The sequence below is a fragment of the Spodoptera frugiperda genome, chromosome 12, assembly GCF_023101765.2.
Source record: "Spodoptera frugiperda isolate SF20-4 chromosome 12, AGI-APGP_CSIRO_Sfru_2.0, whole genome shotgun sequence".
Taxonomy (NCBI): Eukaryota; Metazoa; Arthropoda; class Insecta; order Lepidoptera; family Noctuidae; genus Spodoptera; species Spodoptera frugiperda.
Genome location: NC_064223.1, coordinates 3,027,487 through 3,230,772, shown reverse-complemented (window position 1 = coordinate 3,230,772; position 203,286 = coordinate 3,027,487). Strand labels below are relative to the sequence as shown.

The following is a 203,286-nucleotide window of genomic DNA, read 5'->3' as shown; positions in this document are numbered from 1 at the left end:
AAATGTTACAGTAATTTGCACTCTATTAACCGTAAAATTAGTTATATTGAAAAAATATCGCAATGTCATTGTGTATAATAATGTGTATTCACATACAATGTGCAATGCTATCGTTATATGCATTTTATTAACACATCCTACTTAACAATCGGTTCACAGAGTATTGCAGTTTGGTTCTGAAACTATGTACATAATATTATATTATGTATCTATATATGTAACTCTCTATTGAAGAACATCGATGTATGAAATCGGCTTTTGTATGTCAAGAGGACAGAGTTTGTATGACATACTAAAAGGAATAAAACATCTTTGTTTTATTTCTTTTTTAACATTGTCTAGTGTTTCATGTATTACGTTAGGGTAGATTAACCGCAATAAATCAACAGAGGCTTAATCTTCCTCTGCCCAATTTCTCTAATCCCAAAATCTCTGACCCCTAAAAGGCTAGCACGCATGCACTTGTAACTCATCTGGTAATGCGGGTGTCCATGGGCAGCGCTGAATGCTTACCATCAGGTTATCCGTATGCTTACTTGCCAACCTATTCCATTAAAAAACATAACCCTCCTTCTGGCGCTGTCGGGTAAAAACCGAAAGTTCTACAAACTTAGTCTTCTTCTTTGTATCGTTTGTTTCACTACTGAGGGTTATGAATTATGCTATCTTTTTTAATGTTCTACTATCTGTGTTAGCACAAATAACTTTTTATATAGATAGTGTTAATACATACGAGTATGTGCCTTAAACGATCAATCGTGTTTATCCTGCACCTGACTTCTTTATGTTCGCAAAAAAATATCGTCCAATGGATTATGAAATTTTGAAAATTACCAAAGAGTGTAGTAGTGTTCACGTGTAAACTTTTACACTACAATTTATTCTTAGAAACTTTAAATCTTTAATACCAAGTGATACCGACGACAGCAAGCCTCAATTCCACAAATGACAGTTGATATTTCCAAAAAAGGTTTAAGTGGACAGGCAAAGAAATATCTGCACACCTATAACAGACTAAACAAATCGTCATCTGCCAAATTCTACGACAGCTCAACATGTTAAATACTATCTATACTATAAATAATAATATCTTGAAAAATTCATGATTAACAAACCAAAAAGCTCGACTGCGCAACTCATTAAATGCCATACGAATATTTTCGATTAGCTAACGGTATATGGCAACACGCGTGGAATCAATACACGGTTGGACCTCTGTGAAATTCGGAGCGTCACTGAATATGTATGCACAGTCCAAGGTCCCATAAATTGCTTTACATATGAAAAATATGGCGGACAATAATGTCACCCGATTTTACGTAGACGCAGACCGTTAGAAATGTAATAATGAATGGTACGTACGTGTGTCGGTACGTTTTGTTCTGTTTGTAGTTACAAAAGGATTTGTTTCTGTGTATAGTTTTTTAAATAGACCATGTTTGAAGACAATGTTCACCTAGTTTTGTCAGTTTTTGAGTGGTCAACAAGAGGTATAATGGTACTGTTACTGAGATGACGTATCCTGATGTCGTCAGAAGCCTGGCAGGTTGATTGATAGGTTCATTATTTGTGATAAACCCGGTTTATGGAACTGAATTGCGTGGCAACTGCATTGTCAGGTTTCAGTTACCGTAAGTATTAGTAGACTATACAAATTTTCAATGAGTAAACATTTTAAACGACGTTTTTTAACACTAAAATATTCAGATGATATACCAATAGATTGTTTGCAGGCCACAACTGTGCGTTTTTCATAAAACTTTCTGCCTCGCACAGTATAACTTTAAAATGAGCTATCGTCGGCGGTATTTCCGAACCGATACGGCCTTCAAGAAAAGAGGATATTCCTTTTTAAAAGGCTGACAAAACACGTGTCCTCCCGTGTTGCGGGCGCCGCTGATCGCTTATCATCAGGCGATACGACTGCTCGTTTGACCTCTATTCCATAAGAAATCAAAGCGTTTATTAAACTCAACAGTTAATTTTGGTAATTTATATTAAGAGTCCTCTTTCAATGATGATATACATATATTTCAATAACCATATACTGAACACCATGCTATAGACTCTGTGCGTAATACGTTCGAAAACCGTAAAACTCCCAATAATCCCTTGCCCATGAATTAACACCCCTTACTTCTTGACCACCTTTGACAAGTAGACCAACAACTACACCAGTAGCAGCATTGTAACTGGATCAAAATCAAAATGCTACCGAACACCGTTAGTGTCAGGTCAAGTGCACCTCAATTGTAAGGCACCACACACACCACTTCCGTTATACTATTCTGATATAACTATGACATTTTGCCCAATGGGAGGGCGATGTGGCACACACATTGTCTAACTAACTCGGCCACGCTATGTAAGGGTACCGCGGAGCAATTGACACTATTACCGCTATTGACTATGTGATACTTTTTTTATTGGTTCACCTACTGGGGTGATCTAAATTCAAATTGGGACGAGCAGAGTCTCGAATATTAGAGTTATTGAGGATCTTTTTTCAATTTTGAAACTTATTCGTTTGTCTTTGCCCCTGTAAGGTTACAGGCGCATTGCAACTAGCTTACCATGGTTGAATTACGCCTCGTAATTTATATAGGTACCTAATACCTATCGAACGCATTTTTACCGACTTCAAAAAAGGGGGATTCTGATATGATATCAGAGGGTGGTTAATATATGAGTACTTATAATAGTCATTATTTGCTTTTTAGTTTTCACTTTTTGTTTGTATATAAGATAAACCCAATCAAAGTGCTAAATGACCACTATTTTATTATGTTTATAATAAATAAAATTAATAAATATCTTCACACTCTTTATCCCCGAAGGGGTATATACGAGCATTACTTATTAGGTAAGCCACAACTTCAAACTGCACATAAAATATAACAAAAAACGTAAACTCTTGTAGTAACGATACAAAAGTATCGTGATTATCTTAATTAACAAGCTGTGAGACTTTCTAATGAAATTTTAGAACCATCCACAGCTGTTTACCTACTAGCAAAATGTTGTACGCTTCGCATAGCGTGAAATAATACTATAAAACACTAAAACTAATTATGTAATAAGTGCTTCAACAGCAACTGCCCGTGACAGTTTACTTATGGATCTCATCTGCGTTATACGGGTTGTCATAACCTTTTCACTCTAGGCGACCGTCTCGCGACCGCACGGCGACCATCTCGCGACCACAGCTGAAAAGATTCAAGTGTTTTGTTTATGGAATAGGAGGCAAACGAGCAGACGTGTCACCTGATGGTAAGCGCTTAACACCGCTTATGCACACCCTAGTGGATTCATAGGTGCGTTACCGGCCTTTAAAGTTCATCAATCAATTACAGTCATGGTGGATGACGACTATTTTAATCTGTATATCGCAACGTCTCCCAGTAGGGTAGACGGGAGTAAACGAGAAACATGAATTGACAAGATTCTGGCAGGAGGTAGAATTATCCAATGACTTCTCCCGTCTTGGGGAAGACGAGAGGGAGTGTCAGGCTCTTACTGACTGAAAACCACCCCATTCCTACTTCTGTTTTCGAGCCAGAGGATCAGGTATCACCCTATTGGGCCCCATCTGTGGTAGTCTGATGGCTTTTTGAGGCGCGCGCGGAACGCTACGCGCGTTACGCTCGGGTCTGTTTCTGGTCAGGCGGCGAGCCACCCTTGCTCGCCGTCCGCAGACCCGCACTTATCGTGGCCGTAAATCATCGCGCGATTCCCGAAGCCTGAAGTATCTCTCGCGACGGCTGAGTCGGAAGGAGGTTCGTTCCCTCACGCGTTTTGCATCCTTTTTTAGCCTGCCCCGAAAACATCAGTCATTATTTATAATTTCTATTGTAGAAAGCAGAAATTCAGACTCAATGCAATGCTATAAAATTTAACTCAATATTATTTTTAAACAAGTTTACGTAAGATTCTAGATTTCTTACCGGACACTTTCAACATCTAACATCAGTGTAAATATTTGAATTTGTATAATAACAGCTTTACCTTGTAAGTGACTCATACAAGTACAGCTATCGCCAGAATAAATGCATAAGTCACTCTCACACTTGAAGCAGAGAATTACCAAATCAAAAAACCCAAAAACAAACTGTACAGTCATGATTCTTATATGTGATAACTTAAATTTGTTTTACACGCAATTTACCTTCACGGGATTGTGTCACCTTAATTACGGCTGTTTTAATCATAATATATTTTGACTCATTTCGTATAGAAAATGCATCAAATTATCTATCAGATAAAATAATAGAAACTTAATGAATGAGGCACTAATCTTATTTTGTTAATTACTCTAGAACCGAGATAATAGAAAATTCAAAAGATTCATCATAATCATCATATCAGTCATAAGACGTCCACTGTTGAACACAGGCCTCCTCCAATGACTACCAAATATGCCGCCAGGGAGCCCCTGGATGCAGGTCGCAACAAAACATTATTAAGTTGATTTATAACCAACACATAATAAATCTCTGTCACAATGTATATAAGTATTCAATAGAATAATCTATTTAAATGCAAAGTTTCCACTTACATAACCTTGTCTTGTGAACTTTTTCTCTCCATCCTTTCCAGCATCATTAAAATTCCACGTCCATCCTTTGAATTTGAATCAAATAGCCACAATAAGTCGGATAATCGTGCGCTCGTGGCATCGAATCAGTTTGTGTTAGAACGGCTATCAATCTCATGTCAGCTTGGAATCTATCCAGAAGGCAGTTGGCAAATATCATGGCAAGACATTCCAAAGGACGATGAAGTACGCGTGTAGGCGTTTTTCGTAAATTGGTGATTATGACTCATGGATGACTCAACCTCTATTAAGTTAATAAATTGAATGCAAGCATAAAAGACGTAATAGTTAGCTACACCCCGTGACAATGACCGAACATAAATACTAAGTAACATTCACGAGTCTGTAGTCATATCTTGTCGTGTCTAATAATTATTCTCGTAAAGCACACATAGGCAATTTATACGACCAGTTTAACAGCAAAACCGGAAACCCACAGCCTGCATGCCTTAATAAAAAGAAATTTGCAAGCACATAACATTCGCGTAAGTGCGAACGTTATGTCACCGGTGATGAAACAAAAGCCTATTCAAAATTAAATAAAAAACAGGATATGCGACATTATTTCACGTAAAATGCATCGATGTTTTGTTGATAAATCACTTTCTCGAATGGCGAATTTGAATTAACTACTCGTGAATATTCTAGTGGTGTTTCGGATCGGTTCGACGATTCTCGAGTTGATTCGCGAAGTCTCTTGAGTCGGGAGAAAGGTGCTAGTTCCGCGGCGTCTCCGCGATAGTGCAAAGTTGCGCATCAAATGATTTATTATAATTATATGTTGTAGTGTGCAATATTAGACGGGTTGTTTGGTTCGACAGGCTCTAATCTCACGTTCATTTTGAAGGGGATCATTAAAATAAACATTTATGTTAGTTATATTGAATTACTGCTTGAAGTTTGCGTGAATATTACGTGTTACTGGGTTGTGTAGGTATGTTTGTTCGTTGAAATAGTTTTTTTGATAATCGGTTTTAGAATCACGCTCTGAATAAGAATACGTTTTTTCTGCTTTTAACGAACTGTTATTTTCTGTTGACTACGATAACTGTCAATTTTTATCCTCTTTTAATTTTTTCAGACATCGGCGGGAAGTTAGATGTTTTGTATTTTTATTAACAGTTAAATTATTTTACAATCTTTATGGATATATAAAAAATCAGCCAAAACAATAATTTTAAAAATACATTAACCCCCGTACTCGGAGTCATATAATAGTTACACTTAACCTAGTCCTTAGCAATTGTTTTTGGGACAAATTCGTTACTAAGGAATAGTATAAGTAATCATTAAATGTCTAAAAACAAAACTCTAAATTAAATAAACAAGATGTATCTTCAGAGTTTGTTTCATAATTAATATTTAAATGTAAAACATTAGTAAACATACTATCAAATGTGCCATTTATCAATATGTAACCTAAAATATACGTTTCGGTTCATATGTATGACGAAAGTGATTCTGTAATATTTTGCAATTCGTGGTACATTGCATAAATATCACGATTTTAGTGTTGCACATGTACAAATGTGATGTGATGGTAACACTCTCTCATCTTCACTTGGCAGCTTGAACTATAAACTATTTTTAAATTTTTTTTCAAATATTATTTTGTAATAAAATATCTACATAGTTTTAAAAAAATCAGATGAATGTCTTTTCAATCAAAGAACTTAATATGAAACTGTTAAAACCATACTTCGTTGGTCACTGGGTTTAAGCCACTCGGGTCAAGAAAAGTATGATTAGAGATGTTAGATGACGCAGAGGTGCACTAAAATGTACATAATTTTTCACTATTTGTGTTATTGGTTCCATTTAGTAGCTATATGAGCCTATTGCCATATATTGGGCACAATGCCAGACGCCGTAATGTCACCTCTGCCTACCCCTTCGGGGATAAAAGGCGTGACGTTGTGTGTGTGTGTGCCAGACACCGTGCTACTACTGAAAAATTTTAGAAAAACTAAAAGAGGCCCAGCTGTACTGTGCCAAACCTGACAATCGAATCCAAGACCCCATTATCAGCAGTCGCACTTGCGACCACCGGGTCAACGAAGCAATAGCAAAATACAACGGAGTCTACAATTGTGGCCAGTGCGCAATAGACTGCAATGGGTATTGTATATGATATATGTATTTATACCTCTGCTTAACTGTTCGGGGATTAGAAGACGTGACATTATGAGACATGCTGTAACAAAAGTCAACAACAAAAATAAGAGATCAATAAACCCATCAGATGCCACACATTCAGTGTTTTTCCTTTAAATTGAATAATCAGTGGCTCGTTTCAAATTCCAACAAGTTCGTTACAAGATAGGCTTGTTATGCAACATGTTGGCCCATTGTATTGAATCCATACGTACAGATGAACATTAGTATTCAGTATAGCGACATCGATAGTATCTCACCCACGGAAACTCGACGAAAGTTTTCAAAAGTGTGTTTTTATATACTATACGCTACGCGGACGACACGATTGGTAGGTGTGATTTGGGGCCTTAGTAAGAGTCTGCTTTACGTTTAAAGACGAGTGCGTTCGGCGCTTTGATTGGTTGGTTCATTGGAGCCTGCCAATCACCGAACGTAGTCTCGTTTCGATCTCATTAAATGTAAAGCAAACTCCCTGAGCAGTCCTTTAGCAAATGTCGGATCGTCCAGAATAAAAACTTAAAAATAGTCTAACTTTTTGTTATTATGTTATTTATTGGTTTTAATAGCTTTCAGAGCATCTACTATTCATGGAATTAGACAAGCAATTTCAGACATATCTTCAAACAAAGAAATCATTTCTTGATTTAATCAATACCTAATATTTAATTACCTAGATCAAACAGCAAAACATATATAATATAGTCAATTTAAATATAATCGATAATATACTGAAATACCAATCAATTAAAATAAAATCGTTGTTGCTAAACAGTTCCTTGATAGTCACGAAATTGACAAAGGTCGGTGACCATTTGACTACAGTCGATACTGATTTGTGTCCACAGCATACGTATGACTTTTACATAATACATGCAATGTTAGAACATATACAGACGTGTTCACACTATCGTATACCTTTTGAAAAAGTACCGTATTTTAATTGCCATTCATGTGTTGTCGTATGTTGTCCTTTTTTATTCTTTAAAATTGAGGTTTACCCCATTAGGATTCTCTCCTGTGTCGTGGTTGCGGTTCCCAGGTCGAACAAATGTATTCTTCGGTACTTAAAATGAAAACGTATGGCATAGCGACCGGTGTAAGTATGTCATAGACTTGATTTGTTTTGTCAGCAATTGGTGAAAAATATACGAGGATTAAAAATATACTGCTATGTTTTAAAGGTAAAGGGAGCCACTGGACCCAGTCGCTTACAACCGTCATTGGAGAAACCTATGCTATGTTCACCAGAGGACGTTTTGTGGTTGTGTGATTGTGATGACATCAATAAAATCAAAATCGAAAACCAAAATAAACACTTTATCTAACCTAAAAATCGAACACAAGACACCCAATCATAGCACTTATGACGTTGACAAAGAGTTATTTAGAAGTAAAGTATTTGATCACTATTAATATTGTATTTCAAAAACAATTGACAGTTGTCGACGCGATGTCAGTCTTTGTTTGTTAAAAGTTTTGACAGACAGACGAACATACATAATTACATATTAATGGACGATTTTAAGTTATAATGTTTTGAAGACATTACATTGACAAGACAAGACATTACATTATACATTACGAATAAAAAACACGATACACGCGTAAATTGAAATATTTTTTAAGTGTGCGAAAGCCACGCTTCGACACCAATGTTCCGGCTTAACCGGAGTCACCCCACCTAAGATGAATGAAGTCATGTGATGATTTTCCCCCTCAAAAAAGAGGCTTATCAGAGAGCAATGGTGCCCAATATCTATAAAAAATGTAGACTCATACTCGACTCATCCGACACTCGTAGGAAGAGTAGGGAAGGTAACAAATATACTCTGCCGTTACCCCGCTGCATATAATGCAATATACACCTGGCAAATAGTAGAATGAAAAATATTCAAAATTACTATATGCTTAAGTAATTATAACTAGCCAGAGGCAGTCATAAAACAGAGCCAAAATCAATTTTCCATCGAGGCTCTAGTTTCGAGAACAGGTCTTGTAATTCCAATTCACACCTACCGAGGTGACCTGATTACATAAATGAACCTTGACTTATATTAAATAGAGTTTATAATCAAACTAATTAGGCTTAACATTCCTAACTCATGACTAATCATGAATTCTGTGCTATTTTCGATTATTGGAGTGTTTATGCCTGCCTCGTGGAGTAGTGACAAACGCGACTACAGTAAAACTGGGTTAGAAGTATGAAAAATTGCTTTCTGATTTTCTTAAATTTCTAGTACCTAATAGCACAAAATCTGGAACTGTGCCCTGTGTATTAAACTAATGTTTACTATATGCAACTCTATATAAACACTCCTTTTTTAAATACAGGAGCATGATTTGTTCCTAAAACAAAAAAAAAATCCAGTAAAAATAATTGGCATAATAGAAAAAAAAAACGAGTTCGATTTTCAAAAAGTCAGACGCAACGGTACCTCCGACTGGGTTACGTCGTTCACTCGCATTCGTTACCCTATAACAGAGGAAACAAAGAATTTTGTGTCGATTTCACGCCCTCTATGAGGACATTTTGTTTTCTGCCTACGTGGAATATAACAAAGCGTTCGGGTGCTTCTTCGTATCTGATGTTTAGCGAGAAAGCTTCGCAGACGGCATGCTAAAAAGGTTTTACGCAACGTGTGCCCATGCCGACATTTGTGACGCAATCGCCACTTCGGGGGGGCGCATCGCAGATTAATGTCACCAAACAGACTCGACACGGTGATCCGAACACTCCTTACATGCTGTGTTGCATTCGTCATGTGTTTTTTGATGTTTGATTAGATGTTTATCTTGTATATAATATTTAGTTGTGGTTTTATAAAATTGTGGAGAATTATTTCATAGTAAAGTTTACGCTAGAATAAAGTTGACATTATTAATCAGTGATTTGGTATCGTACCTAGTAAACCTACCCAGTATCGAGTAGTAAGAAACGTGTTGATATGACAAGAGTACAAGACATAAAGAAAAACAAATAAATTAATAAGATTAAAAATGTTTGTTTTCGAATATTGTCAATTTGTCTTGTTTCTTTAATTTCTTACGTTAATTTCGTTCCTGTAGGATAAAAAATAGCTTGTGTGCTATTTTAGACCACAATCTATCCGTGTTAAAAATTTCATCACGACCCTCTCAGCCGTTTTGACGTGATTGAGTAACAAACATACACACAAAAACACAAACTTTCGCATTTATAATATTAGTTAGAGAGTAAGATTCTTCTTTAATAAAAAAACAATTAAAAATATTTTATTCTCCCCCAAAAGGTTAAGTGTATTAATCTTTGACATTAATTTTAAAGCTGGCAACAGTAAGATGGTTCTGTTTCGTGGTATTTAGGTTCGGCATGACATTTGTAATGAAGTTTCTGATGCTGTAATTACAATTAACTATCTTCCGCTGACTATTGACAAACAGTTCCCTCATCAGTCATCTGCTATAAAATCTGCAATTACCTGTTCTTAGTTTCAAAGGATCGTATTCTACATTATTTTTTTATTTATTTTCAATACTTGATTAAATCATATTTAATATTTAATTTAAAAATAACATTTAAATATATAAAAGCAGTGGTCCACCAGTATCGGGAGAAATCCAAGCTACGCGGCGGTACCCGGAGCTGCGGAGTGCCTAGCGAGTTACCGTGGCTCCAGATCGAAAAGCAAAAGTAGGGGTGGTTTTTTGTCAGAAAGAGTCTGACAAAAAAAGCGCGGCGGTCAGGGCTCTAGAGAGAGAAATGTTAACATTACATTGTTATGGCTATAATTAATATAGAAACAGCCTTAATGTTCGAGTTCTATTTTTGTGTCAACTACCTAAAGTATTATTAAAATAACCGATTTATGAAATTTTCGTATCAAATCTCCTTAGAATTAATCGTATCCCATAGTCTAACCCAAGAGATACAGGAGCAAAGCTTGCCAAAGCAAAAGCAAGTCCAAGATTCCTGAACCAGTTCGTGATAGGCGCTGGCTAGGCTTCCTGATGACGTCACGCCTCCAAGGCCGCCAACATAGCGCAGATTAATTTTACAGTGCTGCCATTCTGCGCATACCGATGGATGCTAGACGAAACATGCAACCAGCGAGCGACTGCACTATGTTATGAAGTAACTGACATTCTTGACTTTATATTTGTTACATTATACGTGTTAAAGTTCACGAGAATATTTTGTTTTTAATGTCATGTTGTTTGACTTTTTCTCCGAAGTTGTAAATAGGTATTATGTGTATGTGTTCATATCGATGCCTTCTTTTTTTGAGGTGGGATATCATCCAATGACTTCTCCCGCCTTGGGTGAGGCGAGAGGGAGTGTCAGACTCTTACTGACTAAAAACCACCCCGTTCCTTCACCTTCTTTGAGTCGGAGTCCCTGTAACCTTTTGCGTTGTCCGCAACTTCTTATCGATGCCTTCCCGGTAAAAGAGGGGAAGCGTGTAAGCCGAAAAACATAATAATTAATTTGGTATGTCTCATGAAAGTTATAATATAAACAGGGGATGAAATATCACAATAAGCACTTTAAAACAACATAATAAATAGAACTACTTACGCGTTAACTTTTTATTTCCTCTTAGGACTAATAGGTTTCTAAACATCTGAATCAGTGCAATGATAAAAATCGAGTTCACAGAAACTTTTGTATGACTCACAATATACCACTTAGTCAAGTTCTTGTTATTTTCAAAACAAATTAATTTGAAGGTTAAGTACTGAAAAATCCTTTATAACTACTGTATCTTGTTTAACGCAGGATTGCGGATATCCTTCTTGCATCATCTTTTTGGTCATAATATTTGTAAGTGACTAACGTGACGTCATGCCTATTTTACACTATTTTTTTAAACGTTGCCCCATAGGTGTTTTTTTTATTTTTTCCTGTGTCTTTGGTGCGTCTACAAACATACAAGTTCACATACACATGACACCCGGACTCGAAACAACAAGTTGTGGATCGCACCCGTTACACGTTGCGCGACAGCCGGTTGCCCAGCCACCGCACCAACCGTGTGCAAATTAAAAAGTTTCAGGAATCTATAAAGCAAGAAGTACCTTTTTTTATTCATTACAAGTGATAATTAATCCTCATTTGCTTAGGTCACACTAGAACGAGAGACGGCTAGAATAGAATATGATGAATGTAATGAAAAAAACTTGTAGGTAACACCTCTGCTGCTGCTGTCCGTGGACGGCGCCGATTGCTTACCATCAAGTGATCCATCTGCTCGATTGTTGGTCTATCCTACAATAAAAGACTGCTACCGACCGACTCACAACATAAATACGCGAAAAGTAGGCTTTACACAGACTCCTATTTACAATCTACTAAATAAAAGGAGTGATGCCACGTTAAGTCACAAATGCCCTTGTGCACGTGTGCAGAAAGTGTCAGTGGGTGTTCAGGGCATTGTTCAACAACAATGGCGACGTCGGCGCCTGCGCAACACCGCGGATAATGCGAGTGTAACGTGTAATGTATGCAGCAGTTGCATCCGATACCCAAGGATTCTGTTAGTCATCGAACCTGGAGCCTTAGTAGGTGTTCAATAGGTGTGAAGTAATTGTTACGTAAGCTATCAGCTGTAATCTATGGGTATTACTAATCATCTGTGTAAAGGTGCTCGCAGTCAAACAATGAAGTGAAATATCATTGACATATTCGGTTATTTCAGCATGCTTCCGTACTGTACTAACTAGATTTATAAACAAGATTTAGAGTCATCACAGATGGAGAGACAACTAAAAAAAAGACACTTACTTTTGATCATACTACTCTGTTGGTGACTCTAGGGTTTACCCTAGTAAAGACTAGAATAAAGTTTCCTAAGAAAAACGGGATCCTCCGACCATTCGAGTTGACTGTTGTTTGTTGGGATTTTCTATCCATGTTTATTCGCATGTAAACTTCACATGTGTGATGTAGGATTTTTGATTTGCTCGGCGATAGTCTATGTGCGACTTCTGTCATCTGTTACTTGTCATGATGTCGCAACACACTTGAGTAAAGATTTAATATCTATGTACTTCTGAAGAGAAAATAAAATATCTTGCTTTTCGCAGCAAAACGCTCAAGCACTTCTTTAAATACAAAACTCCTGTCAATAAATCAATACAAATAAATTAAGAAACAGTTATTTTAATAGAGAACGGTCACTAAATACTTCAAAGTAATGTCTAGACATCGCAAAGAAATCTGTGTCACGCCGATGTCAACGCTCCTGTGCATGTGGTGAATATTGAGCAGGGGAAGGCGCATGCGTGCATTCACTGTGACCACCACACTTTTGGACAAGAATAAGGATATTAGGAAAGCATCTCTTTTTGCACATTACATGTAACTAAGTCAGGAACCACAATTACTGGATCTGGTAATGAATTGTTCAAAACGACCCGCCGCCATGTTGTTCAGTAGTTAGTTGCCGTTGCAACTGCACCAACTGTGCGATCGTAAGTCCTTCATTGTTATGGTATTTGCTCAATCTGTGATCAAATTTGTGTGTGAAGACCCGAAATAGTATTAAATAACTACTTGCTTTCTCTGCCCAAAATTACGTTTAGGCAGTTAGGCTAACGACCCGTTGACTAATAAGGAGTAAATAGTAGAAAAGTATCATTGTGCAATAACAAACCATGGTCAGCCTAGCTACCAGCATTATTATTCCAGTAAATAGTGAAGGTATAAGATTTACGATAATAGGCGATATGTACCGATAAACTATTTATTTATTTTTCATAATGATTACCACGTTTTCGATACGTGATGGGCAATCTAACAGACCTTGAATGTGCAAGTATTTTTTTAATGAATTGAACTAGATTTTAATTTGTTGGCGGGGCTCCGGCTCGCAGGCTTAGGAACGGGGTGGCTTTTAGTTAGTAAGAGTATGACACTCCCTCTCGCCTCACCTAAGGCAGGAAAAGTCATTGAATGATTTTCCCCCTCAAAGGATAGGGTTAACAATCAAGCAAACGAAATGACATTCAGTCATCAGCGCCACATAGATTTAAAAAAGCTGGTGATTGTGTGAATTTTCTACCTTTAAATAGAGTCTGTTTTGGTGTCTCTTCTCAGAGGAGACAAACAGAAAATGCCAGCCTCATGAAATAAATGTATTAAAAATGTGCTATTATTAACCAACTTCCAAAAAGGCGTTGGGCTGAACCATTTTTTTATTAACCATCAATGATTAGATTCACACGATAATAAGCTTTAAACTAATTAATATCATCTTTACCTATTCCTAACACTAATTATAATTTATTATAATCGTCTGCAGTCACTATATCATCAACTATGAACAAACACAGACCTTGATTGATATTTTTGACAAAGTTTCATAATATGTAATTAAAAACGTTAGATTTACGACCCAAATGTAGATCAATGAAAACCTGCCATTTAAAATTCATCATTATGCAAATTATGAGTGAGCACATTTTCAATTATAAGAATATAGCGACATTCTTTATCAATTTTGAGCACTCCATCTGATGATATGACATTGTGAAATTAATCCTCCTTAAAATAACTGGAAAAGATAATTGGATAGGATAAAATAAGTGAGAAAGCCGCCTTAATAAGTGAGAAAACAACAGTTGCCTAAATGTTTAATTTCCTTACCTACGTGATATCTATATAAACGGTGTACACTAAAGAATTTCTTATATCATAAAAAACCTATCTAAACCGAAGGATTTATATAATTCATCAAATTAATATGCACACAACTGATGGCACAGATTGATCACAGATATTAAAATTCAGTGACATTTACAAAAGCCAGCCAGCTTACATTATCATGCAAATTATTTTCGAAAATTACGAAATATTTGTCGTCTAACGATAATATAACTTGTGAATGATGAAATAGTGAAAATACATCATAATAGATGTAACAATTTGACTTTGACTTCACGAAAAACTTTGCAATTTTTTAACCGTGTATAAAAAATTTGCAGAAGATACCTGCTTCAAAATTTAGTAGCAAGCTTCCACTTCACACAAATACATAAAAATATTTTTTAAAAGATAAATTATAGCAAGCACGACCGCATAGCAAGCACTCGGGTTCCAAATAAAAATAAGTATAATGCAATAGAAGATACGGAATATAAATATATAAATGTAAATCCTTTCCAATCGATTAGACGTATTGTTTAATTATTGTAATTAACTAATTAATTACCACACTATTAATCAAAGACATTTTACCACCTCATTACATAGAAATAGTCACGATACTGACTCATGTTAATCTCAATGATCGGAAATCATCAATTTTAATGGACATCCTATGATAATTTCCTATCAATTACATGTAAATCCAAGTAATTAGTAAAACCAATTAATTCCAGATTAGTGCATAGAACAATCGATTAGCTATATTTGTAATGTCATTAATTATTTAAATTATTTTAATCCCACCAAAAAAATTCTGTAAAAACGGACCAAGTCGCATGGAGCTGCTTGTTTATCTCTAAAAAGTAATAAAATCTAGACAAAGTTGTGCCAAGTCAAACGTTTCTTACTGCGATTTCTTTATTATTATAGTTTATATGGGAAGTACTAGTTCTATTTTGATGATCATGAGTGATTGAGTGAGTGAATGGCAACTTTGCTTTCGCTTAAATAAATAACCTACTAAATTACTTGAAATTTTGAATTTTAAGTATGTGTTTATAGCTCACTCGATGAAAATTACTTTATTCTGATCATATCCAGAGATTCTCAAATACGAGCCTGAAAATGCCAGTAAAGTGGTTCCAGTAAAGGATGGTACGGCATTCTTTGCTTCGCGTTAGACTTGGCGGAGGTACTGCCGTGCCCCCAGATTTTGCATACTTAACAGATTACACGTCTGTTACTTACTAATGATTAGTAAGCAGACGTGTAATCTTACTTTATTTCCATAATAATAAAAAAAACAAAAATAGAAAGTATCTGATCCTATACTTAATCCTACTCATGTTGTATTTTTTATCATGGTCTCACTTTATATGATCTTTTCGAACTTTTAACTGTCAATTTATACTGTGGTTATGCATAGCTCAATATGTAACCGTGTCTACGTGTGGATAACACCTCAATGTCATTTATATTACTCAAAACTTCAACCATATTAACTTACACAGTAATTACTACATAAATAATTTAAATAACTTATTAATTTGAATAATAATTACCAATGTTAGATAGGTACCAATTCTTTTTCTAAGGGCTTGCGATTACCAATGTAATTCTGACCCAATGTTTTGAGTGCATAATTAGTTATTAAAACCATTTTACAAAGACTGGTAGACTTACTAGCGTTCATTAACAATACCGAACTTTCAAAACTGCAATTTCCAAACCACCTACCACGTTTGTTGATAATGATAAACCCTCCATTTTAGAGGAGGATCATAGTTCAGGGCGCTTACTCTTCAAAATCAATATCAATGTCAATGCAATTTCAAATTTGGTTTCCACTAATCATATTCATTAGGACACATAGCTTAGCACGGGTGGAAACGGACTCAGTTAATCTATGAATGGCTTCCCTACCTCCGATACATCGCATACTACGTAATAGTGATATCCTCAGTTTAAAGTGTTATTATTGGTTTAATATCAATCAATGTCAAACAAAAAGAAATAGCAATATTTTTGGCAGTCGGGTAAAACGGGTAAAAGTATTCGAATAATATGTTTTTATTCCGGTCTAATTTTTACTGGTGTAAAAATAAAACATTCTGTACATTCATTCATTCTTTTCAACGTAATGATTATTTATAGTGGTATCACTGAGAACTTGAGGAGGTGGTCACCCGCGGCGAATCTCACTCAAGGCTTATCCCAACAATAATTTACCGAGTCCGTAATATATTTTAATATAGGTATCTATCTACTGAGAACTTTCATTATTTTTCCAACAATGGATCTTTTTTAAATCTCTGGGAAAATTACTCAGAATAAGTTATTTTCAAATTAATCTTGTTGTTTACTAAATCATAAATACAAAAGTGTGTACGTATTGTCTTTTATTTACGGTGCAACTGGTCATTTTATGATACGAATTTTGCACATACACATAGTACATAGGTAGCATGGAAAAATCTATATACTTTTTATAGTTTACTTTAATTATGAAGCTGAAGAGTATTTGTGTCTGTTTGAACGTGCTTGTCTCCGAAACTACTGGTCTGAATTAAATAATTATTTTGTACTAGATTGTCCATTTTATTAAGTTTAAGTCTAGTTAAGTATATCTACGAACTTTTAAGAAAGAATGTATACTAGGTTGGCCCCTAGGCCATGAGACTCCAGACTACCTAGCGGGTTACCGGGGCTCAGAATCGAAGAGCAGGACTAGGAATAGGGTGGTTTTTAATCAGTAAAAGCATTGGATGATTTTCCTTTCTCAAAAAAGGGCATGAGACTCATAATGTTATTATATATCGCTGGCAAAGATACTCACTCCGTTATTAGGTACGGTGTCATTTATAACAAAACTGATAATAATGTTAGGTAATATCAGTTTTGCCTGTCATAAAAATCTTTGCAATCATTCGCACAAAAGCTTCTGTCTAGTTTCAATTCCTAACAGGTGCCTACCAGATTTTATTAAAATCCGTATAACACAGCACGACAGCAACTAACTTGGGCGTTTGTCCGTCCATCACGCTGAAACTACTGAACGGATTTTTATGAAATTTGGTATACAGACAGGGTATGAGTTGACTTGGATATTTATAATCTACGGGAATGCGGGTGGCAGAAGCTAGTAGTTGATATTTACCTATTGTACCTATAGATACACTACCATTGGTCTGTTACGAAATGCGTGAAAAAAATTCGGGAAATCCTACCTTAGTTCCTCCTTTTTTATTACGAAGGTTTTTGGGGAGAACCTTAGTTCCCCTGCATGTTCAGTTGTAGTACGCTATGTACGCTATACATGTAAGTTTCTTAGGATCCGAATTAATTAAGACATTGAACACTTCGTTTATTTTCATTTTAACCTGTAGGTATTGCTTATTATAATGTAAACCTACCTAGGATCAGGAACCTAGGAAACTTAGGCTCCCCAAAAAGCTAGGTTCTTTTTGAAGGATTTCCTCCGTAACAACAAAAAAGCAGGAACTTACATAGGTACGTAGTTTAGTAAGGTACCTGAACTTCCTATGTAAAATTATAGAAAAGTCTATATTTAACGACTTTTGTCGGTTGCCCAATCTCATCATCATTTTGACATAAAAACAATGATTGGTCGTAAACCTTTAAACAACAAAAATAATTCCTTTAATTTTACTAATTTTCGACTAAGAATATAAGATACATCAGGACGTGTTATACTTTAAAGTAGTAAAAATTACCTAACTACAAACAAAGCTTAAAATAAATTGCAAATCGACGCGAGAAATTTGTTTCAATTGGATTTCAATTCGAGGAAAATGAATATCATCCGTCTCTATTTCTCTCTCTTATCGCTAGATAAAAACCAAGAGTACAGGGGAAAACACAAATAGTATCCATTCGTATACCGACGTTGCCACTTAATGTAGTTCGCGGGAACTCTTTGGCAAATTTCACGAACGAGTTACGTATATATGTTTAGTTGCAACAATGAATTATAAAAAGTATTGTACCAAGTTTCGTCCGTGTACACTGATCTCCTTGTCTATCATATTAATACTGAATATAATTTCTATAAATGGTGATAGCGTGGCAAGTCACCAAGGAGTTTTGGATGATTTGCCAAGAGCATCGGATTTAAACCGTTATCTTATTATATTGGAGAGAGCAGTAGACTTTTGTTTAGAAAATAAACATGGTGTGGACATGAGTTTAGATTTCGGCTTATTTTTAGTTGGAGGTAAGATATAATAATACATACCGTACTTGTTGTTCTGTGTTGTGCTACAATCCGTCCCAACTGGTTCATTCATTTTCTCACTGCACATAGGTAAATATCTAGAAGATATTGTACATATGTTATTACGAAAAGATAAATTATTTATTTAATCTCAAACTATTTAGTGTTACAGTAGATATTACCCCAGCAACTTAAGTGTAAAAAAAACAAAAAGTCTAGAAATATTTTTTTTAAATTACACATGATGCAGTTTCATAACTAACTCTTAAATTTATGCCGTGTACCCGAGGGATAAAAAGTAGTCTGTGTGTTATTCCAGACCATAATCTAGCCCTGTTCCAAATTTCATCTCGATCCCTTTGGCCGTTTTGACGTGAAGGAGTAACAAACAAACATACAAACTTTCCCATTTATAATATTAGTAGGATTCTCTGAAGAATCTATACGAATTGGAAAAAAGCCTAATGTATGGTCTACTTTTGCTACCTAACATACTCGTAATATAGTTTAATTATTTCTCTTTAAAATAATTTATCGCTAAACCAACTGTGCTATATAGGTGTTTTGTTATTTATACATAAACATAAGTAGGTACCTAACACCATAAGTAAGTATAGGTATACCGTACCACACCATAACTTGGGAAATAGAAACACTATTCTTATCTATCATTTATTATTGTTTTTCTAACACATAGTTGACAAATAATTGCTTTTTGCGAACTCTATTCTGCATCTAAAAAGATAAAGCTAATCGCGACCAAATCAATTCGTTTCCAATAAAAAAATATAGTCACATCATAGATATCTAACAACCTATTTCCAACGAATTGACTTGATTGGTAGAATAGAGTTCTTTAAAACAGTTTAACATTAAAAAAAATATGCTACTTGTATGAAAACAATATCACTACATAGCATAAAACAAAGTCGCTTTCTCTGTCCCTATGTCAAATTGTATGCTTAAATCTTTAAAACTATGCAACGGATTTTGATGCGGTTTTTTTAATAGATAGAGTGATTCAAGAGGAAGGTTTATATGTATAATACATGCACAATATATCACCATTGCACCCACGCGAAGCTGGGGCGGGTCGCTAGTTTCCTATAAAAATACTTTATTTTATTTTGCAGTGACACTAAACCAAGTTTTGACGGAAAAAAGACAGAAACTACCACCTGATGTGGTATTTCGTTTAGAACAATTGCTCCTTAAATATGGCGAAATTAAGGACTACTTCAACGTACATGTTAAAAAAGGGCTGCTAAGTGAATACGGTCACTCATCACGAAGTAAGTAGTACATTGAAATAGGGATGATGACGGGGTATGAAAATTAAAAAACTGTTTAATCCGTCAGTTAGATAATGAAAACATATTAGACACGTATTTTTTTATTTTGTCATATATGTAAGAAAACAATACTTAGATAAAACGAATCAACGTTTAGGAGTGGGAGCAAATACGTCATTTCTACGTATAAAATGTATCTAGAAGTGACGTCACGCGATATTTCAATTCGATATATCTTCGAAAGTATTTGTTTCCGTAAGAAAATAAAAAATACGTGTCTAATATTTTAAAATGGCGATGATGGCGAAGAAATGGCCATGGCGCTAACTATACTGTCAAAATATTATTAAATGGTTACTCGCGACTCTGATATCTGAGGGTCCACCTATAGGCTGTTGATGTGAATCAACAATAACAATTTGTTTACAGTAACAGACCTGGTTTACAATATAAGTTCATGGCAGTTACCTTTGGAATACTTTGATTTGGAACTTCTGAAACGTACGAAGATATTAGATGACGATGAATTGAATGATTTATATGGACCATGGGATGCTTATATAAGAACTGTGACAAACTATATGGATTTCAAGCCCTCACTCGAGGATTCTGGTAATGTATTTTGTTGGTCCATTCACCCTTAGTATCATATCTATACTAATCTATCTGATCCGGAGCTGCGGACTACCTAGCGGGTTTACCGGGGCTCCGGCTCGAAAAGCAGAAGAAGGAACGGGGTGGTTTTTAGTCAGTAAGAGTCTGACACTCCCTCTCGCCTCGCCCAAGGCAGGAGAAGTTATTGGATGATTTTCGCCCCTCAAAAAAAAAAATACTAATCTATACATATTAAATATATGTATAAAGCTGAAAAGTTTATTAGTTTATTTGAACACAGATATAAATAATTATTTTTGTAATTTTATTATAACTTTCGTGAGACATTCTAAATTTATTATTTTGTTATCAGCGTACTCACGTAACTGTTTGACGAGGAACTTATTCATTAGCAGCGTGACAATCGCCACGTCGTGTTTCGCGGAATGCTGCTCATAATAATTTTTGTGTTGATAGTGCATTTTTATCGAGGAAGGCTATAACACATCTTGCTGTGTTTAATAGGAACCGAGCATCGTATGAGAGTAGCTAGCTTCTATGCGTATCACAGTTATTTAGACATTATGAAATGATTGCAGACACATGCATTGCACATTTGGCGCATCTCCCCCTATACCCACCGGCTTGGAAACCTCAAGCTAAATGTAGAATCCCGATATTGTGCCGACATTACCTGCTCGATGGAAATAACTACGGATATGGATTAGCACACAGGTTGGTTCATTAAAAAAGCGTAATTTTCAGCATTATATCACATTTATGGGTCACTAGCAAACCCGGCGAACTCCGTTTCGCCACCAATGATTTTCTCTGTTTTCCTCTTAAGTGTTTCCTGAATTTTCTTGCCAACAAATGCAAAACCGTGGAAATTGGTTCTTGCGTTGTGGAGGTATAGCACCAGGAAGGAAAACCCGACTTATTTTTGTATAAGACTACTCTATCTAATATTACTCTATCAGACTTTTAGTGAATCACCTACTAAATATCTTTTTCAGGCTGTTACTTTTGCTTATGGCAAAGCATTCTCGAAACTGTGCCGTTTTTGGCGAAGAAGTAGACGAAGACAAAATGGACAGATTCTGCTCCACAATATATCATGAATGCCAGTTTAATGCACTCAACGACTTTGGTATGCCCGACTTAGCTTTCGAATTTGGTAAGTTATCAAAATATATTGTAAATTATTTAATTTTTTCGTAATGAAAATCCATTTTCATCATCATCATCCATTAGAATAAGTATATGTGTATAAAACTAGATCCTGTGTTTATTAATAATAATAATAATAATGCCTGTTTATCCGTATTTTTCAATATTGGTCAGGGGCAGGGGCCATAGTCCCCATAGTTAACCGGTTAACTATTCCACAGCCACCCACACCCATATCCCTATCATTTCCTTTTACCATATCTCGCAATAGTCTTGCATCAACCGGGGATTGTCCTTTGGTGTACTTCCATAGTGCATACAGGGATAATCGCCGGCTGATGTCCCCTTACATTTAGATTAAAATTGTTCAACGGGCCTCTGCGAGTTGGCTTCGGCCCCTCGTACGCCTTCCAAAGGTCCGGGACCCTGTGGTCCCGTGATTATGTAAGGAACAAACATAATAATAATAATAATAATAAATTTTAAAATAACAGAACACACAGAAAAATTTTAAAATAACAGAACACACAGAAAATAGAACACCTAGAACCAACATGAAGCCACCATGGCAACAAAGGTTAGAAAAAAGTATAGAAAAATTAAGAGCGGATTGTGGTAGACTTACACAATATATTAACAATAATAGATCGAATAAGGTAGTCAAAAGAGTAGAGGCCATATTTAAAAACACACGCATACACACCAGACACGAGAATAACAACCGTCAACCTAAAGAATTCCTAGACACACTAAAACAAAAACTTGCACTTAAAGTACATAGACTTAGAAGATATAAAAAAGCACAACAACGCAGAAATGATAACACCATATTTACAACAAATGAAAAAATATTCTATAGAAAATTAAACACACCACACACCAACATAACAGACGACCAGAACACGACACCATCAAAAGAACAACTAGAAGCATTTTGGGCGGGTATTTGGGAAGAATCGGTCAGACATAATGATAGAGCAGCTTGGGTAACAGAGGAAGAAACAAGGTGGACAGGTATAAATGAAATGGAATTTATAGAAATCACAGAATCTGATATTGCAAACGTAACAGCTAGACTACATAATTGGAAATCTCCTGGAATAGATAAATTGCATAACTTTTGGTACAAAAAATTAACTATCCTCCATAAATACATAGCAAAAAACCTTACTGAAATAGTATTAGGAAAACAAAGTATACCTGAGTTTATTGCGACAGGAATAACCTACATGCTACCTAAAGCCAAGCACTCACCCTCACCTTCTCAGTACCGACCTATCACTTGCCTTCCGACCATTTATAAAATACTTACATCAGCAGTCACAATCAAAATCAACTCACACATCGAACAACACAAAATAATGGCTGAGGAACAAAAGGGGTGCAGGCGGGGCCATATGGGTTGCAAAGAACAGCTGATAATCGACTCCACTATTCATAAACATGCTACATCTAAAAATAGAAACCTTCATTGCACTTATATTGATTATAAAAAAGCCTTCGATAGTATTCCACATTCATGGTTAATAAAAATATTAGAGATCTACAGAATAAATCACCAAATCATTGATTTCCTTCGCAACATAATGCTTCAGTGGAAAACCACATTACAAATCAGAACTAATGACAATATTGTTACTACACGACCTATCACTATAAAAAAAGGTATCTACCAAGGAGACGCATTGAGCCCCCTGTGGTTCTGCCTCGCACTGAACCCCTTATCCCACCTACTGCAGTGCAGCCAGGCTGGATATTGCCTCAAACATAGTACAGAAGAAACTACAATCTCACATCTTGTTTATATGGATGACATAAAGCTTTATGCTAAAACTGAAAAAGAAATGAAAATATTGGTAGACATTACAGCAAAGTTCAGTAGAGACATTAATATGCAATTCGGTTTAGATAAATGTAAGACACTACATATAGTAAGAGGCAAAATCCAACCTGGGGACTACATAGTAAACAACACAGACACTATATCAGCTTTAGAGCCAACTGACTTATACAAATATTTAGGTTACACGCAACTAAAAGGACTCGATCATGTAAAAATTAAAAATGCACTTACCGTAGAATATAAAAGAAGAATAAACGCCATCTGCAAAACACAACTTTCTGGAAAACACTTAGTAAAAGCTATAAACACTTTCGCTATACCCATACTAACTTACTCATTTGGAATAATTAAATGGACAAAAACAGATACAGAACAACTCGAACGCACAATACGCACTACACTCACAAAACACAATAATTTACACCCTAAATCAGCAGTAGAGAGATTAACCATTAAAAGGCAGAATGGTGGCAGAGGGCTAATAGATATACATTACCTCTGGCAAAAACAAGTAAGTAAATTAAAAACATTTTTCCATACTAAATCCCAAAGTAGTAACATCCATAAGGCCATAGTTATGAACGATCTGAATTACACACCACTTAATCTAAGTGAACAAATAGGCACACAGACTCCGAACCAAAATGACCCACAGAAAGAAAAACTTGAAACCTGGAAAAGGAAAGTCTTACATGGCCGACACCCACATGACCTAGAACAAGCTCACATTAACACAATTGCTTCAAACAAATGGTTGAAAATAGGTAGTCTATTCCCAGAGACAGAGGGATTTATTATAGCAATCCAGGATCAAATCATTAACACGAAAAATTACAGAAAATATATTATTAAAGACCCCACAGTAACAAATGATAAATGTCGTAAATGCCACACACAACCAGAAACCATACAACATATTACAGGAGCATGCACAACACTCACACAAACCGATTACACACACAGACACAACCAGATAGTAAACGTCATTCACCAAAAACTTGCACTCAAATACACACTCATACAAAACACAAACACACCATACTACAAATACACGCCAGAAACCGTTCTAGAAAACAACACACACAAACTTTATTACGATCGCGCTATACTTACCGACAGGACAATCCACTACAACAGACCGGACATAACACTACAGGACAAAATCAATAAAATAACCTACCTAATAGATATCGCAGTACCAAACACCCACAACATACAAAAAACAATTACTGAAAAAATTACAAAATATACAGAACTTAAAGATGAAATAAGTAGAATCTGGAAACAAAACAAAGTCTATGTGGTCCCTATAGTTCTTTCCACCACAGGTGTAATACCAAACCATCTTCTCCATAGTCTCAAATTGTTAGATCTTAAAGAAACACTATATATAACCCTTCAAAAAGCAGCAATCCTCAACACATGCCGAATCGTCAGAAAGTTCATGCAAATAGAAGAATCTGAAACGAACTACTAGACAACACTCACCAACACTTAACCTTACTCACCACACCCTGTATTTACTTGGTCATCATGGCCCGTAAATACGGAGGACACTAGCTTAAAAGCTAAGAGAAAGTTTTACTTTCCAAAAAAATAATAATAAAATCATTTATTTCTCATTATCATATTACAGTGCAAACAATTTGGATATAATAACTAGAGACTGGTGTCTGTTGTAGGTAGAACCTGTCTTACAGATCACCAGGCCAACCCATCGACGCAACACATTGTTTATAAAGTAAAATTATATGACAAATTCTAAGATAGTTAATTGATATAAACATAACACTATGGCTTAAATGGACTATTACATAATTACTATATCAGGTACAAATGAGATCAGTGATGTGGGTTAATATTTTTAACATATCAAAATTATCAGAAAATAAGTTTAAGTTCAGAAGAAGAAACAATAGACTCAGTAGCTAACTACAACTTAAAACTAATAAACATTAAACCAAAGTTAAATTTATTAACTCAAGTTATGCTATTAAGTACTAAAGTGTCTAAAATTAGGAATTAGAAATTCAAAGAAATTACAATACTGTAGGTTAACATTTATAATTAAATAAAATTTAGGTTGTAAAAGTAAAGATAAAAAAATAAAAAATAGAAAATAATAAATTTAAACATTTGAAATTATAACAATTAAACTTAAAAACTATGAACTTAGGAACTATATACTTAGGAACTATAAAAATTAGGGCAATACAAAATTAGGGCAATGCAACATTAGTAGATGTATGTATATTGTGTTGAGTGTAGAGGGTGGATGTGTGTGTTGAGTGTAGAGGGTGTATGTGTGTGTAGAGTGTTTGATGACTATGGGTGAGTTACGATTAAGATAGGTGTAAATAATATTATGATTATGATAGGTGTAAATAATATTATATATATGTGTAGCTCACTAATATTTAAACTAAGTATTAATTTACTTTGTAGGTTTAAGTAGACATTCGGTAGATTCGTAGTTGAGATTTTGAAGCCATGTTTTCAGTTTTTTCTTGCATTGGACTTTATTAAGAGGATAAATGAATAATTCTTTGTTTATCTTATTGTATAGGTGGGAACCCAGAAATCCGTAAAACTGCTGTGTCAGACTTGTTCTACATCTGGTTACCGTGCAAACCACTGCATTTCTTTTCTTATTTACCGCTGCATTCGGATCAAACGACAACTCTGCGTGTTTTTTTAATATTATATTTAAAAAGAACAATTGCCGAACTGTTAGCACACCACAGTGTTGATATAAATCAGAGGTAGGATATCGTATGGGTAGGAAGTTGCTTACCTTTAAAATGGCTCTCTGTGCTCTCTCTAACTTTATTATTGTTGTTTTTGCGGCTCCACCCCATGCAGTGATGCAATAGGTTATAAGGGATTGACACAGGGCTAGATATACCATCTTTATTAAAGAAGTTTCGGCAATGTGGCGAAGGGATTTGAAGATGTATATGAGTTTCCGAATCCTAGTCGTTAGTGCATCAATGTGGCTATGAAATTTTAATTCTTCATCAATTATAACTCCTAAATATTTCATAGTGGTTGTTCTTAGTAATTGGGGGCAGGTACACGATATGTTGTCAGAATTATGGTTACAATTATGTGAGATAATGCGCTGTGCCGGGGTGTCCTGTTTGTTGAGTGTGAATGTCATGTATTTTGTTTTTTCGATATTTAGTGTCAGAATATTATTATTGAGCCAATTGTAAACCAGATCAAAGCCGTTTTGGGCATGCCTAAACACTTCATCCCATGAGTCCCCGTAGAAAAGCAATGCCGTGTCGTCTGCGAAAGTGATTATTTTGCCGTTGATAAGACGCATATTACATAAACTATTAATATAAACTAGAAACAGTGTGGGCCCAAGTTTGCTGCCTTGTGGCACGCCATATTCTATAGTTAACTCATCACTTATCCAACTTTCACAACCTGTGTTCGTCCTTTTAGGTAGTCCGCAAATAGTTCCAAAGGTAACCCTCTAATTCCCATTGCCTCTAGTTTTATTATCAAGATGGGGATTGAAACCGTGTCGAAGGCCTTGGCTAAGTCGAGAAAAATGGTCAGTACCCTCTTTTTATCGTCTAGTTTAGAGATGATAAAGTCTGTAAGTTGATGGACTGCGTCAGAAGTCGACCTATTTGCGCGGAAACCAAACTGTGAAGAAGATAGAAGCTGGTTTTTTTCCAAGAATTTTATTAGTCTACTGTTCATTAGTCTTTCTAGTATTTTGGATAAAGTCGGTAGGATAGAAATTGGTCTGTAGTTGTTCACACAGCTCCGATCCCCATTCTTGAATATTGGAACTATTTGTGATTTTTTAAAAGCTGATGGAAATTTGCCTGTTGTAAAAGCCAGGTTGCATATATAGGTAAGTGGCGGGATGATAATTTCACTAAATTGTTTAACAAAATTTCCCGAGATTTTGTCTATTCCTACTGCGCAGTCATATTTTAGATTAATTATCTGTGTTTTGATTTCATCTTCATCAGTCGGTAATAAAACTAGTGATTTATCACACGGATCATCAATACTTGACGGTTGTTGCAAGTTCATATTATTATTATTAGCTGACTTCTTTTCTGCTAATGACTTCCCAATATTAGCAAAAAAGGAGTTTACACTGTTTACAGAGTCAGTTGGGTTGGTTTGGCAAATTAATTGAATCGGTTTATTTTTATTTTTTGAAGTGTGTGTTATTTCTTTAATAACTTCCCATAATCTTTTATTATTTTTCCCGGCTTTTGTAATTAAATCTTTTTCATATGTAATTTTGCATTTCTTTAAAATGTCATTACAATAGTTTCTGTACCTTCGGTATGTACATTGAATTATTTCATTTTCAGGATTCTTCTTTGCTTTGATATATAAATTGTCTCGATTTCTCATACATCTTAGGAGACCCTCTGTTATCCACGGTTTTATTATTCGTTTTCGTCTAGAACAAGTGTAGTATTTTGTGTTTGACTCTATTTGTTGTGTGATAGATTGCGTGAGGTAATCAGTGGCTACATTGATATCGGTTATATTATAAATCGGTGACAAATCAATATTTTTCATAGATTCCCTAAGGCCCTCAAAGTTAACACGACCGTATGAAGTTTTTGCTACGTTCCTAGTTTTATTGTCCATGAAAATGATGACTGAGTCATGATCTGTAACCGATGTGTGTGCTACGTAACACTGAGAAGCTCGCTTTGTTTTTAACAATACATGGTCCAAGCAAGTGCGGCCATGAGTAGGAATGGTGTGAGCTGGTAACAGGCCGTGAAACGCTATCATGTCAAGATATGCGGATGATCTTTGATCTTGTGTGCCTACTGCAATATCAATGTTTATATCACCCACAAGGACTAAATTTTTATATGATGAGTATTTATTAAGACAATCATTTAGAGTGCTTAAGAAATTATCAATATTTCTACTGCTGGGGGGTCTGTAAATAGCGAATAGTATAGTGTCATGATTAATTTTTAGGATAAGTATATTTGAATCTGAAGATTGTGTTTCTTCTATACCCGTAGGGTCAATATTTCTGCAATAAACTACAACACCTTCATTTTGTGTAGAGTTGTTATTGGTAGAAAAGGACTTATATCCATCTAAAATAGGAATAATGGAATTACGTGTTAGCCAACACTCTGTCAGTACAATAATATCCCATTCAATACCCGATCTATGTAACAGCGTCTCGAAACTTGGAAGATTACGATGAATACTACGTATATTTTGAGTAATGACTTTGAGTGTCGTATCTGGACTTCGTAACAAGCCTTTACAGTCCTCAATTTTGCATGTATCCGATTGTGCAACTGAGACAGAATCCAAATCATTATTAAAATTTATATTGAATTCGGACATAATTGAATAGTTTTTGATGCGATGTACAAATGAAAGTAACAAAACAGAAAATTACTGTGCTGCTGGAACTGACCCTCTTTGGGATCGTCTGTAGAATGCCTAGGATCAAAATTAATATTATTATTAAATTAATATTATCAAGTGTTTGAGTTGTATGTAAAGTCTGTTTTCGTATAGTATTATGAGTTTTGGGTAAATAATATAATATAAGCTATTGCACCTAAAATGCTCAGTAGAATAGCAGATAAACCAAACCAACACGAGCGTTTGTACAGTTAGATAAAATGTTATAGAATAAAACAATTGACAAAAAATAATAATTAAATATTTGAAATTAGAAACTTTAAAATTTAGAACAAACATAAAACTATTATTCAATTCTTAAGCTGATCCTGTAGGTTACATAAATCAGACTCCGAGTTAATACGTATAAGACGTTCTCCTTCTTTTTTGCGGATGAAGACCTTACCTCCAGCCGTCCAACAGAACTTGAATTCGTTTGTGTTCGCGAAGTCACGTGCGAGGAAGAACAACCTTCTGGCTCTTGATGTGAGATGTTCAGATATGTAGACACTCTTTTGGGGTCCAGTGACTATGGACCTAACAAGCTATCTAAATAGAACCTAGGTAATAGAAAATCCTACAACCTAGGTATTATTAGCAACCTACCCACCTAAAAAACACAACTAAAGACGTAACACGATTAACGAATACCGCTCCAACCCAACAAATAACTTGTCATGTAAATCTGGACTTTAAATCGTATGGCGTATGATATATTTATACAAAAAGCCGACGGCGAGTGGCCAGCGCGCCGACCATGTACTTACTGCTCGCCGACTGCATATGAAACATCATCGCATCGCGCGCTTGCAGCTCGCAGTCAGCGCACCGTAAGCACGCTGGCAGCTAGCTGTAGCCACAATTCGAAACCACGCCGTGCTGGAGCCGATTTTAAGCCATATTTGTTATGGTATTTTGACCTTTATAGTAACTGATTTTGATACTTATTTATATATTTTCAGTTGCACTCTGTGGGTTGCTAGGCAACGCCCAGTTTTTAACCAATTCTTGGATGGAATCCCTTATGAAGTATCAAACCAGAGACGGGTACTTCAATGGAGATATAGTTGGAACGGTATATGACAACATAAGTAAGAACATTACTAATCAAAATGCTCTGAATAAGCACACAACGGGAACCGCCGTGGCGTCATTTGCAAACGTTATCAGATATATACTAGAAACCCATTACTAATTAATCCTAAATTCAGTACCTACCTATTAAATAATTTATTTAAAAAAACCGGTCCTAATTTTCCTAAGTTCCATTTCCTAAAGAAAAAGTTAACAGTATTTACATGCATTTAATTTTATATGGGTATATAAAATGTAAATGAAATTTCTATAAAAATAAATATATTTATGCCTTAAAATAATATTGTTGTTTTTTTTATCTGTCACCGTGATACTTCTTATTATGACCAGTTCCAGATTCCTATATAGCATGTGGCTAGAGAATGTTCGAAAAAATATTTACTCGTTAACCGCCACGTCGGACACTGGTAAACTGACGCTTAGCGGAAGATTTGCCTTCAACAGTTTTTTTCGGTAGTTATGCTTTAATGATGAATTCTTTACCCAATGCATTAATGGAATCCATGCTCAGCACTCGTTGCTATTGCTCTACTAGCAAGCCTTAAAATTAAAAATATAATTATCCCGCTAATCCTGCCTTATTTCCTTATTAGTAAAGTTGAAAGTTCTATGCGTAGATGACCTCGCAGTCACAGTCACATCGAATGAGCAATGAGCGCACCAATGTCGACCGGACGTCGGCTGATGAGGACATGCGATCTGGTAGCAGGAAGTAAGAGTGAGCCAATACCACGAGATCTATTCAAGTCAAGAGCAATGACGAATGAAAATTAATTAACGATCTACGCCCTGAGTGTACACTGTACACACACAACTACAAATTTTACAGATCTAAAAAAGTAATAATAATTGACCCGACGAGACATCCTATAACAAATAGGTATTCTATTTTATAATTACCAATTAATATGTTTCTTGTGTGTAGGTTTAAGCCAAGGATACACTAGGGAACAAATGTCCTGCGCCACGTGTAGCCAGCGACGTTGGGTGAAGTAGCGAGACCTCACCAGACTTTGGTCAACATATCTGAATATATGCGAAAGATCGCGCGACACGGTATCGCTACTAGTATATACTTATAGGTATACTACGACTGCGAGATGAGTCGCGCGTTGTCACCATATTATACGTTGGGTGAAAATTCATCGTAGGACCTTTATCCCCTAGTGTATCCTTGGCTTTATTTTATCGAGCTTAACGATAACATATGCCATGTAGTCATTTAATAACATGATCACGAACTAATTTGTATGTGTGAACTGGCCACACCGAATAATTCACCCACTTTTAGTGAAGATCAATTATTTGATTGTGTACTTGAATTTTAAAGTTTAAAAAGAACTACAAACTGTATAGAGGGTCTAGTGCGAGTTATTTTTACATTAACGTTACCGCGTTTAGCCTTTCTGATTGTTTGGCTAACTTGGAGCAGCCAATCACCGAACGTCATAAGCATGTTGACTACGTTAACATAAAACAACTTATCAGGTACTCTGGCAGTACATTCATTAATCAATGTCATGTATGTTTCTCTTACTTATTTTATATTCCGAAATTTCAATAAAATACAAACGGCAAATGTTTCATCAACAGGCACTTGTTGTAACAAAATGCTCCCCTCCTCCTCCCCTCAAAAGCCAAGCAACTCCTCAATTTCATTGAACTGAAATCTTAATTGTGAGTAATAATTTTCAGAAAAAGAAATTCTAACACAAATGAATGTACCTCACCCCAACCAACATAATACCTCACTAGTCCTAATCTTTATATATATAATTCTTCTGTAAGTGTGTATGTCACTGAACTTCTTTTAAACGACTGGACTGATTATGATGAATTTTTTTGTGTGTGTTCAAGGGGATCTGAGAATGGTTTAGATTCACAATTTTGTCCGCTGGACAATGTTTTTTTAAATAATTTTTAATTTATTAGTAGTTGTTGATTTTGGAATGTTTTACATTGGATCGGACAGACGGCGCTACCATCGCAGTGTCAAATATTAATGACGTTAGATTATAACATTTGAATAATAATTTTCATCAAAATGGTCCAGAATGTTTTAGCTTACGAGTATTAAAAAAAGTTTAAAATTTTCAAATTAAAGACGTGTAGACAGGACAACGTCTGTCGGGTCCGCTAGTTAAGTTATAAATTAAAATTCGTTTCGAATTCCCTTGTGACAATACGAAGTAACCCGTAACGGTCATAGAAACTCACCCACTTGCATTCTAATCATTCACCTTACGTTAAAGACCTTTTTAAGCGTGGGAGAGCCGTAGTTCACCCGAATGAGCCGGCTCGTACCGCTCCGGTACCACAGCCCTACAGAAAACCGGCGTAAAACAACATTTACTGTGTTTATAGAATCAGTCTTCCCCCTATCTCCCTTTGCCAATCCCTAATCCTCAAATCTCTAACCCCCAAAAGCATACAAACACTATGTAAAACCTAGTTATTTTATAACTTTTATATTATGGCATCTACTTGCTGCTACGGAACCCTTCATGCGCGAGTCTGACTCGCACTTGGTCGGTTTTTTACCTGTTATCTGCCGAAGGAACCATAGCCCGAATTTCATAATTCCTCATCGTTCGATCCTCAACATTGTGTTGGGGATAAGCGTAAAAATAAAATTATAAAATTACGATAGTCTGTTCATCGCCGTCTCTCGATCTATTTAACAAATAAATAAAGGAAATTATAAAACTCAAAAATTACATGAATGTAATAGTTAAACAAATAAGACAACTATCGGTTAATAATGGGTCTCTACGATGTATCTAAAAACATTACTGACTACATATATGGCTAAAGCCGTCATGTGCTTTATACATGATCCGTTTAACATTTCAGCATCATCCGTTATCGTGTATTTATCGGTCACAAATTCTCTGTCAAAGTTGTCATCGCCTCTACCTTGATCAACCATCATGCAACCGTCTGCTGTTTGATGCATCATTAATGATTTTACCCAAAAATTGGTTAAAAAATGAGCGTGTCCTATCGCCCCGCAAAATGCAACTGAAAATAAATAAACCAGTGTCAAAATTAGTCGAACGGTATGTCATGTAGATGTCAATCGGTACGTTATTTTGCTTTTTTTGTCTATATATTATATTGTCTTCTCTCACCTTGGGCGAGGCGAGAGGGAATGTCAAACTCTTGCTGACTAAAAACTACCCCGTTCCTACTCCTGCTTTTCGAGCCGGAGCTCCAGTAAATCCGCTAGGTAGTCCGCAGAAGTTTACTTTTTCTATCAATTTCTTACAATTTAGGTACCGTTTCTTAGGTACCTATTTGTATTGTGCTGGACGTAAACGTAGATATACATAGGCTTGTAATAATATGCCTACATACACTTTGACTGTCAATAGAAAACTGTTGAAGGCAATTGTTCCCCTAACGTAGGTCTCCGGTCCCATGGAGTTTAACATGTTATTACAATAACTCTTAATTACTTACTGCCTTCCGTGAGCAAATCAGGTACTACAAAATCACTGAGAGCAATATACCGGCATTCATTATATACCATGGAGCAAAGTTTATCCCTAAGGTAATTGTCCTCTTTTTCGGAAAAAAGTACACAGTTTCGAGAATGCTTTGCATGAATTAAAAGTAAAAGTCTGAAAAAGACAGATAATTAGTACCTACTTTTCTGAATCTCCTATAGAATCCCTATGAAGAAAAACGAGAAAGCAACTCCATGATTATTCATTATTATGTTATGCTAGAGGCTCATACTCATGAGCAGCGTTTCGACTGTGGTAGCAAATACTCTCAGTACTCCCTTACACTCCCTAAGAGGGTCCTTCCGTGGTCCAGTTTATACCACACCATATCGCAAATTATTTATTAGTAGTCTAAAAACAATTGTAGAACGAATCTGGGAATTTGTAAATAGCTTTTATATGTATGTGCATATAGAGGTGACTTTATGTTGTATATTAAACCCACCTGTGCATTATTCCATATCCAAAATCAGAGCCGTGCTGCACGTACAATCTGCAATATGGTGGCAGATTACATTTGGCTAGAGATGTGTGAATGGATAGGAATGTGGGTTGACGCGCCAGAAGACCTACGCATGAATCTGAAATATGTTTTAAAGTCACTACCAATGTTTTGGGATTGGATCTAAGGCAGAATAGTAATGATCCGGAGCTGCGGACAACAACGTAACAGGTTACCGGGGCTCCGGCTCAAAGCAGGAGAAGGAACGGAATGGTTTTTAGTTGGTAAGAGTCGGACACTCCTTCTTGCCTCACCCAAGGTGGAAGTAGGAATTCGGATGATTTTAAAAACAAAATTAGTTTCACATAATAACGAATGACATGATTATGCTATATGTAGATAGGTACCAAGTAGAATATTTTTGTAAACGTAGATATTGTATGTAGACAAATTTTATAAAAAATCATTTATCCAACCTACGCGCGATATTTACTTGGATACTAGCTTCTTGCCGCGACTTCATCCGCGCATAATACTGACTTTATATAGTATTTTTTTGGTTTGCCGACTCAACCACGGCGTAACACTACGACCTCACAGAGAACCAGCGCGAAGTAATACCTGTTATCGGACACAAAAAGCTGTTTATGATGATAGAAATACGACCCTTTTTTTGAGAGGGGAAAATTATCCAATCTCTTCGCCCGCCTTAGGTGAGGCAAGTGGGAGTTTCAGACTCTTACTGAGCTCCGGTAACCCGCTAGGCAGTTGGCAGCTCCGGGAGTAATGCGACCCTACGAGGTAGTTACTATATTTAAAATAACAACAACGCTATGATTTGCGTCCTTCTTAATTTTCTGTTCTCATTATCATCAGCAAGCCGAAGACGTCCACGGCTGAACAAAGTAACAAATGTTCTACTTACGACACTGAATTTTAAGACGCTCTCAAGTGCTCTCAAGCATAGTTTTGTCACTACAAATCCTTTATAAAAGACAGAGATGGCACACACTCCGTTTACCTAGGACCTACGACACGATCTCCACTCAAGTATAATGTAAAGATAAACACAAAATACAATACCGGATTGTTCCTCACTGGGAATACACATCTTGACGCTTGATATACTTTTGGCATATCTTTCCCACGGCCCATACATCGTCTCTAGCTCATCTCTGTCGTATATCTTCGTACGTTTCAACAGTTCCAGGTTGAACTTCTCAAAAGGTATCCATGCGGATACATTGTGAAATAAATATGATACTGTAAACAAATAAGTGCGCTATACTACATTTTTTAAATATCTTTCGAAGTTAAAAGATATAAAGTTACATTAAAGTTTAAAGATTTTACCCCCTCCCGAATTTTCCCAATTCCCGAATCAAATAACATACCATTTGACATAAACATCACATTCAGAATCGCATTTGCGTTTCCAATTTATGTGGTAAGAATTGATCCGTACGTCAACCGTATGTGTTCCTATAATCACACAATAGTAGTAGATGTCTACACTAATCAAATTTTAAATACCCTGTATGTATAGGGTTAAACTGCTTTATGTCCTTTCGAAGACTAGATACTTACAGTTTCAATAAATAACTTACTCTTTGCAGTATTTATATCACTTTTCTCGAGTTCATGCTCCTTTATCCCTCTTTCGATATATGCCCGGTAGTAGTCGCATAGAGTTTTAGACTTATTAAACATTTTCTCTAAACGAAAAACCAAATCAGACGGCAATGTCTCTCTTTGGTTCTTCAATACTTGGTGTACACTCGCTGTAAAAAAAATGTAGACAATTTATTAAAATGAGAAACACTGTCTCAGTAAAACAATTTTCGAAATTTATATTTATCTGAAATTATAATGTTAGTACGATTTTAGTAGGTACTATGTAATTAGGTATTAACTTACCTCCAAATATAAACAGCGTGGAGTAACTATTTATATCTATATAAAATTTATATTTCATATAAAAGTCTAGTATTCTGTCCAGAAACAATAGATAATCCTCTAAATCTGACGCTTTTGGTAAATCATTCAAAATTTCTTGAACTTTCTGTATATTATCTTCGCCATTTAAAGAAATTATGTTCAATATGATAAAATAAAAGATTTGTAAACACGTTCGGTACTTAAAAAAAATCATTGTTAGAACTTAGAAGTGTAGATACGCAAAACGTTTGCACTGTAATAACTATTTGGCAAAATACTGAGAACACGTATTTTCCAATGGTAGAATGAATGCTGTTTGTATTCTCTCCGGTTTTATCTAGCGATAAGAAAGTGAAATAAAGACGATGATTCAATTAAAATTCAACTGAAAATAATTTAACGATTGCGAGTCAATTTAAATTAAATAGGTACCTATGGGAAGTAATTAAGGGAAGTAGGAATTGTTCCCAGTATATCTCTAACACTATTACTCGTACATGGCACTTATAACACAAATGGCGAAAAGTGGATTGTACATTATACAATGGCATTACGTAACTGTCGGGCAAGGGGTCTCGGGTTCGCGAAAATTTTTTTAATTTTTTTTATTTTTTTATTCGACAAAAACTAATGCTTGACTACATCCTACCTGATGGTAAGTAGTGATGTAATCGTTGATGGTGAGGCGCACTAGTTTCTTAAGAGCCTATTCACTCTAGACTTGAAGACACCCACATTGTAGTCCGATGGAAAAACCGCAGCAGGCAGATTGTTCCAGTCCCTCGATGTACGCGGAATAAACGGCGAAGCAAAACGCTTCTCAGTAGTAGCACGAATTTGATTGAGTCTGGAATAATTGTGTCCGGTATATGGCAATAGACTCAATCCCTCTTACATGGGACTTTAACACAAACGGTGAAATGTGGGTATATATTGTACATACCTATATTGGACATTACGTGCCGTAATGTGCACCTCTATACAATGTACTCTGCCTACCCTCTGAGGATAAAAGGCGTGATGTTGCACTACGTGGCGTAATGAGCACCACTGCCTACCGAAATAAAAAGCATGACAGTACACACAACACACATCTACGTACCTACTTATTCTAGTTTAGGTATATCTAATACCTATGTAGGTATTATTTTTACGATATTTCCCTTTACCTACTTGAATACGATCTTCAAACCTTCAAGAAAAGCGTCCTCCTTTTAAAAGCCGCGCAACGCACCTGTGACTCCTCTGGTGTTGCGGGTGTCCATGGGCGGCGCTAATCGCTAACCACCAGGTGACCTGTCTGCTCGGTTGCCCCCCTATTCTATAAAAAAAGAATAAAGACCATTATGACTGACTGTATAAATCATAAATGCTACATTGGATCGAAAAGGGATCTACTTTAGACAAGAGAGTAGCTGGTGGTAGCTTTTATTATCGTTTGATACAGGTGCTCGTTTAGGTGAGTTCCCGAAAAGTACAAGTAGAGAGTCGACGCCTAAATGCCACAACTGCCGAGGCTGCTCTGAAAACACTACGTTTCACACGGCTGATGAAGCGTCCAGTGTGGCGGATGAACCATTGACATGATCCGCAAAAAGGCAGCAGAGAAGGAACGCGAAAGGCTTCCCACCATTCCGTCAAAAAGTCAAATTCATTTATTTCAATTAGTACTAGTAACATGCGATTCATACACCAAAATAATATTGAGACAATTTTTGTCTGCCCGTCTGTCTTTTTTTCTGGCTCATCTTCGATATGGTTAGACTAATTTTGACGGGCTTTTATTGGCAGGTAGCTGTTCTACTAAGGAGTAACTTCGGCGACTTTTAGTAGTAACAAAGTCCGTGATCCACGCGAGCGAAGTCGCGGATATCAGCTAGTAATAAGTATTACAGGAGTTGGTGTTAACAAAAAGGAGGAGAAACAGAGGAACACAACAAAAAAACGGTGGCCCCCTTGAAGTCCCGTTTGATTGACCTCAAACTTCGAAACTTTGAAATAAATTCGATTGGACCTTTGTTTTATTGATAATGTAATTATTTGAACGCAACTTTTGCTTTATATTATTTTATATTTATGGCAACACTGGAAGCTAAATAGAACTGTCAAACAACCATTTTGAAGTATCATTCCCGACTGTTGTCATTGTGTACTCTTGTTTTAAATTAAAATAATTTAAATAAACCATGGGTTTAGCCACTGTTATTGAGAATGAAGCTCATTTCCAGACGGAAATGGCCAATGCTGGCACCAAACTGGTTGTGGTCGACTTCACAGCGACTTGGTAAGTATAACCTGATTCCGTTCAAATATTCAAGTCATCGCCGTAGTAAATAATTGATTATGTTGTATATAGGTGTCCGCCTTGCCAACGGATTGCACCATTCTTCGAGCAATTGCCGGCGAAGTTCCCTAGAGCTGTGTTCCTGAAGGTGGACGTGAGCAGATGCGCCGACACTGCTACCGCTCAGGGCATCAGCGCGATGCCAACTTTTATTTTCTACAGAAACCGAGTACGTGTCCCTATTACTAAGACATTGATATCATTAATTTAATTATTTTAGTTTGTGCAAATATTTTGATACTAACTTCTAGTATAACTCAGTCTTTTTCATTGTCGAAAGCACTAAAATGTCATTTTAAATGGTATTTACAGACAAAGATTGACCAGCTCCAGGGCGCTGACCCCACCAGCCTAGAAAATAAAGTTAGACAATACTATGGCACTGATGAATCTGGAGATGATGACAACACTGTTGCTGGACATGTAAGTTTACAACTCTTAAAACTTCCATAACTTAAAATATATTGTTACATTCTGCTTTTTATAAATAAAATTCTTCCCTGCACTGGGATTTTCTCCTATATAGTAGGTGTGTTTGCTAACCAACCCAAACAAGTTTGTGAATTACACAAGAACCTTTCCAGCTCTTTGTACATCCATCAAGTTCACTTCCAACTTTTCCATTTCAGATGGATCTGGCAACATTTATCACTAAGAGTGAGTGTGAGTGCCTAAATGAAGCTGATAACCATCCAATGGCCCACTGCCTGACCAGTGCAGGAGGGTATCTTGCCAGCGATTGTGATGAGCAGCTCATCATCAATATCAGCTTTAACCAGGTTAGTGAATATTTATAATGTATGTACTTCCAAACACAAGATACTTACTTGCTTACTGGAGCTTTAGGCTGCTTGTCCAGCAGAGCAAAGTAGAAGTAATCAATAGGTTTGCACAAAATCTGCCCACTAAAGAGAAGCAAAAATTTTGTGTAATCAGCCTTAGCAAGCCAGCAGACAAGCAGCCTTAGCAAGTTGTAATCGAATTCATAGTTATTCAAGACAATAAATGAAATAAATTAAAATTTAATATAATATGTAAATAATAATTTATCATTTCAGTTGGTGAAGCTACATTCCTTAAAAATCAAAGGTCCCAGTGACAAAGGACCCAAGAACGTTAAGATCTTCATCAACCAACCTCGCACACTTGATTTTGATCAAGCCTCAGGAAATATGTCGGTTCAGGATCTTGAGTAAGTTCCATATGATTAATTATTATTATTTTAATGACGCTGTAATGGGCTTCATGACAGTATAAAAAATATTTTTTATAAGAAATTTATGTAAACCATTACTACAAAAAGTGTTATGGTGTATGTATGGTAATAAGGTCACCTCTAAAATCTTTTTATTTATTTTCGTACTCCAGATTCACTCCTAGTGACCTAGAGGGCAACCCAGTGCCTCTGAAGTTTGTGAAGTTCCAAAGTGTTCAAAACATTCAGCTGTTTATAAAGGACAACCAGTCTGGTGGAGATGTTACACAAATCGACCACTTGGCATTCTACGGATCGCCCATTTCCACGACCAACATGGGAGAGTTCAAACGGGTGGCAGGCAAAAAGGGAGAAAGCCACTAGCATAATTTAATTCTGTAGAAGATAGTTCAGTCTTGTTGTGTTCAATATATTCTAACTGACATGGTGCGGGCATCTTTATACTTTATACCCTGATTGGGCAACTATATGTGTAACCAGTAAGTCATCACTTCATTCATCAACATCATTAGCTATGTACACCAACCTGAACTATTTTCTATGAAATCAAATGGTTTCATTTCTCAAACTGTGTCAAATAGTAGATTTGAATTTTCTAATATATAATATTGTATTATCATAATATTTCGCAACGTATTTATGAAATATGGTGTAACACTCATAATTAATATTATTGTTTTTAAGTGTAAAGGTCATTCCAGGCCACAGTTTGTTAAATGGAGATTCCGAATTATCAGGAATTTGTATATGCAATAAATAAATATACACAAACAGGTTTAGTTTAATTTATTGCCTAAAATATTAAATTCAGTCCTGCTTTAGTTCATAAATCTGAATGTATGCCTCGGTGAGTGTAATCATTTGTGGTAGTATACTGGTCACATGAAGATCTTGCATTTCATACCTGTAATAAAATATACATTAGTGAGAAAGAAAGAAAAAACATCTATTTCACACACATGTCTGTGGTGAAATGTCACCAGTTCAGCATGTGCTAGACTTCCTTGCACTGGTATTACTGTAAGACTTAGTAAGTCCAGTGAACGAGGTAATATACCAGTCACGATGAACAATCACATTATAGCATCTCCTCTTTATACTTGCTTCATGGTGGAAACTGATAACGGGCGGTAACTGCGTGCTGCACATACCAGGGGCCTTAGTCTGCTATTACAATAATGGAGCTATACAACCTATATAGCTGCGTCCCTCTTGCACTGTACAATAATCGACCATTCTGACACAATTGTAATAGCAGACTAAGGCCCCTGATATCTACAACTCTTGTTTGTAAGGCGTAAAGTTATCTCAATGGGTTTATAATTACCATTGCTGTGTAGGTTTGTGAAGAACATGAGCTCTGTAAGTTCCCTTTTCTGGTGTGCCGTCGTGTACAATGTTGCCCACCAACTCGTAGATGGTTTTTCCATTATGTTTCGCTTTTATTTCTGGTGTTAATATATCACCGAAGTCAACGTTTCTGTAAATTAATTATTATGACATTAAATCAATGTGAAACAACGCTTATGCTGTTTTTCGTCATGTAAGTGAGATTACTAAAGGCCCAATTTCCCTACTCCCCAATCCTAAAATTACTAACGCCCAAAAGGCCGGCAAAGCACTTGTAACACCTCTAGAGTTTCTAGAGTTTCGGATGTCTATAGGCGGCGCCGATTGCTTACCATTAGGTGTTCCATCTGATCGTTTTCCGGCTTACCCCATAATCAAAAATCCAATGAAATAATTTAAGATTGGAATAAGTTACATAATAATTAAATACTTACTTAACAGGGAAATTGACAACAGTTGGATTCTTCTCCACAAAGAATGTATTTTTCGTAAACCTCTTGATGTATAAAATCAAATAAGGTGGCAACTGCGTGATCTCAAATCTTTTTAGGAAATTTTCTTTATAAGTTTTGTACTCTTTTGATGTTTGCCCATTGAACTTGGAAAGTAGTTGGTAAAGGTTCACCTGCAAATAAATAAAAGTAAATATGTAACTTTATTCATGCTTCGGAACGAATGGAGCAGTTCGACCGATACCACGGCCTCACTGAAAACCGACGTGAAACATCGCTTGTGTTTCGTTGTACGCAGTTACCGAAAAGGGCCCAATTACCCCCCGCCCCCCTCCTCAAAATTCTCAATATATTCCTTCCACTGCTTTAATACATCCTTATTTTCTCCAATGACACTCCCATTTATATCTCTTACATACTATCCAGTCCCCAGTGTTTCGTAGACTCTATCAAAATTTGTCTAAATTTCATAATATACCTGTGGGATAATATTTTCTCTAAATTCATCAGTGAAGAGTGGTGTGGGCGGCAGGTCACACGTCAGATACAGGAAAGGCGACTCGGTAATCATTTCACTGTACTCCTCACTGTTCAAGTCCACTTTTGCAGCGTCATCTGCATCCGTTGGTGGTAGCTTTCTGAGAATAGACAATAGTTATAAAATTCATTACAAGGTAAAAAGGAGTGGCCCATTGAAAGGACCTCAGGCAATTTCCATACAATGTTGATCTAAAAAAAATGGTTGGCCAGGGAAATTAAGATTATTTCCAATAGTTAGGTCATATTAACAACTTAACTGTCCAATGAGTCACATATGAGTCACGGAGAACTTTTGGAATAAGTTCAAGAGTCACAGGTGACTCATTTCTTTATACAACTTAGGCACATACTTTTGTTATGAGCGTGAAGTAATATTATAATTATAATTACGTGAACGTATTACAAAAAACCTAACCTACATGATAACAAAATAAAATTTCGCAAATTTTTGTATCTTTGGTATCAGGTCAAAAAAGAATACCCGATGGTCGTGGGGTAGGGGTAATTTGTATTGTATAGGGACAGTGAAGTTGTTAAGAAGTAACAATATACATACATATACAAATAGTTATTTAGTTTCCCAGGTGAAATGAGGAACCCAAAACCTTTATTGGTTAATAGTTGAATAAGCCTATTTACCTGGTATATATCCTCATGTGTCCCAGGAACGACTTATATATAATAGAACTATTTGGTTTCTTAGTTCCATTAAGAGCCATGTGTAATGAATTTAAAAACCATGATAAAAAGTCGATTGGATCACCTATAAATTTAAAAAAAAATGGATTAACAAAGTTATCATACAAAAATAATCCTTGTATCAACATAGGTAAAACCCATTTTGAATAACTCACTCTGTTTGATAAATTGGAATCTCTTTTTTGACCACAGTACCACTGCTTGGAGCATTTCATGAGGCGATACATGGGCTTTGAATGCTCGTGGATTCCATAACTTTCGTAGAAGTTCGCCAAACCTTTGCACCAGGAGGAAGGAGGAGTCGCCTGGCGGACGCTTCACATTCGCGTAGTTCTCTTCACGCAAGAAGTAGTTACGTAGTGGACGTACTTGTGATAGACACTGGAACCAATAGATACAGTTAGTTACTATATTATAAATCAATGAAAAGCGTGAATAACATTACAATACGCATTTTTGTATTTACTTGTTCTTAAGCAATAAATATGAGACAATGGTGAAATGACAATGTAGAAACAGTTTCTTTACCTTATGTGCCTAAGGGTCTATTTTAATATTGTGTGGATTTCATTACACACATGATTTGGATGACATGTATTACAATAAAGACCGACTTCTATGTACTTATAGGATAAGGGCAGGGCAATCCCACATATGTGATGAAAACAGCACCATATGAAAACACCCTTAGTAACTGTAAATGAGTGTATGTTGTGACCATAATAATATGAATGTTCTCACCTGCAGAATAACATTGCAGTAGTCATTGGCCTTGATATTATTAAGACCTACTATTCCTGGCATATACATGGTACTGTCTATAGCTCTGGACATCTTGGTATTATAATCCAATTGCTTTATCTGCTCCGGTGTGAAGATTGGGTTCAAAACATACTTTATGTCATTGAGAGATGAATCTGGAATAATAAAAATGTTCAAACATTGATATCATCAATTACCTATAAAATTAAAAATATGTCATTTATCCTATGAGGATGTATCCTCGAAAAATATAGATTTTAGTTTACAGTTGACTCCTAAAAGTATTTGAGTTACCGAGTAATTGAATTATCGATTGGTCTGAAATTTGAACTTCTAATTATCGAGAGTATGATGCTGATCAATTCGAATTTCTAAGGACCTTGTGATAACTTCGAATTACCAAGAGGTTCGAATTCAAGAAGGTTTGCATTATCGAGAGTTAACTAACTGTATATAAAACACTTTCACTAGAAATAGTTTTTTTTTTTTTCAGGGTTAATCATCCAATGTCTTCTCCCGCCTTGGGCGAGGCGAGAGGGAGTGTCAGACTCTTACTGACTAAAAACCACCCCGTTTCTACTCCTGCTTTTCGAGCCGGAGCTCCGGTAACCCGTTAGGTAATCCGCAGCTCAGAAATAGATATTAGGATATACTTATTCAGTATCTTACCTATAACTTCATAGTTATCAGGGAGACAGTAGAACTTCAGTGTGTGAAGATTGAGGAAGACATGATGACCATCCGCCACTGAATGAGTGTAAGCATGGGTGTTTGTACCTCTGCCCTGTCAAATAGAACATAATAAAATTATAGGCTAGTTTCTTCAAAACATAAAAAAAAATATTTACGTAATAGTATGTGGATAGTAGACATTGTTTTTGAAAAAGTCGAAAATAAAGAAGATCATTAAATCTATGAATGACATAGTGTGATTATTTTTTAATATCTAGTTGTATTGAAGAGTCGAAATAATTTATTTTTGACTGAGGAAGCAACCCAATCATCCAAATCAATAATTTGGTATGTACCTACTACCTACTATATCATTAATTCGGTCATCTTATTTTTACAAAAAATGAACACCTATAAAGTTATAACCTTAACTGTTAATTGGTGACTTCAAAATTAATGAGGAAGTCTGGAAATTTCATGCCATCCTATTAGAATATATTTAAAACAAAATATTAGTAAAATGTTTACCTGGAAGTACTTGCCACACACAAGACAAGCATAAACATTGATCCTTGTCAGGGAAACTGAACAGAGCTTCTCAAAATCAAAATCCAGGACATGTCTATTGATCGTATCTAAGTATGGACATTGGATGTGCATAGTTTTCGAAGCGGGTTCTGTAATTAAAGAAATATAGCAATAAATCTAATAAGGTATGTATCAGACATGAAATATGTGGCACGGTGTAAGCCGTCAACTCAGTATTTCTATGTTTATTTCATACTGAAAGTAAATTATAAGGTTATGATTATGAATGATGCTTACCGGGTAAATCTGTGCCATTATCTTCAGATACTTTTCGTTTTTTACTATTAGTTTCTTCAGACATATCTGTTAAAGTCGTTTTAAATTTATGATCTTTAGAAAAACAACGGTAATAGTTTCCAATTCCTATAATATTTTGATAGTTTGACAAATCAACGCAACCGCAAAATTGGATCAAATCAACGCGTCACAAAAGTCAAAACTTCAAAAGTGACAGCACAGATAATAACTATCTCTTGTATTCTGCATGTGAAAATTGTGAAAAGAGGCATTTTCTCAACAAGCACTCAAATAAGCCAAGCCTTGGATGATGAGATAAGAGTTAAGAAATGAGATTATAAGACAGTACATTACTGGCTGATGATGATTGTTGGAACAGCATTAAAATTACCGAAATCTATACATATTAATCTCAAACTAAAATTAGTCCTTAAGTTTAAGTTGGACCAAGAACATTAAAAAAGGTTCAACGTTCAAAGTTTCAACGTTGAATGTTTCTTTGCTAGAATAATATTCTAATTTTCTAATCGATCTAGTATTCCAGTCTAAATAATTTATTGATTTGATTAAAATAAAAACATAGTTAACCGTAGACTATAGAGTTGAACTATACCATAGAGTTCATCTGACAATCAACTGACATTGACAAAAACTTTTTAGTTGTCATCCTGAAAATCGAATCGTCTATCGTCATTTTCTTCCCGAAAATGGCCGCATCAGGAGGAAATATTGAATGGTCTACAACTGTTAAACCAATATTAACAGCACTTTACGGCCCTTTTTTCGATAAAAACGATGCCGTCGAAATCATCCAAGCCATCATCAAAAGGTTTGTTTCAATTTCGCATTGTAACTGTTGTAGCAAAGTTATTTTGATTGCTCACCTGATTAATCATCGATTTGTTACCTATTTATTTATAAACTTTAGTTTTGGTTTTATATTCTAATTAGGTCAGAATATCAATATTTTTAGGAAGTATAACTTGGGTTATTGTTTTGTTAGAATAATAAACGCATTTCCTGCGCCCTACGTTTAATAGGTCAGCTAATAATTTTATTAAATACCTTCGCATATTTTTTTGTTTTATTTTTTTTATTGACACCGCCTATGACGCGTTCTTGGCGACTTAATAAGTTTAAAGCATAAATACTAATTTAATAATGTAAATCCTTTTGACTATCTAGCCATTGTTTGACTGAGAGTCTTTGTATGATTGTCCACAGCGAAAGTGAATTCCAGAACCATGAAGACATTTATGACTTGTTCTACACATGCTTTGCATGCCTCTCTGCACATTTTATTAGCATGAATGCTAATAATCGTAAGTATCTTGAATCAGTTTGTTGAACAGTATTGAAGTAATGTACTGTATAATGATATCTGCTTCGTGATAATATCTAAAGGCAGCCCTTTGGCTATTAGCAAGCTAATCACAGTAACTTATCTGTATATGAAATATATTGTATCACCAATCAGCAAAATGAATTGATAACATGCAGCCTGTATTTCTGACCCTTTGTCACAATATTTTTTCTACCATGAACAAAATCATCTAAACCCAAATTTTTAAATACTACTTAAAAAAAACATAAATAATATTAAAAAAAAAAAACATAATTAGGAGACCAGCAGTAGCGGGAGCATGATATAAGCTACTGGTGGTTAGGGCTCCAGAGACACAACCTCCTCAATATTAGTAATTACCTAATGCATAATCAAATGCCTGACAAGTTGAGATAGAGAGTTCTTGCACCAAATGGTTATTGTTATTGTGTTGTCATGCATTATCCAGAAAAGTATGTTGTTACTAACAGAAGAATTTCACAATATTTTGCAACAGAGAATGTTCTTATTACACATCACTGATTGGTTATAGTGAGCACTACACTACAGCACTTATAGTTTACATGATAATTTGGGATATTTTATGAATATATAGACAAACTATCAAGTCTTGTTTTTTAACCTGAGTTACCTAAAATAATATTGTATTGATTAAATAAAATGTCTGCTATCTGGTTTGTTCTTAAGTAATGTATTAGGATCACTAATTGGTACAGTGCCAAGATGTCTGGCTGCTGTGCAAGGTGTTTATGGTTTGATTTCGTAGTGGGGTATAAAGTGCTGAAGGTTTTTCTAATTAAAATATAATAGTAGCATGGAGTTTGGAAATTCAGCAGGTCTTTGGTCCTAATGAGAAATTCTCATAATCCAATAAGATAATATAAGGTACTACAACTAGTCTATCTCAACTACTATATCCAATAACAAATTATTACAACTAATTTGAGCTGGCTAAGGGCCCTGAATGCACTCTCGTTATGATTATTTTTAGAGGAAAGGACAACAGCTTGAGCGATCCTGTTCTAATGGCAGCATGCATGTGTCAGTTTACAATCAGCTCCACTAATGGCTGTTGCTCAATGATCCAACGAACAATATATAGGCATATTATTATTTTTAATTTCTGAATGAAAGTAATAAAGTCGAAATGTTTTAGTACCAAATGACCAACTGACCACTGCAAGAGATGCATTCAGAGTGATACTCCGACAAATATTGAAGAAGCTCTCCGAGGCTGGATTGAGCTATGATGAAACGAACACGACAGCTGCACCCAATGTTTCTGTCAAACAGGTGTGTATGATAATATTACTATCTAAGGATAATTTTATATTATTGGGCTTTTATCCCCGACGGGGTTGGCAGATGTCCACATTACGGCATGTAAACAGCCAATATACACCCATTTTTCCCGACTAATAGGAGGTGAGCCTATTGCTATATAACGGCACTATTCTAGATTGACGCAGTAGTTTTTCGAACTCGTACTAAGCCCTCTCTTTTAAACAAACAAGTTCACATAATGGCTTTCGATAAATATTTATGTTTCGGTTTTTCCCTTAGCTTCTGCTGCCTATTGTGGGGCTATGCGGCATCGACGGAGGGGGATACCCCCAATCTGACTTAGTGATTTTGACGTCACTGCTGAAAAATGCCAAACTGCCCGCACATGTCTCCGTGCCTGGTATGTATCACTATCATTACTTTAAGAAATAAGTAAGGTTTTTCAGTTGTTACTAATAAATGAGAAAAGATCGAATCTTCCATATGTTGGCAATAATGAACTTGGCACTGAATTTTATTCAATTCATTAGTAAAACAAAAAAGTTTATGATATACAAAATATTATAGATAGGTACGTATTAAAAACTGTCGATATCTATTTTTTACATTCATTCATTTAAAAACTGGACATTTCACAAATCTATATTCTTTATACTTTGTCTCAGACTCACAAACAACAAAGTCGTCGGTTATACCAAGCTCGATTACGTCTCTGGCCTCTCAAACGACCCCTACTGAGAAGCAGCCGCCGTCGAACGCCCAAAGACGTTCTGATGCTTTACTGGAACAATTGACTGCGCCATTGCGCAACCCTGTGGCTTCAATGACGTCATCCCAAGCGGCACCCGCCACAGCCGTCCTGTCACCCGGCAGTAAGGACAGCTTGGAAAGCGCAAAGGATGGAAATGCTGCTCAACAGTCTTCCATTGATATGAAGGTTTGAATTTGTTATTAAGCAAATATTTTTATTGTAACTTGTAGTTTTATTTTACCGGGGTTGGTTTAGCATAGAATCTGTTGATGATGGAACAAAACACGATAGGTTTTTTTTTGGACAATCGTTCAATGACTTCTTCCGCCTTGGGCGAAGCAAGAAGAAGTGTCAGACTCTTACTGACTAAAAACCATTCCGTTCCTACTCCTGCTAGGCAGTCCACAGCTCCGGGATACAGTATGGGTGTTTCACAATGCCTAGGTAACCGCTATACCAAGATAAAGAATTAAGAACATAATTTGTATGAACTACCTGACACAGTTTGCCTGTAAAGTTTATCGGCTAAAGGTTGTGAAACAGGTGCTAAGTTAAATTCTTTGTTTGTAGAAGTGGGTGGCGTCGACATGCTCGTCACTCCTGATGGAGCTGCGAGCTGGGTCGGTGGTGCTGAAGGTGTGCGCGTCGCTGCCGTGTCTCCAGCGCTACCTCAACCGGTGGCAGACTGCCAAGGAATCCGCTATAGCACCTCAATTCAACTCTGATGCCTCACTGTATGTATTTGTTTATCTGTTCTTTTAAATGTTTATTGTTAAATTAATATGTTAAACCATCTCATATCTTTAGCATCTTAAACAAAATCAATTCAGTAGTTTCAGTGTGACGGTGTGTGAATTCATAGACAACCAAACAAACTTTCACATCACTACATAGTATAAAACAAAGTCACTGTTCTTGTCTGTATGCTTAAATCTTTAAAATTACGCAACAGATTTTGATGCGGTTTTTTGTAATAGGAAAAGTGATTCAAGAGGAAGGTTTATATGTATAATACATGCATAATTATATCACCATTACACCCATGCGAAGCTGGGGCGGGTCGCTAGTTTATAATATTACATAGTTACTTGCGTGTTATTATAACAATAATAAAATACATTATATTTCATCACAGCCTTCACTTCCTCGTGAACGAGGTACATGTGTGCCGCCTGGCGTTGTCCCTGCCCTGCCTGGAGCCCTTCACTCCGGAACGTATCATGACCCTCAGTGACGTCAGCATCGCCGGCTTACTCTGCGCTACTGCTCAGGTTTGTATTATTATTTATTTTACAATCTTTTATAAAAATCTACAAAGTGACCTAACAAATATATATAAAACAAAACCGAGCTAGAGTTACACATCACAATAAGGTAAGAGTAATTTTCCACCTACTGTTTCCTTTGCAAGCATGGTAAAAAAGTAGTCTTTATCACTTTCCATAAACAAAAACTATGCCATAAAACGCCAGTACCCTTTATGAATTTGCTTTACGTTTTCAGCGCTCTGATTGGTTTGATCATCCGCGTCGCGTTTCGTTTTCGTTCAAAAAAGTAAACTCGTACTAAGGGTACAGAAGGCTTAATACGAGGTTGTTTTACGTCTAATGAAATCGAAACGTTACTGCCTTCGACGTTCTAATTGGCTGGTTCATTGGAGTTGGCCAACCAGAACGCGATACGTACAAGCTAAAATGAATTCTAAATCTAAAGTATTAGAATATTTTTGTTTTTATGACAACTTATAAAATATTTTGTCACCAGGCGTCCCTTCACCCGAAGGACGAGGAGTACGAACAGCAGACGGCTACATTGGTGGAGAGTGCGCTCAGCCTGTACAACACTGTGGGAGAGACCTTCAAACAGTCTACCCGCGCTGGGGGATACGTAAGTATTGCCATTATTCGAATTGATGTACTGAGGACTGTGTATAGTATTGTGGATTCAATTTCTCACTTAAGGTGAATGTTCCGAGCTCTTCATGGCTCGTTTCCCGATAGATGGCGCTGAATTGAACATTTTCAGTTTTATGTTGTTTTGAGTGTCATTTGAACAATATTAAGTAACAGAAATAGTAATGCGAAAATCAGGCATCCCACTTTATCGGAATTAGTCAAATTATCGCCTCAAAACCCATCCGATTTGCCATAAAAGCGAAATATTAATATCCAACTCTGTTTACAGTCATTTATACACACATAGACATAGCGCCTACTTTAAAATCAACCTTTCTTCAAAATTAACCACTAGATGGCGTGCATTTAAAAGTTAATAGGCTGTTAACTGTAGAAATTATGTCTTGGGGATTAGGAACTAAAGAACACCATCTGATGCTATTATGTTCTAAAAATAAAAGGTATAAGTAGTGTTATATTTAGGTACTAAATAGCATAAAACAAAGTCGTTTTCTCTGTCCCTATATCCATATGTATGCTTTCTACACTAAGGATTTTGATGGTGTTTCTTTTAATCGATAGAGTGATTCAAGAGGAAGGTTTATATGTATAATACATGTATATTATAGTAGGGAAACTGATAATTTTGCACCCGTGCGAAAACGGGGCGGGTCACTAGTTTGGGAATAAAATGAATGTCAAGAATGCAATGTAAGACAGTTTTATTTTATTATCTTATACATTATTTAATATAATGTATATACTAACCTGCAATTATTACAAGTATTTATGTGACATGAATGCTTGATACGTGACTGATTATTAAAAAATAATCTCATTCAAAATAATAATTCAAAACTATAATTCATAAACAAGGCAACCAGAATAATAGATTGCAATCAAAGCGGAAAAATGTTTGAGAATATCTAAGCATCCATAATCACTATACTACATCTATATCTATACATATAATAAAATCGTAGAAAAGTGCTGTCTGTACATTGAAAATAAAAATAAAAAAAATAGCAGGGGTTATTGTTATGTCGATGTCGAACCCAAAAATGTAATTAACTTTTTTTTGTCTGTTTGTCTGTTTGTCTGTTTGTCTGTTTGTCTGTTTGTCTGTTTGTCTGTTTGTCTGTTCGTCTGTGCGCGCTAATCTCAGAAACGGCTGATCCGAGTTGGATGCGGTTTTCACGAATATATTGTGGGATGCTTAAATTTACATTTAGTGTTTGTTTCATGTCAATCGGTTTATAAATAAAAAAGTTATGTCAAATTAAAGAATCACGTCGAACATTCTATGCTTATACCATTAATAATCTCCGCAACTATTTGACGGATTTGGTTGAAATTTGGATAGAATATTTTTATTTCAAAAATCAAAAAATAAAATAAAAATAAAATAAAATAAAATAAAATAAAATAAAATAAAATAAAATAAAATAAAATAAAATAAAATAAAATAAAATAAAATAAAATAAAATAAAATAAAATAAAATAAAATAAAATAAAATAAAATTAAATTAAATTAAATTAAATTAAATTAAATTAAATTAAATTAAATTAAATTAAATTAAATTAAATTAAATTAAATTAAATAAAATAAAATAAAATAAAATAAAATAAAATAAAATAAAATAAAATAAAATAAAATAAAATAAAATAAAATAAAAATAAAAATAAAATAAAATAAAATAAAATAAAATAAAATAAAATAAAAATAAAAAGAAAATAAAAATAAAAATAAAAATAAAAATAAAAATAAAAATAAAAATAAAAATAAAAATAAAAATAAAAATAAAAATAAAAATAAAATAAAAAATAAATTTATTCCGGACATACAGCGCCATCTATTGTTCAATTTCGTACTTATAGTACGGAATTGAACAATGTCGGGCTGTTCCTATACTCCGTAGATAGATGGCGTTGATCGCGCAATGGTGTAATTACAATTGTTCAGTTTATGTTATTGTTTTAATTCATTAGAAATTTGTTTTTACAAAATAGTAAAAAGCAATGAAAAATATAACATAATACAACTTTTAGTACAAAGAAAACGCTCTAACGGAGTATAGATAATTCTATGTCGATCGTTACACGACTTCGGTTCATGTTATTGTTTTAATTCATCGAAAAAAAGTTAACAAATAGTAAAAAGGTATGAAAAAAATTATATCAATATAATTAAACTTTTAGTACAAAGAAAATGCCCGAACGGAGTATAAATAAATAATCCAAGTTGTCTTTATCCTCGAGAGATGGCGTTGGGATCGAAATAGATCGCGCTATGGTTTCGTTACATTCATTTGGTTGGGTATCGGCCGAGCGCTTCGGTACAATCGTAGAAAAAGTGTATTATCAGTCGTATGATTATTTGTCTGTAGTGGTCCTGCTGTTTCGTATATTCTAAATTGGTTTCGTTGTATTTGTCAATTAATAAGTTTATTTGTTGGGTTTTCCTGGTTTTCTGGTTAAACTTTTTAACGTAGGTTTAGTTTGATATCGATTATTAGTAGTTACTGTAGTTAGTTTTTTTAATAAAATTGTAAGTCTAATTTATAAATTAATTAGATTAGATTTAAGTCGTTTCTTTTAAATTATTTAGTTTAAGCTTGGTTATTATAGCATAAAGGATAGGTTCTAATATAATTTCTTTTTTAATTGTTATAAATTCGTAATTCGTAGCTTTCTTTAGTTTTAAGTTAGTTTTCATCTTAAGTTCGGAAAGATTATAATATTTCTTTAGTTAAAGTCCGTTTTTAAACTATTTTTTCAATGCCCTAAGTGAGTATACATCTATTAAAATCAAACGCAGAGCTCATTATGTTGATTTTTGAAGATTTCCCTGGAATATCTTCCACATCTCATTTTTGAAAAGATCCCGCGAGATCGGGAACTCATCATCATCATCATCATCATCATCAGCCTATAGCTATGGGAACTATGTGGTTAAAACCAAAAATTTGCCGGAAGTCACTATTCCACGCGAACGAAGTCGCGGGCAAAAGCTAGTAAGGAAATAAAAAAGCAACAACTTTCCTTTTTGTTTTTCAGAAACCTTAAAATAGGTCAATGTAGGTATTCATATCACATTATGAACATTATGTTCATTACGACGAGTATTCACCATTTCAGTTTTCTGACATCAAAAAAACATGACTGTAAACATTGATAATGTAGATTCTAAACACACTACTATAATAGTACAATAAAAAAACATTTGTCGTGTTGTTTTCACTTATCCTTCCTCATTATTGCCTGGAAACTACCGCTACACAGCTGCTGCGAAAGAAAATTACTATAATTAGTATATTTTGTGTTTAACTTTTGATGTGGATGAAAACAATATCCCACAAGAAAAAAATATAATATAGATTGAAATCAATGGAAATCATAAAATAAAATAAAAAAAAATTGTGTACCTTTCATACCTAGGTATACATTTCGCAGTTTTTTGAACATGTCTCAAAACTATTTCTGGCAGAATACATTCTTTAAAAAAGTGTATTAACTTTGGCATCATATTGCTGATAAAGTCATTATATTATCTCGACAAACTTCTATAACAGTCAAAGGTTCATTGACTGAAATAAAACATATGAAGTAGCATTTATCCATGTTACTGACACGCATTTGTCCTTGAACCTGAAATAGATTTAATATTATAGTAAGAAGATGCTAAAATAAATTATAAAGTGGACATGCAATAGAATTTACTTGATAGTAATATTCATGCTTTTTATTCATAACTAGAACATTATTATCCAATGATAGAGCAAAATTGAAAGGAAATCGTTTTTCTTGGTATGGTCATGTGAAGAAGAGGGATGAAACGCTTATTACTAAAAGAGTTCTAAGTTTACATGTAGATGGCTCAACAACTGATGACTCTATACGTACTTGAAAACTAAAGTTTGTTTACAATGAAGCTGGCCACAACTTGAGTTATAATTTACATACAAGCTTACTATCTTGTCGTCCACATGTATCCAACTGAATGCGCTTTTCACTCGTTTTGACGATTTACGGGCGCCTGAATATTCGTGGCGTTGATACGCCAGCTTTCTCGTAGGACCCCGACATAGTAGGTACCTAGATGTAAACGGAATCCGAAATACACAAAAACTAATTATATAAGTACAAGACAATATTATGTTACTTTTATAAACTCAGTACCTATTCGCATAAAATTGAAACGAAATTATAACAAAACCAGATCAAATCGCTTGTAATTGCAGCAAAATGTAGTCTCATGTCATGAAAATTATTGCAAAGTAAATATCCATACCATAGATAAAACAGAATTTATTAAATACGTTCCGAAATTCAGAAAAATTATAGCAATAAAATTTTACTTACCCAAATTATGATATAACATCAATTGAAAAATCGCTGCAGAACAACCATAATAAAATCATAAAATGATATTACATAATTATACTCTATTTACTATAACATTAGAAATTTAAAGATACTTGTTTTACCGTCCGTTCAACTGATTTTGAGTGTATCGGAACGCGCGGGATTCATGTAGCAGACGCAATATAATGTGACAAATAATACTAATGTTTGTCCGTCCAAAGTTATTTGTATTACTAATCTGAGAAAACAATATAATATCGATCGGTGATTTCTAATATGAGGATTTTAGTTTGTAATAGCCAGCTAAACTCACGGGCTGACTTGCTAATATTTATTAGTTGGTAGGTATTTTTATTTTGAAATAAAATTACTTACTTATAAACAACATATACTACAATACTTTGCAATAATCATATTAAATTGGAAAGAAATACATACAAGAAATATTACTTCGAATCAATGAATTTTCATTGATCAAAAACATACAAGAAATTCCGCGCGTAAAGCCTAGCGTAATGCTACGCAAACTCTTCGAAATGTATTTGTTGAGACGCATAGTGTCTATAATGAACCTACTTGTTTATCCATATTTAATACATACCTTATTTACGCTAAGCCCAGTTGTTAAATACACTTGCAGTCGAAACCACGTCTTTTCATTCAAAAAACCCTAACAAACAAAAGTGAACGCTATCACCATTAACATATGGTCGTATTCGAGCCGAACGCAGCACCTACGGAGCAATAAACATCGAGCCGATCGAACAAAAGAATCGCATTCCACAGCGATAAGGATTTGCAGAAAAAACGTCTCGTCGTTATGGATAGTTATAACTACGTAATGAGCTATAAAGACGGACTCTAAACAAGTTTTTAAAAACAGTTTGATTTATATTGAGTGAAGTACATATTAAGTGAAATAAATATGAATACTACTAAAGAACAACAACAATATCTCGCTATATTGGAAGATGGTGCTAATTTACTTCGAAAAACGCAATCAAATTTGAAAAAGTGTCCAAAGGGAAGACTGACGAGAGGTTATCTAGAAGCACGTGTGAAGATTATTGACGAGTATTGGATGTCATTCAAGAATGCACATGATGGGTTGGTAAAGATAACACCTAAGGAACAAAAGGGGATTTTGCCATATTTTTTAAACGAAGAATTCTTTATATATGAGGAATTATACAGTTCATTACAAGGGGATTTAAAGGATATGCTTACGTCATTAGCGGACTCGTCGATGGATGTGAGAAACTCAAGTGGCATGAATGTAACATATACATCGCAAAATATAGTGCATTTACCGAAAATAGAATTGCCTAAATTTCATGGGAGTTATGAAAAATGGCCGACTTTCAAAGATTTGTTTATTTCTTTGGTGCATGAAAATAATAGCCTCAGTGACGTACAGAAGCTACACTATTTGAAGACAAGTGTGAGTGGAGAAGCTGAAGCCTTATTGTCCCATATTCAAGTGACATCGAGCAATTACGAAACGGCATGGAATGTTTTAACCAGAAGGTATGGTAACAGGCGGATCATTTTAAACTGTATCATGAAAAGACTATTTTGCCAAAAGAAAATGACTTCGCAATCAGCCGCCCAGTTAAAGGGATTGTTGGATACAACTATCGAATGCTTAAATAACTTAGAAAACTTAAAAATAACCGCTGACTCTTGGGATCACGTTATAATATTTCTGCTCGTTCAGAAGTTTGACCCAGAGACACATAAGGGCTGGGAAGAGTATGCATATAAAGAAGACAGCGAAGCATTACCTACTTGGAGTGAATTAAGAAACTTCATGGAGTCCAAGTTCCGCACCTTGGAGTTAGTTACAGGCATTCCAGCTAATAATAATACAAAGGAAAGGCAAGTCAAAGAACGTTCCTATCATGTTGCCAACCCCAGCACAGAGAAGATATGCATCATGTGTAAAGAAAATCACACGTTGTCTCACTGCAAGAAATTTGTTGAAATGAAATTAAGCGAGAGAACCGATTATGTCAAGAACAAACATTTATGTTTTAACTGTCTAGCACCAGGACACTCAGTGAAGAGATGTAAATTACCAGTGTCCTGTCAAAAATGTCGCCGACGTCATCATTCTTTACTACATGAGACTAAGAATACAGAACCAACGGCTACACCGAGCACCTCACAACCGTTGGCTTCACAGCATGTAGTAGAAGAGAAGGAAGCAGTTCAAGTGAACACAGTGATCGCGTCACACCACACAAATAAACATGGGACAGCACTATTAGCGACTGCTGTAGTAGAAGCAACAAATGCAGAAGGTCAAGTTATTTCTCTACGCGCGCTGATTGACCAGGGTTCTCAAGCTACATTTATAAGCGAGAAAGCAACTCAATTATTGAAACTGAAGCGACAGCCAGTCAAAGGAAGTGTTTTAGGAGTGGGTTCTTTGAGAACAGAGCTAAAACACGTGGTACAGCTTAATATAAGATCACAATGGGACTATAAGTACAATTTACCGATTCAAGCCTACGTGATGTCTAAACAACTGACCACTAAGATACCCACCAAAACAATTGTCAAGCAACCATGGCCTCACATCGACGGGCTTAACTTGGCTGATCCGAGTTACTTAACACCTGGTTCTGTAGATCTGCTATTAGGAGTCAAGGTATACGCACAGATAATACAGCCAGATTTAATAAAGGGTCCACCAAGCACTCCAACTGCACAAAAAACAAACCTGGGTTGGATTATTTTCGGAGATATCGTTGAAAAACCACAAAACGATACTTACCTTGTGATGCATCATCAAATCGACGCCGACGAAATATTAAAATCAATATGGGAAATAGACATTGATAAAAACAGACATTTGACAAAGGAAGATAAGATTTGTGAGGACATCTACGAGAAAACAACAACAAGAAATTCGGAAGGAAGGTACATAGTCAAATTACCTTTTAAAACTTACAGTCCACAACTAAATGAAACAAGCACGAGTGCAAGTTTACAGTCACCTAAAGGAAACACAAAGGAGATAGCCAAACAAAGATTCTTGCAACTGGAGCGGAAGTTTAGGAAATCATCTGACCTGAAAAAGGAATATACAAAAGTTATAAACGATTACATAGATCAAGGACACATGGAAAAGATACCTGAAGGAGAAAAAGAAAAAGATCAGTATACTTACCTCACCACGCCGTAGTTCGTACTGACAAGGAGACCTCACGAACACGCGTCGTCTTCGATGCTTCCTGTAAAGGCACAAATAATATTTCACTAAATGAAGAATTATTAGTAGGTCCGCAGCTGCAAGATGATTTAAGATACCTTCTTATGAAATGGAGAATGAAGCGTGCCTGCTTCATGGCCGATATTAAACAGATGTATCGCCAAATATTGGTGACTCGTGAAGACGCAGAATTTCAAAGAGTTATCTGGAGACCTGATGAGAGCGAAGATTTCCACGAATACCGTTTGTTAAGGGTCACATTCGGCACAGCATCTGCACCGTACTTAGCTGTTAGAACACTCCATCAAACAGCCGATGACGAAGGAAAGGATGAACCACTCGCTGTACAATCCATTAAGGGTAATTTTTACATGGATGACTGGCTCGACGGTGCTGACGACACTGAAACTGCTATTTCACTAGCCAAAACTGTCACTAACATCCTACAAAAGGGCGGATTTCAACTCACAAAATGGTCATCAAACGATATAAACTTTATAAAATCTGTTGATGAAGAAAAGAGATCAACAAACGCACATATAGACATGAATCTTGATGGAAAGGTTAAAGCATTGGGCATTGTATGGAACCTAAAAACAGACACATTTCAGTACAATTTAACTTTCCCAACACCTGAAAATGCTTGTGTAACAAAACGAAGTATTTTATCTGATATACAAAGGCTTTTTGATCCACTTGGTTGGATTGCACCGAGTACAGTAATGGCAAAAATACTGTTACAAAAACTATGGCTCGAAAAGGTGAACTGGGATCAGAACGTAAGTGAAACATTACATGAAGAATGGAATCAGATAAGATCGGATTTTGTAAATGTGAACGATGTACAAGTGGACAGATGGCTTGGTACAACTAATATAAACAAAACTCATAGACAACTACATGGATTCAGTGACGCTTCGACACGAGCTTACGCAGCAGTAGTATACATAAGAACTGAAACAAATGGCAAGGTTGAAATAAAACTCATTGCTGCTAAAACAAGGGTTGCACCACTAAAAACTATATCCTTACCAAGACTAGAATTGTGTGGGGCATTATTACTTTCCAAGCTTATGAAACATATTAGTCTAGCAATGCAAATTCCACCTTCAGATATGTATGCATGGACGGATTCATCTATAGTTATAGCATGGCTATACGGTGATCCCAACCGATGGAAAACATTTGTTGCCAACCGCGTCGTCGAAATTGTAGAAAACCTAAACTACAAGCGCTGGTATCATGTAAAATCAAGCGATAATCCCGCAGACTTGGCCTCTCGAGGAATGTTGCTGTCCGAACTAACGAAATGTGGCTTGTGGTGGAGAGGACCACGTTGGTTATCTGAAAAGGAAATAAAATTTAGTAAACAGGAAGTTATTAAAACACAATTAGAAATGAAAAAACAGAAGATTATTACTCACCTCAGCACAGAAAATCAGGATAAATCTATAACTACACAATTTGAGAAGTTTAACGACTTACCAGAATTACTTAAAGTTGTATGTTACTGCAGAAGATTTTTAAACTACAAAGATAATAAGAACATAAATAAACAAATAACGACACAAGAATTAGAAGATGCTTTGACAATTTGTATAAAAAGAGTTCAAGAACTAGAATACACTGAAGAAATTGAAAGATTAAAAATAAACAAACAAGTAAAAAGAAGAAGTCCGTTGCGATCCCTCAACCCTTATCTTGATGATAAACATATCCTCAGGGTGGGCGGTCGCCTCAGACACGCAAACTTACCTGATGAAAGAAAACATCCAATCATTCTCGGAAATAAAAACACATTGTCGCGTCTGATTATAGCCGACGCACACCTTAAGACAATTCACGGAGGAATTCAACTGATGTTATGTTATCTTCGTTCAAAATATTGGATTTTAAAGGCAAAATCAATAGCTAAGAAACATATACACAAGTGCTTGATTTGCGCAAGACTTAATGCTACCGCCAGAGTTCAAATTATGGGAGACTTACCAAATGAGAGAGTAACTCCATCCAGACCATTCTTGAATAGTGGCGTAGACTTCGCAGGGCCCTTTCAGATTTTATTATCTAAGGGTAGAGGAAATAAAACAACAAAGGCCTACGTTTCGATTTTCATTTGTATGTCTACAAAGGCAATTCATATTGAGCTTGTAAGTGATCTTACTTCAGAAGCGTTTATCGGTGCTTATAGACGGTTTGTTGCCAGGAGAGGCAAATGTAGCCACCTGTGGAGTGATCAAGGCCGTAACTTCGTCGGAGCTGACAAAGAACTCCGGGATGCCTGGAAAGAAGCAAGCTTACAGTTCACTGGAGAAATTGCAGAGACACTAGCCACAGAGGGTACTCAATGGCATTTCATCCCCGCTTACAGTCCCTCTTTCGGTGGATTATGGGAGGCTGGTGTAAAATCTATAAAATACCACCTGAAAAGAATTGTGACAACTCACCTGACTTACGAAGAGATGACGACGAAACTCTGCCAAGTGGAAGCCTGCTTGAATTCTCGTCCGCTTTGTCCCTTAAATGATTCTGATCCAGACAACATTAACCCACTTACTCCAGGACATTTTCTAGTTGGAGAGGCACCTATCGTTGTCCCATCACCGGATATGAAAGACATAAAGATGTCCAGCTTGTCTCGCTGGCAGCATACACAGAAACTGGTTCACGACTTCTGGCGGCGATGGCAAGATGAATACTTATCCAGATTGCAACAACGTCCCAAGTGGCATAAAAAAGAAGATGACTTTAAGATCGGAGATGTCGTCTTGATAAAAACCGATAACTTGCCACCTGGAAAATGGTACTTGGGACGAATCGTCGATAAACATCCCGGTCCGGATGGTCTAACGAGGGTGTATAGTGTCAAAAGTGGTAATTCTGTAACTAAAAGAACTGTAACAAAGTTATGTCCATTGCCTCTCGATGAAAACTAGTAAATTTTCAATGTTGTAGAGAAACTTAATTAACATTCTTGTTTGCTGATTTACATTGCTTAAAATTGAGATTGATTTACATTGCTTAGAAATACAGTACTTACGTACTTATTAATTTGTTAATAGATTTATGCATGCTAAATATTAAAATCACAGACCCCCCCACCTACAGATTTATATAAACTTTTAGTGACTGTGTCAATCATTTAGTTATTTATAACTTATATTATATAATTTTTCTTTCTTAACCACTCTAACGTCCAGCCGCGCACGGCATCCGAACCGCGCGCGACTCGCAAGTTCGTCGTAACAAAAAACCTATATAGCTACTGAACCGTAATGCCTAGAATAAAGAAAAGAATACCAAAAAAAAGATTGAAGAATACTGATCAATCTTAACGATTTTTTTAAATCTTTAGTTAATCTTTAAAATACAATAAAACGGGTTAAACATGAAACACAGAAAAAAAAACAGAATTATTTCTACCTTTTTAGAATATACGGCACAACTATTGCATATTTTATCAATAAAATATTTTTACAACAAACTAGACTCATTACCCCTTCTTTTGATGTATATATGATTATATTCGGTTAACTCTAAGTATTGTAATTAAATCGAAAGAAAACACTACTCGTAATTTTACACATCAAAAAACCTGAGGAACACATTGACATTATTATGGAATCTTCAATGAATTTAGTATATTTCTCTTTGAAAAATGTATTATTTTGCTTATTACGAAATGTATTTCGATATTTTATATACTATTGTAATGCAAAGTATGTAAAATATGTATAAACAAAACTAAAAGTGGCCAACACCAGACCGGCCATTTTTTTCGAAACAACAATCGTTTGAAGTTAAAATTAGACTAGATTTATCAGCTAAAACTGTGATATTTGTACATCATCGTAAAGCACAAATCTTCTAGTTTATTTTGATGTATAACACTTGCAAGATAAATTAAACAAAACTGTAGTATTTACGACATAATTGTTGGAACTCACAAAAACACTTCAAAAACGAGTCAACTAACTTTAAAAATTTATATTTTGTTTGTCAAAGCATATTACAACGCCATGTCTTATTTTTTCGTCGAACAATTTATTCAGCTGTATAGATAATCAGTCAAAACTCACCAAACTAGACCGTATTTTAAACAAGAGGGAGTTAAACAGAACTCGTCACTTTGGATACTATAGTATCCATGGACGCTAGAGTGGTTAAAAGACCTACAGGTCTTTTGGTGGGCGGTATGTTGAGACGCATAGTGTCTATAATGAACCTACTTGTTTATCCATATTTAATACATACCTTTATTTACGCTAAGACCAGTTGTTAACACTTGCAGTCGAAATCACGTCTTTTCCTTCAAAAAACCCTAACAATCAAAAGTGAACGCTATCACCATTAACAGTATTTTATTTCAAGTCAACCATCTGATGGTACTAAATAAGTTTGGCAACGTGTCAAAGGTCATGTTCGACGGAACGGCAACATCGTATTTTGTCTACGAACGAATTTAAAAATTTTTATTGTTGCCAGTGACAATAATAATAACTAACGCTAACATTTTTTTCACACACGACCACAATGTTTTATATTTTCGTTTACGATAGTTAGTTTTAAATTATTGTAATGTTTTTTAATGAAAACTATTGTTATAAAATTAGTAATGATTCTTCAAATTTACATTATCGGGTGCACGCCATCTAGCGTTTAATATTATAACCTATCCAGACATTCCGATATGTTTGATTGTCAAATTGCACTAACACTAATAAAAGAAATGATGTTTTTCTCCATATATAATGCGAATTATTTACCAAAAAGTTATATGCAGATTCTTGACCGTACAAAAGTGATAAAGTGATTAGTTTTGTGCAAAAAGTGTCTATGTACGGAGAGTATACCGTGAACGAAAAATGTATGAAAAGGCGATCGGAACATTCACCTTAAAATATACTATGAAAAACGGCCTCACAGAAAACCGACGTGAAACAACGTCTGCGTTGTGTTTCGTTGTGTGAGTGAGGTTACCGGAGGCCCAATTCCCCCCTTCCCAATCTTCCCAATTCCCAATTCCCGAACCCTTAAATTCCTAACCCCCAAAAAGCCGGCAACGCACTTGTAACGCCTCTGATGTTTCAAGTATCCATGGGCGGCGGCGATTGCTTACCATCAGGTGATACGACTGCTCGTTTACCGGTGTTTCATAAAAAAAAATCTCTTGCAAATCAGTATGAATACCAAACTACAGTGTGGAGATTTTGTTAAACCTTTATTCTTACTTCTGCAGTGTATTTCTGATGTTGACGATGAATGGTTTTGTGCAGGTGTACCAGAACCACCTGATGATAGGCAGCTGGGTGTTGCTCTGCGGGCTGCACCACGCACTGGCGGGCGCGCCCTGCCCCACTACCACTGCTGGCAAGAGCCCCGCTAAGACTCCGTCCAGACCATACAATCTCACCAAAATGTAAGTTTTTAAAATACTACGTTTGTGTGTTTTTGTCGTCCATATAATCAAATTTTCGTCCTTAGAGAAACAATCCCAGTTCCAAATTTTGATTTACTATCCAACGGTAAGCCATGCACAGATTAAATAGGGTAATAACACCTCAAAAAATTGTATATGTTATATTTATGCTAGAGTTGAATCCTCATATAGGCATTAACGCCATGTCGAAATCGATGTTACATAGCAAATTCGTCCTTATTCTTGTAAAATAATGCAATGTTTTTGCAGTTTGTTCCATGAGCTAAACAGTTTATATTCCTAGGCAACAAGGTCTGGGCGTGGTGTGGGTGGCGCTGGGCGGGCGCTGCCTGGCGTGGGTGGGCGCGCTGCTGTCGGACGCGCGGCTCGAGGCGCTCAGCTGCGGGGACGCCGTGCCCGCCGCGCCCGCGCCGCTACACGTACTGGCGCAGCACACCGCGCACCAGCGGGAGCTGCGCCTCGCCTCCGCCGCGCCGCTGCATCAGGTATGTTCATGTACCATATACTGAGCTGCGGGGACGCCGTGCCCGCCGCGCCCGCGCCGCTACACGTACTGGCGCAGCACACCGCGCACCAGCGGGAGCTGCGCCTCGCCTCCGCCGCGCCGCTGCATCAGGTATGTTCATGTACCATATACTGAGCTGCGGGGACGCCGTGCCCGCCGCGCCCGCGCCGCTACACGTACTGGCGCAGCACACCGCGCACCAGCGGGAGCTGCGCCTCGCCTCCGCCGCGCCGCTGCATCAGGTATGTTCATGTACCATATACTGAGCTGCGGGGACGCCGTGCCCGCCGCGCCCGCGCCGCTACACGTACTGGCGCAGCACACCGCGCACCAGCGGGAGCTGCGCCTCGCCTCCGCCGCGCCGCTGCATCAGGTATGTTCATGTACCATATACTGAGCTGCGGGGACGCCGTGCCCGCCGCGCCCGCGCCGCTACATCAGGTATAAAAATGCACATTATTGTCAGCAGATATCAAAGCTCCCGGCCAGTCTGATAGTAAACGATCAAAGTCATTTTAGTACATCTACAACATCCATTACGAATGTATTGTCGACCTCGCAACTAAGCATTGGCATTTAGAGCTTTTTATTACAAACATTGTTACCATATACACACTATTGCCAAACTATCGTGTTTCAAACCCTTATTATAGAGGATCTTGAGGCCCCAGTCATACCTTCGTTTTTAAAGGTGTATAATAAAATGTCCAGCAAACTACTAAAATGTAGAACACTATTAACACAAATTTTAATATCTTACAGCTTCTGGTGGCATTGGGCGTGGTTTGCTACCGCAAGGCGACCAACTTGAAGCGCGCCGTGGTACAGAAGCAGCACCAGGACGCCGACCCCGACCGCTCCGACTCCACCGTCTACTTCCAGGACATGATACTCTGCTCCGAGGACTCGGAGACTGATGATGGTATGCTCCTCTTACCTAGTTGTTATTTAATTTATAGTCAGTCTCTTATTGATAGTATCCACCAGTAGATATGAAAACTAAAGACTCATTATCAGAAGCTCTGTTCAAAATCTTTAGTCTCGTTGCTAAATAAAACAGATAATGATATTGACGTGTAATTCGCCTTTTCATTTCACTACTCTACACTACAAGGCTAAAATCAGAGAAAGGTGTGGTTTATTAAAAACTAGCAAACTCGGCGAACTCCGTTTCGCCACCAATGATTTTCCCTGTTTTCCTGCTTTTCTCTTAATTTTTTCCTGAATTTTCTATGCTATAAACCTCACGGAGCCCGAGACCTTTCCAACGAATGCAAAACCGTGCAAATCGGTTCGTGCATTCTGGAGTTATAGCGTCAGGAAGGAAAACCCGACTTATTTTTATATAATAGATATTACTTTGGTATCATTTTTATCCAATATTCATCGCGTTGAAAATCAATTCTATAGCCTTGTAATTTTTCCCAAATAGACAGTGAACCGCTGTTCGGTTTGTGGTTCGAATCGACGCTGGTGGCGCCGGACGCGACTGACAACAGTGGACTGGTGCGTGCGTCGGGTAATACTGACAGCAACGACAATACTGACACGCCGCAGCGACCGCACCAGGCCATCGTGCCGGACAAGGCCGAGCCTTATTCTGTAAGTACTAACATACATACGTCAATTAACTATTATGTTTATCAGCTTACTCACGTAACCGTTTGATGAGAAACTCGACTAGTTTTAAGCCACGCTAGAGGCTCTTACAGGGGCTTTAATTTCCCGAAAGGATACACAAGTCACACATTTACAAAGTTACTCCTGCATTTCAAGATTAGATTAGATTAGTTTTAAACAAGTAATTACTGTGATTTGATTGTAATTTTTCTGATTCTTAGTTATATTGAATTGATTAGCTATTGAGAATCACAATATAAAATGCGTATTTTTACTTCCAGTACATAACTCTAGCGACGGAGGTGTTCACACTACTGACTGAGGAAATCATCAGCGAGGGTTCAGATCGCTTGGGCCAGCACTCTCTACAGTTGCACGATGCTCACCAAGCGCTGCTCGCTGCGTTAGCCAAAGATTTGGACAGAGAGACCGCTCGTACTGATACTGGTAAGATTTAGATCTACTTGGTATATTAAAATATTAAGATAATAGAAAGAGACTTGATGTTCTGTCATTAAAATTCTGTACTAGCTTTATTTTTTTTAAATGTCTTAAGTTTTTATACACTGGCTGACTTATGAAATGTATATTTTTAAATGTATCTGCAATAAAGAAGAATATCTTAGTACGGGGTAACATTTTTAAACTTACGTAAAATTAACAGGTACGATTTCGTCATGCTTCGGAGCCCGTCTGGGTGCGTTGTACGGCGGGTTCAGCTCAGCCCTGGTGCGTTACTTGCACAACCTCAGCGGCGCGCCGGCCTTCGCCTCGCTGCAGCCCGCCCTGCACCAACAACTTATATCTGCCGGCTCGGAGCGAACCAACATGACTCCGTTGCAGGTTTGTAGCCTTGTAATGGGACCTACCGGACCAGATAACGCTAGTTGTCACACGATTGGTCGTAAAATTTTTGACAGCTACTCTGATTGGACAAAAGTCTTCTTCTTACATTTACGCCATCTTGTCAGCAACTCATAGGTTGACGTATGGTTATTATCTCTCCTGTTGGTAACTGATAGTACAGGTAATGATGTAGTTTTAATTTCCTAATGCATTTGCGACGACTCGAACATCGAGTCTATCGCTATGTGGAATAGAATGAGATTTGATTTATTCCTTTTTAAATCCATTACTTCAGTCAAAACAGTTACCCAATCATAAAAACGTAAGATAGTCATTAGAAACATTGTATACAGGTCGGTCCGCGCGTAGTGAAGCTGCTAGGCGGCATGGTACTGAGCAAGCAGGCCGCGGAGCGAGAGAACAGCATCCTCGCCATGTGGCACAAGATTGTCAACACGCTGCAAGAGTGCGCCCTGCAAGCCCAGCCGTCGCAGGACCATGATTATGAAGGTAAGTCACTAGCTAGGTTTAACCCGTCGCGTGTTTGACCTTGACAAATGTACTGTCGACACTCGATGGGATTATTATCACTGTAAAGGCTCCTTCCTACACACACTGCCGGAGGTCTAGTCGCCACTGGCAAATCACATAAAGAATTCTAACGTCCAGCAACTAAAGCAAACTCGTACCCTTAGTATGAGTTTGCTTTACGTTTAACGAGATCAAAGCGAGAGCGCGTTCGGTACTCTGATAGGCCGGCGCGAAACTCGCGAAAGACCCAACCAATCGGAGTGCCAGACGCGCTGTCGTTTTGTTTTCGTTTATGGGAATTTGTCCCGCAACGCGTTACATAACAGCCCGTTGTTCAGCCGCTGCACCGACCGTGCAGTAAATTTTTCATTATGATATTTGAAACTATCCATACCTCATCCTATCACAAAAAAAATAAAAAAACTTTTCTTTCATATCATATTATGCATGTAATAACTACTAATACTAGAAGTTTATTTTAATATTTGATTTTAGTTTACCATCCTTATCATTTAGTCTGCACATAATTTCAATATTTATTAAATTTAAGTGTTATTTATACGTATGTAGTATTTTATATTATGTATATTGTGTACATTAACATGTATGCTTTGTTTTTAAATATGGCTAACCGGTTTTCTACAGGCTTTGCTAATATAGGTATGCTAAACATTTTCATTATTATTGTATTGTAATATAAATATAATATTTATTTATCTATGTAAATTTGTATATTGACCGTAGTTTCATCACAGAACTTAGAACTTTATTGTAATATACATAAGGTTTATATGTTAAAATATATTTGTTTCAGACTTAAATGTCGAGCACGCTCAGCTGTTGGTGTATCTCTTCCATTCGTTGACGCTCATGCAGAAGAAGTCTGTGCTGCTTATGACTTCAAACGCCATCATTAAGGTAATTGCTAACACTTTGAACATACCTACATTTTGTGATCCAAAAATTGTTGTTTCGGGTCTGGGTGTCATGTACAAGTGAACTTGTATGTTTCTTAACGCACCCACAACACAGGAGATAATCATAGTGTCCAATGTTTAAAAAAAATTACACCATAAAAGTTAATTTACCAACTATGGTGGCTTGCCCTAAACAGTTTAATCTAAACCAGTTTGGAATGTTTTACAATAAGGTTTGAATGTTTTACAATAAGATTTGAATTCATATTACCTTCATAGGTGGTAGAAACACTAGCGATCAGTGACAGGAAGCGGGCAATGAACTTGGCTCCGCACCAGCTCATGTTAACGACCAGGCTGATGCTGCTCCTCGAGTACCTCATGAGGCATCTATACGACGCACCGCAGACTCTGCTGCAGCAGGTTAGTAATATACATAGATATTTGAAGGAATGTGTAAACTGATAGTACTTTTTGTACTTCATTATTGTAATGCTAGCCCTGTCTTGAATAAATAGTGACAGTGAATTATTAATCCATTGGGTACAATTATGAGTTTGCTTTACGTTTAAAGTAATTGAAACGAGAGTGCGTTCGGTGCTCTGATTGGTTGGTTTATTCGAGACATATAATTGTACAGTTCATGGCTTTAAAAAATAAATAAAATAGCTACATAATAAAAAAAGCTGCGTATCATACTGTAAATGTATTGTTTTCTAATTTATGAGAAGCACTTTCAAGACTTATTCATTTCCAAGAACTTATGTGTAAGGTATGTGTTAGGTAAAGCCTAACCATTTCCCTAAATCCCCTTCCTAAATGTTCTAGATTGAATGGAACCTGGTAATAGCGCCCGGCTTGGCCCAGCCGACGACGGAAGCGAATGCCAACGGCAACAAGACGTCCACGAACGGCCAGCCGAAGTCCCGCATCTACTGCGAGGTGCCGTGCATCGAGCAGGCCTACAGGCGACTGTCTCAGGACGAAACGTCCATGAGACCAAAGTTCTACGCTTTGACTAACGCTGAGATCAATAACCAGGTGAGATTTCTTTATAGGATTTGCATCATCGGCATATTTTTTTGAACTAATGTTGAACGAAAAAAGTTTGGTATTGTGATACTTTGATTTGAGAGATAAAGCGTCACAGTTACTAAAATGATTTCAGCGACATAAATAATTATGCAGCGACATAAATGACTGCTTCGTTGGACGAGTGGTCGTAAATGCGACTGCCGGTTTTTCGAAAGTAATAGCACGGATTCTGGCATTATGCCCAGTATATGGCAATAGGATCATCCCCTATTACATGGGACTTATAACACAAATAGTAAAAAGTGGATGTACATTGTATAGCGGTATTACATGCCGTAATGTGTACTTCTGCCTACCCCTTCGGGAACAAAAAGCGGGACGTTGCATCAAATAACTATGTAGTAATAACAATTAACTATTAGTTTTACAGAACTTGTGGGAGATATCTAAGACCCAGTCTAAATATTTGTACTTTGCCACAGGAGAATCCGAAGTTCGACGGTCTGGCGTGCAACTTCGTGCTGGGCACGCCGCACAAGCTGAAGTACCCGCTGCTGCTGGACGCGCTGCTGGCGCTGCTCAACTCGGCCTGCGTCGCAGACAACGCGCACTACCACGCCTCGCCCGCCGCGCTCGCCGCCGCTCATTACTGCTTCCAAACTGCTTGGAGGTAACTTGTACAACTGTATACAGTTTCATAATATACTTACTTTGATACCAAGCTACCGTTTCATGTTAGATATCCCACCTACTCGCACGAAGCGGTTCGCTTCAAGCTTCCTTGTGCGAACTGCTAGGGAGTGGCATTCTTTGCTGGAGTCTATGTTTCCTGATGAGTATAACCTGGGTATCTTCAAAGCCCGAATGAATAGATTGCTTATAGGAGACATGCTCCATCGCAGGTCGCATCATCACCTACGATCAGGCGAGATAGCGGCCAAACGTCGACCCATCAAATATATAAAAAAAGTTAAACTTATGCTGCCTCGATATGACATAGCTCACTGATATGATTCCGCACAGGTTGGTAATAAGCATGCCCCCGGCGACTCCGCACATGGACAAGCTGCAGGCAGGCACGGCGGCCGAGCTGCCGTCTCCGTTACCTCTGCATGCCGTCGTATGGGCGCCACGAGCTGACAACAAGAAAGTATTCAATCCCTGGCTCAAGGACGCCCTTGTTAAGCAAGGAATGTACACGCAGGTAATAATAAAACTTGATACGACAAAACAAGTATTACACTAACTTCTGAAGAAATTGAATGTGCTTTCGGTCCGTAATGTAATGATTGTAAAAAAAACAATTTAAAAAAAGTAACACTTTATAAAAATGTTGTGTTCTTTTTGCGTAGTACGCGGAGAACCTTCTCGCTGGCGTAAGCGCGTCGTGCGACAACATCAAATACACGGCGTGGTTAGCTTCCGAAACGATCAAGCATCTGAAACAAAACGTCACTGGTAAGAACCTCTTTTTATAATACTCCAGTTCATAATGTAATTTTCTAAATAATAAGTGTAAAGGTATGCGTCCACAGACCTGCATCGTTCGCATCGGACGGATCAGACCACTTTCACTCGAATTTTTGGCATCGGCATTCCACATGACGTCATTGGTACGCATCGCATGTAGGCATTGCTGATGAGCGGTCCGTACGGTGCAGATCAGTGGACGCTGTTGTATGAGTTTCTATACAAGACAAACTAAAATTCGTTGCGTGCGATGCGTCCGATGCGTACGATGCGGGCCTGTGGACGCTTACCTTACATTGTCTCTGTCCCTACGTACGAATATGTAACTAATTAGGATGATTTATGAACCTTGTAATATTATTAATATTTTGTTTTACAGCAAATGGCTTACCGTCTCTCCTGGACGTGATATCTTGTGACGCGGCTCTGGTGAGGTTCAAAGTGTGCCTCGCTGATTCCGCCACGCCATCGGAAGCTCACCAGTTCATGCCTGATCTACTGGATTTGCTGGAGACAGTACTGGATTGTTGTCGGTAAGTTTTAGTACTTGTTTCCTAGGGTCGTTCTTGATCAACACTTTTAGAAATGGTTATTCATTCAATAAGTTCCCATCGTTTTTCGTACTTTTGAAAGTATAACAACAAGCTTTTATTCTGCTATGTCGTATTACAACGTGACGTGAACCATAATATAATTTTCAGGCTCAGCGCTGGCCTCGAGCTCGAAGGTCTAATGGAGAGTTCGAGCAATGCCTCCGAAATAGCAGTAAGCAAGGCTCGGCTACAAGTATGCGGTACGTCTGGCCCGGTCGGCAATGCGGCCGGTAGTACCCCGCCGCCCGCCCTCGGCGCCTGGCTGAGGGCTCATCTACCGCCTAATGCTGCAACTGCCTTAGATAGGTTGACTACCCCGCCGCCTTTGGCTTGCATCAACTTGGTAAGATTTACTTAAAATATTACTATTACTGCTACTAAATATCATAATTTGTACTTTGCGCAACTGTATTTAAATGTTGCGCTAATCTTAATCATATGCGCAATGGTTGCGCAAAACACCATAAAATTATTTTTCTTTGGCAGGCATTCTACGCATCTCACATAATACCATCAGAGAGTGCAGTGTTGACCTTAGTGTCATCACACTGCGAACTGATCACTGCCAATACAAAATACTCCATCGGGTCATCCCTGATGATGCTCGCTTATTCGGCTGCGAAACTTCTTGAAGTCGGCGCTAGCAAGCTCGCTGACAACCCTGAGCTTATGAAGAAGACCCTTGACTTGGTTATACCGGCTTTGGTGAGTGGAATAAAGATTTGATTGACACTAAACACCAATATTAATCTCTGGATCTTGATCTTTGACAAAACTTTTAATGACCGTACATTTTTAAGTATAATTGTGTTAAGGTGTGTCCAAACATAGCGCGGCATTCAAGCGCGGCTGCCACGCGCGGCTTGCCGCGCTATGTTTGGACGACTGTCGTGCGTGGCAGCCCCGAGCTACCTGCCGCGCACGACGTTCGCCGCGAACGGTGTTAGTGTCGCCGCACACGGGCCACACGCGACAGCCACAAGCGTCGCGACAAGAGGCAAGAAACGGCCACAAAAGTAGCTGAAGCGCGCGACATCCACTTGTGGCCGATGGTCGACACTTGCGGTCGGGATTGTATCCCTGATATAAATATTTCTATATCCATATTTATCTACCTATATATGAACCACAGACTACGTGCGTGCGTTATCGTTGGCTCCAACTGGTTTACTGAGGCAAGGGAGAGGGGACGCGGGATCGCGCGTACCGCGCATAGTGGCGTGTGGCGGCTTTTTGTGTCAACGTTTAGTCGCCGGTGCGGGCCACATGAAACAAACTGTGACGATTTGTGATTTGTGTGTGGTAGTTAATTTCGTAATAGATCCCTTCCAGATTTTTTGTCCTTTGTTGAAAGAGTGGTCGCATCCAACACTGCCTTTCTTTTATTCCTTCTTCTACTTAATTTTCGAATAATAAGCATAGCGACATTACACGCTGCGGGTCTGTGGACGACGAGCAATGGTAGCTCGCCGCCCTACCAGAACCAGACCCGCGCGTACGTCGTGTCGCGTTTCGCGCGCGCTTCAAAGAGCCTTCAGACCACCACAGATGGGGCCCAGTAGGGCTGATGCCTGATCCAGAGCTGCGGACAACGTAAAAGGTTACCGGGGCTCCAGCTCAAAGCAGGATACGGAACGGGGTGGTTTTTAGTCAGTAAGAGTCTGACACTCCCTCCCGAGTCACCCAAGGCGGGAGAAGTCATTGGATGATTTTCCCCACTCAAAAAAAAAAAAAAAAAAAAAATGCGACATTACACGCGGTCGCTTTCATTGTAGTTTGAATACGAAATAAAGAGCGCAGCGTGTCTCGAACATGCCGCGCAGTACTGCCGCGCAGAAGGTTTAAACTAGTCGCGCGGCAAATTTGTGTCCCGCGAATGCCGCGCTCTTTGCCGCGCCGTGTTTGGACACACCTTTATTTCTATAATTTTCTTTATTATATTCTACTAGTATCTACCAGTGGCTTTGCTCGCGTTTCCGTGGGATAAAAAGTATCATATTCATTTTCTGTTTTCTACAGACGGACGGTCGTCTAGAGTTCATGTCGGAGCCACTAGCTGCCACGCTGAACACCCTGGTACCACAAGTGCAGAAGGCGGAACAACTGATTCATGAGCACATCATCAAGACTACGTACAACGTTCTCGTCGAACATCTGCAACCATCCACTGAGAAGACTTTGAGACATATGGTGAGTAGTATGTTGTATAAATTTCGATTCTCGGGTCGGTCAAAGAATTACTGGACTTTTTTCGGCATTTAGAAAATTTCCTAATGGTAGGACGGTGTCTGACTTTGTACCCAGTATATGTCATAGGCTCACCCCCTATTACATGGGACTTATAATACAAATGGTGAAAACTGGGTGTACATTATATAGCGGCATTACATGCCGTAATGTGCACTTCTGTCTACCCCTTTGGGGATGAAAGGCGTGACGTTAATCTTTTACGTAGTATAAAATGAGATCATATAAAATGTGAAGAACCTTAATGCGTATTATCACATACCGGGCTCAAATAGTATAAACGCTCATCGCTTGGAAATCAATAGAAAAGTCTACGTGTGTATTAGATTGACGTAGTAATACGGCAAAATACGACATCTTATTCGCCAAGTGTTTAGTCCACAAGATCAATTAAGCTTGTATTGATATGCTTATAGTAAAGAATGAGGTATTTAGTTGTCTTGTAAATGTCTTGTGCAGGTAAAATACTGGGAGAAGATTCTGGACCGCCCCGCAGGTAGACTGGCGTACGAGAAAGTGTTCGCCGATAACTCGGGCTATTCTCTCGGCAAGATACTCTTGTCAGCGCCGAATGCAAGGAATCCTTACGCTGAGAGGGTTATCAAGTAAGTTAAGCAGCAATATCATTTATTTCTATCTTGTCATATGTTACTTAGGATTAGAGCAATATCATCACAATAGACTGCACGGTTGGTGCGGTGGCTGGGCAACTGGCTGCCGCGCAACGGGTAGCGGGTTTGATTCCCGCACGGAGCAACTCTTTGTGTGATCCACAAATTGTTGTTTCGGGTCTGGGTGTCATGTGTATGTGAACTTGTATGTTTGTAAACGCACCCACGACACAGGAGAAAATCCTAGTGTGGGGCAACGTTTTTTAAAAAATGAAAATTACATACACCATTTTGTTTTACATCAAAATTAATCCATTTCTTCTTTTGAAACTATACAGTGACAACAAATGGTATATATAGAACAATGTAATAAAATGCCTTACTTTCTTCCAGGCTCTTTATAAAAATATTCTCTGGTTGCGAGAATGATCTGAACAGCAATCTATGCGTGTCAGTATGCAAGTTTATTGGTGTCGCGGATCAACAGAAACTGTCGACGCTATTGGCTCATATATGTTTGGGCGGTTCTGGTAAGATAATTTTTTTGATAATGTACTGTTTGTGTGGTAGATTGGCGTTTCTTTAATAGAGATGATGACTGGGTCAAAATTATTATTACAACTTTTCAATACAATTAAATATTAAAAAAATATCACACTCTCATTCATAAATTTGATATACTACTTGATTTTCGATTTTTTCTAGCTAAATTTCTAAAAAATAATTCTGTTATTTGACGTCAAAAACTTATGACGTCATAATAGATTATTTTAATACAAAGTTCATAGGAAATATCGTTTTTAACGTTTCGAAAAAAAGTATTGAATTTGACTAGTACGAAACATGCCTATATTCTATGTTATTTCTAGCTTCATCAACGGGTGGCAATGCAGGCACTGCTAATGGTACCCCAACAGAGACAGAGCTGCCGACCCCTACGTCATCAGCTCCGGACGCGGGAGGCAACCCTGCATCGCTCGCGTTGCGCAACGCTTTGCGCAGCGTGTTCCGCAGTGAGAGCAGTGACGCTACCACGCGTAACGATTCCAATGCGCAAAGAAATGATTCTGATTTACCCGTGTTTGATACTCCGTGAGTATTTACTTTACACATGAATAAAGAATATATGCAGTTATACCTTATGCGCCATAACAAGGTGCGGCTGACAGATGCCAGTATGACGTTGACGTCTCTCTTTAGGGATGGACATTAGAAAAATATTTTTTTATCGCTATCGATACTCGCAGCATACATTTAATTCTCTTTAATTTTTTTATTAAATGTGTGTGTTATTTAGTTGTGCAGTCTAACTACGTGTATATACTTGTCAAAATAAATATTTTATGACCGAGCCCTGAGGTGTTTCAGGGTTTCAGTTTTACAGAACCGTGAAGAATATAAGTATATATTAGTTTGTATATGTTACTAAAGCAACCACGATCTTTCAGATTAAGTACCACCACGCATTATCAAAGGCGCCGGAAATGTCTACTACATATTTGTGCTCAGATAAAGTCACTGTGGTTCGGGCAGAGGAGCCGCGTCTACAGTAGATTTACCCACATAATTAAAGGTTTTTTAAGAGTGATAATTGAACGACGTTTTTTATTCTAAAAAAAACATCGACTGCCTATCCATCGTAGCAGTACATCCCATCACTAAACACGACTATGGCTTTACGTTATACGCATAACTCTTTACTTTATTTTTCATTTCATTAGATTTTATTTAAAGACTAGAACATTCCGGTTGGTTTTAATTTAATTAACTACACTTCTGAATGATTTAACATAATAGGAATGTGATACAGTTAAAATAGTAAGGGATAATTTTTAAATCGCAGCAACTTTCAAGAGTGATACGAAACGTTACTGAATCTGTCAGCCGCACCTTGTTACGGCGCATAGGGTATAGCTGCAAATGAACCATTACACTGAACATTTTTCAGTGAACTTTTTTATGGTTTTACAAAGGTACTTTCTATTGACAATAACGAACTATTTGTGACAGTACAGGTTTTATATGTAATATTTCCTTACAGTTCACCAGCACCCAGAGCGCAGTCTGACACCGCACAGCAATCCGCTAATTCAGGTAATATTAGCTAGTAATTATTCTAGTCATATGATGCGCAAAGATTAAACTTTTTCTAACCATTTGCGCAATAAAGTGTGTCATTCAAAATAGTACTCTTGAGTTTTAATACCTAATTTAGAATTTTTTGTTGGTGTAGAGAGTTGCAGTTGGTCTGACGGCAGTAAGGAGAGTGGAGGCGCGGTGACTACGGCCCCGGTGGTGGCAGAGCCTGCGCCCGCGCCGCTCACGGACGCGGCCAATGACAACGCGGCTTTACTGTCCGCGCTATGCAAGCACGTTGTACTACACTGGTAAGTTCTTCAAATGGGTTTCTATATTTGTTTTTTATTATACTCGTGTTCTAGGTTTTCTTTCATTTAATTTTGATCCTTAGTATAAGAAAAAAATGTTGACATGTACTCCAGACTAGACGTAACCTTCAGTGGTGAAGGAATCAATCATTACTCGGCCGTTGAAGATATCACTAGACCTCTTAAATTTTACACAGTTTGAGATTCGGCAAAGGACATAGAATAGTTTCTACTATTACTACGTTTCTAAAATTCCATGGAAATAGGAATTGTCTGATACATACTGGTGGTAATATGGTATTCTAAATGAATCCTGTTTCTATATGGTTCTCTCACATTATCCTCTATTTCATTGTCTGGACTTTAAAAGAGACTATGACCTCTGAGTTTGTTTCGGCATTTCTTCTCAGAGTAGTCGGATAGGAAATGCCGGCCTCATCTAGCTATTTAAAATATTGACATGTAAAAGTGTTATTTTATAACCTATTTACAGAAATAAATATCATTTATTTATCATTTATATGGTAGCGGCGAGGAGGTGAGCGAGCGCATGCTGAGCACGTTGGTGTGTGTGTGCGGGGAGTCGGCGTGCTCCCCGCTGCTGCTGCGGGAGATGTGCCGCCTGGCCGACGCGCACGCCGGCCAGGACCATCGCCAGCTCTTCCCCGCCGCCGTCGGATGGCTGGCCAACTGGTATGTACTCTTATATTATTACTATTTCTACATAATCTTGTTTATATCTGTATCGAGTTACTTTGATTGGAAGCTGTAAGTTTTCTACCATTATCTGCCTATCAAACGCCTTATCACAAATCTTCATAAAATAGTTAATTGATACAAGAAATGTAATGTTTACCAATGCCGATGGAACAAAGCAAGAACTTATCATGTTTCTAATTAGATGTTGCTTATTATTTTTTGTATGGTGCCAAATCATATTAATTTAAGCTGTTTGTTATTACGATACTAAACTTTAGAATACTTAAATGTCTTAAGACATAACATATATTCATCACAAAAACTGCTGCATTAATTTGTCTTTATTTTCCCTTAGCGTGGACAACCTAGGCAGTCAAGAAGTGCTAGATAAACTGGAGGAGGGCCAGGTGGACGGGACCCTGGCGCCCCAGATCGAGTCCGCGTGTGTACTGCTGTCCTACCTCGCGGACGCGCTGCATGCCATCAACACTACGCAGCCTCACAGTGAGTGTAATTACTTCTATTTACCCCTACATATTTTCAGGAGATCTTAAAACAATGAAATTTTCGTCCCTTTTTTAATCATTGTTAGTTTTTTAGTTAGTTTTAGTTTATGTTAAGGGGTACAAATTTATTTCTTTTTAGTTTTAATGTTTTAATCAACTTTATATATTACTTAATTATTAGATTCTGTGAAGAAGAAGTCGTAACAGGTAAGAAGTCGATTTGTTACTGACAGTTTTAAGGAATATGTTTGCTGATTGTATGTGTTGTTCCAGCATGGCGTTCGGTTAGCCCGACTTGGGAGTCGCCGTCGGACCTTGGTTTCGACTTGGACTACACGGATGAACAACAAGATGACGATGACACAAGTGCTGATGATTCCGTTAGTATTGAAACTCTTTTATTAAAGCTACCTTAGAATGACTGGACTATTGTATTAGCCAGTTTTTTTATTCCAAGAACATCAAACAAGTTGAATTTTAAAATCACTTTGTTTTGGACGTTTTGTGTGTCGACTTAGTGTGGTGTTGACGTTGTACTTTTTAATTTTACATTATATAAGTTTGTGGCGATAGATATATTAAAGATGTTCCCTAAGGCTCCATTCACACGCACTGTTATTGGCTACCCGTTACCGGCCAATGCACCATAGAACTCGTGGTGATACATGTTAAAGTTAACGTACATAACTTGTACACTTTGCCGATGGAAACTCGGCCTTTGTAAGGAAACCGGAGCGTATAAAAAGAGGCCTTATTGACTCACATTTTCATTGGCTTTGAGACCGACTTAACACTTCCATTAATTGCAGGACGAAGACGCTATGCTGCAATACAAGCTGTGTACGTTCACGGTGACGCAGCGCGAGTTCATGAACCAGCACTGGTACCACTGCCACACGTGCAAGATGGTGGACGGCGTCGGCGTCTGCACCGTCTGCGCCCGCGTCTGCCATCGGGGACACGATGTGTCTTACGCCAAGTTTGGCAACTTCTTCTGCGACTGCGGAGCTAAACCTGACTCTAGGTAAGTCCTGTGGTAACTTTGTATTATTAGATTTTTAGAATCTAAAATATTTTGTGAATCTGTATCTAAGAAATTGGGATGGTTATAAGGCTACATATTCATTAGAAAACAGTTTATATGGTGTCAGCGTAATCGTTATTTAAATCTCTTGCCATTCGCCTACCTATCTATTAAATATTGCTAATTGGTCATAATATTGATTCGTCTACTCTGTCCAGTTGTCAAGCTCTAGTGAAACGATCGGTGACATTGGGCGGAGCTCGTGGCACTGGCACGGAAGAGAGTGCGCCGGCGCCCTCGCTGCGGCGTCGTCCGTCTAGTCCTGCACCGCCTGCCATACTGGCGCCGCCAAGACGCCCCGTACTGGCTTCTAATATCCAAGGTACGATCAATGAATAGGCATATCTAGCTATTTATGAAACATTAAAAAAATATTATTTTTATTAACATTTTATTGGAATTAATGATTTGGTTATGCAATTGGGTATTATCCTCGGTCAAAAATAAATGATTACAACTTTTCAATACAATAAAATATTAAAAAATAATCACACTCTCATTCAGAAATTTGATTAACTATTTAATTTTCGATTTTTTCTAGCAAAATTTCTAGAAATAAGTCTGCTATTTGACGTCAAAAACTTATGACGTCATAACGCACTATTTCATACAAAGTTCATAGAAAATATCGTTTTTGACGTTTCGAAAAAAGTATTGAATTTGACTAGTAGGAAACTAGCCTATTGTGTCCCATAGGCTAAATCATCTAATATTATTACTTTGTTTTTTTTTGTGAATCTTCAAATCTCAAACTCAAACGAATAAAAGTCGTCCCATTGTATAATAAGCAAGTCGTTGTGCAGGGTGTCGCCAGTTCCTGGTGTCGTACGGCGGCTGGGCGGCGTGCATGGAGCGCGTGCGGCGGCTGCTGGAGTCGCTGGCGGGCGCCGTGCGCGCCGCGTGCGAGCGGGCCGCGCCCACCGGCGCGCACGGCCGGGCGCAGCGCGCGCTGGCGCAGCTGCATCTCGGGGAGAAGAAGTTCACGCACACCGACAACCTCATGCTGCCTACTCTCGGTCAGTGCTGCGGAACATTATTTTTTCATTTCTAATTATTTCGTCCATCGTCATTGTCAGCTGATAAATAACTTTGTAGTTCAATACTGACTTCATTGTTATCATTAACAAAAAAAAGTCTAGTCTTAATAGGTAACAAGTAGTCCAAAAATAAAATGTATATTTTATCAGGAGCCTCTTTAAAGGAGGACAAAAGTAGCTATTCTCAAGTCAACAATTGTTAGCATTTTAATTTCACTTTCCCTTTGATAACTGACGTTTGTGGAATATTTGTCTTCAACTATTTTCCAATTTAAATGTGACATGATTAACATTATCATCATAATTGATTCCCGTCCAGGTTCCCAAGAAGGCGCATTCGAGAACGTCCGCATGTCGTACACGGGCGAGACCGGACAGACGATCCGTCAGCTGATGTCGGCGCACAAGCTGCGTCGCGTCGCCATGTGTTGCCTCGCCTCGCCGCAGGGCAGGCGGCAGCACCTCGCCGTGTCGCATGAGAAAGGTAAAGATAACTGATAATTTAAAATAATTTCAGTGAAAAAAACCTCTAAAGAACCTAAGACGAAACTATAAGTATCAAATCTAGAATAAATCTAGGTACAGTTCCGCTTATCTCTTTGGAAATTGTTAAGCCATTTAAAACTGAACCAAAGTACTGAATACTGCCACCTCGATTCGACCATGATTATGCTAATCTTAGTATGTAGTTCCGTGTCAGTGATACTCAATTTTGTTATAGCCAATATAATTTTTTATATTATGTTAGTATACTCTATGCTCACCATTCACAATTTTAATTTTTGTCGCAGGAAAAATCACAGTCTTGCAACTATCAGCGCTCCTAAAGCAGACGGACTCGTCCAAACACAAGTTGACGCTGACGCATCTGTCGTCTGCCCCCATTCCCTTCATGGTGCTCAGTCTCAGCGGGAACCCGTGGAACGAAGACCTGCTCGCTGTCTGCGGGCTGAAGGAGTGCCATGTGCTTACTTTCAATAGTGGCGGTAAGTTATTAATGTTGTACTTTAAAGCGTTGTTATTAAGGTTCAAAATCTCTAGTGAGGAAAGAAATAGATGGTGGTATGTCGTGTCAATTTTCTCATAATAATTTGCAACTGTAATAAATTATTTGTATTGAGTGAACGACGCGTTAAAAAAAGTGAAGTACATTTTGAAAATGTTTTTTGAGATAAAACACGTCGACGTCTTTTTATTCATTGAGATTTACAAGCTATTCAACGAAAGAGAACTCTATTACTATATTGTGTAAATCTTTTGACTAGGTGCGGTAGCCGACCACCTAGTCCTGAACACCGGCTTGGAAGGCAACAACTACGTCATCAAAGCAATATGGCTGCCCGGCTCCCAGACACAGCTCGCTCTCGTGACGTCAGACTTCGTGAAGATCTACGACCTGAGCAAGGACCTCAACAACCCTATGCACCACTTCCTCGTACCCAGTGGAAAGGTAACAGTTGGAATATAAAAATAGTATGCTGCTTTAGTTATTGAAATACTATCATTACATTATGTGCTTAAAGTTGTGAATTAGATATTGTTTTTCGTACTCATTATGTAACTGAAACTTCTTTTATAGAATGAATATTGAGTTAATGGATTGTGTTGCATATTAGTTTTTATATTTATACTTTTAAAACGCTAAATTACGAAAACTTATAAATTCCATGGTGAGTATAACGTGTGTTTCCGTGTAGGTGCGCGACGTGACGTTCGTGAACCAGGACGGCGTGATGCACATGCTGTGCATGAGCTCGGCGGGCCACATCTACTGGCAGCCCATGAGCGAGGAGTCGCGCGCCACGCTCGGCACCTTCTACGTCACCAACACGCTAGAGGTGCTCCATCCGGAGATACAGGTAAGTCTCTCTGTGCACTTGAACTTGTGATGTGACCTTATGACCCAGGTTGGTATTATGCACACGCTCTGCATGAGCCCTAGCGGACACATCTACTGGAAGCCGATCAGCAAGAAGCTGGAGGACTCGCAGTCGCCGTACTACGTCACCAACATCATGCAGGTTGAGCATCCGGAGATACAGGCAAGTCCGGTAACAGGTTGTTCACTCGTCGCCCTCAAGGATGGGCAACATCATCGAAATTGTAATAGTTTCGACTGATGAGTGCTTGCTCCTTGATGCGAGTACGGCGATTTTGTTGTTCTTTTCTGTTCGTTTTGTTTTTGTTTAGGCACATAAAACACTAGGCAGCCAGCTAAGCAGCTTATGAGACGAGATCTTCATATATTTTTACATGCTTGGATGTTTGGGAGAGCATCAAGTCGGCGGTTCCATCAATTTTCATAACATGTTTGCCCTTAATTATACAGTGAGAAGTCTGATTATTCCGGATCTGGGCGTAGAAGACAATCGTGGAATATTAACATTTAGCTTAAACTAACATTCTCCAATTTCGTCTTGAACAAAGGCCGAGATGTACACGAGACTAACCTACTTGTCAGTATATGACTTAGCTCCCTAGTGGGTTATCTGCACTGAGCCGCGTATTTGCGACTGCGCCCCTCACACGTATGTACTATGTACGGCAGTCGCAATGCCACGGCTTGGACGAGATTTCTTCCTGTGCCACAACTCCTTGTGCATGCGATATGATTTGCTGGTGTATATCTTACTTCATCCGCTTATACCTACGAATATCGGTCATTGACCTTCGCGCAGGAAGAACACAACCAGGCTCGCTGGAGAACAAAAGCAATGCATATTAATTTCTGATGTCATTGAGTAATATAACACATTGTATACTTATAGCGAATTCATTCAATAAAAAGTTATTCGACGACTGTTAACTATTTAAGGGTAATCCAAATCATATTGGAGCCTTATCTATTGAAATAAAAATCCATATTTATGATTTGTTTAACCTTTTTGTAGGTAGCTTTCGTTGCATAACTATTTATTTGTAGGAATATATTATAATAATATGTTTAACAGGGTTATAGAAAAGCTAATGTTTTACACTTGTTGTAACTTTTGCTAGCGTAATAAAAGCGTGGCGTTCAAGTTGTATTACTCAGTGACATCAGAAACTCTGACCTGTATTGTTTTCGTCTTTAGTAAGGCCTGAGATGACATTGGACCATTAACTTTTGACTCACATGATTGACCATACTAAACAGCTATTGGATGAATTAAAAATATTATACTCTAATTAAAAAGTTTACTCAAATCTGTCCAATGTCCTCACATTGTAACCCGTAGTGAATCAAAATTCTGTAGTTACAGACCAATTGGCTAAATGTTGTCATATTTTTTGTCCTATTTTAGACTCTTGGGTGTCGTACTTAAGAGTGTTTTTTCCTTGTTCCTTAGGATGTTGCTGGGTTGGTGGGAGGCGGTGGAGTCTCCATATACTACTCGCATACGCTCAAGATGCTGTTCTTCTCGTATGCGCAAGGCAAAAGCTTCCTGGCACCACTTAACACTGTCGAAGAGAGTCTCAAAGGTGAGCGTCTTTATATAAGATTCAAATTGCATTTGTTGTCTTAGGATGTGTTGATAATGTGTTGGTATTTTTTCTTGAAAACGGATTTCATTGTGTCTTTGAATTTGTTTGGTTGCATAAATGAAAAAAAATATGTATTATCGGTATTTAAAGTGAATCTTACATACATTGTTTCGATATAACTTGGAAGATTACTTCCGATTTTGATCAACTCCAGTAGAAGACTCCTTCTCAGTTCATATGTTTTTACATATTTGATGTATTTAAACGCAATTAACAAAATAAAACATGTTTGTTTCCACAGGCACCGCAATGATCACGCTATCGACAACACTAACGCAGAAGGAAGGCGGTCGCGGCGGCGGCAAGCAGGGCGTGCAGTCGCTGTGTCAGTGGGCGGAGGTGCCGGGCCACCCCGGACTGGTCACCGCCGTCATGCAGGCCTCCAACAACCCCGTCGTACTCATGCTCACGCCCACCAACATCTTCGTGCAGGAGATTAAGGTTTGTGGAATGGTTTTATACACTAATACCAGCTTTCACCAAACTCTTTTAAAGAACCCGTGAAATAGGTTACCATATCACCTATAGTTTAGGCTTAGGTGTTCCCTTACACTATGTGACTCATAGTTTGGGGGTGGTTCGTCAAAACGGCTATAAGATTAGTATTGACACTGTAACTTAACATTTTGTGTATATTTATAATGGATTGTGTTCACTGTCTTTTGTTTTTATCTTGTTAAGGAACTATAAAGAACATTCTAAAATTATAAACAAAACTTTAAGTGTAACAAAATATTTACACACCTTACCTTCCAGGTGGTGCCCGCCAAAGCAAAGATAACAGACATGGTAGCCGTCCGCCACTGGTACGGCGGCGGCGGCGAACAGAAGAGCACTCTGATCTTACTCTGTGAAGACGGCAGCTTGCGCATATACGCCGCCAGTAACGAACATACTGGCTACTGGCTCTCACCCGCCATACAACCCACACACGCGCCTAGAAGGCGACCCAGGCTGTTAACGCATCATGCTAAAGGAAAACAACAACAGGTTAGTTGCAAAAATTTATAGTAGGTACTTTGTCAAGGGATGAAAATAGATGTTGTGTGTTTGCTCTCAGTTCTCAAAAATACTAGATCAATAGTAGGTATTAAATCCGGGTTGCGCAACCAAGAAACAGTCATATTTATTTTCGTGTCAATTTGGTTGCGTAACCAACTTTACGATGACCACCTAAATCAGTCCCAGTGTTACATTTGAGGGCTTAGCCGGCTGCAATGAACCAAGTGCGCCGAACGCGCTCTCTTTTCAATCTCCTTAAAATTGACGCAAACTCGTACTGAGGCTCCCGGTGTCTCTCTTCAGTCACAATGACAAAAAACTGTTGATCCTTTGAAGAAGATTTACTTAAATATTATATTTTTTCTAGGCTGTAACAAAATCCAACGCTAGCGGCGCTCCACAGTTCCCGATTGATTTCTTCGAACATTGCATCGCGATGAACGACATTGAGTTTGGCGGCAACGATCTGCTGCAAGTTTATAACACTGCACAGATTAAACACCGACTCAACACTACTGGTAAGCTTAACTTATTCCACGGTTAATAACATAAGCAACCAATCAGATACAAGGACATAAGCGCGCATAAGCGCTTGGAATGAATTCCTAGTTTATACATTTTTATTAGATTTTTTTTCTAAAGATTCTAATGATCTCCTTTAGTAGTATAGAGTTTGGATAGGAGAACAGGCTCACCATAAAATCAGTCGTAAAACAGTTAATAATAATTAACTAACCGCCGTAATAAGAGTAATTTAATGATTCCTTAACCCAGTCTTAAGCAATCGTTTTCAATGCAAAATCGTTACTAAAGAATAGTTTAAGTAATCATTAAATGTCTCTGAGTGCGGCAGTAAAGATCTTATATTTAAACTTTATCCATAGGCTTGTATGTGGTATCCACGAAAATGAGTGGATTCTTCTTGGAAGTGATGAACTCGGATCCTAATATGGTCATCTGTGGCATACGAGTACTGCTTGGCACTCAGGACGTCGCCCGCACACCGACTTATGTTGAAGTAAGTACCCAAATGATAGAAAGTCTTAGTTAAAAGTTTGCCTCTTTGGTCGTATGGTCGCTAGTGCGACTGCCGGGCAAGGGGTCTCGGGTTGGATTCCCGGGTCGGGCAATGTATTACTGGGCTTTTTTCGGCTTTTCGAAAATATCTCAGTAGTAGCACGGAGTCTGGAATTGTGTCCAGTATAATATGGCAATAGGCTCACCTTATTACATGGGACTTATAACACAAATAGTGAAAGTGGGTGTACATTGTATAGCGGCATTACGTGCCGTAATGTGCACTTCTGTCTACCCCTTCGGGGATAAAAGGCGTGATGTTGCACAGTATTAGTTAAAAGCAAACATTTTACGATATGTATGTCTAATTGTATGAAATGTCTTTGATCTAGGTATATGGGAGATCGATCCAAACAATCGTAGTACGCAACCGTTGGTTCGATATACCCCTTACACGAGAGGAATCGCTCCAATCTGACAAGAAGCTCGTCATCACCTTTGGACCTTCGCAAGACCCTGATGGTGTTACTATGGTCGACTCGGTGAAGGTAAGTACTCATAACCAATATTTAGTAATTATTTTTGTTATATTTACAACTAGCTACTTCCGCGCGGTTTCACCCACACTGCTTGGTTCCTATTGGTCGTGGCGTGATGATTTTTAGCCTATAACCTTCCTTGGTAAATGCGCTATCCATCACAAAAATAATTATTCAAATCAGACCAGTAGTTCCTGAGATTAGCGCGTTCAAACAAACAAACAATCAAACAACCTCTTCAGCTTTATAATATTATATTAGTAGTATAGTAGATTGAACTAATAAATATATGTTTTTTTTAGGTGTATGGCAAAAATAAGGAGCAGTTTGGCTGGCCTGAGGACAATGAAGACCCATCCGCTTGTCCTTCATCCAGTAAAGTTGCTCAAGTAAGTCAACATAGATGTAGAATAAAGAATAACATACCTCTCATTAAACAACACTTTGACTTGTTTTAAGGTGGTATAACACAACTAAACAGATTCAACTGTGAATTTAAATATTAAAATCCACACAAAACATATTATGGTTTTAATCAATATGATATTTCCAATGAAACTTTAACCTGAGTCTGAATCCGTTATTCTATCAAATAGAAATATTCATTTTGTTGATATCTATTATATAAAAATAAGTCAGGTTTTCCTTCCTGATGCTATAATTCCAGAACGCACGAACCGATTTCCACGGTTTTGCATTCGTTGGTAAGGTCTCGGGTTCTGTGAGGTTTATAGCTAAGAAAATTCAAGAAAAAAAAAATCATGGTGGCGAAACGGAGTTCGCCAGGTTTGCTAGTTTTCTAATAAAAATAAGTCGAGTTTAATTTCCTGACGCTATAACTCCAGAACGCACAAACCGGTTTTCACGGTTATGCATTAGTTGGAAAGGTCTTAGCCTCCGCGAGGTTTATAGCAAAGAAAATTCAGAAAACAGGGAAATCATTGGTGGCGCGAAACGGAGTTCGCCAGGCTTTTGCTAATACTTTCTAATTATTTCCGATATACTTTAATAAATCTTGTATGTATCTATAGGAAGGTGAAGGTTCAGGCGGTGCTTGGAAACCGAGTCCACTGGAACGTCTGGCCTGCGCAGCGCTGGAAGCTCTGGAGCTTGGCGCGGGTGCCTCTGCAGCCGGAGCCCATGCGGCCGCGGAGCCTGCGCGCAGGCTACTGTGTGCACCCGCCCCGCCGCATCTACATGCACGGGCGCAGTGTCTACTGAGGGCCTTGCATCATACTCACTATCATCAGTACAAGGTACAAATAAAGCTAAAACTGTTCGTCAATTGATTTGTAACTTATATATTGTATTGTATCACTTAAACCTATTTCAAACTACATTAACAGCAAATGTAAAAGAGAAAGTTGAAAAGTGAGTGTACATTGTATAGCGGCATTACGTGCCGTAATGTGCTTTTCTTGATAGTTTTAAAATCTTTTCTTGATAGTTGGATACAACCAGCTTACTTAAAATTTATGATTAATGATAAAACGAATCCGTCATTGATTGCTTTTTATTTTTCTATAGGATCAAGCAATTCTGAAGTACGTATGCACTTCACTGCGCGAACTCCGCGATACGGCTGATCCACACAACATCGACCCTGAAGCGTACTTCAGACTGGTCTTGTTGGCGCGAGGAGTCGCCGTGGCTAGACCACACCATCTCGTCAAATACAGTGCTCCTACACCACAAAGACCTCCGAATGGTAAGCAAAAACATTTGTAAAATTAAATAATAATTAAATCGTAGGGTGTACAGAGTGGTATCTATATCATACTAAGCGTGTTTGGTACGTTTGCGCAGTGAATTGCGCTAAAAGTGCAACATGTTTGCGCAATAGAAAAAAATATGCGTAACTAGGTCATAAACATAATTTAACATAATAACTAACCAATTTAACTTTTTGAATATCCCTTATAGGTGATTGGTCAGTCCTCTGGAAGGGCGAAAACCAAGAAGACAAGGACAAGGAGCCCCACCTCTGTGCATTACTAACGAGCGTATTATGGCGTTTGGCCGCATGCCGTGCCTCCACCGCTCAGCCACCGGGCATCTTGTCGTACGGTCTGCGACACCCGGAACATACCATGCATGCACTCGCTGATACCGTGCATGCGTTCCAACTGCATGCTGAGCCGGAGTGTGTAAGTATCTTAGAAGATAAAATATTTAATCAATTATTATTACCTATTGTAATATATGACTGTCTCCCTCTAGAGGGCATCAACTGGCAACAACGCTAGCGTTCTAACTTGTGAATCTGATCCTTTGTGCTTGGTACTATAAAGTCGAGTTAAAGTCTAAAGTCGATAGGAAATGTACCTTGAATATTTTAAGTATTAAGTTTGCAATTATCGACTATTGTTTAACAATAGACTCGCCACTTTTTACAATTTCACTAATAACAACTAACTATTTAATCAAACAGGTGGAATTCGGCAATCAAATATACCTATCATTGCTTCTGGCGGAGGACCAAAGCATAAGCTTCGGAGCCAAAGCTGCTCTGATGAGAGTACTCCGGCCCAGAGTGAAGAGGCGCCGTGTCTACATACCATCACCGCCTAACACTCCTGGAACTGGTAAGCTTTACTGATAGTTTATACAATTTGATTATGTTGAACCATATATCACCGAATTTATTTAATAAAGATTCGGCAAATTAAGAACCACCTTGGTTGTTGTGGTTGATTTAAAATAAGACATATTTTCATGTGATACATCTCTGGTGGATATTTTGATGCTACACAAGGATTATGTATCACAAATAAACTGTAAATAATATGCAATACAAAAGTTAAAAAACTGTTCCGTTAAAAAAAGAGGACAAAACTTCAGTCATGTTAAAGCTAAGCTCAGCAGAAGCGAAAACATATTCTATATAATCTCTAACCCCCTCTTACATAGGAGCCGGATCATCAGTGACCACAGCTCAGCCAACGAGCTCGATCACAGAGGCAGTGGTCTCCGAGTCAGACCTCAGCGCCAACCGAGACGAGCACCAGGAGAACCAGTTCATGGATGTAGACGACTCCCTGGAACCCATGGTGCTACTGGCACCTGATGGAGGTACGATGATGATGATAAAATATATTGTCCTAGTTTTTTTTTTATAGAGGAGTAAACAAGCAAGGTAAGATCACCTGATGATCAGCTATCAGCGCTGCCAATGTATACCCGCAACACCAGAGAAGTTACAAAATGCGTTGCTTGAGTTAGGTCTCGTAACGTCACTCAAACGGTGAAACACAACGCATGAATCTCATTCTATGTGCGTTCCGTTGCCTCTTCCTACCCCCCTGGGGGTGTGAGGTTATGTATGTGTGTATTTTATGGGGTCATTTCAAACCGGTTTATTCATGCCGAAACTTCACGAGTTGTTCCATTTATTAGAAGACCTTTATGCAACAGATTTCCATAGCACATGGATTCATTATTTTTAGTTAATTTAGTATGTCTCATGATAGTTATTATGAAAATATATTTTACTTTGTTAATAAATGACTGTTTATACACAGGTCTAGAAGCCCTACTAGACATCCCCCCGGACGCGGACGACGAGACGATGGTGGAGCTGGCCATAGCGCTGTCCCTGCAGGAGCAGCCGCGCCGCGCCCCGCCCGCGCCCTCCGCGCCGCCACCGCCCGCGCCAGGGTTCAGCGATGCTACTGCGTCCCCACCCGCGTATGTCTTACTGTATAGTGTTATATACATACATCAGTATTATGATTAATGGCTTACTCACGTAACTGTTTCGCGAAGTAACTCCTCGACTTATTTCAAGTTACGCTAGAGGTTCATATTTATGAGCAGCATTGCTTTTGATATTGCGACCCGACGCGACGCGGCGAAATTCTCACAGTTAACTCAATATCAGGGTTCTAGATATTAAATTCAAAGCTTCATACTTATTTTTATATTGACTTGAAAAAGCAATGTATCACGTTTCTCGACAATGTAGAAGTAACAAAAATTACCGGGACCAAGTTTGCGACTGAAATTAAGAGTACCTTTCTTTTCCGAAATGCATATAGACGTGTTATTTAACGAGCTTTAGTAAAGAGTTATTAGAAAGATAAAGTAGAAAACTTCTCATCCAATCATCGCATAATTTTTCTTTCTTCTGAAGAATACTAATAATAAATGTATATCCACGTGTCCAGTTCGGACGACGAGGGCAGCACGGCGGCGACGGACGGCAGTACGCTGCGCACGTCCCCGGCCGAGCCGCCCGGCTCCGCGGGATCCGAGTCCGGCGGCTCCGGGGCTGACTCCATCGGGGGCGTGTCCGGACGTAGCAGCGCTTATGGTGAGGGACACTATCACTATACTATAACTAGTATAAATACTACAATAGTGTTTTTGTCGGTACCTAAGTTATATAGGAATATACTTTTGAACTTTGTTTTGAGTGCGAGAGCGTTATAATAACGTTAAAATTTCTTGTTCGTAAACATTTTTTTGACACATACTATAGTAATAATATCGTATCCTAGGCAAATTATGTTGCTAAAATGTTTTGCAAATATGAATGAGCCTGAATTTTGTTTTCTCTTTAACACTTGTATACACGTTAGGTATAGACTTTTTATACGTATATCTATATATCTTTGGTTTATAGTACGATTTACTTCACAATGATCTGGTATGTTCTAGGAGAAATGGTGTCCGCTCCATCGGCTGGAACGATGCCCGCCTCCAATATCATCGCGGCCCCTGTCGCTATTACAGGTTAGTAAACTATACTTTATTTTGGTACTGTTAACGTCTATAAAATATTCTATTGATCATTCAATATCAATGCAAAGTCAAAGCATTTATTTCAACAAAACCATAAACTTTTGAAACATCAACAAATTAAGAAATACAGTCTGTCCGTCAGTGAACCTAGGTGTTCGTTCCAAAATGTAGATTCAAATGGATAAAAACAAGCAAGAAACTCAATTGTTACTATTTTATAGAAGTAACAACCCTAACAATTTGATAATCATTGTCTAGCTGGCCCATCAACATCATCGAGCCAACCAGTGGCGTCGACATCCCGTACAATGGAGGCTGAGAGCGAGACACGCAAACTGCACGCTCTCCGTCTCTCTCTACTGTCTGCTGCGTTAGATGCCCTGCCGTCTCTGAGGTTCCTGCCCGGAGTTAGGGCTATACCGTTTGTACAGGTATGTTGAACTGAAGGATAAATTAATTAACATTGTGTTTAGTTGTGTGAGTGAGGTTACCAGAGGCCCAATTCCCCCACTCCTAATCTTTCCAGTCCCCGATTCCCCAACAACCCTTAAATTCCTAAGCACAAAAGGCCGGGCTACGCACATATAACGCCAAGGCTCGGATACCGGTTAAATTTTCAAACCGTTATTATGTACTTGTACGCAAAACCTTTACATTGGGTTTCGTTCGCGAAACCGGTTTTTTTAAACCGGTATTTGGAACAGTATTTTCATAAAGGTTTTTTCGGATTAACCGGTTTAGAGCAATAAAAACCGGTTAATACGACGCACATCAAAGAAACGCCGCGCGCTGTTCAGCTTATTTCAATAATAATATTTCAACGCGTGTACCGACATGCCCCTCGTCGAATAAACCGGTTAATTTAGGTTAAAATAAAGTTCTTTAATGTTCACGTTCTTAAGAAAAGTTCGGAGGAAAACCGATATAAACCGGTATTAACCGGTATTTTTTAAACCGGTTCCGAGCCTTGTGTAACGCCTCTGTTGTTTCAAGTGTCCATGAGCGGCGGCGATTGCGTCTGCTCGTTTACGTGTTCCATAAAAAAATAAAATAAAAATAGTCTTTATAGCTTTTGCCAGCGGCTTCACCTGCATTCCCACGGTATAAAAAGCTAGCTTTTGTGTAATTCCAAACCATCATCTATTCCTGTTCTAAATATCATCCCAATTGCTTCAGCCGTTTCGACGTCAATGAGTAACAAACATACAGTCACTAACTTTCGCATTTATAATGTTAGTAAAATCCAACATAATCTTCTACACAGGTGGTACTAATGCTCGCTGGTGACTTGGACTCCAGCGTGGAAGGAGACAGAACAGTCCTAGACCGACTTCTAGAGCTTTTAGTATCAGAACTCGATATACAGAGCGAGGAGAATCCAGAGGAGCGCACGGACAGGCGCGAGCTACAACTGGCCATCATGCGCCTAGAGCTGTTAGTGTCCGAACTTGACATGCACGGGGATGAGACCCCGCCCCCTATACACGAGAGGACCAATAGGAGGGAGTTGCAATTGGTCATCATGAGGTTGTTGAGTGAGTATTTTGTTAATAATAATTTAATGTAATTTCAAAAATAAGCGATAGAAATTACTACTTTTTTCTTTCGCTTCACACCAGTTTAATTGATCCTGTAATAATGGCGAGAAGATTACTAATTTTTTACGTAAAAATACTGCGAGACTGACTAAATAGCCAAGAAATACTTTGAAGATGAGTAATAACAGCAACATTAGGCTCATTATCTAATCTATTCCCTTCTACCAGGTGTCCTAATGGCTCGCTGGAAGACGTCAGCGTCGGGAGGCCCAGTCCCCCGCGCGGAGGTGACGGGCGGCGCGTGCGCAGCGCACGTGTCCCGCCTGGCTGCGGCCGCGCTAGTACGGGCCGGCGCGCCTGCGCACTGCTTCCGAGTGCTCTCGGCACTACTGCCTTATTGGAAGGAGAAGACTTCTAGTAAGTAGACTGTTCATAGTTCATTGTTTTTATTGAATCATAAATTCAATAGACTATAGACGAAATCTTATCGATATCCTAAATAAAAATTATTTTTATTCTAGGTTCTGGCGCAACAACTACTGGCCAGACTCTTCTGAAACCGCAACCACCTCAGCCGTTGCCAGATATGCAACCTTTCTTCGTGAAGGAGTATGTCAAGAGTAAGTACCTACATTACGATCATCATAGACTTTAAAATGCCTTTAATTAGCCATCTATTAAGCTTATTTTTACCTACCTCTCTTAAAGTATAAAAGAACCCCGAAGTGACACTTAATGACATTTTGTATTTTTGACCCCTAAAGGTAAAGAGTTATTTTTGTGCTCCCTCCCGCTAGGTTACTCTTACTTATTAGGTGGTTTAAGATTGCAGCCATTTTAATCTCCTAACATATTTTTCTACATTATCATAAAACATTTATTTTCCTTGCCCCAGGCCACGCTCTAGACGTGTTCGACAACTACCCGCAACTGCTGATGGAGATGGCGCTGCGCCTGCCGTGCCAGATACACAAGCACTGCGACCCGGCGCACTTCGACCAGCGCTGGCGCACCCTGCTCTGCGAGTACATGATGAACCAACAGACTCCGCTCAGGTATGATACTTTATAATATAGTGCTGTTTGTATTTGAAAAGAGTTATTGTTCAGGTGTCTCTTGTCTTCATAATTACTTTTTTTAATAATATAATTGATTTGCTATTCTGCCAGCTGTGTTTAACTCGTATTTAATTCTATAAATGGGGTTTACCTCAATTGAAAAGCAAGATTTTGAAATAAATCTATAACGGTAGAACCATATCATCCAAAACTAACTTATTCACTATAAGTATTAACTTACCGTTTTATGGGTTCTACGTGAGAAGATTAGTAGAATTTCTGTTATACATATATGTTCATTGTTATAATATTTTTTCCCTCACAGGAAACAAGTGCGCAAACTCCTGCTCTTACTCTGTGGTACTCGGGAACGTTACCGCCAACTACGCGACGTGCACGCATTGGACACGCATCTTAATGCAGCGCGCGCATTGCTCGCTACTGACCCGGCTTATGACAAGCTCGTACAGCTCATGGACCATTTGAAGGTAAGGAATTTGAAGATGTTAACAATAGAAGATGTTGTTGGCTGTATGAAATGTAGTTTTGCGCAATGTTAAGTTATAGTGGCGCAAGTTTGCGCAACGTAAAACAATGGGAGCGCAACTCAAAATAGTGGTAGCACATTTTTGCGCTATGTGAAATAGTAATAGCGCAATTTTGCGCAATGTAAAACTTGAAAGTAAAGATTGATTGTGTGTGTTACGTAATGAAAGAAAACACGTCAGACACCATGATAATATCATATAGTGAAGATTGTGAGGTAAAAATTCATGTTTTTTCAACCTTATGTTAGCTACGAGACGTCCACTGCTGGACGTAGACCCGAATGACTTTCAGAAGCTAGTTAGAAGCGAGTTTATAGAAATTAGGCTAGCAAAAGAAGTAACAATTACACAACATTTTCCCCACAGGCTTGCGCAGAAATAGTGAGCGCTCGGACGGGCAACTGGCAGCACACGTGCGCGACGGAGCGGCGCGAGGCGCTGGCGTGGCTGGTGACCGTGGCCCGCCGCGTGCACCCGCACGTCGCGCCCACCGTGCTGCAGCTGCTGCAGGCCGCGCTCTGCGCGCCGCCGCACCACCAGCGGCCCGGCGACGGCAGCAAGGTAACTACTCGTAGCTCGCAGTACACCCGCACGTCGCGCCCACCGTGCTGCAGCTGCTGCAGGCCGCGCTCTGCGCGCCGCCGCACCACCAGCGGCCCGGCGACGGCAGCAAGGTAACTACTCGTAGCTCGCAGTACACCCGCACGTCGCGCCCACCGTGCTGCAGCTGCTGCAGGCCGCGCTCTGCGCGCCGCCGCACCACCAGCGCCCCGGCGACGGCAGCAAGGTAAATACTCGTAGCTCGCAGTACACCCGCACGTCGCGCCCACCGTGCTGCAGCTGCTGCAGGCCGCGCTCTGCGCGCCGCCGCACCACCAGCGCCCCGGCGACGGCAGCAAGGTAAATACTCGTAGCTCGCAGTACACCCGCACGTCGCGCCCACCGTGCTGCAGCTGCTGCAGGCCGCGCTCTGCGCGCCGCCGCACCACCAGCGCCCCGGCGACGGCAGCAAGGTAAATACTCGTAGCTCGCAGTACACCCGCACGTCGCGCCCACCGTGCTGCAGCTGCTGCAGGCCGCGCTCTGCGCGCCGCCGCACCACCAGCGCCCCGGCGACGGCAGCAAGGTAAATACTCGTAGCTCGCAGTACACCCGCACGTCGCGCCCACCGTGCTGCAGCTGCTGCAGGCCGCGCTCTGCGCGCCGCCGCACCACCAGCGCCCCGGCGACGGCAGCAAGGTAAATACTCGTAGCTCGCAGTACACCCGCACGTCGCGCCCACCGTGCTGCAGCTGCTGCAGGCCGCGCTCTGCGCGCCGCCGCACCACCAGCGGCCCGGCGACGGCAGCAAGGTAAATACTCGTAGCTCGCAGTACACCCGCACGTCGCGCCCACCGTGCTGCAGCTGCTGCAGGCCGCGCTCTGCGCGCCGCCGCACCACCAGCGCCCCGGCGACGGCAGCAAGGTAAATACTCGTAGCTCGCAGTACACCCGCACGTCGCGCCCACCGTGCTGCAGCTGCTGCAGGCCGCGCTCTGCGCGCCGCCGCACCACCAGCGCCCCGGCGACGGCAGCAAGGTAAATACTCGTAGCTCGCAGTACACCCGCACGTCGCGCCCACCGTGCTGCAGCTGCTGCAGGCCGCGCTCTGCGCGCCGCCGCACCACCAGCGCCCCGGCGACGGCAGCAAGGTAAATACTCGTAGCTCGCAGTACACCCGCACGTCGCGCCCACCGTGCTGCAGCTGCTGCAGGCCGCGCTCTGCGCGCCGCCGCACCACCAGCGCCCCGGCGACGGCAGCAAGGTAAATACTCGTAGCTCGCAGTACACCCGCACGTCGCGCCCACCGTGCTGCAGCTGCTGCAGGCCGCGCTCTGCGCGCCGCCGCACCACCAGCGCCCCGGCGACGGCAGCAAGGTAAATACTCGTAGCTCGCAGTACACCCGCACGTCGCGCCCACCGTGCTGCAGCTGCTGCAGGCCGCGCTCTGCGCGCCGCCGCACCACCAGCGCCCCGGCGACGGCAGCAAGGTAAATACTCGTAGCTCGCAGTACACCCGCACGTCGCGCCCACCGTGCTGCAGCTGCTGCAGGCCGCGCTCTGCGCGCCGCCGCACCACCAGCGCCCCGGCGACGGCAGCAAGGTAAATACTCGTAGCTCGCAGTACACCCGCACGTCGCGCCCACCGTGCTGCAGCTGCTGCAGGCCGCGCTCTGCGCGCCGCCGCACCACCAGCGCCCCGGCGACGGCAGCAAGGTAAATACTCGTAGCTCGCAGTACACCCGCACGTCGCGCCCACCGTGCTGCAGCTGCTGCAGGCCGCGCTCTGCGCGCCGCCGCACCACCAGCGCCCCGGCGACGGCAGCAAGGTAAATACTCGTAGCTCGCAGTACACCCGCACGTCGCGCCCACCGTGCTGCAGCTGCTGCAGGCCGCGCTCTGCGCGCCGCCGCACCACCAGCGCCCCGGCGACGGCAGCAAGGTAAATACTCGTAGCTCGCAGTACACCCGCACGTCGCGCCCACCGTGCTGCAGCTGCTGCAGGCCGCGCTCTGCGCGCCGCCGCACCACCAGCGCCCCGGCGACGGCAGCAAGGTAAATACTCGTAGCTCGCAGTACACCCGCACGTCGCGCCCACCGTGCTGCAGCTGCTGCAGGCCGCGCTCTGCGCGCCGCCGCACCACCAGCGGCCCGGCGACGGCAGCAAGGTAACTACTCGTAGCTCGCAGTACACCCGCACGTCGCGCCCACCGTGCTGCAGCTGCTGCAGGCCGCGCTCTGCGCGCCGCCGCACCACCAGCGGCCCGGCGACGGCAGCAAGGTAAATACTCGTAGCTCGCAGTACACCCGCACGTCGCGCCCACCGTGCTGCAGCTGCTGCAGGCCGCGCTCTGCGCGCCGCCGCACCACCAGCGCCCCGGCGACGGCAGCAAGGTAAATACTCGTAGCTCGCAGTACACCCGCACGTCGCGCCCACCGTGCTGCAGCTGCTGCAGGCCGCGCTCTGCGCGCCGCCGCACCACCAGCGCCCCGGCGACGGCAGCAAGGTAAATACTCGTAGCTCGCAGTACACCCGCACGTCGCGCCCACCGTGCTGCAGCTGCTGCAGGCCGCGCTCTGCGCGCCGCCGCACCACCAGCGCCCCGGCGACGGCAGCAAGGTAAATACTCGTAGCTCGCAGTACACCCGCACGTCGCGCCCACCGTGCTGCAGCTGCTGCAGGCCGCGCTCTGCGCGCCGCCGCACCACCAGCGGGCTAACGAGGCCGCTAAGGTTAATTTAATAGACATATTTTTAGATAGATCAATTCATTTTTGTTGAAATCTCAAAGATCTCAGTTGGCGGTGTTTTGTGAATTTTGTAAGAGGTTAGCTCATTACAATAGTGTCTTGTAATTTGTTTATTAGATTCCACATTTTGCTTTACGCCGCGTACCTACTTAACTTCAATGTCGTTCAGTGTATTAAACAATTTAATTTCTGAAGTACTTCAGATACTCTTCCACTTCAGATAATCACAGAATTCTTTCGTAACTAGTAAAATAATGTAAATTCACGGACTATTTAATTTAATCCTAAAATTTAAGTTACACTTATTATTACTTTACCAAACAAAATGAATAACATCCACCACACATTAGAAACCGTTGCAGCAGAACTCGGCAGACTGGCCGGACCGTGAGCGCAGCGCTGAGAATGACGCCTTCACCACTGATGGCTCCAAGTTCCAAGAACAAAGGGTGGGACCTCTCGTCCAACAGATACTGAAACAGGTACGTTATTGTGAACCTTAACGTAGTATAAACAAAGTTTAAAATTGCTCAGCAAAGTATTAAAAAACGAACTTGTTCATGAATCTAAGTAAAAAGTAAAGTTGTATTGCGCTCAACACAATTAACTAAATATGAACTTTAACAAAGTACGAATAATGTTGCAATTTGCTTAGAATTAGCATTAAAACAGGTTGCTTTTCTTAAATCTTATTACAGTCTTCATAAGGTTGTTAATCGCTCAGATTATTCTGATGTTAACGATTTTGTTATTCTTGTAGGTCTCCCAAGAGGAACTCAGGATGTTTGTCAAAGCATTCTTGCTGGAGACTAACTCTACCGCAGTACGTTGGCAAGCCCATGCTTTGCTACTTGCCATTTACAAGTAAGTTCATTGGAAATTATACTTAATCATAACTACGCAAATATTCATTTTGTGGAATCATATTTTACTAGCTTATGTTCCCCGTAGAAATAAACTTTGAATAGAGCAAATAATTTTATTAAAAATCCCGCAAGCAGACTATACATAGATAGTATTTTCATTTTATATCTGCCTATTAGAAGTAACCTTTTTCTTTGATTTTGATAATGGAACCACTTTTAACTTAAAAAAGTGGCATCACTTTTAACATACTTTTGCTAAGTCACTTGATTACAGAGTCCTCTCTAAGAGTTTGTTTTACGTTGAAAGAGATCGAAACGAGTTCGCGTTCGGCACTCTGATTGGCCAACTCAAATGAACCAATCAATTTAAGGCGCCGAACGCGTTCTCGTGCCGTTCTCTTTAGACGTAACATAAAATCGTACTAAGCTTTCTGAAAAGTATGTTATCCTTTGTTTTACTTACATCTTTCTATTATTCTGTTTAGCAACTCGGCGCAAACCGACCAAGCTTCCTTGGTATCTCTCCTATGGGGTATCTGGCCAACACTACCGCAGTACGGACGTAAAGCCGCGCAGTTCGTTGACCTGCTCGGATACTTCACGCTCAAGACTCCAGACATTGATACTGAGGTAAGGATATTATAATAAGCAAGATAGAAATAGTAACCAATTATATTCCAGTCAAAATCGGTTGATCCGGAGCTGCGTAATACCTAGCGGGTTTACTGGGGCTACGGTTCGAAAAGCAGGAGGAAGAACGTGGTGGTTTTTAGTCAGCAAGAGTCTAACACTCCATCTCGCCTCGCCCAAGGCGGGAGAAGGGATTGGATGATTTTCCCCCCTAAAAAAAAGTCAAAATCGGTCCGGCCATTTCAGAGAACAGCCGGAACATACAGATACACAGACAAACAAAAATTGTAAAATAATGTGATTTGGTTGTATTTATCGTATGTATATTTTATGTGTGTAGTCACACACTCCAATTTTCATTTATTAGTCTACGACTAGATAAATAACAATATGTTCTTCTTCCCAAAACAGAAATACGTAGGCAGCGCTGTGGAATTACTCCGCAATCAGAACCAGCTTCTGTCCTCGCACGGTAACGCCGCCCTGTACGCGGCCCTCGGTTCCTACGTGGAACTAGACGGGTACTACCTCGAGTCCGAGCCCTGCCTCGTCTGCAACAACCCTGAGGTTCCCATGGCGACCATCAAGCTGCCTACTATCAAGGTTGGTTTAGATTGTGATTGGTTAGTTTATTTATGTAGTTCGATATCGAGTGAATTCGATGAGGGTGCGCTTGCGCAGGAGAATGGGAGTTTGTGTGTGATCAGAGAGATTGTAAATAAACATGTCTTTTGAAAAGAGTAACAATGGAGTTTATCGTTCTTCTCTATTCGAAGCTATACTTTGGAACGAGCACCTAGCTTCATTGACAGACAGTCTGACGGACAATTTAATTTGATGTTTCAAAAGTGCCTAATTTAGGATTACTTAATTGAAATAAATGCTTTGACTTTGACTTTGATGTATTTGAGAGTCATGTAGACAATTATTATTGTGCATGATCTTTACCTATTCTAAACAATAAAACCTGTACATAAACTAATACACAGGCCTATTTCCTTTTTGTTTTTAATAATTTGTTTAACCAATTATATCGATTCACTTTATTTGTTTACTTTAAACTCACTCACTATAAACACAAAAAACCACACAAATATAAACCTTAACTCGACTAAATAAGGGCTAAACACACTACTGTACGCAGATCGACTCGAAGTTCACGACGACCACTCAGATTGTGAAGCTGGTGAACAGTCACATGATCAGTCGCATCAATCTGCGCATCAGTGATATAAAGCGCAGCAAGATGGTGCGGACCATCAACTTCTACTACAACAACAGGACTGTACAAGCCGTGCAGGAGCTTAAGAATAGACCCGGTGAGTGTTGGAATTTGTATCTTATGTCTATAGGGATTAAGCTGCATTTGCCGTAAATGACTGCACGGTTAGGTTGCCGCGATACGTGTCACAATTCATGTAATTCTTTTTGTGATCCACAAATTATTGTTCCCGGTCTGGGTGCCAAATGTATGTGAACTTGTATGTTTGTAAACGCACCCACGATACAGGAGAAAATACTAGTATGGGGCAACGTTTTTTTATATTAGAATATTTGCCAATGTCTAGTCATAGTCACTCAACTAGCGAACCCTTCACTGATTGGGGTAGTGACTTTACGCCTCTTTAGTGTTGTCTTGCGAGTGCAAAATTGAGGCTGGGTGGGTTCTGTAGCTAAAAGGTAGTTTGTTTTTATATTAACGTACACTCAAAGTACGTATTTTATACACAAACCAACCAAAACATAAAAAATGCATGCATGCATTATATAATGTTGCTATGTTCAGGAATGTGGCACAAGGCGAAGCGTGTGCAACTTCAGTCGGGACAGTCGGAGGTGCGCGTCGACTTCCCTCTGCCCATCGTCGCCTGCAACCTTATGATGGAGTACGCTGACTTTTACGAGAATCAACAGGCTACTGGTATGTATACAATTCTACATAGACATTGTAATAATGTCTCATCACATTACCAGTCTGCTGGACCTTAGTCCAGTACTTTGCTTTCTGTACATAAAACGGGTTTCACTATAATCTCCGTAGGGGAAGGGGGAAGAGAAATAGGGGCTGGAGATCGGAAAAAGATCCCGGTCTCTGTCATATTTTATAGACAAGTTCTGTTTAGATAAAGGCCAAAAGAATAATAAGATTTAATATTAGCTTTGTTTTATTAGTACTATAGTTATTATTTTGTCGTAGGTGAGTCTCTGCAATGTCCGCGGTGCTCACAGTCTGTGCCAGCCAACCCGGGCGTGTGCGCAAACTGCGGAGAGAACGTCTTCCAATGTCACAAGTGTCGGTAAGTCAAAATATCGATACATGTTTTAAAAAAAAACCCACATTTCTATTAAAAAGCCTATCACAAAGGGTTTTCAGTTTTCATAACTTCCATCTAAAATGATGGTAATGTGTAGTCTATAACATTTCTCTTAAATAAATAACAACCGAGTTGCATAAACCAATTTTAAAGTTTACAATAAACAACCAATTGATTTGAAGCTTCAGCCCATATTTACGTCTTCTATTTCTCTCTCAGTGCAATCAACTACGACGAGAAAGACCCGTTCCTGTGTCACGCGTGCGGCTTCTGTAAGTACGCGAAGTTTGACTACACGCTGACGGCGCGGCCTTGCTGCGCGGTCGATACTATTGAGAACGACGAGGAGCGCAAGAAGATGGTCCAGACTATTGGCGCCTTGCTGGACAAGGCAGACCGGGTGTATCGCCAGTTGACGTCCAATAAGCCTGTGTTGGAGGTAAGAGTAAAGATCACTTAAGATTTTTTTAATAGCTGAGGATAATCTTTGGAGCATGACGTCGCTGCACTGGCAAATCTCGATTAATATAGTTGATTACCAAAGAAGTATTTAACTGACAAGCTTATATGTGCGAAATTACTGTAACGTTAAACAGGGTCGCTTATGAAATAGTGACTTGTAAGAATGTTAGGTTCATATTGGACGAGATTTTGCAATGGAACACATTTTGTTTACTCTCATTTGCTCTAAAATGAATAAATATCTCTTCTATCAAAAAACCCTATTGACAATATCCTAAAACCATTCTCCCTTCACAGTCCCTACTCCACAAAATCAGCGAGCATCGCCTAGAAGGTCGGTCAGCGGACGAGAACAGCAACGCGAGTAACACATCGTTCAGTGGCGCACAGATCAACCGCGTCATACAAACTCTTGCGCACAAGTACTGCGTCGATAGCAAGGGACACTTCGAAGACCTGTCCAAGATCATACAGAAGGTGCTGGCTTGCAGGTTAGTGGAATAAAGTGCTTAAATTTTACAAACGGTGAAATAAATTGTAATGATGTGAGAGAAATTATCTCATTTTACGCGTAAAAAATTATAATGTTATGCTACTATAGTCAGTTCTGGAGTTTATTCACGAGCATGCGCTTGCGCAGCTTATTTGAAAATTACATTCTAGTTTGTATTTTCTAATATAGATGTAATATACATATTATGGTACTGATTATATTATAAAAAAACAAATTTCTCATCCCCTAACACACCCATAAAAGGTGTCCCCCTAAATACGATCACTCAATGTATAACAAATTGCAACTATACAAGGACATTTTCATTTTAATTTTTTAGGAAAGAGTTGGTGGCATTCGATAGATCGCAGAGCGAACTGACGAAAGGCGATACTTTACCTGTGTACGCTGGTCTGCTGCAGAATTACGACGGCGATGTTACTAAAGGTAGGAAATTAGTTTCTAGTTATATCAGGGTTAGTCCCTGATGTAAATGATTTATGAAAAAAATGTACACAGCTAATATGAAGGTCCAAATTAAAAGTACCTTTAACCGACGAGCATGCATAAAATGACTGACTGTTGATGAAGCGAAATAGGTGTGTAAGAATCGTAGCAATTGGCGTTTCATGGTCTCTGCCTACCTCCATGGGAGTTAGGCATGAGGTTATGTATGTATGACTAAAAGTAGTATATACTTGCACTTTTTTTAAATGAAATTCTGATTATGACATTGTCGTGCAGGCGGTGGTTGCTACGGCTGTGCGCTGTCGTGCGCGGAGCACTGCCTGACGTTGCTGCGCGCCCTGGCGTCCCAGACCGAGCACCGCGCGCGTCTGTGTCGGTTCGGGCTCGTGCAGGAACTTGTACAACACAACCTGCATCGTGGCACTCCACAGGTACCTATACATTCTATTTTTGAGCCTATCTATTACAGATAGATGGAAATGGTAGACTTTGTCTTAAAACTTTGAAGTTGAATTAAATCAAAATAATATATTTACTGCAAAACTGCTTGAAAGAAAGTATTTTAGATTTCGATGTAGGATTTAAAGTTGAGCTTGGTATTCAATGTGTGGAATGGAATGATAATCATAATCATTTTAAGAATAAGAAGCGGATGATATCAATTTTTTCTAGTATGAATAACTACTAAATATAAATTTTATTTCGTTTAGTGCCAGGAAGAAGTCCGTGCATTAATCTGCCTAGTCACCCGCGACAACCTCCCGGCGACGGAGCAACTGTGCAACTTGTTGTCGCAGCGCATCACTCTGTCGCTCATGGGACACGCCGCTTCACAAGATCATAACAACTCGGTAAGTATTACTTTGATATTATACAATGATAATTTATAGACATAAATTTTTATTTGTGATTATTTATATTTGTATAAGACTAGTGAAAGACACGTTTAAATAATATTAACGACCACTATTTTCTTCGCACTCGATTCTGTCCAAGAACCCCGGTGTGGTTCGAAACTAGTCGAACCTTAAGAAAGTTTGGTTTTAAGGTTGTAATTAAAATATTTGTTGATTGATAATGTGTTTGTTACAGGTGCGTCCGTTAGTACTGCTACTGGGCTCCCTTGTGAAAGTACAAGATTCGGTGGAATGCTGGGAGGCAAGGCTAAGATGTATTGTGAAGCTATGGGTTTGGTATGTATTTTCATTTAAATTAATAGCTATAGTTGGGTGATTACAAACTGCGAGCGAGAGATCTGATAAAAATGACTGACGCACTGTCATACAGTTCGTATGTTTGTAATGATCCAAATATAGTGACTGTTATTCAAATGTGTCAGTTTCGTCGGCTGCTTTATGATCAAATTGTTATAAACGCTATTTCATAAATCATCATATCACGAAGAATAGTCTCAGTTTTCCAAAATTTTCAGTAATTGCATAAAGCCTGTAATCGGGTCGCTGCTCCCTATTTTGCACCGTCGAAATTAGTGATTGTATGATTCAGGCATCATCATCATCTTAAACCTTTTTCAACCAATTTCGTGTAGACCTCCTTCATTTCTTTCCATTTCGTCCTATTTTGGGCTGTTAGAATCCAATGATGAATGATCATCTTTCCATCTCATCTGTGGTCTACCAACAGGTCGTTTATGTTTCCATGGTCTCCACTCCAACAGATCTTCGCACCACGAGGTGTCACATGCCCTAATCATTGCCTTGATTCAGGCATTAATAAATACATTGTATCGCTAGGTGTTGTCCACAACTGACGGAGGTGGCCGGCATAACGCCCGCGGCCAACACCATCCTGAAGGCAGAGGCTCTGGCTGGCATACCCGGCATCAACTCGTCTTCACCTAACTGTAAGTTACGTTTTTGGATACTACCTAATTATAGAAATAAATTATAATTTAAACTGGAGCTAAAATTTATATTAAATGTTTTGACTTTTTTTGTATCAGTAAATTTTTTTTTCTGAAGTTTTACATTTTTGGTTTGTAGAATTTTATTTTAATCACATTTCACTGGAACGTTTTTTTTGTAAGCTCTTTCACACGAGATTTTGCGTAACAAATAACTATCACCTTGTACGCTATGATCAATGTACAATCTGTTTTGAAAAAAGTTAGAATCACACACATACAGAATCCACTGTGCGAACAGATTATCGTACAAGACCACTCATTTATAAAACAAATAGATTATTTTCCCCCTAAAATGCCCTGTGTATGCTAAGTATAAAATGGAAATGCCCAACGGCACTTACGGAGGGTTAGTCTTGTCGTGCCACACAGCGCACCAGTTCGCGCTGCAGCAGGTGGCGCTGCCGTGCCTGCGCTACATGCAGCAGCTCATGGCGCCCGCGCCGTCCACCGCCACCCCGCCCGCGCCCGCACCCGCACCCGCACCCGCACCCGCACCCGCGCCCGCAACCGCCGCTACTGATGGGGAGCCGCCTAAGGAGCCTGCTAAGGTATGTTATCATTGAATATAGGGAGTTAGGTTTTATGTTTTCCCTGACTTGAGAAAAAAGGAGAATATTAGTGTTAATTAGAATTTTACGGTTTAAAAATTGTAAGTTAAGAAACTCTATCCATTCAAATTTTCGTAGAAGGTTTGTTTAGCTCGAAAATGTTTTACGCAAAGATTTTACGAAACACATTATTTTGGCTATGTGTGCTTGATAGTCAAGAAATGATTCAGTAAATGTGCAGTTTATTTCACCTATGTGATGTTATCATGGCGAACAGTGAACTAGGTAAACCGAATATGTATACATAACAGCAACATGTAAACATTAACATAGCACCTAATATTTACTAATCAAATGATCTCTACCAGGAACCAACCCCAGTCACAACTCCCCCAAGTGGTACAGCGGCGGCATCCTCCGCGGGTAACGTGGTGGTGGACCTGGCGGCGTGGCTGGCGGGCCGCGTGCCGCACGCGCAGTGGCGCCGCCTGGCCAGCGCACGCGCACCCAGGCCCAACGCTACCGCCACGCAACTAAGGGACCTACATCTCGCTACTAAGTACCTCGCGAAATGGAGGGAGAGGGTATGTATACACTTTTTAAAAAGAAAAAATATAATATATGTTATGGATTTTAGTGGTTTATATCTTGTCTCTAAGTAGATAAAAAAGCAATTTGACAAAAAAGAAATATATTTTGAATAAAGTAAAAATTAATGGCGAGTAGTAAATGTGCTGAAAAATAAAAATATTTATATCAGAAATACTTCACGTGTCAATGGGATTGAGATCGATTTTTGGCGTGAGTTATATGAAGTTTCTGTCAAAACCGAGTTTCAGCTGTAGTGTATTTCTTAACTTTCACATTTAAAAACTTCTTGCCATGTATAACTGCAAGCACATCTCTCATTATTATCACTCTTCCTTTATTATATTATCTTTCTTCTCCACAGACCATGCTCTCCCACGGCATGCGTCCCCTGGCCCTGGAAGACGGCGGCTGGCTCCGTCCAGTGATGTTCGACCCCAGCTCGCGCATAGCTCGCGACACCGCCTGCCAGATGGTCAAGTCGCTCTGTGACTCTTATGAACGGACCAAGGCTGTGAGTACACGATTTATCTTTATATAGTATATTAATATACAGTATGGAGATCACTCATATGACTTAAATGAAATTACAAGTAGTACTCGTCTACAGAAGCATAGTACAAATAAATATTCCAACGAAAATAACGAATGAAATTTTCAAACAATATAAATAATTAAATAAATCATGTATTAAATTCTGTGTGAACAGCTCCATGTTCCTTGACCACAGAAGAGCTGTAATGTTGTGGGTTGTCTAGGAATGTTACAGACGCGCAGCGCTGCTGTTATAATGTCGTATTTGTAAAGAGTGTTCAAATTAGCTCATAGAGAATAATGCACTTTTTGGCTTAACTACTGGGCCTATTTCGCTCATTTTTCGTATATCGTCAGCCAAGATGATAACAAATATGTGGTTTAAATTAAGTCATAAGAGGTTTTCCCATACGGTATATAGATAGTAGTAGCCAGTATTAACAAATTTATCTTTATAGGTACTGATCTTGTTGACGAGCTTCCTGCCTGAAGTCGGTTCTGCTGGAGAAGCTAGCGAACAATTCTTGCAACTTTATCAAAGTAAGTTAAAACCCTAATACACAATCACACAAGACACTTTTCCTCATAATAGTTGAGGACAACATAAAGAATTCTTATTCTTATTAATTAATAAACGATGCGCAAGCTGTTGCGCAAAATATAGCAAATCTTCACCGTTGCGCAAATTGGGTAGTTTCCTAGGTCAAAAATAAATTATTTTGATATTTCAATATAATAAAATATCCCGAAATAATCGTATTTTCATTCATTCATTTGACGATATACCTATTTATTTAATTTTTCTTGCATTTTTTTGCGTAATAAGTATGCTATTTAACGCAAAAAAAATTATGACGTCATAATTTACAATTTCATACAAAATTCATAGAAAAGTAACGTGTTTAACATTTCGATAAAAGTATTGAATTTGACTAGTAGGATAATACCCTATTATTGAAACCGTTTGCGCAAACACGTATCTTAATACTGTTGTTTTTACCTATAGCTCTGGCATCCGAAGCGCCATGGAAGCAGTTCCTGGCGTTGCGCGGAGTTCTGCAACAGATAGCCGACCTGATGACCAAGGAGATCGAACAGCTGCATCGCCTTGAAGAAACTACGCTCACTTCTGACTTGGCGCAAGGTAAAGAGAGTTTTAGTAGCTAGAAATAAAGTTCAATTTACAATTACCGATCTATTCGGTTGTGATAGTTTTGTACGAGTAAATAGGTTGGTTCATAGCATCTTGCGTCATCAATGAGAGTCGTTACAACTAATTGAAAAGCTAGACAGACCTAAACCTAATTGGATAAGACTGCTCTTCTTTTGGTTTTAATAGATATACGCCCGAATACTCAAATGCTACTCAATTTTAAGTTGTACTTAAATATCATACTATCTCTGTCATTTTATAAAGAATTGATAGTGACAGAAATACATTTGAGAGCGTCTTAAAATTGACTAGCGTTGAGTATTCGGGTGATAGTTCCTTAATCATCTCATGGTGTGCTGGCCAACCTAATTTTATAACCTTAAATGCCAACAAATACGGGTATTAATGACTTTTGTTCCGTTTCTCAGGTTACGCGCTAAAACGTCTGACGGAGCTACTAGCAATGTTCTTAGAAGAGAGCGGCGCGCGGCGTACATACAAGGGCCGCCTGGTGGGCGCCGTACTGGGCGGGTACCTGTCGCTGCGCCGCCTCGTCGTGCAACGCACGCGCCTCACCGACGACACGCAGGAGAAACTGCTGGAACTGCTCGAGGAGATGACTACTGGTTAGTGATTCATAAGTCAAGTTTCTGTAATAATTAAATAAGGTGCGAATGATAGGAATGCTATCATTCCCTTATATAGTAAAGAAAGCGTAGGCTTTGGTATGCGGCTAATCGAACGACTCCACTGAAGTGATACCATGGATTTGCTGGAAACCGGCGTGAATCAACGCTTGCGTTTTGTTTCTTGTGTGTGAGTGTAGTTACTGGAGGCCTGGTGGCTTCCTCTATGAATATAGCGTATTGCTATCGGTTTGTCGTAAAAAAACATATTACTTGCCCAATACGTTACCGATAGAAGGTCTTTAGTATATCAAAACGTATAGTATAGTATAAACAATAATAGTGAAATACTTACCAAGAAGATTTTTAAATCATTAAATTTTCCATCTTTAGGCACTGAAGCTGAAACAGCAGAGTTCATGGCGGTCTGCATAGAGACCGTGCAGAAGTACCCGCTACACGACTACCGCACGCCGGTGTTCATATTCGAGAGACTCTGTTCCATCATCTACCCCGAGGAGAACGACGTCGGGGAGTTCTTCCTTACGCTGGAGAAAGACCCGCAGCAGGAAGACTTCTTACAGGTAAGGCAATATTTGCTCCAGTTATTCTGTCTTAAACCTCTATCCGTCATCTCTTTTTACTCTAAATGTAACTCCCACCTGCCCTTCCTCCACCCAATCCCCCTTTTTTGCCATTTCTCTTCCCCCAATCCCTCTTTACTTACTCCCCCTATCTTCCCTTCATCTCGCATCTACCACCCCAATTTCTTTTTTGGCTACCCAACTTACCCCGCTTCTCTGTTTTCATATCACATAGAGAAAATGCACTATAATAACCATTTGATTTTAATCTTGTTTCCTAAACACGTGTTTATACAATACTCAAAAATCAACTTTAACACAACAATTTTCCCACAGGGTCGTATGTTAGGCAACCCATACTCCTCCCTGGAGCCGGGCATGGGTCCGCTCATGCGTGACGTGAAGAACAAGATCTGCACCGACTGCGAGCTGGTCGCGCTGCTGGAAGACGACAACGGCATGGAGCTGCTCGTCTGCAACAAGATCATGTCGCTCGACCTGCCTGTCAAGGATGTTTACAAAAAGGTTCGTTTGGTACTTTGTGCGGTGATATTTCAGGCGCGTGTACTGAAAATAGTAGTAGAAAAGTATTAGTAATTATTGAAAGATAATGCTTGTGGATGGTGAACAAATAAGGTCCCGATTTTGACCATATCAACTGTCAAATTGTTGTCAAATGGTGATATGGGGTAATCCCCATATCGATTTCTCCATAATTACGATGCGTAAATGTCCAACACGAGTTACTAATATCGATTATATTGGTTTATAAAATACTTCGATTCTATATTTAGATTGCGTTCCGTATAGGAAACCTGAGTGAAAGGGAGATAACATATACTTTTTTTTTTGCAAAAATATTAACTTGGTATTGTCTATTTCAAAGGTGTGGTGCACATCTGGTGAGGGTGTAGACGCGATGCGAGTAGTGTACCGTATGAGAGGATTGCTCGGAGACGCCACGGAGGAGTTCGTGGAGCGACTCACTCAGGCCAACGCTGAGGCAGTCGACGACGAGCAGCTGTATAGGATGGCTAACGTACTTGCTGATTGTGGTAAGATATTTTAATATTTTTGTAAGGTACGTCTTTAAATAAAACGAGTTTTATTAAGGTCATTCGTTATTGTAGAAAGCCGATATTCCATCATGAGTCACATTTTATTCATCTAATTTTGTATGAACTATAAAAATTGTTGACATTGTTTACCAATACGTCATTTTCATCAATTCAACAGTTTTTCAACCTTACAACTCCAACTCTTTTATATCCAACTTTTTTTATACAATGACTCGTTCCTTCCTAGGTGGTATCGAAGTAATGCTGCAGCGCCTAGCAGCTATACAACGAGTAGGCGCGGCGCGTGCGCTAGTCTCTACTCTTCTACGCCTGGTGTCACTATGTACGCGCGTACGTCGCTGCGTGCGCGTACTGACTCGCGCGGATACGCGCGCACTGCCCGTGTTACTGCACGCGCTACATCTCGCCGCCATCGAGGAGAAGGACATGGCGCGCGCGCAGCTCGTGTACCAACTGCTAGAGGTTAGTGATACTTGTATGATTTGTTATGTTTGTGTGTTTTATGTGATGATATTGTTGAACCTGGGTCATAAGAGTCTGAAACGTAATGCTTTAAAAATGTCTAAAACAAGAATAAACTGAAATGTGAATAAGTAGTGTGGTAAAGGAATCTTTGGATTAATGTATTCACTTGTGATTTTAATGTTAATAATGTTTTTCTTCCGTTTTTTTGCTAATGTAAACTTATAGGTAAGTGAACATTTAACAGCCAAAATGCAACCCTAGAAGTAGTCGTAGTTTTATCAAGGTCGTTTTATCTACTAGATGACTATCTTATATCATTTTATAACTCAGACTCGTCCTTTTAAATTCATTTTTACCATAAAGATGTACTACAATTTATATGAGATAACTAAAGAAGTAGAAGTGAATAATGCTTGGCTTTTCCTAAACAGGCTACAATAAGTTCAGTAACTAATAGCATCTTGTTTATGTATAGATAATGGAGCGTATCCTATCAGTGGCCGCCAGCGAGAGCCTGGAGTCCTTCCTACAGTTCTCGCTCACTTTCGGAGGACCGGAGTACGTGCAGGCACTGCTCAACTGTACTGAGTGTCCAGGTATGTTGGAATAACCGTATAAACTGTAAAATATTGACTGTTTCTCTTTTTTATACTATAAGCAAAGTATTATAGAACTTGGTAACTTTAATGGTAGCTTTTTAACTTTGCGCAATGATGCGCAACTCATTGCGCAAAACTTACTACTATTGCGCTACCGCAAGTTTTATATACAAACTCCTATTAAATGTTTTACCATCATTAACATTTATTCTAAAACCCACTCTATAACCATACACATAAGACACATTTCTCTTTAACACAGGTATCCGCAGCAACTCAGTGGCTCTAGGCCACTTGACCCGCGTGCTAGCCGCGCTAGTGTACGGCAATGATCTCAAGATGGCGATGTTAGTGGACCACTTCAAGCCAGTACTGGACTTCGACCGCCTGGACTCTGAACAATGGACCGAGGAGGAGTTCCGCATGGAACTGTTCTGTGTCTTCTGTGCCAATATCGAGAGGAACTCCATTGGTGGCACGTTGAAGGACTATTTGATCTCGCTTGGAGTTGTTCGTGATGCGCTTGAGTATATTGTGGTAAGTATCTTCACCAATTGTAATTGAATACAGTAATAGTTTAGTTTACTGTAGCCTTAGTATGAGTTTGCTTTACGTTTAAAGTAATTGAAACGAGAGCACGTTCGGCGCTCTGATTTGTTGGTTTTTTCAAGTCGGTCAATCAGAAAGCCGGACAATCTCGTAAACTTTTACTAAGGATTCTGTTTAGCATATTCTAACTATTAATCATTCTTAGCCGTTTCTATAGGCCCAAAGAAATGCTACCAAAATCACTGAAATTCAGCTGATTTTGGTAGCTTAGACTTTTTCCTTCAGGCGTTTTGCCTCTCTCTCATCTCTGTGGTAAACGATGATGCGGCCAACGATTATCTTTAAAACCTTGAAATATTTGTACCCATTTACGAAGTGCATGTTATTGCCCTGTCCGTAGAAACACGCCCCGTGTGTGAAGCCGACCCTGGTGTGCACGGACTCTGACGAGCTTAAGGAGTTCATCAGTCGTCCCGCACTCAAGTACATACTGCGCTTCCTCACGGGACTCGCCGCCGACCACGAGCCCACGCAGGTAACTAATTTATAGTATTTTTAGTTTAGTTCAGGTTATTGGTGCTATATTTCGGACTACAATCTAAAAAACTTTTAATTAACTTTTTCTGGCAGTGTCAGCTTGAATTGAGATTATTAAACTTTAGGTATTGTTATTTTATAAAAAAATCCATTGTTATGATTTACAAATTATAAACAGCTGTATGTTTTATTTCATTGAAAAATATATGACTTACGTAAACTGTTACAGGATTCTCGACTAATCTCCAAGATACATAAGGATTCTTATTGATGAATTCCACGATTGTTATTATACAAAAATACTATTTCTGTAAAAGTACTTCATAGACAATACCAGTCACTGTTGACAATTCAATAAAGTGTAGATAATAAATAAAATTGCTAAAATGTTTATATTAAATCTTTATTTGCTTAAAATGTAGGTACATAGGAAATTACATTTTGGAAGATCCATATACATTCGGCCTTTTGTTGGTTTGTTTCCTAGATGCTAGTATGCGAGAAGGTGATCCCGATAGTGCACCGTCTGGAGCAGGTGTCGTCGGGCGAGCACGTGGGGTCGCTGGCCGAGAACCTGCTGGAGGCGCTGCGCTCCCAGCCGCAGTGCGCCGCCAAGGTGCAGCAGGTCCGGGACTTCACCAGGCAGGTCTGTAACGTCACGTGTTTACTATATGGGGTGTTTTGTGTAATTGGCAAGAATACATTTTTATGATAAAAAGATAACGCGTGCAAGTACACAACGGCACATATTATCCTGTATGTACCATGTAGAAGAATCATTTTGTAACTAAGCCTATCTTAAACACCTCAATCATTTTAGCCTAGCTTCACTGACAGACAGACTGACGGACAATTCAATTTAACGTTTCAAAAGTGCCATATTTAGGATTAATTGAAATAAATGCTTTGATTTTGTCTTTTAATGAACTAACTTTCATTGATTCTGTAGTGTTACTATTTATCAGTATAAGTACGCTGAAGATGTTATTTCATAAAAGAAACCAAAAACATATTTTAAATAACAAACAAACTATTAACTCAACAGGAGAAGAAACGCCTAGCGATGGCAGTCCGCGAGCGGCAGCTAGGCGCGCTGGGCATGCGCAGCAACGAGCGCGGGCAGGTGACCGCGCAGTGCTCGCTCACGCAGCAGGTCGCCGACCTCGCCGAGGAGAACGGCGCCGTCTGCTGCATCTGCCGGGAGGGGTACAAGTACCAGCCTACTAAGGTAATAAATACATTGTTTCTTTGCTTATTCAGAATAATACTTGTCTTCAAACTGTATTTTTACTCTTAGTCATTGTCTTTGAAAGGGAAAGAACGAAGCACAGTGTTTTAGAAACCCTTGGGGGAGGACATTTTTAGCTAATAGCGTATATCGATGTAGTTAGTCCTAATAACACAAATTGCAAAAGAAACCCCATGTCAATTATTTTTAGTTTTCGAGAAAAAAAATACTAAATTTGCTAATTCGGAGTGTGGTTTAAATAGGATTTTTAAAAATTTTTCTTTTATATTTAAAATAAAGAGCAAAATTTGATATCTGGATTTTATCACATATATTTATGTGTTATTCAAGCTTTACAACACGAATGAATTGTAACTAGGTACAAAGATATTTGCAAAAAATCCAATTATAGTTTCTATTTTTTATTTTTTTATTGACATAGTTTCCGCACGAAATCTTCATGGTAAATGATAGTTAGCCTTTTGTACTATGTACTTAAATTAAATCAGACACATAATCCGTGGTATTACAAAATTATGTACAATTGAAAAAAAATCTAAGCGCCTTTATTATTACAAATAGCAAAGTCAACAATCAGCACTTTGCTTTTTAAATGATACAATAATTTTATCTAGAGAAGTCGACATTTTAGAAGATGATGCTTAAAATAAATTCTTAGTTAATCTACCATATAGCAAAAGTCATGTCATGATAGTTTGCAATTAAAAATCGTGTGGTGACTATTACTAGGACCTACGTAATTGAAAGAAATACACATTAAAACATGTATATATTAAACATATCTTTATGGTAAATTAAATAAGAATTTATTTTAAGCATCATCTTCTAAAATGTCGACTTCTCTAGATAAAATTATTGTATCATTTAAAAAGCAAAGTGCTGATTGTTGACTTTGCTATTTGTAATAATAAAGGCGCTTAGATTTTTTTTCAATTGTACATAATTTTGTAATACCACGGATTATGTGGCTGATTTAATTTAAGTACATAGTACAAAAGGCTAACTATCATTTACCATGAAGATTTCGTGCGGAAACTATGTCAATAAAAAAATAAAAAATAGAAACTATAATTGGATTTTTTGCAAATATCTCTGTACCTAGTTACAATTCATTCGTGTTGTAAAGCTTGAATAACACATAAATATATGAGATAAAATCCGGATATCAAATTTTGCTCTTTATTTTAAAGATAAAAGAATTTTTTTAAAAATCCTATATAAACCACACTCCGAATTAGCAACTTTAGTATTTTTTTCTCGAAAACTAAAAATAATTGACATGGGGTTTCTTTTGCAATTTGTGTTATTAGGACTAACTACATCGATATACGTTATTAGCTAAAAATGTCCTCCCCAAGGGTTTCTAAAACACTGTGCGAAGGTACCTTCAAGATTCAGTATTTTACTTCACCTATAAATGTAGTGTCTAGCTTAGGATACATTTATACGGACGCAGAGCTGAAATCTAATTAATAACATAACAAATACAACTTTATCTCCACAGTGTAGCACACATTATTTCAGAGAAAGTCGCACGCTTATTGGTACGCGCGTATTCGCACGATTAATTTATTGTGCGTTTGTATGGTGGAGATGAGGTTTAATTTGTTATTAATAGTTGGTATTACGTCTTAATGTGCTTACTCGAGAGGAACGATATTCAAGAGGAAACACCAGGTTTCATAATCGTAGTCTAAACTTTCATTCTTCCATAGATAACATAATTTCAGTAGAAGCCATTTTTATAATTATTCAACTATCTAATATGCGTTTATCGTACCGGTGTACAGGTGCTAGGTATCTACACGTTCACGAAGCGTTGTCCGGTGGAGGAGTACGAGGTGCGCGCGCGCAAGACGCTGGGCTACACCACGGTGTCGCACTACAACATCGTGCACGTCGAGTGTCACATGGCCGCGGTACGACTCGCGCGGGCCAGGTATGAGAGCAAACTATTTATAAATATTATATTAGTTGGATGCAGGTCACCTCCAACCGGCCTATATGAGAGTCATTAGGGGAGGCCTATGTTCAGCAGTGGACGTCTTATGGCTGATGTGATGATGATGATGATGATGACGATAGATGATGATATTAGTTTTATTAAACACTAATCCTTGAAGTTCTTGGAAAGAGGAGGGACTTACCTTATCAGTTTATACATTGCAAGCTAATGCGACTAGTATGTCATGTGAACTATGGTAAAACTGTCGAGAAAGTTCACGTATTACGCATGACAAAGCCGCGGCGCTAAAAGTTATGTAGCACAGTTCTATCAGTAGCCTATCCTAGCTCTTTATTTCCTTATCAGTTTATTACAATTTTAATTACCCTTCTACAGAGACGAGTGGGAGAGTGCTGCGCTACAGAATGCATCGACTCGCTGCAACGGTCTGCTCCCCTTGTGGGGGCCGCATGTACCCGAGCCGGCATTCGCTAGCTGTCTCGCTCGGCACACCACTTATTTACAGGTATACATTCATTCAAACATGATTATTGAGAATGTATAACGTTATTAAACTATGCTATCAACGCCGTTGTAAACTATTATCTAATGAAATAATTAATACACTTACATCGTCACTCTTAATGGTAATGGTAATGCGCATGGGTTGCGCAAACTTGCGCCACCTTTTTACCTCAATTTTAATATTTAATTGTGTTTCAATATCTATTATAAAGATAAAGCTTCTGTTTGTTGGTAGTTTTACTATAAATCCAAGTGTTAAAAACGTATTGTCCCCCCCCCCCCAGGAATGCACGGGGCACCGCGACATCGGGCACACGTGCACGCTGCACGACCTGAAGCTGCTGCTGCTGCGGTTCGCGCGCGGGCGCACGTTCCACGACGACACGGGCGGCGGCGGCCCGCTCTCCAACATGCAGCTCGTGCCCGCGCTCGTGCACATGGCGCTCTACGTCATCAACACGTACGTCGTACTATTACTATGTCTTTTAGAGACTTTTAGACTTGTTTTCTATCATTAATGAATTAACCTGAAACGTCGTTTGTACTGCGTTGAAAAGTATTCCAAATGTCATCATCAGGGCTAAATAAAACAAAATTAACGCACAACAAATAGGGTTGTCAATATAAATATTCAAAAAGTAACCAACATTCAATTTCAGCTTTGGTCACAAACTATCATTAATAAATACTCAACGTGGCTAAAAACATAGTTGCGCAAAACACTACGCTATGCGCTACTGCGCAAAACAGCGCTGTAGCAGTATACAGGTTGCGCAAAATAGCGCATCCACACTGCGCAAAATAACGCATTATGTGTCTACATTTCCCATGTACACAGGAGCCGTGTGTCAGCCCGCGAGGTGTCTGCGCTGGAGGCGGCGCTGGCCTGGGCGCCGGCGCGACTGCTGGAGTCCGCGCACGACGCCGAGGGCCCGCTCTACTTCCTCACACTCATGCTCATGCTCTACCCACACGCCAAGTAAGTTCATAAACACACACAATTTACTAACTGTGAAGTCAATTCAGGAGGACTAAGGGGAGGCCTTTGTTCAGCAGTGGACGTCTCTCGGCTGATGATGATGATGAAGTCAATTCAGTTCTTTAACAGCCTATGTACTGTTTAGTGAGATAACTAAGCAGCAAAGCGTGACACACGACGCGCATCTCATAGTCGCGACTTATGAATATGAGTCCCTGACGTATTTTAAAACTAGTCGAGTTAAACGTAACTGTTTTGGTATGTCTCGTGAAAATTGAGAATATTGAACATTTTAAACAAATTCAAAATAAGAAATTCTAGAATACGTTTTTATTAGTACCAAAATCATCTTAGCTTCTCAATCTGCAAAACCAACCTCTAAAAAGATATTCTAAGTCAGATGTTATAATTAATAACCCACTTCTGTGTACAGATGGCGTGCGGTGAAGGTGGACATGTTGAAGCGCCTGCTAGTAATCGGCCACGTGCGCGCGGTGTGCCCGGCCGGGCCCGCCATACGCGCGCTGCCGCCCGACCAGCGCGCGCTCAAGCAGTGGCAGGACTACAAGCCCTACGCGCTCTTTGTGGCCATCATCGATCAGCTGTACACTGTCATGTTCAAGGTAACTATGACTTGGATTTAAATTTTTAAATTTTCTTTAGAAACGTTTGGGTAAATCTAGAAAATAATGTGTTATATTTCGTTTCTTTGGTCGACTTTTTGCAAAAAACACCAAAGAAAATCGTCTTCGCAGAAAATACGGGAGGTGTGCTAAGCGCATTTCAAATGCAACCACTACTTTTCACCAGTTACTATATTACTTACTTATTAACGACTCATAGCAATGAGTCGTTTATAAAAATACAAATACTAATATACCTTCTCTTCAACAGAACGTAACCGCAACAACAGTAGACCAGTGGCCAGTGAAACTCGCCGAGTACATCCGACACAATGACGAAGCGAACGGCAAGGCGGCCGAGCGCATAGTGACCACTCTCACCGACGAGCTGCTGCCCTGCGCCTCCTTCGCGGAGTTCTGCGACGCCGCCGGCTTCCTCGAGGACATCCCGGAGCCCGACGCCTTCCTACAGACACTCATAGACGAACAACCTTGAGAGTGGCCCGCGCCACCGCACTGCCTTGGTTACAACGGGTGCATGGCCATCTAACAAAAAAAATATAACATTCTATAGTCCCCTAGAAAATAGCTTGTGTATCAACATATTACTCAATGTATGCCGTAGTTTTAACGCTGTTCGTATCTCTACAGATTGTATTCTTTGATAAAGTGGTGTCGTGAGATGGCACATGAAATAGTTCAGTCAACAAGGCCGTGTCATCCCTTCACTGGCGGCTCGAGGCTTCTATTATCACATAATTAATCTAAAACTATAACACATGACTATGCTTCTAGTGTTCTAATATCCTTTCTCTTCTTCCTGTCCTTATATGCTGTTATTTATACAATGTAAAATTATTCTGTATTGCATTTTGAAAATGTTCGTGCTTCTATTGTAATTGCAGTTTGGGTTTACTATAATAAAATAGAATCTGCTTCAGTTCTGAGTTTTATTTGAAATCATTGTTTGGGGCCAACTTTATGGAGTTGAAATAGTTGGCTCTCATCACAAAAATCCTGTACATAATTAGCTATTTAAATTATTAGAATACTGAAGGTATTTTTCCACATAGGTTTACCAGAAGTGATAAAACAAAGCCTTATAATAAATTATAGAAAACTTGACCACCTCATAAAAATAACTTAAAACTTTTAAAGAATACGTGGTAGACGAAGTACATAAAATCCATCCAAAGTAGTCTACTTTCTACCGAAATTTTCAAAAATCTAATATATTGAAATACTGTCGTATGACCTATTCTGTAATTGTCAATTCGAAACATTCGAACTGTATTCGATTGCATTCTCGCCTGACCTACGAATGATCCCTTTAGACGCAACCTTTCTCGATCAACCCAGTAACGCAACATAGGTAAAATAACAGGCGAACTAAACAAGGGGAATCAGGCACGATGGAATATTTTTTTCGTGTTTTTGTAAAATAATCTGATCAAGAGATCTAAAGATGGCCGCCAGCCAGGCTACAACAACAATATCTTATGTCACGAGCACGAATTCTGAAGTATGTAGGTTAGTGCAGTGTACCTGTGTAGTGTGTACCTGTGTACCTGTCTCACGCCATGCGCCATGACAAAGCTCATCGCCCCGCCCTTGACCCCGCGCCACATTTTTAACTGCGCCGGCGCATAGCGATCCCAGTCACGACACTTGCGAAACTAAATGAAGATTAGTTCATATTGTGAGATAATTGTGTTATAACGAAAATTCTATCATGATCCACATTAAAACGGTCAAGTACGCAATGTGTCAACTTCAGGTCAAAGTCGCATGTTATGAAGCTTTTACGCTCACTTGCGCTTACTCGACTTAAGTATGTAAGTGGAACTTTTCATATATTACTAGATGATAATTATTAAGTTTACACGTTGGACGCCATAAGGGACAGCATGCGAGACACGATATGGGAGGATTTGCCCTCGACAGTTTTCTGTCGGCAGTCAAAAGGTTTAATAGATTACTAGGAGAGAACCAATCGTATTGCGTATTGTGAAAAAGGTATCTTTTTTATATTTGATGGGTCGACATTTGGCCACTATCTCTATGATATTAAGTGATGAAAATCTCATTATCTTGGGTGTTGGAGATATGACCCTATCTCTACAACACCCAAGATAAAACTAGCCGTGGCTTTTACAATTAAAAGAGCCATCCCATTTGACGAAACATTTAGGCAAACCGCGGTTTAAACCAAATGTGTAATAAGGAATGCAAATGCCCTATAATCTTAATTACATTTGTAGCACTTAGAATAGTGCACAATGTACCTAAGTTCATTAAACTTGCATTATGCTGTTGACAGCCTAATAACATTTAGGTAATTAGTTCGCACTTTATGTGATAATGGCTTGCACTCGCCGAGAGTGCAGTCATTACGGTTGCAAATGAGCTCTTAAAAGCGTTAGAAGGGGCTAAGTAAGCTCAGTGTTAATTTTAATCTATTTGTGGTATTTAGTATGTAAAGGTTAATTTACTTGTGTTGTTTGTGTTGAGAACCGATATTTAATGAATCATGTGGATAGATGCAGGCTTTAGCTGGCTTTTTATAGGTAGCGTCGGTGCGTTTTCGTAATTTATCTGAGAATTTCTATGAATTCGTTTCTGAATCATACAATTTTATTTCTTTATAATATATGACTATCCGGAGAGGCCTCTCCTGCCTCATTCTTGCATTAACTTCAGTTTAAAAATTATATGTATTCAAGTCATAGGCAAAGTTAAATGGACTGGCTTCAAAAAATTAAACCATCAGATATTTTATTATTAGGTTGGTCCTTCTTCCTACTTAGGTACCAATTGTTATTTTTCATGGCTTGAATTTTATAGATATTATAGAGTTCCTTTTCTCAATGATGTGGTGATAGGTGTTTAATGCAAATGAGTAAAATAACAACACAATATTATAATGATGACATTTATTTAAAAAAAAAATCATTTCGTGTGAGAAATTTCGATGTGAATACCCACTAGTGTTACATTTACCTCACAATATTTATATTTATAATTAATCACATAACTTGCACAGGCACTCGAGTATGGACGCGTTATAGTAGACGTCCACTTAAACATACTTTATTCACATAATATAAATAAACTTAATTCATATAAACTTTTATTTGTATATCTATAACTTAAATTACAATATCTTACTCCGACATAACGGTTTCGAATCGTAGTAGTTTTTTTTTTCATATTTTTCGTAAAACAATAAAATAATAATATTTTTGTAATAAAACCTTTGGATTTCTCGTCGAGCATAGTGACAGACTAATATAGTAAACAAGTATAAGCCCATTGACAAAGTCCTTAAACAATTTGGTCCAACATTTGAACAGGGTATATCAATAAGCTAATACTAGCCTTGCGCGTACTACCACCGAATATTATCACCAATATCTAATTCAATTTTAGGAGACAATTTTTAGTGAATTTTACATGCATTTCTGTTAACATATTGTACTATGATATATTACAATTTCTATAATAAATTGATGATAATTTAGACTCATTTTTGGCAAATTAGTTTAGAATGCTTGGGTAGTGTACACGCAAGGGGGGTTACATTAAGGCACGATGTGTCGCCGGCGTGGTTCGCAGACGGGTGTGAAGCAGTCGTCTAGAAGTCGTAGGAGCCGCTGTCGCCTGCCTTGCCGATGCGGAAGATGAACTTGTACACAATACCAGCTACCACACCTCCGGCGATGGGGCCCACCCAGTATACCTGCAGACAAATGATACAGACGTACAGTTATTATTACGATTGATAACATAATACATAAGACTAGTTGCCGTATTCAGAGTCATTTAATGGTTACTTAACTTAGTCCGTAGCAATTGTTTTCGATACAAACTCGCTAATAAGAATTAGTTTTAATGTCTCTGAGTGCGGTAATAGGTAGGAAAGGAGGATAAATAAGCCAGTAATCAAAAGAGGATGTATTCTGCTATCTTTGCAGTAGGTGAAGCTACAAAAATGCGTACAAAAGTGCCTTCCTATTTTCTTCCTTCTTGTCTATTTGAATAAATAATTTTGATTTTGACTTTGAATGCAAAAGTCTGGCTAGAATCTTCTAGAACTTTCAACCTTTTTTTATAGAAAAACTATGAAAGCAACCCTTGAGGCATCCTAATTTAGGTACACCAACTTTACTTCGAGCCCCAGTATCCATCTGGCTTAATTACGAAACATTTACTAATGTTGTACTTCGGGCAGTTTAGCCGCGAGTTTAAAAAACAACAAAGAACATTGAAGTTTCTCTCCTCGCGTGACTGATGAGGTCCGACTTTCTTCGGGTGCTCATTTATTTTTATTGGGTGCTAGTCATTTCTATTTATGTATCGACAACATATTGTTATTTAGCCGTCCATTTGTATTGATTACAGTATACACATTCTGTACTCTTATTACGGGTGTGTTTTACGTTTGGAGTGCGCGCTCGGCGTTATGGGTTGGTTTATTCATTGAGTTTACCTAGATACTATCTACCGTAATCAGAGCCAATTAATGATTACTTAAACTATACCTTAGTAGATTGAAATTAATTGCTAAGATTTTTTTTTAATGGGTCAACCCGCCTCTACCTCCCATTCCGTTGCAACTCCTGTAAGCCAGGAATTACAGTGAATACAACAATGAAAACACCGGAACATTGAAGTCCAGTCAGCGTCACAGGGATGTGAACGACTGTCTTGGATCCCGCAACGAAATAAATCAAAGATATTATTAGAGGAGAAGGAAATTGCTGAGATTTACTAAGTTAACTAACCATTAAATTACTCTCTTTGAATACGACAGTAAATGATGACAGAAAAGTGAATTTTCACTTCGCTACAATCTCCTGCCATTAGTTTCCTAGTAAGATGGCCTACAGCGCCTTACTTTAATTCACAAGTTAAGTTATTTATGTACATAGTAACAAGTTTCAAAGTCATTGTCACGCGAGTTAGCGTCAGTTATAGTGCAACCGTGAACGAGTTAATGTGTATTACATAAATGTAGGAAGGGCATAGCTACGTAAGATATAAGTATTACATAGCGAGTGTGAAGTCCGCTTTTCTTTCTAATTGTTACTTTAGTACCTAAGTTAATTATTATTCTTCTTATGTAACAACACTATTCCAGACACGTAAAGTATTCATTCGTTCCAAATAAAAGAAATAGACACTTATTTCAAACTAGCTTTGAACTTCCAAGCGATTTCACCCTATCTGCTTGGCTTCTATTGATCGTAGCGTGATGTTTAAGAGCCTATGTATAACCTTCCTCAATAAACAGACTAACTTTCCAATACAAAAAAATCTATACGGTCCCGTAGTTGCGGAGATTAAGCGGCGTTTAACCAAACAAACAAACTCTTCAGCTTTATATAATAAAAAGTACAAGTTGAAATGAATCTTTTTAAACAGTAGCCAGTGAAAATCAAAACAATTTCGATTTCCCGGTACTAAACACTTATGAAATCATTCATATAACACATATTACAGTACCCATGCTATAATGCCCATGTTATATGTTTCAAGTGTTCGCATTATATGTCAGCCATCACTCACAGCTGATGGGCCCTCACTTCCTATCGTTAGGTAACCATGGCAACGTTTATTTTGTTTATACCATTATGTTACTGCTATAGAATCGTACGCATGCGAGGAAATTATATCTCAGTACAATGTTCACGCTTACTTTCGCTTAAAGTAAGTGTAGCGTGAAATATCTTGGCGTTAGATAAGTACATAGTATTATGTAATATTGGGCTTAATGTTTTTCAAAGGGACAGATAGAGGTGTATCTGCTGTCAACCATTTGATGTGCCCAACGTTATACAATTCTCAGAATTTAGTGAAAAATATTAAATTTAGAATTACTAATTACTGAAGTATAGTTCCTGACCTGATCTGAAACTAAGTGAGTTACCTTGTAATTACTAGATTTAACCGTAAAACATACCTAATTAATTTACCTAACTAGATCTGAATAAGTAAGTTAAGTATACCTATTTTATAAATTCTAACCATATTTAATGGTAATGAAAAATAAAATAACACTAGGTAAACATAAAGTATTCATTAGAAAACGGTGCAATTGTCTGAATGATGTAACACATAAGTTTACAACCATGATAATAGTGCTTAACGTTATGGTATTTCAATTTGCACGTAATAAATATTATACTAAGATCTAATTTTAGGTCAATGCTAAGAGATGCATGCGTTATTGATTTGTATAGGGCTATTAAATAAGATAATATTCTTTCTGAGAAAAAGAAGCTGGTACGGTTTCCAAGAGTTGTGGAAACTTAACGAGCTTTAAGTTTTGTTGATACTTAGAACTGTTTTTTAGTCTTTTGTAGGCAATTCACCAGTGCAGTTTAAATAAATACATAATCACACTAATATTATAAATGTGAAAGTTAGTTTATTTGGATGTTTGTCCTTCAATCACGCTGAAACTACTGAACGGATTTCAGTAAAATTTGGTATACAGACAGGGTATGAGCTGACTTGGGTGATAGGATAGTGATAGGACTTTTTATCCCACGGTAACGCGGGCGAAGCTGCTGGCAGGAGCTAGTGTTGTTAGGTGTAAAATTCGTCAATTAATTGCGTCATTTAAAATAAATCTTTCAGTTTAATGATGTGCTCTTCTACGATGGTCTATTTGCTGTGATTTTTCAAGGTTCGTATTTTTTGAAAAAAATAAGACGAATTCTTTAAGAAAAGTTAAATATTTATAGACTAGTAAATAAGCTCACATTACTAAGTAGACATTATTAGCAGAATTTACTTTACCTATACATATAAATATGTAATTTTCCGGCTAAGCCTCATATTTGCAGTCGTTGGAAAACAATTTAACTGAACGCCGTGTTAACAATAATGGCCTTGTTTTACTATTTGCACACAAAATACTATTTACAGCACGAACTAATAAGTTCTAGGGATAGACATTAGTAGAATTTACTTATATAAGGAGTTTATTTAAATTTTTATGGAATTTTAATTCCAAAAAACGTATGTGAAGAAAAAATACTCATGAAAAAATAATGTTTGCATTGTACAGAATACATGGTTCATGGAAGTATATGGTATAAAAAACTGGCAAAAATAAATGCGTTTTCGTAGAGACCTATGAGCATAAAGAGTCATGAATAATTACACCATTTTATTTTTGCTGGCCAAAGTATTAGAATATTTTTGAGATGGAATATATTGGTAGAAGATAATATGGATTGGACGCAAAAAGCTTTACTCAAAGAGGAGTGGAAGAAAGGTAGGGAGGCCTTTGCCCTGCAGTGGGACGATCATGGCTGAAAACTAAACTAAAACTATTATATCAGTAACTGGCATGTCACAGGATTCTAACCCTTCTCTATTCGAATTCTTACTCTGAACTTTTGCAGTTACATCTATATTATTCAACTTATATTCAAAAGAAATAACATATAATGATAACAACCATCGAACCAGTCATTAATTACAATTACCCACTAATAAGTAAAGCAAGTTTCTAATTCCCACTTTAAACAAACAAATCATCTTGGCCTTAAAATGCACTGACATTTAACCATACTCTACTCAATCAATCATTTACAAACAATAGTTAATTTTAAACCACTAACTAACTAACTAACTAACCAACTGCACTTTCATTTTAACGAAAGTTAGTTAAGTTTAACTTATTACCGACTTAGAAAGGAAGACATGTTCAATAAAACATAATCAAGTTAAGTTATAAAACGTCTTATAGACCATGAATCATGTTAAAACCTCTATAGTAATCGGAAAGCTGGGGTTTACTACTTATTGACTGATTTTGTTAAACGATTTTGACCTTTATTACATAGGTATAAAGATGATTTTAACAAGAAAAGCGTTTCTGCAACACTATCTATTTGTTGTAGACTAGTAAAATATATCTTATGTTGAACGTTATAAAAGTTAAAATTGGCTGTAATGTAAATAGGATGTGTATGAATACTGAATAGCAGTCTATCAGATGTAAACCCGTTTCATAGGATGTAGCCGGCGCCTGCGCAGGCGAAAGTGTACTCAATAATTAGTTATTGATACTTTGATCATCATTATATGTTATTCAGTTAGGTGTAAAAGCGGAAGAAAGTTTTTGGAGTTTCCAAAACCTTAGTTTTTGTAAAGTAGTTCTGGTTTAAGGACAAAAGTTATAGGACATATTATTATTATATTGACACGCCTTTTATTCTTGAAGGGGTAGGCAGACGTGCACGTTATGACACTGTACAATGTCACAATTTATGCTGTAATTTCCAAGTAATAGGGGGTGAGCCTATTTTCATTTACCGGGCACATTTTCCAGACTTCGTGCGACTACTGAGATATTTTCGAAACACCAAAAATAGTCCAGCAATACTTTGCCAATCCAGTCAGCAGTCAGACCCAGGAATCGAATAAGAGATCCTTGCCTGGCAATCGGCCAACGAGGCAGTCGGAAATAAGAAAATAAAGAAGTATAACTTACCCAGTGTGAGGTCCAGGCTCCCATGATGAGGGCGGGGCCGAAGGAACGAGCGGGGTTCATGCTGGAGCCCGTGAATGGAATCTGTACCAATACAAACACAATTTTAAATACGTTTCAAAGTACAAAACCGTCTAAAATCTGCTATGGCGTAGGCGCAATTAATCTCATTTTTTTTAAAAGAGTAACGAATGGTGTTTGTTGCTCGTTCTTCTCCATTCGAAGCTACACTTTGGAATGAGCACCTAGCTTCACTGGCGGACAGAGTATTATTTATTTTTTTATTTGTTTGTATTTATATTTATGGTTTAATTGGAATAAATAATTTGACATTGACTTATAAGACTAGACTTGAACAAGAACTTGGGAGAATCACAAAATAAGAGATCCCTACGATATTATTGTTGCTTAACTTTATTGCTGAAGCATTCTACAGCAGCACTCGTTTTTTCTTTCTGCTATTTAACTCTGTCTATCAAAAAGTGTTCACGCTACGGAACAGTCCTCTTTAATTTCTCTTAGATATACTTTATTAGTAAAGTACTTACGCAAGCAGCATGGCAGGCGGTGATGCTGAGACCAATAGCGAGAGGCGCGGATCCCTTGATGTCGTTGCGGCGCGCGTCACACACTCCGTGCACGACCAGCACCAACAGGAATGTGATCAGTGCTTCGATGAGGACACCCTGTGGAGGACATACAATATTGATGTTCCTGTTATTGGGCTTTGTATGAGAGACAACACTAACAGCCACCCTCAGAGAAATTTAATGGTTACTCAACCTCGTCCTTAGCAATTGTTTTCGATACAAAATCGTTACTAAGGAATAGTTTAAGTAATCATTAAATGTCTCTGATTGCGGCTGTAAATGATGTGTTCATTGATAGCGTTGTGATGTAATGAAATCTCTCATTGTCAGTGCTAAGCATAACTTTGCATATTTACTGGTTTGTAAAGTAAATGAATAAATCTAAGTTGGGAGAGCCATGCTTCGGAATGAATGAGACGACTCGACCGGGGTGATATTACGGCCTCAAAGAAAACCAACGTGAAACAACGCTTTCGTTGTGTGAGTGATGTTACCGGAGGCCCAATTATCCCTCCATCCCAATTTTCCCAATCCGCGATTCCCCAACAACCCTTAAATTCTTAACTCTCGGCAATGCACTTGTAAGGCCGCTGGTATTTAGGGTGTCAATGGGCGGCGGCGATTGCTCAGGTCAACCGTTTGCTCGTTTACCGGCTTGTTAGAAAAAACAAAAAAATAATAAAAGAAATCAGACCAGTACCTAAATATTTGTTATCAAGAATCCCATATCTAGATACTTATTAACTTTAAAAATAAATAGTTATCTCCGTATCTCTTTACTTAAATTAATGAAAATAGATCTCACCTGTCCCTCGTTCACGTTGGTTGCAAGAGTTGTCATACCGAACCCACCGACCTGCGACTCTGGTATCGCCAACTGCAACACACATATTAATTAGCTCTTCCAATTTAATTGCCGATTAAACACTCATTTACATAAAGAGCGGCGCCTCTCGATGTCACGAAGTAATTTAAAACCATCTAAAAAAACTATTCGGAAATGTCATTTGATTAAAATAGATAAATAAGTACCTATCTAATATTATCGTTGTCAACGGGAATCTATGTGTTTTTATTGCCCATTAAAAGTAACTGTAATATAAGACTGCTTAATTTGAATGCGTTAGTTTGTCAAGTAGATAGATAGATGCACTGCAACATTGTTGATGCGCACTTGACCAGGTTTGCAAAGGTCTTCATCTTGTTTACCCTTTAGCTCCATAAAGCGTATTCAGAAAATCTAGTGCATTTTTTTTACTGTAGTAAGTATTAAGAGATATAAAAATAGTACTGTTTATCATTGAATGTTTTGTTTTGATTCTATATATGTATGTACGAGAAAATTCTAGTAGGTATAAGAAAATGTAATGAAAATATACATAATTACTTCATATGCTAATTAAAAGTCGTGCAAGTCGTGATCATCCTTGTTCGCTCATTAGAGTGAGTGTCAGTGAAATGTCACAGGAAGGCCGATGTGTGAATGGAATAAACAATTATGTAATAAACTATATTGACACGATTATAGTTGAAACTTGATCAGTAACATCTGCGGTAGTGGCGCTGTTATCGTTTTAAGGCTACAAAGTTGTTTACATTTTCTTAGTTCATTTCAAATTCGCAGTATGGCGATTTTGTATTCCCCATTGAAGATCTATTAAGTACATAAGTGGTACTAGAAATACTGACATCTCACAGACAGGCGGCTATCGAAAATCTTTTGTATACTGTACCGTTTAAATAAAGTAATTATGTACTTGTAATTGCAAAATCTTCCCGTCAAGTGATGCAAACTAACCTTCGCTTTGATCCCTCAATTTTGATATTGTTTTTTTTTTTTTGCAATCTCTGGCGAATGTGATATATGACCTATTCAATTTGAGTACTTTTTGTATTCATTCATTATGCTAGTATTGTATGGGTATTATAAAAATCCTGAGTCAATGTCGTAAAGTAAATCGCTGAATTAAGAGCTAACTTGAAGTATATCGCCATAATTATATCAAACGCATGACCTTTTCAAGTACTCATATCCGAAAAGCTTTATAGCAACGTTCAATTAGTTCCACGATTACACTGAAGGTCGCTCCACTTGTTTCTTTATTCTAAGATCATCAGTGTCACGGTGAACGAGACAGTTTTTTACCGAGCGCTCATATAAGGCGATTAGAATGTCGGTGCGATGACTAGCTGTATATGTGCGACGTAATTGCGAGAAATTGTTTGTTTGTCCGTTGGTTGGTTCACTTTTCAGTTCAAAAATTGTTTGGTAACTTTGTTAACATTTCATCAAGTTTCATTATTTACTTAATGTGTCTTAAAGCTTTATTCTTCAAAGCGAAATACGAAAATTGAACTAATCAATGTCTTAATATTAAAAGTAACGGTCTTAGATCTCTTTGAATTTAAATTTGAAAGAAACAGCCAGTACAACACCTTGATTTCAACCTCATTACAAGGATACCCAATCACAGATTTCCTCACAAAGTTCACCCAGATGAACACCTAAGATAAACCCATAGAAATCAATCAAAATTTTGATTCTTACGGACATCTGTCCATCTCCACATGTCGACCCGGGACTTCGTACTTGAAAACTAACATCATCATATCAAAAAAATCTACGTAACGTTTAATCAAAGTTTAAATAGACGTACAACCTTGTACTAAGTATAACTTATTAAAGGAATATTCAATTAAAATGTATCTCGACTTCATTAATAGATGGCTTGTCAAATACTCATACAGTTCATTGCTAACACACGACGTGTGTTACCTAATTGTACATGTATTTATTAAGATCTATATCGAATCATGCGCATCTTTGATCGTTAGCTAATTAACTCATTACAGTCAAGAACTTTTGGGTTCTGTGTTTAATAGAATTATTAAATTAATGTAATGTTGTTATCTAGTTACTTCGTATTATTATGTTCGCATGTAGAATTAATAAGTAGCACTTAATTTAGGTTGTTCGTGTTCGGTTTTCTGGGTGATCTCAAATACTTGATGTAGAAGGATGAGTTTTGATTAAAGATTATTTTTTTATTGAACTTGACGCTGCTGCGTCGCAGCAAGTCATTCTAAAGTATTCTGATTCTCATGAGTAGACGCTAGCGCTATTGGTCGTATTAGTTCCCCGAGTATTACTAATATTCACATGATTAGTAGGTATTTACTAGCATACCCAGCGAACTCCGTTTCGCCATCAATGATTTTGCCTCTTTTTCTGCTTTTCTCTTAATTTTCTTTGCTACAAACCTCACGGAGCCCAAAACCTTTCAAACAATCGCAAAACCGTGGAAAGCGGTTCGTGCGTTATGGAGTTATGACATCAGGAAGGAAAACCCGACTTATTTTTATACCTATTATAGATAAATAATGATCTAACTGACTAACAAAAATCACATAAATTCCCATTGACTAAAACTCGACTTAAAAACCTCACAACTGTAATCTAAATAACAAAATCAACACTACAGATATATTTCATAAGCTACTTACCCTGATGAAGGCGGCTCCAGCGATAGCACCGAGGGTTTGGACGATGATGTAGCAGATGGCCTTCAGGACCTTGATCTCACCAGACGCGAACAGTCCCAGCGTCACCGCGGGGTTTATGTGACCTCCCGACACATGGCCGATAGCCTGCGGACAAACACAAGTCATATTTAATAAAACATATCAACATTACAATGTTATAATGATGTATGTATAAATAATGTTATGTAATACCTACAAATAGAAAAATCGTTATGTTTTTTTTTATTTTGCCGCCAAAAAATTAATTTGGATGGGCACAGATAATAAATATTAGTTTTTTTTATGTCAAATTCAGTATGAATATGCGCTATTCGAAATTCAAACAATTAGATCGAAAAGTAAATTCTTTCCAGCCAGAGCTTGAAGACTTTTTATTATTTTTTTTTCTTTCTTGTTGTGTGAAGCAAAGGAAACACTAGTTCGGCCTACTTTTTCGCCTTGTCTTAAGGTCCCTGTTTAACGTATGGTAACCAAATTCATTTTGTGTTTTTACACTGTGTATATGTATAGTTTATTTATTAAAGGACGTTAACCTTTATTAAACGATATGATATTTGTTGAATCACATATCAAAATGATCTAGCATCGACACTAACCCTTTAATGAATATGTATTACCGGCGTGCGACAGGTATATTAGCTAATATAATTTACAGCTCACGCGCCGATCTCTGATATAATTTAAACTTCAAAGGGCAAATTCGCGTATATGGGTAAAATGTTACCGAGTAAAATAATAATAGAGGATTCATCTTGAATGTGAGAAATATATTTTAGAGTAAAATGACTATCGGCAAGACCGGGTTTCTTTGACCCTAGAAGGTAACATTGATTCAAATTCTATAACCAATAGGAATCCAGAACAAAGCGTATATTCCATTTTCATTGGTTTAAAAATTTGGGTCAAAGTTACCCCATAGGGTCAAAGAAACCCGATCTTACATTAATTGCTCTCCTTTGGTTTTGGATGAATAAAAGCACCAGATGTGTAAAACTTTTCACAGACAAAAGTGGTAATCAAAGCATTTATTTCAATTAAAAGAGAGAAAATTAATGAGCACCATAGATCTCCAGTCCTTTAAGAACCAAAACAGGACATCTATAAATTTCCCAAGCGACGTTAAACAGACGTAGGCATCACCTAACTGAACGTGCCGCTATCGCATTATAAATCTCAATTTATCTGCGGTAACGAACTTAAATTGTAATTGGATGTATTGCCTGGTAATCGGCAAACATCTGAGCAATGTGAGGAGGTTTTATTGTTTTATAATTGTGCCTTTATGCTGTCATTATATTGGTGCCATGTTGCGATGTAGATTGCGTCTGGTTTAGCACGCTTTTGGGTAGCATTTGGTATTTTGTTTCAGTATTCCTTATTGATCTTACTAAGGCTTTCGCAGTGTTAGCTTCGCATAAAAGCGTAGCGTTATTTTTGCGTTTCAGTCGTATAAATACTTATTCATTCTTACTCTAAATATGAGCCTCTAGCATGGCCTGAAACTAGTCGAGTTGCTCGTCAAACAGACATGTGATTAAGCCGATAACAGGATAATTTATTTAGTATGTCTCACGAAAGTTATAATAAAATGATGTATTGTTTTAGTTTTTGCTTTGATATAGATCCAGGATGAAAGAAAACCAATAATAGCATTACATGTAAGTTGATCTGTTTTTGTTCTAACTCTCATCAACGTACAAACAAACTTCCAGATCTATCTGTTATACTAGACAGAGCTTGACAACATAATTTATAGGTACGACAAAAACATCAGTCGAGACGCTAGGTACAGTTCTCATCATTCATAATAAATTGCTAGTTTATCTCATTCGTGAGCTAATCGTTGAGCATCAAACGGTATAATACCAAAGTCGTTAATACCCTCGCGTGAGGGAGCCACTGAATCATCCGTGCACTATGACGTCACAGGTCAACTCTATATATTTATTAGCAATTAACATTTTTACATATAGGTAGGTACATTATGTCATAAGTGTGCATTCTATGTAGGTCAGGGTAATACGAGAATTAAATTAGTGCAATTAACTGATTTTTTTTTGCAAATAAATCGCTTCTTTATGTAGTTCGTGTGATGGTTTATAATTGATCCATTTGTTTGGTTTTTGTAAACACTTTTATTAGTTGGATAGAATTGAAAAGCACCAGTATGTAAGAATCTATAACTATATATTTCTAGCTAGTCAGGCAAAATTCGTACCGCCTCAAACAATTTTTTCTCACCTTTTCTTGGACACAAATAATTTAAGACCAAAATTAGCCAAATCGGTCCAGCCTTTTCGAGTTTTAGCGAGACTAACGAACAGCAATTGATTTTTATATAAGTAGCTCAATATTGAAGTTAAATACTACCGGAATCCAAAACAACGCGTTTTACCAGTATACTAGAAAGATCTAACTAACTATACGCCACTGTTTCCAAAACATACAATTAAAAAGGATTGTTCTATAATTATAAGTAAAGCATGGAGTACTTCCAGTATATAAACTGCAATGGCTTATAATTCCCACGCAAGTTATGGGTTAACTGAGGACAATGGGTTGTTATAGTGCAGATGGGCAATTAGGTAATCCATGGCATGAGTTGGCGAGGTGACGTGTGGAGGATCTATTAATCTTTATAGGTACATAATAGTACATATATGTAAGTATTTATTATGTCTTTATTGCAAGAAGAATTATTTGAAGTTAAATGTTACCGCTTTGACGTAAAAACTAAGGAAATTGGTGCATTAATTAGAAAATAGAGGTGTTATCAAGTAAAAGACTGCATAGTTGGTGCGGTGACTGGGCAACCGATTGCCGTGCAACGTGTAGCAGATTCGCAACTCTTTATGTGATCCAAAAATAGTTGGTCCAGGTCTGGGTGTCATGTGTATTTGAATTGGTATGTTTGTAAACGCACCCACGGCACAGGAGAAAATCCTAGTGTGAGGCAAAGTTTAAAAAAGAAGAAAAACATGTATAAAAACGATGTAAGATTAAACTTAAACTATCCCAGCAAACAAACTCGAGGGCGACAAGCAGACCAGACGAACAACCGACACATTTAATAAAAAATGCAAAACATATAATGACGTAATCAACATTGAACTGTCGTGTGCAAGTTATGAATTTATTGCTTAAAATAATTCGATAATCGAGCCACAGGTTCAATTAAATTTTACCAAGTTCACTGTGATATGCTAATGTAGCGGTATGGCGACCTTGACTTTGACAAATATATTCTACATTTTATAAATAAAATATTAAATGGCCGATATGATTCATAAAAACCTTGAACGAGAATTAATTATTGTAAACCGGTCAATTAAGTTGAACACCCATCGTTTAGTTTTGGTATACTAAATATGTAGTATGAAAAAAGGAGTTTGTATACATTTTAAGTGGCTGCTTAAGTGTTAATTTATTATCTGTGTATATTTTTTTTTTCAAAATCGTGTTTTATTGGTAATAAAAATAGAACGTGTCTAGTGAAACCGGTGATTTGCGGTTTCATCCAAGATTTTATGATAAATAGCCGCTCACCTTAATAGGTGAACGGAAGAAATATCCCTTCGCTTAAAATTAGATTACCTATTCACCTATTTCTTTTAGGCGTAAGTTGTCACTTATTAGAAAAAATGTTAGTTAAACTGTAATTGACAATTACTGTATAAGCCCAAAACTGATTTATAAGTATTTGCTGTACTTAATACTCTTCATACAGAAGCTGTTGGCATACCTTTAATAAATAAATTATCTCGTAACAAACAACGTTTTTCTAAATAAAAAGCATTTTTTCTTATTTCGATTTTAATTGATCTTCACCTGTGTAGCATGTATTCTTGTATCACTAAATTAATTCTATGTGACCAGCTGTCACACTTTTCCTGATAATCAAGTTGCTAACAATTTGTTAATTGGTCTTATATCGTTATAGGCCAGATGCGAATAAAATACGTGTATTTAATATTATGTAAATATATGTTAAACTAATATATTTCCCGAATGCTTTGACGAATGTGTGTAATAAAGAAAATTATAAATTCTACAGCCTGCAAAACATTGTAAATGCGAATAAAATGATGTTTACGAGTGCGGTCGGGAATTTCGTCTTTTTTATGTACAAATTGCTTAGCTAATAATGGCGAAAATATAATGATAAAAGAAAAGAAGAGTAATTACTTAGATAATAAATTATTGTAGAACTAAAACATTACAATAACGGCTTTCGGAAACCATGAAAGAGTTACGAGTGTTTTTTTTAATTTATTTTTAGTTTCAGTAGCTGTAAACTTTGAGTGGTGCTTATGCAATTATACGTATAGAAACACACGTAGAGATGGTTGAGATATTTTTATTTCATTATCATCAGCATAAGCAACTCTATAATTATATTTATTACGTCTACTGTTGAACATTAGCTATAAAATACTAGAGCATTTTTTGAGGGGGAAAAATCATCTAATGACTTTGATCTTGGCCTCGCATTGGGTGAGGCGAAACGGAGTGTAGGACTCTTACTGATTAAAAACCACCCCATTCCTACTCTTGCTTTTCGAGCTAGAGCCCGTGTGATCCGCTAGGTAGTCCGCAGCTCAAATACTATTCGATGTTATTTTATTCCGAAAACAAATGCTTAGGACTGGGTTAAGCAATTGAATGCAATAAAACATTAAATGAGTCTTGAGTACTATGGCGGAAAGTCCGTAACCAACTCGAGCGAAGCCGTTGGCATGAGCCAGTATTTAATAAGACACAAGAAAGGCGTCAAAATAAATCAATGCATAAAACCTTTTCTGCATAAATAACTAGTTTCATAACCGCAGTGAACGCCGGTGGACAGTTGGACAGGTGTGCATACTGTGTGTATGTACGGATTACTCAATGTGTAAACATAAAGTTCAATGGTAGGTCCGAGTCACGGCCCCGACTCGTCACGGCTCGGACCGGTTTAGGTACGGTTAGGACACGGATGACATGGGCGACGGTGATGGCGATGGCTCGAAAAGCAGGAGTAGGAACGGGGTGGTTTTTAACCAATAAGAGTCTGACACTCCCTTTCGCTTCATCCAAGAGAGAAGTCATTGGATGATTTTCTACCCTTAAAAGAAGAGAAAAGAAAGATCCTTTTGATGCATATGATGAGATGGAATGGAAGGCTTGTAGTCGTATATGACGACTACGACTACGTAAGTTGTATATTATACAACTTACTATATCAGAGAAATAGTCTTAATCAGAGATAGTAATTTATGAGAAATAAAGTTATAAATTGGTTTAAAAGATACAGCAGAAAGCATTAATTAGTAATTAATATCGATACTTTATTTAATCAACACAGTTTGTCAATAACTGGAACACCATATATTTTCGTTATCTCATGTTTTTAATCTAACTAAGTTAGAAGATTTCGGCAATTTGTTAAAGTCTAATTTATGGTTGAAACTCAATGTCGGATGTATAAAAAGCAATTAAATTAATTACTTAATTACCGATGTAAACTAACTAAATACAGTTAGATCTTTTGCTATCACATTACACACTAATATTTTAAATGTGAAAGTTTGTTTGTTTGGTTGGTTTTCCGTCGTGAAACTATTTAACGGATTTTGATGAAATTTGGTATACATACAAGGTATGAACTGACTTTTTATTCCACGTGAATGCGGGCGAAGCTGCTAGTCGAAGCTAGTGGTTTATGGATGTACGTAAGCTGTTTAGTAGACTTATTAGCTATCGTTGTAAATACAGCTTATGTCGATACATTTTTAATTAAGTTAGGGATTGAACAAAACCGATTACGTAGGGTAGGTACAATTAAAATATTGGGCAACACAACGTACTCTGGTTCAAATGTTCCTAAACTATGTACCGAGTTCTGCATGAAACCTAGATTGAATACGTGTCCCATTAATTAAACAAACTGACACAAGTTGACACTGTTTTGGACATTGCAATCTCAGATTAATGACCACCATATAAGGTTCATTTCAAATAAAAATTTAATTGATTTTGACTATCGCTCTGCTATAATTTATGTCCGGATACCGCACCTAGGACACAGACACATGTAATGGCTTATTATTACAATATTTTCCTTGATCTTAATAGTTTATTTATATCCATATTTCTTCTTAATGTGATCGGAATGACGTTAATTAATTTAAAAAGGTGTTTTAATTATCTGTGGTCGAAGATTTTGACGTTGTCTCTTATTTCTCAGCTGTTAAATGTAGGTACCGTTAATTTAAAACCTTGTTCAATTTCCTCATTATGTGTGAAAATGATATTTTATTAGTATTAATAAATTACGTCTGTGTCAGATTTGTCAATAACACTTTACATCCAAAATAATAAATCTTTAAATTGATTAGAAACAAAATTGACATGTGGCATTTTTGTACTGATGTTTTTTCCAAGGAGGTTTTAAGTCCTATAAAAATGTCAGGCTGGATATAAATTGAATTGGAAGTGACCAAGTTCCAAATTCAAATACATATTTAAAAAAATAAACGATGAATATATCATCTTATTGTACTTCTTTTAAATATATATCAAACAAGAGTAACAAACTTTTGAATCCTGACAAAATATTGGATTACTTTATAAACACTGTTAATAGTTAGTAGTTTAACCTAAGCCCTTTAAATCAGTAACGTAGAACATGATCATAAAACATATTTATCTAGCGACCTAGTTAGCAAATAGCAACAGTATCACACCCTTCGAGAACATTCGGTAACATACTGTATGTCTTAAGGTTCTACTGTCTAACACTAGGGCGGCGCACACGCACGGTGCATTGACCACGCGCAAGCGCACCATGCGTGCGCACGGTCACCACGGTATCAAGGGCGCCTACAATCCCTAAAGGTTGCGGAACAAGATGTAGACTGAGATTTGTCTTTCTTATGGTTTACTTTAATTTATTTACTTTTAAAAAACATTTTTATTTAATAGTTAGTATTCCTAATACATTTGAAAGTAATGAGAGAAGCTTGAGAGCTATATTTTCAGAGATGATTCGATTATTATTTTTCTATTCTAAAAGTTAATGTAGCGAAATGTTTTTGACTTGCACCAAACTCTAACGGTATCACGCGCATAATATTGGCCACATACACGTTCTCCACACCCGCCGACACACGACACTCGCCGGATATTTTTTGTCCATCGAATCGACACAAGTACTTTATCAATTTAATAGCTTCGGACAAATCGACTCCCATCAGAACGAATTGGGTCGGTATATTTCCTTTTACGATAAATTAATTCATTCTTAATGTTTTTACCGTTTATTGAACCAATTTATTTGTTGAAACCGATGATCCTTCAATGTTTCCGTTTAAGGATTGGACATTGAACTAATTACGAGTAAGATACCTTTTATAAGGTTAGTTTATCTTTTAAGAATATCTCAATAACAATTTTAATTGTGACCTTTTCGAAACCTGTATGGTATCAATTAAATAATTGTGTTAAAACTATATGTGTAGCAAAGCATGGTGTGTGATGAATTTAAATTTTGGTAAAATTGTCTTACCTAATCGATTTTGAGGTGTTATAATAATACCTAAATGTCCATATATGTAGGTACCCTAGTAGGTCACGGCGAACTAATATTCTAAGTCATAAAAAAATATTATAGTTCAACGTTCGTGACGTCAACAAATCTGAAATTAAAACCTAAATTCCAATTAAATGTCAGTTTTTTCGAAAGATACCGGATTTTGTGAAGGCTTTCGAAACTCTAATCGTATGCAGTGGACAATTGCCGTATGCAGCACATAAAGTAAGCCAAACCCTACGCATTACCTCCAGCACACGTGTCGATTGTTATTGGCTACTGATTTATAATAACCAGGTCACATGATATCATTGTGCACACATCTGAATGAGTATATTACGCAATTTTATCGACAGATCTTTGATAATGTCAGAAAATGACTGATTTGTAAAGTTAGCTGCAATATGTTTGCTCCTGGATAAAATGTTATAAAGTAGCAATAATAAATTGTAATGCATTTTCATTTTATTTTACAAATAAGATTGCATGGAACCTTAATATTATGTATACAAGAGCTTTACATGTAGTTCACGAGTTCTTCGAGACTCAACAAACATTTTCTAGAAAATCTACATTTATAAGTAAGGAAAACAACATAAGTATTGTACAAGCTCAAAGGCTACAAAAGCTACAAAGCCTACATAAGTCCATACCGTGGGAAACATCTAAAAGTAGACCGCAAAAACTGTGCAAATATCGAGTCGAACTTTAAAAATAAATGCACCTTGCGATCTGCATCACGACCCGATTGACGAGGAATTTCTTAACCGTTATTCTGTACATTGTACCTCTTATGTGTTTAACTGTACACAAAGTTCAATGAGGTTTACCTACAATCGAACACACGGCAAATATTTGGGTATTTGCTCTCGTCTAAAGATGTTGGCAAACAGTAGAACATGATACTGCATCCACAAATTGTTTCGTTAAATATCTTTCAATAAAATTGGCGTTTGTTTGCAATATTAGCATAAGATGACAAAGAAAATAATGAGAATATTGACTGAAGATGAAATGTTTGTTTAAAACAATTTTGAGTGTAGATTTAAAATCATTTATGTGTAAATGTAAAAGCAATTTATTGATGCAACACGTGTACAGCCTAACCATCAAGAAGATCAAACGATCCAATCAGTTTTCATAAAGACATCGATTTTCCTGTATCGCATACATCTTCTCAGCATGCGTAATGAGAATTTATGCTGGGATACCTTGAATTATGAACGGGCACTGCTCCTAAATGGGGGCTTGATGGATTGATGTCCGAGAGCTAGACTATAGGTCGTGTAGGTCACCTGTACTCACTGACAGGTATAATGATCAGCACAATTTGTTCAGCGTGCGACCACATGTATGGGCATGATGATTACTGGAAACATTCACTTTGACCTATATTTTATAATTCTATGTAATGATAGTGCTTGTCCATAGTGCACCATTGGTCACTGATTTGAAAGGTCCCACGTGTTTTGGCACGTACATTCGGTTTGCGTGTTTTTTAACGGATTATTGTGGTGATTAAAGTTTATTATGAGTTGAACTACAGGTTTTGTATCGTGAATGTGGTTCAAGTCTCAAAACTATGTTCACACGTTTGGTTTGTAGGACATGTTTGAATGGCTGGGTGCTTTTTCTTTCCTGTTTTAAGTATTAAAACGTTCCGTCTCCCGAATCCAGCCTTACGGGGTGCTTTTCCACCAGACATAACTAAACGCATCCACAGCGACCTAACATAGCATATCTCTGGTAAAAAAGCTCTCTTATCGTCATTATACAGACACCTACCATTAATTGGGTCCAGTACAACCCGATCCTTAACTACATACATATTCATGGGATTGCATAAGGGCCATTTACGTATAATTTTATTTCTGGGGCCCGTTATGATAATGCATTTCTCCGTGTCATTGCACGCATACCTTCACATATATACGGCTTACGAATGTAAATTAGATATAATCGGTATAAAAGTATCTTATGAGCCTATAAATGTATTTCTACTTATGTGATCTCCGGTAGCGATACCAGTTTTTCTTGTAATACCGGGTTTAAGGAACTATTGGTTATGCAATTGAAATATTGCGTTGTGTGAGAGGAGTAGATGGGATGTTACCTACGATTGGAATTCTTATTTATATTTTTCTTTTAATCTTAATGTGAAGATGCATTAAGTAAAATTTTAATGTATATTAATCAGCATCTATTAAATTGCTGGAGCTGTGAATACGACCCAGCCATTACTGGGGCTCCAGCTCGGTTCAATGCAAGAGTAGGCACGAGGTGGTTTTTAGTCCGTAAAAGACTGACATTCCTAGCCTAATTCAAGATGGATGATTTTAACAGTAATTGGATGATTTTAACTGACACAAAAAAATCTTAAATCGACATTAATGCTAAAGTATTATTTCCTTATACCATTTAACAACTCACAGGGTGTAGTTACAATCTAATTAGCATCACAATCAAGCACAATTAGACACGATTGATTAGCTGCCATCAAACACACTACATAGCAATGTTGCAATGTAGTGGAGCTCCCAGCCCGCCTGTCGCCAGTTCAATTACCAGTATTAGGTAACTCGCATACATACAAACTAGTCAGTAATTAAGGCGCGATTCGTTTGCATATTCGATTGGTTAAAGAACAATGAACCTTGTTATCTTTGTAATTAAGTAAATATTTTAAACTTCTTTTAATCCCAGGAACATTCATTATTATATTGGGTGTGTTGTATCTCCCGACAATATAATTTCAGACTCTACGCTATTGACAATTAAATTCAAACTCGAAAATCACTTATCAATTCATCCCCAAGGACTGCTTTGCAATTGCGTTTGTGACCAGACCAATAACACAGTCGATCATAGATTGCAATTAACATAAGATTCAAATTAAAATTAGCAATTAGTTAATACGTCATTGAAGTGTTGATAGTGCAAAATAAATGTAGAGAGTGATTAATGATTTTGTATTCTATCATCGTCATTTAGAGATGAATTTCAAATGTATTCGTATTTAAATGTAGAAGAGCTAATTAATTTTCAAAGAGCAGCTTTGATTCTGTTTTACGGCGAGTACGGTTAGCATGTTTGAAAAGTACTTGGAGTAACAGTACTGGTCGCAAATAAATCTGTCAGTGTCGTCGTGCGGCGCGACGTGTGTAGCTCGCAATAAGTGCGCGCACGCACGGTCGGCCGGCGTCGATAAATTAGCGGAATTAAGTCGCGCGAGCTTTTAGCGTGTGGTGCAAGTTAGGAGGTGACAGCGGTCGTTGATTGGACACAGTTTTTATTATTTTCATTGATTGTTTTATGATTTATTATTATGTGTTTTCTTTGTTTGAATGTTATTTAGATTACCTACTTAAAATAAAAAAAACAAAAAGAAGATAATACGTTAACTGTTGGATCATGTTAATTTTAATTTGATTCATACATTGAACGTATTTTTTTTGGGGTCTTTTCAACTAAACTTTTATTTTAATACCTAATTAGCAAAGCTACCTACCTAATAAATACTTAATTGCGAATTAATAGACACATCTCTTCTAACTTAAAACTTTCAGCAATTAAATCAAATCAAGCTCAATTTAACAAATGATCTGCTGATTTAAGTTACTACGTTTTAGTAACTGTATATTAAAATCTGTACTCTGCATACAAAATACATATATCAAATACATTTAAGACATACTAAGTATCCGATCGGACTAGTTCACATGGACTTGATATAGTCCACATCTTAGGATGCATAGCTAACGGTGCTACATTAGATAATTCGAGAATCTCATGTATACCAATTCTGTGTTAATATCCTAAGCTTATATAAACGTAGTATTGTATTCTATGCACATTATTGTGCTTGAATGGATCGTATGTATTATATTATGGTGTGTGTTACGGATGTACAGACATACACATGGGAATGGGAATGTTCTATGTGAAATGTGTGAGTTGTCTTCAATAGTAGGAAATGCTGAACTATGGTCATTTGTGAGAAGTAAGGAAGTTATGATTAGTTTTGATTTGTATGGTCTGACAGTTCAATCAACTCAGTTCGAATAGTCGCCGCGTCGTACATCGCGGAATGATGCTCATAAATATGAGCCTTTACCATGGGTTGAACCTAGTCGAGTTCCTCGTCAAACAGTGGTGTGAGTAAGCCGATGATATAATAATTAGCGAAGGGTGAAGCGAGAGGGAGTTTCAGACTCTTACTGACTAAAAACCACCCCGTTCCTACTACTGTTTTTCGAGCCGGAGTCCGCAGCTTCAGATTTTTTACCGGTATATAGTTAACATAAAGAGTATAAAAGTTTTCAGTAAAGTATCTTGATGGCTGGTTCAACAGAATGTTACCAAGACGTAACACATGTGCTAAGGTGAAAACAGATGCTATCTAAGTTATATTTTAATAACTTTAAATGCTTGTACAAGGAACTCAGTGAAAGAAACTAGAGAAACTTTTCCGCTGGGAAGATTTTCTCTTTTACATTACTGAGATAATACAGGATGTTAAACTGCTGAGGATGTTTTAATTTAGTTTGTAATTAAACGTAAATAATGTTAAAGACAGTTTATAATTTTACTAGTTACGATTGCCGAGCTTGAGGTTTCGAGTTTATTTCTCGGGAGTTACTAAGTCGTTGAACGAAAACAAACCGAGAACGCGTTCAGCGCTCTGATTGGTTGGTTTATTAATGCCGGCCAATCAGAGCGCCGAACGCGGTTTCGTTTCGTTTTCGTTCAACGTAAAGCAAACTCGTACTAAGGGAACAGACAATGAGACAGGAGAGTTTGGATAAATAGTATCTATAAAGTAGATATTTAGTTAATACAAGTACATATTAAGAAGAATAAAAATAATTCATTAATTTAAAATTAAACATATTACTAACATTACTAACATATAAATAATTTAAAATGTAATTCTACATTTAATACGATACACATTACGTAACAAATCGTGATCATACATACATTCAATGTCATGTTTTCGTTCGTCAGTGAATCTTTTGAACTACGACTTAGCTAAATAGACTAACTATTAACCAACATAACCTGAACTCTTTCACAACATAGAACCTTCATGTAGGGAGCTCAGGTAATAATAGTTAATATACCATATATATTATATAGCAAATATAAGTTGAGCTCTTTCAAAACATACACCCTATTGATAGAGAGGTCAGAATATAAAAGGCATTTATTTGTCGTCAGCACGCCACTACACGACCTGATTTAATACATGTCTAATTATAAGCTCATGTACATGTATTGCTTTTAAATTATTCATTGAAATTATGATGAGCATTAATTTTGTGAAGATTATTCATGTCTTTAATTGCAGCTGCATGGAAATAAATACATAATGCTTATAAAGTACATTCTCTGAGTTTGTTTCGGCATTTCTTCTCAGAGTAGTCAGATAGGAAATGCCGGCCTCATCTAGCTATTTGAAATATTGACGTGTAAAAGTGTTATTTTATGACCTATTTACAGAAATAAATATCATTTATCATTTATCATTTAATAACAATTTTATTTTAAAAAGGGAACCGTTCAAATTTTATCGTGAGAACCTCCATTTTTAAGTCTGATGGCAAATAGCTAAAACCTTCACCTAACTATGTAAAATACTATGCTGAAAACCGCATCCAAATCGATTCAGCCAAACTCGAGATAATCGCGCACAAACATACATCAAACTGAAAACCTCCTTTTTCTGAAATCGGTTATAATATGTAGAATAAATGGAAAGTCCTACGATTCCCGTAAACATCGTAAGAACCGACACAAATTGAATAGAGACCGGGCAGTAGGGCTCTACTCTCTCTGCTATTAATCTGAAGATGAAGCTAGCCCTCGTCTGTGGAGACTGAGACGGCCCTTGGTCCAGTAGACTGTCACGAGCTGAGCATTTCGGTCCAACCATTTTGTTTCTAATTTAAATTAGTCAAACAATAATTTGTGACTCTATCGCCTAGCAATAAATCTCAAAATCGTAAATCATGATGATTGCTCGTAATGATTTTACGAGCCAGACCCTAATTAATGTTTATTGAAGGGCTAATAATTTAATAAAATTTAAATCAATAAAACGATTATTTATTTCGACTGCTTTTGAGTGATGTTTCCTGTGTATTATTAAATAAATTATTAATATCGGTGCCAGAATGATCTCATTATTATTTATACTTATTATGTAATGTTATATAATGTTATTTCATAATTAAAAATAGTGTTATTATGAGTTCACAATAATTAATATTTCGTTTCAAATATTTTTGCAAGTTAACAATTCGGAACGTCCAAATTAGTGTGACTTTAATATTCCCTTTTAACAATACATATTATTTAATTTTATTAATATTTAAATATAATTCAAAGAGATATTTAAATGCTTAGCAAAGTATAATTCTGCGAGCTCTCAACGTCGGCTACCGGCTTCCGTGCAACGTTTGGTGAGTTCGACGAACGGGCACAAATTGTTGTTTCGGGTCTGGGTTTCATTTGCATGTGAACTTGTATGTTAATAAACGCACCCACAATACTGGAAAAAATCTGAGATTTGGCCAACGTTTGTTTAAAAAAATAATTCTGCGAACTCTATCAAGTCACAAGCAATAGCTGGATATCGTAGTAATAAATTAAAAATTAAATGTTTTGTCTTGTACATCTGTTATCCTAAGCATCTAACACGTCTCACTACACGCACGAATATCCTTTTATCAAACGACCTTCACATATATTTAAAGCAAAATAAATGGACACCAAATAGACAATTGATGATTGCCATCATTCATTGTGAAAAATACAATACATACCAACACCAAAAACAATACAATCGATATATATTAATTTACATGTTAATCGATACTCTAACATCCATAAGGCCACCTCTACGACCGTCCTATGAGATACTCACACCATACATTTCAAAAAGCAACTCTAAAGTCTCTGTTTAAAAGTTTAAAATTGTTTAAAGTGTCTGCTTCTAGTTAGAATTTACTATTGTATATTCTCCAGCCGTTTGTCAATAGACAATCCGTTTCGAGTGATAGGCGATTAATGATCGATTGTATCGATTCACATACACGTCAGGACAAACATATCATGGGATAGAACGATCGTGACTAAACTGACACTGAGTCGATTCTATAACTAGGCGATTAAGGATCGAGTTATTAATGTTTAGTCGATTAAGAAATTTAATTCATGTGGACTGCAGATTTAATCTGATGGGAGATAAGGCGTCGTGACTAGTCTTGGAATATATTGCATATGTTCTTTAGTGTGGTCTATCATCATGTGCTTATGTGTGCCAATTTTAATTTTGTTATTTATATACCATGGACGTTGGGACTTAGATTTGTGTTGCGGTTTGGATAATTTATTTTTGATGAGTACCTACTGGATGTTAGGTATGAATGCTATTTTAAGGTAACATAAGTATTTTTTAGATAATTTTCCAGTTCGACTTATTTTGATTCTTCTAAATTAATATGATTAACAAAAAGACAATTTTCCGTGTCACTGTTTCAATAATTCAGTCATTCAACCTACAATATCGAAAGCTTTGATGAAGAGCTACAATGTCTTTGAACTGTGAATGTTAGCACCTCAAAAACGTTTCCCATTATCAATCAATAGAATAGAATACAAGCCATTAACAGAAAATGCAATAAGAAAACAAAACTTTGACAAATTGATCGTTTACATTATGTTCTACACGGAGAAAGTGTCGCAGTAGCTAAATGCTACTTTCACTGGCTTCGAATTAGGAGCGTTCTTTTATACGAGTAAACTTTCCTCCAGTACTAGCTTGCTGTCCGATTGTAATTACACTCGCATCACTCGCCTCAACGCCCATTGACTGGACTGGCTTGAGAAAGTCGGTTGACGTCTGTCTTCCTATCTATCTACTTGAACTGTCATAAGCTTTTTGTCTGATATGTGAAGAAGATTGATGATTAATGTAAAGTGTGTTTCTAGTAATCTAATTTTCATCTGTGTTAGAAATTAATGGTTCGAGACTGTACTTGTCCATGTCCATACTGTCATTTTAAAACGCAACAGGTGTTTAATGTTTTCTTTTCAGTTTGTATTCAATTGTTATGATTATGTTCTTTAATTTAGAGCATAAACAGTTCTGGATTTTTGTGGAACGAATTGTGATATGCTGTGAGACCAGATCTACTTAGAATTAATGATTGTGTTTTGCTCATGAGCCTACATTTCGTGAAAAACGACGCAGCGACTGTCGCGCTGCTATTCGCTACATACAATTGTTGAAAATAGATCTAATTTCTGTCAAAACTATAAAAACTAACCAAGAAAAAACTATAAGGAAAATGCTAAGAAAACAAACACATTAAAATCGAAACAGTAAACACATAGATTTACCAAGAGCACTTAATCCGGATTCACGTGTCTAGTGAAGGTAGGAAGAGTTCCGAGCAATCGCTGCTAGTCGGCAAGTTTGTGTGTCAAGTGCGCGGTTACTTGCACGAGTAGCTAGTAGCGAGGCGAGTAGTTACGTCAACGACAACGCTCTCACCGCACCCGATGCTAAATATAGGAGCATTTAATTCATGAATAGAATTATTATTGTTGTAGTTATATCTTGTACCTATTTTATTTATATTTACAGTTATGGGTGATTTTTCTTGTAGCATTTTTTACTACATAGTAGTCTAAGTGTTATTTCGCACGACTCAGAGTTGCGGACTGCCTTGCGGGTTACCGAGGCTCTGGCTTGAAAAGCAAGAGAAGGAACAATGTGATTTTTAATCAGTAAGAGTTTGACACTCCCTCTCGGTTCGAAAAGCAGGAGCAAGAATGAAGCAATTTTTAGTCAGTAAGAGTCTGACACTCCCCTCTCGCCTTCCCCGAGGCGGGATAAGTTATTTGATTTTGCCCTTTAAAAAAATTTTTATTTCGCAAAAAATTTTTTGTAATAAATTCGAAATTAAAACACAACATTATAATAAATGCCCAATTAATTTGTAAATGTCTGTTAATGTCACACTCTCACACAACAAGATATATAAAAACTAAATAAATCAAGTTTCAATAAAGCTCAAACATATTGATCTTTGAAACTTTTACGTATGAAGGCTGTATTTCCAGTTACCAATTGAATACGGAGCTTGAATAACCAGCCTGTGCCCATTCATCTCATTCAATACCAACAAATTACCATATTCAATCATATGTGTTGCACTCCTACGTCTGGCCAATAAAGCTGCCCGAAGCGGTTTAAAAGTAAATTAATTTCGAACATTCGTTAGGCTGAAACCTCTTTGATTATACCTATGTCTAAAGCTAATAATTTATAATTAAAACTTATGTCTATCTAGATAACCGCAAAGGTTATTGAAAAAAAAATATTGTTTATTTCTCAATGAAAGTGCATTCACCTTCATCTGTTCGATGTATCACGTGCTTTTGATGGATTTGTTCGAAGTCGTTCGATCGCTGTGTTACGATATTCCTACGAGTATATAATGCCAATGCCGCACTCATCAATTAAATAGTTGCATTTCTTTGGATTACAAAACGAAATTGATTTCTTAATTGCGGTTATTTTTGTTATGATTTATTTATAATCGATGTTGCTGACAGTTCTATTTCTGTGCTGAGCGTAAAGACCTTTAGATTTAAAAGTAACACTAACATTTCGCTTGCTATGTTATTAGCTTCGATGAATTTTGAGCGGAGCAGGTCTACTAAGAAGGCGTGGTGACCTGGAGGCCCTTTAAACTGATGCAAAGGGTGGCGGGTGGTTTTAGTGAGGTAATAATCCCACACTCCCTAGTCTGTTATCCCCAAAGAGCTAGGCGAATTCTGAAGGTGCCCCAGGTCATCAAAAATTAAAAAATCTGTAGATGCATTCAGATTAGATCTCAGTTAGAAGTATTTATAAACAGTTAAGTGTTTGAAAGTCAAGATCACACCTGTTAAATAACATTGTTAATAATATTCCTTTATAACAAGCCACCTATATAACAAAAGGTAAGACACTGGCATCGAAAGGAATTTAGCGGAAAGTCAGGGTTGATCCCGTCATAGCTGACGCATGATAAACGTATAATTCGCTTTTGAATACCGTTGAAGCGTAAAATATTGATTGATTGTTCGACGGGTCGCATAAGGTTTAAGGTTCAATGTTCGAGTCATACTTTTTCTTGTTTTTGCGATGTGAGTGAGATACGACAGCAGAAGGTTTTATTTGAAAATTGATTTGTGTTATGATACGTTTGGGTTAATCCAGTCTTCAAATAACTTGAATTAGGTCAACAGGAAAAGTATTTATATGTATTTAAATATTTGCCATCATTAACCTTTTCTAGAAGGTGCGGATCATTTATATAATAAAATTAAATTACTATGTTAATTATAAAGCAAAAGCAAAATTTGAATATTTCTCTATACAAGCCCTTCATTATATTGCTTATAAAAACAGGTAAACTATAAACTACAACATACCGAAATTCAGATGTCTAACATAGTGCAATATTCTTAAATATACCATTACATTGTTTCATTTTATTTCCATTATATGCAATATGCGTTATCGTTCTATCCATCAAACACGCCATATATCGGCAAACAAAACTCAAAACTATGTCAGGTGGCACGGAAATGCATAACCTTACGTCATATTGGTAATTTTTATTGAGCAGATATACGGAATTGTAATAATAGGCGAAAATCTCGGCCAGATTGTAACCACGGAAGCCATACAAGTCGAAATAAGTTATTATACTACACACTATGCAGCATATAACTTTGGTTAATTGTATGTAAACATATGTTTACGAGTGTTTCAAAATGTTATGTACTATGTTGATGTTCAAGGAAGAACATTCTTATAAGAATTTCGAGATGTAGAAAAATTGCTTGCTTGTCTACGATTGCGATTACGATATCAATGAGGTGGTCTCTCAACTACATGTAAATAAAAATATGAATGAATAACGATATAAAGCAATGAATGAACAAGTGACTCGAATAAATTATCGATTTAAGGACCCAGACAGCTTGATTTAGGGCGGTCCGAAAACTTGTAAAGACACAATCATTAAAAACGCTGTCGAAATCGCAGCTCTAGATAATAATAATTCGTGTTTTTGATATTTTATACAAGTTTTCAAGTCTGTCTTGCGTAAATTTTAAGGAAAATGTCACGGTCGACTATCCGTGATTCGATTTTAAGGGTCTTTTCTCTGTATAACAACATTACACTTGTAATTTAATGAGGAAAGAGCTATAATACTCTAACTTATTGCTAGAAACTTGTAAAAAAATAACACTTAATGCCATATATCTAATTTAGGTATACTAAGGACTTGTTTCACAATGTCTGCATAGCCGCTATGTATCAGATTTAATTTGTATGCACTATCTGTCACATAAGTTTATCGGGCGTTTATATGAAGGTGGTGAAACAGGCGCTAACTACTAAAAGTTATGAAAGCTTTTTCTAACCTGAAGATAGGAATTACAATATTCTAATTTCAAATCTAATCAAACATGGCGGTCCGTCTTTTCGTCATACATAGTTGAATTTTAAAGAGATAACCTTACCAAAATACTCTACATAATTACATTTCAGTAGATATACTTGCAATTACAATAATAATTAATGTATCCGTTGATTTAATCTTACCAAAAGTGTAATTTATTAGTTTAATCATCTATATTGACAATAACGTATGATTGATAGACGGGTTATAGTATTTGTATGAACAGAATGCAAATTAACAGTTCAATGATAATATATGTTTAATTAATATGTAATGTAATACAATATGGGCGTAGGGCAGGTTGCTCAACCACAGAAACATGGCTCCAAGCAGTCTGTCACAAGACTTATATGGAGAATTTTATTTCTTCCATTAAAACACGAGTATTATTCGATGTATTTTTACACATTTTTCATATTAATTTGTTCAGTCATCGTAACTTATTTGAACAACTGAGGAAATTTATATTTTGAACGTGACATTACTTTATGTTCGAACATTTTTTTTGAAGGAAACTCAAACATACGTCATTATTATCGACGAAATAATAAAGCACTTATATCCGCTCGTATTTTTAACGTTTTAATAACAAATCTAATTTGTTTATTTACAATTTAAACATTAAAAATAGCCATTAAAGTCATTAATTTAGTTAAAATAATATAGTTTTTGTCGTAATATTTTGATCGGCAACGGTCTCATGACCTACGAACAGTCACGAAGTGTTCCGATCAACTTCGAACTGGTTAACGCCAATCAAAGTCAAGGTCGCCGTGATCTACGGGTGCGTATCGATCAATGATCTATGATAGCCGGCGCGCTCGATTAATGTGCGACGGAAACATTACCAATCGCAAAATTTACGCGTAACTAATCGATTTTACACTTTGATTGCGTTTCCATGGCGTTCCGATTGAAAAGTTTTTCGAGAAGGAAATTAATGCTCAAGGATGGATGGTACGTTGTACTTGGTACTTTGTTAAACCTTCAATTTTGCATGTAGTTTTCTACACTAGACGTGCTATAGAAATGTCTCGCAATAGTAAGCACTTTCAGTTTCGAAACAATAGCAGTGCAGCAGTGAGCTTCCATTATTGCGAAGTTAGAACTGAGCATATTTCACATAAATTAGGCAAGAAATAAGTGGCCTGTAGTCGTAAGCTTTACATGAAACTGGCCGATATTTACATTGAACTACAAAAATTGTTGTTATCAACAATACTAAGAAAATAGATACACAAATACATTATCTGTATTATTTAACAATTCACATGCCATTATCATACGCCATTAACTAAGAATGTGAAAGAAAAAAATAAAACGACAAGACATTACACTGACGTTGACGTAATGTCTGTCACTTATTTTACGAATTCTACGTTCAAATATTTTATTCTGGTGTCGTTGTAAAACAATCTGAGACGCGGTGACGCGAACGTTTTTACGACGCACCGTGTCGCAGCGAGCGTGCTGTAGCATTGAACTCTCTTTTAATATTAAATCCGACCGGATATTTTGTAATGTTTTACGAACCCAGTACAAGTGTCGTATCACATCACTAAACATCTATGGTAATTAAGTTTGCCAACTAGTAATTTGTTGTAAAGTGAACGGTTAATCATTGGCTTGTTAATGCATTTTTCGTGGACTTTAAATATATATTTTTTGACATATACATGGGTACATGTATATACAAACACGTTGCGGTTCTGAGCTTTCTTCATTCAGTTGTGAAACGTGATGCATGTATGTAGGTAATTTGACATTGAAAAAGGTATATAATTTTAACATAAATTTATTGCTTGTCTTTTAACTTTATGGGCGTAAAAGATATTCTATGGTGCAATGTTACGGTGTTCGTTTAAAAATAATAATTACGTATTTTAATTATTATTGTTCATGGCTTAGTAAGGGATAAATACCTATTTAATTAAGTTGTTTATGCAAAATAAATACTTAAAATTATTTATTATTGAATAAACTTGTGTTTATTATGACAATTAGTTACGTGTTAGATAATAAATAGATCATTAAAATATTGTTATTAGAAATAATTTGCTCAGGACAGATTTATAGGAAAACCACAAGCAATTGTTATTGAAAATGAAGTCGTATTATACGTGTAGTAAGAATTATTATGTTTTAATACGAGTTGAACAATTACAATTGCATTAGGTGTATTAATAAAATTATTAATCATTATGTAGACGGCTTTATATTATATACTCAATTAATTAATATAAAGCGTTAAAGTAAGTAAAGTTTAAAAGTGATTTTAGAAATCTCAGTTACAGAGCGCATATAGGATGGGAGCCTAATATTATGTATTTTTTTTCACATTGTTGCAAAGTCAAAGTATTTATTTCAATTTTTAATCCTCCGTTAGGCACTTTTGAAACATCAAATTAAATTGTCTGTCAGTCTGTCTGTCAATAGACTAGGTATATTACATACCTATATAGGAAAACACTAATGCTTATATGCTATATCGTAGCATATAATTCAAGATTTTTTCCACACATAAATGACCGATCATATCCATAAATCGGCACATACATATAATTTGAATATTTTTTGTTCATAGTATATTATACTTAGTTATTTTTTGTTCACTTCAGTAAACAATTACATATCATGAGATAATGGAGATATCAGTTTGTTTGACTGTGATGATGGTACGGTCTCAAGGTTTCAGTCATCAATCATGATTATCATATTGTTACGTGAAACCATTAAAATGTTCTGGGAAGTAGGTATATGTCTTTTTATAGAGTTTAGGTAGGATAGTCCAAAGAAAAATATCTATCTATAGTCCTAGTTATTTATAACCATTAAAAATGATTTTATTGTCATGACAAAATATGGTATACGGTTCCACCTTTTTTTGAGGTCGGTTAAAACTAGATATATTATAAAAATTTTAACTTAGAATCCGATTATGCAGTAGTCTTGCATGTGTGATAATTATACTAAAACTGTAATAAAAGTTTTTAAATGTATATTTAAAGTTACCTATCCGGAAATATTGTTTTGTTTCTGTATTTTCCCACACACACACACACACACACACACACACACACACACACACACATGTGTAACAGATGATTCGCTGCAATTATTTTCACATTTAGTCCGCGATTAATAAAATGGAAAATCCTCCATTTTTCAACCTAGCCTAGCCTAATTACTAAACAATCTAGATTCATCATCAACAGAAAAAAAGCTTTAAAGCCAACGTTTGGTCAGTTCATTAGTTGAATTGAGATGTCTCTATGTCATTTTTTGTTCTGTTTTAGAACAAAAACTATGGAGTTGGCATATGTTATTTATATTTTGAGTCATTATTCTTGAGTCAAAGGTCAGACTAATTGTTGATTCCGTTATTGTTGCAAAAACTAACACGGTTTAGTATATTTAGATATAATATTGTTTGAATATGGTTTCCTGTTATATACTAACGTTCATGGTCTTATTTACCTACCTGTGTTTCATAATAATAATATAATATGGACGCCACTTTTTTTAAGACGGGAAATTCGTACAATGACTTTTCTCGTCTTGAGGCGAGAGTGAGTGTCAGACTCTTACTGACTAAAAACCACCCCGTTCCTACTCCTGCTTTTCGTTTCGAACCATGATGCATGTTATGTTGGACTAGCCAATGTTTTTGATATTATTATGTATATAATTAGAACTCATCTTGCAACAGCGCCGAAATATCGAAAACTAAACTTGGTAAATATCCCATTTTGAGTTCTAATGATGTTACTAGTGACCATGTCAGTTCAAAAACTTTTATTATTTATAGGTTACAAGTAAGTCTCCTGACATTTGTTCCTCTGTTATTGATGACCATCAAACATAGTATATTTGTGTTATGTACTTTATGAAGATTAAAAATATAAATACTAACAATGCGTACCCATAAAAGCTAGAAATAAATTTATAAATGCGTAATAAAATGTATTCAAATAAGTTCTAGAATTCGTATTAAGTTATTTAATTAAATAGTTAGTTAGTGCTAACATTAATTAAATGCAAGAGTTCAATGGCCTGAACAAGTATATAAGTACATACATATATAGAAACTAATAGTATTAAATACATAGGTCTTGTTATACTGGTTTGTAGATAAAAAAATAAATTGCTGTACATTCTATGAATAGTTAGGTATACCGTTAGCTGCTATCAGTAATAACCTCAAGGCACCGCCTGTTTGGTAGTTGGACCCGAGTCGATTTATTTTTTGTTACATGCCTTATTCGGTACAGATGTTTAAGAATACCGTTCGATCTAGAAATTGAATTGCGGAGCTAAAACGAAAATAATGTTGCTTTCGGAAACTTCTAGATTGCTTATATCTAATTTCATTCTAAGGAATATATGAGCTTTAAAATTTAATATGTGGTTTTATAATTCCAGTTTGATTATTTTTCGTTTGTGCTCTCGATAGTAAAAAGAGAAGTTACTCATTAACATTAGCAAAATAAACATAAGTGTTTTATTTTATATTTGTTTTATTTTGTTAATATTAGGTAAAGACGAACTTGTGTAGTAGGTATTAAAATCAAGATTGTTCTAAGATCAACAGTCCGTTTTCTAACGTATTCCTAACAATAAACTGTTTACAAACTCGATCTTCAATCGACCCGCTACTCGATTGTTATTCAATTGTCGATGCGTGCAGTATAATAAACAAATCGATGCAAAACTATTTAGTAAACATCACTATTCGAGGTACATCGTAAAAATCGTGTCCGTCGTTGACTCGAATTTTAAGGGCAAGAGCACAACACTGGCATGCTTCAGCGCACTTCAAACATCTACGACCCACTATCATTAACCCAAAAGATTAGCAAATCCTTTGGGATGTAGCGTATACTTAAACTAACTAAAAAACACCGTTAAAATACGGTTAATGGAGAAAAGCTTTACTACTTTCGAGTCACCGAGAGACTCTTCATCATAATAAGCGTGTGCAGCATGTGCATAGTAGGCTTTAGTAGAGCTTTTCTCCATTAATTTACGTGAGTAAACCGTGATATTTAGTTAATTTAGTATACCTCAATAGTTATTATAAAAATATATACTAATACCGCAAAGCTGTTCAATTGCGGTGCGCCGCAGATCTTTGCGTCGCATCGCAACGTAGGTAGTGTAGTGACCTCGCCCTAAAAGTCCGACTATTGACTCAGTCAATAGAACAACTGAGTAAACAAAATCCATTGTTGGAGACACAAATGCCAACAGTTAATTGGAGGAGGCGTTAATTGCCTATTAACTAAATACACGAATTTGTCCGTCTGTTGTATGTTCAAATATTTACTAACAATGTTCACTTAACTTTAGAAGTTTTGTTTCAGGTCAAAAGTTTTTCAATGTTGGTAAATTGGGTAAGGTTTACTTTTTTTATGGGGAATATATCGATTGGTTTAAAGCTTAAACCAGATTTGTAGTCAAAAAGTTCTCAGTTTAAGCAAGTTCCGTTCTCGCGAAACTCACTTAGTACTCGTACCTATGAACAACCTTGTTCCCTATACTTAGGCAGAGTTAACGTATTACTAACAGCTTTTGCAATGTATATTTATCCCAAATAAAGGTACCCATTAGTACCCGCCCTTAATAGCATAGACAACGTCATAAAACAAAACCTCTTTACTCCACACCATAAACAATAATGTAAGTGTCAAATATGCAGACACCCACGTGTCAATAGACCGTTTACAATCAAATTTACATCCTTTGTCTTAGGCGTTAGGGTCCAAATTACGTTGTATAAATGAACAGGATGGTGTTATCATAATTGCTCACTGTATGTCAAAGTGTTAAGGATCGCATTATGCAACAGTAATGGCTGAGTTTAGTAAATAAATTGATTATGTTAAGAGGTTTATAGTTATTGGGTGATTAAATGATGTTTCGAAGAGTTAATATCTTTGTAACTGTCGTAAATTCAACTTTAGTGCAGTTCTTCATAAAGGTCAGGTGCTATGAATTAAAATAGCGATCACATTAAGTAGGTAGGTACTGTTAAATCAATTTAGTTTTGATATTTCAAAGTAACATTTACATGATTCTGCATAATCGACATGTTCACACCAATTGAAATAAAGGTTTATTTATTTATTTATTTATAACATGGTATCTACTGAAAAACTAACAATGTAACTTACTGTGAAAAGCATCTTGACATTAAAATAAAGCCTACTTAAGCCTATATGTTTATCCGAGGTCTATGAACATAAGTAACGGTCCTCACTATTAATCATTACATTGTATAAACATATCATAACATAAATATATTGTATGTATGTATGTGTATGTATTGAATTCTTTACAATAAAGTTGTCAAGACTTTTGACATTGTTACCTACAGCAGTCAACGGGATTCTTGTGGGAACACATGTTTGTATTGTATGAGGTGATTAAAAGTACATGCTACTATTATAAAATAAAGGAGACAGATCTTTTTTTCTATGAATGTTTTTTAAACGCACTGTTATTTTCTCTGAACGGTGCGTTTACAAATATACAATTTCACATAAACATGACATTCAGACTCGGAACAAAAATCTGTGGACCACACAAAGTGTTATGATATGTGAATACAGCAGCCAGTTGCCCAGCCATCGTGCTAATTGTGCAGTGCAACCAGTAAAATGGTAGAGAGCAGCTATAATTTATCAAAATTAGTTGAAATTTCAAAAGATTTATTTGGTAATTTAGATATTTGAAACGTAGGCTTCATAAGACTCTTTATTTTCCAGAATTTAACCCAAGCTATATTAGTATTTGAAAAGTGACAAGGAAGATTAAAAGCTCAAAGCTCCTTTATCACTCAATTATGAAACGACATCTACACAAAACAAAATTTAAAATATTTCGCAACATCCAAAAAACCAGTTATTTATATTGCATTAATAAATCTCAGTTATAAGATCACACATCACACGACTACGAACATACAAACATACATAGGTGTTATTGTTCTATTGTCATGCTAATGCAGGGATTGACAGACGAGTGTGGCGGGCCAGTCGTGGCGTAGGGATGGCGTAATATTCAGCCATCAGTGCTGAACCAGTTAGTTGACTGGTGCACCTCCACGACAACTACATTGAAAGGTCATGTGTGAACTTGTCAACGGGTTTGTGTTTGCCATAATGTAACTACAAGTCTATAGGTACATGTGTTGCTCCTTTAATGGGTAGTTCTTTATGAGTACTTTGGGTACACACATTGTTGCTTTGGTAAATTAGAGTATAATTTTCACCTCTTTTCTTCTTCTTAAAAAAATGTTGCCTCACACTAGGATTTTCTCCTGTGATGTGGGGGCGTTTACAAATATACAAGTTCACCAACATGAGACCTAGACACAAAACGACTATTTGTGGATCACACAAAGTGTTGTTCCGCGTGGGAATCGAACAAGTTACACGTTGCATGGCAGCCCAGCTACCGCACTAACCGTGTAGTCAAATAATATTTTGTCCATATTTTTTATATCGTAACTTTATGATGAGATCACAATATGTTTGTTTAACTGGAGTAAAATATATGTCAAGTTTGTAAGCTATTTCTAATTACCTATTTCAAAATTAAAAAGCCTCATAAGTAGTAGCCTGTCTGATTTAAGGACTGAACACGAGCCCTTGCATTAAACAGTAGCGCTTGCAGCCACAATACAACAAACAGAATTTACAAAATAATTATCACAAGATGGTAATATTACAGTGCATCATTATAATTATCCCATCATATAAAATAATTATGTGTTCTATTCATCAAACGTGTTGCAGGCAAAGATTGAAATCGGGTTTTCCAAGTAATGTCACGTTTCGTTACGTTTCTCGTAACTATCAGTCGAAAAAACGTATAAGGCAATTTCCTAAATGATATCACCATACGACTTATTGTCAAATGAGATGACATAGGTGTAAATGTGACATGGTGTTAATTTATACTAAAAAGTGAGAAAAGTTATAAAATTAATGATGTATACTATATAGTTTGAAACAGATGCTCCCTTTTTTTATTATATTGAATAGTAATTCTTATTATTTTTGTCACTAGGTCCAAAGTACTGTCTATACCCAATCGCTACAGTAATTTTCGCCTTGAACCCAACCCGATCATATACAAGCAATTACTAGCATCGTTAATATTTGTCACAATAATATCGACATATCAACAAGTACGGTGTAGCAGACCATGCTACATTAATCATTAACAAATTGAATGTTATCAGCATCTCTAAGAGTCACATGACATATCTTAATTTATCATTTTTGTTCGATTGATCGGAATAATTTAATGCACCTTTATAGATCTATCACTTGACCTCGTCTGATTAGCAATCATAAAATATTTTTTATTAATATTTCGAAAGTCCCACTTATGTCATATCAAATTTAATTTGCTACGTCAAAACACTTTATAATTGTTTTTTAATTCCATGTTTCCTTTCACTGTGAAGATTCGTATAAATATTTTTGTAGCTATCAAATTATCATTTAACCATACACGATACATTCGCCTTGACCCAAGAGAAGAGACATTAAACAGAACAAATGACACGCCTATCGTTTCGACACTATTGTTAGCGAAAACAAAATATCGATAAAGTACTGATCAAGTTTCGATTTGCATATCACTCATGTAACTTAAAGTTCCACCTCTATGTACTCGCTGTTTCATGGTCAACGATACATCAAGTTTGGTATCATAATCACAATCATAATATCGAGGTGATACGTGATACATTACGTTTTATCATAGAACACTTATGTAAAGTTACATACGTATATAACTGTCAAAAGTTCGAGGTTAAAACTATTAAAATTAAAAGAAAATCACACATTTCATGTTACCGTTATGTTGATAATTTGGCTAGTTCATGAAACAGCCGCAGGGTTCGTAAATGCGTGACGAATAATACCGTATGATCGTGACCACTTGGCTGTCTCAATTACACTCTCATACAAATTGTTTGAACTATCTATATATGGTGACAGTAGAAAAATATTAACAAATGGGTCATGGAGATGAATAAGATACGAGTGTGTTTAATATTCACACAATAATTTGTTGACACGAGATACGCGGTGTGATTGCAATTGTTATACTCGTTCAAAAATGTTATCTTTCACAACGTTTCGTTTGTTGAACAAATAACAAAAAGAAAAAAATATGCTGAACTACGATGACTAGATAAATTAAATTCTGTTTAGTAACCATACATACTTGCAGTTCTTTAATAATAATTCAAAAAATATTTTACACATTAATTGTACGATTTTTATGTCTAAACACACCAAAGGCACCGCTTTAAAAATCTAAAAGCCAATACTCGATCAGTAACTAGTTCGTATGTCAAGGTTAATGTATTGATATGTTTTGCATATTGGCCTTTTAACGATATTGAATGTAATGTGTGATACATTTTACGCGCGACCGCTCGCGGGTCTGCGACCGCGTGGGAAAGGCCGGACGTAGCAAGAATTGTCGGATTTCACGTTATTGTTGGTAGCATTATGTTATTGCAATGTTCTATGTTCTATTGTTATCGTGAAGCGAGATCGTTTGAGATCGCTTATTATCTCCGCGGTTATGTTTGTACTAGGAGATTAGATATATAGCTGGAGGCAAATTAGTCTTAGATAGCTACCGGTTACGATACAATTTAGTGTGTCAACTTTATTTAAGTTGACATTGTACGACAAGGAGATCGAGGAAATTGTTATCTTGTAAACCTTACTTAAATATTCATTAGGACATTGTAATTAATATGATTTAAATTGGTCATAAATTCGATCATATTTATAATTAATTGTCGGAGTGAATCTAGGGTAAATATGAACCAGTTTTTATTTGAATACGCTAATCTTTTGAGCATTCGTTCTTACGTGTTTGATCGATTCGAAAGAGTACTAAGTACTACATCAAAGTGAGGATTGTATGTATGTATGTCACGGGCTACGGGTGTATCGCAACGTACAGACAGACATCACAAAAGCTTGCTGTGGCGTTACAATAGTGTTGTGACAAGTACCCTGGTATAAAGATACAATGCCTCGCAGGTTGGACCTGCTCTACTACCGATCATTGTTGAGAGAAGAGTTATGGATTACTGTAGTAGGTGTATACCTACTATATATACCTGTACCTGTGTATTATACCTAATAGTTTCGTTTTTGGGAAATACAAAAAATGTTTAGAGTCGTTACAATTGGTTTTTTGCCAATGAATCTCAAATATATCTCAAAATTTACTAGTTTTTTTTTATTATTATGTCATCTAGCACCTTAATATTTGACCGTAAATAAAATATTTAAAAGTATTAATTACCTACTACTTCTCAATCGTATCGTAAGAAATTCTATTTTTAGACTAGACATGTAAAATAAGCAGGTTGAGATAGTATTTGCATTTTCTATCATTTAAAACCTGAATGATATAGAAATCGAGATTTATTTGTATATATGTATAAACTTGACCGGTCATGTTTTTATACAAATTATGTAATATTTATACATGTTGTACCGTATATTTAAATATTATTTAACATTTTAAGTAGGCAATATTGATATCGATGATAATGATTAAAAAGCCGAAGAAATGTTTCGTTTTGCTTTCACACAACCAAAAGGAATTAAGAGGGAAATGTGTAACTATTTAAATTATGTGATCTAGATAATTTAGGGAACAGAGAGTAAAGTTCCCTAAGAAAAAGAGGACCGACCAGGCGAGGTGATCATGCCTGGCGGGCTGGCGGGATTTTCTATAAATGGTTTATTTGCATGTAAACTTCAGATGTGCGATGTAGGATTTTTATGACGTCATCCGTTAATTTGCTCGTCGATAGTCTAAGTGCGACTTCTGTCATCTGTTAGAATACCATTATTACTGATGTATAAATAAAATCCCTACTACACTATTTTAATAGATACTAGTCTAGTACTGACCTGTACAATAGACCCGACGAGTAGACCGAAGCAAAGTGCGATACTGGTGACTTGTGGGGCGTTGGTGCTTGAGATGGTGATGCAGGACGCCACACCGATGGACACCAGCACGAAGGTACCCACCAGCTCCGCCACCAGCTGCCTCCAGATCAACTTGTTGTCTGTCACATCTGACAGACCGATGATTGAAGAGGTTCCTGGGAAAAAGGAGAAATTGTTTTGTTAATGAATTGTAGTTTTTAATTCAACATTGCGTATAATTACATAGATTTTGTTATGTAATTATTGTTATTTTAAGAGTCAACGTTTATAAATGCATTTTCTGCTTTCAAGCAGCCCAATTAACTGACTTAGAGAAATAGCGGTGCAGATATTATGAAAAAAAAATATAACTTTTTAACCTACTATCGAAATGAATAAATCCAAACCAGAATACCAGACCAAAACCAGGCACAGAAATACTAAATCAATACAAACATTTATTCATCTTCGTAATCGTAGTAACTAGATATTTTGATTATATTATTATGATGTTGAATATTTAAAGTAATACCATGTTCATAGTGCTCGTAGTAACCTAATTCATTGCTATACTAACTACATTGACTACAAATCACGGTTTACGTAATATTTGGAGAAAAATCTCTACTAGTTTAATGACATACTACATACATACTAGTCAAATGCATACATTTGACACAAGAAACAAACTATCAAATACTATAACATTATTGACAAAAGTTTAAAGTCTAGCCTCTAGACTATAGGTAACTAAAAACCTGTCTACGCCTATAAACCGTATCGATAGAAGATTCGATACAAATCTAAAGCTACATTAAGATGAGTTGGAACGAATGGGAAGGAAATTCCCGCGTCTGTCTCTAATGTAAAGGAACAAATACGATTAGTTCGCAATTTAAGGAAATACACTAAAAAAATATCGTGAATAAGAGAAAAATAAGGAAGCAATTAATTTTCTGATAAAAAAGTGCATTTGTATTGCTGTTTTGGAAATACCTACATCATTATCTGCATTGTATTTTTTTTGGTATTAATTTCCATTGCACAATATCTACCTAATAGAAATTTATATGGAATTCCTTAACAAAGTATCTATGTACTGAAAATAGGAGAAAAACTGTTATAAAGACTGGCCACAATAAAAGCTTTCATCTAAATCTATACAAATAAAAATTATTGGTGTTCGTTAGTCTCGCTAAAACTCGAAAAATTAATTAATTATAATAATTGAAAGCAGGACACCAAAAGGAATCAAAAGTTGTGTAAACCAAATGGATTTGTTGCCTTATTATAGAGTAGGTACTTCTTACAAACGTAAGCCTTAAAACTAGGAAAGGTTAACCCAGCATAACAATGTAATTCATAAATATTTATTTCTTTGCCCACAAAACTACGTGACTTAACATTAATAACAATATTACCTACATTAGGATAAATATATTTCTTAGTCATTTTAGAACTATTTTTTCCAGTCACTGAAGACGCCACTTGTTACACAGCTCATGACGATGTTTTATCAAGTAAGATATTATACGTTAAAACGGTAACAATTGAGTAAACATTCAACGATACAATATTTATTATATAAAATTCTAAAGAGTGTCAAGTGGAAACATTACTTGACACTCTTTACAATTTAGTATTAAAGTAATTATCATTGTTAAAGTATTATTTCAACTATCTTATTCGAGAAAATTATCCAATGACTTCTCCTGCCTAGGGCGAGGCGAGACGGAGTGTCAAAATTTATTGACTAAAAACCACCCGTTTCTACTCCTGCTCTTCGAGTCGGTAACCTGCTAAATAGTCCCCAGCTCTGAAATAGGTTCACTTAAAATTTTAATGCGGTCAAATTTTTCGATAAGTATAATAGATGACACGCTCACGTTCAATAGAAATAATTGCAGTTAATACATTTTGATATAAAGGTGCAGTACTTTTATTCAGGATTTCGCTAATCTCTATAAAATACCGATAACAGTATAACTTAACTGATTTTATGGTATCGCGCGATAATTTATTTTACTAACATGGAACGGATGGATCAAGCATGCGAGTGTGAATGCGTTTACACCTCTAGCCTTCGGAAGTATGATATTTTCTTCTAGTTTCTTGTGGTCGCAGTTACAATATGATATTGTAACTAAAGTTTGATATGTTAGTCACATCACTATTATAATAACCTGATCCGGTGTTCCAGACTACCTATCGAGTTTATCGGGGCTCCGGCTCGAAAAGCAGGAGTAGGAACGGGATAGTTTTAAATCAATAAAGAGTGCGACACTCACTCTCGCCTCACCCAAGTCGAGATGGTTTCCCCCCTTAAAAAACCCCCTATAATATTTAGGTAACAGTCAAAAATTTTGAACATGTGCGAAAAGCTATATTATTTTAAGATTGTACGCATTTTAAATATCGTCGTTATTAAAATCGAGTTTTTCTTTGTACACGTGTAATTAAAATATATTTTAATAATAATTATATGTATATGAGGAAATGATTAATTTTATTCACGATTAGTTATTTATTATATTGTAAAAAAATGCAAACCCGTCTGGAACTCAGGTGTTAAATCTAACGTTAGGTTATCTAATAAAGTTAGTATGCTAATAAATGTGTCAGCTACGAAAAACTAACCTAGCTATTTTTTTTAATCCTTTATAATAATGTGTACATTATTTTTTGCTAACTTCAAAATTATCATTATAAAAGTTATAATAGAAATTATAAGTACTTATAAAATACCATATTTAGCGAATTTTATATATACTTACTAAAATTAATAAGAAATAGACCTAATAAAGGTTGATCAAAGAAAAAGTTTAGTATTTTGGAACACCTTTTTCGAAACAGCTCATAAAAAAGTTTTAAATGGAACTCCATTTTCGAATTGGTTAATAAAACATGCTGTATCACTAACATGCATTAATTTATGAAAAAAATATCTTAATTTAACATGTATAAGAATACCGTACATATTTAAATACGGGCCTAATTACAAATTCAAAATGATAAGAACGAAAATGTATATAAATTTTCATATAGGTTTATGTACATATTATATGTACCTAAGTATGTGCAAGAGTTTGGAATAATGTGGGTTATTAACACTGAATTTTTATCTCGAAAATTATGTCAATGTGCCTCTCAACCATTTTACTCTACAAAGATAAATAAAAAAAACATATTCTTACCTACACAATTTATAATCACCATTGGAATCATCATCAGCCTATAGCAGTCCACTGCTGGACATAGGCCTCCCCAATTGTTCGCCACTTTGCTCTATCACTAGCGACTCGCATCCAGCTCCTGCCAGCCATCCTGCGCAGATCGTCACTCCACCTCGCCTGGGGGCGTCCTACACTACGTTTACCGAGACGCGGTCTCCACTCCAGGACTCGCTTACCCCAACGGTTGTCGGTCCTGCGGCTAATATGGCCGGCCCACTGCCACTTCAGCTTGCTGATCCGGTGGGCTATGTCGATCACCTTGGTTCTCTGCCGAATCACTTCGTTTCGAATGCGATTTCGGAGAGAGACACCGAGCATAGCCCTTTCCATAGCCCGCTGAGCGACTTTGAGTTTGTGGACCAGTCTAGCCGTAAGTGTCCACGTTTCGGCACCGTATGTCATTACGGGTAGGACGCACTGGTTAAAGACTTTCGTCTTTAGGCACTGTGGGATTGACGATGAGAAGACTCGACGGAGTTTTCCGAAAGCTGCCCAACCCAACTGAATTCTCCTATTCACCTCATCCTCAAAGTTGTTTCTACCTAACTGCAACGTTTGCCCGAGGTAGACATATTTCTGAACAACTTCGAGGACGGCTCCGTGGATCGCAATCGGTTCCGGTAGAACATGTTCATTGAACATGACCTTGGTTTTGTCCAAGTTCATCCGTAGGCCGATGCGTGCAGAGGAGTCAGCCAGGTCGTTCAGCATCCCTTGTAGGTCCTGCAGCGTTTCTGCCATTATGACGATATCATCTGCGAATCGCAAGTGAGAGATGTGTTCGCCATTGATATTGATGCCACGTCCTTTCCAGTGCAGCGTCTTGAACATATCCTCCATTGCATTAGTGAACAGTTTCGGGGATATGACGTCCCCTTGTCTCACTCCTCGATGCAATGGTATGAGACGTGTTTGCTGATTCTGTACTTGGACGGACATAGTGGCGGCTTCGTAAAGACATCTCATCACTTGGATGTATCGCCAATCAACCTGGCATCGCTGCAAGGACTCCAGGACAGACCAGATTTCTATCGAGTCAAAGGCCTTCTCATAGTCCACAAATGCTAGGCACAGGGGCTGATTATACTCTTCGGTTTTCTGTATAATCTGCCGCACTGTGTGGATGTGGTCTATGGTGCCGTATCCGCTCCGAAATCCAGCCTGTTCGGGTGGTTGGAATTCGTCGAGTCTTCGCGCAAGACGGTTCGTGATCACTCTTGAGAACAGCTTATAGACGTGGCTTAGAAGCGAAATGGGTCGATAGTTCTTCAGAAGGCTTTTGTCCCCTTTCTTGAAGAACAAGACGACCACACTTCTGCTCCACGCCTCTGGAGTTCTCCCTTCAAATAGGACAGCGTTAAAAAGCTTTTGGAGCTCCCTCAGTACGGGTTTGCCTCCAGCCTTTAGCAACTCTGTGGTAACGCCGTCCTCTCCAGGGGCTTTTCCATTTTTAAGCTGCCCAAGAGCAATCTCGACTTCGCCAATGCTGACTTCTGGCAGGTCTTCAGTGAAATGGCGCGTTAATGTAGCTCTAGAGTCCTCATTTTCGGGATCAGGGCGAGATGCATGCGAAGCGTATAACCGGCTATAGAAGTCCTCTATTTCCGAAAGAACCGCCGGCTTAGAGGCAACAACTTCTCCAGTTGCTGTGGTCAGTTTCGTCAGGTGGCTTCTGCCGAGAGATTGTACGAACACCTTAGACCCCCGATTCTGCTCGATGGCTTTTTCAATAGAAGCGGTATTAGAGCACCGGAGGTCGTGCCGCACGCGTTTGTTGATCTCCCGGTTCAGTGCTCGTTTTCCTGACGAAGTGACGGGTGGGTTTTCACGTCGTTTCCTCATCAGCCCCAGGGTCTCCTCGGAAAGTTTAGACTTCCTGCCCTTACGTCGCATGTTACAGAATCTCGTACCTTCGTCCCTGAGGACTCGAACTACATTTTCTAGGTTCTGGTTAACGTCCGTTGTGGTTTCCAAGGCAGCAAATCGGTTTTCCAGATTAAGCTGGAACGTTTCAGATCCAGTGATGGTTTGGAGCATAGTAGGTCGGAGCCTGGACTTCATCAAACGGACACGTTCGGCTTTAAAGTCGATATTCAGAGTGCCTCGGACAAGTCTGTGATCACTGCCGGTGTTAAACCTGTTGATCACGGAGACATCTCTGAATATGTATCGCCTGTCCGCTATGATGAAGTCGATCTCATTTTTTGTCATAGTGTCGGGGCTCCGCCAGGTCCACTTCCTTTGGGGCTGCTTTTTGAAAAACGAGTTCATCAAGAACAGCCCCTCTCGTTCGAGGAAGTTGACCAGCATCCGCCCCCTATGGTTTCTGACTCCAAAACCATGGGATCCTACTACCGATTCACTGCAATTCTGTACTCCCACTTTAGCGTTAAAGTCTCCCATGACAACATTGTAGTGGGTCTTAGTAGTGAAGTGGAGGGCCCTCGATATGTCATCGAACATTTCCTCCACCTCATCATCTGAATGTGCCGAGGTCGGTGCGTACACTTGCACCACCTTAAGGCTGTACCTCTCGGTGAGCTTGATAATGAGGTACGCTACCCTGCTCGACACACTAGATATTTCCACAACGTTATCAGAGAGAGACTTATTGACCAGAAACCCAACGCCACCTTGGGATTGTTGGTCTCCCTCTCGGAAGTACATTAGGTGGCCGGACTCTAGGGTTACGGTGTCCTCCCCTCTCTTCGGACTTCGCTTAACCCCAGAACGTGCCACCTAATCTTCCCAAGCTCCACCTCCAGTTGCGCCAGATGCGAGTCAAGCCGTAGTGTGCGTCCGTTGTACGTCGCCAGGGTCAATTTGTTTTGGTGGCCTCCCATAACCCGGGGATTCTTCGCACCCCCTGCCCCGCCGCTACCATGACCGCCACCGTGGCCAGGCCTAGCGGGGCCGCCGGGAACTAGGGGCCGCGGCCTAGTTCTTTTAAACATTGGAGGAGTTGCCCGTAATCGCCACGCTGGGCAGGCGGGTTGGCGATCGCAGGGCGTAAACTTCTCGCACCAGTGATGCTGCTGCCCGTCACTGGCCTGTAATTTAGTTTACGCCTTAATAGTGATGGTTATCCCGCCATCAGTCGGTCGCCAGAGCCTCGTTCGCTAATCGGCAGGATGCACCACGGGCAGGTGAGGTTGGCATTTGGGCAAAATGGTGGTAGTTCACCCCTTACACCCCATTGGAATATTAAAATTGTATACCAAAAGTTCTAGAATATTTTTCCAAATTACATGTAAAACTCCTGCGCATGCTATCATTAGTATTCATTTAAAATACTCATTGATATACATACAACCACTCACTTAATTTATTACGATAAGATACGTTGAATTTAAATTTTCGTTTTGCAGTTAATTCGTTAATATCAACTAAGGTAATACAAACAATAAAATTACATTAAAATACACGACTGCGCATGCGCTGATGACGCTTCACTATCTCACGCAGCGTTTGTTTACACGTAAATGTTTATATTTTATTAAAGCCATTATTATTTTTATTTAATGCATTATTTACTGAAGAAAAATGAAATAAAGGTATATGAATTGATTAGTAATTTCAACGGTTATTTTTCTAACGACACAAATGCGCGTACGCATTATTACTCGCACACAATCGCACGTTTTGTCAATAAAAATTATATGTATTCGTATTAACGGTTGAATAACATAAATAAACAAATATAAACGACTTACTCTTCTGCATTTCATCCATAGCGTAATCCGTTTTCATTTTTGTCGGTTTCAAAATAACTTTTCTATGAAATAAACACTTTCGAGTTGAGTCCCCGGCTGTTATAACTTCACCGACCGCACTATTTCGAAATTCGAATTAAATAAAACACCGTGAAAGTGTAATTTGATTTGTAATTGAAAAATTCCGAACACGCTCGCTGAGAGCTGTTGTGTTTCGTAAAGCGTGCGTGTGAGACTACCTTTTCTCGTGGCTACATACACTTGAGTGCGCGAGATCTCGCTTGGGGATGTCAGGTACAGCACTACAGACGCCGGGCGGCGAGTGCACCTTACTTTTTATTCTATGTATCGTGAACCTAGATGTTAGCGAATTAATTCAGAACTGGCCGCCTGACGTCATAATTGCGGAAACAAAAAAGTTACGGAATAATACGTTCGACTTAATTATGTTCTCTGGGCTTATTCATAGGTTGTTATCTATGGGATTTTCGCAAATGATTAGTTTGTCTCGAAGTTTCTTATAGATGGAAAAATACTTAATTTTCTTTTTTAAATATTAGGAGTAGTTGATAAAATAAAATTACTCGTTCTGAACTAAATTTAAACTATTACGAGAATGTTTTAAATTAAATAGACCATGTTAAAGGATGACTTATCAATAACTTCAAAATACTAATATTCTTTAAAAATTTAGAAGTACAAATAATCAAGAGTTGGTCCGAGAATGCGCCCCTGAGTTATCCCGCAAATTTTATAATAATATTAGGTTTTGAAACTAGCTAATATCCTGAGTTTACGAAAACATCTTCCTCTTATTTACATTATATCGGGTTAAAGAATCTGTGGCTAACCAAACTATTACCGACACAATTTAAAGTAATTGTCTGATAAAGTACCGGTTTCGAAAACGATAGAATGAAGGAGATAATGCTTCATTTATAGCTACAATGTAGACAATCGCTTGACGAACCTATACATATGTTTACAAATGTACGTTATATTGTATGTCTGTACTCTACGACAACAATATATCAATCACTGCTTCACTACTCATCTAAGATCTATTCCTAATATCTGTTTCTATTGTTTGTTCGCTTGCCTAGGTGGCTGACCCTTGGATAGCTTTCTCCTACGCTGTTGACTGTCACTACCTTGGCTGTGGAGAGTCTCATAAGTTCATCTACTTCATCATTAACGACTCCAATGGATTTACCGTCAAGGCTTTCATGTCAGTGACCCTTGAACAGCTTTCTCATAAGTACCATATATGTCTACACGGTGCTTTGTTGGTCTAGCGGTTAAGTGCTTCGTGTCCCGAAATTCCCGATTATTATTCGAGTGTTTTTGTTAAGACATCTTGTAAAAGGTTTGATTCGATTGCCGTAAAGTCGACATCTGAATATTCATATTATTTGTTTACTGTTATCAAATTCATATTAGCTTTATTCCGTGGTATCATAGAACAACTTCTAAGACCTTGACCAAAGAGAGGAAAATTAGATGCAGAATTTATAGTGACCGATAATGTAATCTGTTGGACATTCCCCCTAAAAGAATTAATAATCTTCTAAGATTAATGGAATCAAAAATCCATTTTGTGACTATTCATAAGTATGATTATGAATTATGTTGTCAAGTTTAGAAATTAATATTAACAGGAATGGAATTTGGATATATGGGAATAAAGTTAATGACATTCCCATATAAACCTCATAAAACGGGGCTTAATGAAGACGATACCAATTTTGTTGCCCATTAAAATACTGCCTATTAACGTACTATCACCTTGCATAGCTCACACAGTCATAAACTATAATAAAGTTGTTTGGTTGATACTAAATAGTTACTTGTATGTGAAACTAGTGGTGCCCTGTGGTGTCACTTACTTAATTTAAGAGTTATTAAGTGGGCATGAAATAGTAAAATCTTTTTGCTTATTCTGTTGCAGAGTCGTTCATGTAACGATTTGCCTCGAGTAAACAGTAGGTTTAGACAATAAACGGACACACTCTTCATTAATATCGACATGTCTCTGTTGTGTTACTACGAATACATCTTCGTTTTGGTTTCTTTGATGTCATAGCATTCCTTCAAGCTTTATTGCCTTGCTAATAAAATGAGTAGTGTAGAGGCAAGCCAGTTAACAAGGTCTTCAATGCAAGGTACTTTAAAGTTCGCAGTCAGGCAGGTGGCCTACGCATGCTCTAGGAGATTGATACTTCTGAATTTAATTACACTTTCAGAATGTACATATATGTATGACTTTTATGCTGTATGTGCTATGTGCGTAATTCATGTTATAAGCCTGATCACAAGTGCAACTAGGTTTGAGAGATGGAGGTTTATTCGTATTGAAAAAGCAAGCAATATTGATTAAGCATAACAATTTCCACTATTTTCTTAAGTGGAGTTTTTTAGTGGAATGAAGTGGGTTTCCTTTTTATTTTTGTTTTGTGAAAAAGCAAGTCTTGTTGACTTCGGAAAGTGACTATTGTTACCTTTATGTATAGTCAAACAAAGTTGGCAGTTGACCATTATTAGACGATATTCGCTTGCACTCAGCGCGAGGGACCTCAGGAAAACCGCCCGGTCAAGAGCAAGTATTGCCACAAACATTTCTTAAAAAAAGTGTACTACCGAAAACTTTGCCGAGAGTACTTGTGTTATAAAGACAAGTACCTAATACATTTTGATTGCATCCTGACCATTTAATTCCATGACTCTACAGAGTAAACCTGCCAAGGTAGCCACATTACCCAGTTTCATATCATAAAACGTTGTTTATAGAAACGTTATCAGCTACAATAAAAATTCAGAGGTAGCAATGTGTGCCGTAGATAAGTAGGCACACAGCTGTAAGAAAACACTTCATGTTTGAACAATGAGTGAGATACCGCCGTTATAAACGCGGCTTATAAATTTAAAAAGTTATTTTAAAGCTGTTGTAAAAATTTGACACGGTTTTTTATATATAATGTAGATTTTAGAATGATGGGTGGATTAAGATGGTAGCTAATATTTTGCACTTATTTCGCTTGACTTGATTTATATATACGTGCAACCGGTTGCCACATAACGTGTAGCGGGTTCGATTCCTGCACGAAGCAACTCTTTATGTGATCCACAAATTGTTGTTCTGGTTTGGGTGTCATGGTATATGTAAACTCGTATTTTTGTAAACGCACGCATGGCATAGGAGAAACGTTTTAAAACATAAAAAAACACTCTTGATGATAATAACATACAGAGTATTCATCAAACATTCCTATGCGTATCTGAGTTGCGTTTGATTCTTAAGAGTACCTTACACTTAAAAGAAAATATAAACAAGTATTAAATATTCTTTTTATATAATATAAAAGTGCATCTGCAGTCAATATATCGTAAAAATATAAATAAAACAGCGGATAAAGTTAATAACCGCAAGAGCTGGACAAACGTGTTAGCAATGCATGATACCTGAGTTCATTCCCGTCCGTTTACGGCTGAATACTTTACAAACCTGATGGGCAGGGTGGTGCATCCTATACATATGTGTGTATAAGCCTATATATCTTACTAATATAATAAATGCAAAAGTTTATGAGTGAGTTTGTGTGTATGTTTGATAGGTACTCAAACACGTCAAAATGGTTGAAGGAATCGGGATGAAATTCCTTTACTACTTTTAGCAGTTAGCATTTTACCTGTGATTTTACTAGTTAGCATTGTAATCTAAACAAGATCATATTATTAATGAATAATTAAGTGCTTCTTATTTCGTATGTAAGAAAAAATACGCCGGTTTTTCCGACAAGTAGATCAGCCTAATCCAATAAAAAATGATAAAAAGTCTATTTAATAATTCGATTTTTTGCTACTTAATCAAGTCACCTGTCATAGATGGTGGACTTGCCTATTGCTCTATATCAGGTTTAAATCTTGATACCGCAGCACTACTGGGAATTTTGAATTCGAAAAACCCAGTAAAGTTAACTAACCACATGACTAAAGAATCAGTCAGCAGAACTAATTTTTACCTACTAGATATAATATATGCATGCTAGTCTATAATTAATCTTCAATCTACATAGTTGATACGTTTTTTTAGATATAGGTACATAAGTAGTGCGTCATCTCTAAGTCTAAGTCTAAGTCAGAGTTGGAAAAGCCTTTTTTTAAGGGAACTGCCTATTTCTGAGCCGTCTCCATGTATTTTAAGTCAAGTATATATCCCTTAAACCTTGACCTTAGTCTGGAATATACTATGCTGAAAACCGCATCAAAGTTAACGTAGACGTTCAGCCAAAGGCGAGATAATCGCGCACAACATAGATCAGGTCACAGGTCAAACTCAGAACCAAATTTTTTGAAATCGGTCAAAAGTTGAAGGGTAAAATGATTTACATTTTACGCCATAGTAGTGATATGTAGCATATCACATAGGCGCAGAGCATGAAGTGAAAATGTGAACTTTTAGCTTTTAAGAAGTTAGAAATTATTATCCACGTTTATAATATCAGACTTTGAACACATACAGGATCAGTTGCTAACATCATCATCATCATCATATCAGTCACAAGACATCTAAAGCTGAACATTGGCCTTCCCCAATGACTTCCAGAACGGTCGATTAGAAGCCTGCCTGACCTGTGATCAGCGGTTATTGACATACCTAACAACACACTTAGTGATGACGTCATAAAGTGTGGCTGTATATCTATAGCAATTAATTACGAAACGTGATTTCTTATAGCTTATAGTGAAAGGTTGATTCCACTGCAGAAATATTGGAAAACCTGATCAAGATATTCCATAATGAATAAGATATTAGTTTCAATTCAGTGGAACGCATGACTAATACTAATCTGCATATTACTCACGATAAGAATTCTAAAATATTATTTATGCATATGGTTTTCCACTATAGGTGGTTAGATATCTTATAGTGTGTTTTTACGCCAAAATCCTGTAACATTATGAGTCCTAAATAGTTCTGAAATGTATAATGGCGCGTTTTTTTATATGTTATGTTATAAGTCCCATGGTATGAGGTGTGAGCTTTTTGCCATATTCCCATGATATACATATTATTAGTAAATCACTTACAATACTTTTTTTTTAACTCTTTGTCCCACACTAGGATTTTCTTCTGTGTGCATTTACGAACATACACGTGACACCCAGACCCGAAACAACAATTTGTGGACACAGAGTTGTTTCGTGAGGGAATCGCACCCTCTACACGTTGCGAGACAGCCAGTTGCCCAGCCACCGCGCCAACCGTGTAGTCATATAATATCTCAAGTCCATTAAAAGATCCTAACTAAAGATCTAAGACGTACAAGGAAGACATAGACTGCACGACATATATAAACGAATGACCTAATAAATGTCTATGAGCTATTTATCTTCAATATTTATGAGATGAGTCAAACAACAAAAAATACAAGAAGCATTATCAAAAACAGTCGAATATTTTTAGAATTAAATACATAATTCGCAATTATATACAATACGGGTTTTACAATGTTTACTGATGTTTTTTTCGACGCTTTTTCATTGTTATTGTGAGATCAAATTATAGGTTGTAGACATTGTTAAGAATGAATTATTGGCAACTTCTGGAAGCTGTGTTTGGTAAAAATAACTTAATTGCATGAGGAATTATTATTTCTGTACCAATTACTACTTAGTATAATTTAATAAGTGTGGTTTTTTTAGTTAAATCTATGGGTATCTTCCTATTTTTTTTTAACTATATTAAACTATTTTATAGCTAAATTATTATCAATTGATATATTATGTATCATTGTTATTGTGACAAAGAAAAGGGTTACCTATTTATTTATTTTATATCAAGTAGGTTAGTTTTATAGGCTTCATAAACATTTTCTAAGATTAATTATTATGGGCCTAAGCTTCTACAGAGAATAATATCTCCATAAAATTATTATGAATACAACCATTTGTATTTAGATAAAACTATTAATATATTGTTTATATCATTAAGATATTAAGATAACAATCTGTATTTTAATTCTAATGGCATCCGATTAGTGTGCCGTGATTATTTTTTGTGTCACGTATTCATACTACGATTAAGAATTAAGATACAATAGCAGATTATCTAAGTACTGCTAATGCCAAGCACATAAACCTATACCCAATCTTCGATTTCTTGCAACTAATTTTCAACCTTATCAACAAAACCTTAAAGTTGAGAATTTATTAAAGATTTTTTAATAAATTCGGGTACCTTTATATGCTTTCATAAGGAACTAGGCTTATACAATTTGACAGCTTGTGGGAATATGATCGTAATGAATTAAATTTTAATATTGTTGATACTACTTACTTATTGGAGGCAAAAAAGATCAGTTTTAAGTGCCATTGTTATTTTTTTTGTTAATAATATTTATCGATAGTAAATATTATGTTGAATCGTATCGTAGATTATTGAGGCGTAGATACCAATTTAAAAAAAATACAAACAATCGAACGATGTATACGTAATCCCACCCAAAACATAAATGTGAAAGGCTGCCAAGTTCGATAATATTGGAATGCTTCGCCTATAAAAGAAGTGAGATCTAAATAAGTACCAAGTTCCATACACAGACCTCAGTTAAAAATAATATAACTTGGCAAGTTTGTTTTACTTTCTATGTTAAAGTTTTCACACACGTTATAAACCTACTAAACGCAATGAGTCAAGTATATAATTTTCTATTAAAACTTGCCAAGTTATATCATTTTTAACTGAGGTCTGTGTATGGAACTTGGTTCTTATTTAGATCTCACTTCTTTTATAGGCGAAGCATTCCAATATTATCGAACTTGGCAGCCTTTCACATTTATGTTTTGGGTGGGATTTCATTTATTTTTGTAAGGTTTATTTTCTTTATTTCTTATTTTACTTTACTATGACTAAATACAAACCTTCGTAACGAATTTTAGGTCGGTACGACCATTGGAAGATATAGATATTTTTTTTTGTTTTAGTTCCTTAGGGGTATGAATTTACACCTTCATTATTTTTAAAACCGACTCACACTTGGCCATTTCCAGATTTTTTCCTTTACCTTGACCTAAAGACCTACATCCATGCCAAATTTCAAGTCAATACGACCATTGGAAGTGGTCTAGGTTTTTGATGAGTGAGTGAGTCAGTCAGTCAGTCAGTGAGTGTATAGTAAAAATAGCTATTTTCTGACGTCAATATCTCAAGACCTACAATAGGTACATTAATGAAATTTTGTATTTTAGATAAGTAAGTAGATCTCGACAGATACTAGAAATTTCATATGCGTAGATAAAATAGATTTTGAGTTATAGGTGGGTCGAACTTGGCCCGAAATGGTTCGTGTAATATAACCCACGGCCGGTGTGTCGGTTTTTTTGCTCGAACTTGGCGGACACACTGCCGTGTGTCTAGATTATGGTCAATGGTTATTTTTATAGAGTAGACACGGTGGACGAAGACGTTGTTATTTAGGCACCTTCATAAAAGTCATTTATTCTCTAGAAACTTATTAGCCATGTCTTGGTGCTATGTGCATTTAAAAAACTAGACACAAACGCATTACCTATGTTCTTTCTACAATGGTGAAAATGATAACAAACATTCTTTCTACTAATATAAACAATCGACGTAAAAATTATAATGCGGTAGTATGACCAGCCCAATTGTTTTCATTCTCCATCCATTCATTCAGTACACCGACCATCTACTAATGCACCTCCACATTAAACAATGGATATTATTGTAAAACAAATTAATATTTCCTCACTGCATGAACTTGACACCGTTGAGTACTCAATCTCTGATGATGGTAACAAATTGGGAGACCGCTATCAGTATGTACGGATTGATACCAAGTGATACCACTCACGACACGCTACCGTAGACCATAGAACTCATTACTGCGTGGGAAACAGAAAAAACAATAGAACAGCAACAAAAAACTTCCTGAAACAAACTATATATTTACAGACAGACGTTCCTTGTTCCTTGAGAAATAAATATAATATACTAACTGTGCAGAAACGGGATATGCAAATTAATAGGCTCTAGGAATCAGTTTACATAGTCTCACAGCATTTTAGATAAGAAAACCAGTTCGTTTATGGGTGGTTGCCAGTGCCAACTTAATGTTTAATGTGCATATGAACATGTTTCTTGGTACGACTCGCTAACTTTCCTCAGCTAACTACATCTTATCGCTAGTATAATATTTAGCCGCTAGATATATCTAGAAACCGACGTCTATTAATAAAACTATCATGAACATATAAAAGCTGAAATTGTTTCCTGTTTTTTACATTTATTTATATTTTAAAGGAAAATTGCTATCTAAAAATGATTGATGGCAAGCCTAGACGGTACTTACAACATCAGATCACGTATCGTATGAAAATAACAGCGCCGCAATGACATTGCGCACGCAGACATGACAATGGCTACCTAGGGATAAAATAAATTAGTACCTACATACCGACTGACGTTAATTTTATTAACGTATGATTTAGTAGAGTTCGTGCGATGTATATAAGTTGTAGTACTAGCTAAAGACATGAATTATACCTACTTTTGTCATCAGAAAAGCCTTCGATTTATGAGTATCTTAATTTTATCGGGTATCAGTAAAGATGAGCCTCTTAGGTATAAGCGAACGTCATGTTATACGTAATTTATTTCCCTTTATACAAATTCATTGGAATGGAAAAATGTCTACCAATTATTAACCTACAAAAAATACCAAAGTAATCTGATTAACATTGTCTGTCATTCTGTAAATGTATCTGTAAATTGCTCAGACACGGTAAGTAAGGTAGTAACTTATAATATAAACAAACCCAGGAAAAATATGGCCGACCATGACAGTGACAATGACAGCAAAAATGGCGCTAACTTGTCAAATTACGTGACACGATTCGCGCGTAAAAATAAAATCATTGTTTATTAGCTGCCTGCTACAATTTGTTTATGGTAATTGTAAAATAAATATTAAGAAATAAAGCAATTTGTAGACGAGTGCTAACTTTAGAGTAAACGCTGATTGTATTTGGGAATGTTATGTAAAACTGATAGTATTGACTACAATTTTGTCTTCTCTTTAGGTGCATAAAATAAGTAACTGATTGCTTACTTACTTACTTAGTTTAATATTCCAATATTAGATACCATACAAGGAGAAATAAATAAAATATCCAATATTTTAAATGGTTGTTTAAGTTTGTGTCCTTATGATGACAACAAGGAAATTCGAAGGCAAGGTACCTTTCATTTATGTAAAGTCATTCAGGTACCATGACATCGGAAGGCACCGTGCCAAGTACCACAGTAAGTAGTTACGTCCGAAAAAAAACTACGATACCGATTTCCCTTAAATATTTTTTATCTGTAGCGATCTCTGACACGGAATACTTACGTCATCAAGTTTAGTTGTGTTCGGCTTTCGTTATTTAAAAAAAAAACAACAGCGTTATACCTATTTCTTATGTAAAAGTTATTTGAACATGGAAAAGCACGCAAAACGTAACATTTTATTTAATATTATTTTAAATGAATTCTAAAATATAAAATTGTATATTCATAAAAGTATTTGAAGTAAGTTTTATTATAATGATTCGTAATAAATGCGCAGAAGTATCCCGACCGTGACAATGAACTGCGCACGCGCTGCGCGTTGAGCGCAAACATTTTGTATTGACTCCATAGTTGTCAATTTTATACTATTTTACACTTATATAATGCATTTTTATGTACTAACAAGCATATATTCTTGTATGCTGTGGTTATTTAGCTTATTTACACAGTCTGTATCTCCCCTCCTCCCCGTTATACAAATGCTTACACGTACAACTACGCTCATGAGTTAAGGAATTTAAAAGACGTAATACGTATATAAAATAATACATATAAGTGCTTTATAGTATTTACAAACGTAAGAAGAGCGATTTGAGACTGTTAAACACAAATCAATAATTATTATTTAGTCCCACTTATCTCCCAGTTATAGGAAGCTAGCTACCAACATCCCAGGGCGATATTTTAATGCTAACTAACTATACTACTGATGGTAACCTAAACCTTCACGGTTGGCAGTGGCGAGTGCGTCCAACGAGGTAACGAATAGCCTTGAGGATGGCCGCTGGTGCAAGTTACAAACTGTTATTACTTATCAAATAATTTTAATCACAATTTTTGATTCATCATCATTTTATTAGATTAGTTACAAATCCTATCTCTATAACGAATTTTCGGAAACGGACAGTATCGACTATAGAAAAGAGAAATACCAAATTTTTGAAAGATGTGAAGAAGTGACACGGGACTTAGCTGCGGTCTAGTAGAGTCTAGAAAGAGAAACCAAGGTATATGAGGATTTTTGGTTCATACGTTACGCGTCCTATCTTATTGAAGCATTTCAAAATATTTCGTAGCTACGTAGCGTCTGCGCTACGCGGCGTAGTATGCTAACTGGGTTTCTACGATTAATGTGGCTATGTGGTAGTAATACACATAGCATAGCATCAATCGATATATATATGAGCTTTTATATATGAGCTAAGATTCACTTTTTATCCCCTGAGAACACGGGCAAAGCCGTTGGCAGAAGCTAGTTGATAATATAATGTGTTAATATCACCTATTTTTTCTTTTCATTGAATCGCTACAGCACACGCTTGCGCTCTTGCGTGAGCTTGTAAATTAGACCAATTGTCACAATAACGAAACATTCGGTGTTGGTCGCATGCATTTGTACAACAGCACACGCCAACAGAATAACAACGGGTTATTTCCTACCAGTTCATTCTATGACAGAGAAAATTGAGCTATTATCTTGTCAATCGCTATATGAAACTGTAATAGGTGTAATAAATTGTTTATATGGCAGGATGCTTTAGTTTGTTATATTTATTATAACTTCATACAGAGCCATGCTTCGGCACGAATGGGCCGGCTCGACCGGAGTGATACTACGGCCTCACAGAAAACCGACGTGAACCAACGTTGTGTTGAGTTTCGTTGTATGAGTGAGGTTAGCGGGGGCTCAATTATTCCCTTGCCCAATCTTTCCAATCTCCTATTCCCCAACAACCCTTAAATTCCTAACCCCCAAAATGCAACGAACTTGTAAACGCTTTTGGTGTTTTGGATGTCCGTGGGCGACGGCTATTAATTACCATCAGGTGACTGGTCGTTTACAGACCTATACCATAACAATATAAATAATATATAATGTGTGTGTGTGTACAAAGAATTTGACGGCCACGTGGACAATTGGGTATGAGGATGGCGCCACTTTGGCGCCGAACAAGACCAATTCGTACGGGAAATACTGTGACTAAAACGACACAAGAATTTCATCCTAATACTTAATGTAACCACAACAGTCATAGAATCCAATCATTAGAAAGCATTTAATAAAATAGAAAAATATACTCTATAGAGCTTGCTTCGTATTCGAAAGCATCAGAGATCGTACAAAGACAATTACGAACATTAAACCATAGTTATTAGAAAGAGCAATTCTGTAATTATAATCTAAAATAGAAAAGCAAAGTTTACATAATACTACAATTACAGATGTGGGTGTTAAATAAGAAACCTATCATTAACAAAGCACGGAGTAAATTGGAGAGAAATATATGTACAATGGAAGTACGGAGTTTGTCATTGACTATTCAATGAGAGTTTTGGATCGTGGAACAGATAAAATAAAAATATAATTGTAACCTAACATCACGCCCTTAGATCTTGAAGGGTTGGTAGAGAACGAACCTTAACGTAACAACCATTTTTTTTTTTCACATAAAGGAAAAAAACTCGACACTCCTTAGTCGGATGCTTTCGAGGTATTGTGTTTACAAATGAGACAGTAACATTTTACACTCACAGAAAGTGAAACAACTCTAGTGCTTTGTCACCAAGAATTTGTACGGCTACGTCAAGTGCCGCATCTACCCAAACTAATCTATGTAGTTGTTAAAATTTCATATAACAACAATGAAACATCTAGAAGACGCAATAACAGGCGTCGACCCCTTCATTAGCATGCCATTACGATTCAATCTCCGATACACGCCGAACAAAGAACCGCTAAAAACTAAAACAATGACAAATTACACGTACTGTAGCATCCTGTATACGAGCCGTGGATTATGTTGCTAACATAAGATCACTCTGTATATATGGTCAGTGATAATGTTTTTATTTGCTGTCCTGTTTTAAAAATAATATTAATTTGTCCGTAGGTAGACAAGTTTCATGATTTTTAAATAAGGAACAATGAGAATTACGGTATACTTCGATGAATAAAACTTAAAGGCATTGTCCTAAGAGGCTGGCTGGATAGATTAGGAATTCAGATTTAAAAACCTGAATTCGGATTCCGAATTATGCGAATATCGTTCTTGTATGTGTGCGCGTGTTTCAACATTTTGTATGAAAGATGAGCATACAAATTTTCGAATCTGTAAAAGGTCTTAGGTAGAATAATCTGGAAATCGTGTGTACAGCCAGTGTGGTCACAAAACGTAGGGAAACACCTAAATTGATTTGTGGTTGCCGAGATATCCCATAAAGGAATTATGAGATAAAACAAAAAAGAAATCGACCTAAACTTCGAAAATTTTCCTCAAACTAATAACTAAAGTTCCAAGAACAAAATATACCTACTGCGTCTTAGTTTCTCGAAACAAAAAAATAAAACTCCGTATCTTATACCCTCATTTACAAATACATTCTAAGAATGCAAAAAGCTTTAAAAGATTTCGCTGCACGCAAGATTGGACTTCCAAAACAACACATCAAATAAACCATGATAAACTTTATTGCTAACGTATTAGAGTTTAATGTTGCGTAAACATAAGTTAGGAGGCAGAAAATTGAAAGGTTTGTTTATATTTCTTTCTACTGATCGTCGGCTGATTACCGTTGGCACAGTCCTCAGTGGACTTTCCAGTACCACGTGTTAGAGCCAAGGTCAGTATAAAACACATGGTTGACTCTACAACGGTGACAGAAGACACGATTATAATTGTTACTCAGAAAATTCTAGGGCAAGCTAAAGATAGTATCGTTTTCTAAGATTTTCTTGTATTTGTCATCAACGTTTGTTGTTATTTTAGAGGTTTTCTTGGGAATAATTAGAGATGAACTAAGGGTTTAGATGTAGAATTTATAACAGAACTATTTAACAGAAATAGAGTTTGGCCCTCTATAGATTGAAATATAATCTTTATAAATAAAAATCAAATGTATGCGCTTTTTTTGAGAAGTGTAAATCATTCTACTACTTCTCCCGCCTTGGATGAGTGACAGTGTCAGATTCTCACTGACTGCCAACCCATTTCTACTCCTGCTTTTCGAGCCGGAGCCCCGGTAACCCGCTAAGTAGTCCGCAGCTCCGGAGAGTTGCATTTTTGACCAAAACCTGAACCGGAAAGTTTAAAAAGCTAAACTTACCACAGCATTAAGTATAAATATCTTGTGCTACATCAAATGCAAATACATATATACAATTCTAAGTATCATTAACGCATTCTACCGACGTGTCTCCGCTTAGCCTACATTTCCATTTCATTCATCGAATATTCATTCAACGGATTGCACATTATTAAATGTCTGTTCATTAACTGTTCCTTTATTTGCTTTGTATCTTTAAAATATCATGTGGATATCTATTTGTAGATATTTCTAGTATTTAGAGTTCAAAACAAAACTTTTTTCAATTAACTTGTTTGTGGATGTAAGCTTGTTTTTGTTGTATAAAAAAAGAAGATTCATAATTCGAATATAGAACGCTGTTCTACGGTTAGATGACGCCATATCGAACATCGACGTAGGTATAAAATTAAATGTCACTTTAAAAAGGTGACTATCGCATTTAGGCTACATAAAGCTGTTGTTTAAAAAACATACCACAAAAAGGTTTTAATTTATAGCAAAACACAAATCTTATTTGTCGGTGGTATTTCCGAACCAATACGACCTTCAAAGCTTGAAGTAAAGAGCATATTCCTTTTTAAAAGGCCGGCAACGCTCCTGTGACTCCTTTGGTCTAGCATCAGGTGAATCGTTTGCTCGTTTGCCAACTACTCCATTAAAAAATATAGAAGCGACTCGAAACCACTATCCTAATGAAACATCGATTCGTGTATTGTAAGTGTTCCTATTTATATAACAATCGCGAGAAAATCTTCAATTGTTCTTCAATAATTTCAAATTAATTCCGTTTGTTATCATTGTGATAATATGAGATTAACCATTTAATTAGTGTTTGTAATAAGTGAGAAGTTTTTCCTCACAATAGTCGGAGAATTCTTAAAGGCATCAATATTTTGAATTAATATCTCGATGTCATAAAATACTGCCGGCCATTGTCAAAAAAAACTTTATTAAATTAATTGGACGGTTTAATCACACTGTGATTATGTCACCCTCATAGGACCCTTAACAAAATATACACATTAACATAAAAGAACTTAATATCTATTAACAAAAGAATTTTAAATTAGTAAACACAATTTTCTAGCTTTATCTGACAATGATAGAGACAAAACACTGTTATATTTACCAAAATCATGATTAAATGTAGGAAATATTTGTTTTCTTTCAACTTCGCCCCGAACACAATCCGGTAGAATGTGCACATCTTCTACTACATTGCATACTGCACAGTTAGGCGACTCTTTAAAAAAAATAGGTAATTATTAATATACTTACATATATATACATTGAGGTAAATAGATAGTCTTCAAAAATGTGTTGGAATTTCTGAGCAGAGCCACATATTGAGACCATAAGTCATACACACTTTGGAACAAGCAAATAGCTTCACTAGAGGACTGACCGACAGACAGACGTTTTGTTGTGCCTTCGCAGTCTATTTGCAATAAATAATTTAGACTCTTGAGCCCACTATGCCCTCTAACTTTTGCAGGAAAATCATTCATGTTCATTCAGACCCGAGAAAAGAAAAGTGCTTAAACTAAATAATAAAAAAAGAGCAATTGACACACAACGTGCACAGAACTATAGCCTTAGTACGAATTTTCTTTACGTTTTAAGTAATTAAATTGAGAGTGCATTTGGCGCTCTGATTAGCCGGCTCGATAAACCAACCAATCAGATCGCCGAACGCGCTATCATTTCGATCCCCGAACACAACGTTTGAAATTCATACTAAGGGTACTCATATAAGTACGAGTACACACTCGTATTTTATAATCAGCAATAATTTTGATAGCATTCTATAATATTCGACACAAATATTTACATATCAGTAAGTAACGGATTACCCGCGGATTACATTAGTTAATCTACGTGATAACATACTTCCAGAATAAATCATATCGTTTTTAACCTAAAATCGTATTATTATATAGTTTCAAGGTAATCAGCATTTGTCACACTTTCTTGAAGGATGAAAGGTTACTTTGAATCCTTGATTAAATTGCTCAACATAATCAAGTAGGTATATTATTTTTATCTTTATTATTTTAGATTATAATGGTATGATACCTTTTTTTTTAAACGTTGCGCCACACTAGTGTCTACTACTACGTTTACTCTACTTACACTACATTTTCTTTTGTGTCGTGGGTGCATTTATAAACATACAAGTTCACATACACATCACACCTGGGTGTCTGAACCCAGAACAATAATTTGTGGATCACACAAACAGTTGCTCGAATCGAATCGAATGCGTGCGGGAATCGAACCCGAGACGCGTTGCGCGGCAGCCAGTTGCCCAGCCACCACACCAACCGTGCAGTCACTGATTTTAGTACCTAAAGAAGTCGCAGTTTTACTACTATTTAGAAACATACGTACTGTAACATTTTTTTTGTATAGATATGTTTTTCATATGTTGTTGTATAGATATGTTGGCAGTCATCATGTTTTTCTTTAGACCAAAGGTTATTGATAAAATCGTGAGTCTAACAAAAATACAATGAGTCATTCCTTCTTCCACGGGCCATTGGCCTGTTTTTTGTGGCCTGCAATACATCACATCGAGTGCTCCTATTAACCATGATATTACACTGTACTGACTAATACATTTTTTGTTATCAAATTAAAAATACACATCAAAAACGGCGCTTGCGATTACTACTTTGAATTTAGAATGATTAACCGTTAGCATGTCAATCATTCACGATAGATGTCGTCTTAGATTGGTAAATTAAATTTGATATTGTTGACAGTTGAATGGTTTGTCAAATGGAAATGTCGCATGGTAATTATTTGAGTCCAAGCTCCACTAGATATCTGAATAACTACTGATACGCGATAAAATATTAATTTGCGATTACCTAAACGACAATCTAAAACTATATTTATATAACTATACTTATATGTACATGTTTACTATTCCTACCAAAAAAAACAATGGCTGTCAAATATGTCAGGAATACGGAAAATGACATAATTAGTTTTACAGAACAAAATAAAGGAAACATTAAATTCAACAGGCCGTCAAATGCTCACATTGTCAGCCACGGAATAGAAAAAACTAGTTGTCAACTATATTGGCAGAGCGTCGTGCGTCTAAATAATAAAAAAAAAAAAACAGACGAAACGACAAATCAAATTCGGCTTCCATTTTTGAAATCATTAGAACGCCATTTGCTTTTCTGTATGCTTTTTAAAATTAAATCTCGGAATCGAATTTCAAATTGGCAATTTGTAGCGTACAACTACGCTGCGTGCTTACGCACGTAGTAATTACTTTACTATTTTAGTTTTATTTTTTACCATTGAGTGTTTCATAGCCAAAAATATACTACGGAAACTGGGTTTATTTATAAATCGAGTGAACCAATTGAAACAATAAACTCTAAATGACATAGAAACGTTAACACCCAGGATATATCACCCAGTTTAATCATTTCAGTGGGTGGTCCAGACAAGGATGTGTATAACTAGATTCATTCTACAAATGTGCCTAATATAACTAAAGGACAGAATTGGGTAGATTGTTGCGTAGGAGATGGGCACATACCATTTCCTTCAGCTATTTATAAACAATGACGAGTCAGTCATGATTTTTATTGATAAATGGGCAAAAACTGAGGCCTCAAGTGGGACAATCAATTACGAATTTGGTAAAGTACTGAGCAGCGACCAACTGCTACGCAAAGCAGCGAGCTAGCGAGCTTCTGAAGTCAAACTGAACAATTTCTGTGTCTCCTTATACGTAGTGTTTGGAGATATTCTTCTTTAACAAATTGACATAGGAGTAAATGTTGGGTCCTCTAAATAAATCATTTATAGAGCTACCACTTTAAATGTTTATTCTCTTATCATTTGATATAGTAGGCGTATTTACAAACACAAACCGACCATTACAAGATCCAAATGGAATGTCATATCATTTAGAAACCTTTCTTCCATACCTATCAACAAACACTAGGTTGTATAAATAATATTTAGATGCTATTGTCATCACAGGTCATCTGTCCTAGCTTGACGACATCTATCTTGCAAAAATACTCGTGACGTAATACCTTATATCACTAATCTTATAAAAAAAACACAACATATCATTAAAAGTACTAAGCTACATAGCGAAAGGGAAGCTTTCACATGTATGGGTAATCCTTTCACTCATCCATAAACCAAACAATGCTACTAACACTGCAAAATATATCATAAAACCAACTGCATGTAGTTTAGTTTCGTTTGTGCAGTTGCATTCGGTTCGAACTGTCAAACTCAATCGATAGTCCGAAAAAAAGATGGCCGCTTCAAGTTTTAGTCGTAATAGTATAATTGGTGATTAGAAAGTTATTTGTGTAATAATAACAACATAAGGAAGAAAAAGGAAGATTGTTACGTTTGTTTTTACCTGTTATGCTTTCAGACTCATAATTCTATTACTACTTGTCTAGCTTTTTACTCATTTTAGGGAACAGAGAGTAAAGTTTTTTAAGAAAAGGAGAATCCTCCGACCAGGCGAGGTTGTCATGCCCAGCGGATTTTCTGCCCAACTATTTCGTTTAACCTCTATCCATGTATATTCCCATGTAAACTTCATATGTACGATGTAGGATTTATGACATCGTTTCATTTATTTTTATGACATCATTTATTGGTCGATAGTCTATGTGCGTTTTCTGTCATACGTCACTCATAAATTCCGCCCTTAAAATCCAAGCCCTTTGCAGTCAAATAATGAAAAATGAATCTACTATTTTTTCCTTTACATCAAATGACATTCAAACGTCTTCTGCTATCACATACGTATATTTTGTATCTACTCTAAAAATCAACAAGAGATTAGATTCATTCTGGCACTTCTCCAGGAGTGAAAGTAATCAATTACTGTTGAATATGCAAATATATTTGTAGGTATTAAACGACTATGTAGTGTGTATCTGAGAGATAAACATCGAAACATTTTGTATAGAAATAACTTTCATATAAAATCCAATAATTATCGTTGTAATGTTGGTCAGTTTTCGTGTATTAATCTGCACGATTTCTTAAAAAGAAATTCTAATAAAAAAATCTATTTATAAAATAAACTACTTCAATCTCGCAACTACGCACGTATCAAAGCAAAGCTATAATTAGACAAACAGGTAATCATCACAATAGTAATTCATTTATAAGCAGATCCCGTAAATCTTTCCATGACTGTTCCATCTACCTTATAAGGCATTACAATTATTTACCCGCGTCCATTATGTACTTTATAATAAAATAAATTGTAGATATAAATCAATAATACGTAATTAGAGTCTACTGTATGACAGGCTAAGACATGTCTGTGGAGTTTTTACGACTAACTAACAAACAAGGTGACTTTTAATTTAATAATTAATTAGTAAGATAAAACTAATATAATTAACTAACAAACCCGCCGAACTCCGTTTCGTCACTAATGATTTTCCCTGTTTCCCTGCTTTTCTCTTGATTTTTTTTCCGAATTTTCACCGCGGAAATCGGTTTGTGTGTTCTGGAGTTATAGGGTCAGGAAGGAAAACCGACTTATTTTTATATTATAGATTAGGTGATTTCCACATGTTAAGAAATATCAGTTCTAAATTGACAAAAACGTGGCAAAATAAATAAAAAACACACTATATTTTATGATTCCATCTGTCAGCGCACAACAGACTGCACATAACACATTTGACAAATTACGCGGGAAAAATTAATGGCGGAAGATGACACATGACTTCCAGAAGATTCTCTGACAATATAAGTAGTTGTCAATGGAAAGAATAATTAATTAATTGTAATTAAAGTCAGTACGGGTAGTTTTATAACAACATCAGTCGTACGTATGTCATGTATCAGTTTTCCCAATGATATCATTGTTACTTACTTATATTTATATATGTGCTTATTTACGTAACTGTTGTACACAAACAACTTCGCTTTTGTAGTTTTATACTCTTTATTTTATGTTTATTTGATTTTCTTTAGAGCTTAGGGCGTTTTTATGTTCGCATTTACTGATGGCCTATTGCATTTTTCACTCTCATTTTATTTAATGTTAAATAAGTTATACCGAATTTGCGTTTTGTTACTATGGTATGAAGGTTAAATTTTTGTTACATTATAATGAGAAATATTCAACCTGTAAATAATTCAAACACCCTTACTCTAACAGGCACCCAGTACCAAACGGACATTCACAAAAATACCACCACAAAGAAAAAAAACGACATCACAAATATTTGTACCTATTCCAGAACGAAAATCAAACAACCTGTACCAGTACCTAAGTCAAGGTAAAAAAACATAGTTTTACCTAAGAAAAAAAAATAGACAAATAGTGACGTGCAAGCGACAAACATGACATGAAAAGCTTTTTTAACCATAAATAAGATAGTGAGGTGCACCAATGTAAAATGAAGTGCTGGCCCATGCTATAAACCTTTATAGTGGGGGTATACAGTAAAACGGGGTGAATAGAAATCAAAGCGTGGATAGAAATAAGAATGGGGTAAATAGATGTTATAGAACATTTTCATAACATTTATTCACCCCTCTTCCGTATTTATTCACACCTAAAATTCTATTCACTACGTTCTACGGCAATGTGCCAATAGGATAACCTATGGCTTATATGCTACTTTGATAGCACTACATCCTTTAAAGAGGTATCAGAGTGATGTAAAGAGGAGTTTGTGCAAAATGAATTTTCTTTGTGCAATTGTGCGACAATAAATAATGGTTTAGTTAATCCAAATTGATATTAAACATATTATTTGTACCTATTATTGGTATTAATGAACCAATAGTTAATAAGAAATATTATTGCAATACGTTTCTTTTCACGATGAGGAAATTCTTTCATGTTTTTTAAACCTAATAAATATTTTTTTAACATTTTCAATTTAACATTATTCTGTAGCTGCAACGAATCCTCTCCACATGCAAACCAATCCCTTAAAAGACTGCTAATAAAGTAGCGAGTTTCGAATTCTCAAATATACTGAATTCGTGACGTCACAGTGCAGTAAGCCCCTCATGCCATGCGTGGCGCTTACCCGGCACTGGCTTGGGGCCTCGTCCAACTGCTGCTGACGTCTCACCCTTGGCCTCAGCCGCGGCCTCACCGGATTCTACATCTGCAATCATACTACGGTGTGAATCACTCTAAGATAGAGAAGATCCCTATTAGAACTGAAGTTGAGTCAACTGGATAACACGAAAGAAACATTATGGATAATCCATCAGAAAAATATAGTATGCAGTCGTGTAGAGAAGTAAAAAAAAATAGTTTAATTCATTACGTAATTATTGACGACTAAAGACACAAACTGTCTATTAAAATAATAAAACATGGCTACTTTCTTTCACAAACGCAGACACATTAATGTAAATCAAGAGTTCATTAAGTACTCGAATTAAAATGCAATCGAGTCCAATTCGGTGTTAAAATAGAAAGTTAATGCAATAATAACAGTCTTCTAATGTGCGGAATTAATATATAATATCTATCTTCTGCGTTTAATACAAGTAATCCATCCGATACCAATCACCGGTTGTTGATAGTACCAGTTAATGGACAGACATTGCCATAATCGCCAGTGGCGCCGCTTAGTACGAACTAAACACGCAAATTTTACTCCAGTAAGCTACGATGCCCTTACACTACGTACAGGGAGTTACTTTATTAATGTATTCAATGATTGACTGCTCTACTTGAGATTAAACATATCAATCTTTCATTCAGTTCAATAATACGAATCAATATTGATTAATGTGAGCTAATCCAGTCAGAACTCGCGATAACTCGATTCAACCATTACGATTATCTCCCGAAATGAACTAAACTTCAGATTTTGGTACTTCAATCTTCATTTGAATGATTTCATTAGGCATACTCCATTAGATTGCGGTATGTGGTTTGTTTCCTCTTGTACCTGAGATAATTTGTTCAATTATATTTACGTAGACAAGCTCAACCCTGTGATTTTGAGCGATCAAAATCATATAAACGTGCTAGTATGAAGAGTATTGAAGCTTTATGAACAAATGTTTTAGATAAAGTAAGAAAAAGGTTAGTTTTACCTACATTATACATGAACGTGACTGTCATTACAATCATTAGATCTTATTTTTCTCGAGAGCAATTAAGTGCTAGAAGCATCTAAAAATCGTTACTTAAGTCTCACCGTCACCGGTCAGCGCACACGCAGCGGCGGGATTCCCAACCATTATTAATTAGCCAAAATTACAGACTTAAACAATTCCAAATAAAACACTGCATCATTATGAATGATTATTTTTATTTTGTAATGACTTGCGCCGTACATTAGCGGTAACCCTAACTAATTTGAACGTACTTACATTTTAGGTTTTTTCCAAAGCAATTATTTACGGGTCAAAAATAAAATCTAAAAGTGTTGTAGGTAATGCGTGCAGTAATGTTCGGCGGTTTCCTTTTAGTGTATTATTTGTCTTGAAAATATAATACCTAGAACTTCAGAATAACCTACTTTGTTTCAGTAAAAAATGCTTAATCTATATGGTTACCGTCAGAATGTTAATTATCTTTCCGAAGAAAATTCACTCCGAGATCAAATAAAAACAAAAATGATGGTGATAGGTGATAGGTACCGGAGCTGCAGACAACTTAATTGATTACCGGGTGGTTTTTAGGCAGTAAGAATCTGACACTCCTTCTCACCTCACCTACGGCTGGAGAAGTCATTGTATGATTTTCCCCGTTCAATAAAAGCGGTAGGTAGCACTAATAACACACGCCATCAAGTCTCTGGTTAAATCATTTATATTTTTTGTGCCCCAAAACCCTACTCAACCATTTTGATTAAATTAATTTCGTACGTCATTATATTGTCCTAAGTTTAACAATAACAAAAACGCGTATCAATCATGAAAAATAATATGTCGACACACAATTTGCTATTATATTTCAGTAATTATATCTAATGAGTTTGTTTTGACGTATCTGACATTCCAATCTTTTTGCAGTTAGAAAAACAAACTATTGTTCGCGTCTTTTGTTTTTTTTTAGGTTATGTCCCTGTTGTCGTAGCAGATATAGGTAAGATAGTATTCACATAGACCCACACATTCCAAAACCAATCTTATTACATTGTATTTAGGTAAACAATTTCACTATTTCAATGTTATCAGTCGACATTTCGCAATTCATGTAAAACATGTATATCTGATATGATAGGGAATCAAAATGTAGTAATTATTAAAAGGATTATTTGTGTTTTCTTTGTGATAGATAACAGTTGAATGTTATTCATATATTCGTCAAAGAGTTTATTAGACTAATAGTAAGGACTGTAGATGATCCAGAAACCTCAAAAAGGCTGTCCTTTTTAAAATGAATAGAATATGTCTGTACCTATTCTTTTCATTTTAGGCTCTTTTAAACAACATATTAGCCAATTAGTTGTAAGTAATTGTAATAGGAACTAGCGGACTAACCGGGGCTTCGGCTCGAAAAGTAGGAGTAGGAACGGGGTGGTTTTTAGTCAGTAAGTGACCACACTCCCTCTCGTCCTGCCCAGGGCGGGAGAAGAAATCATTGGATCATTTCCTTCCCTTAAAAAAAATGTACATAGGTACATACTACGAATGCTGATACATAAATAAATAATAAACTATTCGAATTTAGAAGACGATCTAAAGAGATGCTACCAGAGAAAAAATAGATACCCTTCAGTATCTAAATCGCATGCAATGCCGTCACAGAATAAAACCAATACCTTCTACCATACAGACTAAAGTACTTTACTATTAAAATCACGACTAAACAGTCTAGCCATAAGAAGTTTATTTCGCATAAGGAAGATTGTTTCAAATAGAATTCATTGACGAAACACATTCGATCAATTGGAATCCGAATATATTTGTACTTCAAGATCACACGGAAGATGGGACAGAAGTAATTGATTGGCATCGTTGATTATTTTGTCCTGTGTATTGTTTTACAGTAAAGTAATATGTATCTCTGTATATAAACATCAATTGCTATCCGTTGGTCTCGCCTCGGTAAAACTCGAGAACGGCTAGACCGATTTGGTAAATTTTGGTCTTGAATTATTGGTTGAAGTCCAGGGAAGGTTTGAAAGGTTAGTAAAAGACGTTTGAGGCGTTACGAAGTTTGCCAGGCCAGCTAGTTATAATTATAAAACAAAATCATATTGGTCGCACCATTTGGTGGTCATGAAAGATCAATTAAAACAATCAACAAATCAATCAATTGCAGAATCAAAATAATCACCATTTTCCGAAACATTTGCCTAAAAAGCAGCTCTTAAAACACTTAAATACCTACTAACTAAACAATTGACAATTGAATGTATCACATACCGGTGTTAATTGAACTCGTAGAATTCACGAACAAAGTCGCTCCGGGAAGATCACACGATATTGTATTAATTTTCATTTTACCTTTACAACAAAACCCTTAACTAGACCAACCCTTACTAGTAAACCTTTTGGAAACCATCATGCCTTGTATTCAATTTACTTGGCCATGTAAACAAACCTCGTTCTTTGCCTACCCACTTATGTATTTAAATATTTGTTCAACCACTGACTTAAGCAGTTACTGTAAGGATTACAATGTATGCTTACCTTAATATGTAATACTGTACACACTAGAAATAAGTCGGGCATAAACTATTTTATGGGCCATTTCTGTTTAAATATAATATTAGAATTGATTTAGTTGTTTGTTACTTTGTTTTAAGAATATGTGAATATGTTACTAGCTTATGCCAGCGGTTTCGCCCGCATTACCGTATTTTTTTATTATGTATATTATCTAAAGTATGTGACACACTTTTGTCACGATTTACAGGAAAATTAATTATCTCGCACAGATTGTGCATGTTACAATTACAACTTAAAATTCAATAGTAATCACACGTGTTAAAGTGCGAAACGTTCCTTAGTCTGAAAAATACTATACTGAAAATCGGATCAAAATCGGTTTATCCAAACGCGTAGACACATAAACATGCATACATACAAGTAAAACTAAGAACATCTTTTTTTTAACGCGGCTAATAACTGCTAATAAGTAACAATCAGTCCGATACGAAACCAGTTAATTATAAAACCATCGCGTTACTCGCATGATCTTTGAGTAATTACAATAGCTGATTGGCTACACTCCATCACTTGGTACTAACTAGCATTACCTGTCATGAAGTAAGCAGTCGTAACGTCCAATGTCGCAAGCAGACAGGTACCTATTGTTCTAACGTCACCAATGAAAGGACTTTTGACAGACAAGTCTACTCATATACTTCGGAAGATGTGGAGTGCGTGGTTTATGGAGAATGCTATTGTTCCAAGCTATTACACGAGGCATGTTAAAACAAATAAGACTAATAACTGTAGATCAAGGACATATTCATATTAACAGCCTATCAACGGCCACTGTTGACCAAAGGCCTGTTCTTGCATGGCGATGCTTTGAGCATTAATAACCACGCTTGTTCAATGCGGGTGGTGATTTCAAACTTATAATTTGCAATTATAAGCTCATGGTTCTTAACGATGTTTACCCTCACCCTTGGTCAGTGGTGTCTAAATAAGTTTAGAAAGTATATATAACCCGGATAAAGTCATATTTGCCGTCCGTAGGGTTCAACCCGCACCCACATGCGTGAGAAGCGTGCGTCTCAAACCTCCGAGCCACCACGACTATAGGGTACAAAATTAAGGGACATAATAAGGGACTAATAAGTACACAGTTACGAAACTTGGATAAATAATCTGATAACAACTATGGCCATGATGTTATGTCTTGTTATATAAGTAGGAAATAGCTACTAAGATAAAATAATGTTATATTAGCTACTACACGCCACTCTATCTAATTTATATTTTCATACATATACATAGTTGCTAAGCGATTACCTAATCATATTCAGATTACGATAGACAATAATCCATTTAAAATTCGTTGATAAAATTCACGTATTCTGTTCTTAGATATCATATAAAGATAAATTTTATAGGTATGTACTAGTATAAAATTGTTTCAAGAAAAACTTCGATAAAACGTTTATCTCTGAACTATTTGCTGATTACTGCCGTATAAAATAATAAATTTAATGTTATTTATTTTGTTTCAGAGAAATTTAGGGTGCCTATAAGAATTTCATTTCTATAAAGCCTTTAATCGCCTGTATATTTCCATGTCCCTACCGCACATGCATGATTGTTTTCGTTCTATTCACACGATTGCTCTTCCTTATTTAGTGTAGATATAATTTTTTCGATTTGTAGCCGCGTACAAGATGTGCAGTAGTTAATATTTAACTAGGTGCTTAAAGGGTTAAGTAGGTACTTTGAAGCGATAAGATAGTTAATCCCAAAATTGTTATTCCCCGAATGTTACTATTAGATTATTTATAAGAACTTTTTGACTACTGAACAGGGTCGTATGACAATATCTGTGTTAAAACTGAAGTGTCATCAGACTTCGAACTAAAATTAAACTCGATTAAGGAAAACAGAAATTAAAAAGCTAAATATACATTTTACACAATCCTTAGCCAATACGTACGAGATATATAGGACCAATAACAAAATAAAACAGGGTTTCTTAATAAAGTTTTCCTGTATATATTTGTCCTGTTTACAATGAAACGTTTGATTTATTTCTAGAGTTATACAAAGACATTAAATATTAAAAATAACCCAAAGGAAGTTGTCCATGTTTCCGTTGTAAAACACCAATGTGACGACGTTCTGTCATCTTTAAATAGTACTTATATTTTACGTCCATGAAGTATTATGTATTCCCACAAAACTAATCTCGATTCCTCCACGATTGAAGTCACGACTTTATACCGATTTCTCGGTAATCGAGTCGAAAATAAGCAAAAATAATCGGTTTGAATGTCAAACGGTTAAACAAACAGATGCACATGAAACATTTAAAATGATATAAGTAGGGTGAGGACGTGACCTATATTTAAAGTATAATTTTAGATTTTCTTGTTTATTTTTGTGACAATTTTTACTACTTACGTGTATAATTGTAACAGGCATATGTATATAATAGTGGTTCACATATTATGTGCACCTAAATTATGAATGTGTATATTAAGTATTCAGATAAATATTAGGTATATTATGGTCATAATTTGAAATACGTTAAGATTTGGGTCTACTCATAGATCATAAATAAGATGGGTAAATATCGAATAGTTACCTATAACTTTGTGTTGAGAACAGCGGTCACACGAATGACACATAGAAAATGTATGATACCTAAAGATACCTATTTAAATTTTCGATCTTAGTCCATATTATATTATACAATACACTTATATGTTTATAAAAAGTATTGGGTAAGTTTAGTTGGGTAAGTAAAATAAAAATGAAAATTCTGCTACGATTTTCACAGAACAATGTAAGGATCGTAGCAATTGGCGTTCCATAGTCTCTGCATACCCCCATGGGAGACAGGTGTAAGGTTATGTATGTATATGTATGATTATCACATAAAAACACTTGATTCTTTACTCAATGATAAAGTAGACATATCATTAGAATGCACTTCCTAAGTTCTAGCATAATTAATGATAACATTGTTTTACAAGTCTTAGGGAACTGTCCAGAGGTTTGTTTAAGATAGCAACCGTCCATTATATTAATATTTATGTAATATATTATGTATATAATAGTTTGTTATGTTAATATTACGTCTATATTCGTGCTTCACGTGTGGACATAGCATTTAGTAGGATCTTAGTAGATACCTACATGACAAGCAAAGTATATAGGTTTTATATTTTTGAGATAAAAGGAAAAATATTATGAAGTAGGTATATTTTAGTATCGTCATTGCGGTTTGTTAGTAATCCAGAGGTTGATGCAATTTGCAATTTTTGAATGCATACAAATTTTGAAAACCTAATGCCTTGTACTTAATATAAATTTGCATTTCGACAAAGACCCAATGAGAAGGTAACATAAATTTTCATAAATAAACTTTATCGGTAAAATAGATTTGTAAGAGTGGTCTGTCATCTACATTATACATATAACACCACATAACAACAGCTAAAAAAATTAAGACACTAACTTAATCCCCATACTGATATATTTATATACATATCAGAAATTCCTTTTAAAATTATTTTACACTATTGATATATCAACTATTGTTACTGTAGAACTTTTTAATTCTAAAAATATTTGATTAGGATCAATATTGAGTTGGTTTAGCTAGAGTAGCGGTTTACCGACAATAGTTATAGTTTAAACGGTAATAAATAGATTATAATCTATGTATATATGATAATAATGAGAGGATAAATTGTAACGGACTGTATTATGAACAATAACAATTAAATTCAGTCTCTATTATCGTTATATTTAATGTCTATTGTTTTATTTTATTTAAAACAACTATATTAAACTTATGCTTATCATAATAAGGACTGGTATACCTGCTATAGTGTTATAAGAGAAATAAAAATAACTAGAGACCAGATTTTATATATGTAAATAACAGAAGACTGGCAATTTCTTTAGTCAGAAGATAAGCATTGCCATTCAACGTGGCAATGCGGCTAGTCTTCTGGGAACGTTACTAGTGACAGTGATGCGGACGAGTACATCGACGCCTTTTTTATTTATTTTAGTTTTAAGTTATAGTAAGTTGCAAATAACATATTTATACGAAACAATATATTTCGTAATACATATTATTTATACAATACTATAGGCGTATAACAGTTTTTCTTAATACTTTATCAAAATCAAACAAATTATGTCGAGTGCCACTCTACTACTTATTACATCACAGACAAGTTGTTTTATATCTATCAATGTATTGTTTGTTTTAGATAATTAATATACAGGCTACTGTATAAGAGGGGCTACATGTGCTTACATGTAATCCCTCTCTTCAAAACAATAGGGTAATAAAATTGATTTTCCTTCTCAAGAGACAGACTTTCTGCCGAGTCATTTAATAGTTACTAATCGAGACCTTAGTAATTGTTTTCGAAATAAAATCGTTACTACTGAATAGTTTTAAGTAATCATTAATTGTCTCTGAATACGGTAGTTAGTGATGATTAAATTATTATTATTTTAATTTTTTTTTTCAATGTTAAAGGTAATAACAACACTCAAAATAATATTCCTATTAAGTCATTTCAAATGTTATTTTATTAACTCTTAACTTATTCATTATACGAATACACCAACATCGTTTTATTCAAACAACATTTCAATTTCAATCATTATAAATAACTAAAATTCTTGAAATAAATTCATAGAATTTTTACAAAATGGCGCATGTCGTAGCGACTAGCGACACTCGGTTTAGCTCGGTTCATTCACTCGATCACTAGTGATATAATCGACTCGAAGTGCCGATTGTGTAATTTTTTGGCGCTGACAGACATACGATGTTCCCTGTTGACATATTTAAAATAGATTCCTAATTACCTACTTACAAGACGTTGCTCCATGGCGTCGCTCTTTGGGTTAAATTAACTTTATATCAGTTTATATTATGTGAGTGATATAACAGTTTTTCAAATAACTATCTACTAGAGGGTTAAAACTCAAGGATACCTGAATAGGAACACTATTTACTTTTTTTTTCAGTCTGTATTATTAAATACGGATGCAGAACATAGGAACAACAATATTAGGTATATATGCGTACCATTAATATTAGTGTACCAGTATACATAAAGTATAATTCTACGAAATGGAAAATTTTTTTACAAGTTGTTTTGCTTCACATTCAGTAACTGGATTCGATATCAATTAACAGTTATTCAAGTTAAACTAGTTGTAATGAAGGATTAACTCGCTTTCTTTTTACGTAAAATTGATAACACAGTATGTATTCGTTTTATCGCATATCACATAGGTACTTAAGGCGCGGTGAATAGACGACTTTTATGTATTTGAGGGGGTGAAGCAGGTGAAGTGGGTCTCGTGTACTGAGGGGTGCACCGTGCAAATGTCATTGATACGCGTATTCCATTTTATTTAGGAGCGTAATTTCGCTTCCATAGATTCATGGACGATTGGCCCAATGCGTTGCTGTCTAGAATCGCGTTCCGTGATCCTTAAGATCGAATCTCATTACTCGTATTAGTTTTTGTTTTCTTATTTTTTCAATATTATGTTGTATACATTTTTATTTTATTTTTATTTATTTTTTTATTTTGTTTTTTTATGACTAAAACCGAAATCGAACAATAATTTACATAAACTTACTACTACTATAGTTTTTGCGCTAGTGACAGTTGCCTGTATGACGTTGACGTCTCTCAGTACCACATGATTAGGGATGGACATTAGAAAGATCTTTTTTATCGCTATCGATACTCGCAGCGTACATTGAATTCTCATTAATTTCTTATCTACATTTATTTAAAATTATCTAAATTTACATTTTTAAATACTACAACATACAAAATAAAATAATATTTAAAAATATAAAAATAGGAGCCGACCAGTAGCGGGAGCATGGTCCAAGCTACCGGTGGTTAGGGCTCCAGAGACAGAAACCTTCTCACAATACGTGCCGTTTCGAGAAGTACTGCCTTCTGCATCAGGCTCTTGATCCATCCGCCCAACCCCAGCCTCCTAAGGTGATTGTCGAGGCTGTTGGGTATTAATCCGTTGGCCGACACGACTATCGGCACAATGATAGCCGAATCCACACTCCACATGTCGACAACCTCGTGAGCCAAGTCAAGATATTTTATTTGTTTATCTTTTTCAGCTTTCACGAGGTTCTCGTCATGAGGAATGGTGATATCGATTATCATCGTGTGGCGCGCTTGCCGATCTATCACCACTATATCAGGTTTATTGGCTACAATAGTCCTGTCAGTGATGATAGATAGAAAGATAGATAGAAACAACTGCTGAGCCTGTACCAAGCGCAGGTTCGTTTGCATTGCTACACACGCGTGTCTGTATCGCTACACACGCGCGTTTGCATCGCGACTGTATCGCTACAAACACGCGTCGACGGTGCGTTTTTCTCCTACAGAGCAGTTTGTTGTCGTTTGTATCGATACAAATGCGCGGCCCCGGCGCGTTTAAAAAACGTGGTGTGCATAGGCCCTTAGAAGCAATAGGTAGGCACTAACCTTTTAAAAATTAAAAAAGGGACAGGAGGATATATAAATAAAACACCAATATTAGTATAAAATATGTATTAATCATCTTGAATAATTAGGAGAATGTCATCTTAGAATTGTGAAGGGGTTCGGGGTACGTATATTTTCTTGGTATCTTTCCCAACTGAGATACCATATTATACAGGCTGAGATGCCCGCCACTGACGAATAACTGATAAAGTCGCCTCATCTTCCAAGACTCTTCTGCCAATAGAGTTACAGCGACCAGTCGCAATCGTACAATTTACACAGCGATCTATGTCGTCAATATTCGATTGATAGGCTTGTTGCAGTTGTCCAAAATAGAGAGTCAGGTAATTTATAGATTCAAGATCCGTCAAAAGTCCTTTATAAAGCCGAGGTCGTGGGGTTAAACAATAAAACATGGAAAATACGTGCGCACTTAGAACGAAACACAACGAACGAGTGTCATCCAAAGAGTATAATAAGTATAGGGAAAGTGTCATCTGTCAATTGGTGACTGACTGAAGTCAGACAGAAGTGTTTTAAGAAGTTCAAATCAAAGAGTACGTTATACATACATTATTTTACATACATTATTACACAACTTAATTTAAGTTTTCTCGCTTCCTAGATAGAAACAAGGTACCATATTTTGTGATTTCCCTTAGAAAAATATGACGGTTTTTTTAATATACATTTCAACTAGTTAACTGCTGGGCCCAAAAGTCCCCTTCTCCTTTTAAGAATGATACGGAACGTTACTGAATGTGTCATCTGCACCATGCTACGCGGTAATAGTATAAGAAAAAATTGTATTTACACAACTTATAATTCAAATCGATTTCGTACAAAAAAATATACTGACAACCCAACTTAGAAAATGCTAATTACAAAATAAAATATTACAAAAAGCAAAAAGATATGTTAGTGAATGATTATTTTCTGAGCGGCGATTGACACAAACTGACATAGGTCCACCAAGCAGCGCGCCTCAGCGGTCACTGCCGGTCCGCGTAGGAATGAAAGAGAAACGAATAGATGTCATGATCGGACGACATTTTGTTCGATTCGTTCTGAGTTATTTATCATGAATTATATTAATTCTTACAAATATCTCATTTCAATCGATAAATAAATGCGGCAGATCCTTTTATTATTTTAAATTACGTCACTGTTATTAATTTTATTAAGATATGTTCATAAATAATATAGTTACAATGGCTAGAATTTCAATTTAAATGGTTAGTTTATGATTTTTTTCTATCGAGAAAATTTATAGAAAACGTGTTTTGAAGAAGGTGGTCCATTTATAAAAATGATCAAGATTAACATATATTTTTTTTGTTGCTCTAACATGTAAACATTGGGCAAAAACACTGTTAAATCAATCCTATTTTGACTATGCACAGCGCCTTAACATTGAATTTGACAAAATAATAATTTTCAAGGAAAATTCTATAGCAAACGTATTTGTATTTCTTACGTGGTATGTGCTCCTATTACCGTATATTACCTACTATAAATTAAAATATAGACTTCAAGACTACTTGTACTCAGTATACTGTGATAACTTTCAGTATTTTCAGGACAAAAAATCCTCTAACAATAATTTACTTTAATATACTTTATATACAGACTGAAATCGAACTAATTGTTTTTAAAACTATCAAAAAATAGATGATTGACTGAACAACTATTCAGAGTTGCTACATGCATTCCTTAATTTCTACAGGCCCATGAAAAGACAAGAAAACATAAATATAATTCATAATAATTATCACTATTCACGTCACAATGTGACGATGCATTGGAATTCGACACAGGTATTTAAAGAATAAGATTTTACAAAGCGATATCAATTACGTATTACTAATCTTTACAGCTAGCTGTTGATAAATTATGATAAATATACCATGTTATTACCGAATAATACCGATTTTATTTTTATTTCTCTTCACTAGAAACCGACGTTTATATATTTTATGTTTTCCTTATCCATGAAAGACGGTGTTTTGATACATAGATACTAAATAAACCTTTTAGATTTTTCTAGAACCCGCTTATAATTATATCTCTGTATTTTATTATACGCGGTTTATCTTTTAGTGATAAAAATAAGACGTTAGAAATGTTATTCAATTAGCATTATATAATAAAACTATAAACGTAGTGACGCATCTTGTATGTTTGTTACTGGGGGGTAATATAGACTATAGTATATTGTCTATATAGAATATATATCTATACTAATAATAAAACAGAATTGTGTATTGTTTGTTTGTTTTTATGAACGTGCTAAACCCCGGAACTACTGGTGCGTATTGAATAATTGTTTTTGTATTGGATAGTAGATCAGGAACTGTTGGTGTTAATTGAATTTTTATGTTTATATTGGATAGTCCATTTATTATATTTATCAAAAAATGCTATGAAACATTACGCTGCAATCTATAAGAGCTGGGCAGCAGCGGATAAAATAGCACAGGAGTAGCTAGTATTAGATAAAATTACCTGAACCTAATCTAGCTATAACTTTATTTTTTCTTTTATTTAGGAAAGGTATGCCAATCCCATCGTACCTTTTACAATGAGTATTACTTGCAACTAGTAATAAGTATCCCCAGTAGTAGTCAGTAGTAGTACCTAGGCACTACCAAACATTATAACTTTTAATCCGCGAAGGTGTTGGCAAAAGTGCAACGAAAATCTAACATCCACTTCAGATATATCAGTTAATTTAACAATAGGGTTCCTTTTATTAAACGTGCGGTTATTGTTATTAGAATAATGGATAAAAACATTTCTACAATAACAAAATGGTATACAAAAAAAGGTATGTGACAATAGGGAATTGAAACTAGTACTCAAATTATAATAAAAACTAGAAATAAATGGAAGTTGTTATTGTGAAGGCAATCCCTAGAAATGAAAAATTTATATAAAACTGTGAATTCCAGGTAAACAAAAGTAATTAGTGACTTTTGTTTACCTGGAATTCATAGTTTTATATAAATTGATAGTTATGTCAATTTGATAATGGTAATAGATCTATATGATAGTAACATAGAGAACTATCTACATGTTTTCCTAACTTCACTGACTGACATTCTGACAGACTATTATTTATTTTAATTTTTGAAGTTTCGAAAGTTCCATTTACAAAATATGCTTTGACTATTTTATTGAACTAAAAGATGAAAATTGCGCTCTTTTTTCAACGCCTTTACATAAATTACCCGATAAACTTATGTGACAGATAGTTCATACAAAGGACGTTCTCAATTCAAATTTATTCGGTACATAGCGGCTATTCAAAGACAATGAAAAAGGTCCTAAACTTAAAAAAAAATGTCTGGGTAACATAATATTCACATTACGTATTTACTTTATGTTACCGAAAAGTTAATCGGCGAAACATGTTGATTGTTTATTGAATTGTTGTCTTTTTATCAAAATTATTATCAATCTAATCATTATTTTAACTTTGTGATAACATTTTAAACTGTAAACTGTTGTTATAGATGTGATGTCGAGATTCAATCTTACCCGCACTTCAGATCTTAATCACATAATTGGTTAACACTTTCTTTCATTTTCAATATAAGGAAGTTTCAATTTAACAGCTAGTTATTAAATAAATAATCTCTCTGTTCATATTATTATTGGGAAAGGCAGAATTTTGACACATTTTGCATAGTGCTCTATGTCAAAATTATATCTTTGGTAATAAAATCTATTACAGATATTATGAAACTGGTGGCAAAACTATTTCGTTCCAATTTCAAATTATAGAAATATTTGACATTTCACGAGTTGGTATCTAAATAGTTTGTTCTATTTTTAAATAACTTAATAATTAATTCTTAATATGAAAATAATTGGTTTGCATATTTTTTTCTTATAAAACTACTGCCTTAGTAGGAACGAAATATTTATGTGGCAATAAAAATATTGATAAGTTAATTAAAAGTGTAATTAAACAATTAACAGAAATCAATTTACATAACATTATTAATTAGTGTCGTAAACATAACTTATTTATTACACTGCGTAATAAAAAATAAGTAGCTAGACCTAAACTTTTTCTTGCTTTGTTATAAGATTTTCCCTTATTTTTTATACCTCACGAAGATACATATAACAATATATAATTTATTAAAAAGTACTTCATACATTTTGTTTTCATAAAAAACTAGCATATACCTGTAATGAGTTCAAATTTCAAACTAAACTTTTCCCAGATGAAAAGAAAATTGCATCGCTTTTCAGTCACACGCATCTTATGACTCAAAACATCGCATAGTAGTACAGAATAATATTTATGTCAACGCTACTGAACTCAGTCAATATTTCGGTCCTACTCTGCATATCTGCTAGATAAAATACAATGATAATATAAACAAACGCGTCCTAGATAAATGAGAATAGTTACCAAGTCAATCTAACACAGTTTCATGAACTTTTCCCTTCGATAACTTAACCAGCCTTAAAGTTCAACGCAAAAATTGTTAGAAAAAAATAATAAGCCATGAAAACTCATCAACTACTTACTGTTCACGGTCTTGCTTGCCATTTTTCTTCAGCAGAAAGATCGGATCGGCACAACAGAAAAAAAAAAACGACTGATCGTTTTTCGACACTGAACGAACGCACGCGACGGCTCGTAGACAACTGCTACGCTTGCTACGAAACTCACACGCAGCTAATAATAATACGATTCTTATTATCGGATTATTACCCCGCACTGAAATTACTCTAGGTGTATTGGTTTAGGCGCGTGCGACCACCGCGATGTGCGAACTATGAGTGACAATGCTCCAGACAAAATTTACGAGCAGGGTGCTGATAAACTGTCGAATAAACAATGTCACACGGAGATGGATCAGGCTTAGTGCTTAGGTCACAGCCGGGAATATACGCGGCAGTAAAGCTGAGGGCACATTAACGCTGACCGCGACTCCTCTTCACAATATAAATACGCTAAGACTAGGTATATAGGTACTACGTATATTATGTACCTAGTGCTTATGTTTTGAATACGTTCATTGTTTTACGTTTAAAAGTACTAGATATGCATTCACGTAAAGATATAGAAATCGTTATCAATGCGTCCCAAAACGCCCATTAATTTAAATAAACTTCGATTACATTGTTGCATTATTTTTTTTATCGATAATATATTTACTGATGCGAGCCGGTATGTTTGCGTCATACGTATTATAGATACACATTTGTTTTTTTTTCGAATCGTCGCCGTCCATTTTTTTTTTAAGGGCGGATATCATCCTAGGACTTTTCTCACCAGGGTGAGGCGAGAGGAAGTGTCAGACGCCGCCGCCCATGGACACTTGAAACATCAGAGTTGTTACAAGTGCGTTACCGGCCTTTTGGGGGTTAGGAATTTAAGGGTTGTTGGGGAATCGGGGTTTGGGATGATTGGGAAGGGGGGTAATTGATAACCTCACTCACAACGAAACACAGCACAAGCGTTGTTTCACGTCGGTTTTCTGTGAGGCTGTGGTATCACTCCGGTTGAGCCGGCCTATTCGTGCCGAAGCATGGCTCTCCCACACTTATACGTAAAGTGATCTTTCTATAAAACAAAGGTTAATATTTTAATTAATGTTAGTAGATTTGTTCGCAGTATGTCTAACAGGAAAATAAATGTTTTCATTTAATTGTTTCATTTGATTAAAACATACTTGTGTTTCTGTTTTACTCCGATGCCAATGAACTTATTTGAAAAATGTTGTACATATGTACATGTCTATTCACTTTATGTAGAGATACGTTTTACCAAGCTATTGCGACTAAGATATACAAACGACAAAATTTCTTTGGAGTATTATTTTCACGAAAATGTACTGTACACTTTAAAATATTTAAAATCAACGTAAACTAAATAACATTTTTGTAACTTAAACTGTTATAGAAATAAACAGTTTTTAATTATAGAAATTATATTTCAAAATATTATGCAGTTCGAATAACTCATTGTAACACAACTAAAAAAAAGTTTTATTCGTAAATATATAATAACCATAATTTTTCATAATTTAAAAATTAGAACCACACAGACACAGCACAGATAAAAAAAATAATCTATACAATTTCTCTAACACCATACCTTCAAAAAAATCTTCTTCTAATTTTGAATAATGGATCATAAAAAAGGCTGTTTGATTGAGTAAAGAGGTCGTAATGTCACCTTTCTCGGAGAGAGCTGTTTATCCAAATGACCGAAGTAATCTGAATGTGGCTAAATAAAACTGCGTACTTATCAACTTAATTAGTATTGTACTATGGTTTACAATTGTACTTAACTAAGTCTGTCATTGTTCTAAGTCATACTCCATAAGAATTTCTAATTACTTACGATACGAATAGTGAAGTTTACTTAAGAGGCTGTATGATTTGTTGAAAATTAATTGTTTATTAGAAAAAATTAAAATAATACGCATCTAATCATTCCCGGAGCTGCCGACTGCCTAGCGGGTTAGCGGGGCTCCGGCTCGAAAAGCAGGAGTAGGAACGGGGTGGATTTTTAGTCAATAAGAGTCTGACATTACGTCTCGCCTTGTCCAAGGCAAGAGAAGTAATTGGATGATTTTCCCCAATAAAAAAAAAACATTCAGTATTTAGCAAAAACAAATGTTTTCGATAAAATTACAGAAACCGTGACGTTTCATTGAAAATAATATTTTTACATACACCGGAAGAGTTCACAAAATATCTTAGTTCTTATTAAATTACTGTGTCACGATTACGTATCGCGTTAATTATAGTTATCACATTTTTATCCAATCGTATCGTAAGTATTATATTTCCTTCAATCAATATTTCTTTTAAATAC

The 203,286-nt window shown here is 36.9% G+C and overlaps 6 protein-coding genes and 1 long non-coding RNA gene across 15 annotated transcripts; 3 read left to right on the top strand and 4 right to left on the bottom strand.

Annotated features, from left to right (window-relative positions):
- The first annotated feature begins 18,242 nt into the window (after positions 1 to 18,242).
- LOC118262751 (UPF0764 protein C16orf89) lies at positions 18,243 to 30,314 on the top strand. Its single transcript, XM_035574346.2, has 6 exons — positions 18,243 to 18,612; positions 19,746 to 19,904; positions 20,334 to 20,516; positions 21,098 to 21,233; positions 21,515 to 21,675; positions 29,901 to 30,314. The coding sequence occupies exons 1-6, from the start codon at positions 18,363 to 18,365 to the stop codon at positions 30,131 to 30,133; spliced, it is 1,122 nt and encodes a 373-aa protein (XP_035430239.2). The 5' UTR covers positions 18,243 to 18,362; the 3' UTR covers positions 30,134 to 30,314.
- A 2,455-nt stretch (positions 30,315 to 32,769) lies between these two features.
- On the bottom strand, positions 32,770 to 36,243 carry LOC118262790 (uncharacterized). Of its 2 annotated transcripts, XM_035574389.2 has the most exons (6): positions 35,902 to 36,243; positions 35,592 to 35,765; positions 35,068 to 35,247; positions 33,988 to 34,123; positions 33,496 to 33,656; positions 32,770 to 33,054 (listed from the first exon to the last, which is right to left on the bottom strand). In XM_035574389.2, the coding sequence occupies exons 1-6, from the start codon at positions 36,134 to 36,136 to the stop codon at positions 32,789 to 32,791; spliced, it is 1,152 nt and encodes a 383-aa protein (XP_035430282.2). In that variant the 5' UTR covers positions 36,137 to 36,243; the 3' UTR covers positions 32,770 to 32,788. The 2 variants fall into 2 exon arrangements, with proteins under 2 accessions (XP_035430282.2, XP_050553156.1); XM_050697199.1 differs by lacking the exon at positions 33,496 to 33,656 and having other exon boundaries at positions 32,816 to 33,054.
- Positions 36,244 to 38,025: 1,782 nt separating this feature from the next.
- LOC118262944 (thioredoxin-like protein 1) lies at positions 38,026 to 40,253 on the top strand. Its single transcript, XM_035574651.2, has 6 exons — positions 38,026 to 38,206; positions 38,279 to 38,435; positions 38,579 to 38,689; positions 38,896 to 39,045; positions 39,325 to 39,458; positions 39,635 to 40,253. Exons 1-6 carry the CDS (start codon positions 38,109 to 38,111, stop codon positions 39,843 to 39,845), a joined length of 861 nt encoding a protein of 286 aa, XP_035430544.2. The 5' UTR covers positions 38,026 to 38,108; the 3' UTR covers positions 39,846 to 40,253.
- On the bottom strand, positions 40,254 to 44,982 carry LOC118262943 (U4/U6.U5 tri-snRNP-associated protein 2). Its single transcript, XM_035574650.2, has 10 exons — positions 44,783 to 44,982; positions 44,486 to 44,634; positions 43,955 to 44,069; positions 43,265 to 43,440; positions 42,679 to 42,904; positions 42,464 to 42,587; positions 41,763 to 41,922; positions 41,267 to 41,457; positions 40,810 to 40,962; positions 40,254 to 40,386 (listed from the first exon to the last, which is right to left on the bottom strand). The coding sequence occupies exons 1-10, from the start codon at positions 44,844 to 44,846 to the stop codon at positions 40,290 to 40,292; spliced, it is 1,455 nt and encodes a 484-aa protein (XP_035430543.1). The 5' UTR covers positions 44,847 to 44,982; the 3' UTR covers positions 40,254 to 40,289.
- A 460-nt stretch (positions 44,983 to 45,442) lies between these two features.
- On the top strand, positions 45,443 to 150,634 carry LOC118262946 (protein purity of essence). 4 transcript variants are annotated; one of them, XM_050697554.1, is made up of 97 exons: positions 45,443 to 45,611; positions 46,007 to 46,104; positions 47,284 to 47,420; positions 47,691 to 47,811; positions 48,077 to 48,348; positions 48,733 to 48,896; positions 49,298 to 49,433; positions 49,927 to 50,049; positions 62,916 to 63,058; positions 63,363 to 63,564; positions 64,347 to 64,506; positions 65,017 to 65,186; positions 65,486 to 65,651; positions 65,869 to 66,047; positions 66,404 to 66,560; positions 67,396 to 67,499; positions 67,778 to 67,921; positions 68,327 to 68,539; positions 69,016 to 69,203; positions 69,557 to 69,737; positions 69,886 to 69,991; positions 70,383 to 70,536; positions 70,705 to 70,939; positions 71,083 to 71,301; positions 72,616 to 72,786; positions 73,303 to 73,448; positions 73,848 to 73,984; positions 74,324 to 74,546; positions 75,496 to 75,548; positions 75,688 to 75,841; positions 76,370 to 76,534; positions 76,896 to 77,044; positions 77,320 to 77,426; positions 77,856 to 78,070; positions 78,289 to 78,452; positions 78,934 to 79,146; positions 79,487 to 79,651; positions 79,959 to 80,153; positions 80,433 to 80,617; positions 80,865 to 81,026; positions 82,497 to 82,629; positions 82,934 to 83,133; positions 83,449 to 83,682; positions 84,062 to 84,212; positions 84,579 to 84,712; positions 85,104 to 85,259; positions 85,553 to 85,639; positions 86,282 to 86,506; positions 86,778 to 86,958; positions 87,174 to 87,397; positions 87,682 to 87,835; positions 88,161 to 88,322; positions 88,772 to 88,937; positions 89,417 to 89,562; positions 89,910 to 89,984; positions 90,252 to 90,424; positions 91,258 to 91,528; positions 91,760 to 91,948; positions 92,053 to 92,151; positions 92,427 to 92,586; positions 92,915 to 93,077; positions 93,504 to 93,698; positions 96,778 to 96,909; positions 97,188 to 97,291; positions 97,779 to 97,923; positions 98,335 to 98,526; positions 99,080 to 99,242; positions 99,710 to 99,844; positions 100,121 to 100,220; positions 100,458 to 100,677; positions 100,998 to 101,191; positions 101,534 to 101,640; positions 101,938 to 102,092; positions 102,372 to 102,512; positions 102,754 to 102,854; positions 103,416 to 103,525; positions 103,940 to 104,136; positions 104,505 to 104,720; positions 105,089 to 105,238; positions 105,717 to 105,798; positions 106,265 to 106,402; positions 106,840 to 107,037; positions 107,431 to 107,621; positions 107,958 to 108,146; positions 108,508 to 108,676; positions 108,927 to 109,162; positions 109,641 to 109,761; positions 110,027 to 110,301; positions 110,714 to 110,848; positions 111,338 to 111,496; positions 111,896 to 112,078; positions 113,890 to 114,038; positions 114,441 to 114,570; positions 114,854 to 115,029; positions 115,408 to 115,548; positions 115,982 to 116,171; positions 116,443 to 117,111. In XM_050697554.1, exons 1-97 carry the CDS (start codon positions 45,490 to 45,492, stop codon positions 116,665 to 116,667), a joined length of 15,825 nt encoding a protein of 5,274 aa, XP_050553511.1. In that variant the 5' UTR covers positions 45,443 to 45,489; the 3' UTR covers positions 116,668 to 117,111. The 4 variants fall into 4 exon arrangements, with proteins under 4 accessions (XP_050553511.1, XP_050553512.1, XP_050553510.1 ...); XM_050697555.1 differs by having other exon boundaries at positions 99,068 to 99,242; positions 103,958 to 104,136; XM_050697553.1 differs by having other exon boundaries at positions 99,068 to 99,242.
- On the bottom strand, positions 53,328 to 54,413 carry LOC126911288 (uncharacterized). The gene is made up of 3 exons (XR_007705804.1): positions 53,961 to 54,413; positions 53,483 to 53,705; positions 53,328 to 53,342 (listed from the first exon to the last, which is right to left on the bottom strand). It is a non-coding gene; the product is annotated as an uncharacterized LOC126911288 (long non-coding RNA).
- Positions 119,090 to 202,615, bottom strand: LOC118263055 (aquaporin AQPAe.a). 5 transcript variants are annotated; one of them, XM_035574813.2, is made up of 8 exons: positions 202,561 to 202,615; positions 186,345 to 186,425; positions 158,876 to 159,072; positions 128,772 to 128,915; positions 126,073 to 126,144; positions 125,226 to 125,363; positions 124,681 to 124,761; positions 119,090 to 119,910 (listed from the first exon to the last, which is right to left on the bottom strand). In XM_035574813.2, exons 1-8 carry the CDS (start codon positions 202,598 to 202,600, stop codon positions 119,806 to 119,808), a joined length of 858 nt encoding a protein of 285 aa, XP_035430706.1. In that variant the 5' UTR covers positions 202,601 to 202,615; the 3' UTR covers positions 119,090 to 119,805. The 5 variants fall into 5 exon arrangements, with proteins under 5 accessions (XP_035430706.1, XP_035430707.1, XP_035430708.1 ...); XM_035574814.2 differs by lacking the exon at positions 202,561 to 202,615 and adding an exon at positions 200,985 to 201,374; XM_035574815.2 differs by lacking the exon at positions 186,345 to 186,425.
- Between the last annotated feature and the right edge of the window lie 671 nt (positions 202,616 to 203,286).

Bases quoted from the DNA above. Each gene is read 5' to 3' on its own strand.
- LOC118263055 (XM_035574813.2), bottom strand. From the start codon at position 202,600: ATGATCCATTATTCAAAATTAGAAGAAGATTTTTTTGAAG. The intron at 186,426-202,560 runs GTATGGTGTTAG...GTATGATTGCAG, and splicing joins AGAAGAAGATTTTTTTGAAG to ATGTAGAATCCGGTGAGGCC. The intron at 124,762-125,225 runs GTAAGTACTTTA...GTATTGGTACAG, and splicing joins CCGCCTGCCATGCTGCTTGC to ATTCCATTCACGGGCTCCAG.
- LOC118262944 (XM_035574651.2), top strand. From the start codon at position 38,109: ATGGGTTTAGCCACTGTTATTGAGAATGAAGCTCATTTCCAGACGGAA. The intron at 38,207-38,278 runs GTAAGTATAACC...TGTTGTATATAG, and splicing joins GTCGACTTCACAGCGACTTG to GTGTCCGCCTTGCCAACGGA. The intron at 38,690-38,895 runs GTAAGTTTACAA...TTTCCATTTCAG, and splicing joins ACAACACTGTTGCTGGACAT to ATGGATCTGGCAACATTTAT.
- LOC118262943 (XM_035574650.2), bottom strand. From the start codon at position 44,846: ATGTCTGAAGAAACTAATAGTAAAAAACGAAAAGTATCTGAAGATAAT. The intron at 42,905-43,264 runs GTGAGAACATTC...TATTGGTTCCAG, and splicing joins ACTGCAATGTTATTCTGCAG to TGTCTATCACAAGTACGTCC. The intron at 40,387-40,809 runs GTAATTATAAAC...ATTTTATTACAG, and splicing joins CACAAACCTACACAGCAATG to GTATGAAATGCAAGATCTTC.
- LOC118262790 (XM_035574389.2), bottom strand. From the start codon at position 36,136: ATGATTTTTTTTAAGTACCGAACGTGTTTACAAATCTTTTATTTTATC. The intron at 35,766-35,901 runs GTAAGTTAATAC...TTTTTTTTACAG, and splicing joins CACGCTGTTTATATTTGGAG to CGAGTGTACACCAAGTATTG. The intron at 33,657-33,987 runs GTGGGTTTAATA...TGTCTTTTTCAG, and splicing joins GGATATGGAATAATGCACAG to ACTTTTACTTTTAATTCATG.
- LOC118262751 (XM_035574346.2), top strand. From the start codon at position 18,363: ATGAATTATAAAAAGTATTGTACCAAGTTTCGTCCGTGTACACTGATC. The intron at 20,517-21,097 runs GTAATGTATTTT...AAATGATTGCAG, and splicing joins GCCCTCACTCGAGGATTCTG to ACACATGCATTGCACATTTG. The intron at 21,676-29,900 runs GTAAGTTATCAA...ATATATTTTCAG, and splicing joins CGACTTAGCTTTCGAATTTG to TTGCACTCTGTGGGTTGCTA.
- LOC118262946 (XM_050697553.1), top strand. From the start codon at position 45,490: ATGGCCGCATCAGGAGGAAATATTGAATGGTCTACAACTGTTAAACCA. The intron at 47,421-47,690 runs GTGTGTATGATA...TTTTTCCCTTAG, and splicing joins CCAATGTTTCTGTCAAACAG to CTTCTGCTGCCTATTGTGGG. The intron at 68,540-69,015 runs GTGAGATTTCTT...ACTTTGCCACAG, and splicing joins ACGCTGAGATCAATAACCAG to GAGAATCCGAAGTTCGACGG.